The following is a 288,358-nucleotide window of genomic DNA, read 5'->3' as shown; positions in this document are numbered from 1 at the left end:
GTAGAGTAACAAGATTAATTTATCTTGTGATGTATTTATGCGTGAGTCTGATGTTAGTCTGAGCAGTCTAAACTAGTTAATTGGGAAATTTTAACATCAAAATCCTTATTAGACATTTCTGTGTTTTCTAAGAAGCTTGCAAGGTTAATCTTCAGCAGTGCTGTGACTCCAAGGACATTAAACAGTAGATATATGTTTAATAACTTGTTATATTCTTAATCAACAATAATAATTTATATATGCTTATTTCAGCTATGTAATCTGAGGAAAATAACATGTTGAGGAAGGGAAACTTTTCTTTATAGCATAAATCTGTAATGTGTCATTTATCATCTTGTTTGTAGCTAACAAAGAGAAACCTTGTGGGTCGAACTTTCTCATTGTTAGAAAGCTTATTTGAAGGTTTATAATAAACTTTTACCTTATTGTTTTACTATGTAAACATAAATATTTCTTTTAAGAATGTCAATAATGTGGTGTGTTTGAAAAGATTTATCTTACTGAAAAAATGTATATTTAACTGATTTATGTCTGTCCAAAAGTCCAGAAATACATAGCCATGCATCAGGCCCTGTTGGTGAGGTAAATGTTTGCATGTATTTTGATTAGAATAAAGAATGTTTTTCCAGTTGTCATGTAATCGTCAAGTCAAGTTCTGTTGGCTAAATGCAGTGTATTTTTGGCCTCACTGTATAGCTGTGAAAGGGTTAGGAGACTGAGCACATCCTCTAGGGAGGGCTATTAAATCATGTTTTTCACTCCACCTACTCAGGATCCACAGCCTGTCTGCTGACGGGAATGATCTGCACCCTTTCAAAAAACCAAGAAGGTCTTAGCCCTTTAAAACACAACTGGTTTCCCTGCCCACTCTTTGTATAACAGGGTATTTGCAACAAATGCTCCTAACAATGAGGAAACTAAGGTTTGACCTGAAGGGTACACATTTCCCACCTCTGTTTTGTACACTAGATCAGGCTGTGGGGAAGCATGGATATGGGGTGAGAGTCAGAGGGGCAGTTGCTGCTGCTCTGACCTGGGGATGAGGCACTGAGCAACACTGATGATACCAAAAACAAAGGAGCAGGGGCAGAGGGAAAGGGGCTGTAAGCATGGTAATGCTGTGCTGCCCAGTGGTTACGGCACTCTCCTGCTCCTGAAACAACTCATATGCCTTATCCAATGGATATTACACAAAGGCAGAATAGGATGTGATGAGTAACAGGCAGTGAGCAAGGTTGCTGCTTGTGTGTGAAGATAGTAACAATTCTTGGACATTTCTCCACTAGTATTTGGGTGCTGGCCTCATCAGTGTCACATACAGGAAGTACACTCTTGTCCCCAACCTCTGCTCCACTATTTACCTACTTAGTGACTTCGTTAGCCCCCTTTCACCTCATCATCACTCTGGAAGCTCATGCTCACTTGCTCATCCTGTGTGGTTCTCACTGAATCCCTTTTCCATATGCAATATTTAATTTCACAGGCACGGTCCAGATGCTTTGGTCTAGAGATACCTGGCATTTAAAAAGATTATTTGTTTGAGTGGGCCCAGACTGACAAGTTAGATGTCTTCATCATTATTATCTGCTATTCTGGCAATCTATGTGTCATCCACACATTTTACCAGCAGTGATATTGTGTATTATTCGAGAGCGTTAATAAAACATTTTTGAATTAATCCCTGCAAAGGGATCATCCTGTTAGAATATCCCTCATTTCAATATGACTCTCCATTGACAGCTGCATTTGGGCATCTGCCAATTAGTGAGTTCTTAATCCATTTAATGTGTTCTCTACTGGTTTATAAGAGACTAATTTTATAATAAGGCTCACTTGTGGTACTAAATCAAGCACCTTATAAAAGGCAAAAGTTACCAATTACTTTTGTCAAACAAGTTAGAAATCTCATCAAAGAAAACCACAGATACAGTCATCTTGGGGGCCGAGTTACAGAATCTGAATCAAAATATCTTCTAAAGAGAAAAATCCTTAAATATTTCTTTAGGGCTAATTTCACTAAGGGAATTTAGGACTGGGAGCCTGAACTGTAACCCAGGTGCAGCCTACTTTCAGGTTAGTTCATGAAAAGTGAATTAGTAACAGGTGTAGCATCTTCAGTGGAAGGGAATGAAGATATCTCTTCTTGCTCCTCTCTTGCTGGCAGTTTCCTCCCTGAATACTTTACTGCTCCAATTGTTTATCATAGGTCGTGAGAGGTCTCAGTACACTGTGCTAGTGGACAAAAGGAGCGGGGGAGCTTGGGTGACAATGCAAGCCCTCTGCTCCAGACATGATGTTTTAAAAAGCACTGGCTCTTCCTTACCTTCTGAAAGAAAGATGGCAGCTTCAGGAGAAGACAATTAACTTTCCTAATGGAAAGAGGTGCAACACAGGACAAAGTGTCCGAATTCTTCCCTCCTCTCCTTCCTTCCACCTCTGTTTCTGAACGATTAGGTTAGATGTCTCCCAACTCATCCTTTGTGCAAGCCATTTTTAGGTACCTGAAAGGATATCTGTACAGACTCTTGCCTACTGATATGCATGTGCTCTGCCTCAATCTAAGCCTGGTAAATGTAGGTCTTCACTGGTCAAGCTGCCATTTTAGCATGGCACTCTGCCAGAGTCAATATACTTTTCCTCTTCAGAGGGAGCAACATTATATTGCACTTAGCAGCCCTTTCCCTTCCCAGCCCTACTGCCAGAAGTGCAAATAATAAACTCCGGGGTCTTCAGCTGAAGGCCAGGCTTTCTGTACATGAATGCTTTTGTGGCTCTAAATATTAGCATTTGGTAATAGAAAAAATCTACCTTGAAAGAGTAATGTGAGATCACTCAAACTAATATCACATTAAACATATTTTTTCTTTTTTAATTTGTCTTACTTCAACAGGTGCCTACAAACTGAGAACAGTAGCTGCACCAATCTTATTAATAGGTCAGAAACAACTCTTAGGATGTTCCATACTAATAGTGATATTATGCAAAATAACAGCATGCAAGGAAAATCATGTAGATTTTTGGGAACTGTAATATTCTGTCCTTCCAGATCTATCCAGACATCTATATCACAATTTTAAAATACCATAATTCCCTTATATATGGCATCAGTCAGTTTTATGAGCTTTAGGGTAATTTAACTGTGCAGGTGTTGAAAGATTTAGAGTTACTGTCATTAGCCATTCCTTCAGGTAATCATTGTTACTAGAGAAGATGGGAGGAAAGGGATTTAAATATAATGATCTTGACAAACTGGAGAAATGGTCTGAAAAAACTAGGTTGCAGTTCAATATGAATGAAAACAAAGACTGTACTTAGATGAAAATAAGAGCAGCACACAAGACAGGAAAAAAGCAACTAGGTAGGAGTTCCCAAGGAAAGGATCAAGAGTTGTATTATAAATATAGCCATATAGGGTAAGGTCAAAGGTCCACCTAGACTAGTGTCTGTTTCTGACAGTGAACAACATTTCATGCTTAGGAAAAGACTACAAGAAACAGGAAGGGCAGAGTGCCACCTCTCCCGATGCACTCTCTGCCCTTCTGGCACTCTGGCTTAGGAGCTTACAGAAGCAGAGTCACATCTCCAACACTTTATTTTAGAATACCATAGTGGATCTTCCATGATTTATTCAAAAAACTCTGGACCTATTCATATATGTGCTGTCCAAATCATTCTGTGGCAAAAGGTTCCACAATTTGTGTACTGCATAAAACTGCTTCCTTTTATTTGTGTTAAACCTGCTGCCTATAATGTCATCATATGCCCCTTATCTTACATATTATGAAAATGAATATATTGTTGTTCCCTATTTATGTTTTCCACGACATGTTTTTGTTCAAATGTAAAAAATAATTTTATAAATATTGATTATGCCTTTCTAAATTTTAAGAAGGATCCTACTCTATGTAATTTGTCCTCAGAGGCCATCACATACTTCTAATAATCCTTGATAATCCATGTCACATTTCTCAGTGCCTCCTCTGATTCTACTTTACTGTTTTCTGATATCTGCTATATGATTTATGATATGTGGTGGCCAGAATTGCACACAACATTTGAGACATAAATACACAAAGGTTTTATTCAGTGACCTTATGCAGTTTTCTTCCCTTTCCCCTTCCTAATAGTTCCACATATTCTGATTGTTTTTGTGACTGCTGTTGAGTACTGGGCTAACATTTTCAAAAAATTGTTCACGGTATCTCCAAAGTCTCATTTCTGAGTCATAAAATCTTATTGAAAGCCTGCTGCTGTACATACAGAATTACAATTACTTCTCTTCATGGGATTTATTTTGCATTTATTGACTCCGGATTTCTCCTGAAATCTTTTCATGCTTTATCATGAGATCCTTCTTCAGTTATTTTCAGCCAGTTTAGCTGGAACTAATCTGAATGTGGGAGCTAGTACTGCACCCCAAGTATTAGCCCATCTCTGACTTACTTAGAAGTGGATCCGTATACTTACATCAGTTGTTTGCCTATGTGCACAGCCACGCAGAATATAAGTATGTATGTGTGCGGATACCTGATTTGTGATTACCCAGCTGACATTTATGCACATAAATCAGGCATCCACAAACACCTGTGTTTGCTCATCACCAAAAATGTGGTCCTCAGTGAATTAAATGCCATCCTAGTTAAAAACATAGCTTCATGGTGCACAAGAACTGCGTGTATATAATACAATCTATGAGTCCCAGGGCTGAAAGAAAAGTGAGTCATAAACTCTGCATGTTGGTGCTATTGGTGTCGAATTCTTCTTAAAAATTTAATAGATTGCTGTGGAATGGCATCTGTAAACTGATTAATAACACCACCAACATTGTGGCCTGATGGGAACTTGTATAGTTTTCAGACAAGACTGAACTGGGGAAAAAAAAAAGCTTATGGGCAGTGCTGCTGTGTGTGTTCTTTGTGGACAAATGTGATTTCCCTTTGCTCTATTTTATAACTATGAAAGAATTATTATATAGCCTTCACCCAAAATGTTAAAGGTAAGCAGAAAACTAGGAAAATAATTTTCAAAATGAGGTGTGCCCAATTAGGTGTGAGTTAGCCGAATGCCTGATTGCACACCCAATTGGCACAATAAATTTATCATGGTTTCTTATTCAGTTTGGGTAATTGTGCATGCAAATGAACAGGTAGCCATGTAACCTATAATTTCCATAAGTAATTGACATATTTGCATGTGTAATTGCTTTCTTCGTAACTGAAACTCAGATTTTTACTACCTTAAGGTTCATTGAGAGCATGAGCTTTGGTCCTTTCAACAGGAAATGAAGTTCAATGATCCACTGACAAAACAGAGTTCACCTCACAAAAATGGGGAATTATCTTGCCAACCTAGATTATCCTAAAATGTTTTCTTGCTGACCTAGGAAGGAGGGATACCTGCCTGGATCAGCAGTGATAGTTGACAAGATCCTAGCTAAATGTAAGCAGCAAGGATCTAGATACAAAAAGATTATTCTTAGTAGCCACTAAGTCACTAAGATTTTTTTTTTTAGAAGGAGTAAAAATTGGAATAGCTGGCCAGGTCATTGAAGGTTTCTATACTGTATACCGTAGCTACTATATAGGCATCTATATTAATGCAGGAAACTTAACCTCATCACTGTTGTGAAGTAACTGGCATAACAGCGACAGGATAACTCATACGACTAGAAGATGAACATAAATCAGTAGAGTATGCTCAAGAAGGACAAACAAGGGAGAAGGGAAAAAATATTACCTTGTATATGCAAGATAATACACTTGCTTGGTGGTTGAAAGTGTAAAGTGTACGCCAAAAGTCTCTAATTAATAGTTAAAGAGAATAGGGATGAAAGACTGCAGGTATGTTGACAGATCTTGACAATTTAGCCTGAAAAATCAAGATGAAGCTTAATAGCAACACAGATAGGAATAATCGGCAAAACAGAAATAAGATGAAATACCAGATCTTTGAGACAGAATGTGGGCTTTATGGTGGACCACAAGCTGAACATAAGTTAATAAGGTTGCAGAGCTGCGGACATCACGTCTGGGATGTATACTCAGGAATGTAGCCCACAGAATTTCTTTTCCTCTCAGACCTGTATTGCCAAGCTGGATTGCTGTGGTCATTACGCTTTGAGAAAGATATGAAGCGGCCAGAGAGAGTCCAGGAGAATCTCTAGAAAAGATGGCCTTTGGGGAAATACTGAAAAAACTAGACCTGGGTAAGACACAAAATAGGAAAAGGTTGGGACAAGGTAACAGACTTTAGGTGTACATAAGTCTGCTACAAAGAATGAGAGGATAAACTATTTTCCAAGTCTTTGGCAGACAAAGAAACAATAATAGGCTTTTTTTCCAGCAAGAAGAGATCAAGTTAGATATTAGAAAACACTTCCTATTTATAAGGGAAAGTGACAGTGCTAGTCAAAAATACATCTTTGCGCTGTATGAGCAGACGTCTGCAGAGGTTGTAAAATCTTAATTGCTGGAGATATTAAAAACAGTTTAGCCATATGTCTTTCATGAATGACACAGGGATAATTGATCCTGCCAGAGTTGGCCTAACTGATATTCTCAGAGTTTCTCTCAACCGTTCTTTATATAATTCTGTTATTTTACGGTTGTATTTAAAATTAGATATTTTTAGTAATTGCTTAGGCTTTTACAAAACCAGAATTGAAAAAATTTTAATAACCCAGCAGTGTGTAGTTTCACAGCTATCTACAGTTCCTGTTCTTTCTCTGGCCTCTTTATTTAGTGGCTGTTTCCAGAAAAACAGTGGCTTCGTCACTTAATGTGCTTGTCCCTTTGGAGGGACCCTGAGGAGAGGCTGGAGGTAATTTCATTGTCCAAGAGAGAAAAAATCATGAAGGCCTTATTCCTCTGAAAGCTGGCTAATCCAAGCAGTCAGGGCTGTCAGGGTTGGATAATTTGCAAGGTCTCTCAAGAACAAAATTACTCGGACTTTCAGTCTATTTTTTGTCGTTTCTTATCCTGACTTCACACTCTGAGTATTTCTGGGAGGTAACTGTGGAAATGATACAAAACCCCCAGACTCATGCTGCACTTCTGAGGGGAGCTCCTTTTGACTCTTTGATCCAGAGACCCGAAAGCTGAGAACAGGTACTGGGGAGGGGACACAAGTGGCTGCCCAGACAGACAGAGTCTTCCATCTTTTCTGAAATTTGTATCCATAAAAGCCATGTGCAGTCTCAAGCAAAAAGCTGGAAGAACAACAAACCCCAAAGTTTTAATAAGATAGATATGACTTATATTTTTAATGAAGATTACTTGGTTAAATTATTTTTTAATAATTTTGATTATTTTAATGAAGATTTAATAAAGACAACAATGAAGATTCACGGTCAAATTTTATAGACCTGAAAACACCTGGCAATACACACTAGCTAGCATAACTTTACAGTGGGAATCAGTGGCAAGCCCACCTTCCTCAGTCTTTCCCCAGCCTTCCCACACCAGAAGTGGCTGGGCTAGGTGGCCTTGGCTGTTGCACTGCTTGGATCTGTGCTGCATCTCCACCTGGGTAGTGTAGATGGGGATGACACAGTGGAGAAAATCCAAACCACAATAGTAGTACAAAATGTGAGCCACTGGCATGACCCTGAATTGAAGCTAGAAGCCAGGCTTGATGTATCTGGAGAAAAGAGAGAAATCCTCCAGAACTTGGTGGGATTACTCGACTATGTCACTATTTCATGAAAAAGGAACATCAGCTTCTCAGGTCAACATATGCCACAAGGGCCTTGTGTGAAACACCCATGAAAAATCAGGAAGCCTCTTACTGTTAGGAATAACAATTTATATCGCCTGTGCTTGCAGTCCTGTAGGTATAATTCTGAATTGATTACTTTCAACTCTGATAAATAAGCCTCTGCTCTGTCTTACAGCAAAACCTGCGTGGTATTGGGGAGTGAAATGAATCTGAGCAAAACTAGCAAACAGAGGGTGCCCGCTCTGACAGAGGCAGTCAGCGAGCACGCGTTAGGGTGTGCTGGCAGCTCGGAGGCGTCCACCTCCTGGGGACTTGCTCAGGGGGCTGGCATCCAGGAACCAGACTGCCAGACATGGCAGGGAGTGGAGAGGAAGGTTATGCTAGCAGCCTCTGAGTCTGCAGCAGGAGGTTTCTCTAGAAGTGGCAAAAAGAGGAATCAGGCAATAGTAGGTACCTGTCAGCCTGGGATCTCACCTGAGCTCCCAGAGCCACAGCCTGTTGACCACCATGCTGCATGAAACGCACTGTGAGGAGCACCCTTTGAGAAGCATATGAGTCAGTGAAAACTAGTGGTGCTATGCAGAGGTTTGCCTTACCGAAGGCTGTGGTGCAGTCAGATCAAGCAGGTGTTAGTGAGACTCCTGGGCTCCCAAGGATTGCTGTGCAGCAAAACCCAGCACAAGCCAGGTTCCTGTACTGGCAGCTCGGCTGGGGCTACAGCTTCCTTTGTGAGAGGAGAAGGGAGGACAAACACATTTGGCATTTATACTGATAATAAAAAAGATCATTGGTCTTTGCAAATTCATACTCAAAGTCGTAACCATATTATTCTAGCTGCTTTTTAAAACTCTAACGATCTCTTGCACTATTAAATAATCAGGCATACATTCACACAAGCGCTCTCTTCAAAATATGAAACAAAACATACTGATGCTGAAAACTCAGTTGCCTAATTTCTATGAGAGAGATCATTTTATTTGGTATGTGAATGCTGCCATAAGACCCGTTTACAGCTATCAAGATTTTTCCTTATAAGTGCATATCTTCCCTGGGCTAAAGTAATTACATTTAATGATGGTTTTGCTTTCAGAGTGCTGCAGAAAGACAAATATTCGACCTCAGAGCATTCACAGTGAAATAGTGTCATACTAGATGCATTTCAGTTCCACTTGCAGCAATCTTGATTGTTTAAGGAAGATCTAAAGATCAAAATTGTTCTACATCTTATGAAAACACATGCAGACGCTGCTTTCCTTCTAACATTTTAACAAGGAATTTATTCAGATGTTATTGCTATGAATTACATTTTCACTCTTGTGTCTCAGTCTCTCATATGTATGTATATGCCCATGGCCAAATCCTGGGTCATATTTCTTGTCAGTCAAAGAAGAAATGGCATAGCATGAGACCCCTAAAATTTCTTAATAGCAGGCAGTGAAAATAAGTAGGCTGGGAAGCTGTAGGTAGGTGGCATCTTGAAGGTGTCTCTGAATGAGCCTTTACGTTGTTTTCTACAGAAGAGTGTCAGCTAGCATCTGTCCAGAATACATAGAAAATAATATAATGTACTTAAATTTTAAACCTTTTTCAATGAGGTTTCTTCCAAGATTAAAGTGGAGCAAAGCAGATCTCCCCTTAAGGAAGTATTTTACTTAACAGCAGCTGATAAGAATTTTTGTACATCACATTTGTATTACTTGCGTAGTTGTAGATGTGATGGTAAGAACTTGAAACAAGACTGCTTCTCTTCTGCAGTAATTTTGCTGGACTCGTATTTCTGTAAAGATGGTTCATTGATAGGATGGCTTTGTGAGGCCCTTTCCTCCCAGTGTAAACCAAAGTTAGGGTAAATGGAAAAGATCATTGTCCTTCGTATTATGGCTAAGGAACATAGGTCCTCTCTCTAAATTGTTAGAATATTTCAGCTGGAAGGGACCTACAATGATCATCTAGCTCTTGTTGGTAAGAAGTTTCCTGCTAGTCTCAGGTAGTGCATTAGCAATGACAGTGCCCCCTACTGGTGCAGGAAGTGTTGGTGAAGTTGATTTAAAGAGTGAAGAACAGGGGACCCAGGAAAGTTTTTGCATCTTTATTATTGGAGAGTTTTAAAAAATAAGACAGGTAAAAATCTGTTGGTGATAGTTTAGGAACAGTTTATCTTGCCTACTCAAGATCCCTCCCAGTTCAGTTTTGTATTATTGATTGATTTTTATCACATATCTCAAACCGTGTTGGAGTTTTTTTTGTTATTTTGGGTTTTTTTTGTTTGATTGTTCCTTTTGTTTTGGAGGGGGCTTTTTTTCTAAGCTCCATCCCCCAGTACTGTGAGAACATAAGCTGTCAATGAAAAAAATTAAACTAAGTTCTTACCTGCAGAGAAAGGCTGAAATAATTGACTCTAAGGTAGCCTGAAGACACAACACAAGAAGGATTTGACAATAGAACCCCATTCTTAAAACAAATCGTTCTGCAAACAGCAGAACCAAGGAAGTCTAGTTTCCTGTGGATTCTTGCACAGCATTTCTTGCTCTCCCCCATCATAATCCTAACTCTCTGCAACTACTCCATGCTCTCTCCCATGATACCTCCCGTTCTCCTACAAGCCCTCTTCAATCAGTCAGAAGAGGAACTTCATTTTTCTCACACAGCAAGGATACTAATCTTCCCCTAGAACCTAATTTGCTTTACCTACCTCTTTATAATGCTGCTTGGGCAAGCACCAATTGATCCGAAGCTGTGGAGGTGGTGACTGCTGGCTGCTGCTGATGTTGGGCAAGATAGAGAAGCGCCAACCTGCCCCTGCCTTTCCACCATCAGGTGCACCACTGGCACTCCACCTGACTGGTGGTTTTCATTGCACTTGCAGGAAATTTGTGAGACCTCAGTACCTCTGTAAAATTTTGATTAATATTAGTTAGTGCCCAAAAGTTACTCTTGGAGACTGGTGGACAGATGGCATGATCACTGAACTCTCAATTAAATTAGATAAAAAAAAAAAACTTACAATTTTAAAGATAATGAAGTTTTTGGAAATCTAGCTCATGGTTTTTGCACTGCTGAAATTGTCAGGTCCGAACAAAATGTGCTTTATAATAAATAACCCTACAATCTAGTATCTTGCAACCAGTGTCACTGGATGCTTTAAATAAGTGTCTGTCTTTGCCAGGAATGTAACTAACTCCACTCTTTCATTTTAACATCAATGATGTGGAATTGTTCTTGTAAACTAATATATCTTTCTCTGGAATTGAGAAAACTACAACTGGTTCTAAGTCACATAAAATAAATTATTTCAGAGTGGATAAAATATGTCCTGTGGGTCTGATTAAGAATTTAATCGCTGGAGAGTTGCATGTTCTGATATCAGGAGATGTTTTGGAAATATGCTTGTACGTGTTTACATCACCTGCTCTCAGGAAAGGACAAAACAAACTGATACTGGTTCTTGTTAGAATTCCTTTGTTTTTTTCAGCGGATATGGATTTTCTTAAAAAAATACATTTAGATTATTTTTCCATTGGACATAGTGATTATAAAACCAAAGATCATCTCTGGAATCTAATAACCTGACTGTAGGTTATTAAGTGTAATAGCTTTTAAAATGTTTTATGTGTAGAATTTTGGTTTTGATAAATAAACAGACAAAATACTGTATTAACCTGAAGCACATACATGAAATATTCATTTCCAGCATGAGCTAAATAAATATTATGAAATGATAACATTAAAGACTCAGAAATAATACTCAGAAAATGACTCAAAGGTAATATTGCTGAAGTACACTCATACAAATATCTTAAATTTCCCTGCGATGATTTAATATGACAGAAAAGAAACCCCAAAGACTCTACAGCAGCAGGAATTTGTGACTTTGCTGTGTTCATCTGACCTAATCCAGTTAGAAAGCCAGGTCTGGAAATCATAGTTCTAAGACTTAAAATGGGAGAATTTTTATACAGTTGCTGTTGATCTATTGTTCTTTTCTGGTTGCAGGTATAAAGTAGGAAATGGGCATGAAACAGACCTACCATCAAAGGCCAGCCTGCAAATCACATTTGAAGACTGAGTGTACCAAAAATAACATTTCTTCAATGCTATGCTTTTTCTGTAGTTAAAACAGCAGTAAATGATAGTGGCTTTGACTTCTGTACACTTATCCCTAATCTTATGTTGACTTTATATTCTCAGTAGGATTTGGTTGTCCTTAGGCCAGAAAAAAGCTTACATTCTTATTCACAGTGAAGTCAGGACTTACTGTCATCACATTCTCTTTCATCTGCTTTTAGACTGGAGAAGTAGAGTGAGTTCTGACATAGAGTATATGATACTGAAGCTTTGGATTTCATAGAAAATTGTATGGGAAGTTGAAGTGTGATATGACATTGCTTCATGTGTCTCAAAACCAGTGGTAAGAAAGAAATGTCTCTTTCTCCCGAAAGTGATGACTACCTGTTGTCCTTATTTTCAATATTTGGACATTGCATTTAGACTAAAAAAATTCTTCTCTACAGAAGTGTATGGATATATATTATATAACCTGCTTATTGGAATGTTCTCCTTTATGTTTTTTATCTTTTCTTCACAGTTAGTTATTCCAACTGCAGTCACATGTTGTGGTGGAATAATACTGTTGTACAGGTACCTCAGGAGATCTTCTAGAAAGTTTGGTGATGTGGAAAGACAAAAAGTCAGCTGTTTTTTTGCATCATCTCCTTTCAATTCTACAGCAGTTGAAAACATATTTTTCCCCTGGGGCTGGGGGGGTAGAGGCGCAGGCTGCCCAGGCTCCATCCAGGGGGTTTCCAGCCCCGAGGGGGCACAGCCCTTAGCAGCCCGGTCCAACCTCAGCGCTGAGCCTGCTGCGGCAGGGATGGACCAGGGACCTCCTGAGCTCCTGTCCAGCCTGAGTTGTCTGTGACCCTATGGTATGTTAGTGCTCTTTACCTTCACTTCCTGTAGTATTACCACATTCTTACTGGTTTCTGACCACACCCCTCTGGGTAAAGATGAATTTAGGGACAGGACCACATTTGATGCTGCCAGAATTGTCTATATTAGGAAGGAAAAATCAATCAGAAACATGTAGAGCCAAAAAATCCAATAGTTCTGTGACTGAAAATTCCTTTATGGTCCTCTCCATGTGAACAGTAAAATATCTGTCCCATCTGGAATGGTCGAAAGGAGATTTTGTTATCGAAGTACTGACGGGATCTGTTTCTCTGCATCAAAAGAGATAGTCACTGATATGAGGAAAAATTCACTCAGGGTTTTTAATTTGAGATCTGAGAAATTAAGAAACTCCAAGTATTTATCTGGTAATAAAATGACCATTATTTCACTCAGGTGGACACACCTTTATGAGGATATCTGCGTAGACAGCAGCATATAGACATTTTCAGTGGACTGTAAAGAAGTTGATTCTGAAAAGGTTGTGGAGGTCTTTACTTCGTGTATTGGAATGCTTTCCTGCCTCTAAATGTTAGGCCTTTCCATGACTTCTCCTTTTCACTGTGGGCTACTACTCATGCAACTACCTGATAAGTCTTGCCCAGCAATGTTTTTGCCTTACATTTCGAGAAAGTTGGCATTTCTGCTACCAAAAAAAAAGAGAAAAAAAAAAGGAAAAAAAAAGGAAAAAAAAGAGAGAAAAGTTCAGCCGCACCACTGATAGCAAGAGTGGGCAATATCAGCAAAAAAAGGCCATTGCTTAACTATACCTCATCTAGATTTGAGCAACTATATGTGAGCTATAGGAAATATACCACTAACATCAATTTCCTCAGCCATTGAACTGCAGTGTAAGGATATATGATACTCAGAAAAAAAACATTCATACAGAAAAACTTCAGTTACAGTATTTACCAGAATCGCTTTTGTACCAGTGCTATCAATAGTGGAAGCGGTGTCGTGGACAGAAGCAGAGGTAAGGGGTGTGCCTGGGCTAGTCAATGCAGACTTGTTCAGCAGACAAGGGAGAAACACAGCGGCGGGGAGAAACATGGGGGCGGGGGGAGAAACATGGAGAACACCGATTCTCTTTCAGATGCTTGTTTTATAAATTATACCTGTTCTTTTTGACAATGCAGACAAGTTCTCCATTGATGCTAAAGGGATCCTGCAGTGACTTGCAACAAAGATATCCATCTAGTCAAGTGAATCCTCTCTTTCAGTCTCCTACTCTAGGAGTTTTGTGGGTGGCTCTACAAACTTGAATTCACTTGCACAGACCACAAGGTATCTTAAACCCTAACTGATACTGCAGGTCATGGAGGTGTTCTTTGAAATATGTTAGCATGCCCTTCCAGCAATGATTTTCTCCACTGCAAAAAGGTCTGTGCAGATTAAGGGATATTCTCTCACAAAGAGCTTGCAGAAAGATTTCTGACATTTTATTCATCCCTTTTGTAAGGAAACGGGTCAAATAAAACTCATATATTTGAAAGTGAGTCAGGTTTTTAAGGACAGCTTGCACATATTGCTATTTGTGCGTTCAGCACTTTACATTTGAACTGACATAGGGAGAAGTGAAATGACAGGCATGGCTAACATGGTCTCAATGCAGAATTGTTAATGGCAACGCTGCTCTCTTCTCCTATCTTATTTTCCTCTGCAGCTATAAAATGATGAGCACTTCTTAATAATTTTTGATGTGAGCCTTCTGATTTTTCTTCACCGCATCAACATATCATATAGGAACTGTACAAATGTGTAATGATTCATTACAGAAGAGGATCCTTATATGTGTATGTTTTGGTTTTTTGTTTATTTTTTTCATCATGGTAACACAGGATTGCTATATCAGATCAAAACACTGGCTCATCATATCTTATAGTCTGCCTCTTGCCCTAGCTAATGTCTGAGGGTTTAAAAAACGGGGAAAAAATCCTATAATGCACCTGGACTATTCGGCAGTACTCTGGATCCAAGTTGGGTATAGATAAGATTTCTGTCTGACCTCTTTTACAAGATATGTTTCTATATCTAAGATTTTATTATCTGTTACTTCAGATGCATCATTGCTATAGTAATACAATTCACCCTTTTCTTAAAATAAGTCCATAATATTTGATGCAATGTAAGGGGCTTAAAAAAATAATCTACAAATCAATGTGAATCTGCAAGAGTTTTAATTAAGCACTAGTGGGGCAGACCAGGAATCATGATGCTTTTGCATACAGAGAAAGACAGAAATAAAAAATATTTTAATTATTATTATATTGCTCCTTTCTTTCAAAAACAACCCATCATTTTTATCTCTGGTTCTTTGTTACTTGGTCAGGGTCTTTTGTCTACAGCTAAGATCATAGTGGTTTGCTGAATCAAAAAAAAAGATACCTGCTGAAGGGGTTGTGAATGCATTATTGTTATGCTGCTGACCTATTGTCAAGAACATAAATACATACTAAAAGACAAAGAAGAATTGGGTGTAACATCAGGGTTTCTTTTGTAAAGTTTTCAGTTTACTGAAGATTTACATTTTTAATTACTATTGGTCCATGTAAAAAAATTTGGTGTGCAGATGGAAGGCATCACTTCAACAGGCCTGTTTCTGTAGAAGCTGCAGCTACCATACTGCAGATGGATAGCTGATTAATCAGTGAGCTGGCTGGAAACCTGTGTTTAGTTCAGTTTCCAGATCTCCCATAGACTTGTATGACCTTGGGTAAATCACCCTTGCTAAATCCTTGAAGGAACATCTGTCATTTTATGCATTTCACAACCCCTGTGCAATGAGTAGGAAGCCATATAGTTCAGCTTTGTATGACCTTCTTGCTGATTTACTATGGTAGGAACTGACCCTGCGTTACTTAAAGCTACACAGAGCAGGACCAGAGCTGGAATTTAGGCTGGGGGAATCACAGGGCAGTTCTGGTTGGAAGGAAGCTCTGCAGGTGATCTGGTCCTACCTCCTGCACAGAGCTGAACTGCTGTCGAAGTTATATCATTTTGCTCAGGAACTGACTGGGCTAGTGAAATTCTGAAAATCTCTGAGGATGGAGCTTCCACAGCCTCTCTGGGCACCTGTTCTGATGCTTACCACTCTGATGGTGAAATTTTTTTCTCTTGCTGGAACTTGTGACCATTGAACCTCCGAGAGAACCTCATTTTGCCTTTTCTGTAACCGCACTTTAGGTTGTGGAAGATTGCAGTTAGTCTTCACTCTTATCCTTCCCTTCTCCAGGCTGAAAAAGGCCTGTTCCCTCGGCCTTTCCCCATGTACTGCAAGCCCCTAACCATGCTACTGGCCCTCCTCTGGCCTGTCTGCATGTCACGTCTCTTGTACTGGGGTGGCAAAACTGGAGACAGGGCACCACATACTTCCTCACAAGTGCCAAGCAGAGCAGAATAATAATTTTCCCCCACCTGCTTACTGTACTCCTGTTAATGCAGCACAGCATGCTGTTAGTCTTCATCACTGCAAGGATGCACTGCTGCCTCATGTTTAACTTGTTTCCTACCATGATCTCCGTGGTTTTTCTGCGGAAGCATTACCCAGCCAGCCAGTGACTAGCCTGTACTGTTGCATGTTTTTTTTCTGCCCTGAGGCACTAAAATTTGTCTTTGTTGAAGTTTGAATCATTGACCACAACTTTGAGTTAGTTTTTGGTCCAGCAAGTGATTCACCCAGTTTGTAGTTTAGTCATTGAGTCCATCTCCCCAAATCTTACTGAGATTTTTTTTAATTAGTTTTCTGTATTCCTAGTCCCATTGTTATAACTTAAAATTTTGCTCACTGAGTGAATGACGGTAAAAACACACACAGGAAACAAGTTTTCCCTTTTCATATAGCAATAAAGAGGATTGATTTTAGTGTTTGAATATGCTATCAAGCAGAAGCTGTTCTGAACAATGTCTATAGCACAAACATTGCTATTTTATTGCAGGGATAGAGGAATACTGGGTCAGGCTGACTGGGGAATAAATAGTGCCCACCTCAGTTAGTGCCAGGGGCCACTACCAGGGATGGACTAAGACAGCTCTGGCTGAGAGGATGACAGAGGAGTGCTGAGCATCTGCACAGGAGGTCTAGTTCTGGGGACTCTAGATATGAACATTTTGGCATGTCCTAAATGCAGCAGAATAATTATTCCACAAGCTACAAGTGGATGCCAAAGATTAATTGTCCCAGCCACCTCATTCACTGTTCCCTTGCTGCCCTCCGTGCTTGTAGGTCAGTTATCATTTTGTGCAGCTCCCTGGTTGTGCATTAAACTCCCAGAGGGATGATGCTAGCAGGAGTTAGCACATTCAATTTCCCTGAAGCAGGAATGTTGAAAACATATACATGCAGTCCATTAAATTTTGTTCTCATTAGATTTCTATTAAGCATATTTATTTGGCTCCTAGCTATTTATCCTGTTTTTTCTGGAGTCATGTATTTACTGGAGTCAAGCATTAATGTTACTGATCAAATCAATTAATGTTATTGATCAACTTTTCAGTGCTATTCCTACTATATGTTTAATTCAGTAAGAGGTCTGATGTCAAGAATAAGTCAAACAAATTTAAGAGCAATGGCCTGTTCATTCTAAATGAAAATTAAATATTTGCTGTAAATGAATAATTTCAACACTACATGTACAATTTTCTGAGCATATTTCTATTCCTCCATAATGGAGAAAAATTTGGTTTAGAGAGCACAATGAAGTATTTTTTTCCTTTGTGAAGGAAAGAACTCTAAAGAATCACTTTAGGAGAGGGAAGCAGAACATGTAAAAGCACAGCTGCCTGAAGGAAGAGGCAAAAGGAGGCAACCATTAAGTAATTGGATTAACCTCTATTCGACCTTTTTCAGCTGAGTGAGATTTATTTTGATAACATGCTGTTTGTTTTCTTCCAGGTTTGCACACAATGTAGAAGCCTTTCTCAAAGACTGAAAAAGAAATTGAAGCATGCATCTCAGTAAAAGTCCCTGACTGGGTAATAAAATAATACATCTTTCAGTAACTTGTAATCTGGAACAAGGTTGTCCCAGTAGCCATAACCTGAATAATACACAAATGGAGATACTATCTTATACTCAACTTCTTTCCAAATTGCAGCTGCGAGGACAACCTGGGGAGGAAATGAGGAAGAAAGCCTCTCTCATTTTCCTTGAAAATGGATTTACTGAAGAAAGATTATCTATCTTAAAGTAGAATAAAGCATCAAAATCTAAGGCTTTGCAAAAATAGAAGTCCAAAATGTCTTTGATTCAAATAAAATATATATTCCATTATTTTTTTAAGTTTTTCTCGAGATCTAAAAACATTGATTGTTCTTAAATTGAATATATTTAGCTTAATTGGAAAAAAAGTTATTTCAAAGCAGAAAAGTGTAAGCATTTTGTTAGAAAAGATCAAAATAGTTAGTTTTGACAATTTTGAAAGTTAAAACCCCAGATATTTTCTTCTAATATATTAGCCTATTGTACAGATAGATAAATAATTGAAAAATTCTCTAGCAAACCTATACATTTTGTAGCAGCTGTAGGAAGTACTAATTTTTCTCAGAGCTTCCATCTTAATTTATCTAGTTTCTGCATATTTTGCTTGAGGAGAACTTCAGCAAGGACAGTGCATTTTCCATCTCTGTGGATAAGGTATATCAGGGTTTCCTTTGTCTGCTCTGAACATGGGTCTGGTGTGAGAGTGGTCCAGCCCAGGACCTTCAGCTGTATCCATCCAAAACACCAAACCCAGCCATAGCAACTACATCTGTTATTGAGATGAGGATGGGTTTGGGGCCAAGGGCTGGCTGGCTCATGCTTGATTTGAAAGGGACCAGAGTGCTGACTATGGGAAACAGCAGGAACAGATGGCAAAGATAATATTGCTACTTTTGACTCAAAAGGGGCAAGTAGGAATGAAGTTAATTCACTGCTGATATTAAAAAATCAGAGAGCTACTATAGAGGAAGGGATCTGGTTTCCCCCCTTGTCCTTCACCCTCATTTAGTTAAGTAGCTGGGCTAATTTCTTTAAGTCATGCATTTGGTAGCTATTACTTTCAACTCAGACTTTGCAATGAATTTTACTAAGGGCTATACTTTACAACCACCTGGAGATTGAAAGTGTAACAGAATTCAAGTCTCTGCTCATTAAGAGCATATCTTTCTGGAGTGCACACACTAATGTTTCTGTATTGTACCATCTACACAGCAGGATCTAAATAGGATTTTGTTTAATTTGTTGGCCTGGGACCTGCTTTGCTAAAGTATCTCCTCTCTCCTCAGGCCAATCTGTTATTGCTGCGTTTGGAAGGAGACACATTTCACCCCTTGCCTCTGAACAGCCCAATTGCCCACAGAGGATACTGCAGTCAGCAGCCTGCCTGGCAGGGTCCTGCTTTCCAGAGGCGAGTGGGGTGATGGACAGGTTAAATGAAGCATAACCTCTCTTTCATGCTGAATCGCTACCCAATACACTTTCACACGTCTCTCCAAAATCCTGGAGGATCGTTACAGCCCCAGAAGCTTTGAAATAGTGTCAGGACAAACAAAGAGGTTGCACAAATACCTTGTTCGAGCGTTGGGAGTGTCAGAATTTAGATAAAACTGAAAGTGTCATTGTAATTACTGAGTTTGGTGTCCCGATATCATGGGGATAACTACAGCATAAAATCCTTTTCATAAACATAGCAAACTCCACCTTAAAACTAGCTAGGATTTTTTTTTCTTTCACAAGATGACCTCTGGAAGGGCTGTTTTCAGATCCTTATTCTAATAAGGTTAAGGTTCCTGATGCCTTCTTTCAATTTCAGTTACCTACAGACAGTCGCTAAGCAGTTGTCCTCAAGATTTCAGTGTCTTCAGAAGTTGGAGTGTTTAACACTGAAAGAAATTTTGTGCATGGCTGCTTCTTTATATCTTTTACAGTCCAGTTCTCTTCGTTGAGAAAAGGCTCATTTCACCACATAATATGGTTTGAATCAAACTGGTGTATTTTGCTTACCTAAAAGATTCCTGCTTGAGTTGCCTGGGATGGGATTTCCATGAGAAGTTACAATTTTAGATCCAAAAGAATTATAAAATATCCAGAGGTTCATGCCTCCTTTGTGACCTCACAGATTTAAGTATAACACTGAGCAAAGTTAATGAAATCTGCTAATATTTTTCCACTCTGCAGCTTTTCTGATGACACTTTATTGTCAGAAAATGCCACAATCTCTGAAGATCCAGTGCTGGACTAACCACATAGTCTTCAAAGAACACAGAATTTAAACAACTTCTAGAGAAAAAACACCATTAGAAGCCGAGTTTGATTTACAATTCCTTTCCCTCAAATTTCATGTAGAATTTCAGCTCAGAAGAAACAAGATAGTAACAATGTAATTAAAATGTCAGAAATGTTACAAATAGCACCATTTCAGACAATACAGTTTCCTATTGCCAAATCACTGATAAGCCTGAAGGAAATTGTATGGACTTGGGTGATCTCTTCTTTTTGTTAGCAATGTGAGCAGGATCTGAGCTTAAATTGTAAAAAATATTCTTTGTCCCTGCGATTAGTTATGAAACAAAATCAGATGTAACCACCAATGCATATAAAGACATACATTAACAACCTCTCCTCTACTGTCCTTATGCTCTGCATGGAAACGCTTTGATGTGCAGACAACAATAAAGAGATCTCTGTCTCTCCTCTGGTTTCTTGCCCTGGGTCTCATGCATTAGGGAATGAAAATGTGGAGTTTTAGACAAATGTGAGCAAGCAGGATTTTACCAGACCCTTTGCCCCAAAGGACCTTAGTACTATGCTTTCCATACAATTTTCACCCATCAGAACCAAGAACTGGAGGTTCTTGTTTAAAGCCTTGTGCATCACATATAGCCCATACTGCCAATGCTAACATTTCACTCTCCATCCTCTTTCAGCATTTTGGTCTGGAGAAGTAATCACTGATGCACAGAGTGAACTGGTCACTTGGCAGGAGCCAAACATCATTCTCTTTTGCACTCCTGCCTACCCTGTGCCTTCATTTTTCTTCCAGAATACTGCTACTGACATACACCTATGCTTCTCTCGAGCTAAAGTTATCTCATTCCCCACCTAAACACTAAGTAGCTAGAAGGTAGAGAATAACCTGCTATCTTGAGCGTTGATGCTAGAGGCAATGGGTCATTTCAGCTGCTTTTGCTATTGCTGTGAATAAGGTTGCAAAAAAAGACTCCACCAGAAGCTAAGGAGCTGGAGGTTAAGAGTTAATAGTTTGATGTCTGGAAGCAGCACTGAATTGTTTGAATGTTGAATCATTTATAGAGAATTTATGCGTTTTCATGAGGCAAATGGAAAGAGTTTTTTCAGGTAATGGTGTCGTATGTATAGCACATTTTGGGAGAGAATAAAAAGAGGGAGATCCTTACTAAAATCCTGAGAGGGTCTCACCAGACTAAATTTGCTTTTTTTTTTTTTTCTTTCGTCAGAAAAGAAAAAAGACTCTGTACACAGCTGATGTCTCCCTATTTCTTCACTGAATGGGTATGTTTTTTTACAATGTAGCCAGGACATTACTTGTTGAATTATTTATTTTTCAACAGAAGACATGAAGACACAGTGACCCCAGCTTTCACTTGTGAAAGGCTCTTCACAAATAACTATTTTGAAAGCCAGTGCAGCACATAGGTGAGATGCCCTAGGTATGTTTAATTATTTAAGTTAACTTTCATCCTCTTTTCTCAGCAGGCTTAGCAATTTTAATGGGCACTTTTAAGGGAGACTGTGACAAATGTAGTATCTCTTTTTGCTCTCAATAAGGTGCTGTGTTCCCTCACTTTGAAAATATTTTCTTTAGTTTCAGGAAGTGGAAAAGGACAGGTTCATATCTTAGAGAACTCAGATTGGATCTGGATTTCATTATAGCTAATAACTGAATAATACATGTTAGGAAAGATGTTTTGAAAATCCACTAAGGGGAAATTAACTTGAAAGATGTGACCAGGGTGAAAGAAATACTTTTCTAGCAATTTATTTCAATGATCAAATTGCCCTGCCCCCAGGAGCTGAAATCCTAATCACACAAACAAATTTGGGTGACTTTCCAGCAAACAATAGATAGGTTTTAATAGAGTAGGCAATGTGTTCTGGGACAAATGTTATTTACTGTCATAATTTTAAATCTGAAGCAAAGATGTATTCCAGTTAGGTCACTTAATATTTCAGATAAACAACAGATGTTGACATTAGGAGAAACAATGGTGTCAAAATATGAATCCAGAAGCTGAATCCTTTTCTTTCCTATAAGGGATAGAGTGTTACTAAAAAAAAAAAAAAAAAAAAAAAAAAAAAGCATAACATTTGCTTTATAACTTGCTCTTTCATCTACAGGGAGCTACAACAGTATTTTTGCCTAGGTACATTTTTTTTGTGTATGTTCTCATAGCTGCTTCATATGGATCATCAGTCCCTCAATCATTAATCCTCATTCTCATGCTTTTTCATTTCCCAATGATTAACTGTCAGGGACTGACAGTCCCTCTGTGAACAATCTTGTACTCTATAGTCCTCAGTTTCTTCCCTCCCTGTTATTCCAGTCTCAAAGATCATCTAGTTCTTTCCTGTCCTCCCTGAATTGATAATGTTATTCTTTATTAGGTCTTATAAAAGTTTCATTATTACAGTCCTAGTTATTTTGTCCTTGATGATGTTCTTTGGCAATTAAATTAATTTTGCTGAAGAACTTTCTCCTGAACCATCATTTCTTTAAATGTGCTCCCCAGCCTGACACACTGATTTCTGATGGGTTACAAAAGGGATATTTTTTGCCACATGAAAAGCAATTATAGTTTCTTTTTAGGTTCCATCAAAGTCCTTTCTACTACTGCAGGAATATTTGTAAGAAAAAAATTCAAGTCTCCTTAACAGTGAGGAGATCAGACATAAAATCAAGCAAGTCTCTTTTCCATTTGGATAAACTGACTACTGATTTAAAAGACACCACATGTTGAAACAATTGCATGATCCTAGGAAAAAAGTTAGCATTCAGTCACTCATATCTAAAATTTGAAATTGAAATTCACAGTGTGATTTATTCTAACATTTCGTGAGCAGAGATATCAGTTAAGAAACCAATCTGGTACAGTTACAGGCAGCACAATATTTGAGAAATCTTAGAAGGCAGCATGCTGCATAAACATTTCTCTATTATATATTTCGTATTATATACTATACAGGACCTTTCTAAAAAGTAGCAATGATATGGCACAGCTGGGAGTTGTTTCACTACAAAAAAAATTTAAGAAAAGTAGCCTTTTGAGTGCACAGATTTTGTGCTTTAGCCCTGCTTTTTGAGATTTATCCTGAGGACGATTACACAATGCTATTGGATCCCTTTTAGATTACAAAAAAGTTTGTTTGGTTCCAGAAATTATAGATAGCGAGGACTTATTTCCATTCCAAGTGAAATAGATGGAAAATTAATTAAAGAAGAAGTTGTGACTACTTACCTGAATTTGACTCATAGGGTGAAACCAACCAAGATATGAAAAAGGAGAATCATACTCTCCTAATATGTCAGAAGAATCTATCTAGACAAATTATCTATTATTTTAACGTTAGTTACTCTATTGGGTTTGTGTGGCAAGGTTTTGGTGGCGGGGGATCTACAGGGGTGGGTTCTGTGAGAAGTTGTCAGAAGCTTCTCCTATGTCCAACAGAGCCAATGCGAGCTGGTTCCAAGACTGAGCTCAGCCAAGGCTGAGCCCATCAGAGACAGTGGTAATGCCTCTGGGATAACATATTTAAGAAGGGGGGGAAAAAACCTGCACAACTGCAGCTGGAGAGAGGAGTGGAATATGTGAGAGGAACAATCCTGCAGACACCAAGGTCAGTGAAGAAGGAGGGGGAGGGAGGAGGTGCTCCAGGTGCCGGAGCAGAGATTCCCCTGCAGTCCATGGTGAAGACCATGACGAGGCAGGCTGTCCCCCTGCAGCCCATGGAGGTTCACAGTGGAGCAGATATCCACCTGCAGCCTGTGGAGGACCCCATGCTGGAGCAGGTGGATGCCTGAAGGAGGCTGTGACGCTGTGGGAAGCCTGCGCTGGAGCAGGCTCCTGGCAGGACCTGTGGACCCATGGAAAGAGAGGAGCCCACACTGGAGCAGGTTTGCTGGCAGGACTTGTGACTCCGCAGGGGACCCACGCTGGAGCAGTCTGTTCCTGAAGGACTGCACCCCATGGAAGGGGCCCACGCTGGAGCAGTTTGTGAACTGCAGCCCGTGGGAAGGACTCATGTTGGAGAAGTTTTCTGGAGGACTGTCTCCCATGGGAGGGACCCCACGCTGGAGCAGGGGAAGAGTGTGAGGAGTCCTCCCCTGAGGAGGAAGGAGCGGCAGAGACAACGTGTGATGAACTGACTGCAAACCCCATTCCCCGTCCCCCTGCACTGCTGCGGGGGAAGGAGGTAGATAGAGAAAATCAGGAATAAAGTTGAACCCAGGAAGAAGGGAGGGGTGGAGGGAAGGTGTTTTAAGATTTAGTTTTTATTTCTCATTATCCTACTCTGATTTGACTGGTAATAAATTAAACTAATTTCCCCAAGTTGAGCCTGTATTGCCCATGACGGTAGTTGCTGAGTGATCTCCCTGTTCTTATCTTGACCCACGAGCCATTCATTACATTTCCTCTCCTCTGTCCAGATGAGGAGGGGGAGTGATAGAGCGGCTTGGTGGGCACCTGACATCCAGCCAGGGTCAACCCACCACAGTTACAATAGTTGCCCTTTAAATGAATTATTTTTTTGCTATATTTCATGAGAGTCATTGAATTTGACAAAGCTCTTGATGAGAAAGTTTTTTTTTTAATCCAAGGGAGGCTATCTTGTTATTTCTAGGGGCTGTAGAAAGAGGGAAGGCAGACAGAGAGAGGGAAAAGCTAGAAAGAAGAGGTATCAAAGAGAACTATTACCCTCCCAAATGCTGACATTTTCAATCTGAAAAAAAATCATTGTGGGATAAATCTGGTGAACATGTTCAAATGTTTTCATTCCAAATGGAATAAAAATAGTCTTTTAAAGGTCAGATGATGGCTGATCAGTCAGCTTTGCTGATTTTCACCAATTACCTACCACAAAGCATAACATCAAAATAATTCTTCTGATATCAATTTCTTCATTCTTAAGAAGAGAACAGGCTTCTATTCTAGTGATATAAAATTTTACCTTGCAAATAATACCACTTCTGTTGGCATTGTTTCTCTGATATTCCATAGAATGAAAAGAATTGCTTCTTTTGGGCAAATACCATGGCTCTGGTGCTGATTACACAGTGCCAATACATTTCAGCATTTGTAGGATTTGTTGGATCTGATTTCACCTTTCTATGGTGTGGTAAAAGTAATTAGGAACTTGACTGAAGTCAGTAGAGTTTTTCTAAAATGACTAAACATGTTTTTAGTTTGAAAACATTGGTCCTTGAATTTGATATATAGAAACTTTGTTTCTCCAGTTTTTCCAGTGGGGTTATGCCACTTCCATGCTAGCAAAGCTCTGTTGATCTAGTCTGCAAGAGTCATATCTAAAATTTGTCTTTATTAGAATAATAGATGATGTTGGTACAGACTTTTGAATCTAGTATTCATGTATTCTTATGTGAAGGAAGACATCTATTTTGTTAACAATCAAATAATACTACTTTTATATACTGTCTATTCATTGATCTTTAATATGGTATCTGAGCTCAGAATGATGGTGTTACATATTTCTCTGGGTCCAGAGCTTCCTGTGCTGTAATGTGAAATTTTATTATTTCAGAATAATTTTCTTAAATAACTTAACAGCTCCTCATGTTTTCAGTTTAAATTTTTTATTTTGTTGACAGACTCCTTAGGCATTTGAACTGGATTTGAATTTGACCTTGGAGTATTTTCAAAATCAAAATTCATTGAAGAAAACGTGAAATAAAGAGTCTTTTCCATAGAAGCAGTTCTTGCCAGCACTCAGAACATTAAGATAAATTAGGAAAGACCATCACTGTTGTTACTTAGTAAGCCTGGGACATGTCTGCCATTAGTATCCTAACCAAGAAGGAACTGCTGTGTTTATCAGTGAAGCACATATAACCAATTTGAGACCATCAGTGTCTCTCATTATGTCTTTCTTCATCACCGCCTTTGTCTATTCCAGTCTTAGACTGGCAGACTTTTCAAAATCTAATAGTTCATTAAAGAAAAATCCTTGCTAGGCTCCATGCTCTATTTGAGAAGACATACTATATGGGACATAAAGATTGTCTCATGTCCAAACAGGATGAGAGCTCGTTATTCAGCTCTTTCAGCATGATTCATGAAGCTTCTGAAAATGAAGGTGGCCTCAATTAAGAATTGTCTCAATCTGCTTTTTCAGGTCAGATCAACAGCTATAGCAATATAGCTAATGGTTGCATGTTTCTACAAACTGTCAGTTTGCCATCCTCTGCTAAATAAGGTGCAGGAGAATCATGGGAGGAAAGAAGGGAAATGAGACATTGTTACAAAGCATCTGTCAACAGGAATTGTCTCAAGAAAATTTCCAAGGTGAAAGGCTCCTTTGACAAATAGCAGAGTTGGCTTCGTTGTCCTAAATTAGAGGAGGGTTGTAATTTATTTGTCATTAATTGACTGAAGAAAGAGAATGTAAAGGTGATATAAATTAATACAATTGGAAGCTTACTAAATGCCCAAAATAAATGGCAGCATGTCAAAGGATAAGGCATTTCCACTTCAATAATGTACAGGAAAGTAGAGGTCACCCTCCTTAAAGAATTAAAAATTTAAACCATTCCGATGGGAAACATGTCCCATGTCATAGCTCAAGTCAAGTCATACCTGAACTTTACCTAGTACTACATTACAGTTTTTGACAATATTTTAATCCAGAGAGCCATACACAGAAGACAGATAATGTGAAAGCAATGAGGTAATAGTAATAGTAATATGTTATGTCAGCAAAACTTTCCAGTTTGGTGCAGAATCATTACTGAACCACAGGTCTGCAATTTTGATAGACAGACCTTATCTACTAGAAAGCCTTCCGTGAAACAGTTGTGTGAGCACTTTTTTGAGACCATTTTTTTAAGGAAATGAGCTGATCAGACTTTATGTCTGTTCATGTCTATTTTCTTTATGCAGTTGTGAACTGTTCGGCAAATTTCAACCAAGTTTGGCAGAGGAGTTAGTTCTTAGATTGACTTTGTTCCAGCAAATGTCATATGAAGTGGAGCCTAGGTAGAGGAGAGGTGCCCATGTTGGTGCTTCTGTTGGTGGAAAAGCATGTGGAAATGGGAACACTGGTAAGCCATCCAAGTGGTGGTGCACATCAGTACATCTTCAACAGGCAGTGTCTTGACCTGCCTCTTTGCTGAAAAAATGAAAAATGTGCCATGCAGCTAGGTGACAAGGGGAGAGCACATTGTGGGATCAGGCCATAAGGGTTTGGCAGGACATCCTGAGGTAGGCAAAGTTACAAGAGTGTGGAAAGGAACCACTATCATGGAGAAACATGAGGAATTCATGAATTGAACTACTGCAGGACAACATTCATTTTTGTATCTTTATTTATTTGTTCATTATGACATTAATAATGTTGCTCTCAAACAAATATCTTCACCTTCCTCTTCCTTAGTTTCTCATATGTGCTATGATACTTTCTTTCTGTATCTTGGAAATGCACAGACCATTTTTAAAATATGTTTTTGTTATTAATCTTCTGGGAAACATCAGTCCAGGTAAGTCTAATTAAAATAATAGGAAAGTGTGCAAGGTCAACTTTGGCAAGGACGTGTCATGAACATTTTATACAGAGAGAACTAATTCAGTTAATGTGTTGCTGGACTAGTGAAAAAGAAAGTCTGATGACAAAAGTGTTCAGGAAAGAATCTTGGCAATGGCGGAGAGAGCTAAACCTTTCATGCTTGGAAGAAATAATGTGCAGTCTGACATGCTTAAGAATGCAGAAGGTTACGATCAGTACTGGAATGAGTGAATAAATTGCGTGGGGTGTATCGGACATCAAATGTCGATGTGAAACTTAGAAAGTTCCAGAAAGTGTGAAAATAATCACACTGATGAATCATTAGTATTACTTTTTGAAATGTCTGGCTCGGTTTGCCTAGCACTTTTTGACTGTGATCCTTTGTTCCTCTGCTTCTGTCTTGTAAATTAGAAACACAGGTTATACGGTCTAAAAAGGAGTCATGTGTGTTTCATCCACTTCCTTGTGGAGCTTGTGTTGATTATTCTTTGGGGACAAGTCAAGAATATAATGTAGGTAGCTAAGTATTCTGCCTAGGCTACCTCTCTAGTCCATGGAAAGTGATAAACACTTTCAGAAGGTGATTCAGAGCAATCAGAGTCATCTTTTGTCTTAACTGGCTACATTAAATGTTTATACATGAATGGAGTAGATAGATATACTCCAGTCTGGATATATTTGGTGGGAGGCAATAGCTGTAGTGTTGCATATTCCTTGCTGGTACAAGAAGATATCAAGGGAAAAAGTGGTGCAGCTGTCACACCACTTCTTAATATATCTGATTCCTCATGGAGAGAAGGTGAGCCTGTTGCATTCTGGTTAAGAAGGAACCAAAGTGTTCCTGTGCCAGAGCAGTATGAGAAGAAACGATCACTCACAATCTCATTTCTTCTTCAGATTCTGTCAGGGCTTCTCAGCTATGTAGCATTGCATGAACAAAGCTTGTTGAAATATATAGATCTTGTAGAGAGTTATTAGTTCATCTCTTCCACTACGCAAGACTCAATACAGGAACATTACCTACATATTTATATATTCAGGTGATCAATCTTTTTCTGCTTAATGTGAATCTGTTGTTCTATGATACACTTACCATTAGGCTGCTTTCCCCGAGACTAACATTAAATTTGTACCAGATAGTAAGGGAGAGTCAAAAAAAGCACTTAATATGAATAAGCACAGCTGAGCCCTGTCAAGCTGTTAAACGTTTGGGAGCTTTGAACCAGGATTTCCTAACAGAAGGGTCAAATGCAGACAGGCTTAGCACTGCTCCAGGGGGATAAATCTGAAGACACTTTATCTGAGAACCCCAGGATGAATCAGAAGCCAAAATCATTTCACCTTAGAGTCTGCTAAGGAAGGTGCTTTCCTCATACAGAGGAACATCCTTTTCCTGGTACCATGACAATGCTATCTGTCTTACAGAGGATGCTGGATTTTGTTTTTAGTTTCTTTCTGACAGGCTTTAGTACCAGGAAGAAAAAATATTATAGCATATTATAGCATTGCTTTGGTATTTGTGTAGTCACTGGATGTGTCACTTCTGTTTCAAGTACCTAATGAAGACAAATGTTGCGAAAGATGGCCACATTTGCTCTATTTCACGATTGCTTGTGATATAATGGAGCACATACAACAAAACCTCAGCAAAGGTCAGCACACAGAATGGGCAATGGGGAATATATCTAAAATTGTCCAAATGTCCTCTCTAGCTGGAAGTATTTTGCTGATAAATATCCTGGGAGAAATGAGGATACATGCTGATGACTCAGAAATTGCCCTGGCCAAGTTTTAATACCAAGTCAACGTTAAATATTAGGGAAAGGTGAACCTGTATGCAGAGCCAGCATGCACAGAAGAACCTTGTCTTAATAGTATACCCTCTCTTAGTAGTATAAATTAATCACCTAATATTAACAGATCAAGCCCAACCCAGAGATGTAGCTTTCAATTTAAATCAGCCTCTAATCTGGCAGTATGTTTTCCAGTGCTAAAAGGGGTGGTCTAACATAGTGCCTGCCCCATAAACCATGGTAGGTACTGAACTGTAAAACCAACATTTTCAACAGTGGAGCAGGTATCATTACTTGTAGGCTTCCCACTAGAAGCTAGGAATTTGGCTATGCATAAAAGATTTGTTAATGATATTAGTACATGTGAAAGTCTTACTAGTGATAATCAGCATAGTTATATCACAGTTATATGCCATGAGGACTTCCCTGTTGCAGTATAACTGGTTGGTTTTGGTTTATACTTGATCTCTTTCTGAGAAACATGAGTTTATACCAGACAAGAAAGACTACACTAAGAAAAGGATAGTGAAGACAGGAAAAGAGAAAGGAATAATGGGACATGGTCCTGGGCAACTGGCTCCAGGTGGCCCTGATTGAGCAGGCTTGTTGGACCAGATGACCTCCAGAGGTTCCTTCCAACTTTAGCCATTCTGTGATTCGGTGAATAATCTATCAGTGTTCTTGTTTAACTTGTATTTTAGCTTATTCTGAGATAAGTCTCCTGGGCAGAAAAAGATGCTTAATCTCATGGTGAAGGAGTACTTACCATAGGAAACAAAGGAAAAACCCCCAAATATATACATGCTTAGTACAGCTTATCAGAAATAAATTGTACTTCATGAATACAACTTTTACAGAAATTTGGTTTTCCTTGAAGTATTTCTACAAAAGTTTATAACTTTTTTTCCCTTGGTTTGGGTGGAGGGGAAGATGAGAATGTTACCCATCCTATCTACCCCTTTAAAAAAGAAATGCTTATCCTCCCAAGGGAAAGAAAGAGAAGGGGAAAAAGAAGAGAAGAGAGAAAGTAAAGCACGTCCTGAATACTTAACAACACTGAAGCACTGCGGTAAGATGGTGCTGAGCACCAGAATCATACCATGTGCTGAAGCACAGGTGAAAACCAGCAGCTGTATTTTTATGAAACCCACCTACCCCCTCCCTCCATTTCAGAGATCCTATCCATCATCAAAACATAAAAAAAGAAGCTATAGAATGAAAGATTTCCAATGCTACTGGAAGAATGATGAAGCAGGAAATATATTTGTGAGGGTGATGAAAAGTCTCACAGTGTTTTCATTTTGTTAAGACTTTTGTCTTAAAAATATTATTATGCTTCTTTTCACAAAGGAAAGTAAAAAAGAATATGCTGATGTTATTTCCCCCCTTGAAGGACATGGCAACCTCTGAATTCTCTTGATATATTAAATGTAAGCCATTACTGTTGCTATTCTGTTCACACAACTACTTTTCCAATCAGCAGTTTCTCCATGTGTGGTGTAGTTGTATTCTTGGAGGCATATTTGATTGTCTTTCTTTATTCTGATTAAAATGTTTTTCAAACAGTATTAGGAACTCAATACTCCTCTGGGAAATCCAATCTTAGATGCACAGTCAGGTTATGAAGGTGCTGTTTTCAGTGGTGGATGGAAGTCAGATGTGTCTGCATATGCCACCGAGCTGCTGTAGAACGGGCGTTGGTTGATGTTGGAAAGTTGTCCCATTGGCTCACCAGGGCAATTCGTTCCTTATTTCAATCACTGAAAGAGTAGAGGTGGCCTTAATGCACAAAGAAATTGAAACTCCAGAAACTGCTGATGAACAGACCAAGAATGGCCAACAGTGGTATTGACTTTTGTAATGTAGGCTTCTTTTCTTCAGGAAGTGAACTGGGAAAATAGTTGTTTTCACAGCTGGCTGCACTGTCATGTGGAAATAATGCTCAGGCAGTAGCAGCCAGGTCTGGCTTGAAACCAGCTTTCAGTGCTGAGTCTTGGTATCCCATTGCTATTCCCCTGACCTCTATAGCTGTTTGACTACAAAATTTAGTCAACTACAAACAACATGTTCTCTGAGCACCATGGTGTGGAAAATGAATAGTTAAGTTTTCAACAGCCATCTGATGACAGGTTATTTTTTTCAGGAAATGAATTATTTTCTTGGATGGTTCTGTTCTGCTGTGCTCTTAGGCCTCACATTTCATCACTCAGACCTATACTGTTTATTTTCACCGCCATAAATTTGCTAAGTTGAAGTACAGGTGTCAACTGTAGTCCATCATTTTACACATGAATAATTTTTGTGACTGATTTTACCCAATCTGCTAGATAGATACAACAGCTCCTGGGCCCCTCCATTTTGGTAGCGGGTTGTGCCTCTCCAGTGTAATCTAGCTGTATGTTGGCAATCTGTATGTTGGCAGTATTCATGCCCTCCCTGATGTTTTCAGGCCTGATATATGCAGCAAGACTGCTGTACTCTGCCTAAGGGCCTTATTAAAATTAAGCCTCTTGGGCACAGCCAATTTTTTGTAAAGAAGATGCTGTCTCTATGGCAAGAACTTCTATAAGGCAACCAGACCACACGGCCTATTCTTAGGGTTTATTGATAAGAAACAATAACAAAGTAGGTGCTTTTTAATGAAGGGTCAAGCAGCACTGCACATCTAGCATTGCTCACTATACTGGAATTTACACAGTCCTCAGTGCATTAACCATGCATGCTAAAACCCTAACGTATAGTGCCCCAGAGGTTTATTGAAAAGCCACTACCAAAGAGATCCTCCTTGTTCTTCAGAACTACAGATCTTCAGAACTCAGACACCAGTTCTCAAGCAAACACCTGAAGAAGAGCACCCTCACAGGAAATCTGTGTTTTGGATCGTTCATATTAGTGGAAAGTAACACATGGATTTCTTTGCAAATTTTTGTAGATAAAGAAAATTATATCAGCAAAAGATGTGCATGTTTAGTACTGCTTTTGCTTTCATGTTTACCTCAATAAAACAGCACAAATAAACACATCCCCTTTTCAACATCACTAATGAATGGCAACATAGACTTGGGTTCTTCAGGTTGAAAAGAAAGTATGACTGGGGATATAAAAGAAAACCATGAAATCAGGAGTATCATAAAGGACAGAAATAGGAAATTACCGTACACTCCCTTCTAGTACACAAACGGAGGTCAATCAAATGAAACTAGCAAGTGGCATGTGAAAACAAACTAAAGGCTGTGATTCTTCACACAGCATGCCATTAAACAGTGGAGTCTATTCACTCTAAAATATTTTGGATGCTAATATTTTAGAGTTTAAAAACTGGTTGTACTCATGAAAGAAGAATTTGTTTAAGGTTACTAATTAGAAAGACAACCTTAGTTCAGGAAACTTATTTCTGCATGTTGTTGAATTTCCAAGGAAAATTGCCCTATTCTTGTACTATTTCCTAGGCATCTTCTGCCAGTAACAAACATTGGTCTAAAGAGAGCAAAAATATGTCCATTTTTCTGTTCCAGTGGAAAATTGTCTAGTCTGGTTAAGTGGTGTGCTGTTTTATTGCCCTTGATAGACTGTACTTTCTTTGCCCTATCTTTGGTGTGTAGTGAGTGACTTATTTATGTAGTTAACTGGTCATGGAGTAAGAGAGAAAAACTGAAATCCTTCTGAATTCCCGTTCAAGATTGCAGCATCTCCCAATCCAGTTGTTTTAGGGAAAGTGCACAGTGAGCAGGACCATTCTGGTGTACCTAATGCAGTGCTCTGCAGACTTACCTAAGCTATTGCTAAATATGCTTCCAGGTTCCTAATTAACTCACTTATATAGCTGTGTCACAGACTTCAATATGGTTACAATCTAACAAGTATGCAAAATGAACTCTGCCAAACACCTCCTTTGCTTTCAGTAGTTTCATACCATTAGGTGATGCTTCTTTCCCCTTTTTCATTTTTCATCTTTCCTGTAGGTTGGCCCTAGCTTCATATCTGGAGAACACTTGCAACAGCCAGGAAAACGAACAGGCTTTACCTCTTATCTCTCTTGACTGACCAGGCCACTCTTACAGCATTACAACACTTGATTCTAATAATATGCAAATATTCATAGTTGTAATGGATAAGTGCTCTAATCTGGAAGTAATTTAGTGTTTATACTACTTGCGTGTGTGTTGTTTTCAGTACTATCAAGAAGCTGAATTGGAATTGAACAATAGATGTTAATTAACTCCTGAGAAAAACTTCTGTAAAATAATACTCCTCATTCACTTATTAATACAAAAAAGGCACAACAGGAATGTGCATGTGAATAAATTATTCAGAGTATGAAAAAAGAGATGGCACTAAAATATGATGTATTTGGTGCAGAGAATTCTCTGGAGAGATCTGAAGAGGAATTCAGTGTGATCACTGTGGCAGGCAAAGTTAATGAATTTTTGCCTCAATATGTTGAATAGCTAAAAGACTGAAGAGGAAGTGAGAATGTAGCAAGTCAGAATGGGAGAAAATGCACTAGTCAAAGTTTGGAATGGTCAGAAAATGCCTAGTTCATTTTGTTGTGGAAGGGAGAAGAACCCATAAATTTTAATAATATGGAAATAAAGACACATTACATCATAGATGCCGTATTGGAAGGAGAATTTATGGTGGTTGAAATGATACTGTTGGCTAGATAGGCCTTTTTTCCTCCATCACAGAAAAAGGAAAAAATGATATTCAATTTAATTCTTTAAATTGCCTCTTCTTTCTCTGTTGCCCTTACAGTAATTACGTATTTGGACTTGTCCTTTGAGTCACTGACTAGCTCTTTATTAAAACACACACAAAGAGAAGAAACAAGGCAAAGCCAAATTTTAGAGACAGGATGATGAGAAATTTAAGCCCTGAACTTCACCCGACAATAGAAGAATTTGTGTGTGATGTCAGCCCTTTCAATGGTGCTGTAATTGAGTGAACTGCAACACACTTCACCATCAACACGTCACATACATACTCCTCTGAATACACTCCATATGTAAAGTATGTATGGAGAGCCTTAGCATGACTATATGTTATCACAAAAATGAATAAGCATATTAATGTCTACACATTATAATTTTGCATAATAAAATCTTTTATTTATCATACGCTAAATGAAGCACACAGAACATTCAGAAATTATGTGTCACTTGCTGCTTTTTATTAATCAATTGGTGTTTCATTGGAACTGTTCCTTATTTACAGCACAAAAAATTGCCAAATAAAAATGTCTTTTGATTTATTAAAGAAGTCTTATTAACTTGATTTCAGTTATAATTTCTCATTTAAGTGAACATTTCATTAATTTTATCAACAAGTTCAAGTACTGAAAATAATTAGTAATAGAAATCCTTTAACAGTATTACACTATATGTTTGTTATACCTTAATCACTTGGAAAAGGTACCTGCAAGGTAAACATTAAAACCACAAATGCATTTATCATGAAAAATTGGAACTGCATTGTTTTTACTCTGTATTTTCATTATAATTTTTTTCTATGACAAAAATTGCAAACACATGGGCTCTTAGTACAAACCCAAGTTTATTTACAAAATGTGAAGGAAAAACCTATTGAAAAGTATGAGGAAAAAACTGCAAATGAAGAGAAAGATAAAACTTTTCAATTTTATTTTCCTATTTTCTGTTTATCAATGGGTTTTCAGTCTTTTCACTACAGGTTTTTCTTCTGAAATGCTTAAAAGTCTGTAATTCATACCAAAAATAATATTTCTGATATAAAAATATTTTAAAATGGAAAAGTCATTTGATCTGATAAAATAGCATATTTGAATAACTTTTAAAGAAAGAATTCAGTAACATATTCAGTAAAGGTAACGTATTTAGTATTCCACAGGCAAAACTGTATAAATATGGTCTCATGAATTCATACTGGCATGGTACAATATTTTCATGCTTGATGGTTATTCAATTTCATAGATTCATTTAGAGCACACATACCCGTATTACATAACCTTGCATCTAAATCAGTTTCTCTGAGGAAGTTGATTCCTTCAGACCTCCTTCAAACATGCTTAAGAAACATTGACAACAACGTCAACAGCAGACAGCAACTGAGAGGTATAATGGCTTATTCAGCACAATAATGTAAAATTCAGGGTTTTTTTTGGTGTGATTTATTACACATGTTAGGTATGTTCTGAGTATGTATGGTGGGTTGGGTCCTGCAAGAACCTTCAGTGTTACTCTGTCTCCTAGGGCTTGATTTGGCCGTGGTGAGCATGAGACACCTCCCACAGGTTTTGACAGTTTTACACTTTGTCAGAAATGGACTTATAGGTATGTGAAGATATCAGATCAAACAGGAAGGTATCATCTAATGAGTATTTCATTTATAGCTATATGAACCTAAATTTTTCTTAAACCCTTTTTCCTGTATCTGGGTCCTTCTTTCCGGTTCAACAACCGGAATAATTATCTTCACAGCATGTTGTATAGAGAAATATATTATTTCTTTGGTCTGTACACATTCATTAGCAACTGAAATACTTCTGTTTCATCAGGACATGGGTTTTGAAGGACAGTCAAACAGTTATCTCTCTTTATAACAAAAAAAACCCAAATGGGGATACTGGGGTCCAGACTTCAGGCTTCCCTTCCTCTTGCAACTTGTCCATGCTCTTGATCCCTCTCTGCCTACCTCAGACTGACATATCTATGAAAGCAGGTGTATTTGTTTTTGAAGTTCCAGAGAAGAATTGAGGATCTCTTCTCCAGTGGGCATGGTTCAGGTGAAAAAATGGAGTTAGACAAAAAATTTTTAAAAATACAGTGTTGGCACTGACAATGATAAAGACCAGAGGGGCTGGTATTTTAAAATCACTCTAGATGTTATGGTATGCTAAGGTAGGAGTAAAATATATTCACTTTCATTAAAGATGTAGGAAGCATGACAGAGCCATGCACTCAGAGCTCTAAATTTGTCATGTTTGGTACATAGCAGAAACAACAGAAATATCTTGCACTCTGGACAATTGAACAGTTAACTATAGCCCACCATGGGCTTGCCCTCCCCAGTGCTGTTGTTGAGGAATTCACCACTGAAGGAGAAGAGGTTCAGAGGCAAATACTCTGTATCCACATGGTGGGAGTCACATTGCCTTTTGTATTGCACCTGACTGTCAGCTGCACTTTAAGGACCTGACTTTCCAGTGTTTTGAAGAGTGGAAATGCTCCAGCTGACTTCAGTGGTGCAAATTCAGGCTTTCAAGCTGAGAGGAAAGCCTTTGCCAAAGCTTTATTCCTGAACAGGAATATTATTGGCTGCCATGGTTTCATCAGTGTCTCTGCAGACGAATGAATCACTGATTAAGAAACGAGTGGTTTACACCTCTGTAAATTTGAAGCAACTGTAATAAGTTGAAGGAAAAAAAACTCTGCACAAAGGGTATCAGTAAAAAAGATAAATTTTCCTAGTTTTTTATAAAGTCTCAAACAACTCAAACAGTCCTTATATTCTACATAGTTCTGTGGGGGTGGGGGCAGTCAAGGGATACTGTAAAAATATTGTTCAGAGTTTGAGCTGATTTACACTCCTGTTGCTTGAATCCGACCTGGGTGCTGGCTATGTGCTTTCTTTTAGACTGTTTCCTATGTTACTTTCATTCCTTAAGAGCAAACAGGAGGGAAATGGAAAGCAGCCTGTTGTTTACAGGACGACGGACTTAGCCATCAGCATTGGTGCTTATGGATGGCTTTTCCTTGTTTGGGTCTGCAGTAACTCTGTTAGGAAAGTACATGTTTTCAACATCAGTAAGGCCTTGGATTGTTACTCCCTCACCTCATTTACCAGAAAAAGACAAAGCCTACAGGTCCAAGTTATGCTTGTTCCATTTTCATTTACCAGAAATAGTTATGTAAATAGTGGTGGCCTCTGTGAAGCATCACCTCTTCACTTGGTGAGAAAAAAAATCCAATTAGAAAGTCCAGAGTCTAGTGGAAACTTACTCCTGTGACATGTAGGTCGACATGGAATTAAAATACGAGAGGGGGTGAGAAGAGAGAAATGACACTTATGTACCAAATCAAATGTGAATACTTTTACTTTCGGCAACTCAAAACTGACAGAAATACAGAAAATGTTGCATTGCACTTTTTCCATACATCAAGATTATGGTTGTATACTGAAAGCATGTCCATTTCTAGCTTTAGTACTAGGTACATAGCATCATAGTATCATAGATGAATCTCATACAGCTTTAGCCTTAAGAAAGCCAGAGATCTGCTCTTAGCTAGCTAAGAATACAGCAAATGAAGAAAGATATATTCCTCTCCTGGGTGATTCAACCCACCTCTCAGATATTTGTTGCAGAATAGGTGAACTGTCATCAGGAATTCCTAGTCCTTCTTCATTGACTACAGACTTAACATTGACTGAGCAACTACCTTAGACAGGACATCTGACAAACCAGAGATAAAGTTAAGTGAGACAAACCACATTCGAAGTGTCTTTGAGTGATATGGTTCTGTATTCGCTCTGAGCTTTAGCTGATCTCCTTTTGTATAGCAGCTCATCTTCACTGTGACCTATTGGGAAATCAGAAATATAGCCTCAGAGCTTGTTTACAGTTTGTTTTATAGATTTATTCTTGTAAAGTCTGAAGTAATAGAAATATATAATACAGCTGGATTTTCTTTTTCTCATTCCTCTATGACTCTACAAATTAGGACAGCTGCAGATGCAGAAGTTAGTCCAGCTGCAGGAATCTTAAATAACAGGATTTCATTTCTAGATGTAGGTGCTACTCAGCATTCCTGGAAGAGCAGTTGTGTCACTGGGATTCATGAAAGTTTTACTACTGAAGAGAGGTCTGAATTACCAGAAATAAGTTTAATGTAGTCTACCGTTTTCAAAGATATTTAAAAATGTGACATAATATTGAATGTCAGAATGCAACCATTTCAACAAAAGCACCTCAAATGCTGTTTTAGAAGCTGATTAAGTTTGGAGGAGCATATATTTTTCTGGCATTTCAGAATTTATTGCTACACCAAGAAAAATATTAAGGATATACACTAACTCAACCATAGCATGGAGTGCCAGGATGGACATTGTGAGGTGATCGTCCTTGCCCCTAGGCAGGATCAGCTATAATGGTGTCACCCCTGACACATGTTTATCTAACTTTTCTTTTCAAAGTTCTGAAAATTCTGTAGAGTCTACCAATTTTCCACTGATTATCTATCTTTACAACCTGAAAGTGGTTTCTAATTTTTAACTAACATGCTTAAGTATTTCTATTTTTTTCTGATAGTTGGAGAGTAGGCAGAGAATCTAATCCCGTCTTTATTTCTGCAGCATGAGGAGTATGCACATTTTCTTCTTTTTATCCTTGCACAATGGAATTTTAGTCAGCAACCAGAATCACATTTGTTGAAGTACTAGACCATATAGACCATAAGAGATGGTGTCTACTCTGCAAGAAAAAAGATTTTTTTATATATGAAAATTTGTTTCACATAGAGAATTCCTAGTATTTTTATATGAGGTTATACTATTGTACAGCACAAAGGCAGAAGTATTAAGCCCAGGGCTGTGGTTTGCAAGAAAATGGTTAAAAAGACTGAGCTGTTTTCTATTCTGTCATGAGTGACTGGCAGAAGCAGGCAATGGGACAAATGTTTCATAGAATCTTGTGGAAGGCTGAGGCAGGAGCTGTGGGAAGGGAAAAAGCTTCACTGGTGTGATATCAGGCTCTGCACATCTCTTCCTACAGCTTAGGTAGCAGCTACTTCATTGTCTCATGGGATATTAGTGATTTTTTTTTCTTTAACAAAAAAAGAACAGAAGCATTATCTAATATTTGTTACAATGGAAAAAAAATCAAACATCTGAAGATGCCTTTGGACATACTAAAGGAGCAGAAAAGAGTAAAATTAATTAACTTTACTATGAACAGTTGGTTTTCTGTCAGGCACAGTGACAGGATCTGGGGACTTCTGTTTTCCTTTCTTGTACTTGTGAGGGTATAATAGAAATTATTGCTCATTGAAATTGGACAAGGGGCTAGAACTCATTACACTTTTTGTGTAATCCTACATATTTTTAAGGTTTTAAATTAGATGAACTTAGCAGCGACTGTTTTGTCAATTTTCAGGTTAAGACAAGTAGTAACACAGTAATACACTTCGGACTCATGATAGTTAAAGACCAGATGACTTTTTATCTGAATTGTCATTATCATAGTAGACAATTATTAATTTATATTATTATGATGCTAACGTTGATGTTAAGATGTATGCCAAGCCCTGTGCAAATATATACCAAATGATGGTTACTAATAATGACAATTAACAGAGCATCCAGCCTAGAAGAGTTCAGGAGCACTCTGCCTGCGTGCCCTGTTTGGCATGAGCTGGGTGTAACTACCCTGGCACTGACAAATTCATGAAGCAGATGACTCAGTCTTCACACAAATGATGAGCCCCATCTTCATAAATACTTTTGAGACCATATTTGGTGGGTGAGGTAATTACTTGCCTGTGAGGTGACAGCAGTTTGGTCCCCAGGAAGAGTCAAGGTTTCCAACATATCACAGAAGCAAGCCTTTGTTGTCTAGTAATTATCCAGCACATCATCAATTTTCCAAAGAGCACTGGGATCACACTGTGGAGAGGCAATTTTTATTTCCCCAGAGGAACTAACAGTCAAAGTGGTTAAGGGTGATGTTTGTCCATCAGCAGAGGATGCTACAGACAGCTCGGTGTATTTGGGTACTTGCCAGACACAGAGAGGGAAGGAAGAGAGAATGCTAATTTTTTAGACAGTCAGCTGCTTCAGTTGCATAGCTGTAGATTTATGCTGGCTAGGGCAATTGATTTGATCAGGGACTGATATCCATCAAAGCTATTATCAAAAAATAATTAAACAAAAGCAAGCACAACCTGCTTGCTTTTTGCAAGGGAAATGGATTGAATTCCCTATTCATAAAACTGAACATGAGCACTGTACATCCAAAGTTAGCTCCTCAGAAATACTAGCAAAATTGAATGCTTCATCCCAAGGATGAACAGAAAATGCTCGAGGGTATCAAAATTTATCTTTGTAGCAGTGACTTTATGTTTTTTTGAGTTCCATAACCTCCAAATAGCCCAGGGCCTCATGTCCCTCGAGCCTTGACTTTGCTCTCATCTGCTTTCACTGTCCTTCTACTTCTCATTGCTTCCTGGGATGGCCAGCTCCTTGCAGGTCTGGTCTCTCCTCTCAGCTGGAGAGGGAAGGAATGGAAGAAGGTCTTCCTCAGTAAGGAAAGATACCACTATCTCAGTTGCGCTCATGTTTGTGCCCTCAATCTCTCACTTTCATATGTGTGATTTTCCACTCAATAGTTTGCCCCCAGGCCTCTTTCTCACAGGTCTAAAATCAGTTTCATAAAGCAGCCACTAGTTTGGATACATTGGAAGGCTTTCCATTAAAATAAAGTCTGTTTTTAAGCTTTAAAATAATTTAAGAAGTCAGTTAATTTTAATTTACAAACATTACATTTTCATGTAGAAATGTACTCATTTAATATAAACTAAGCTGTTATCCTAGGTAAACATGTCAGTGCTCCAAAATTAAAAGCTTTATAGCTTTTTCATTTTTTCCTCTCCTGGAGAACACTAGTGATGGGGTTTGTTCAAATCTGTGCCTCCTGCAGGTCTTCATGGTAGGAAAAATCTGATTTTCAGGGTCAAATACAACAATAATCGGCATAGCTTCATCAATGAACCTCAGTGAAGTGATTTGTTCAGGTCTCTGCCTCCTGGGGTCTTCACTGTAGGCACAATCCAATTTTGAGAATCACATATAGCAATAAATTGACATAGCTTCATCAATGTCAATGGGAAAACACTAATGTAAACCATTACTAAAAAGATGGCAGTTGTGTTTGTGAAAAGATGAGACAGGGTAGCACTGGAGACTGAGACCTCTTATAAATAGAGACAACATGGGAAAAAGAGAGTGCTTAATCTACAAACCTTTTGTTAGTTTGTCCAAGACAGACTTTAAACAGTTTTGCTTTATTCCAGCTTGAGTTAATGGACTTGATATAAAAGGCCACAGGATGAAATATAAGGACATATTTTGGCTTTAAATCCCATGAATTTACAAATGTGTGCTGAGGGAGAGTGCTTTTAGCTCTCTGCGTGCACGTGTCCATAGGAGTACAGGTACCTTGCTGCACCAACACATACACACAGACATTTCATCTCATCAGTCTTTGCATGTTATTTTTGCAATGACTGTGAAAGTTATGTCCTCAGATTGCTGATACAGTGTAGCTCCACTAAATGTACCTTACAAGTGATTGGTATTTGAGCCATCAACAGGTAAGATGCCATCCACAGTGTGAAAAGCAGTCATTGCTGACATCTCAGAAGACAGCATCTATGTCGTCATTCTGGATTTAATTATCAATCACTATTTTTTAAAAACAACCTTTAAAGTGTACAAAAATACTGGAGGTCTTCCATACTATTAGTCAGTGATCTTAGTAAAAGTATTGAACAGTCTCCCAATTTAATTTAAATAATTTTCTTTCACTTAAAAGTTTTGGTTAAGACATTTATATGACAAAAATAAAAGAACAGAAGTGGCTGATTTAAAAATGAAATACAAAACTTGCTCATACTGATAGTTCCATTACAAGCCTAAAATCCTCGCCCCATATTAAAACTAAGTTTTTCACCTTAGCTAATGTTTTTATTTTTACAGTATATTAATATTAGAGAATAAATGTTAGGGAATGATTTTAATATCTAAACAAAAGCAGAGAAAGGTACATTCTTGGAAGCAAAAGACTGACAACGGTTGTATACGATAGAAGCCCTTTGTAGCAGGGGGTCTCAACATGAAGGGTGAAAGCTGTCAAATGGGGTCATACTCAAACCTTGTTAACTGCTCTGTTGCTGCAATTTTTTTCAGAGAATTTATGATGTCAATTAAATTGCAGTGTGCCAGTTGCTACTGTCCATGATACAACTGCCCACAAACAGATGAATCTGTAAAACATCCTTATGAAAAATTTGAATTGGTCTACCATACCTGGATTAATTTTTGTAATATTTCTCTGTTTGGTTACATGGACTCACTAACTGCAACCCACTGAAACTACAGGACATCAAGAGCGCTGCTATAAACTGAAAATGCTAGACTATTTTTTCCCTAAATCATTGTTTCAGGCAAATTAGAGGCATGCTGTTGGTTTTATTTCCTGGGAGCTGAAGCACCCAGATGTTTCATTTTCAGTGACATTTAGCATTTAATAACCTCACTGTCATTGGTACTAATTTTCCAAGTGCCTTTTCTGCTTTTCTTTTGAAAAGGAATATGTGAAAAAATGCTTTGGTACTTCAATTTTCTCTTCTACTTTTTTGGGAAGCTTCCAAAATGATTAGCTAAATGATCAATCAGTTAAAAAAAAGTGGATTCAGGGCTGGATCCAAATGTCCTTAAAGTCTATAGAATTCTATTAACTTCTATTACTTGTGCCCAGAGATGATAAATAAGTTGGCAAGGCATTCATGGGAAAAACACTCTTGACGATTAACTAAAAAGGAAGAAGGTTTGCCTGATTTAAACAGTTAGGGTCTTAAAATCTTCTTAGAAAAGCAGGTATTTTAATTAGTTTTTCTCTTCTACTTTTGTAATTTTTTTTTCTACATTTTTTATGGATTTGAAAAGAACAGTTAATGTTATTTGACTCACTACTCCAGCTTCCTTGTTCTAGTTTACTAATTTGATCTATCAGAGAACATGTTGCCATTCCAACTGAAATCTCAGCGGTAGGTATGCAAGTATAGTATACCCGTGTATACACTCATATATATATATATGTATATATGACAGCAGAACACTGTATTGACTTCCACACTCTAAAAAATCCTCAAGCAGTAGTGATTTATTCAGATTTCCTCAAGCCAGACTTACACCCACTCACATCAAGGTCAAGGAGAGAACAAAGAGACTCAGTTGTTTTAAGAAAGGGTGGCCATATAGCTTTGACAGGATGATATATTTAAAGAGTCATATGGAAGGTTCTCATCAAGTTGTCTTCACGTTGTCTTTTCTTCATTGAAATGCTACAGCTAAGCTCTAATTTAACAGCATGGTACTCAAGACTCCTCCTTTGCATTGTTCATCTTCTGAAAGAAAAAAATCACAGAAGGTGGGTTGCACAATAAATGTGCATTTATATCTTTGTCATTCAGCTGGAAAGTGTGTTAGAGTATTAATGTCAGCAGCTTTATTTTCCCATTTCTTTGACGGGTCCAAAACCAAGACGACCTTCATTTTGTAATGCCACTCTGCAGAACAAAGAAGCAGCTGATTAAACTGTTTCTGTTTATCTTTTACCATAATTACAATTTTTCAGTTTGGTGATTTGGTTTCAAAGAATGTTCACTTTTTCTGCTAGCTGGAGCTTAGCATGGGGTAGATGGGAGAATAAATGTATTTCTGAACAAAATTTAGCACAAACAATGAGAAAACTTTAGAATTATAAAAGCAAATATCACACTTATCAGGAAGAAACTGCTTATTACCTCCACGACTAACCACGTTCAGTGATTTGCTGGTTCAGACACCAGACAATATTACCTAATACGATTTCCTATTGGTGACTGACACAAAATCCAAGGGTTTAGGATATGGGCATGCCATTAGATATTCTAAGAGAAAATTAAGAGAACGTTTTGGGTAAAAACAAACCTGGAAAGAAGTTTGCCTGTGGGCAGAATATCCTTTCATCTATAGAAAATGAGACCCCTTAGGTTTTTCTTAACACAGAACAGGAACCAAACCATTTTTCCCTTTAAGAATACGCAACTCATGCAAAGAAACAGGCTCAAAGTTGTAAACAAATTTTATTTAGTGAGTATTCGTGAAACAGAACCTCCTTTCCCCCCATACATAATAAAAGTGGTATCTGGAAGTGTAATTTTTGCAATACCTTTCAAAAAAGACCCATCACTGAGTAAATTAAATTACTGGGCTTTTGGATCAGGCAAAATAAAATTGTGTTCTACAAAGTTCACTCATTTCTATCATAAAAAAAGACAATACTGGAAATTGAAGAAAACTCTTGAGAAGTATTTACAGCAATACTAACACAGTTCTTGAGATACGAGTACTGCAGAACAAATTGTGTGGAGGATGTATCACAAGCCATGTGCATGTACAGAAATCCATAACCCAAGAGAAAAAACAGAAAAGGTCATGTTATTTCATTGTTTAATTGAAAGACTAAGGCTTCTGCATTGAGAGGTACACTCTGTATAAGGAGGTTTTGCCAACAGGTGAATAATATGACTCCTTAACTGTTGGCTAATTGGGCATTTCTGGAGAACTTCACTCAGGATAAATGGATGGTATGAAAGCTAGATATCTAGTGACCTTTTCAGGTGTATAAATAATACATGCTTCATATTTTCATTTGTCTTTGTGTTTCTTCCTTCTGGAGAGCTAAAAGATGGCAGAAATATCACCGTCTCAAAGCTGAATTGTTAGCAAATTCTTCTTCTTTTATGCATAGTTCCTGCTTAGGAACCCTCATAAGGCATTTGATATTTCCTCTTATTTCATCAGTTACCAGCCCCTCACACCTTCACTTTCTCCTTCTCCCAGTACTATTCGTGTTGTCCTTTTACTTTTTTTCTTGGCTTCCAAAATCTTGAATCCTTGGGAAGAAGTGCTACTAATGGTATATAACTGTGGGCAGTCAGCGGCTGACTGTCTTAAATCCAAAGCAGCTTAAACAACCAGTGTTCTCACTAAGGGAGTAAGCCTTTCACTCATTTCTCACTATACTGAGTGGATTATACAGTGGGATGCTGAAGCGGAAGTAAAGTATTAAGATAGGAAAGGGAAGAGTCTTTCAGCTGCTCTCCTGAGTGCCTCTGTCCTGGCGGATAAAGACATCCTTCTGCAACTGTGCTTACTGCACTTCTCGTATTATGCTGGATTAAAGCAAGGTGTCATAGGGTTTTTCTGCAGGGAATTTCACATCTAAACTAGACTATACTAAGTAGTAAAAGACTGTGTATAAAAAAAAGCTAGCAGTGTGATTCTAGAGTTGGGGATCAATGGGACAAATCTTTGTAGCAGTGTACAAGTTATGTATGTCCTTGTGTTCTAAGTGGAGACCTTAAATGTGGGACAAATAGCAATATAAATGTGGGATAAACAGGAATTTGTTGCCATTTAGTAGGAGATGTGTAGGATCTGTGTAACATCTGGCTGTGGTGGGTTAGCCTTGGCTAGCAGCCAAACTCCCACCCAGCCGCTTGCTCACTTCTCCTCTCAGGAGGAGAAAATAGGAAGAAGAGGAATGAGAAAGCTCGTGGGTCAAGATAAAGACAGGCATGTTGATTACTAATTACTGTCATGGACAAAGCAGACTCGGGGAAAATTAACTCATAAAAACATAATTACTAATTTGCATAGTGGGAAGCAGAAATACAAACATCAAAACACCTTTCCTCCCCACTTTCCCAAGCTCAACTTCACTCCTTCACTCCAGTCTCCAGCAGTTACAGTTGGTACATGGTGGTTCCTCTCCACTGCTCTGCCTTGCGGTGTGTCTGTCAGAGCTGGCTGGAACTGGCTGTGTCCGGCACGGGGCAGCCCCGGCCGCTCATCACACAGGCCACCTTGCAGCACTCCGCCAACACCTGGGTACCTGCACTCAGTACACTGGCACAGTTAATCACCAAAGTAGCTTCTAACACAGACTTTCCGACCTTCCCTTGGAAATTGTGTCAGCAACAGAAATGAGCCATTGAGAAAAGCTCCCATTTGCTGGAAGGTTTTAAAATGGACAAAATTGGACTTCAGCCACGACGTGGGTAGGAGTGTGAAACACCGAACGTGGACTGAGGGGTGCAGATGGTGTCCGTGGACTGTACTAGTAAGAGCAGGCAACTCTTGGGTGGCCAACTTACTCTCCTCTGAGTAGTGCAAAATTGATCTCATTTGGGTTAGTCAAGTTTTGATTTTCAGAGTTGCTGGAAATTTACTGTTCCTGTTGACTTCAGCAGGATTTTAGCATCTCAGAAAAAGGCGCACGTTTTTGAGAAGAAGGGTTTAGAAATACCTGTACAACCAAACTGCTGACCGACAAACCTCCCATGTGGGAAGGCTCACCAAATTCCACATGGCAAAGGACTCTTGAACCCAATGCAGAGCTGCGCAATTGCAGCTGTGCTGTCTTCTGGCTGTAGTCTGGTTCATGCACAAGCTCACTTGTTTTAGCAATTGCTGATATAGGCAAGCCACAGTTCCTATGGGGGGTGTGTGTGGTGGAAATCTCACCATGTTTACTCAGTGACTTGGCAGTCATTTTCTCAGTGGTCATTTTCCCAATTGTTTGGACTACAGACTAGTCATTGGAGATTGCAGGTTTGTCTATATTGGTTGTGCAGTTGTATTTCAAATGACCACTTTGATGAATATATGTGATTTTGGTAGAGATGAAGTCCTACCCTGAAGGACTGCAGGAACCATTTAGCTTTTTGTATGTCAGAGGGTAATCCACAAAGTGTGTAAAAAGACTAGCTAAGATAAGTATTGCAAAAAGCTGATTAGGAATAAATACAATGCTGAATGATTCATTTTTCCAGCCTAATTGTAAGAAAAGCCGCATCTTTATATTCATAAGATTCGTATATACTGAGCAGGGACAGAAAACTTACCTATGCAAACCCTTGTTCTCCGCTTTTGGATTCACAGGAAAACATATCACGGCCACTGGAACAAGGTTTATATTCTTTATTTTCCAAAATGGATAACAATCAGCACATGATTTTGCAGTATTTCAGGCTAATTTGAGTAAAACCATGCAATTCGAGTAATTTTTTTAAAGTTTCCAGGGGAATTCAAAGAGAAAAATGCTTCCCACTTTGAGAGTGGGCCTGTTTCTCCTGTTCTTCAAGGCAGAGAGTGAGATTAGGAAACAACAACAAATGACTGATTTTATACCACTTATTCAATGATATTAATTGTTTATATTTCCAAAGCTTTCAGATATCTAATTGAAACATTATGGAAATGAGATCTGGAACATATTCTTGACATCTCCAAACTCAGATGGGAAGAAAGGATTAAGGCTAACTGTAATGAATAAAATTTATTTTGCCAAAAGAAGAAGAAAAAAATAATAGGTTATAGTATCTTAAAATTTTGTCCTGATTACTGGAATTAGATAAAGTCTTGAATTAAATTAACTGATTTTCAGAAAGTTATAATCTCATTTTAAGACAGCTTTCACAGTAAAAACCTAGGGCAATAAAATCCATAATAATATATACAAAATCACAAACTGGGAAAGGAAAAAAGTCACTGGAAATATAAAAAGGCCCACTGAAAGAAAATTAGAGAGTATCATTTTACCACGAAATATTCTCTGTTGGCAGCTCTATCTCCAGAGCAGATTTCACAGGTGACAGCGGAGGCATTCACCATGAACACTTTTATCTGCAGTGTATTCTTATGTGGGAAGAGCTACTCCTAGAGCAGGACCTATTCCTATCTCTTTTCATAAGCCACTGTCTAGTCTGCTTGTTGCAATGGCAGTTTTTGCAGCACAGGACCTGTGCAACGTGAGAGCACATTAAGACCAAGAACCCAGTTCGCATACCGCCATGACCAGTAATCAGAGCAAAGCTTTCTGAATTGCATTAACTTGTTAAAGACTCAGTTGTCCAAAACTTGTGTGTGTCATGTTTGATTAAGAATGGGTTGTCAGGGACCAAGGGGAGGGGGAAGGGGCTGATGTTATCTTGAACTATGCTAAAAATAAAAAAGCGGTATATAGTTACTGGTGTGATCAGACTACAAGTAGTCAGGTTGTACAAAGACCATCATGCTGCTTCACTAGGTAACTATATAACTAAGATCACTGCTGTACATTTCACAGACTAAATGCAAAAACATAGTAAAGAAATACAAACAAATAGCAGCTTGCAAAAATGCATTATTATTTACATTGCCAGATGTACAATTGAGATGCCAGTTTTCGGTCATGTCCCTTAACATGGATGAAATACCATCCCACCTCTTTCTTAAGGCAACAAATCCATTATTTCTACAGAAATGCACAAAAGAAGGTTGAGGATTGGCAGATCTACTTCCAGTTCTCATCTATAAGTTATCAACAGTAGTGTGCTGTGAGGAGGTCCTTTCATTTCGTCTAGTAAAATCAGCTACCCGGATTATTTCATATGCTCTCATTTGGGTTTTTTTGTCTGTTTTGTTTTGCCTTTTTTTTTTTTTTCTTTTTTTGTTCACTGATCTGAGGTTGCATCAAATTGGCATGTTTACCTATTGGAAATGTGGGTTGCTTTGGTTTCATGAGTGGCATCTCACATGATAGGTTTTGATCTGACTTATGCTAGTAGCAAAGGGTTGGCTGGTATATTCTCCATTTACATGGTCTTTGCTGCAAGTCAATCTGATTTACCCACAGAGGAAAAGTAGAAGTACTAAAATGACTTCATTTCTTTCTTGGGACCTTCATGTAAAACACTCGTTTTCCTCAACTTTGCTGTGTTGTCTCACTTCCTCTGCTTTGGGCTTTAGAAAGTGAAGAGTTTGTATTTCGCCAACAAGCAGGGCAAATAGACCATGATTTTACTGCTTCAAGTTAAATAGAAATATTCATCATTAACATGACTTGCAGAGTCAATGTACTGATAGTATATTGAGCTGCTCAGAGCAAGTGTGAGCTTCAGGCTACACTGGTCAATGAGACATAAAAATAGCACCAGTCACAGAGCACATTTTCATGACTTAGTGAGGCTTTTTCCTGTCAGCAATTTGATTGAACGTTAAGAAGAAATGATTTAGAATTGCAGGTAGTCTTGCAATCTGCTGATATAAGAGCTACATTCAACATTTCACTCCCTAGATAAGATTAAATGGAATACAGACTCACTTCAGTGCTGAGCAGGTAGGTAAAGAAAAACAAGAAGAGCAAAAGAGGCAGGAAAACACACACACACTCACACACACAATCAGGTCAACGCTTTGTTAGCATTGCAGCCTTTCCACGAGAAACGGGGCACTTTTACATTTCTACCTTTGTCAAACACAGTTCATTACTGCCTGTTTTGCCTCTGCCCCATGGAAACTTTTTCCAGGTACATGTGTCCAAGTGGATCACATTCTTGCAATGACAAGTACCACTGTAACTACTGTGGACCTCAGTAGAAAAGATAAAGTGCAAAATATGAGCGATCACAGGACTCAGACTCTCTACTGCCCTGGTTTCCTTGTTTTTCTCTTGGAAGCCTTTGAGTGAGTCTTTTCTTCCTTCTTTGAAGGTGGATTAGTGGGAAATTGCAGTCCAAATCCATTAGGTCCATTTAGGAAGACACATTGAAAGTAGCGGACAGGAGCTAGGAAAACAAAGAAGACATGGTTAATGTTCATGGCTTCCAAACTGGGTCTATGAGTCTATTCCATTTCGAATTTTGAGCACTGGCCTGTGTATTCGCACTTCTTTCCATTATGTTTTAAAGGCTTTCAAGAACACATACTTTCAGCACAGATGGAATTGACCTAATTTGTTATAAAAGCTGTGTTTTGTACTCTGAGGTTAATGTTGACAAGGTTTTAAAAGACAACTGTTAGTCAGTTATGTATTTAGGAAAATGATTGGAGGAATGTTGGCATCTGAAACAAGTTAGTTTTCATGCAACTGATTTTCTGATGCCTTTTTCTTTCCTCTGCTGTTCATTCGGTATTAAAAAAAATTAGCTGTTCCCTGTGATAGTTCTAATCTGAGATGGACTCCAAGGCTCCCTGTGGTATAAACTGAGGTGTAGGGTTTATCTATTGACTGCCAAGTCCCAGTAAATGGTGGAACAGAGAGCGGTGTGACAGAAATGCCGGTATGTTCAATCCAGTTATATTATCCTCTGTGGTCTTCTTGCCTGACTCATGCAAAGGTTAAGTCTTTGTTATCTAAAAAGTGCACTTTAAAATGGAGTTGGAAATCAAGTCCTCCTGCAAAAGACTTACTGCTTTCCCACTAAATCTAAGAATGGAAACAATTTTTTCCCCCAATTTTTCAGGATTTCTGATGTTCCTCTGTGAGATGAATCTGAGATTTCTTCAGAAAATAGAGACAAAATGACTCCCATGACTAGAGCTCACAGCCTGAATGTGACAGACTGAGGTTCCCCTGTGAGGCCTCACAAGCCACAGACTAGGTGCACGGTGTCGGTGTGCTATGTCCTCTACTGTTGGCCATTTTACAGCGGCACTTGGGCAAGACCAGAAAGTTTCTGGGATATGTTATAGTTTCAACAAATAGACTTATTCCATCCTTGAACTAAGATAACTTTTGTGAGTAAAAATAGCTAAAACCAGTATATTGCCACAAAAACCTCTATGATTAAAACCAATATTTTCCTACCAAAGTACTCTATCAGAGATTTCTCAATCAGATCTTCTTTAAAAAAAAAAAAAAAGAAACACAAAACCCCCTAAAACTTACTCCCAGTGGGTGTCAGTTTGATAAAGAGAAACACCTTACAGGAAGAAAGCTGCCAATTAAAAACTCACCTTTCTCTGTTTAAATGGAAATTATTTCTGCATATGCCTCTTATGGGTATAAAAATGAATATAAAAAAGTCAATAACTCTCTCTTCTTTATGAAGAAGACAAGTAGGGCATCATGCACTTCCTAGCCCTAATAAATACCAATAAATAGTTTCCTTAGAGATAATAAAAATGATTAAACCTCCCTGTATTTCACATGTGAACAGAATGCAAAAAATTAGTTCGTTTTCTTTACATACATTCACAATGTCCTGATACATACTAACTTATATAGCTACATACTTACAAGCATTTTAAACATGGTTATCTGTTGTAATTACAGCATGCCTGACATCACAGTGTTTTCCAGAGGTGTTATCTGATCATCATTCTAAAATCGCCAGTAGTACTGGCCACTGCAACCATTTCACTTGAAAATCTGACTTACAGTCTATTGTTAAAAGCCACTAAATTCATGGAGGGAAAAGGAAAGGGCAAATTTTCAGATTGTTGCAACTTGGCCAACAACCACAAACTAGTTATGGTGGGCCATAATCCTACCTGTGAAAAATAGACAAAGAAAAAAATTGTTTTTTAAAAAAAATTCTAAAATGTATGTGTATTTGGAATGTGTAATGCTAAAGATCATCCTTGATTGTGTTATTTCTGAGATACCTGTAGTGTTTGTGAAGTGAGCCCTATTGTTTGGCTAATACGTTTGTACTTATGTTGAGTGCAACATTTTGAAGTGACATTCAAATGTTTATATAGCCTGTTACTTGTCATCTGTCTTCAGAAAATATCAGGAAAATGTAGGATAAAGAAGAAACTCAGGAGAGATATGGACAGTAGTAATGACTTTTAGTAAGTTTGCCTGTTACTTCTATTCATAAGACTCCAATTCCAGTAACTTCATTTGTTGCCATATTTAACTACCTGTGGTGAAACTTTCAGTGCTGAAATTAGCTGCAGGCTGAGCTTGTTTTTTGACAAAGACCCCAAAAGAACAGTGTAGGTGTATTAAAACACAAACAAACAAACAAACAAACAAACAAACCAAGAGGTAGAAAAAAAAAGGTTTTCTTTTCTTGGTATAAAAAATCTTTTCTTGAAAAAGCGTCAGTATCCTAGGAGGCTAGAGGGGCAATGTTGAGGGCAGAAGACATCTTTTGTGTCAAGGGTGATGGGTCTGAGACGGGAAGCTGTGGTGGAGACTGTGACTGCTCAAGTAAAAAAAAAGTGGTCTGTCATGGTAGGAGACCAACACTAATCTAGCAAAGTGCCTGGGCCAGGTGATTCTTGGGGCGACTGGAATTAAAAATAGGTGATGTACAACTTGATCAAAGAGCTTGAGGAGAAAAATAGACGTAACTGTGTCAAGAGATTGTGGCCAAGCAGCTGGAAAGTGATAGGGCAACCTCATGGTAAGAAGGGAGACAAGGGCTGGAGATTAGAAAAAAATAGATAGGAAAAAAAAAAAAAAGAGTAAGAGTTACTTTGTGGACAATTTGAGAGTGGGAAAGCCTGAAGAGTGGAAGTAAGATAGGATAAACACTTCAGATGGGACGGGAATAAGAACAGGGGGACTAGAAAAGGCAGGATAGGTACAAGAATTTTTCAGATAAGGAGGAAAAAACAATCATACTTTTTCCAGGAGAAGTGTGTAAGGGGTATGAGGCTCAAACACCTATGAATGTTGCAGCATACTGTCTTCCAAAAACAGTGTTTTGGACAATTGCTCTGCTGTCAGCCAGAGCTTCATTTCAGCTCACTCTGAAATGAAAAGTCCATATTTTCTCAAAACTTGTTTTGCGGGTTAGACAAAGTAAAGCACAATGCTTCATAGATTTGTCCTAATATTAAGGCAATGTTTACACACAAGTAAATGAAGCAGATTCCTTTGCTAAAAGATTGAACTATTTTGGTACATTGTATTGTATGTGAGATCTAGTAGATACTGTTTTCAGAGTACAAGATTTGGTAAGCAAGGTGCTATACTTCCAAGGAGGAAAGCATTTTCAGGTTTTGTTTGCTATTCAAACTGTTAAAAAAGGGTTTTTTTTTTCCATACACTCTTTGTAGATTGCTTCTTCTTAATTCTCCTGGTTGTCCTGGTTGTGGCTGGGATAGAGTTAATATTCTTCTTAGTAGCTGGTATAGTGCTGTATTTTGGATTTAATATGAGAATAATGTTGATAACTGATGTTTTAGTTGTTGCTAAGTAGTGCTTACACTAGTCAAGGACTTTTCATCTTCCCATGCTCTGCCACGTGCACAAGAAGCTGGGAGGGATCGCAGCTAGGACAGCTGACCCCAACTGGCCAAAGGGCTATTCCACACCATATCATGTCATGCCCAGTATATAAGCTGGGGTGGGTTGGCCAGGAAGAAGCAATCAGTGCCTGGGAACAGGCTGGGCATTGGTCAGTGGGTGGTGAGCAATTGCATTGTGCATCACTTGTTTTGTATATTCTTTTATCATTATTATTATTTTCTCTTCCTTTGCTGTCCTATTAAACTGTCTTTATCTCAACCCATGGGTTTTACTTTTTTTTTCTGATTCTCTCCCCTATCCCACTGGGGTGGGAGGGAGGGTGAGCGAGTGGCTGTGTGGTCCTTAGTTGCCACCTGGGGTTAAACCACAACACCAGTACAAAACTACCCATTTATAAAAGAAAATTTCATCAGCATGCCTTGCTGGGATGGATCATTTATATTTTACCTAATCAAGCAACCAGAGCTTTGAAGTAGGTATATTGCAAATGTCTGTGTTATTTTTTATTTATTTATATATATTTTTGGTAACTACCTCATATATTGTCTTTCTTCTTCATTACTGATGAGATTCACACTTTATGTAAACTGAATGGTATGTCTTTAGCATAATCTAACTTGTTAAGCAAAACAAAGTCACCTGCCAGTATAGAAGGTCTGTGCAGGAGGAAATGGTTTCAGAATGATGCTTTTTGCTATGTGCTCTTTCAGTATTTCCCTTTCATGTTGTCCTTCTTAAAGTTGTTTTATCATGCAAACCTGAGCTGAAAAACATTCAGATGAAAACTTCATTCAAACAAATACCAACATCTTTGGAACTGTGTCTGTATCAGAATCTACAATGGTGTTATGAGAACAATTTGAATTTAGGCACACAAATAAGCCTAAAAATGCATCCCATTCTGCCTTTGCAGTTCCCACATTCAATGTGAATACAGAATGTGTCTTAAACTGAGGAGGGTTCTCACTTTCAATGTATTGTCTCATATCTTCAGGGCAAATGTTAGCAAAAAAAGATGAACAGTAGGAGCAAAACATGTGGTTTAACACTAGCTGTCTTTTGTAAGCTTAGCAGAGACAAAAAAAGCCTTATATCTGGCCTTATGCTTTTGTTTAGGATGTAGTTTATGAGAATGCATATAATTACTTAAATTTCCCTATGTGTATTACTGAGGAAACAAAAAAAAAGTCAATGCTGGAAAAGTATAGAAAAGGTTTTTAACAAATTTTTATTAATGCTGTTATATAAGGACATCTGATACCTAAGACTAATTCATTTCTGAAAGGCTGGAGGAGGGGGTATTTGTGTCTTTGTTTTTCACTTTGTGAAAGGAAAGGGCATTTTTTTCCCTCACAAAAAGAGAGAAATCTTTTAAATTATTTTTGATCTTTTAAAATGATTTTTGCCTGGATGGAAATCTGTTTGGAGTGAGAACAGCCAAGATGAGTTCCAGAAAGCAGAGAAACAACCCCCACCTCCCTGGATTCAGGGTTTGTGCGAAGCTGTTCAGGTCTGGTCAAGAGGAAATGCTAAGTACTTTCCATAGATATCCAATAAATTATACAAATATTCCATGGAGCTTATGTGTGCTCTCGATCTCTAAGTGGCATGCATCTCACACAGAGGGCTGGTTTCAAGAAATGTGAGGAATATTGCAAGAGTACTCTCCTGGTGCTTTCAATTCAGCAGAAAAGAGGAAACCAGCCTATTGAGGTTCCTTTTTGAATGGCAACACGACCCTCTGGTGTATCAGCCATTCCCCCCAGTATTGTGTCATCTGCAAACTTGCTGGGGGTACACTCTACTGCATCATCCAGATCATTAATGCAGATGTTAAATAGAACCAATATTCACTTCTGGGTTATCCCACTAGTTACTGGCCTCCAACTAGACTTCCTGCCATGGATCACCACGCTCTGGGCCTGGGAGTTTAGCCAGTTTTCAATCCACCTTGCTGTGTGCTCATCCAGCCCATACCTCATCAGCTTCTCTATAAGGATCCTATGGGAGACAGTGCCAAAAGCCTTACTGACTGCTCTCCCCTGGTCTACCAAGCCAGTCATTTCATCATAAAACGTTATCAGGTTGGTCAAGCATGACTTTCCCTTTGTGAATCCATGCTGACTATTCCTGATCAACTTCTTGTCCTTCATGTGCCTGGCAATGGTTTCGAGGATTAGCTGCTCCATCACCTTCTCAGGGATCAAGGTGAGGCTGACTGGCCTGTAGTTCCTTGGGTCCTTCTTCTTGCCCTTTTTGAAGACAGGAACAACATTTGCTTTCTGCCAGCCCTCAGGCACCTCTCCCAATTGCCATGATTGTTCAAAGATCATTAATTTTGCTTTGAGGATCTAGTTTAACATTTAAAGAGCTAGAATGTAAATTACATACTATTTGTTGTTAATTGTTCTCTTTAAGCCTATCAAAAGGAAAAAGTAATAGGTAACAGGCAAAAGACAACTAGCTGACACAAGTTCTAGTAAGGGACTAGACACTAGAGAACAAAGACAATCCCAAAGCCACAACATTGCTGGAATAGTTAAACAGTGATTTTTGATACTGTTCCATTTCCACATATTCACATAAGGCAAATATACCAGCAGAATTGACTTGGCTGAGAAGCAGCAGACAGGTTCACAGGAGTCCAATTACAGCCCAGAATCATAGCTAACTTTCAAAGCATGCACATTTATCATATCCCCTACAGATACTATTATGGTGTCATCCACAAGTCCTTTACCATCGCAAATAGATTGACTCTGTGTCTCATCCCTGGCAAAGGCAGTGAAGAGTTAAATCCATCTGTAAATGGTATAAATCACCAATTTATGTGAAGCTGTATAGAATATTAGCATCAACGTATGAGAAAACTTCACTCAGGTTTGAATATTGCTTAACAGGTGGTTACAGTTTTTTGCCTTATGGTGGCTTATATTGGTTAACAGTCTTTATTTACTGTCTGGGCAGAGAGATTCACACTCAGCCATTTACATTTCCAAAGCATGAGAAAGCAGACACTGATGAAATGACAATAAGATCCAAAATGTCTTCCAGCTGAGAGAAAGATTAAGAAAATGCTGGGAAAGAGAGGAGTTTTAAATCTGAATAGATCACCAGAAGAACCTTCCGTACAAAGGGAATAAAGGGGTCCTCAACCAGAGATCCTCTTCTGTGACAAATCTGGATGGGGAAAGATTTTCATGAGAAGCCCAGTCACCATGACAAAGCCTATTAATCATCTGGCAGCTCATTAAATGAACCCTGTAGTGGAAGAGACACTATAAAAGCGTGCTAGGTAAGCACTGGCTTGTTCATTTACATCCTGCATATTTATGCCTTTATAGATCCTTAAATCCTAAGCAGTCTATTTTGGAATTGTTTCTATGCTCATTTAGCTGAAGTAGTTTTTTAAGAAAACTAACGAATATGAGGGCACTCCATCCCTAGAGACATCATGCATCTTAAAAGTCAAGGTGCTGAGACGCTGGAAAAGAGTTTGTCTTCAATGCATTGATCCAGAATTTCCAAAGGATGAGAGGCTCTAGCTCCACTTAAGCAGCATGCCTGGTTTGGGAATTGGTAATTTGGGGGCTAAACTGGAAAAACAATCTTCATTTCCTCCTTTAGCTGTGTGCAGTCTAGTTGGGAACATATCTAAAATCCAAGGATGTCCAAGGACCTTGTGATAATTTTCATGAAAGCTTCTCTGGAGTTAATATCATCTAGTATCATTTTAAAGAAGACTAAGGCGTAGCTTGCTACCATTCAAAGTGCCAAACTACAACTCAAGTGCATACTCAAGCAATTAATGGGAGTTCTGTGTAAGGAATTATGGTGATCCAAACAAACAAATAAATATATTTTTTTACTATAGTCTTTTTTAAAATTAATCTTATAAGGAAAGGGGGTAGAAAATTCAGAGAGGAATAAAATTTACTAATCCTAAAGAATGTAAAAGTGTTCCTGTTTATGTGTCACAATGGCTAAAGTCTCCTTTCTACAAGGCTCAGATAGCTGCTTTTAAGGCAAGTCACCAAATAAAATATTCATTAAAAAGCAATAGCTTTTAGCAATAACAGTTTGGTTATTAGGGAAAAAATACAGGGAAACAATTTGTATTACTGATGTTTTCTAGTTTGAACCAAATTTCTTTACTCAGAGCCTTTTTGAATAGAATTAAACAATTCAACGAAGCACAAAAATTCAGGCAATCATAGCATTACAAACAACTAATTAGTAAGCAATTCTAAGTAAGAGAAAGTATTAACAATTGCACTAATTTCTTTCTGATTGCTTCTCAGGAATGTGCATACTGCCTTTTGGTTCAGCAATCAAAACTGAACCAGACAAGAACAAAGAAAACTTGTTCCAATGACTGGGGAGCTGAACTTTTTTTCACTTACTAAAGGGCAAGGAAGAGAAGCAGCTATTTTCCCCTTTGCTCTGCTTCTTTCCCTGTCAAACAATTTGGGCTCTTTACCTTAACAGTTCAGTAAAATTACAGTATGACAAACTGACCAGAGAAAGCACAGGGGCAGATGGGGAAGGGAAGTGGTGTGGAATCCTTGCTAAATATCACAAATTTTTGCCTTCACACTTTCTAACGCAAGTATATAAGTCTTTGTGCTTAGCTGCACTGTGTAACTGACATTCAATTAAATCCCATTTCTCTGAATAGCAAAGATGAAGGTTGAGGGCCTATGCAGAAGACCAAATACTGTTTTCTTAAATTCACAATATGGTCCATGTTTAGATACTGGCTATTCAAAACAACATGGTTTGCTTCAAAAATGAGATTTATCTTTTTTTGATAAATCCTTTTCAACTCCTTTCTTATTATTGAGCATGCTGTACAGGCACACTACTGCCGTTCTCAGGAAGTACAACGCTTAATGGGAAGGAGGAGAGGGAAAAGAAGAGGAGAAAACTTTCATACATCCATTACACATCAGCAAGAAATATCATTACCACTTTAAATTAGTTCTATATATCTAAAAACATCCCTTTAAAATGAGATTTTTCCAGCATTGTATAGACAATGTGTAGACAGTAAAAGGAAAAAAAGAAATTGTTCCATGAGGATACTTCTTTTGCATCTTATTTTGTGCCTCGAATAAGGAAAGAAAATGAAGAATGGTTGGAAAGTATCTCTTAAAGCTACTTTCAAAGTGTCCGTGATATAATGCAATTAACTGCTCATCTTTGCAAACATGATGCAAGTTTTTACATCCATTTTAGCAAGGGGTCTGTCAGATAATAAGTTATTTAATAAAAAAGTACTAAAGGTGTTGGAGTAGCAAAGTTAAATATAACAACAGCATTGTTATTACAGCCACGAGAACTCAGATCGCATGTTCTCCGTAACGCCTCTTTTTCAAGCATTGTGGGACTGCAAGGTCTGGAGAAGGTAAAATAGTTATACTTTTTAAAAGAATAAATACACCTCCTCTTAAAAATAGTGCTCAACAGTGAACAAAAAACACCCAGAAGATTGTTCCATTTCTTAAGTGTGTCTCTGGTACCAACACACTCAGGAAAATTGCTAAATACAAAAAAGAGACCAAGTTTTATTGGTGTTTCAATCAGGGAACAAAAATAGTATCAGTACAAAGTGAGTAGTACATGTCTTTAATAACAATTTCTTGGTATAAAACACATTGTAAATGTATCAAATCAATAGCACTAGAAGGTCAGGCTGGTCATACTTAACGTCATTAGAGGAGAAAAAAAATCACCACAGTAAAAACATATATAAGATCCCAAGACCAGAACCGGTTAAAATCAGTTATGATTTGTTACTTATCAAAGTCAGTGCTCTTTTTGAAACATAACAAAAAAGCTTGATGAATGAGATCTTTATTCTAACAAAACCAATTTCTACAATAAAGGTGAAACTTATTATTTCTGCCTTTTAGCTTGAATGTGATAGATGACACCTAACAACCATTTAAGGGAGCAAAACATTCTGTATTTTGCTAACTGCCTCTTGCATTGTCCAGTAAGAAGGCTTAATGGATAAATAAGCTGCATGTTTAGAGAAAAGTATTATATTCCATGCTATGGTCACTGCACACAAACCATGTAACTCTCACATAAATGTGTGAATATCCCCAAAGCGTGACATTCCCCCAAAATTCATTAAAAAATTCTTTTTGTTAGGCAGTAAAACCATGCAAGATATAACAGTGTGACACATATGTGGTAATACAGACACTTCCAACAAAGCATAGCAATGATCAGAGTACACAGTCTTTACAATTTTGCTAGCATTGAGCTTTCAAAGGAGTCTGGTACTGACATTATGTGTTTTATTAGTGAAACATAGGAGCAAACAAATGAATCATTCAAGGAATGATATTTAATAGGGACCAAAAATTAATGCAGGCCTGATCCAAAGTCTATTAAAATCTGTTGGATTTTTTCAAAGTCTGAAGTGGTAATTACATCAGATTGCAGTGGTATTTGGTGGGCAGCAATACAGAATTGGATTTTATTGGATTTTATTGCCATTGCTCAATAAACGACTTCTTTATGACAATAAAAACTCAGAAAAGAAACAGTGCTCGAACTATGCTACTGACAAACCCTGACAGGCCCAAATTCATCCTGCTTAACATCAGACACTAGAGGCACTACCTTCTGGATTTAGCTCTAGCCAATTCAGATTTTGAAGGGATGAGTAACCCATTGGAGAAGTTCCTCTCTCATTGACTATGGAACTTGTACAAATATGTGCTTATTTAAGTGCTTATGATTAGGAGGATTGAATCTGTGCCTGTGTGCTACTTACAATGAAAAATGAAGCTAAATTATAATGTCTTCCTCACCCTGAATTTGCACAGTTCTAGGAACAAGGAAAAACAGAAAGAAACTGTAGGAGCTCGATAGGCTGGCTTCTTTAATATATTTCACAGCATCTGCTGTCAGTTCTGGTCTCACTAATTAAGAATTGCATCACATAATTATGATTTGTCTACTGGATTTGACTATACTGATGATAACATGGAAACATGAACTTACTCCAACATCAGCATGCATGTTTTTCAGCAGATCAATGTTTAAAAACAAAATCTGTGTTGATAAAAAGGTAAGACAGTTGCTCTGTCCTCTAAGCAATGTCCTTGTGAGAAGAGAAGGAATATGACATTGGAGGAATTACTTTTCTAAAGTTCAAAAGGGATTTGAAGAAATGGCCATTTATCTGGAACAAAGATAAATAATTTCTGACTCAGAAAACTGTTACATTTTGTACAGAACTTTGCTTCCATGGGATATGTCATGGAAATACATAATATGTATTTTTCTTCTCTTTTCTTGCATTGTGATTTAAGACGATACACCAGTCAAACTAAAGGGCAAAAATGACTTAGCAGTGAGAAGCATTAAGATACTAGTTAATGATATTTCATTTATGGCAAAATAATTCAGAGATTTATACTGAGATATATTTCTTTTTTGTTTGTTTGTTTGACTTGGCACAAATGTAGTATATATTTATAAATGCTTGGAGCCACTTAGTTTAATTTTAGCGAAATGTTTTGACCCAGTTAAGAGGAAGGGAATGAAATCATTGTCTGATAGGCAGAAATAATATTACTAATTGGATTCATTTTGCAAAGTTAGGCAAATCAGATTCTCATTACTGGATCTAAAGCAGCATGATAAAAAAATAACACTTTTTTTTCATAGTCTTTTTTCCCATAGGCTGCGACCCTCATATGTTGTTTAATTAGACCAATTTATCCCTACATTTATAGTAAATATAGGTGTGTCTCTAATAATTTACTAGGCAAATAATTTTTAGGCTTAGCATGTGAAGTAAACACAATTCATGAACTAATTCTAAAAAACCCAAGTTTTGACTACCTTCTCTGTTGTCAACTTCTGCTCATCCTTCAACTAATTTTCTCACCAAAGATCCCTCTTTATTTTTTGGATGTCTCCTGGGGCTCTGAGTTTGCTCTTAGTGTATTCTCTGGTAGAATTTTCCTCATTCCCTTTTGATGTAAACAATCATTCCAAGCTCAGAGGGCACATTATCAAGTGTTATGGGAGAGGTTCAATAATATATGTGGACCAAGATTTAGAGTGGACTTCAGACACCTTGAGCATGATTTAGGTTGAATGAGAGCACCTACATTTGAAGCCATGTTCACAAACCAGGTCTTCAATGACAACAGAAAATATCCCTCCATTATGGACTGCAAATCTGTCCAGGTACTAAACTTAGTGCTGTACATGTGCATGAGCCACAAGAGCTAGATAAATACATTACTAGATGTGCCTGATAGTACAAGAATTAGTCCAGAATTATATCTACATTTTACCAAGTGACCATTTTGAAGTATTTTACCTAAAGAAGTCTCTGAAGCAGAAACAGACCTTTATACCAAATAGATAAAAGTCTAAGGTATAAAGTTGGTAAAGAGGGAGAGAGGGCTCTGAAAGACTGTCAACTAAATCCCTTGGAGAGTACACAAAGATTATAGTAAACGGGGTTACATCAGGGTGGTGGCCAGTCACCAGTGGGATTCCCCAGGGCTCAGTTTTAGGGCCAGTTCTCTTCAATGTTTTTATAAATGATCTGGACACAGGAATTGAATGTACATTAAATAAGTCTGCAAATTATACTAAATTAGGAGGCGCTGTGGCCTCCATCGAGGGTAGAGAGGCCTTACAGATAGATCTGAATAGACTAGAGAGCTGGGCAATCGCTAACAGTATGAAATTTAACAAGAGCAAGTGCCAGATTCTGCACCTGGGATGGGGTAATCCTGATTATACATACAAATTAGGGGATGAGAGGCTGGAAAGCAGCCCCACGGAAAGAGATCTGGGGGTTTGGGTTGATGGCAAGTTGAATATGAGTCAACAGTGTGCCCTGGCCGCCAAAAGGGACAACCGTGTCCTGGGGTGCATCAAGCACAGCATAGCTAGCTGGTAGAGGGAGGCGATTGTCCAGTTTTGGGTGCCTCAGTATAAGAAGGACGTCAAACTATCAGAGTGTGTCCAGAGGAGGGTGACCAAGATGGTGAAAGGTCTCAAGGGTAAGACTTACGAGACGCATCTGAGGTCACTTGGTTTGTTCAGCTTAGAGAAGAGAAGGCTGAGGGGTGACCTCATTGCAGCCTACAATCTCCTCACGGGGCACAGTGGAGGGGGAGGTGCTGATCTCTTCTCTCTGGTTACCAGCGACAGAACACGAGGAAATGGAATGAAACTGCATCAGGGGCAGTTCAGGTTGGACATTGGGAAAAGGCTCTTCACTGAGAGAGTGGTTGGTCAGTGGAACAGGCTCCCCAGGGAAGTGGTCACGGCACAAACCCTGTCAGAGTTCAAGGAGCGTCTGGATGACGCTCTTAGTTATATGGTTTAGTTTTAGGTAGTCCTGCGAGGAGCAGGGTGTTGGACTCGATGATCCTTAGGAGTCCCTTCCAACTCGAGATATTCTATGATTCTATGATACACAAGGATAGAGAAAGTATGACTGTCACCACCATTTTAGAAGCAAAGTAATTACAGCTGCATTTTATCAAGGGCTTGATGTTGCTGATGCATTAGTTGTACTCAAAGCATATCTTGTGGACAGGAATTGTTAGGAAGTTTCTGGATCCTAATGAGGTTTTTGTAGGAACTGGGCACTAGGCCAGCAGTTTTCCCTCTTTCAAAACCAGGGATGTTGGGGCCAAAAAATTCTGTGCTTGTGTGGAAAGGTGCTTTATGAATGTAAAAACCTTAGGCTTTATGGAACCTCTTTGACGGACTATTTGGGACATTAAAATTGTCTAAAATAATGTCTTGGGTCTGACCTTATATTTTTTAACAGTGGTTATCACTGTTGATTGGCAAAGACTCTCTGCTTGTTAATCTTCAGGACTGATCTCTTATGGATTTTAGATGAGAGTCTTTCAATGTGGTCTATAAAGCACATTCATGGATGTGGCACAGCTAAAGCTTACATAACAATAAGAAAAGGTTCTCAGTAATTTGAAGACTGAGCTAGTAAAGTTCAAGTGCTATTAATCGACCTTTCTTTTGTCACTGTGTTGATTACTGTGAAAACTTAAGATTGTTTATTGGGGATGTGGACTTTAAACTGAGTCCAGGTAAGTCTCATCATAATGCAAAGCTGATTGAGAATCTCTCTCAGTAATTCCTAGTTGTAAACAAATCTTCATAGAATCACAGAATCATAGAATGGTTTGGGTTGGAAGGGACCTTAAAGATCATCTGGTTCCAACCCCCCTGCCATGAGCAGACACACCGTTCACTAGAACAGGTTGCTCAAAGCCCCATCCAACCTGGCCTTGAACACTTCCAGGGAGGGGGCATCCACAGCTGCTCTGGGCAACCTGTTCCAGTGCCTCACCACCCTTGTAAGTAAAGAACTTCCTTATACCTAACCTAAATCTACCCTCTTTCAGTATAAAGCCATTGACAAACATCTTGACAACAAATAAACTCAAGGTAAGGTAAGAGAATTACCAAATATAGCCAAAGACAAAAAAAAAAGAGATTACTTTAAAGCTAGGGATAGATGACCTCCCATAGAAGACACAGCAGGAACCCAGAGATTCTCCCCATGAAGTTCTTTTTGTTTCAAAAGATAAAACTTATCCTTTGGGCATTTAAATGGAATGTCTGTAATTCATAATTTAGATTACAATGTCACTATACTGACAGGCTATTTATAAGCTTATAAGTAACATAAAAACTGATGTATTGTTCTCATTTGTGGTGTGTATTTACAGATTTTGAGTTTCAAAGCTTATTGTAATCTATAAGAAGTTTTCCAGTGACATTTAATCAGCTTCACAACAGACGGTAAAGTTTTTATTTTACCTAGCTACCACAATATGTCTGATATTTCCTCCTTATACGGCTTTTCTATGTAGAAACAATCAGGAAGATTAATTTAACTTTAAAACTGGATTAATTAGGCACTCATTCAGAATTAAAGCAGTCTCAGTGAAATTTTCATCAATTCAATTTCAAAATAGGTTAAACTAAATTAAATCAAAGTCACTTTAGTTCTTAATAAGTGACCACTCAAGCATTTAGTACTGTTTAAGTCAGCTCTTTAAATGTACATCTCTTGTTAATGCACAGTATGCCTCTGGTTAGATAAGCCTGCCAAGACTTAGTCTCGAAGTATTTCTTTAAAAGTGAACTTCAGAATAGTGGAATGACTAACACCAAGTTGTTGGAAAGCCTGCATATGCAGCCTTCATCCTCACAATTCTAACAAACATGAAATGTTGAGACATTCCTGTATAACTGCAGAACAGAGGCTGTTCTACACAGACTCTCTTGCAAGCAGCCTTAGTGTGCAGCTCATCCTGCTCTCACGCTGAGCCTTTGTGCTGCAGAGTGATGAGCGCCCTGGAAAGTCTTACTGAATGAACATATCCTGTATAGACACAGGTCTTGTAAATGATTGAGCACAAATATACAAAAAAATCGGAAACTCCTTAGAGTGCCTGTTCCTTCTATTATTTTCCAGCCAATGGCACGCTTTCTTATGTCCAGAAAATACAACATTAATATTAGTGATTTATTGCTGAATTCTGGTGAGAAAGAAATGATGAATCTCTAATATAAATTATTTCAAAGATGCTATTGCTGTTTTCATTATTACTTTCAGAGACACAGCTGTTACAGTTAATGGTCCCTTCCTTGATCTATATTTCTATTTTGAGAAAAGACATCATATCTTTTCTCCTCAACATTTTTTTCGGCTTCCTTGATCTAGTTGCATTCAAATGATCAGCTTCAGGAGTATGAGTTTATGCAGCTGCAGTTCTGGAAGAAACTGCTGACGGAATACCAGAACCATCATACATCTGAGATACACAGACTGTCTGGGTGGCAAGGAGAGTAGAAAATATAGTACCTGCAGTTTGTCACCTATCTATTGCCTTCTCTTTTGAATATTGTGTATTATTTTTAATGTAGTTCAATGCTTCTATTTTATAGAACAGTACCAATGTTTGTGCTTAATGAAATTGACAAAATCTGCAACTTCAGAATAATGAAAAAGATCATATTTTTCTCTGAAGTCTTCAAATACTTTAGAACTAGGGAAAAAATAAAGGAAAGCGGTCTCATTCTCTTTCAAAATAATGATCCATGTCAAAAATCTTACACACTGCACTGCTGACAAGTTTATGTTTCCTCAGTATTGAGGAAACATCCTTGATGGTCTCTCAAATGGCTCTCATATAAAATCTCACATTAAATAGAACTTTCTGCTTTTGCAGATTTGGAAATCGTCTTTGCATTGGAAAATATATTACAGGAAGACAGAAAGTGCAAAGCAAGAAAACAACCTTACAGTAATAAACCAACCACTATGTGCTAATACAGACATGTAAGGAATTCATCCACTGGAGATGCTGATGTTTTCATGTGGTGATCACTATGTGCCACTGAATAGCTTTTGCTGATAATATGATAAATGGTTCCTCTTTTTCTAGAAAACATCTCAGAAACTGTATTGCTCTCTATCACTGCAGAAACAGAGGAAAGATCTAGCTGAGAAATGCTTTTTTGATAAAAGAGTTAGCATAGTATGTTCATATAAATGGTATTCCAACTCTGTTTAATGATAATGTTAGTTTTCCCAGAGGTACAACTTCTTTGACTAGACATACAAGTTCTCATGTCCGAGAAAATTTTAAACCTCTAATAATGTGTGAGGGTAAATGCATGAATTACGTAAGGCTATTTAAGACACATCTATTTGCATGGAAGTTAGCATGACTAGTTTGATTTCTCTTGACCTTGGGAATAATCCACACATTTCTCTAATTTAACAAATAAATTTATTTGGGATTAGTGTCAATCTCATTATTTCTCACTTGTCATGCTCTTCCACCACAGCCTCTCTTTACTTCTGCCACATTTGCATATCTGTGGGCTTAGATAAGAGCACAGTAAAAACATCAACCTCTTCAACCAACTGTATGAAAAATGCAGCACACATTGTTTCCTGAGTTTTCAGCCATTAGGACACTTACAAGGTAGTTGCAATAAACATAATCAACTTTTGATTAGTTTAGATTTTCATACTCTGGTATAAGCCTTGAAACAAACTAGGATTTCTATAAAAGTATACAGCTGTTCATATAAAGGGTATGGTAGATAGTCCTCACCACAGAGTTGAATTTGTACACTCCTCAAATTTTACTCCAAGAGTTGAAAAATCTGCTTCTGTGTGCTTGCAAATACATTTGTTATAAGATAGAAGAAAAAAAATGGAGTTCCAAGAATTCCCTTTTTTTTTTTTTTTTGTGTGGGTAACCAGTTTAAGTCTGGCTACAGGTGTCAAATTTGGCTAGTAGGACAGGAGAAAGAGGGAGAAAGAATTCTAAGTAATTGCTTGCAGCTCTACAGGGAAGTGAAATTTAGTGTCTACTGCACAAATCACCATTGTTTACGAAAGGTACAGTACTGCTTAACATTCTGTTTAAATGTGGAGCAATCTAAAATTGAATATATATACAACTTTTTAAATTGCTTATTTGTCTTTATCTGATTGCTTTTTAATATCAGGGAAAGATTGAAGGACTCCGATATTAAAATCTAAGGACATGTGAATCTAATCTATTGAGCTTTTGAAAGCTGAAAGAAGATTTACTATTTCAATTTTTAGATTAGCTCAGAATGTGTAAATCCTTTTCTACTTCCATTTATCAGCAAAAAGTATTACCATTCAGCGTACTGGGGAACATGCACTGGCTTCATCTGCAAACAGAATAGGCAAAAGCCTGTTCCAACTCAAGTGTGCATGACTTAGGATTTGGCCTCAACTTTTAAATTCTCAGTGTGAACAAATACCAAACAACATTCATAAAGAGAAATCACTTTGATGTTTTTATTCCAACCTTTCATCCATTGTCTGAAGACTAACATATTCTTTTTAGTGGACAAAGAATAGTTTGAAAATATTTACATAGTAAGTTCTGTTTGCAAAGCCAGTTATGAAGAGCTGTTTGCACAGAGCTGTTTATGATCTGGGAAACATCCAGTAAAGAATAATTGCACAATGATAATGTACAATTAAATTAACCAGTCATAACAATTACTGTAAATGAAAGCCACAGTAGCACAGTTTTTGAATGATGTAAAATTTTCGGAGTGTGGTGTGCAGGAGAAAGTCCAGTGGCAGACGAGTTTTAGTACATTCCTGTTTTACACTGAATTTGGAATTTTGCTCCATAAGAATATTCTTTTCTCTCCTGGCAAAATTTTTTGTTTAACTTACTGGTTATTTATTATGATTAGCACTACTTGATCTATGTGAATTCTATATTAATAAAATAGTAATAACTTTTTTCTAGCATAGATTTTAACTTCTGTATCTATCAGTAAAAAACAGAATCGTTAAAAGCAATTAAAGTCTATATCTGACTCTATAACTCTGTATTCCTGATTAAAAAAAAAAAAAAAAGATAAAGAAAAAAGCTAAGGCATTCTTATATGTGAATGTATTTTCCCTTGTACAACAGTCTTGTGAGCTGTGTGTGCAAATATTTTCATACAAATACACATGCTAACATTTAGATGCTTGATCTCAGCATGTCATTTGCATTTTCTCTTCCTTGATCTGTACTTCTTTTATACTTGGCTACCTTTTTTATTATTCAAATATTTTAAGTTTATACATATAGATAAATAGATATTTCTAAATACACAGATACATATAGCTACACATATATTATACATTTTATATCATGTGTATAGGACTCTAAAACATTCTACTTATAGTAAAAGAGGTAGGAAAATTGTATACAAGAAAACTATCTGGATGACTAGAGGTGAAGTTCTTTCCTCAGTAGTTTAAGACAACAAAGTTGCACTGGGAGGATCCATATTAATATTTAGTTCCTATTTTCTGTGTAAACAAGTTACACCTCACAAGTGAGATTAAAGACTTCGATCCTTGTCTGTCATGAACCAGTGCAGTTCCACTGAAGTCATAGGGATTAAATTATATTACTCAAGGATCTGGAACATATTTTTATTTTTACCATAAACTAGAAAAAACATGGAGCTTATCGATAACATAAGGCAGGGAGATTTCCTCCTAAGATGCCCTACCTTTATTCATCTTTTTTTTTGGGGGGGCACACGGTGATGGGAGACGATATTTATTAATGTGAGAGAAAATAAATTGAACATGCTTCTCCTTATGTGGTTTTGTTATGGAACATGTTTTCTATGAGGAGCATATATTTGTTTTGAATAATGCACTGCCAAATTAATTACAGGCCACTTGGTTTATAAAGTAATTAACTGAAAAGATGTTTAAAAGTTTAAGAAGGTGGTAAAGCAATACCATTTTAGCAAACCATTCTCCACAGGAACAATATTTATAGATTTGATTTACTTAGCTTGCTTCACGTCTTGTCCCCTAGACTTGAATGAAAGATGTGAAAAGATTGCAAGAAAGATCTCCTTTACAAAAAAAAAAGCCCATAAAAGAAAAACCACAACAACAACACCCCCTCCAACACCCCCCCCCCCAAAAAAAAAAAACAAAACAAAAAGGAAAATTTTGGAAAGCAAAAGGAAGTTCCTTTACATTAAAGGAAAATCATATACCTGATGTCAGGTTATGAAGTTGTGGAGCTTCTTTTACTGGTGGGACTCCTAAAGAACAAAACAGATAACAAATTAATCTTCAGTTTCAGGCCAAAATATTTCAATAAATTTCAGTAAGAAACATGCTAATTTCTTAGAATCAACTCACAGATAGGAATTTCTATAAAACAGATTGGCTTCTTAAACATGACTTTCCTAGTAAATTATTTAAACATAGAAATTTTATGTCTAGTAAAACCATAGAAGCAAACTGCTTCTAGATACTAGTTTAGCAAACTTGCACCAGCACAACTAACTGTTATCCTTTGAGGTTCCAGGATTTCAATGTACAATGTTTATATGCTAGTCACTGTCTTTAACCAATGTAGAGAAGACATTTATGTCTTAGACCACTAACTTAACAAATTAGTGTAACTTATTACTATTAATTATCTTCAGAGGTATAGCAGAAGCCATTTCTCTGTCTGCATATTACTGTAGGGAAACAATCAAGACAGTGCTGTGTCCAATGGGTTAGTCAGAATACAGGTGACCATGAAGTCTATCTTATGTGTAAAAAGTGCTTCTTGTTATCAAAGTAGTTATGCTACAATATGAAGCTGGTGATCTAAAGCATCACACAAGCTATGGAGATGAATTTAGCACTACCTCACTAAGGAACATAACAGCAGACTAGAGTGGGGACTACTAATCCACTCCTCTGTGGATATGGTGCAGGTGGACCCTGCAGACAGGCTAATGCTGTACCAGCCAGGGAGGGTCACAGGCAGGGCGCTGCTGCAGCCAGATTGGATGCGCTGATGTAATCCTTGATACTCACGTGCAAAGGAGCCATCAGACATTCAATTACTGAGGATTTATTCACAATTTCATCATTTTGGCTTACTTGCACATATTTAGAAAGACTAACAAAGCTCCTCTTTCCAATCCCATGAAAAAAACTAATGTTTGCATTTTCATTGCTGTTTGCAGAGATTTTCATCCCTTTATTACCTTTGGTTTTTTCATCTTTCAGATGTTTCTTCTCAGTTGCTTTTCCTAGCAAGGAAAAAGTAGCACAGTTTAAGGTTAGTAAATTGACTGCTGAATAGATTATTACTTAGAGTTTTCAAGTAAAATTCTTTGAAAATTAACACAGATCTTTCAGGGGTTGTTTCAAATAGCAATACATGCAAAATTGTAATCTCATATGATTTTTATTGTGATCTTCTACATATATATGCACACGCAGAGTAAATTCCTACCTTCTTTTTCCTTAGCTGTCTTTGATTTTTTCATGGCTAGAAAGATTTGCAAGGAAACAACATTAAGTGGCAGGCATCAGGAATGTGGGGCTCTTAAAATAAGTACATTGCACAAAGCTGACCTCCCTAATAACTTCCCTGGAATAATTACTGTGCTAAATATGTCTCATGGCATGTATACAATGTATCTACTACAACAGTGGCTGCTACCCTCAGTGGCAGTAGCAGTTCTAGGCTTTCTGAACAGTCATTGGAAATGGTTTGAAGATTGCTGGTTGCAGAGTAGTTTGGAAACTTCTGATAAAGGCTTTAGGCACTAGAATTCTGTAATTCCCTAACTACTGCCAGAATTCCCTAATTATTGGTTCCCAAAATACATCAGGGAAGGATCCCTCTGCCTATTGCCTGCTTTTTACCTTCTTTCCCAGAGCAATCTCAATAATCTGAAACAAATAAACAAAAAACCCCAGGATATGGAGCTAGATGGACCTTTAGAACCAGCAAATGTGACCACTCTGAAGTCCTGCAGCACGAGATTCTGATTGATTTTATTTAGTTTATTTTTCTCTAATTGTACATTCACTTAGAACATGTGCTTTTTTCTTTTCAGCATCCTTTTCCCTAGCCCACAAACACAGACATTTGGTCTGTGACTCCATTCAACACGGCAGACTGAAATTAAGTAAGGTGTATAGCTTCAGGCATCTGAGCCCATTTCAGTATTCCCTGTTGACTACACCAGAAAACTGGCAGGCTGCCTTCAAATTGTTCATTTTCACTTCATATCACCCAACCAGTTGTAATAACTCTTTGTTCAAAGTCTTCTGGTGCATGTGTTATCTGATTAATACTAGGTTGCTCAGTGCTGATCAGCTGTGTCTAGCTCACCAAAACATGCTGCAGAAGATGAACAGTGAAAATAACATAATCTGATGATCATAACAGTCTTTGGCAGAGAACGGCATAGCTGCAATTCTGTCAGTGTACCAATGCTGGTTTACATCAGCATTGTTCATTGTTGATGAAAAATATTCATTGATCAACACTGGTATGTTCATTAATTCTTTCCATAAGACGTACCAGAGAAATGTAATATTTACCTGCTGTTGGGATTTCACCTGTTGGCTCTCCAGGAAAATAATATGAAATGAAGAGGGAGGCAAGAAGGAATAGAATATGAGGTTCAGTACAATATTTTTTCAAGGCAAGTAACCATTTAAATATATCTCTTTCATTTGCAACTTTTCTGCAGGATATTAATTTGCAAAGAAATGTGCCTTAACAATGGGCTTGTAGACAGAATTTCACACTGAAAGCTGAGCCCCACTCTTTGAAGTACTATAATCCAGCATGAAATGGTTCCTGCAAATGCAAACATTGTGCCAATCAAAGCTTTCTGGCAAGCAAATATTTAAATAGAGTTCTTTTTAAATGTGCATTCAAGGTTATAGCTGACTATGCTGTTTTCCAAAAAGTGTATTCAGTTTAATTGTTACCTCTCTTTTCTTATCATCCACACATCCCAAACAAAGACTGACACTGACCTTGAATAGCTGGCATTCACCCCTGTATAACTGTTTCTCCTGCATTATCAGTTTGCCTTGTCTTTCAAGAGTAAAAGCTCATGACAGCTGGAAAAATTTAGACTACCTCTTTGCACAACATCTAGCACAAAAGAAGCATATATTCCCGTGCTGTTATAATACCCATAATAATAAATGAAAATTGATCAATGCAATGGGATAGAAATTCCCTGGTATAAACCATCATTACTCTTTATAAATCAAAGGAATTAATTGTATTGTGATTTGGAATCCAAGATTTTTTTAAACATCGCTAATTCATTAGTCCCAGTTTTATTTTAGAACTCAGTTTTAAGGAAAGAGAATAACCTTGCTAGCCAGGCAAAACCTTTTGAACCTAGAGCTGGATAAAAAGGGAATATGCTCACAAAACATTTCAAGGTCTCTGGTTGAACTATCTCTGTATTTTCTTCATGCCGAGTTTTGGCTTCAGATGAACATGAGGTTCTACAGATCACACCAAGGTGAAAATGTTTCAGTCAATGTTTTTTCAACAGGAAGACTGAGCATGGTTTTCACTAACACATCCCAGGAAACTTTCATTCAGGTCTTCATTCATAAAGAGACTCATGAATGTCAGTACTCAATACTTAGGCACCACAGGCATCCAGCAAAGGCCAGTTTTGCTGCTATTAAATGTTAGCATGCTTAAGTCCTTTAATATTTACATTTATGCTTATGATTATGCTCATACTTGCTGAAAGCTGATACATCACTGCATCATGACCCATGGATTAATACATCTTCTCATTTTCACAAGAAAAAAAGATTTGTCTGAGGCATCAAATCTAGGAAAGAGCTTCATGCCCTCACTCCTTAACTGAGGAGTTCTTCCTCTTGATAGCAAAACACGGTTTGGTATTACTTCTTGCGCGAGTAAGAAATGCCACCAGGTTTGTCTTCTGTTCAAGGTAACCTCTCCTAATTTGAGAGTCTTTAGTCAGTATACAGGGAGTAAATTCTGAGTTTCATTTCGTATTCAAATTTGATATAGGATCAATTGCTATCAAAGACCCTCCTGCATGCTAAAACAGAAATCATGAAAAACAAGATAGTTACTAGTTACTTTTACAATTGCATGGCAATTCACTTAGCAGGTTACTATAAAAAAATATTTGTTGTTAATTTGGGGGCTTTTCAAACTCAAACTTGTATTTCTGTTTATAATCTGTCATTCATTTAATGATACAATCTTTCTACTGATTTAACCCCCATTTACTTTTACAGTAAAACTGCACGGGGTGGAATGTGCAAATAAATTTGGCCAAGGAAAAGTGTACAGATTTATTTTACATTCCTACTAGACCTGAACTCCAAAATCAGTGAGTATTTTGTGCCCATGGCTACACCTCATGCTGAATTACATGATAGCTATGTTCATGTTATGGCAAACGTACTGTACACCTGGTTGAGAAACACATGAAGCAAAGCTATATAAAGCTCTAGAAATAAAGAAGACAGTGATCCAACTAAGTGTTCTTCTTTGAGTGGATAAAAGTAATTTAAAATAGATAGCTCTCATGCTTAAAATCTTGAACTAGATATATTCGAGGATGGTTAACTCAAAATAGGCACTGTAAACAGAATTACTTTTGTATATGATCATAGGTCTGCTTGTTACTGTTTTTTCTTTTCTCTTCTTTATTTTTTATTTCTTTTCTTTTTCTAAAGGCACTGTTAACCTTTATAATGATTTCAAGCAGCAGGATATAAGCTCAAGAATGTGCTACTAATATCCCTCTGCAAAGGTCAAGGGAAAATATCTTGGCTGTTCCGTATATTCACAATCTGCCAGGGTAATATAGCTTTTGATAAAAAAAAACATTGTAGGCAGTGGTTTTGAGTTAAAATGATCCTTACTGCAGAAAGCATGAGGAATTAGTCACTTAAATCTCTGATGGTTCTCTAATAAAAGAGAGTGCCATCGGTGGGTCTCTCAGATAAATCAGTGCACAAGACATAAAATGTCAGTGAACAGATCCAGTGAACATAAGACTGAACAAATCTGAATAAGGACATCAAACAGGGAAAATTTACTTAAAATACTGGCAAAAATGGAAATAAACCCACCAACAGCTTCACAGGAAGTAATAATTTTGCAATGATGACTTAAAAACTGAGCACTGCAATTCAGGATTGCAGGAGATCCTTCAGTGTTGGCACATTTCAGATGCTTCGTGTTCCCCCTTTCCCTTTGTTCAGAATAGCACTGTGTCTTCTGACAGGTGTTTAAGAGCGAGTATTCATCTTGTCTAACTTCAAGCACCTAACATAGGAGACTAATTTAGGAAGCTTAATGGAATCAGTTTGCCTTGTCTTTTTGTTAGCTTCTGACCTGGAGCAGGAAGAGGTCTGTGTCTCATGGGGCTTGGCCTTGGTTTTGAATACTCTTTATAGATTACTTTGCATCAGATTAATACATGGTTTGGTCTTGATGTGCCAGGCACAGTACGAAAAAAGAAAACAAAGATCTTGTGCTAAAGAGGCTACAACTAATTAATCAGTGAAGGTCCATGCTTCAACATTTTCACAATTCAAAGCATGCAGTGTAAACACTATCCTTCTGATTGTTGTGTGATCATGATTTGCAGTATGTAACATGCAATGACTTTCCACAGTAAGCATAGATACCAGTCTTTATCTGTTCAGAAATCTTACTGACCTTAGCAAGGACATTATCCAATGACTTCAGTGGAAGTCTTTGTTATGCAAAAAATTCCCCTTGAATCCTCCTTAAAACCCATCTAAAATGGAAATATTCCTTTCTCTTCTTTAATTTAATTTGATTTTTATTAAAGTAGGAAAAAAAAAAAGCATATTGAAACAAGGCCAAGAACATGCTTAGTGAATTCATGAAATAAGTCACTTCCAAATGGCAAAAGAAGCAATGAAAAGGTTGTCTAATTCAGTTAAGCTACATGCCATTTTGTTATTTTTAATAAACAATACATTTGCATAAAGATTAATCTTGTGTCTACACTCATCTAAAATCACCAGAGCATCAATTATATTACTAGCATAATTTACTTTGCTTTTATAAAAAGTAAAAATTGCAAGCAGAGTTTGAGTGTTGCAGCTTCACAATATTAAATTATAAATGTACTTAGTTTTGGTGTGTTCAGCTGTTACTAAGCAGACTGAGTACAAGAGTATGTGTAGTATAAAGAAGAAAACAGCATTATCTAACATGACAAAACTGCAGAAATGCAAATTGAGACAACATGCATCTTAAAAGAGGGTTTATATTCCATAGGAAACAAGACATGACACGTACTTGCAGTGTTTTTCAGTTTGACTGGGAAGTAAAAGGAGGAAAGAAAAATGGTCAGAAAAGTCAGGTGCAGCATAATACTGTTATGGTGGAGAGTGACTTTATTTGTTCTATGTATTTACTACATATCAAAACATAATTTTTAGTAATCTCACAGTAATTAATAACAATCTAATGATGGATAATAAAAGTAGGGATGTTCTTATCTACACATGACAATTGCTGTGCTCTTAAGGATGAATAATACTAAAAATAAGAATTTTAATTCTTCAGTAATCTCCTTTCACGGAGAAGCATGGAGAAGATATTTTTTAAACCCATGGTGAGTGCTTCACAGTGAAACTGAACAGTGCTGCTTCCTATACCTGCAGTAATTTTGCTCTATCTTCTTGTACAAGTGAGGCTGCATAAGAATTATGATATGCAGAGACATTTATCACAGACGATGGATAGTGCCAGGTCATGATCTGAATAGTATATTGTATAATAACTGCTATGGAGGAAAATTAAACTGTTGCTGGTCCTGAGAAGCTGACTCATACAGGAAGGCTGTGAAGTCCAAATAAATGGCAGATACCCACAAATAATTAGCAAAATGAAGCTAACACAAGCACTTTCAGAAAATGGTTCAAATTCTTTGCTGGCATAACTTCTTTGACATCAGTGGAATTACAGAAGCAGAAATTTGACCTTTGATATATATGAGTCCAGAAAATGACAACAGGCATTGCAAATATGTACTGTGCTGCCTTAGCTATGGTATGACGCGTCAAGACCATTCTATACAGCAAAATAGATCAAAGGGCCATGACTTTGACATTTGTCATATGCAATTGTATTTTGTAATTTCTTTAAATAACAATTTCAAAAGTAATGAATGCATAAAATGCAGGAGTGCCTACCTGGTTTTGTAGATGGAACATCTTTTTCATGTCTGACTGGTTCATGCTCTAGATAAAAGAAACAGCATAAAAAAATTGCTTTTAAGTTACGTTTTGTATGTCTTTTTTTTTTAACTAAGAAGGATTGCATGTATATTTTTCAGGAATAAGCATTCATTTTATCTTGCTGCATGCTGTTATTTTGGAAAAAAGCCACATGGCTAGTTACTAACAGATTATACACTGAGGCATCTGCCACAAAATAGCAAAGTTCAGCAGTACTGCACACAGCTCCGCACATATAGCTACTATTAATATTACTAAGAGTTATGCATGTATGTTAAGGAACAAGTCAGTTAATAGGGACTCCCCTCAATTTCTGAAATGTAATTTGTACCTCCTCTCCATTTTTGTTATTTGAAAGGAGAGTACAGAGCAAACTCAGCAACTATTCACTCAGCCTTTATGTTGTTGAGTCAGACGTACTTGAGCTGAATTCCCAAAGTCTTGAAGACATCCTATTCCATATGAATAAATTATATCTAACTGTGGAAAATTAGAGAACTAGCAACTTTTTTTCCTGTTCTCCTTTCTATTTCATAATTATTACTGGGAAAAAAATGAGAATTTATGTTAGGTTGCTGGAAATAGAAAAGATGGAGAAGCTTTGTTTTAAAAACAAGGTCTAGCACTACATAATTTATACAAAAGTTACACCTGCTTAAAAGGAATTGAAAAAACCCTCACCACAGATCTCATAGCATAGTAGCAACTATGCCAAATGCATGCAAATAGGGGCCACAATACGTTTTAGAGCTGAGGAATCAATGGACAGTTACGCTGGCCTTGTTTACAGGTGATGTTTCTAACAACTAAAAATGTGTGCATCAGGTTCTTTTTGAGCAAGAAGAAGGACACAAAAGTGGGCTGTAAATTGGAAAATGTTCAAAATGTGAGTAGCCCCTGAAAAAAGAGCAATATGCCTCAGCCTTTCTGCTACTTAGATGAATAATTGAACTCCTAGCAGCTGTGATTTCAGGTGAAGATATATGCTGGGAAATGCCGAGATGAAGACATGATAGGGAATTTCAAATGGGAAACAGATTTATGAGGTGTGAATTAAAAACTTATGTCAGTGAAGAGTGATACTTTTCCCACATCTGGGCTTTTTTTGAGTGTAGCAGTATTTGAGGACTTAACTGAATATTTTTTTTTTTTTACATTTGCACTTTACCTTGCATGGTGAAGGCATGAAATATATAGAAAGTTAACAAGCAGGCTGCATGGTAAGTTAAGGTATGGACTCTCTGTAGTTATTTTTGACTGATAAAAATTCTAGATGCAGTTATACTAAAATAATAAATGATTAGGAAGAAAGTGTGATCATGATGTCTTTCTTTTCTTAATTCAGCAGAACTATTTATTCAACCCAACTAACTGTTGAAAGTGATTTTAAAAAGCTTGTCACTCCTGTATTAATTTTTTTTGTTGAAACTTGTGATACGGGAATCATAGAATGAGCTGACTCCTGTACTGAAGAAATTGGTTATGGTAAATGGACTTTTAAATAGCAATGACAAGACAATATGTTAAATGAAAGTAATGGAAGGCATGGTGATAAAAACAGTAAAGTTTTAAGCGAAACTAGAAATTGCTAAGGGACAGTTTCCATATGTTAAAGTCAGAAAAGCCACACATATCCAGCCATATTACGGGAATTTTTCTGATCAAGGTAGGTACCACGTACTTGCTGGCTTTGCCTGGACTACAGAAGACAAAAGAAGGTAAATCATGATATTTAGATATAAAGACAAAAGAGATCCTACTTTTTTTTTTTTTTTAAATATTCAAATATTTTTATGGCAGTCAGTTCTCACTTGTTCTTAGCTTCCTCTACTCATGTAAAGATGCACAGCATTCAGGCCCCTAAAATGCAGGTAGGCTCTAACATGTTTAGACCTTTGCAAGTCCCACTAGCTATCAACTCCTGCTGAAATAATACAGTATCCTGTCATTTAACACAGTAATACATTTTTGAATTCCAGGACCAATTCTCCCTGTGTAACAGTGTAAATCAGAAGTAGCTCCAGACCAGTCAATAGATGATTGGAAATTTTGGGTGGGATTCTACCAGTTTGCAACATCAGGAAAACATTTGTCTACACTTTTAGTCAGGAGAGCGCTAGTCATCTCCAGAGAATAATTAATATCATTATAAAACATTTGTTAAAGAAAGATAGGATGACTTACCCACTATTTGAAGTTGCCTGTTTCAAGCTCAACAGGTATTTATCTGAAAACTTACAAGTTACTTTGTAGTGGCTTACGTTAAGATGACCAACCTGCATTTTGATGACCAATACTGCATTTTCAGTTTGGTTCCGACAAACAGGAAAAAGACTTGGCAAGCACCTGACTCAAACAAATCTTACAAAAAGTAGTCAAGTCATTATATTTCTGGCAGTTTTGTTTCCAACCACTGCTAAACCACAGTTTGAACTTTCTGATTTTGCTCACAAACTAAGAGTGAAGTTTAGCTAACCCCCCCCCCCCCCCCAAAAAAAAGGTGAATTTAGGTGTGAAAATCTTGTAAATTCAAAGATGTCATTTCTTCCTTCTCCAGACTAGTTTGCCTATCAGTAATTGCTAACTCATTAAACGTTCAGGTTAGAAATATATTGAAGTATTTTGCAGTATTTTCTCCAATTCTATTAACAGAATCATAATTTAAATGGTTTTGAATAAGCTACAGCAGTTTATGATCAGATAAAAGTTACCAAAACTATATTTTTAATGGATAAACAGATGGAGTGCTGTATAACAACACTTCATAGTAAAATGATAGATTATCCTGAGAGTTCTTATAGAAAGCAATATAAACTCACAGATTATATGAATGTTCACAATTAGAGACAGAACCATACTATTCTGTACAACATCTCTTCTGCTAATGAAGAGAAGAAAAACATATACGAAATAAGAATGGAAATGAGATAGTGAACAATACCATTCAGCTTAAAACAAAACAGCTTTTTATTTTATTGAAAATATTCATCATCATCATAATCTTCATCATCATCATACCAAACGAAAATCCATTGTTGGTATCATTGACTAACATTTGGCAATCTTGCATTTTATGTTTGGATCAAGGCTACCCCCAGTAGAAATCAAGAGGTTGATATCTAGAAAAAGCCTTCAAACCAGCTTTGTGGAGACTGTCAATGATGATGAGAATGTTCTAATTCCTTGGGTAACCCTCGAGGGCTTCTATAACAGTCAATATTACTTTAATCTTTTCTGTCAGCATTATTATTACAAAACCTACAAGGTATAAATCATAGAAAAGACCTAAAGACTTAGAGGCTAGTTCCAAAAATATTTTCCCTGTGAGAAAGCCAGTTTAAGACTCATCCAAGTCCCTAATCCAACTGGTGATTCACCCTCCTGCATCACGCCCTACTTGGGCACTGGTCTCTCTGCTCTAAATTCAGTTGCTTGAAAGATCCGAGTTAAAAAAAACAAACCAAACAAACAAAAAAACCAACCCACAAAACCCCAAAAACCGGCAATGACTTACAAGGATATTTTGAATCATTTCAGAGATCTGATTTACAGCTCCACCCCATTTCATTAGCCCAAATCTGTCAGAGAGGCTGGAACAAGCAGCCCAAGAACTGAAATGTCTTGACCTGGCTTTGTTATTGGAAAGACTGTTCTTAGAATGGTATCTGCAGTTGCCACTCTGCTGGATTTGCTCTAAGGAAGCTTTATCAGTCACATATTTCAAAATACCATAAACAAATGATTGCAGTGCAAATGTACTATATTAGAAGACTCCTGAATAGTGTTTAACACCCCCTCTTGCCCCCCATAAATCAGGAGAGAATGACTTGTTCCTACCTGACTTCTCAGTGGAAGTTGTCTTTTGTTGTTTAATTTTCTCCTCTGTATTGTGAAAGCAGCATTAAAGTTAGAAATTCACACTGTGTTAGTAAAGGTGCATATAACTGGAAAAATATGTCTATATGTGATGTTATACATATGGTTCACAATGACAAAATAAATCCATGTCTTTAGCATCGCTCTCCTGTTGTGGCACTGTAAAACAGCACATATACATTATGAGTTCTGACTGTATGGTGAGATCATACTCTGTGGAAAAAGATAAATTACTGGCCCTAATGTCTCAGCCACCAGAAAACAGCCACATACCTGGCAGTGTCTTTCAGGTAGTCACTCAGGTGGAAACTGTATTCTAATCATACAACTATTATAACTTTGTGGACATCACCTTGCTAAGTGTCTAAGTTCAACAGTTTGGTATTATACAACGCTGAGAACTTCTCCTCAGATACTGCCTAACTACAATTATGTACGGATGTATCCATGTGTGTCTACACTCTGAAGATGAGAAAGGTATGGAGACCCCCAAGCACATGCTAACTGTCAGAGCCATATCCACACGGGACGGTGTCAGTCTGAATGCCAGTTCATACCACTTACTACTGGACAAAATTACCTAGGCGCAGCTGGATATCTGTCACAAAACCTTAGAGCAGCCCTGAGCTTCTGCTAATCTCATGGGAAAAGCTGTCCAAGTTCACATGCTCTTGAGCTGCCTATGGCTTTGCTCAGCACAGTTCTCAGATGATGTGGACTCATGCTGACATCAGCCACCAGACCTGTGCTGCTTCTCCTCCAAGCAGGCCGGGGGACGAAGCTTCAAGCAGAGGTGCAGGCAGGACTACACTTTCTGATCAGGTGGGGTTTGTCTTAACTGCCCAATGGCCCAGTCAGGTGGGAACTGGGATGTTTGTTTTTGGATCTCTACTCAGCCCAGTTTGGTTGACTTGAACTTTTCCCTTCCTGATCTTTTCATAGCTCTGCTCCCATTTTCCCTCTTTTTCCATACCTGAATTCAAACCCCTACCTTTCAAGATTCACATACATCACTACTTTTCTTTTTAAATATGTTTAAGACACATTCAGAATGTATTTATTTCCCCTTCCTCTCCCTGATGGAAGCAGTTTACAGTCACATGCCTCTGGCCTCTTCCTTTTCCCCAAGACCTCTGCGAGGTATCAGATTCAAGCTGACAATGGCTGGGTGGAGGTCAGGTGTGCAGGGATGTCTTGTCCCCTGAAGCCAATCAACTCTTCTGAGTATTAGCTGGCTAGAAACCCTCTCGGGTAGTCTGTCTGTGCATACACAAAGCTGCTTGGCTCCTGAAGAAAAGCAATGTTTCCAGCCTGGCAGTCAAACTTGTTCTTAAATGAGATGATGGAGGGAGGTACTGAGAGGCGACAAGTGGCTAGAACCACCTGTGAATTATCAGATCCCTGGTTCCTGGTTCATCACTGTACCTATGTACCCTCAAACAGTCAACCACAAGAACTGTTGTTTTTTTTGTGGGGGTTATTTCTCTGGAACCGAAATATCCAAGTTTGGATGCTAAATCCTAATCTGCACTCTGACTAAATATGTGGATAGTACAGTATTTAGAAGAGTAGACTGTTGGGTGGTCTCAACATACATGACATTTCCTTTGAATTTAGCATGTAACTTCTAGAGGATTTTTTTTCTGAGGGCAGAGAGCAGGTTTATCTTCTTCTCTGTGCTGATTTCTTTTTAACTTAGCTCTCTGAGATTCCCGGAAGTATACACTTTCCAAAAAGGCCTAAAAAGACATTTATCATATGTCAAGAGATGGAGAAACAGCCTCATTGCTGTCCAGTCCATGTTTCTCATCCATAACACAGCAGCATCCAGCAAAGCTACAGTGGACACGAAACATAGCAATTGTGGCTTGGGTTTTGTTTGTTCGGTGTGGATTTTTTTGGGTTTGTTTCTGGAAGGAAATCAGTACAGATGGGGGAAAATACAGAGAGGGATAAAACTCCATGGTTACTGATCTTTCCTATTCTTTGGAAATAAAATATAGCCCTGCATTGCTATGCTTTTCAGTTGTCATCTGGTAGGTGGAGATTTAATTTCTCTTCACTTCTATTAAGTTTAGGGCTTTTTTTCCCCCTTACTCAGCTATTGTTATTGTCAGCTTCTTATGAAAGCAGTGAATTAAAAAATCTCATCTCCATTTCATGGCTGTCTGTGAAGCTAGAAATGTTTTTAGAGCACAACCAGCAGCTTGAAGATGCAACTTGTTGAGATAAAGTATCCTCTTTCTGCTCTTAGATGATCTTTAGCACATAACAGTGCATTTCACTAATTTAGATTAGGGTATTAAGTTTTTCATGTACCAATACACACAAAAAACCAGCATGCTGACTTTAAACATAGGCCCTATACCATCCACTGGATTAATGACAAGGAAAGGTCAAAAGGTTTGGAGCTTCTCTTTCTCTGGCTATTATCCCTGCTCTTTTGAACACTAAATAGGATATTTTTGCTTTTTCTAATTTTGGTGAGAATTTACAGCAATGTTTGCTCTGTAACTCTAGGAGTCAGTCAAATAGGTCCGTGAGTGGATGGCATGTCTGATCCGTTTAAAAGTATGGGAGGGATTTTCTTTTCAAAATGAATTCATTCCTGAAAACAGAGTGTCTTGGACAGGCCTGTGGACTTGCATTCATCTGGGAATAAATACAGTAATTCTTTGGTATTCATCCACCACCTATTCTGCAACCTAACCATACAGCAGCTACTGATCTGCTGAGTCCATTGGAGAACACCCTGACCCGTTTCCTGGCAGATCTCCAGGAGGTGACTGTGTGGCTTTTTGATCTGAGTTTCCAGCCATTGGTTGTAACCAGAAGGAACACTGAAGGAGCAGATTATCAAAACTTAAGGAGAACACTCTCTATGAGGGAACACAGTTCAAGACATCAGGAAGCTTCACAAAATCATTTCTGTTCACCAGAATTCAGAATGAAGAAAAGCAGTGAAAAAAAATCTGATGAGGATAATACATAGTATTTTGGCAAGAACAGAAGAAATATTTCCATTTTCTCATGTACATTTTGTTTACTATATCATGAGGAGTCTGACATAAAAAAAAAAAAAAAAAAGAAATTTTGACTACCTCATAAAGCTACAAAAAGTCCAAAATATTTTTTGTAAATATTTCAGAACAAATCAGATTTTGTTCTGATTTTGAATAAGCCCAAAGTTTAAAGTTCTGAAATCTTTCATTGGAGAGAATTTCTTTCCTCTGCAGAGCTCTAGTTTTGCAGCACGACAAGCATTAATATTAATTTTTCCCCTGATGTTTCTAATTTAAATGGAAAAATATAAAGCTGTAAACATTTCTCTGTGTATTTCAGGCAGTTTCAGAAGAATTAAATCAGGAATGAATCTCTTGCTTTACTTGCTCTCACACACATACACAAAGCATTCTTTAATTTAAACATTTCCCTACAGCATCAGTATATTTTCTGAAATTCTCTGTTTTCTCAGTCATGTGATACTTCTAAGTTTGATGGTGGGAGGCATAGGAATAATAGTTTGAAGCTGCTCTAAATCAAGGTGAAAAAGGAGGCCACCACTTTGTACAGAATAAGGCTTTTATAATTCAGTCTGCTAACTCAAGAGCACTCGTTGGCACACAGCAGGCAGAAGCACTATTACCACCAGTGCTTGCAGATTAATACTTCCAGTCATCAGCTGAAACTCAAAACAACCACTGCTCTCCAAAGCAACCGTTAATCACCTGAGAAGAGATTTTTTATGCTAAAGGAAATTTAGCAAGTCCTTTTTTTTTTTTTTTTTTTTTTTTTTATCTTTCAAGCATTTAAATTCCAAGGGCTTTAGTCTGGAATATACTCTACTATACTAGAGTAAGCTCCTAATCAGTCCTATGTACTGGTTTGTGACATGATGCTCTGATGTTTGCAAATGCCTCGCACGGGAAATTTATTCTTATGCTGCTATCTGGATGACATCAAGCTGATTGTGCAGCAGGACTGATTTCATTTTGCAGGAAAGGTGAGTGGTCGTGCCACCTGTCTGGGTAACCCATCATTTGGCTGCCGCTGACCCCTCTCGGGATGCACAGAGCTGGATGGAGTGGCTTCCTTGCTAGGACCTTCCTGCCTTGGCTGAGCCCATCTGCACCTACCTGCTGGCTGAAGCACTCTGCTAGCTGCTAATACACAAAAAGTGGTCAACGAGGCAAAAAAAAAGCTTGGCCTCTGTGTCTTTGAAGGCTGGAGTGAGAAACTTTGGTTTTTTTCCTCTGTTGACTCAAAACCATCAATACAACTTCACTAAATCAGCTACACAAGGCTTGCAGGAAACCTCAAAATGTCTATGGAAATACTTAACTTACAAGTAGAATATTGTATTACAAAAACAAATAAGATAAATAGTACATGCACAGGAGAATTTTTTTTTTTTTTTTAAAAAAAGGCAGGAAAAGAAGCATAATAAAAAAAAAGCCTGCCTGCTTATCATTGAACGCATAAGATTTTAAGTGATTTATCCGATCACTTATTGATGAGCACTTAATTTTTATGTGAAGTTCAAACAGCAGCACTGCCAGCAAAGGTCGATGGGATGCTGCTACTTGTTTTTCAGTGTCCACTGCATCTGGTAAGACCACTCAGGAGCGATGTAAACAGGACACCAATAGTTGATTTTTTCTATGAGTATATCCTCTTAGTGTTGTTTCTTCACACCAGACCCAGCTGTGGATCCCTGAGTGTCTTCCTCCTCAAAAAGCATGATGAGGTAGGTACAAAGCCCTGGTTTGAAAGGGGGACCTCTGTCCTGCTCACCACAGCCAGTTGTCACAGTTTACCCGAGTGCATAGTCAGCCCAAGATTTTTTTTTTAATTGTTCAGCTTCTGTTCTGAGATTCAGAAACTGGAGGCTGCCTCTGTGCAGGCTATCATGTACCTGGTGAGATTGTAGCTCCTCCTTTTAGGGGACAAGACTCCATGTAACAACTGGTTTACAGAAAAGACTGAGATGGTGTAACTCCCAATATTCCTTTTTGATGTACTGAAGGGCAGCAGAGAACTCCTTCCCCAAACTCTGGAAAATGGGTTTTGCTAACACTTTATAGGCCATACTGCACTAATGAAAGTCAGAGGAACTATGAAAAACTGTGAAAGCTGAATCCTTTTGGTTAAATTTCACCCTCATATTTGCTCCTTTCCCAATTCTGAAAAAGCCAATGATTGATACAAAGCAAAAAAAAAGAGTGCCTAGCTCAAGAAATGCCCCCAGTTTTGCAAACCACACAAATCCTTATTGAACGGAGCCTGGAGTAACTGGAAATTAAATTACTGAACATACCTGGCTTAGTCTGAGAGATAGCGTTTTCATGTTTAATGCGTTCGTGCTCTGCAAATAAGAAGAACCCCTATGTTAGAGGACTTGCTAATTTTTAGGAGATTTTAAAAATAAAAAATTCTCTTTATGATTTTAAAAGATGACTTTGCATTACATATTCACACTAGACTTGAGAAAAATTTTTTGATAACTATCTTTCTTTAGAAAAGGTATTTAATTATTTTTTTCCTAAAAATAAAAACAATGCCAAAGAAAAATAAATTTTTACTTTTTAATGTGGTTTAAGAAATCACAAAATTCCTTTCTCTGTTTTTCAGAAATATCATAGAATTTCTAAAGTTGTGAAATGCTTCCACTACTAATTTTGATTGCTATCACCTATATTCTATATAGAAAATCTCTGCCTGATCATAGAATCATAGAATCATTAAGGTTGGAAAAGACCCTTAAGATCATCGAGTCCAACCATTAACCTATCATTGCAAAGTCCACCACTAAACCATGTCCTCGAGCACCACGTCTACCCATCTTTTAAATACCTCCAGGAAATGGATGTTTAATATAGAAATCATGAAAGTATTTTATTACAACAGAACTAGGGTTGTCTCATATAGAATGGGAAATAAAAGTCCAGTATATTGCATAAAGAAAAAACAGCTTTCCATATTTCTCTGTTAGGCTGGATCCCATAGATATATTGTGAGACAGTAACAATAATAAATATTATACTGTATTAAAATACAAGCTGTATGCAATTTTATGCTATTTAAAAACAGTGTGATATCCAAACCCCAACATTATGAGACAGAAAAAAGCAAGCTATGGAATTTCAGGGGAACGTCAAAAATATGTTTCATTCTGATTTATAGAAGCTGTGTCTAAACTGTGTAGCAGGTGAGGGCTGCAACATACCAAGAGATAAATCTCTCTATTGCCTGGATCAAGCCCTAGCCAGAGAATTGCAATGGCCCTTCCTCATCTGTGTCTCCCTTGATTTTTTCCAGTGAGAAGCTGCCATGGAGGCACAGGGCAAAGGTGGGTCTTACCCCAGCCTGAATTGGAAAACAGTTTTCATGCACACTGGGACCTGTGAAACACACTTGGTCCTGCATTTACAGAGTCATTGAAAAACATTTTGATAAGTCAAAATTTCCTGTGAGCTTGTGTTGATGAATCTCATCTTAACCTGCTAAAACTTTGGCAACATAAAGCAATACCTTCCTCCTAGAAGCTGAAGTAACAATATTTATTAACTTGATACTTACTGTGTTCATGAGGTTTCTCTGGGGTAGCTAGAATTAAACAAAAAAAAGGTGTGTTTTAATATTTTTGTGACTAATGCATTTATTCATGACATTTATAGACAGGTAAAATAAATGTTCAGTGAAACCTATATTAAAATGTGCAACAGTTAGCATTGCTTTACCTATGCTATCCACCCCAACTGGGACACTTAGTTGAGGAACACAGGCATCCTAAATTCCTCATTTAGCCAATGTTTGATATAAATACCCCTGGAAGGTTCTGTGCCTCCTTGGCAGGCTGAGTCACTCTCACTAAATGGTGACCACATATCAAACCTAGGGCAACTACATTGCTAAGTGAGGTGCTCAGTTCAGTGCCCACTAAGAGACAGGGCAAGTTCAGACCATGAGGTGTCCAATACCAGACAAAGCCAGACAAATAATTTTAGGTTGAGTGAGGAAATGACACCTAGGGCAGTCTAAACGTAAGAGCAAAAGTCCCTGAGTATTGCACCTGCTCTAGTTAGGTCAATGAATTTCAGATGGATTCAGTGATACTCCAAGGAGCAGAAGGACATATTTGAAAACATAATTAATGTAATTAAGGCACATCTAAACAAAAGGACTCAGCATTTCAGTGCTGCAGCTCCTAAACTTTGCACTATTTCATTTGCCACTTTTTTTCCAGAAAAAAACAGATGAGGCAAAACTGAAAACTGAGCTAATACTTTCCATGAACGTTAAGAGAACATTTCTCAGGTAAAGCGAGAGCTCAGGGAGCTATACCCAATGCCACTATTGGTGCTACAGAAGGAAATGAAATGCCAAGGCCTAGCCTACCAGCTGGATTTTTCTTCTTGACTTTTGCGAGGCAGCTGTTGTTTTTAAGAGAATAAAGGCTCTACCACCTGCATGTAGCAGTCTGCTGTGTGTGAAAGAGTGTAATCCCACAGAGAGATGCAGCAGTGCTGGGAATGAGCTGCCTTTGCAGGCCCAGCACCACAAGCAATAATTCTGCTGCTGTGAGCTCCCAGGCTGTGATTCACTGAGCTTCCAAGCTCCCACTCGGGGCAAAAAGTAAGTAACTGCTGTGCAAGCGGTTTTTTGTTTTGCTTGTTTTCCCTGCAGTATAAAATCGCTCCCATTTCATATCTAGTCTCTATTTAATCCAAGTTGTTGCTGTGCATTTAAGGAGACAGCAACTGGAGATGGTGTGAAGAGCAAAGTAAAAGTAACAGAACGTTTATGGGGGTAATAGAGACTAAAGATACAAATTAAGTGTATATTCTTGCTCCTAAGCGAGGAATCAGAAATAAGAAACAGCAGAAAAAAAGGGATCCTACAACAAAGCTGTATTTGTTATCTTTTTGTGTGTAAGAAAACCTTCTTGTAAATTTAGGCTCAATTTTTTTGCCTGAACACACCAAAACCCACAAAAAATAGTTCTTTAAACATCATAAGCTTAGGTAAATTCTATTGTAATTGAGTGTCCATGAAATATGTCTGAAATTTGTAGAGGAAATTAATGTTGTATTGTGTCAAAAGACTTAGTGAGATAAGCTCATCTAGCTATGAATTTCAATTTGCAAAAGAAAATTCATGGCAAATATTAAAAAAAATTCTGAACTTCAGGGGCTGATATAGTGACTTACGTAACTATCACAGAATATTGTGTCACATAACGCTTCTGGTAACCACCAACAATGATCAGAGCTAGGCCATATATGAACAGTATTAATTTAAAGACTCTTTACTGACACTGCTTAAAGAATTTTACAAAGAAGCTTTTGTTATTGCATCCTTATCTCAGATCTGCAATTTGTTTTAAAACACTAAAATCAAAACAAAACCATTACACCTTAAATTTCTAGTGAAGCCAGTGCAGTTATTGCCCTTTTTCTGCAGGTGAATATGAGTCACGGAGAATGTTTAAAGCAATAGGAACTCAGCCCAGGTCTGATCCCTCGAGTTTAGGAAAGTATCTGTGCTGCCTTTGTCCATATTTTCTGTGGAGGTATTAATTAGCCAAACTCATACAGTCTCAGTATCCAGCCAGAGCTTGAACACGGAGATTATTGATATCAGAGCTTTGCATAAAAGCCCAGCATTCTTTTTTTCTGGCATAACACTCAGAGATATTTCTACCGCGTATTTTGATGAAATAATGAAGATCTTCTAAAGTTAAAAGTTTTTACAGGACGTGTTGGCTATTCTAAAACGTATCTATATTTTGTTGGAAAAAAAAACAAAGTGAAATTTTGAGATGGTCTTTAGGCCATAAAGATAAACATTTATGTTTTGCTAAATCTGCTAACTATGATTTCAGTCTATTCAATATAAATCCTGTCCTTCTTATGTGCCATATGATCTCATCAAAGATATAATTCAAATGACTTATACAGTAAGCAGAAAGCCAAAAAATGAAATCCCAAGACCCTTAGATTCATTTTTACAGTATCACAATTGTCCATAACACAGATACCCTGATTTTTAGTCTACTTAGTGAAAACGGGAAGAAGATAAAAGCTAAATGTCAATGACCTAGTCAGACTTTCCAGAATATTTAATGATTTATTATATGGTATGTAACCTAAAGGGTGAGAAATAAAAGGCTGTATTCCGCTGCTCTCACTCATTTCACGTAGTATCTTGCACTGAAAGTATAGTATCTTGCACTGAAAGTAAAGCAGCTCTATTCAAATTTTGTGTTTAAATAATATTTCTTTATACAGTGCCTAGATAAGCTGTGAAACTCCATGCTGCAAAGTGTGTGGATGCTGAAAATTTTCATGATTTCAAAAAGTGACTGGGCAAATTAGAGAAAAATCTACCAAGTGCTCTTAAACATGAAGATACGGTTTCTGGCTTAGGAAGTTGCTGAGCAGAGATCGCGGGAGGTCACAAGGCGATGTCTGTGTGGCTGTTTTATTCCTGTACTCTTCCCTAGGCGTTTGCTGGTTTGGCCATTGGTGGAGAGCGGGTGTTCGGTTAGATGAACTCTTGGTCTCACTCCAAACAACTGTTCTGATGTTATTAACTAACAGAGTTACCTGTTGGGTAAATAACTGCTTGCTGTTCACAATGTTAGAAAATTCAGTCCTAAGTAAGTATTTTATCTTCATTTGTTTAACACTTAAACTATGTTAGAGGAGGAAAAGGGTCAGATTCAGATCTAATGAAAACAGATAGATCTTTGATGAAATACTTGAAGCTACATAAGATCTGAATTGGATCAATGAAATTCTCTGGTTCTACCCTCAGCAAAAATGTTTTTGAAATTTCTTTTGTGTCATTCTAAATTAAACTTGGTAACCGGGCTTGGTAGTTATCTTGCTGTTTTTCACATTCACTTCAAATTTTCTTTGACTCTTCCCTGCTATTCTGAATGCCAGAAGGGTATTAATTATATACGGCATATTTTTGTAAATTAGCTTCTGATATGGGTTCAGAAAAGAACTCCTCTGGTTTACTGAACCATAAATTTGTGAGGCTAAAAGCAGAACGTGCTTTTTTATTATAACATGTCTATTTTCCATCTGGATAACAGTCATTTGCTGTTCAGACAGCAAATATATTTGTGAGCGTGCACACTCTGTAAGAAAAGAATATGTAGTGCAGGAAATGAAAGCAATGCCAGAACTATTTGTTTTAGTGAAGCATATCAAAATAATAATACATGTTGTAGCTGAGAAAATTATTTCTGATTGGATAGTTACATGTGTATTATAAATAAGAAAGTTACTTTCCATTAGGCTAAGCAAGAGCCTAGTTCATCTCTCATTAAAGAGAGCACAAAGACTCTTTAACAGGATTTGGACTGGGCATTAGACAAACGCACCCATGACGTTAATCTGTAACAACATCACAGGCCAAAAGAGGAATCAAGATCAACAGCAGTCTTTTAATCTAATTCTCAAGACTTGTGCCTTAACCTTTCAGTTTATACATCATGACAAAGGATAAATCTTTGATTTCCTTATTCAAGCTAATTAAGTCCATTCTCCCTGAAAATGAACTCCAGACAAACCAACAATTTGCCCCTTAGACAAACTAAGGGATAATCCTCCTTCAAAATTCAGTAGGAATACTGTAGTCTGCAAGAACTTAAGATGCCACATCATTCTGCCTAATTATCAATGTGCTTTTAATTTAAGGTTGACTAAAACAGTTTTGTTCTAGTCAGTGAAAGGTTTTTCAGACTGTGGAGCAACTGTGTTATCAAAAAGTCAATCAGAATAAAACATATTCTGTACATTGAGCCAGTTCAGAATGTCTCAGACGATAACTTAAAAAAAAAAAGGGGGATTATTAGGATTTATCACTCTGTTCAAGAGCAGCTCCCTGTCTTTGTGAAGTTATTGTGTGCACTCTGTCATTCAAAGAAGAAGTCAAATGTTCCCACAAGTTTTCTAGATCAGCCGACCTGATCCCTCATATCTGCCTGTGTCCCCCTCGAGTCCTGCTGGCTGGCTGAGCAGCTGGCAGACTGATTGTGCAGGAAAAAAACAGTCTAATGAGCATATGCCTAAAAAAATGGTTCCTCGCAAAGATTAGCTGCAGCAAGCTTCCTATAATGAGAATGGCTTGCGCTCACCCTGACCCCTGCTCTGTGTGAGAAAATTGCCTTGACAGCGTATGGCCAATAGTTACCCTATGGATGGGTCAAAGTAAAGAACGCAAGAAGAGTGTGGTGGTGGTGGTGGCACAAATAGAGGGAGCTGGTGTATGATTATTTTAACGTGCATGCTGTGCAAGCCTTGTCCTTATAGAATCTCTTAATTCCCTACAGTGTCCATTTTACATTTCTGGTTTACTTTAAACCTAGCATTTCCCAGGATATTTGCCCAGATTCCTACACATTAAGGAAGTATTATCCCACATTAACATGACAGGTATGAAATACTAAGCAATTTATCTAAGGCTATCTGGGAGGTTTGCAGGGAAGCAGAGAACTTGAGCTTCCAGCTAGCACTTTCACTCTTATTCATTATCAGGGAGTGCTTGTCTGGGTCTGTGCAGCACCACACGCTTTCTTGGACCACTGTTTCAGCAGGACTCTTGTGACTAATGATGACAACTGCGTAAATGGTTAAGGCAAACCCTCCTAAAATGCCATGGTTTGCCATCATAATTAATAATTAAAAATTAAGCACTGATATTAGAGCCTGTAGGGTATTCCTTTGCAATAGACTGATCTTTCTATTGCTGCTTTCCACCAAAAAAGCTGGCAGGCTGCTTTCACAGTTCCTTTCGTTTTATTTCTGTTACCAGAGCAGCCTGGTCCAAGATATCTGCCTTCATACAGTTATCGCGTATGTCTTTACTGTTTGGTTTGCCTTATACCTTGGGGCTGCATAGTGAAGATTGAGCTGACTCTTGGTTTTGGGGGATTTTGCTGTTGTTGCCTAGAACAACTTGTTTTTTAAGACTTATTTTTAAATGGCAATTCGAGTACTTTATATAACTGGGAAAAATAAAAAGTAGTTCAGAAAGAGGAGGGAAGGGAGAAACTTTAGCATGGGGTAAATATAGTAGAAGTAGCAAAGAAGTACAGACATTTCCAACATTTTTTAACCATTTTTAATGAGAGGAATTGCTTCAACTTGAATCTGAGATGCATGCCTGCAGGGAACATCAGTAATGATCCCAATCTTTCTCTGTTTCCCAGTTTGTCAGCTAAACAATAGAAATGAACTGGGAAATGCAAGTCTTGTTGAAACAGCAATCTTGTATGATAGCACTGAAAGTTAATGTCTTTAAAGTACTATAAGTCTTAAAATCCCAGAAGGACAAATCTTCCATCGACGGAGCTGGAAAGAATAAAATTTCAGTCAAATGTAGATGAAGTACATGTGCTGCATTAATGCATTTCATCTTTAGGCACGTGTGGTGAAAGACCTGAAGAGCTTCCTCTCAATATCATCCTCAGCTTCTGACGTTTTCATGTGCTCTTCCCTGAAATTATGGGATGGGAACACACAGATAAGGGAGAAAATACTTAACAAGCTTTCACTTTTAGTAATATCAGTTTTACATTCGCATATAGTTAAGGCAAAACATAGCCAAGCTCAGGCCACGCTTTATTGCAACACAAATTATTGACTCATAAAGGGTAACTGAGTGAAATTGGGCAGACTGAGGTATGTAGGATGTTAGACTGATGACATTTTTTCTGAATATTGACTTTAGTTTATGCAAAAATAGTGTTTTTCACGATTCTGTATAAACAGTTGGAGCCAAAAGGAGCACCTCTTGCAGATGTTAATATTCATTAATATTTGAATCTTCAGTTTATTTCGTAATGCCTGTTATTTGTGAAAGGTGTCAAACTAACACCCTGTGTCCAGATTTGATGCAAATACTTTGAATATGAACTTCTTTGTTGAGCTCCTTCTTAACTATGACTGGGTTTGTAAAAGTATAATCATGGCTGAATATATATTTACATATGTTATTAAATAAATGTAAAATAGTCATCATTAAGAATAAGATGACCTCATGAAAATCTAGAAAAGAAGAATTTTGGAGAAGTGATTAGTTAATATTAGGAGTGGAGAACAATAAAAATAATTTACTTTTGAAAAGATGGATTTTTCCCAGTGTGCTACCCAAATTAATACGGTGATTAAAGCAGAGGGCTAATGACTAGCTTCTAGAGGCAGAACATCCTGAGCCATCTTCGTTCCTCGTGAAATGTTGCTGATCACTGTTTTTGCTTTAATTACAACTTTGTAAGAGCACATTTCTGAAAATGATGTCTGCATAGATAAAAAAGCAAATGAAGATTACCAGTAGAAGAACTGTTAATTCTGGAATTGCATCTGAATAGAATACCTCTGAGCATTCATTTGCAGACATCTTTGCGCAGAGAAATAAAGTAATAGTTTATCCCATAAGGAAGTTTTCAGCCAATTAGCCATGTGTTATATGGATATCCAGGTGTTTAAGCATATTATGCTGATTGACAGGTGAGAGTGTTGCTGATATGATGCCAAAATACATGTATTACACCCAACTTGTAGTAACAACACAGGCCACCAATTACTCAGATCACTCTTTCTTCAGAAATCACAGCTGTTTCATAACCATTAAAATACTAGTTTAACTGCCTCCATTTATTGGTAGCAGGGGCTGAATAAATTACTGTTGTACTTTAAGGCAAGTAAGAATGATTAACACAAGTTGTAATCATAACTGCAATTGAAATGCTATGCCAGATCTATCCATATGAATTGTTTTGCAGGTTTGTTGTTATGTAAGACATACAAAAAAGTATAATCTCAATTTTACCTTGAATGGATTACAAAGGTGTAACCAATGACAAGGTTTAGATTAATCCTGTTGAGAATAAAATTGTGGGTATTTTTAAAAAACATTGATGCAAGTTAGCATCATTAGTTTTACATGTCTTAACTATAAGTACACTGAAAACGAGGTGCTAGGGAGCTAAACATGGAGTTTACAGCTTAAGGTTAAGAATTCCAGATTAAATATTTGCATTAGCCCCTCCATCTAAGTACAGTGAGAATGGATATTCAATCAGCTATTAAGATCTATAAATGACTGCCTGCTTTTTCTCACCTTTCTTCTCTTTCGATGTCAGATTCTTAAAAAAGAAAAATTAATTAACGGTTTAGGGAGGGTTGTTAAAATAATTAACAGTAAACTATCCTGACGTTCATTGCAGTTCATTTTCTGTTTTTGTTACTAACCCTAAACTATGTTCCTTGTTATAGTCAAGTCAAAAGTATAGGTATCTCCAGGGGGCAATTCTTTGCATTCTGGTAGATATGTAAGACAAACAGATGAAACACTCTCTGTAGATGCTTATTTCTCTCCATTAACTCTAAAGTGAGACTAGGGTGAAGAACTTCAATGTAGATGACTAACTTCAGACATCTAAATTTGTATGAGTTAAAGTTTCTTGATGATTAAGGTAATCTGAGGATCTAAAAAAAATCAGAATTTATGAGTTCAGTGAAAAGTGTTGAGCCCACTGCACTCACCATTCCTTTGCCTACTTTCTACTTATATTGAATGGGTACTCTGGAGAGTGTTTTCTGGTCATGTCTTATCCTAACTGAAATATCTGCAACATGGAAAGTGCATGAACCTGGTCCCTCAAGATCTGGCCATCACTTAACAGACATTGTACAAATCATTAAGTCTCACATAACTCTGCAAAATGGACATAAATTATTTATAACCCTCAAGATAGTTGAGACAAGGTAAACAGAGATCAAGCAAATTTCAGCTAGCTGATGTAGACTTTTCAAAGCATTTTCTGTATTTCATGCAAATTCTTCATTCATCACTATTCCTTGAAAATGACAGGGTTTTGTTGCTTCAGCATGGGAAGTCAAAGCTCACCAATGTATGGCCATTCATCTATTAAATGAAAAATATCTTTAGGCAGGGGTGGATTTACATTGAAGAATACCTTGTCTGTATCTTAAGACTCCTGTAAAGTGTTCTTCGGTAAAACTGCGTTATTTAGTTCTTAATCTGATTCAGGAAGGCAATGTTAACCACCGGCTCAAAGATCCTTTGGGCTCCATCTTGTGGCTAATTCAATGACTGTTACCTCTTGAAGGAGATGCCTACCTTCAACGACTGTCAAAATAGCACTGCCAGTTTAAACAGCATAGTAGCACGTGACTGTTTTTATTATTTTCTCATACATAATACTGAATTTTTGACACTACTTTAAGAAAAGCTTTTAAAAGTACTTCTACTTTTTTTTTTTTTTTCCTCTGTTTAGGAATACACATTCTGTTAGGGGGCTGTGTAATACACTTTGGAGTGATAGAATTAGATAGTCCACTTTCTTATCCTTTGAGGCATGTTAGAAAACTACATAATGAAGGTGTGGCTCATGTTGCACCAGTGGCGTTTGCAGCTGAGCAGAAATGCCACGCTCTGTCACCATTTGCTTTATGAATAAGAAGGCTGCCTTCCAGTTTTTCTGGTCAAGTCCAAAGCTAAACAGTTCTGAAATGCACTACTGCCTATTCTTTTTCAGTTTGGAAAACATCTTGATTTTTATATACATTGAAAAGGGATACCACTGTGCCTTGGCCAGTTTATACCACACTCTGTGTGCAGAGCAGTGGTTTCCAAGTGATGGATAGGGTACCATTACCAGGAGTAATTGAAAGGAATTGTCCTTTACTGGATTGGCAAAAATATGTAGTTTGGAGCTGGAATGTACATGCCTTGCCCATTTTCTGTAGTTGTTTGATATTAGCTGCACTCAGACTATATGCAGTTTTTTACACCATGATGTGTTTATTGGGAAAAGGTCAAAATGTGATCCTGTGTACTCTCCTGTCAATTTATTATTGATTCAACTTGTCAGATGAATGTGTTTTTTGGCTTTCTAAAAACTATTAAATGAATTTAAGAGCAAGCTGCCAGAGTGATAATGCTGAAAATCAGAACGGGAGTCATGTTATCGACAGGTAACTAGCTTCTTCATCTCACTAGCTTACAAGTACTCATAACTTCTAACTGTAGGCAGTCTATTTAGGAGATGTGACTCCCAGAAGACAACTACCCTGAATTAGATGTGCACTCTAACTTGCTCTCAGAAGCAAGACAGAGCTCTCTTGCTCTCTCTTGTTCATTATCTGTAGGGAGCCTGGAGAAACCAACTTCCTGACAATGCAGGTTTGAGATTCACTTTAAACAATGAGATGGTTCTTCTTACACACATGCATGTACATGTGTAACCCACAGGGATTATGCGATGGTTAAATCCTGTTTGCATTCACTAGAATCACAGAAGTAATGAATCTTCGGGCAAGCTTTCCTGAGACTGACCTGGAGAAAGCTTGTTAAGGTTGTTTGCTTGACATCCCTGTCTCAGTCCATGCCCTCTTTAGTAAGAAATCAATAAAGTATGGGAGCTATGAACTGAAATGAGAAATTCCATTTTATGCAGAACTAGGAAACCTTAAAATTGTCTTTAATCTGGCTCCATTTCACACAAAGCAGTTTTTGAACTCTTGTAATTATGAAATATTTTTGAAATATAATAATACTGTTTTGATTTTAAAATATTAACATTTCTTTCCTTTAAAAAGGGCACTTAAAACAGAAAAAATGCTGAAATATTTTGGTGTTACAGCTCTTATTGTTTTCTGGAGGTGCCCTGAAGCTGATGGGCTTTATCTCACATCACCAATACGTAGGTCTATTGTAATTCACTTGAATTCCTGCTTGCAGTGCTTTGAATTATGAGCAAGCGTTAAAAATTTTCATGTACTGGCAGCCAGATTTGCTCTGGGGGATTTTAGGAAGTGTCTTCCTCATGCAAAGGGTTGCTACCTCTTGCCCTTTAGGAACTGACAATTTTTTACACATTTCTATGACAGATCCTCTATCCCACACGCGTTGAAAGAAGGCATAACATGATGCTGGAAGCTGACTATTTTCTAGGACTTCGGTCACAAAGTCTTAGAGAGCTAACCTTTCAAATAGAAATGGTTAATGCATAAATTTCATGCATAAATTGTGCCTTAAGCTTCCTGTTAGTATCACTCATATTTGGAGAAATCAGTGAAATACGTAAGCTTTCTCCATCTTAATTTTGTTCTTTTCTGTCTCTTTCAAATTCCTTCATGTCTGATTTATGCTATGCACAGAATGTAGCATCGATAGAAAGTGTCATTCCATCTTCTTCTCTTCTCTTTTTATGATGGCTTGTCACTCTGTATTGCTCATTATTCTTGTTTTTCTAGATGAGGGGTGTGTATTTGAATAAGACAGAATAATTGGAGAAAGCTTCGTATACAGTGCGTACGTACTGCATGATTCGCATGAGAAATGATAAAGTGGTATTTGAATGGTGCATGCTACTACCACAATGTATTTTGGATAATGAGCCAGTCAATTTAGAGCACTGCCTGGCTACTTCTATTATTTTTGCAGCTGGGCAAAAAATACTGTCTTCTTAAGCAAAACCAGCAAACATTGCCCCTTTTTATTGCGAGTCAGAGGAATACACATGCAGCCTGGAGCAATTTTTGATGATGACAGAATAAGCAGAAATAAATAAAACCTGTTGATTTTGGGATTTGGCTAGTAACATGCAATATTTTCTGTGTGGGGACTGCAGAGAGTATGAAGCTAGATGAGAAAGCTAACGCATAGTGTATTAATTTTTGGGAAGAGGCCTTGTTACTTCTCTCCAGTTGTCCAGTTTAGTACTTATCTATTGAGGACAATAACATTGCTGAACAAGTATTCCTTAGTTGCTGGACTACCATGTTTTTCACTACAATCACTGCCTTCCTTGCTGACAATGTTGATTATGATCTCAGAAAACCAGAGGGAGGTTTAGTCCAAAATGAAATAAAATTATGATATCAGAAGAATGACCAAAGCTGACTTTCAGTTTGCACCTCCATGTTTCTTTGAAGTAGGTTGGTGGTAATCAGCAGGACGAGGTATACTCTGCCTTAAGCCAGCTGCTTGAAAGTATTCTACCTATACTTGTTGGCAAAATCCTTTCTACAAATTAAAAAATCACAGGAAATTATTTTTTAGCAGAAAATATATAACAAAGAAAATGAAACAGAAAAATTGATCCAACTTCAAAGAATGTTCATTAAAAATGCATTTTTTAATCAGTTTTGTGGAGAAGATTATGGTTAAGGAGAAAAAAATCCTAACCCATGAAAAATGAACCAAGGTCAAGCAGTAGGTTTCAAACAAATTCCCTGGACTCGTAACAACAACAACAAAAAAATTAACGCCCCCATCAGTAAACTTCAGAAACGGAGAGCCATTTTTTTTCTCACTTACTCAATGCTACATCTCAAATAATCCTCTGAAATCTATGGAAAAGTTCTGGAAATGTTCCCAGTTTAGTGAGCAAGATATGGCTTTTAAACCAAATAATCAATAAAGTTGAATAGATTAAAGAAAAATATCACCTTAGTGCTAATATTTCATTATTTTGGCAGTTGAAATAAAATCGTCAAATTGCAAAAAAAGTTTCAACTCGGCAAATCTTATTCTGAAAGACAACACTATAAATAGATATTTAGGGTCTGATAAATACTGTATATTTATCTTCAAACATTTTGAGTAATGTTTTAGGTTCTGATTCAGGGCAAATTTTTCTACTAATCTGTTAAAATACCAAAGAATGACTTCAGCAAAGCTTACATTCCTGCTACATACATATCTGAAAAGAGGAAATTAAATGTCCCTAGGAAAGCACCTTCTGCAAAGAACAAACAGCCAGGTCAGCATGCACGGTGCACTGCAAGTTTTGTTCTCTTTGACAAATCCTAACACGGTAACAAAAGCCTTTCATTTTCTTCCCAGTCAGAACGATGAAGTGTCTGATACTGGGCTGTGTTGGCCTGTGGTAAAAAGGAGCTAACAATACTGGAAATGACAACTATGTTATCACAGTAGGAGTAGATAAAGCCGGCTGATGGTAGCACATGAGGTGGTGTATGTCATCACAATTGTACCACTGAATGAAAGAAACATTTCTCACAGCAGTCACAGCCTGAAAGACACTTCAGTCAAGGGAAAATAATTGATTTACCTTTCTTTTCCCCCTCCTTTTTCACCGCAGCTGAAATGGAAACAAAAATACTGTATTTTCACAACCAAAGTTAGCAATATGTAATATCAGTAAAAATAATTCAAACACCTATATATGAGCCTTTTGTGTACATATCTCAAACCATACATATAGTATGCAATATAGGAATAGATTTCTTTGCCATACAAAGAAACTGATAATCAGAAAGATAAAGTATTTCCTCACAGACACCCAGCTCTGCTATTGATGAGAGCAAATTCCAGCCTTCTAGGTTCTCACACCTAACTTTAGTCACAAAGTCATCATTCCTCCCGGACATGAATACTGGGAGACAGAAGCACAGAGTGAATATTTCAAAACCAGCAATGAAGAGGGATAGATTGGAAAGGGAAGGCATGAAGGGTTAAGGGGAGGCTAGAGGAAGGTTATGAAATACCATCTGTTTTAGAGAAATATGTGCTTTTCTGCTATTAAGGCTTGCAGTGGTAAACAAATGCATAAAATAAGAAGTAAAAAAGCACCTGAAGTCATGTTCATGTTTCTAAGCCTCTGCCTAACATGGGTAATTAGAAGACCTGATCCTGCAGCAATCCCACATCCAAATCCCACGGCATGAGTTTTGTGGGAAGGAAGATTGGACAAAGACTGGAAGGAAACTGCTGCGTATTCCCCAGTTTAAACAACCTGGAATCAGTTCCCCAGAGCAAGCTGTGCTTGGTGACCAGTATTCAAACTCTGGAGACAGAATAAAAGTCCCCCAAAAGCTCAGCTCAGATTCCAATAAAACCTTGCATGTATCTGCAATGGATACTGTGAAAACCTATCAAAATTTTACTAAAAGGACTGAGATGTCTCAAATGGGAGAGTTACCTGCATTTGCAGGCGATGGCTGCAATCCAGATGGAGCTGAGCCAAGATTATACCTAAGTCCATTTGAAATCCATGCACCACCCATTCCCCAGCCTACATTTATAAGACTGAACCTTCTAAACTGTAGTTACAGATGTCACTTTATTTTGACATGTCTGCTAGAAGTGGTGGTAGTAAGCCTCTGCCTTAGGCTAGCATTTATGGGCAAAAGACGACAGAGGAGTTCAAATTGAGAGCTCTTACTCCCTAGAAAAAAGCAATTGGCACCAGACTGCTGGTATAAAAGGACCTTATGTGGCACTGGAATTGGAAAGAAAACAAGCAGAAACAGAGATCTGCCCTTCATTTGGAGAAAATGCCCTGGTGTAGGACAGAAATCAAGGTGTCATGAGGCCAAAAGAGGGAGTAGGCACGGTCTCAGGTGTTTACATTTTGGGTTTGTGTGCTGATCTCTGCCTCTTCAGTGTTCTTAAAATGAAAAGTCCTTTTATTTCAAACTGTTAGTACATTTGGATAAAACAGATCAAAAAGAAAAGGTTAAACCTGAAATTACTGAAATACTATCTATCAGTGGTCTGTGGCAAAAAAATAATGATTTCAAAGATTTTTTCAGGGTTTTTACCACTTACTCTCCTTTGAGAATGAAACAAATTTTTAGTATCTCAAGAATGTGCCCAGCAGTGGAGAAAAAGTTTCATACCTAGAATTAGTGAAAATTAGGCACAAGGTTTCCAGGATCTGGTCCTCTTTGCAATCACTTTGCTTTCATAGGTGATGTGCACATCAAAGCTGTGAAGTGCGCCTTTCACAAAACTTTCATTACAGAGGAGTTAGTATTTTCTGCCCCAGAAGCTGCTGTAGAAGCCTCAATGGGTTTCAAAACAAATGCATACTTACTTCTCACTTGAAGTGTGTTGGAGGGACTCCCAAATCAGCAGAAACCCCAAATATCAAGACTCTGGGTAGGGCTTATACATGAAACATGAGGTACACCTTTGGGATCCTCCTGACTTCTGTCCTGCCAGCTTATGGGATGTGGCTCACCATGCTTCTGGTCCCAAGGCAAGCAGAGCAAGGTCCATCCGTGCATGCCACTGCACTTATGGCTAGCTAATTTCTGTTATTATGCTATTATATGCTGTTGTGACATCTGTTTGAATTTTCACCTTGGCCACGATTTTTCTGATGGAATGTACTGTAAATACTCAACAAATCTTAAGAGACAGAAGAGACCTCATTCTGACTACTGTTGCCAATAGCATTGCTCTGATCAAATCCTGTTATTCAAACTTAAAATGACAAGGAATAAATGAAAAAGAGCACAAACACCATCATTTATGTTGCTCTTTCAGAAGCTGAGAAATGTGTTTGTATCTGAAATGCCGCAAAAAGATGGATAGATTAGCCAAGGAATTTGGTCTTCAACTGATAAAAAGCCAGATTACCTGCTGAGAACAAATGTGAGTAATATATTGTAGCTGAGCAGGGAAGGACATGAAAGAACGTAGAATGATGAACTCAAAACTGTGATGCTCAGATACGAAAGATGCTCTTGGCCGTATTCTTTTTTGCCTTCATTATTTAGAGAAAGAAGAAATTCTTAAGCTGACTTTTTTTGCACTGTGCTGACGGAAGGTATCATCTAGTTCTTGAATTAGGAATTTGTACCTACAAGCCTGTTCAAATAGGACTATAATAACAGCTTTAAATCATAGTGACTTCAGTTAGCCATCTGTCTTCCTTTCCTAGACCTATCCAAATACAATCATACATTTCCAGTTAATATAGATATGATACAAGGCAAAATACGTTTATCAAGGATACACATCCCATTTTCAGGGATCATGAATCCAGATTGACAACTACTCCAGAAACCAGAAGTAAGCACCATCGCCTTTTATGGCTTGGGAATGGGAAAAAAATATCATTATGAATCAGACTCATGGCAGACTTTGTTCAAAAATTTTTCAGTGGGCTGGGAAAATAAAGACAAATTTCCAGTAGTGGAAAGGTCAAAAAGTGTGTCAATGTAGTAAGTATTTTCATGGAGGAAAAAAAAAAATCAGATTCAATATAGTTATATTTTTTTTAACTTGTATCAGAAACTTGAATGTAGATCACCAGCAGCCCTTTAATCCCATAGATAGTGATGGTTCTAAGGGACTTTTTTTCTGAGCTGTTCAGCAAAGAGATACATCTCTGAAATCCTGAAAATGTCTTGGTAATCTGTCAAAGGTGATCTGAATCTTTCCTATTTCTCCTTCTATGAGACTTTTGTTGCTCTTTCCTAGACCACTCCAGTGCCACGTTATCATGCAAGCGTTTTGTACAGAACACTCCAGACAAGATACATCTTTGATTTACGCAATGGTCTTAAAACACTGTCTGCATTTTTCCTAATGCATCTGCATACGGAAGAAAGTTCTGTACTGATTTGTCTGCAGTAATACTTAGGTCCTTTCCTGAATTTATCTAGTAAATCCAGAGACAAATTCTTCTTTAATACTTTCCCTCTAGTATATATTACCTTCTATTTAGTGACACTAAACTTTCTCTGCCATCATGCTGTCTATTCACCTTATAAATTCAGTGTATCATAACCCTTTCTGATCCTGAATTGTTTAACTAATTTTATGTCATCTGAAAAATTCATTACATTACATTACTATTTCTATCTTTTCCTATTAATTAAGGACTATAACATGAGTCCAGACATGGAATTGTAGACAATTATTCTGTAAACGGACTGCAAGATGAAAATGAATCAATCAGTTGCTCTCTGCTTCCTAATCAGGTATTTATTTCCTTCAATACTGTGCCTCTTAAGCAGCAGCTATTTTGTTTCTGCAGTAATTCCTATACTGGAACTTTCCAAAGGCCTATTTAAACCATCCCATAAATGCTGTGCTTATTACTTTATTAAGATGTTCAAAACACTTATTACTAAGACATAACTTCCTTTTGCAGAAACCATGCAGGCTAGATCTCTGTCACTTGATTTCACAGATATTTGTTTTTGTTCTGGTGTTAATTATGATTTCACCAATTTTCTGACTGTTTTTTAAAAATCTGAATAACCCTGGAGTAATTGAAAATATTGTGTTTACTCTGATACAATTTGAGACAGACAGTAACTGATTTGGCTGAAGTTGGTGGAAGTTTTGACTAAGTTCTTACATGTATTTTTGTTATAGACATGTAAGTTATGGTAAAAGAAGATCAAATGCAGGCTCATCCCCGATGTCAGGTACTCTGTGATAACTGTTCATATGCATGCTATTATGCTGAAGTGAAAACCACCTCATGTAGGCAGCTACAGCAAAGCAGCTGGCATTCACTAAGTTGATACTGTCTTTGCCCATCTCACCATAAATTGTCCATCTGTTCATAGCTTGAGAAGAAGGTACTCTTTTAAAATATTTAAGAATCATATAAAGTGATCTGTCTCTCTCAGGTCTGCCTAATAGATATTTTATCTCTCTCTTCCAGTCATTCTGAGTTCAGAATTTCTCTTATCCATGTCAAGAGAAATTTTAATCATGTTAAGAAGCCACAGTAAAAGAACCGCTAGAGTGAGCAACAGAGAGGAGAATTTAGCCTTTGAATTGGCTGGAGCATCTGTGTTTAGAATGATTCTCATTCAGTAGCAGGAAACACCTTTCTTGCCCTTTTCCTCCTCTGATCCAGGTTTTAATGAACAGGTTTGGAGAAATAACTTCTTATTCAATTACCTTCATATATTTTACTATTAATGGGCAAGGAAGATGTTGCGATTGAACTCCCCTGCATAACCCAACTATCCCTTTTGTCCTAATTTGTAAGACATAGCTGTCAGACCTACTGAGAAAAATTTAATTCATTAGATAACCCCCCAAAAATTTTACAGTGTTTTTTTCTTCATTACCAGCAATGCCTTAATGAGAACACACAAGCACATTGTCTAGAATGAAAGCAACACAAGCGTGCGAGTTTTGCCTCAGACTATCAGGATTCACACTACATGGATTATCAGACCCTCTGTAAAGTCATTGGGTAGAGGAGGTAAGAGAGTGGTTATTTTCCTGAGCGTCCCCTTTGACTGTGTGTGGAGTCTGGTTCAGCCTCTCATTGACAGCTAAGGAATTGGAAATACTGACTACTGGCAGAAGCCTGACTTCTCCCATCCCTGTCTGAGTGCTTGAAACTTGATAGCAAAAATGTAAGAGGATTAATTCAAGCACACTCCCAAAGATAGGCAGAAATCTCTGTTTGAAAATATCGCAAAAAGCTAAGGAGTGGGGCAGAGCTACCCAGGGAGCTGATCTCTCTGCCTCATCAGAGCATGCAAATCTCTCTCTGCCAACCTCACTTTTCAGAGGGAGTGCCCAAAGTACAAAGTGTTTTTGGAGAGAGACAGTTTTTCACTCAATCTGCGAAGAAAAGACTGCAATTGGGCCATAAAATGGCAATAAACCAGAGGGAGCCTGATTCTGTGAGCTGTTGAGAAGCACATCATCCCAGTCAGAGAGAATCCTGGTTTCTGATCTCAAATATTATGTGAAACAATAATATTATGCAATAAGAATTTTGTTTTGTTGGATAAGCATGTTTAAATAAAAAGTTATAGATATGCATTCAGAGGACTTTTCAGAGTGCTATTATGGAGACCTGGGAGTCCCAGCATGTAGCAGTCCCTATCTCCAAGAAATACCTTAAGTATCAGTAGACGTACTTTCATTTACAAAACTGTTTTGACTACTGAATGTATATTTCTATGTATATATGCAGATGCTATTTATTCAGCTTGAATATTTTCCTTAAAAAAAAAGAAAATCAAGTATCAAACCATAAGGACAATGTTACACTTCATAGTTTGCCATAAAACATGCCTCATCTTTAATTTATAAACCACTTTTTGGAATTAAAATTTTATCTCATTCTTCTTATTAAATGGTATTCTTTCACATTATGTATGTTATTTCTGTTCTTTTCCTCTCATTTTCTAATGTTTATTGAAGATTTTTTACAGAGAAGTGCTGACTCACAATGGGAATTTTATACCTCCCACTACAACTCAGTCTTGATATTTATATATCTGTCATTATCTTAGTGTTTGACTTTTAAAGTTCTGATGTTTTCTTGATTTCTTATTGGCAATGTTCAGCAATGAGGTTCTGTAATGGATGGACCATTTGAACAGGCTGATATTGCAATTTTTATACACCTAATATATCTACCTTACATTTAGGTTCTCTATTATTCAGGGCTTTCCATTGCAATTCTATATCCAATTTGCATGACTTTGACTTTCACATTTCAAAAATGTATTTATCTTAACAAAGGGGTTACACTGTGGCCACTTCTATTAACACAATTTACACTGGATTTGACAGATCTAAGTGGCAAGTGCTAATCAAACCACTGCTGTTTCTCAAGGTGTTTTTTGGTTGGCTAGTTTAAACTGAGATGTCCACTGAAGAAGCTCCCTGTGTACTCTCAGTTGACTAAAACACAGTACCAGTGCTCATAAAGGTGACCTCCTGTTTGCACTTCTTTACAGGGCAACAGCCACAAAATTTCTGCAACACTTTTCTCTATAGAGGCTTTTCTCAAACTGTCTGCATGATCTATGCGACATGTCACTTATCATTGTTAAGAAAGAGAGGTTTAGTGAAGCACAGCATCCCACATGGATGCTTAAAGCCACTTTACGCATTGGGGCTACACTCTTCTGACAAAATGTCAATGTCTTGTCATACATATTCAGTGTCACTGAGTTAGTTGTATTTTCCTTTAGAAGTGCTGCATTTGTATGAATCCCAGCAGCTAAGGAATGGCTTATGAAGATCTGTCACATGGAGCAGAAAAGACAGAAACAACTTTTAAAAACCTGCAGCCACTGAGCTGAACTGCCTCCAAAGTGAGTTTGTATAAAATTTGCTGTGTCATGAACTTCAGTGACTAGAAAATGACTGAATCCTATTGTAGACACTAAGGTGGCTTCACTATACATGTGTATACAACCTGAGATCTTCGCACTCAAGTTGCACTTTTCTGTTGTAGTCTTGCTCCACGGGCCTTGAAGGATCTGCAGTCCTCCTCAGATCAGCCACTTTACAGACATAACTAAGATACACAAGACTTAAAAAGAAGGCAGTTGGCCTGATCATGTGTCTGACAGCATCTAATCCAAATATTTTAAGGTTTTATAGAGCCAGTTAGAGTCAAAGAGAAATGCTCTCACTGCTGTGAGATATCAGTTGCTCTCAGCGCAAGGCATCAAGTACATTCACAGGTGGCATGCAAGGTTGTACGCTAGCCACTAGGAAAAACTGAAGCGAGTAGTGCTCATCTCACTTGGGAAGCTGGTAAAGGCTATGCACACTCAGCACTTTTATTCTCCGCTAAACTACAGCATTGTTCATCCAAAAAGTTAGCCCATGTGGAAAAACTGTGATATGAAAGTTCACTGGGAACATAGCTCATATTTTCTACTGCTATAGTATAAGGAAAATGTTAGAATCATAGAATTGCTTAGGTTGGAAAAGACCCTTAAGATCATCAAGTCCAACAGTTAACCTAGCACTGCCAAGTCCACCTCTAAACCATGTCCCTAAGCACCACATCTACACATTTTTTAAACACCTCCAGGGATGGAGATTCAACCACTTCCCTGAGCAGCCTGTGCCAGTGCCTGACTACCCTTTCAGTGAAGAAGATTTTCCTAATATCCAACCTAAACCTGCCCTGGTTCAACTTGAGGCCATTTCCTCTTGTCCTATCACTTGTTACTTGGGAGAAGAGACCAACCACCACCTCGCTACAACCTCCTTTCAGCATATGTCCTATCAACTACTATGGGAAGAAGACTTAATTTTATTAAAAAACTCCAGAGATAGTGGAGTTAATCACTTTGGGGTACTGAGTTTTGTTCTCAAATATACTGAGCGTAAACCACTTCATGTGCAGTCAGTGAAATTCTACAATGTTTAATTAAACATGCCCTTTCTTGAAAGAACGCAGTTTTGGAACTCGAAAGGAACTGTTATTCACCAGTTGTTTCACTGGCTGATTAAACTGAGTTAATTAAGTTCTTTTTAAAATACTTATTTTTTTGTATAGTTGGGTGGGTGTTTGACACTTCACTGAAACTAATTCATTAGCAGTGCAGCTAAAAAACTTACAGACATGTATTACTTCTTTGTAATATTTTATCTTTTGTAATAAATAGTATTTGACTTTTATTATCACTTAAATTTAAATAAATCAGTCTTCAAACTGGAAATATTTATGGAGAGCTGAAGACAAAAATTAGACAAGAAACTCAATGGGAAACTCAATAGTCAAATACTTCAGGGTCTAAACAATATTTAATTCTTCATTAACCTACCTATGTTTCACAGATATGTTTGCAAGAACCTAGCAGAAAGTCCATAGGCCTTGCTTGCCTGAAGCTCAAAATATAAAAGCCAAGTTGTATTAAACCAATAATCAACAGACAAAAAAACTCCCGCAGTTCAGTATCCCTGTTGACTAAAGTAAAGTAAAAGAAATGGTACAATAATGCATCCCTATTTTTCTAATGTCCTTGACCTTGGACTGACAATCCAAGTTCATCTACTTTGACTACTTCAAAGAGTTTCAGACTATTCAAGCCTTAGTTCCTTTTGTAATACTTAAGCCTTCACTTTGCTTCAGAATGATGCAACTGTGCAACGTAATAGCTGATTTCTACTCTTCTGCTATATACTACCTACATACACTATGTGAAGTAGCTGCACTTAAAAACATGCAAATGTTGTTTTTCATAACTTAGAGAAAATATTGCCTCATAATTTCTAGTGATCCTTAGGGAAAATCTAAAGATAGGAAGTAATATTATTCAATTATCTGAAGTAGTTTTCAAAACCGACTGGAAATTTTTAAGATTGACTACTATATTCCCATGGCTCAAATGACTGTTATTAGTTATCAAGTTATTACATATTCTTGTCCATATTAAATTATTTACACATTTAACCTGAGAGACTGCTTTCTAATGAGCAAGTGGTATTTAATCAATATGCAAATAATGTCAATGTAAAACTAAGTTTTGTTTGAATTTAGTTGGTATGAGTAAAGAAACTTGAAAGTATTTGGTTAATTATAATTACAGTTTTATCACTGCCTAAAAACACCTAGTATTTAAGCGGTCATGTATTATAAGTTGTAATTGATCTTTATTTGATGGCTAGTGTTGATATTTCAATGTAAAAAGAGAGAGCAAAGCACAATCAAATAATGTGTTATAGAAGAAGAGTAAAATGCAATCTGAAATGACACATTTAAATAGAAAGAATGAGATAAAATGAAGAAAAAAGAAAACAAGTCTTCATAACTTTGGGGGCTATGAATTACTATTGCTACAACTTAGTTGTATAGCCCCATATGTGTCTCTCATTTATCACTCAGGTAAAAAGAATGTCCAGCAGCAAAGGATGCCAGTCAAGGATATTTATGGATGGCTAAGTGAAGAAACTAGGGTTTCTTTTGGGAATACTTGCACAATGGATTTATTTTCTCCGCTGAATCTTATGCTAAGGCTCAGCTCAACTTGGGATTGTTACCTTTTTCCTTAGTCATGGTTGAAGCCTTCACTTCTTTTCCTTTTGAAGAGTCTGGAAAAGATATCAAACACAAAAATGGAGGGAGAAAGTTAGTAATATAAGTATACACTGTGTCCATCAGTACTATAACAAACGTGCATAACATCAGATCAACAAAATGTGCAAAAGAGGTAAGTGTTAAGAATTAGAATTTCTGTTTACTTCAATAAAAGGCTCATCTTAAGATTTGAAAGCAAAACAAAAATAATTCCCACTCAATTATCTGGCAAAGTTTCTGCAGTTCAAACCATGCACTCATTCCTGTGCAGCCTATCATTTCAGCCTGCCGTGTGAATTCAGCAGCAGCTCTGTTACTAATTCACTCAGAATAGACCAGCATTCCTGCTGCAATATTGGCTGTGCAGGTCAGACAGCAGTTAAAGAACACCACAATAAGAGTTATGATTTTATTACTTCTGAATCGTCTCAGACACTGCTCGTTTCAATATATCAGATCTATTAAGTGGGAAGAAGCTATGTTTAGCTCCTTTTCACCAGAAGCCTGTAATTTAAAATATTTCAAGACTGCACTGAGATACCAGCAGACCCTTTCATGAGGACGACTGGTTATTTCCCAACCACGTAATGATAAGACATTACCCTTTTCCTTTAAGGCTGCTGGAGGCTTTACATCTTTTCTTTTACCAGTCTCTAGAAAGAAACATTTAACATTTATCACAAGTCAGGTTAGAGAAATAAGATGACACTTGAAAAGAAAGCAAGTCAAACAATTTGATATGTAGAGAGCACAAAAGATGAGATAATTAAATGGATTTAACAGCACGGAAATAAAGAACAGGACAAAACAATGAGGTCATTCATTCATCCTTTTAGACTTGCATATGCAAAATAATAAGCCTTCAATATGTCATTAGTTTCTTTGCATTTTGAGGAAACCGTTAAGCTGTCTCTCAAGTAGGCAATGAAGAATAACAACTTACAAAGAGGAAAGCAATTCTATAGAGCAGTTGGCATCAATGCATTTTTCTTTTGCTTAACCCAAATAAAAAATTAATCTACATCATTGATACAATTAAAATACGAGGAATAATGGTCTTGAAAGCCAGAGGCTGCTGATAAAGATAACTGGGAGTTTTCTTTGATCAGGAGTGACAAAAGGACCAGTTTCTCATTCAGGACACCATTATTCTTTTAATATCAAAGAGGCCATATGGGTATTGCCTGTGAACAGGATTTCAGTTCCTGCATGTATATAGCCTTTTGAAACAACAGGCAAGCCGAGTATAAAATAAGAACAGTGCTCATCCTTTGAATGTACATTCAAATAAAGGAAAACTATGATCTTCTTGTGGTGCCCAGGTGAGATACATGGACTGACAACTATGATGGAGAATCCTGAGCCCCAAGTGGTGCCCTGGCTTCATTCCCCAGAGTTTTCACATGGAATAATACATTCCTCTCAGAAGTGCATCACTTTGCTGTATGTCTATTCTGTACTCTGCACCGTGCCAGCTGTTATCTGGACTGATTGAATATCTCCAGGTTCCAAAAAATTCGGACTTTGCCACAATTTGGACCTCAGATGTGCCTTTGTAGCTCAGGAACCATGCACATTTCTGCTAGCTTTTGCTGTTTCCCTGAAATTTTTGACCTGTTTCAGTACTTGCCAGAAGGTCATCAATGCCTGTGAATTCTGTAATTCTTTGTGTTAGGGTTCAATACAGGCCACGTTGCAACAGATAGGGTTTTCTCCAAAAAGACACTATCAAACAATCCATCACCTCTGTGTGCACAGCTAGCAGGCCAACCTCCTGCAACTGAGAAGATTAGAGATGTGTCTGTGTTGCCAACAAACTAGGAAAAACCCCTGATTTATATCACTCATCCCCAAACACCTGAATCTGTCAGTAGCCTCATCCAGTCTCATTCTCAGTCAACCACATTCTTGAGCCGTAGCCACATGGACCAGATTTAGTGTAGTTTCCTGCAGGAATGTCCCCCCTATGGGATTTAGACAACTTGGTTTTGACAGACTAACATCCAAAGGTGGTATAAAAATACATCTGAGTATTTCCCCCAGGATGCAAATTCAAATCTCTGCATTTAAAAGAAGCCCAGGTAGTTACTAGGGACCCTACAGGTGACCTGTACAGCACAAATGTTGTTAAAAACAATATCATGGATAAAATAATCTAAATATAAACCAGGATGGGTTTGGTTTTCCATCCTCATATATTCCTACTCAAGACCTGTTTCTATCACTGAATAGCTGTTCTGATATTCAGTTCTGAATTTCTTAACTTCTTCACTTACCTTTTTCCTTTGACCCCTCTGGATTCTTGGGATTTTTTCCTTTCAAAGAATCTGTAGGGAGATAATTAAGTTTTTGAGACTTAGAAGATAGGACTGTCCTTCTACACTTAAAAAAAAAAAAAAAACAAACAACAAATATTTAAAAATTAAGACTAAAATTGTGAACATAAATGGATGCAACCTTGACCTGTCTTTACATCCTCTCTAGTGACCACCTTATATTTTTTATGGTGCAATAATGTTAGTAGCAAATGCAAGAGTAGAAGTTACTATAGATCACTCTGTCTGTAGAGACCTCACAGAAGGGAGAAATTGGAAAGGAGAAGGGGAAAATACAAGTAATGACACAGGATTAGAAATTCTTAGGCCCTTATACAAAACTTCATGAAGACAAAAAGGATTATTCTGTTTTCTCTGATGGGCTGAAGCCTAATTTTTTTCCTCAGTCCTTCAGGGAGCATGCGTTCAGTGTCAGCAAGCACAGGAAAAACATACATTATGTTGTATAAACAACTAATATTTAATTTTAATTTTTTTTTAAGCAATAGCCTCTTGACCTCTTAAGTGTGTGTATCAGGGAATATTAGGAGGAAATTGTTTTTTCCAAAGTGAGGAAGTAGTTTCATAGGCTTATGAATGTGTGTGGTTTGAGTGAGAGAATATCACAGCTTGCAGGATGCTGAGTAGACCCAATTGCAATCCATCTTACATGATATAGCACCCAAGCATCTAGAATAAACATGCCATTTATTCCAAATGAAAGTTTACCAAATCTTCAGTAAAACAGATAAAGCTAAAAGAAGATCCTTTCCAAAGTAAGTTTAACTCTGATCATCCTCCTGGCTGCCATGGTACCATGGCGGCAATCCCACTTATCCATCTGGCTTTAAGTGTGAGTTGTAACAGAAAAAGTTCACTTCCAGGGTGGCTGAAGCCATTGGAGAAATCACACTGTTCAGGGATAGGTACTTAAATTAGGAGCCTGGTCTTCACAGCAGCGGGCGGACTTCTTCAGGGGACTGAGAGAAAATTTCCAGTGTGAAGACTGAAATCTTTTGAAGGAGCCTCTGTGTTGACTGTATAGGAAGCCTTGAGACGACAGCTACCCAACTGGACTGTTTTACTCTGTGTGCACATTTGTGATCTCAAAGATCAGCAGCCACTGTTACAGCCACTGCCACAAACCATTGCCTTTAGCCTTATGGGCTTCGTGGCATAGGCCTATGAGGATTTTTTTGTCATCCATGTAGCAGGTCTCCCTGAGATTTCCTACGATATGTAGCTCCTAAAGCAGGTTCAGCACTTTTGACTTCTACAACTTTTGGATGTAGCTATCAATGCAGGACACTTTCCATGGTGCACTGACTTCCCCACCCTCTGAGCCAAGACTACTGAGATCACCAGTCCTGCTTCCCTTCCAGGGAGCAGGTTTTCATCTTCAGGGGCTTAAACAGGGACTCACTGCAGACTTTTCAAACTTCTGCTCTCGACTGATCACTTTCCTCCTGGTCCCAGAAGGGGAAAAACATAAAGTTGGCTTAAAGCCAACGTTCACCTTGCTGCTTTCCTCCAGCATCCTACTCCAGGGGTGAAGCTGGGTCAGGTTAGGAAGGTGGTATAGAAAGATGCAGCAGCAGCAGTATGTGAACTCTTCGGTATAAAGATCTAGTTCTCATGCAAATTATAACAAAAAATAAGTAGATGGAAATAGGAGAAAATATTAACTGAACAGATGCTGTGTTTCTGTAGGTGAGTGTCACAACATAACTTTCTACTTTTAAAGAAAAAAAATGTGTGTTGTAAGTTAAGATAAAAAATGCTACAGGCAAGACGTTATTTCATTTTACTTTAAAGGAAGCACAAGCATTGCATAGCAAGTGCAAATCAGCACATTTGTTTCTTTAATGACAATGTGCTATTATGTATATGGCAAGAAAGAAATACACACTACTGACTTATTTCCCCTACCAATCTGAGCATAAAAATAAATAGGCTTATTATCCACACATAACTGACATAACAAAAGATGCAAAGATATCCCAAAATATGGCAAAAGCAAACAAAAGGAGAAAAAGGAGCATTTGTTTGGAAAACAAATCATGGAACACAGGGTACGAGTGAATTTACATTATCTATACAGCACAAATGCTGTCAGTTTAATAACTCAGCATAGAGCAATTCTAGTGAATTTCTTAGAAAAATTCACTGAGGAGTTATATATGATATATCATGAGCTTTTAGTGCCACTGTTAGAGACTGGATGAATGAGCTTCTACTCTGATTAGCTGGGTGAGATATCTACCAAAAAAACACATGGCAAATCACACCTTAGAGTTTCATTGGCCTCACATTATTAGAATATGCTTATGTCAACAGAAAATCAGTTTTTATATTCATTATTGTAAGTGGGCTTCTTTACTTCAAGAAAAAGCTGAAAAGCTAGTTATAAATTCAGAAGGAGTCTTGAGGTGTCCTTTATCAATGGAAAGTATATTCTTCCAGTGTTCATCTTAATTACTGCCAATAAAATTAGACTCTAAGACTGAAAACATTTTATTCACTTCATAAAATACATATGGTAACATTGTGAGGTTGTGATCTATAGAGTATCCCAGCAATAACTCCAAATTCAAGGATTTGTTTTTCCTGCCTCTGCTTAAATAAAAACATTGTGCAACAGTTCATGAAAAATAGCCTGCTTTATGATAAGGTTTTTGGTCTGTACATCATCCTTGTTCATCCTTCAATAGAATGAGGTATGAAGATGCCTCTTTTCTTGCATAAAGTGCCAGGCAAACATTAATCGTCACTAGTATTTAATGCCTCACCTAAAAATGTTCCTTTATTTGATTTTACATGAAGAGTAACAAACTCCCAAGATACATAATTAGCATGTGTATGCAGTCTTAAAAATCCTTACTTCTCTGTGTCCTTCAATATATTTTTATTTTCCAGGAACATCCACTTTAAGAAACAGATTGTAAGACACCAAGTTGCAAAGAGTGAAAAGAAGACCCCAGTAACTTAGTCAGCCTTTACACAGGCTCACTGAGGAGGCTTGAAGAGGTGATTGAGAGGGGAAAGAGTGGCATGCAAATAAGGCTTTGATTAATTTATGAGCTACAGCTTGTGCAAATGTGGTGACTAAAATGGGGGATTTATAGTGTTAAATATATGTTTATGTCGCAGAGTAATCCAGAATGCAATAGGGAAAACACATAGCCCAGAAAGGTGCCAAGATTTCTAAGGGTTTCTCCCACGCAGCTTTGTAAGTTCTTCCTATAGAGTCTTTTCTGCCAATATATTTTGAACTGAGCTATTCAGCTTGCTAATCAGCAACCACATTTTTAGACACAGACACTGAACTGTGCAAGTTTGATGTCTATTATGGGAAACAGCGATGGCTGCATCAGCAAGTGCTCTCAGGATTTGAGGGGCCAGGCTCGGCTGGGCTGGACATCAATGTTGCTGCAGGGGCTCAGGAGCCTGCGGTGCGTTTACAGTTGTATTCAGCATCGAGTAATAGGTTGAGGTCTTGCTGTTAGCAGCAGTAATGCATCAGGCCTACATGACTGTATTACACAGGGTAAAGAAAGTGGTGTGAAGCTCTAGTTGGTAACACTGTGAGTAATATGTTGGAATTTTTACAGAGATTTTTTTGCCTTGTTTTCCTAAAATGTAGGAAACCTGATATAACATGGCCTGCACTTGATGTTTAAAATAAATTCCTGCCTACTTCTTTCTGAAGGCCACGTGGAGAAGATCTAACCTCCTCTGTCATGTTAGAAGGACCTGTTAATAACAGTGGTTGAAGTCGCCGACCTATTGAGCATGAGCCCAGGAGATTAAAAGCAGCACTGTGGGAGCACTCAGTGAAGGACACGCTCTAGAAGCTTGTTCAGGGCTGGCAACCCCCTTTCCATTGGTTCTAAAGAACTTCTTGCCAAAGAGGAAAAATATTTTGTGTCTGTCTTTCTTTTTCTCCCCCGCCCCACCACAGTAATCCTTTGAAAGGACCAGAAGGCTGAGCATACCTGCTCCATGCAGAGGAAGAGGGGGCAGCGCTGTTACTCAAGTGCCACTTCTAATTTTTCAGCACAACCCCATCAGGGAAGAACAGATTATAGGCACTCTGTGGAGAGGGCCATGGGACTCCAGGAGAGTTTGGATATACAGTTCTAGGCCAGATAGCTAAGCTCATGTAAATGGAGCATGTGTACATTAGAAGTAGAATACACATAGAAGAACAATACATGAACCACAGAATTTGCAGATTCTTACAATTTAACTTTAATTTGTGTATAAAGAAGTGATTAATTAGTGATTGTCCAATTAAACAAGAGTGAGTGAATGAACACATTTTCCATGATTTTGAAAATATGTTTCGCAATAAGCTTATTCCTCCTTTTGTTTTAGACTTTTTTCATCTTTCCATAGTGCTTGAACTAAACTCTTCATTCAGTTCTTAACATATAATGACTATAATTTAGAATAATATTAATATGTCTATCTATATGGTAGATCTTTTTATCCTGAAGAACCTAAAGAACATGTCAAATACGACTTATCCGTAAATCACTTCTCCTTTCAAATACAGCTATCTCTAGAAAGGAGGGAAACAATAAGATGGGTAAAAAGCACCAGGCAAAATAATGGATGAAAAGAAATTCATCTGAGCTAACCGTCTACTCTGATCAAATTAAAAAAGACATGGGAACTGTTTGATAAAAAACAAGGAATAAAAGAAAGATTCAGACTAACATTCATGTTGCAGGTGGTTGACTGGACGAAGCTATGAGTTTTTAACTGTAGCTTCTACAGAGCCCAGAAAGCCCATTACCCACTCATATGCTCATAAACTTTACCTTATTCCTATTATGTGCACAGATTTATGAAAGCATTCAGGTCAGACTTTAACTGGCTCCTGTTAAATACTTTGCATTATTCAGAAGAGAAAGTTCTTAGGAAAGTTCTTAACTATTACTCAGAGTGGTTTTGTGATATTTATTTAATTTTGAGACTTCTGAATGTTAATTGGCTCTCTATATTCTATTTATGTCTTTTTTTCCCCTTTTTTCATGCTATAAATCCTGTAGAATATTTTAACCAATTAAATATTGATTGGTTAAGATTTATAATGGGAAAGATTTATAATGATTATTTTAAAATTAATATCTACATTCTACTTTGTGTGGTTTTGAACAAGTTTTATATTCTATTGTGTAGTCTTACCTTTATCTTTTAAAGCTGTAGAATTCTTTCCTTCTTTTTCTTTAGCATGTTCTGTAAAAAAAAAAATTATTAATCTTCAAGCTAGAGTGATAAAAGGTTAACATCTAATACCTCTGGGATAATGATTGATTGAATAATTGGTGGTTTCTAACTGAGCCATGATACCAATTAAATGTATAGTACAAACCTGTTTTTCATCAGTTTTAGCATGCTCACAAAGTGAAATCATGAACTTTTCTTAAGTGTGATGAAAGAACAAAGACCATTCAAAATTTGTTTCACTTTGCAGCTTGTAATAGCAAACATTAACAAGTGTTCCTAAATTCTGAGTTTGGACTTTGAAGTTTTCGTAGAGATGCTTCATATTACCAAGGCTCTACTTGCACTTCTGATCCAGGTAGTGCCAATTAAGTTTTATCATAAATTTACTGAAATAGTATTATGCTCATAACTTCCTAACTAAACTATACTGTAAAAACAGGCCAATGCGTTGCAAGATTTTTTTCTTGATGCACATAGATCTTAGGGTTTTATACAGTTTTGTCCTGCTGTGTTACCTTTATCTTTTGCAGCAGCTGGAGATTTCAGTTCTTTCCCTTTTCCAGGATCTGTAAATGAAGTATTCACACTGATAAAGTGACAGTCAGAAGCCATAACTGAGTGAAACTATGAGATTTAATCATAAGAGAGAATGATGCATCTAGATCATATGAGACACTATAACTGTATATTGGAAGAAATAGCGAAAAACTGAGTGATAGAAGAGTTGTATGCAATTCACCTGTTTCCATTCAGAGTTCAGTCCACAAAATGTGTTTTATTCATTTAACTATGAAACCTATAAAATTTGCAAGCTTCAACTTAATATGTGATAAGGACAGAAAGGACAAAATGGACCCTTTGCCAATTTTGACTCATCAGAGCTGGCTGTGGCCTACTTCCCGCATCTGCAATTGTCTATTCTTGCTGAGCAAATCCAAGAGTCTCCTTATTGAAACTATTATTTTGTAAGGGTCAGATGTGTATCAAATTGAGAAAGAAACACAATAGGGTCAAATAGGAGGATGAAGAGTTCTTTTTATCCTGCCTACAGACAAGTAGTGAAGACAGCTAGGCCACACCATCCTTTTATGGCTACTGTACGAGGAACGGCAGTCCCCTGTAAAAGGCATAGAAAATAATTTGAACCAGAGAGAAAACAAGCATTCTGTTTCAGACAAAATGTGAGATCATTATTCTAGGCTGATGAAACCAAGGTCTCCAAAGCTTTTCCCTCCAAAATTAAAAAGACAAAAGAGACTGTCCCAAAACAGGCTAGTCAGAAGGAACAGAGACTTGGATTTTGAATTCTTGTGTGTTAAGTAAGTGTTTTAACCATCTGACTACTGGTTACACTGATTTATACATGTTATCTGAGAAACACTAATTAATAGGTATTTTCTGGAAAAAAAAAATACAATATGTTCTCCATCAGGTATGAAGCAAAAAATTCTTTCTATTGAGCAACTCGGCAGCAATTCAGTGACAGAAGATCTTAAAGAACTCTGTTAGAAGACCCTTTTGGTTTCTACACATAAGATAAGAGGTCAAGACTCCTAATGAGGAGGAGGTTGTGTTTAGCAGATAGATATGAAACTTGCCATAGCTACAGTTGGTAGCTGGAGTGATAATTGTTTACTGTCTTAAGCACACACAATTCACAAATTGTCATTTTTGTTATAATGGAATGTGTCCAATAGTAATTTATCATGGTATCAAGAAAGCTTCTTGTTTACAATTTAGTATTCGGCTCTGTATAAGACAAACTGAGTTCATGGGGAACCTGAACTGAAGGAATCCAGAAATAATAAATTTTTATTTATGGTAGACGTAACCATCAAGTGGAGAAACTTAATTTACTCTTGATGTTGAAACTCACGTTGGGGCTCACGTCAAGGGATAAATGTTTCATTATTTTTCTCCTTCTAAGCTGTGCTTCTAAAAAGGCAATATTTCCAGAAAATATAATTTTTAAAGGAGAAGACTTGGGAAAGGAATTTTTTGAATGAGGTCAAAAGTGTCGTTTCATTGTAATAAAGCTGTCTCTTTCCATCCTCACTACATCCCAGACATCTGCTTCAGAAGCTACACCTGCTCTCCTGCTCCTACCTTCAGGTTTTGTACTCACCAGTTTATGATTCAGTCACTAATTTTCGAAGTGAGAAAACAAACAATTTACTGCAGATGTCTGTGAAGCGTATACAGTGGAATTAAGTATCTCTGATAGTCCTAATAAAAAGTCAACAGCAATTTTTAAATATTAAGTTAATGACAGAAATCTGTGCTAATACAAATAAAACTCAGTGAGAAGGCTGAAAAACTTGTCCTTCTGTGCTCATGAGTTCTGAAAAATTCCCAAGAGACATTCCATGTTTGGTGCAATGGTCTCTACAAAAAAAAGAGAGTGGAAAACACAGACCTGTCTTTTTTTTCTTTTTTTCTTTTTCTGGGGATTCACAATTCAAATAAAGATTTTTGTGATTAATACAAGAATACAAGCAACACAGCTAAGCACTACACTATTATGGCTTTACCAAAATAAATCATTTCATGCACAATATAAACCCCTTACTTTCAGGACCTTGCCTGTAAGAATTTAAAATTGTGACGCACCTCCATTACTAAGAACACAGTTACCCAAACTGTTGCAGAAGACATTACCTCAGTGATGCATTTTGAAAAAAGAAAAAACATTAAACGATTCTGAACTGAAAGCTTAAGTCATTACTTGACAAAACTGACTTCAAGTAAACTCCCTTTGTTTTATCCCCAAACAAGGAAACCTTTGGGAAGGTGCTTCAGAGCCAGTTGTCATCTCCAGGAGGAAAAATAGCTTTTAGGGTGGTGTGGCATAGGACACAGATACTGCTGAAGAATTTAAAAGAATGACCCAAAACTGACCTGGAAATGCGAAATTAAAGTGTAAGCAAACACCAGCCATATTCCATAGGACTGAACTTACTGAGGTCTGTTAGACAGTCTGCCATAACTTGGCAAATTGACAACCTGTAGCACAAATCCCATTACAAGATTGCCTTGTGTTACTTGCTCTGTATTGATTTGCAGTATTAAGCTCATATTGGCATCAGAATACATAGCTGAGACCCGTAGTAAGCCTAGTAGGTGTGGAAAGAAGAATTTTTTGTGTAAAATGATAAATATAAACTTTATGAATAGGCTTTTTGTGCTGACATTGCACAAGTCTCTTCCTTTTGTCAAGGAAGAATATACAGTACTGGGATGAAAGTTCTTTGGCTTAAACAGACTAGAATTTCTCAACATATCCATTATTACTATTATCAGCTTTGTTGTATCAGTTCTAGTCTGTCGAATCAACCATAATCTACAATTGAGTAGCAGCAGGAGCTTTTATACTTTTTTTTTCCTCATTTATAGATCTGACAGTGCTTTATCAGTTATAGGTAGAAACAATAAGTAAAACAATAGCTTACTTCCTTGTTTCATCTTTGGTTTATCTGAGGAAAGAGAAGAGAAGGGAAGCGAAAGTGAAAAGAAAAGGAAATATTAGAATATATGTTCACATAGGAAATTATTTTTAATACAATCAGTTAATGAAAATTTATTTAAATATATGTTGTCCCTAAGAGCTTAAATATATCTTGAAAGCGGTTTCCACTCCATTGTTTCTTGACAGCGTGTGCGAAAAAAGTTCCGGTTTCCCACCAAGTACCTTGCAAACATGCAACCAGATCATAAAAAAATACAGTCTCATATGACCTGCTTTAACTGATGGTAATTAACTCCTTTGTTAGTACTATTGGATATCACAAGAAAAATCCTTGCCTTTTCCTCATTTCTTTTAAGTATTAATTCTCAGTTACCTCAATAACAGCCAGTAACTCCTTGGCAACCATCTGACACTTGCTCATGTCATGTTTCAGACAAATAGGGCAAAGAGGGACAAAGCACTGTCTTTTTCCAGACACTTCTGGCAGTTCTCTGCCTTTTTGCTCTCCTTTTAACCACTGAAAATGTTAGAGCAACTTTGCTTTGCTACTAATAAAAGATTAGCGAACTGAAATGTTGTTACAACCTTTTAGTCCATTTCCAGACTGTAGGGATTTGAGGTCAAAGCTGCTATAGCATGGTTGATCCCTAAAACCTTCAGGTCTGAAACAATGAAGCTCTGTCCTGACTGCTAAACAAATAGAGCTGCCAACACTCAAAATTTTTCTGCAAGTCTCCTTATAGTTAGTGTTTTTCTTAAATCACAAATCTTAGTTTTGACCAGGTCAGTCTGTCTACTTTTTGACATGTATCCTGGTGTACAATAACTAGCAGAGCAAATTATTTCATTTCTTAGTCTAAAAGGCTCAAAAATCCCTTTCTGTTTAAAAACTATTTCCTGGTGCATTCATACTTTCCTGATTAAGAGAGTCCTCACTTTTCCTCAGAGCTTCCAGATACCTGGGATCAGTGAATCAGGGACAGTTTTCTCTTCACTGAAAGCATATCTCAGAGCTGCTTCCATCATCTTATTTTTTTATGCTTCAATTAGACTTCTAAGTACATGCTAATATTCAAAAAACTTCCTGAAAGTTTTGTTGGTTCATTTGTCTTTGAGTGAGCAATGTGTTGGCAGTAGCTCTGTACATATAGGGTGCAGAAAGGAGAAGCAGAGGCAACTGCTGTCTGAAAGTGTTTATGTTCATTTCTGTGCAGCAGAGGAACCGAGCTGCTGCCAGTGCTTGGAAGAATCTGCAGAAATAGTTGCGATAGACATTACACGTTACTCTTATTCCTCTGACTTGCAGAAACTAGATAGCTGCTGGCATGGGGAGACAGTTTGCTGTCTCCTGCTGCTGCTGCTGACTGCTGTCATGGGAAATAGTTTGTCCCTCATTTGAGCTCCCTGGGGATCACAACCAATGGTTTAGAAATCCCTGCTCAATGTCAACCATGGGAAACTATGGTTTGTACTGCTCAGTCTGTGCTCTTTATGGCACAGTTGAAGTATTTTGCAGATAAAGTTCCATCTAATGGTGACACATTGTAGAAGGGACAATCTTACACCAAACACCACCTCATTGCTGCATGAGATAGCCAAACAGAGGGGAAGCAGTGCAGATGGCTGGGGAAGCACTTGTATAGCAATGGAAAATAGTATGGAGATACCCAGACTAACAATGACTGAAATCTAGGCCAAGGCCCACCTAATTATAACATTTTCCATGACAACTAACAAGCAGCTGACAGCTGCTGCGGGGTGCCTGCGCTGGCTTGAGTAACGCTGAGTAAAGCTGAAGCTGAGAAACTGGAGAAAAGAAAGGGATAATAGCTCAACTGACCAAAGCTACATTAGTAAATATGTCTTATACCTTATTCTAAAGGTTACTGGCAAGTTTGGAAAAACTCTAATATGGTAAGACTGAAAATGCCAAGTTCATCATCAGGGCTCTAATTGCCAATTTGAGCATAAGTAAATACAAAAATCACCTTGGTAGACAGTTAGTAACAAAGGACAATAGATTAGGATGCGTATGATATAAAGGAAGCCAGGGCCAATAACGTTTGGGTATTTACACCAGTATTTTACTACTTCGATCCTTACCACACTAACCTAAAAAAGCACGGATTGCTTTTAACAAGTGTACAAGAAGCAAGTATGCATGACATAATGCTGAAAGTAACAATAATAATAAATATAAGTGTATATAATGGGAAAAGGCACATCTTTATCTAGATGCTTTAAAGGCTCCAATCCTTTTCTTATGTTCACCATCATCACTCAGTGGCTTGAGTTTTGCTTTAGCCTGAGTGTAGACTGTCCCTTGGTGTTCCTGCTCTGGTTGCCTTGGGAAACTGCATGTAGACTTTGTGACCTTCTGAACTACGAGCCATCAACACATGGTTCCTGCATCTTTTGGTGCTCCCACTCCCAGACATTCCTATTCAGGCCTCATCCGTACCAATCCTAAGCTTTTTGCTACAAACCTCTACAAGTTGTGGTCTCAAAAGCTTTCTCTACCGTGGACCTTCATGGCTCTTCATGGGGTTAATGTTTCATTTGGGATAAGAAATGCAGCTCAGCTGCCTTTAGGGGGCCTCTGCCCCTTTACCTCATTGCAAGTCACTCTCTAAGACGGAATAGTAAAGGCTGATCCCTGCCCAGGCTACAGGGGCAGGAAGCCTCTCGCAGGATCTGTGGGACACGAAGTCCCAGCACAGGACCTTTAAGCTGAAGCGGGCAGTCTGTTCACCTGAAGCTTTTGTGAGGGTTACAGTTTTGTGGACGTGGGTCAAAGGCAGTTTCCTGGTGGAAATTCTCTGTTGCTCTGATAAACACAGCAGAGCCCTGGCAAATACTAGCAGAGCAATGGATTTAAAGGTTGCTGTCCCTCAGCTGTCTGAATCTGAGGTTTTTGTTTCTGTGTCATTGTCTTTTAAGAGAAATAATGCCAACATGCTTTGTTTTCTTTTTACCTTTCTCTGCTGCCTTTGTTGCTTTTTCTTCCTTCTTTTCAGGTACTGCTGCAAAACAAAGATAAGGTTTAAGTAAGATTCCTAGTCAGAAGTGTTGCTCCAACAGACAAAGCTTTTCTTAAATGCTTACAGATTACTTTGAGGCAAATGATTTCAAAGATTTGCAACCATGAGATACCTTTTCCCCCCTGATATATGACTACGTAATAAGTATTTTTTACCTATCTTAAAAAGAAAAGAGGAAAAGCAAACAGGGAACTTCTTTCTTTCAGAAAATAAATAGCAGCATTGTCTTCTAGATCTCAGGTGCAACAGAGGCTAAACTGCAGTGCATATCACATAATGGAGGAGAGAGGAAAGCAAGCAGGTCTCTAATTTGCCAGCCATGTGAGGGTTCCCCACATGAGTGTGGTTTTCTGTTTGCACCAGCAGAAATGTCCACTCTGCATCCCTGACACAGCAAAATAGTTCCACATAGCCTCAGTTTTAAGTGTGTAGTTAGTCTCAGTGAGGATAGTAGGCCACAGTCAGACTGTGTATTACAGACATCTAACTTAGTCCTTGTAAATACTGAGATTTCTGGTGCAAGAGAGAAGAGTGAACCAAACCACTTGTGCAGCAGGGCTGCTAGACCTTTACTGATGCCAGAGGAAGCAACTGTAACCGCCCAGGTCAGGATGTCTGGACATATCCAACCGATTATTTGCTAGCTTTAGCTTGCACAGTTCCTAAATTGATTTGCACAGCTTGAGAGACAAGGGACGGAGACGACTTGTTCATGGCTCCACACTAAGGATTAAATGATCTAAGGTGAGGAGGTGCAGGAAGGACTCCCTTCAGCCTTTGCTCTCTTAGTAAACTTACATAAATATGGGTATCTTTTAAAGTTTCTGACAAGTTGCATGGCAGGTTTGGCAATGTACAAGATTTCCTGCAGATTACTGAATATATTTAGGACAACATATCTATTTTCTCATTCAATTGCATTATTCAGACTTAAGTCTTGCAAATATGTAAACATATTTGTTTAGCTGTAAATGGTACTGCCAACACTTCACTTTTGCAAAACCAAGCTTTTGTAGCAATAATTTATAACTATTATGCTGAATGAGAAGCATTGCTTTCATTTAAAATGGTATCCTCTTACAGAGTTTGAGACAAAAAATGTGGCATTAAGAAAATAAGCTTTGCTGTCATTGTCTTGTTTAAAAGTAGTGCAAAGAATAAACAATCATCGGCATAAATGGCAGGATGTAAATTGGATAGTGAAAATTAATTTACATCAAATGACTGATAAGTATAGAAATGTCTTTGCAGCTACAGAGTTATCAGCACATAACATCCTCCTCAGTTATTTCAACCTGTCAAGCACAGAAATATTTTCAACACAATGTGTTATTACAGCAAATCACAGTTGTAAATTAAGAGCTTGGCTTTTAGAGCCAAGGTCAATACTGAGGGTCATGTTCTGTTATCATTATTTATAGTGAGAAATTCAGGGAATTCAAAAGACCTATGAAGCACCTCCATGTGTACTCGCTGCTCTTGGAAGGATATCCTGGTCATCCTGCTGGGGCTGGGCTTACAGCCCAGGCAGCAGGGAAGCCTTCTGAAGCTGCTGGGCATGATGGCCCAAGCAGACCAGCTCAGTTAGTAGGTTATGGCCTGTCGGCAATGTCTGCAAGTGAGCTGGAGGACAAAAGAATGATCTTCTGTTCCTAGCAGGAAACCTTTCCTGAGATTCAGTGAAATGTCAGGTACAGACAGATGAACTGCTTCAAGTTGAGTGAGATGGACCAACTCACACACATCAGTCACTCCCTTGCCACTTGCCCTTGTTTGTCCCAGGATGCTGTGGGGTGAGTGAGTGTTTGTGAAATATTGCACCTTTGCACCTCAGTTACTTCAGGTAACTTATTTTATTGAAGATAATCTTCAGTTTGCCTGAAAATCAAGTCTAGGCTAAAAGGATGACTGACTGGATCCACAGAAAAAAAAAAATGTGAGTACTCTGTTTCTATCCAAGTACCTAACTTTGGTGCTACTGGACATAGAGAAAGCCAAAGAGGAGCAAAGTCTTTTCATATTTATTGTGGATCTCTGCTATTAACATCCATGTTACTTAGGCCCAGATCAGAAGGGCTACTTAAATCAGCAATAAACTAGACACTTACATGCCTAGATGAATCTGGGCATTGAACCCTGCCACTGAGCAAATCAATATCACAGTGCTTCTAAAAATCTTGCTGACGTGGTAACATCCTAAAGAATAAGCTTATTTTAATATGGAAAAAAAGATATGAAAAGGGGCACCAGAAATCAGTCCCGTATGCTTTCCAAAATGTATTTTTAGCATCTAAAGCTGAAAAAGCAGCTATGATAAGAGTAAAATGAATTATTGAGAACTGTTGTTTTCTCCAAAGCATGTTTATCCTTTTTAGCTAAAACTAAAGCAATTTCAGTTTGTCCAATTTCTGAAAACCAGAATACTGATGGAATGAAAAACAAAAGTATTTTCTGGATACTGAACTGCAGGCTAGAAGAGCAATACAGCTTTCTGAGAAGCTCAGGTATTTAGAGTCATCAAATTCATGTGGCAGTGGTAGACCACAAGTGTAGTTTTGATGGAGGAACCAGTCATCCTTGAGAAGCATTGAGGCTGCTATTTAAAAATAAAAAACTAGCACTATTAATTGTATTCTGGCTATCAATGTGTTCAGTAACGCCACAAAGCTTCTGTGAGTAAGTGTTTGTAAAGAAGAACTTGCTGAGACAGATCAGAGCTTTAGTAACTTTTGGCAACTGCCAAGTAGCATCATCTGGACATGGCAGAGTAGTAGCTGGAAGGACAAACAGGACATTGTATTATTCCCTTTGATTTTTGAGAAGGGAGATGTGAGTTATTTTGGTAATGCTGAGAGGTCTTTTATCATCAAGGTAATAGGTGTCACTTTAACAGTCTGTATACATAGAAAGCCTGCGCACATAGTGTCAGTGTTTGGAATAAGACTCCAAAGAAGGTTTTGTTTTGCTTCTATTAGAACAGGGACAAGTTTTATGAGTAGTTTAAGATTTCATCCCTTCCACTGAGCATTCTCAAAGTTCTTGCCACTTCTGAGTGGCAGCCTGAAAGGTGATCTCTTCGTAAAAAATGGTCCCATTGCAGGTGTTCGCGATTTGAAAAGCGGATCCTTTAGCCATATGACTTAAGTAACATGGATGTATTATAATGTATTATAATGTATTATAATTTTCTCCTCAGCAGAAGAACATCAGGTGTTAAAAAAAAACCCAACAACAACACCCGCCCCCCAAAAAAACAAATTAAAACCACCAAAAAACCCTGACTGAAATAATAAAGAATAAAATGAATGCACATAAAAGTAAAAGTAGAAATTTGTCAGGGATCCATATTTTCAGTAAATTATAGTTAAAAAAAAAAGATGAAGTAAATGGAGTCTGGGCTCCCATTTATATTTTGTCATTTCTCAGCAAAATTCTTGACAACTTGGCATAATGCAGATCAACTGGATCATTTCTGTGATAATTGTTTTTCTGATTCCATCATAAGCTCTTTGGAATCAAATGAGAGTGAGCTTAGCAGACATTGTCTTGTGCTGAAAGTAGCCAGGAGAGCAATTCATCAGTCAAATATTTCTGCAGTCTCAATAGTTGTAGGCTACAATCAAATTTGTCAGAATATTTTTATCCCAAAAGAGTCAGGTTGCATAACTAGAATCTACATCAGAAATATGCATTCCAAAATGTCACTGATTTTAAAGCTATTTTGAGATGTTTGGTTGGTGTGAAGGAAAGCTAAAAGAAACCACTCTGACTGGAGACAACAAACACTTCACTCACTGAACCCTGAGGTCAGTTGCAGAAGCTCCTCATCGTGAAATCACTAATATCAAGAAATCATGAACCTAAGAAGTGTCTATTATGATTTAGGAACTGTTCTGTTACATGGAGAAATGAAAAAATTCCTTGCCGTAATGGCATTACAGAACCTTTTGTGAGAAAATGCAACAAAACATCATATGAGCTTGATAGTTCATCAGAAGTACAAGCTCGTGGGAATGGCCCAGACCTCCTTCTATGAGAGCAGATTAAGTTTTTTTAAATACCAAAGAAGAGAATTTCATCAAAAGCCTTACTTGTTTTCAGAACAGGACTGTTTGCCTTCCATGAATATGCCTTAAAATATTAAAATTTTCCAACAGCTACTGAATATTGGAAATCACACTGCACCCAGAGAGCTGCTAAGTCTAAATGGATTAATAGAAGAAAAATAGGAAGAAAGGAAATAAAGAGGAGTAATAAAGAACAAACAAATACAGCCTGAAAAGCAATGGTTTTGTTCAGACTTAGTCAAAGGTATAGCTAGTAAAGACTACTAGAATTTGTCTGTCATTGTAAAAAATTATATTTGGAAGAAAATAACAGCATTCTTTTGTGATTTTTACTAAGAGGCAAAAGGAACAACTGCAACATTTTAATATATATATCATTTTTCCCCTGGAGTACAGGCTATGTTTGCATTTCAAAATTAGCAACATAACGTTAAATTTAGATCACTTGTTAACAAGTAATTTTTCAGAAATTAACAATTACTCCAGAGCTAACATCAGCTATTTCTGTTTAATGGAGACTGGTGACTGATTAAGCCAAAATTGTTATTTACTTAAATACTGGAGGATAATTTCAACATTAGACTGACCCTATGGTAAAACTAAGATGGCCTAGACCAATGTTTTCAGTTGTGAGGCTGCTCTTTTGACAATAGAAATAACAGAATGATTCTTGTTTTATATAATAAAAGCCTATAACTTGTATTCATCCTTAATGGACTGTGGACTTCCTATAAGTTTTTCAAGTGTCCCTTAATTCAATAACTCATAAGGAAGGGTTCACTTCCATCCTGTGAAATGCTGGAGACATGATGAAGACCTATTATATATATAGATTTTTGTTTCTTATCTAAATATATATGAAATATGGTATTCTCCAGAAAGATTTGAGGCTACTCACAGCAATAAAGCAGAGAAGTAAAACCTCTGTTTGTTCAAAAACCCTGCTAATTCTGTTTGTAAACTTTACAAGTGACCTAAACAAAATAACTTTTAATAAAAGGGTAAATATAATCAGTGGCAATAACAATTTCAAAAGGTACATGACAACATTTCCCAGTAGTGGCCAAAGAAAACTTAAAAGTTTGCAGAAAGGGACTTAATTCTGCAAGAAACAACTGCTTCACTTCTTTTCAGACCCTGATGGACACAGGCTTGGCAGAAATGGCTTCACAGATGTTGAAATGTTGACTTCATATGCATAGTACAGTGTTACAGAAGAAATAATAATGTATCAAAAAGATTTGCTTAGAGGTTTCAAGCAATAGGGGAAAGCTTTATTCAATCACCCATAGCAGCAAGGCTACCTTTATTTTCAGCTTTGGCTGTCTAGAATTTGCTAAAAATGCGAAAGCTTAACTCAATGTACTTTTTTTCTCTTTAGTTTCTCTGTTTTGTCTGGTGGGAGTATAAAGAGAACAAATGCCTAAATTACTCTGGTTTCTGTTTTGCTCAATACAATTAGCTGCAGAGCAATGACAGCATTATGAATTTAGCCCATGAAGCAGGGAACTTAAAAACATCCAATAAAGGGAATAATGTATCAGCTTTGATTTCCTTACATTAATCTCCACAGCTGCGATTCTGCAACCCTTCCTCATGCGCCAGAAGAGCGCTCTACTGCCTTGCAATTCAGCCTGACTCCTTGTGTCAGTACTTACTGGTTAACGTGAACGAAGCTTGAGAGAGGAACTCTAAAGTAAAAGAAGATGCTTGAATTATAGCAGGGTATTAAAAACTGGAAATTCTCACTTCCCTGCCTTTGACTTGTGGTGGACAGCGTGGAGATCACAACTCAAAAGTCTGAGCAGTTGATACATGCAGTCCCATTTGTTTGTAAGGGAATATTTGTAAAGCAAGGTGGTCATTGATACGAATAAACATGGACTGAGTGTGAAGTGCAGCTTATAACTTGCCGTCCCATTTTCCATTTGTGTCTAGAATACAACTGGCATCTGTAATGTAATCTGTAATCCGAAGGCAATTCAGAGCTAGTATCTTGCATTGTATATATGTAAAAAGTCAGACACTGACACAAACAATTAAATATAGCTCAGCTCAGACTTAAGCCCTTGAGTTTTCTCACCAGTTCCAGTTCCCTGTGCCTTCAGGAAAGAAGCATCCTTTGGAGCAAGCACTGATGCTCCCACACCTCCCACCTTCTCCCATCTGCAGTTCTTGTATGAAAGGAAGGCAAAACCTCTTTCACTGAACCTCCCTGTAGAACTTCCTGGACTCAACAAAGAAAACAACTGTTCAGTCACTGGGTTTGTGCTGTAGCTGGACTGGCAAAAAAAAAAAAAATATTACTCTCTGTGTCATGTCTGTATAGAGGATTGGTTACTTCTCCTTTCTGCCTTTCACAAAAACCTTATGGTTTGAGATATGGTTAGAAACTGAATATGATGTAGTTGGAGAGTTATGGTTTGTTAGTCTATGGACAACTTGGGGAAAAGACACCTGTTTTCTAGAGATGCTTTGAGGTGCTGCAAATAAAGAGCCATTATAATTTAAAAGGTCCACTTTGTTTTACCTGTCACACCTGTTACCAGTTTTGTCACAAGAAGCTTTTTCATTAATAGAGTCAACAACAACATTCTTCCATTTCAATTTTAAAAACAAATCAAGTTACCCACCTTTTGACTTCAGAGTTTCCACAGATGCTGTAAAAGAAAAGAAAATGTTCCAGGAAACAAATTTTGCAAATGCATAAAGAAATTAAGATTGATCCTAACACCTCTTCCCTTGGTCAATATGCTACCTATCTATGCAGAGCAGGCATTAATTTTTTTATGCAGAGGAAACCTGACACACACATATGTTGCTTGTTTGGATAGTCTCATGGCAGATGTCTAATTAACCTGCAGATTAAAAGCAGTGGAAAACAAGGTCAATAGGTAAGTTGTGTGTGGAGCTTCGATAGCTCCACTCTTTTCAAGTAATGAGGATGAGGGAAGGAGTAAAAACAGGTTTCAGAATAGGCACATATCAAACTTACTTAGGCAAAGGGCATGTGATAAAAATCTCCTTTTAACAATTCCAGTAATTTGGGGAAGTTAAGGACTTTTTAAATCTTTTTCTTTGAGTTTGTTGAAAACTCAAAGCACAGAACTCTTCTAGTATTGATAGAGAGGAAGATCCACTTTCAAAAGTCTTCCTTGAACATACTTTTTTTTTTCAGTTTAATTTGTTTATTATTCTTCATAATTGGATTAACTAAATCCAAATTGATCAGACTACCACATTTCTCTTTCTCCATTATTCACACCTCCATTCTGAAGCACTGTGACAGGTTTTTATGCTATAGAAAAGGACAGATTCATTTTTCTATAAATTGACTGTCTACTGTAGGTATTTTTTGCTCAGAATCTATATCTCAGAAAATAGAGTCATCTGATGAGTGAGTCATCAACCTTGGCTGTAAAAGGAGTTGAAAATCTTTATGCTCTCCCAAATTTGGATAAACTGGAGAAGTAGATTCCAGTCAGGAATAAGAAGAGCACCTAGCTACAACAATAAGATGCATGGGCATGGGTGCTTGGAATAAAACCAAAATAAAACAACCTAGATTTTTCCTCCCCTTCATGCTCTGAAGCTCCTATTTTGTGTTTTGTTTTCCATCCATTTACTGTAATCTCCAAGCAGACCCCCTTCCTCCTTGAAAAGATAAACCTTTTCAAGGCTGAAATAAAAAATTATCACTCTCGTTGTTCTTCTCAGCAACATTTGATCAGATCCCAGTTCCAGAAGACCAAATGGCTGCATGTCTCCTCCACAGCCACTCATTTGCTGAAGTAACTTTGATTAAACCAGCAAATTTTCATCTCTGGCTTCACTTTTTCTGTCCCTTTACCTAATCCTATCTTAACTTAAAATCAAGCCAGATAAATGAAACTCTGAAACTTATGTCTTTCACAGGTCTTACCATGTACTTTTACTTCTTTCTTTGCTGTTTTGGCTGTAAAAAACAAACAAAAAGCAAATATTGACTTCTGACATGAATTAATTTAAAACATTAAGATAGTTGAAAGGTAATATAAAAAGGGGAGAGTATTCACCAGTTTCCATCATTTTTTCTTTCTTCTGTGTTTCTGAAAAAGAAAAAAAAAGCAAGTATATTTTTCTCTTCTTGTAATGTTTTGTTTAGTTGCCCTGGACAACCATTTTCATGTTACTAGCAGCAGTTGGATGTGGCACATTCTTTTGGACTCTCAGTTCAGGTGAGCCCTTCCCTACTCTCCTGCATATCAAAAGAAAACCTTTATCATTGTCATCAGTCTCTTCTGTGGTTTTCACACTGTACAAACAGGGTCATATTAGCTGTTAATAATGGACATCAGAGGATTTAACTCTTATAATAAGGTGCTAAAAGGAAATTCTAGAAAGAGTGTAGGTTAAAATATCTGCAGTTTTACTTCAGGATGGTCTAAATGGAGGCCTGTGAATCAGCTATATGTGCCTCAGGACATCTGTGATATGGTCTTTGCCTTTCTTCCCAGATACTGGAGAATAAGCACAGCATCTAGTCCAGCTGCTGCTGCTCTATAGCCACAGGAGAAGGCATGGGGGTCCTGGCCTCTTTTACAGGAATATACAGCATGGGGGGAGCCACAGCTCACAGGAGCTAATCACCAAAACAGGATCTGGGACCTGAAGCCGAAAAGCCTCATCCGCCTAAACCCTGTAGCCTCTGGCAAACTATGACTGGGATTTACAAATTTTTAATGGTTGTTTCTGTAACAGCTCTTTCCATCTTGCCAGGATGTGTTTCAAAACCCCCATCAGAGAAGAAGTAGGAGGACTACCAGGAGGAAGAGTGAGAGACTGAACGTGTCTCTCAGAAAGTGAACGTGATCTAATATGCAGCTTTAATATGATTACATAAAACACATTTTAATGTATTTATTATATAACATACATATATTTAAAATATCATAGGTGCTTTATAGTCACATTGTATATGAGACCTGAGATTCATTGGAAGTGGTCATGAAGCAGGTTGATGTGTTCAAAGCAATGAGCCAGGAATATGATTTTCCCAACAATATGGAAAAGTGATGGAGCTAGGGAGTGAGTTGGCATTAAATAGTTTATTGCCTGAATAAATGTTATATTTTCTTGATGGCATCCTGCCTTGGGTGGCAATCCTAGTATAGGTCAAGGAGGAGAAATAATACAGCAAAAAGTGAGAGGACAGAAGTTTGGGACTCAATAGTTTGGCTGACTCAATGAGCTTAGTCATAACAACAGCTGCAGCTTTGGTTTTGTGTAGCCCAAGTGCTCTTCAGAGTATCCAATTTCATATAGATATTTTAGGAGTCATTCTGTGAAATGAGAATTTTGATTGGTTTTGTGGGGTTTTCTGTGTTGCTATTGCTCAGGACTGCTTCCTGGAAACTGAAGGAAATGTAATTATGACTTTAGTGGTTCTGAGGCAATTATTTTTCCCTCTCATTTTAAGATCTGTCAGCTCTCATGAGATCAGGGAACAGTATGACATTAACAGCACTCAGCAAGTGTTTTTGCAAAGTATAAAATTTTCCATTTATTTAGCTTTATCTCCTGTTTTTCAAAACTGCAAACATTAACGAAGTTCTATAGAACTTCTTTCATAATAGTTTTGCTTCCAGAAGCATATGAAATAAGATCCTTTCCCATGGGAAAAACAAAAAAAATTAATAACACAGAATTTGACATCAAGCATTTCTGGTGAAATCTAATGTGATATGAAATTTCAGGTGATTTCTGGTCTGATATTTTAATGGAATGAACTGAAACCTTTCATTACATGAGCCATAAACTTCAGGAAAGTTCAGAGCTAGATCTTTCTTTTTTGCTACAGATTATCATTGCTTGATCTCAATGGTTTTTTTTTCTTTCTTTTGTTTTCTTTTTTGTTACTAATGAGTAGTTAGTATGACACATGAAAGGATATTGCCAACTGTAGACACATTAGGCATTTGCCATGACACTTGTAATTATTTTCTCTTTAACCACTCTTGTATGTGTATGAGACTATACAACATGATTTTCTTCAGGAAACTTTTGCTGGTAATATATTATTTTTCTACCATGCATGGAACTGAGATTTGATTTAGTTTGACATTTCACCGTCTTTATAAGCTCTGATGCTTTGAACAAATGGCTTTTCTTTTTTATGAAAATTGGCAAAGTTATGTATAACATGCCCATAAAACCATATAAATGCATTTTTTGTTTCATTACTAGTGAAATACTCCTAGACAACCCTGGAGGAGATGGGAGACAAAGGAGAACCTGAACCTGCCTCTACAGCTCTTCCCTAAGCCACACTCTTCCCTAAAGTGCAAACAGTGCTGAAGAGCACCTAGGCTGGCACATTTGCTGTGGTGCACTGTGGTCCACAGGATGGATAGTCACAAACTGTGACTCTCTGCTATTTGCCCGAGAGAATAATTGATAGCCCATCCTAATTTGTATAGCTGTGTGTGCGCATGTACATGTGAGTATGTGTGCACATGTGTTATCTCCTAATTCAGATAAAGCACTTATATCCAAGAAGTGTTCAGAAAAATAAATATTACATATGGAATCACACAGATTGAGAAAAAGTTTAAATAAATAGCATTTCAAGTGGATGTGCTGTTCTGTGGTATGCACCACATGTTAAATAACCAACACCATTCTATTTGTACTCTGTAGCTGCATAAAAACGGTGTTTTCTGTACTATTGTTTAATTTTTGCCACAAGTATTTCAATGAATCTAGTTTTATATTCATTAAAGCCTACTGTTGTCATATTCCAGGAAGTATCTTGAATACATAAATCCTTAGAGAGTAGAAAGCTAGCCTGGTCTTACAGTCTCGTAATCCTGGTTTTATAGGCTGTATGCCTGTCATTTCCCTTCTCAGACCTTCATATCATGTTGGTTAATTAAAACCAAATGAGACAGGGTGGTAAAGCTCTCCAAGATATCCTTTCATTAAGAATATTGTGAATGTAAGCAGCTAGATACAGAAAAGGTCCCTTTAGTCCCTTCTGTTGAAGGGAAAGCTTGCAATATGAGCTCAGTCATGTTATTAGACCTGAGATAATCCACATGAAAAAGTTTTGCATCAAACTAGATTTTTCCAGTTCTCCTGCGCCCAAGAAGTACTCATTCTGCTATATTTGACTGCCGTTCTACTTACTGGATCAATGTAGAAAAACTCACTGCCACCATATGCTTTGATTTATAAAGATAACGGACTAGACAAATATATTTCTTTCTGGAATAAGAACACACCAAGGAAACCCCTTACTTGGTGAGATCATGCCATGCATATACCTGCTCCTCTATAAATGAACATCTTTTCAGGTGGGTAACAAACAGTTTTTCTGATGGATTTTTGTGAAGAAAAGGAGAGCATGAGACAGTTCTCCATATCAGTATTTTTGTATTAGAAATATGCTATTATGTTGGTAAATATTTGGGAAAAACATTGTGCAAAGAAAAGAAAGAAAAGAGGCCTGGATGAAATGCAAATTCTTTCAGTCCAAACTATTGGGTTTGTAGCTTTTCTTCACAGGCAGAAAATAATGGCGTCAAAACTGAGGATGGAAGTCTTTACCACTGAGAAATGTCTCAGAATCCATGAATAAAGTAGAAGCTGCCAAAAGAATTTAAAGACTTTTCTGCAGAGGATTATGGTTTTATTCAAGCTTCTGATACTGGAGGGTTATACTTTGGTGATTTTGCTTAACTGACTAACTAACTAAATAATTGGGAGGCAGGAGATGGAGATGCTGCCTCATATCCAAACACTTGCTTTCACTAGTTGCCTTAGCCTTATTTTAATACAGCTCATTTCTTGTTTAATACAGCTCATGCATCATTGTGGATGCATGACTGAAACTCAGAGAGGAAGCTAGTATTAGGATAGACACCATCAAATTGGCCAAGGTCCCTAATTTGGGTAAATGTGGCCAGTCCCCAGCAAAGGCAAGCTAGAGACTTCTGTTTTCAAACCCCTCCCACATCACCATATATCATTTTTGCTATAAAAGTCATTACGAGGAAGAGGCTGAACTAGTCATGCCTTGGTAAACCCGTCTTTATGTTTTAAAAGAGTCAACAGGCTCTGCCTTTTCCTCAGAAGGTGTACACAACCAAAAAAAACCCATCTTGAAGTTAGAATAACTGTAACAGTAACATGGTCTTCTGTGTTATATAGACATACTTGAATACAGATTGCTAGAAACCTTCATTCAAGTCTAGTACACCTTTTCTTACTCATCAGCAAGCTAGATAAAAAAAAAAAAAAAAAGAAAAGAAGAAAAGAAAAGAGGTGATCAAATGCACTGAGCACTGTCCCTAAGATGTGAGACTTAGAAGCTGGGGACATTCTTAGATTTCAGATCCTTCTTTGAAGCTGATGGGATCTGTCCTCCCATACTTGAGTAGGCAGAAAGTCTATCTTCTTTTCTTAGAACATCAGGTTGCATTAACATAGAGGGAAAGCAAACACCTTCTTTCCACAAGACTCCAGTACAATTATACTGAAGCCTAAAGACAAAGCTGTCTCTCAGAAAACAGACAGGTACTTTTTCCTCTCCAGAGTCTGAAATGGTCTGTTAGTTTCTGCAAAAGCTGTGGTAATCAAGAGAAAAGGAACCATCATAAAGAGGAAATGGTCTGTCCTGCCAGCCTGGCAAAGCTCCCCTCAGTCAGAGGAAATACATTCCCCAAGGACTCAAATCACAGGCAAATCAGTTGCTCAAGTCAACACTCTTGAAGTACATACTTATGTAAATATAGAGTATATTTGATCACTCCTCGGAAAACAACACACTTTCATCCCTTTTGCCATATGAGAAGTGGAAGGTGTGGGTCTTATGGTTTCTCATCAGAAGGAGCAGAACCAATACACAGCACAGATGTAGACCACAGATGCCTAATTTCCCATTGAAATAAAAATCTTTTTGATTTAGAATCCTTAAAATGAAAATTAGGTTAATCCTACACTTCTGACTGGGGAACTGCCTGTGTTCAAAACTGACATACCACCCGTGAACAGCACTCTGTGAAATCCTTACATGTTATGAACAGAGCCCTTGTGAAAAGATCAGTTCTTAATGCCTATCGCTAACACTAGTTTGTTTTAAGAACAAATTAACTTCACTAGTCTCAAGATTTCTGGCATGGCCATTCAGGCTAAGGCTTAGCTGGAAAAAAAAAAGTAATTTAAAAAAATGTTGTGATTTAATGCAGACAGCTAGTGTCTGCCAATAGATCTTTACTTGTGAAAAAGCTTAAACTGTATTTCCTTTTAAATAGGGATCTGAGGAGTCCTTCCAGCCTTTTGAGGACTAAGATGGCTAAGCTGCTCAGGTGCAGAGTATTTCCAGTCAATCCCCAATAAGCAGAGGACAGTCTATTGGATTTAGAAAAGTCCTGTGTTGAATCACATCTGTTTGGACAAGGAGCACCTCTAGGGAGGCGTGTCTGTATCACTCCAGGTAGAACTTCTCAAAGGAGGGCAACAAGGAATACAGCAAATTACTGAGCATGAGATCAGGTGCTGCAGTTGTATGCATGCTCATAGACCACAGCAGGGTGAAAGTAATACAGTTTTCTTAATAGTCTCTCATTGTGAGGTAAACCGTGTCATACTACTTTGTAATTGATTTGTGACAAGAGCATACCCACTGAGGGTGGTCATAGCTTGGATGGCGCTCAGTCGTTACTACTTGCTCATGCTTTAACTTGTTCGTACTCCACCTTATTTTGACAAGGGAAGGACTTCTGCTTCAAGCTCTGTAGCCCATTGAGAATATGAGTCTGGAACAGACATTCCAGAAGAGAAAGTAAACTTTGAAGTAAATACCAGTTCTAGGTTTTACCTGTCGTTAGGCAAACATGGTGTGCATATTAAATTAGCTAATTCAGTAATAAAAACAATAGACCCTGAAAATTAATGCAATGAGATCCTAAAGGAATAAATTTAATCCAAAGTTGATGAACTCAGTACAGGAGTTCTAACTGTAGCTCTTGACTTAGAGCTGGGTACTGATGTCATTTAGTCCAAAGGCGTAGGGTAGAACGACACAGTGAGCAAAAGCTTTGGTAAATTTGCTGTCAGAGCACAAATCAAAGGATGCACATGTGGCTAAATATTTTGAAAGGCTTCTTTGACTGCCTTAACCAGGACAACCAAGTTCTTCAGAGGGTGTTTGCAGAGGCAGTGTCATGAAACAGGACATTAACAGAAGTCACTAGGAGAAGTGTGCAGCTCAGACAGTTTATAAAATGCTGGGAGGAGTCTACTGTATACATGAAATAAACCCAACAACCACTATTTCTGAAACACGTAAAGCTCCAAATTTGGGCACTCCAAGCAGCTGTTTTAGAAGAGAAAAAACTCATCAGATTATTTGTGGCACTCTGCAGACTAAAGTGGTACTGTTCATTGGTAATGACTTGTTTTGTACTTATGATATTGGACTGCAACTTCTTAATACAGAAACTTTCAAATCTGTAGTTGATGTAGACCTGTATGATGACGTGAGAAAATTCGTATTTAAGAAATATCACAGTGAAGCATATTGTGTTTCCACTTGCTCTCTCTCTAAAACATAACACTGCCATATCCAAGAACATCATAAATTGTAGATGTAATATAATCATGTACAGTATAGAAAAATGTAGTCCACACCATTGCTCCCCTGAAAATCAAGTGCCATTTTCATAATGGTCTCAATGATCAAGATGAGGCCCATTTATTCCCTTTCTAGCAAAGCAAAGGTGGTACCACTTCCCAAAGACTAATGCCTGGGAAGGTAGTCATATACATAGTGCATGTGATAGTCTGGATTCAACAAAGCTTAAGCATGCGCTTAAGTGCTTTGCTGACTCAAGATAGAGCTAAAGATATGTTAAGTGCTTTGCTGAAATTGGGCCCAATTCTTGCCAAAAGTGCACTTAAATCATGAAACAACTTCAGGGCTATGAAAGATTGCCAGCCTCAGAACAAAACACTTTAAAATAGCTTTTCCATAAAGAGTGAACACTTAAATAATCCTTTTAGCTCTGATTTGTATTTAAATAGCATTTAATTTTGAATTTTGACCCTCTCTTATTCTCATTATTGTTACTTTCATGTATTGAATAATTTCTTTTTTGTAGTTAACTTGCTCCCCCTGCCTTGCTCTTAAAGTAATGACATTTTTTGTTAGTAATACAACAGTACTTCGCTGCATTGCATAGACTGGACTGTGGCATTTAATAATAGCTGGTAATAACAAAAGAAGCAAGGCTGCATTTTTAGTACAAGTGTCTTCACAGTTCACTATGATGTGAAAGGAAGTATAGGAAATTATTTTGACACTATACGATCCTGAAACAGAGGATACTCTAAGGAAGGTATAAATGCAACAGTAGTATGCCAGGCTACGAGACTGGGCATTTCGACATCCTAGCAAAAATAGCAAAAATATCCTGAACTCTAGGCCATTTACTCAAAAAGATTTTTAAAATTGGTGAATAAAAACTGGATTTCAGGTTAGAAAGCTTAGTGTTAAATAAGTTATTTCATGCTCCATTTAAATAAATCCTGTATGTAAAGGGTTCAAGGTTGTAAAGTAAAATCTTCTAACATTGGAAAATTCTTCCCCTTTGAGGGTGTATATTGTGACATAAGTCAAGAATTCATTTTTCCTTTCCCGTTCAGAGATAGATAATGATCCAGCTTACATAATCCTGTGGACAATTTAAGACCTCCTAGTCTGCAGTAATTTCTCTGGCTTGAATTGGAATGAAAATGTCAGTGGGGTGATTTGTGGAATTTGTCTCCATCCACATAATAGATTCCTGCAGATATTAAGAAGTGGCTGAGTGGTGGACTACTGCAACAGCAGCAAGGTTTTAGCTGCTGAAGGTATAGTGCATTCCTGACAGACCAGGAGCAGTCAGCTGCGAGGCTTCACTAAGCCTAGTGGAATCTCTCTGGGACAAACAAGCGAGGACCAAGACCCAGTTTCTCCTACCCTTCTACAGGTTGCTGGGGATTGAGGTCAGAGAATTTCCACTTACTGTGCAAAGATAGGCAAGCCTATATCTCTCCCTTTAAAACCAGAAAGAAACTGAATAAGTCAGAGAAGATATGACATTTAACTACTCAAAGAGTTAAGGTTGGAGAAAGGAAGAATTATGATAACCTGGACTGAAAGGAAAGCCTCTGTGATTCAAAAGGACTATAGAATGATCCTGAACTTAAACCCAAGGACCCTGAGCTGCAGGATTTATATAGGTAGGGTTTCATTATTTTGTTTACCACTGCATATTCACCTACTACCTGAGTGAAGATTTATTTTGTCTGGAAATAAACTGCAAAGCCTATCCTTATGCATGCAATAAGCTACCTCTATCATTTGTCCCTGAAGAGTTAAACTGTAAACCCAGAAAATAAACCCTGAGAATGGCTGTGCTTATGTTATGAAAAACTCTGAGAGGGTTAACATCAGGGACTAGAAAACTGAACAAAGTGTGCCAGCTACAAGAAGAATATTCTGGGTAACACCAGTACTACAGAAATACATGCAGAGATGCAAACCAGGGGCACTGGCAGCTTATAAAGAGAAATTTCAGGGCACACAGAGGCACTCAGACATAAGATCCTGAAGAGATTGCAGGATGGCAAGCTCTACTAGGGCCATGTTCACGTATGGTGAGAGAGAAAGAAACACTGTTCCTCTCCTTTTCCTCTTTCCAAAAGTACTTACACTGGGGGTGTGTAACATATGATTTACACTGGTTTTTGATGTCTCTTGTCTTGGGCGATATATCCACATAAGAGAATAAGTAGGTGGATGGATGATGGAGGGGGTGTGGTGTTGTGAGTAAAATACATCCCTGATGCGTGACTCAAGAGAACTACCTGACTGTGAGAAACCTGAAAAAGAATCCATGATAATTTTGCCTGTTCCACTGTGTTGGTAAATTATTCAATAGTTGTGATGAATTTTATCTATCTTTTGTAACATTTACATGGTTTTAGCATCCTTTCTACCTAATTCTCCCCTATAGGTGATCATTAAAAGACAACCAACAAGCCCAGCTCCTTAACAAACCTTTCCTCCATTTTAAAGTATACCTGTTGTCCCACAAACTTGTTTTTTGTGTTATTTCTTTCCTTTTAAGTAGAATAGCACTGATTATACCGTATGGCAAGTACAAAGATTCTTCACTGATGCCATTTTAATTGCTGTTGTTCACCTTGAAGCAACAATTAAAATAATTTGTCTTTTAAGCAAATACTTCCCATCACCAGTAGAACAGTTCTTCCTGCATTAGGCAGACTGATCTGAACCTCTTAAACTGATCCTCTGACCAGGTTTTTCAGTATAGCCTGCGTTCTAATATTCTGTACTTACCTCATGAAATTCCTATAGAATGTCCTTTTTTTTTTTTTTTCTTTCTGCTTCTTACCAACAGTGGAAAAATCAGAAGTATAATAAAATATTAATAATTCTAGCACAACTGACAGAGTCAGTTTGAGAGATTGGATGTAGCTGACATCATAGAATCATAGAAACAGAATGGTTTGGGTTGGAAGGGACCTTAGAGATCATCTGGCTCCAACCCCTCTGCCATGGGCAGGGCCACCTTCCACTAGATCAGGTTGCTCAAAGCCCCATCCAACTTGGCCTTGAACGCTTCCAGGGATGGGGCGTCCACAACTTCTCTATGAAACCTGTTCCTCACGACCCTCATAGTGAAGAATTTGTTCCTTATATCTAATCTAAATCTACCCTCTTTCAGTTTAATGCCATTACCCCTTCTAATGAGCACCTAAAATTGGCTATTTGTCTGTCATACTTATTTTGTTCTTTCTGGGTCTAAACTAAATTTCACTGATTTTCAAAGGGTGGTCAAAAAGACTTTTTATTATGAACCTAAAGGGAGTAATGAATAAGATTTTTTTTTTTTTTTGCATGTGTGTGGAGAGGAAGATGGGAAAATTAGGCATTAAAAATCAGTAATTAGGCAGTTAAGTGACAGTACAAAATCTGTTAAACATACTGTAAAATTAAATTAAAAATTGCAAGACCATTCCAGGGAAATTCTAAGCTGCAATTAGGATTTAATTTTTACAATGTTGAAAAGAGCTAGACCTGATTTTTAAATCAAGTGAAACATCAAGGGAAAGCACTATCACTGGTGCCTAAAGAAGGTTCAGGAGTGTTGTGTATAATGTGAGGTTATCCCATGAGAGGACTCACAAACCTCATCCGCAGTTCCCATCCCTGACCCTAGCTAAGGGAGCAGGCGGGGCTCAGTAGCACCGAGGTTCCTTGCTGCCTGGAGGGGAAGCCAGTCACCCTTCTGTTAATTTGGTTGCAAACACTCCCTGCATGGTTTGAGCCTGTACTTCCTTCCCTGCCCTGCACCGCCATGCGCTTGCTTTCCTCATGGTGCCAAAACAGACCCAGCAAACTTACCAAGCTGAGGTGTGATGTGTCAGTGCCCCACCGCTGACACCTGGACTGCTGACCCAGCAGAGAGCTAGCGATAGCTGCAGAGTGCGATACGTGGCATGGTGTGGGAGGTCTTCCCGGGGACAGGGGCAAAGGGGGAGGTTTCCCTCCCAGCCGCATGTCCTGCCAGAGGATGGCAGGATGAGGCAGGTGCTCAGCACCCACACCCGCGGCTCTGAGAAACCCTCCAGAGAGCACGCTGGGCCCAGCACACATGGAATACCTGAAGAAATTCTGTGAAAGAAACCTGTGCCCCTCCTCAGGGAAAAACAATAGACAGATATTTTCTAAGGCTAGGTCACTCTCAGACCTGTGCTACTGGCACAGCTGGGGAGGCAATGCACCGTGGTGAAAGAAGAGGAAATGGCAGTGGGGTTTGGGATGGGGACATCATTAGATGGTGTAACTGAAGAAGACTAGTGTCATGAAATATCTTCAACTCTGGTTTCTCCCTTCAGGATAGCATCACTTGCATATACCTATGAAACTATTCTGCTTTAAAGCCAAATACTATGCTCCCCATCCCAGCTTCAGATGGGTGCCAGAGAGGTAATTTTTTCCAGTTAGAGAAAACACTGCATCTGAAAATATCCACTTTGAAAATCAAGTAACATATTCATTGAGGCTGGTTTCCTAGAGAAGCCATCATTTTCCAGACGCAGAAGCTCTCATAGACTTCCAAATTCCACATTCACTTTCTTTGCTTTCTCTGTATAAATATATGGAGATAAAAATAGTGCACAGTGTATTAGGCAGGGCTTTCTTCACCAGTGACATTAAGACCAGGAACATATGTGATATAGAAGCACTGGAAGATGACCAGCTGTGCTCTCAGTCTGTTCAGTCTGTTAATAGGACTAAACCTTCAGCTTTAGGCATTCCGGGGTACAGGTTGAGATGTAACAAAATATGTGAAAGAAAATGAAATATGAAATTGGATAATGTATTTAATTTACTGTACTAATAGGCAGCAGTCTAGTTACGATGTTGCCAAACAAGCATATTTAATATTTTGCTATGGTGAGTTATTCTGGGGGTAAATTAATTTTCAGAGAACAGTGCCATTTGGGGAGGGGAAACAAAAATGTAGAAGTCAAATCTACTGCTTTTTATCACTTTTAAGGCAAACTAGGTATTTAAAAATGTGTCAGAACAGACAATCTCATTTTATTTTTCCATAAGAAGCCATGCTAATTTTTCCCCTTTTCTTTATCTTAAGCAGATTACTGTCATCACCATTCTTGCCAACAAGCAGACTCATTGGAATATTTTTCAAAAATGAACACAAATATTGGATGCAAGCACATGGAATGAATTAATTATAAGCATATGGTTCTAACATAACGATTTCTGCAGTGTACTGCCGAGACATCTAAGGGTCTAGCTATACAACACACTTTGGCAACAAAGCTGTTTTAAGAAATTATCAGTTACACGGATATAAATGTTTGTGGAGCCAGACTTACTGAAATGATCCAGACTGAACACCCTGCCACACACATACATTTCTAGGACAGTTTTTAGCTCTAAGCCATGGCAATGGTGTGGTTTACACTGTTCTCCCAGTTGTGTTAGCACAACTGAACACGGCGCCAAACAAACATAGCAGGCAGGGACTGGGAGCATCAGTTGGAAAATGGCACTTCTTAGGCCAGCTTTACACAGTACATTGTACAGCTATACAATATGCCCTATGCTCGTTTATATCGACTGCAATTCCAGGCTGCAAGTCCTTTCGTGCTTGCAGCAACTGAAGAGGTTCCTGGCTTGCACTGACCCTTGACCAATTCCCAATCTCCTTTACTGATGCAAGTTATTATTCCCTTATTTGGAGGAGGTGGTCTCCGAGATAGACCACCGAAAAGGTCTGAATTAGAGAAAGACAACTAGAGAACAATCCTAAAGAAAAAAAAAAAAAAGAAAAGAAAAAGATCCCAGATCCACATAGATCCAAATAGCCACATATAGTGGGATCAGCTGGAGGCAAGAAGCAGCAGAGGGAGTGGGCTGGCCACTCCCGTGATGCCAGCACCAGGTACAGCTCAGCAGCACAGACCCTGGTGCAGGATCGGCCACCCTACTTTAGAGTAGAATAATATTATGTTTTTTATATTGATCACATTTTCACATGCAAATTCCCATTTTGTTTTGTTAGTTAATTTAAAATGTAGTAAAACTACAAATGTCCTGAATATTTAATTGTTATTCATTGTATTGGGTTTTATTAAATTAAGCAGAAATGTGATGTGGCATTTTTGAAGACGGCTGTGAAGCAGAACAGATCAGAAATTAATAAAAGTTTGTGGATTTTTACAATCCAATCTGAATTCAGATATGAATTTGTGTCACTATTTTGTTTAAAAAAGTTTGCTTGTCTTTTCAGAGCATATTTATCATTGTCTAAGAGATCAATTTTTGTAAAACCTACTGTAAGACCAGCAGTTTGGAAAATTGGATCCCCTTCTTGAAGGGCTCAAATACAGCCTCACATGGAAAGTCATTTCTGTAAATACTGCTTTTTAAATCAGTCTTTAGATTCAGATTGATTTTTTGGTCTCAAGCCCTGCAGAATGGCCCAATATGGCCATGAGAGGACAAGCAACCATAATGTTAGAGATCAATGCAAATGCTGGTGTTCTTAACAAAGATTTCACATACAAATTATCACAATAATTCAGAACAAACAGACAGAAAACCCCAAACCACTGGCTTTTGTATAATCCAGCAGATGGTGCTATGATGCAACGAACTGGTTCAAGAATACAAGAAATACACTGGATGTGAACATTTTATTCCTTTACCTGGTGCTGCTGCTTTTTTGGTGGCTGGTGTGGCTGCAGAAGCTTTAGCTGACCCTTAAAAAAAGAGAACAAATTAAACAAATTACTACAAAGCATCATATCTTAAAAAAACCCAGAAATCTGATGAAAGGCTTCCAATGAGGTGCAGCCTGTAGCATTTTTTTCAATGAAGAGTTAGACAAAGAGATTGCCCAAAGAGAAAGAGCTGAGTTGCCTTCAATAAACTCAAAGGCATCAACAAAAAATAGCCGCCAAAGGGCTAGTAAACTCTTGCTGTTAGACACTGAATCACTTCTTCTAGCTTTTTCTGTCCAGTAATTCAATATCTACTGGCAAAGCAGAGCAAAGCACGTATCTAGGGGTTGGGGCATGGCCTCGTCGCTCAGGCAGCAGCTGTAGGCTGGGAGCCTCCACATTTGATCTTGCAGCAATGAGAGCAGAAGGTCCTGAATCAGCCTATAGCAGCTGGAGAGAATTCACTGCTGTGAATTCAGTAGTGGTGCTTCTTGGGATCCCACAGCTATTGAGGATGACATCCTTTCCCCTAATTTGAATCTCTCCCTGATGAGAAAAGGTGAAATTGGGCTACTTCTGCAAAGTACATTTGCAGACACGACCACACCATGAATCTCTCTCCAGCCTGAGGAATGGAGGAGCATTAGGAGAACAACTTCATGTTTGATCCTGCACTTGAAAGAGCAACTGCTGGGTTCTCCTAGCAGAGAAACAGGCCCTTTCAGGCTGCTTAACCGTAGTCCTGTTCTTGGTCTTTTCGTTGAAATGTTTGCACAATCCTCTCTTTGCTGAGGTAGGACATTTCCTTGCAGAATGAAGGTCCAAATGCTGAAAGGTATGTGCATCCCCAAGCAGACTTGGAGAACATCAGCCCTTGATAGATGAACTTAAGTAGCCTACTGGATTTATTTACTTGTTACTGGTGCTTAGTTAATCGTTTTTATCCTCAGGAACTATTAAAACAGACTGTACTTAAACCACAGTAACTTAACAAATATCCATAAGCTAAACTCCACCCACTTTCATAATGGATTTTTTATATCAACTAGAAAATCCTCTAACTTAAAATTCACATTTCCATATTGTGAGAGGAAACAATTAATAATTTTAATCACAATCTGAATTACAGAATGCCAAAAAAAATGTTAGCTAATCCTTCACATCTGTCACTGTGTTATTACAAAGAAAAAGAATATGGCTAAATCAGGAATGTAATTTTGAGTTCTTCCCCTCCAGTCTTTTGAAAAGTTCATAAAAGATGCATCAGATAGATTGTCTTGTGAAACAGAATGAAAACAAAATATAGTTTGCATGTGTGGGATTGTTTTGTTTCCATCTATTTAAAAGTCTGCAGCAGATAATTATATCCTAACTTAGTTATTATCACAGCATTGTAATTACTTGGGGTGCTCACCCCTCCTTCAGGGAAATATGTAGAAGACCTTGAAGAAGAATTTACTTAGTTTTACTTTCCTGAGCGCCTGTTCTTGCAGAAGAAGCAGGAGATCCAACATACATACAAAACTGCAGGACTCCTACATTTATTCCCTTCTGAGCTCTCAGCTTGGGCTTGCTGGCCAGCAAGGGTTTTTTTTACTTTTTGTTTGTAACATCTGTGAAAACACATAAAGCTAGGATTCTTTTTGTTCAATGAAGGTTTTTATTTTAATTTGAAATATTTCATTTCTGAGCAACTAAAATAATTTTAATTGAGGAAAGAATTTAAAATGAAGGATATTTTTGACCAAAACCTTCTGTAATTTATTTTTTTTATTTAACTCTTCAGTAGCATTGAAACAAAAGTGCCAAATGTTTTAAACTTTCTTTTGAAAGTATATGCTTTTTAGTTTGTAATTCACAAATTATTTCAGTGCTAATGACTTTGCGTCTTTATATGAACAAGTTTCGTCTGAAAATTTCACCCTGCAAATTTCACTCATGCAATGGAGCTGGGAAGTTTTGCCGTGACAGCTGCTGGGGAGTTCTCCCATGAGAGGAATCATATGCCCAAATCAATAGATCCTTTAAGACCTGCTTGCAAACAGGCAGTTGTTTCATTACCAAGACATTACTTGTAGAGTAGCTCCATTGAACCTTTTGTTCAATGTTTCTGCAAAATTTGAGTAGGAAACCAATGTATAAGCTTTTCTTGATTGCCAAAAGAAATCTTTTAATAAATTCCTGCAAAACTGAGGATGGCAAGGGATTCTTCTGCCATAAAGGTCTGGAAAGATCATATATGGAGATGGGAGTCCGTGCATTCTTTAATCATGAATTTGAATAAGATTTCAAAGCCCCATAGCTTTCCTAATTTTTCTTATATACTGTACTTTCAGAACAGATGAAGTCTTCCCAGTGAAATTGTCTTATTATCCTTACTGTCTTGAGGCATTGATGCTTGCAAATTTGTAGAAAAGGAAGGTATAAGAGTTCCCTTGTTAACAATACCACATTCTCAGAGCATTTTTCAGCTATTTATGCAGAAGAGCCCAGCCCCTAACTCTCTTCTGCCTCAGAAATCTATGCCTGAATCTGAGGTAACTAGATAGGAAGGGCCCTTGTTTTGCATTTGTGAAGATAAATTTGGTGGTCCTCAGCATGTTGGCCTCTCAGTCTTAGCCCATTTACCAAAATTGCTGCCACTGAGAGCACATTCAGCTGAGACCTCATTTGACATTTTCTTCCCCATGAAACATTTGGTTATGAAGACAGTGATAGAAAAGAGGGGAAGGCAAAACTGTCAGTCACAACAAGGAGTGTGGAATTAGAAGTGGGATGAGAATGGATTTAGACAGTAGGAGGCAGCTGAAGTCTAAACACGTCATTTTTCAATTATAAATGGTGTAGCTACTTTCTTTTTGCATTTTCAACAATTCCATAGCTATTATTTTGGATTATTGAAACATGCTGTTTGAAACTACACGACATACAAAAGAGACCGTAACCTATGGCACAGTAGTTTCTTACTTTTGAGTTCTTTGGACACAGCAGCTTCTTTTTTATCTGTAAGATAAAAAAACACGTATGCATAAAAACATAGCTAGGAAGGATACAGGTAGATAGCAAATTGCACTGTGTGCTTTAGAGGTGAAACAACTTATTTGCTGCAAAGTGCATTTGAATGATGCAGTGAATCAGTTCACTTCTGTTTCATGGTACAGTTGCGCTAATTTAACCTTAAGTGTAAATGCAACAAAACCTGTGTGAACATGAACATTTTTGTTTAATTTCAATATTGTAATGTGTGAGATTCAACATGTGATTGAATTACCGTAGCTTACATGTACTAGCTGAGCCATGATTGCTCACCATGTACATGTTGTCAGGTTGCAGAAATGCAAGGAAAGATGTGCTAGGAGCCCAAGAATAGAGACATGTAATGAAAGGCATTATCTTCCTACAATTGTTGACAACTATACAATTGAGGCCTAGTTTGGAAGGCTCCACGTAACACCTAGCCAAAACTCCAGCTGTCACATATTTCCCACATGCCAAAACAAAAAGAAGATTTACAGCTAAAGAGAAGAGAGAATCCAAGGCATCCCTCCAGTTCATCCTGGAGGAAAGATTCCTGCTTCCCAGACTTTTCCCAATGTTCAATTAAAGTTCAAGCTAATGCATTTCTTTCATGTTTGTGAAAAAGAGCACACATATGACTCTTACCAAAACTGAGCCAACATGGAATAGCTCATGAACCTGAAGAAATTCAGTCAGTCCTACATATTGACCGTGTAAGAGTAGGCAAAATCTGTCCCTGGTTGATTTAAATAAAGTTAAAATAACTTGGCTATATCAAAATAAGACATGGCCAGGCAGCCTACCAGAGAGACTCAACTAAGCTGTTCGATCTCATCTTCAGTTAAGGTGACATTTTTGTGCCACTTTTTTGTAGGACTTTTTTCTGATGGCTGAGAGAAGATTACTAAGTAGATGTAAGTAGGTAGAAATACACAGTGATAACTTCTCTCTCCATTATAATTCTTGGTGCCATTCAACCTCAGCGCTTTTATCTGGGTACAAAAATTGGCCATTTTTATAACCGTACTTGAGGCCTTACGTGCCTTTTTCACTAGTCTTACCTGTACAACTAAGAAATGGTTCATGGAGGTCCTGTGAGACAGGAAGCAAAGAAATGTGTAGAGTAGTGGTAGAAGTTACTCCTCTGGGTGCCCATGAGGAAATGAACATTGTCTCTAATAATCTATAGTGTGCCTAGAATATAGGCAGGATAAAGCTTATATCCACAACATATATGAATGATAAATTAGTTGTGCTCTTAAACACTAATACAAGAAATACTTCAGGGTAGAAGCTGCCAAAATAAGTAGCTTGTGAAACCAAGACTATCCCATTACTGATAATAATACAAAGTTGCTTCAGTTTCTGTTGCTCTCTAAATGGCTGTGAAGAAGCTGATCTCAGATAAGGTAATGCAAATGACTGCCAAGTAGTCTAATAAAAAGTCTTTAAGAATTCAGAGGAAAATACATTCCTATTTGGGTGATATGCTGCTCTGAACTGAAATGTTTCTAGGTTAATCCTCTGCTTCCACTAACTCTCTGTGAAAGCATGTTTTGCAGGCATTACTTCAAAGTATGATAATTACCACATTTAGATGAAATTAATCATGAGGCAGCTTTCAGCCACGTTATCTGGCTAAGGAGCCTATTGAAGCCTTCAAGAAGCGCCTATTAGTTGCCAGATATGGAAATTTTAAAAGGTGTATATTGCAGTGATATGAATCATTTATCACAATAATCTTCTGTTGCTGGAGGTTATAAAAAAATAAATAAATTGGCAGCATCATTTACAATAACAGACTGGATCTAAATAAAGCCCTCAAGTTCTTTCTTTCCTTTTTTTTTATATAAGTCATCATTTATTAGGACAACATACTTTAATATATTTTAGAGCCTTAATTTATGTTAAAAGAATCAATGGGTTTTTCCATCATCTGAAATACATAACATATGGTAAATTCTGAGTAAATACCTGGACATTTTTTCCAGTAAGAAAATCTTATAATTTGGTGGTTTTTTGGGTATTTTGTTTTGGTTTTTTTTTGTTTGTTTGTTTTTTAAGAGCAGAAAAATTACCAATAGCTGATTCCAATAGCACATGTTGATATGAAAATGTAAATACTTTTACACTTAGGCTATTGTTTTCAGGCCAAGGTGCCTAAAGTTTGTTTTCTAAAGCCATACTTATGCAACTACACTGGAACGATTTACAGAAAATTGTCCAGAGGAGGTTTTGTAGGACCTTGAACCATAGGTGTTCCTTTGAAGGTATATAGCATTTACATCTAGGCACCTCACACTTGAATGAAATAAATGACCTAATTGCAAAGAACTGAACAATTGGTAGGTGTCACAGAAGGAGGGAAAACTGATCAGGACTTCTGAAGTCCCTAAATGTAGTTACCTGCTGTAAGGCACAAATAGCATGTAACTAAACAACTCAAAGGAAAATAATAACAAAAATGAATTGAACAATGAGTTATATTATTGTAATTTAAGTCAATGAGCATTTTGCCTCATTCATTTTTGTTTTGTACAGGTCTAGGGTTTAACTTTTAAACTATGGGAGTGTAGTTAGCTAACACAGCTTATATTACATCAGGTTTTTATAGTCATTATGTCTTTTTCTTAAAAACAACAACAACAAGCTCTCTGGCCTTTTGGTGGGTCTGGTTTTTCAGGTTAGTTAAGAAGAGGAATTTCCAGAAGAAATTAACTTTTTTTCAAACACCAGTGTTAGGCAACATATGAACATTATCCTAAATACATCTTTGCCAATCAGCCTAGGAAGTATAATCTCCAGAGCTTTAGGCTATTTCCTCTTTAAAACTTTACATCTGAAGTCTGGCAACATGAAAGCCAAGTGTGTGACATGAGAATGATGCCTACAGTTCTTGGAAGCCATGTAACTTCATTAGGACCCATATAACACATGAACATCAGTCTGGGTGCTCTAATAGCCTTGACCAGTAGTACAGTCAAAAGCACTGTGACTGTCCTTGGTATTGGTGACAGAACTATTTGATATCCAACAACAGGGAATGCATTTTATTTTCAAGAAAAGCCCCACTTCTACAGCAATGTAAAGCAATAATAAAAAAAAAAAACAACACCCAACCTTTAGCAGACTTACTATAGGAGATAAGGCTTCAAACTCTCATGCTTTTGGTAATCTGGTGCCCAATCTGAAGCAGTCAATTTTTCCGAAGTTGTTGAGGATACATTTGATATTCAGGTCTTCTTAAGGGGCTTATGTAAACCACTCAAATACTGAGCAATCCAAAGTTTTTGGATACATCTGACAACCCTAGCCATAGGCTTTTTTGAAAGCACCTGCAACAGGCTTTAACAGGCTGAGCACCATAGCAAATAAATTAATTTGTCAGCTGTGGAGGGCTGTGAAGCACCCTTTTCTTTTTACAGTTATTCTCAGGAGATATTTGAAGACAGTTGTATTCTGGTCTGTATTCTCAAAAAGCAAGCATGGTTGTACAAGCTCCCCTCTTCCCAGGTGAATGAACAGGTTTTTCTTTTACTGACTCTTAAAAAAGATTAAAGTACAATATTTCTAAATTATTTTATTAAAAACCACCAAATATTTAAACAAACATGATCTGACTTTGTTCTTATCTGGCCAGGCTAAAAGGATCAATTTTGAATTTAAACTAGGAATCATAGAATCATAGAATACCAGGTTGAAAGGGACCTCAAGGATCATCTGGTCCAACCTTTCTAGCACAGTCTAGACGAGGTGGCCCAGCACCATGTCCAGCTGAGTCTTAAACGTGTTCAGCGTAGTAGAGTCGACCTCTTCCCTGGGGAGATTATTCCAATGATTGACTGTTCTCATTGCGGAAAATTTACCTCTCGTGTCCAACCGGAATCTCCCTGGGAGTAACTTGTACCCATTGCCCCTTGTCCTCACCATGTGACTCCTTGTAAAAAGGGAATCTCCATCTTCTTTGTAGCTCCCCCTTAAGTACTGGTACATGGTGATGAGATCACCTCTAAGCCTCCTTTTCTCAAGGCTGAACAAACCCAGCTCTCTCAGCCTATCCTCATACGGCAGGCTTCCCAGACCCTTGATCATCTTGGTGGCCCTTCTCTGGACCCCCTCCAGCCTGTCCACATATTTTTTATATAACGGGGACCAGAACTGTACACAGTATTCCAGCTGTGGCCTGACAAGCGCTGAGTAGATATATATAATATGATAATGACTTCTTTATCTCTGCTGGTGATGCCCTTTTTGATGCAACCCAGCATCCTATTGGCCTTCTTGGCCGCAGCAGCACACTGAGCATTTGGCAGCCAGCACAGGCGTATCTCAGTAGAACAGCAAAGCAGTACTTTATTCTTTCGCCTCTTTTTAGCACGTAGCTCGATCTTTTCCTCAGGCCTCGATCAGCATTCTTTTGAAGTAAACTAGCAGTACACTGTAACTGCAAATGACATCTGAACTACACATGGGGCAAGAAAAAAAAAATCCCTCTAAGCTTATATAGTGCCTTTTATGCCAGTGAGTCCCCAGGAGGTTGGTAATAAGCGATTAGACAAGGATGCCCCAGTGCTCTAGTACAGAGTGTGGTTGTTTGAGTTTAAACAAACTTCCAAAATGGAATATTTCAAACATTGCTCTGAAGTGAATTCTAGATCTGGGGTTCACAAAACTTTTACACCTTTTTTAGCAATAGATTTATAATACAGTGTACATTGTACATTTGAGAACAGCAGATCTTCAGCAGCTCCATACAACCTAAAATTTTTATATATAAAAAAAGTTCTGGGAAATAAATGGGTCTCAAATTGTATTCTCTTGAAAGGCTTCTCTGTGCTTTTTCTTCCTAGAAATGTCTCACTCAAATATATAAAAGCATATAAAAAAATCTTAAAAATGTTATTCAGATAAATGAATATTTCAGAGACTATATATTGATGGCTCTACTAATGATGCACTGTTTAAAATAGCTGCCTAAACCCACTTTTGCTATTGGAGGCATTCTTTTGTATGTTGTATCTAAAACAACACTTCTCTTTGGAAGCTTACCAAAGAACATGACAGTAATATCAAATTTACAAACAGAAATGAATTTCAGCATCAGTTGGCAACCGCAGTGTCTGAACTGAATGGTAAATAATACCCTAATCAAACATTGCGTAACCCGATAGCTTATGTTAAAGATGCTAAGGATGCAAGGATTCCTCTGTACTGGCTGATCTGGACTAAGAACCAAGGCCCTGGGGAATTACTACATGCCTCTGAAAGACATGATTCACTGAATCAAAAACTAAAGAGAAATTTAAAATGTTAAGCAGTTGCTAAAGGAGGAATTCTCATCCTAAACCTCAGCTAGCACTGACCATCTACCTTCTCTATCTTTTAGCTGATGATCACGTACTAGAATCAAACCCCACTGATTGGCTAATGATCTACATAGGTCCACAGAAAATAAGTTGTGTGACGAAGATGCCTCACACAATGTGACCATAGCTCTACCAGCTTATTCAAAGAAGAACGTATCTAATAAGACTTGCAGAAATCTTGCGTCATTGCTTGGCTCTTACCATTTATCTTGACTTTGGTATTCAATTTGTTTTGTAATTAAAAACAGGAGAGGAAAAAGAGGGCAGAAAAATGAACAGAAACTTCAAAAATCAGAGAGAATTGTGTTGAAAATGGAAATTATATATTCCAATGTCTTGAAGTCAAAATTGTGCTGGCTATCCAGAAAAAAAAGTCTTCTGGATCTTATCACTGACCAGAGCACAATTGAGAGCATGCTCTGGGAACTTGGTTCTGGCTTTGCAAATGCAATTCAACAGCAGAGCTTTTAAGACAATGCACCTTACAAGTACGACAGCTAATGTTCCCTTTGCTGCCCTGAGCAAGAACTCACAAGAGTGGAAATAAAAATGACAGCAGGTGGCATGTGATGGCTGAGAATTTCCATCATGTGAATGAAAAACATAATTAAAGTCGCCTAGAGACCAGTCTCAGTACAGTCTGCAGATGTACCAGAATTTAAAAACAATTTATTAAGTAGCAAGATTTGCAGTTAATGTGATTTACAGTGGTAAAAGAGCAAGATACCCCAGATAGCTGAGCATTACGAAAACTGAACTGCTATTGAACATATAGTAATTAAACAAGCATTTTCAAACCTCCTATTGAAATATACTGTGGTCTAGCATTTCTTTTTTCATTTACTTGGAGTTCTTAAAACTTATTTGCACAAAATAGTATTTATTTAGGCTAATATTCCAACATTCTAAGAAGTGTTCAATTCTGAACTGTCTTTAAGAATTTGTTATTCAGTTGCTTTTTAATTTATACTGTTTTTGATAATTTTACACTAATTACATGGCATTAATGAAGTAATTGTCATCTTACCACATCTCAAAGCTTTTGGGAGTATTGTTTACTTCAATTTCAGTCACTTCTGAAACAGCAGATGCCCACATATAGGGGCATTTTATCAGAGTGCTTACACTTTCTATTGTAATGTCTCCATTTTACAATTAAGATTTTAAAAATTTCATATTACAGGGAATTAAAACAATATTGTTTCTTCTTTTCAATGGGCTTAAAATCTAGGAAGGCTCTATCAAAACCGTTCATACTAATGTAAGATTCATTTTTTAACATATTTTCCCAAAACCCTCAGATGTGACATTGGCAAAAAAGAGCTGTTCAGAAATACCAACATTTCTCCCACATGGAAAATTCTGTGTTTGGACCAACACTTGATTTTGTTCCCCGTCTTAATCACTGAGCATGATATTGCCATATGCTCTGTGACAACTACTGACAAAAACTCCTCTTGCCTTTCCAAAATATCATTTCTTGGTGAGCATAAGAAAGGCATCTCACTGTACTGGCGAGGTTGAAGATGCGCACAAGGAAAAGTAAGGTATTGCACTACTGCTGCTTCAGAGCTGTTCCCTGATGCATTCAGTGACAGCAATGAACTCCCTGACCAGAGTTTAACTAGCTTCCTTTGAGAATAACTTGGGAATAACAGGGAAATTTATTGGCAGAGGCCAGGAAGCCTTGAGTCCCAGACTGCAGGTTTTGCATTTAAATCTCTCCAGGCTGTAGGACACAAAGTGAAGGGAAACTGCAGATGACGTTACTATTGCTGGCTGAAAATGGGAGGAAGTGGAGCTTCTGTAAGGTAAAATCAAGTTTCCTCAAGCAACATGAGACTGGACTATAACAAACAATTCTCAAGAGGTACTGATAACCAATGTGGGATATAAAGGGGTTTGAAGGATTTAGGACTATGAAAAACTAGCTAACTAACTAACTAACTAACTAACTAACATTCTTCTGTTGTTGATTACAATAGAAAATTGGTGACAGTCGTCTAAAATTTTGACAGATCATTTTCCACTGAAGCAGGAAAAATATTCAAGCCCTTCCTCCCACTGTCTGTGAAGCATGCTGTCTCTCCTCACCATCATCTCCATTTCCTCCCCACTCACAGTAGCAGGCTTTTTGATAATTTCTTAATTTCTTTGGTGTCTCCAAGTCCCTTCTGATCACTAGCCCTTGCGTGTGTTGCTTCCGCACTGCACTGTCTCCTCGCACCACTATGTCTGTCACCATTTACAAAGGAGCTCCATATTCTGTGCAGCCACCGAGTCCCTGCAAGCCCTGAGCAGCACAGCATCAGAGGCAGGTAGTAGCTTAAAGCCCACAGAGCTTTCTAGAAAGCTGTGTGGCAAAGAGTGTGGCTGAAATACTAAATGTTACCTCAAACAGATTTCCCAAGATCATTTAAAAAGTTCACTCAATAGAGTGAAAAATAAAGCAAGTAGAGAGGGATGTGAGCAAACAAGTGATTCAGCTACACTTGTAGTAAGAAACAGCCTGCACTTCGGGAATGGCCAATTTCAACTGTACCAGTGATTCATGGTTCCACTAATTAGTGATTTCTCCTTTCTACTTTGTAATTGCTGAAAAGGCTTCAGTCTGCCCCACTGCAGAGCAGGTGGAAACATGTTCCATTGCCTTCTGCATTCATCAGGAGTGGTTTAAAAAAGCAAAACTCTGGAGCACAATGTGAAATCACAGTCATCCACACACAGGAAGCTGTAAGTGCAGTTAATTACACAAGCTGCAGTCATTTAGGGAAAAGGTAATGCTTTTTGTGTAGCACATGCAGGTAATAACATTAATTCCCAAAATTTAAGAATCGGATCTTTTCCTGGAATAAACTGTCATTTGAATTAGTGTAGATAATATAACAGCTGAAAATTTTCTTCAGCATTTTTTGCCTTTTCTTGAAACAGCATGGGGGATATACTCTGCATTTTTCTTAAGAAAGCTTAGCACCAATACTTTTTGAATGATTCAAAAGAGGATTTTTTTTTTACAGTCAGAATAGGCTTTGTTAAGTATATGTGTGCTATGCGTGCTTGTGATATCTCTTTCTATACTTCTCAACATATTTCAATTTCTTTTTGTTGGATAGATGGATGTGCAGATGGCTTTTGTAGACTTTATCACTAGGATGAAGATATTTTTCAAACTTCTGAACATAGACGCAGTCAGCATTCTCACTCTGTGAAAAGGGAGATCTTGAATAATGTAATGTCCATCCGTTCATCCTTATAAGTGACACAGTACTCTAATTACACTCTCATAAGTGAAGCAAAATCTATGAGAAAGCAACCTCATGGAGAACCTACTGCACTCAAGCTAAAAATCAATGCACTTATAACCACAGCTATGTATGGCTCTTCCGCTTAAGAACATCTGCCCATTCTATTATCCTAATCATTCAATAATACTTCATCTGACTTAGTCTCTTGGAGTTACATAGAGCAAAGCCACAAAGTTGGCTCTGCTACTTGAAAAACAAGCATGGCCATTGGGAACATTTACTGAAAGGTTAAACAATTGTAACTAAGAGTGAAGCGTAAAGGATGCCCTATTATAAGTCAGGAATAGCTCTGATCTATGAACCTTTCTAGGGGAAAGGCATCCAAGGGACTGACGTATACTTTCAAATAAGTGACATGAAAGTCTTTATCAAATATCTGTTCATTAAAACTTAGTAAAAACTTTTAAAACTTCATTTCAAGGTCAAAGGAAAATTTACCTTTTCTTTTTAAGTGTAAAGCAAAAGAAAAGAAAGAAAATCAGCCTAATGCCAAACTCTGAAGATTCTTACTGACTTTATTTAGCTGTGGGTGAAGCCTTCAACTTGTTCATTGAGTGACAGCAGAAAATAGATAACACTGCGTAGGTATGTCATTGCGACCTGGCTGATGTGTCTGTGCATGGATGTTTCACATAGAATAATTATCCTAAATATTAGGCCTGCTGACTCAGATGTACATCTTATTTTGAAGGCACAGAGCTGTTTCCCTTCATTAAAAAGATTAACTTTGTGTTGTTTGAGGCACAGGCATATTCTAATCCTGTTATTTCTGGATGTGACTGGAAAAATAAACATTACATTAATCCCCAGACCAACATAAACAGGGTTGATGTAATAAATTAGATTCTTCAATTAAAGGTATGCCACCCAGCTGCTTGCACAGCACAGATACTTCATTCTACATATCTGAAAGTCCAAAAGCAAACTGATTATTCAGTTACCTGTGTGGACTTTAGATTGAATATGTACCACTTTCAAGCTTGATTATTTCTAGTATCACATTTCCCCAAAAAGTTCTTTACAAGACTGACAATGCAGCATCAGAAGAGATTGCCTGTCAGACACTAAGATGACTCCCATACTTTGCTCAAGGAAGATTCTCTTGACAACTCATCAAAAAGTGAGTTTGTAGTACAAGCTGAAGCCTCCTTCCTTTTCTCTGTATTTATTAAAGGCTTGACATTTCTAATTCTTTGCCAACCAGATCTTACCACCATCATTCACCATTTGCCTTTCTCACATCACTCCCTGCTTTGTGCAGTCAAAGATGGAAAAGAACAAACACAAAGAAACAGGTCTGGGCTGAGCAATACTCAGCATAGTCTTGAAAGTGTTCAACTCACAATAGTTAGCAAAGGGGTCACTGAAAGGTGCTTAAAGCTTATTCATCTGCTGCTAACATTTCATGGACGGAGCAGGCACCTCAGAGTCAATATTCACCGTCTCTTCTAGAGCTTTCTTTGCACAACACATAGAGGTGGGCAAGGAAGGGAAGGGAGACAGAGTTTCCTCTAAAGTTGATTCATACTAAATGAAAGAGGAGGTCAGTCTTCCACCTCAGAGTTGCCACATCAATTGCAAGGGAGAGTCAGTCTTATGTTGAGCCAGTTGTTACTGTGAGGTGAGGGAGAGACAAGGGGAAAGCAGGAAAAACTTGTTTCTAACTCTTTATGTCTTTGCATTTCACCTTATTTCTAGCTCTTGAACACTGAACCCTAACCATGTCCTGGAAGGGCATAAGTGTTTGGTTTAGTCTTGGTATAAGTAACGTTACCATTCCCAGCTGAAGAACTCTTTAAACAGGCAATAAGGGACAATATTTTCTGAAACACCACAGTGACCTTGCAGACTCTGTACTTTTTTCAAAGTGGTAGAGGTGTTTAGGAGTTCAGTTCTCACAGAAAATCAATGGGAGTTATGTGCCTGGCCTATTTTGACATGCTTGTAAATCCCACAAGGTGCCATGCTACATCTTTAGGCACCTAGATCTCTTTGAAATCATGTTGTCAATCACTGCTGACAACGGAGCATAGAATTCAAAGTCCACTTAGTGCTTTGAAACTTTCAGTGTAGGACATATTTGAGCTGCCTTTTGTCTTGTTTCAGGAGTAGACTCCCTTAACAGCCAGTCACATGGAGGCCATGGGAATTGCTTTTCTGCTGTGTTTGCATCTCTGCTCTGCTGGATTTTCTGTCTTGTCCCTCACTGTGACCCCGTTTTTATTCTTCTGTTTTTATCTGTTTGGGGAGATGATACAATTTGATTTTTCCTAGATAGCCATATCCGTCTCTTGATGATTTCTGGAAATATCAATTAGAAAAGCAGACTTTCCTATTTTCCATGGATGTCTGAATACTTAGAGGATGACTACCAGTCATGTGTTCAGCTTATAAAGGCTTATAAAAATAATGCAGAAAGGAATTTCTCTTTTTCCAATGAACCTGCAAGATAGTTATCTCCAGCTGCATTCCTGCACTGACTCTCCACTGCATTCTCTTTTAGCTTATGTGTGTCTCGGAGGATATACCTTTATAATGTTCAAGGCTAGAACACACCATCAGGTTATCTAGTCTGACACTTTGTTGTCAGAGACTCCTATATTTCAACTAGGCATGTTTTCAGGTGATGTGTTTCTTCCATTAGGTAAACAATCATCTTCTGCAGACATCAGGGAAAGCAATATCCACCCTATGCTGTGGTAGTTTATCACTCTTAGTGTTAAGAACATGTACCTCATTTTCAGTCTGGATTCAGTTAGCTTCAGCTCCCAGTCATTCATTCTTGTTAAACTCTTCCTACTAGATTAAAGGGAGCTATAGTAGCCTGAATCTTTTTTTTCTGTGAGGCCACTTAGTATCCACAATAACAAAGTCACCTCTTTCTGAAGAGATGAATAGAATACTTGATTCCACTCTGTGAAGAATATCCCTAATTTGTAAATAACTTGAGTGACTTTTTTCTGTTCTTTCTCCAGTTTGGACACCATATCGACATGCAAGTTCCAGTTTCTCCAGTGTCTTGTACACAGGTGATGTGTCACCATGGTCTGTGTTGCCTGTTGCAAGGTTTATAATTTCATGGCTGTATGAAAAAATATCAACCTCAATTTGCCATTCTCCTTGTCAGTTTTAAAGCTACTTTCCAGATGTAAATGTAAGTGGCAATATAACACATGAGGCAGTAGGGAATTGGGCCCTGAGGTTAGAAAGACTATATTTGGGTGTCACAAGATAACATAATTATGAGTAATGTGATAAAATTAAGCAAGGGAAAATTCAGGCAGACTGGAATGAAATACTTCTTAACTGTGAGATCCATTAGGTTGTAGAATAATCTTCTGTGGGAATTGATGGAGGCCTAGTTACTTCAGACATTTAAAACTAAACTGGATAAAGCATTTGAAGATATTCTGTAAGGAATTATCCTGCATTGCCAGAGGGAAGGATTAGATGACCTAGTAGGTCATTTCCATCTCCACTTTCTGTGATTTTGTTGTACAAAGCCCCACAAACAGGAAATTGTTATCAAAGTCAAAAGATGCCATTAAACCCTGTTTGTGTCAGAGAAAGAAGAGTGAATAACATCACCTGCTGGTAACTGTGCAGGAATCCTAATCCAGCATTTCTCTGGGTTAGTAAATACAACCAGTACTGAGGGCTGGGTGCATAGCTTGTGTCTGAAAGCAGAAGCCTCTACTAATGCAAAACTTTCAGAAAACAGCAGGTGAGTTATGAATAGGATCCAGGAGAGGAGGAGTAGGAAAGAAAAAATCAGGATGGGCCTGACATGCATAATAGTGTCATGAGCAAGGTATTAGTCAGGAATGAATCAGCCTGTAGTATAGGAGATGAAACCTGAAGCTCCAGTCAGCCAGCTGGGAAAACTAGATGTTTTTTATAGGCTTTGGTGTATGGACATTGATTCATATAATGATATTACCAATTGAAATCATAGTTAAGATGAGACCAGACCCAGGGTCTTTGCTAAAAGGGTTGTACAAACACACAGCAAGCCAAGCCATGGCCCCTGCAGAAATGTACAAGACGATGAACAGTCTAGCAGAGAAAGCTATCAAAAGAATATTGATAAGTAATACCCTAGAGAAGGATCACACAGTTCTAAGGTCCATAACTTAATCTTCCTTTTTTTTGTGTCTGTGCTTTAACATGATTTGTTCCTAAATTTGCTCTCAACTCATGACACACCGTGCTCCCTTAATTATTGCTCTTATACATTCATTTGTCTGCATGAGGAATCACTAGGCAACTCATTGCTTATTATTTCTGTTACTTAATTTTTACATTTGTCTCTCCTCCTAATGTCTCTAAAGCTAGCTGCAAATAAACATGAATTATAGGTTCCTGTACTGAATCTGGCTCGGATGGAGTTAATTTTCTTCATATCGGCCTGTATGGTGCTATGTTTTGGATTTGTGGCTCAAACATTGTTAATACACCAGTGTTTTAGCTATTGCTGAACAGTGCTTGCACAGCATCAAGGCTTGCTCTTTTTCCCGCTCTGCCTGCCCGCACCAAGCAAGGAAGAGGACACACAGCTGGGACAGCTGACCCAAATTCACCAAAAGGATATTCCATACCATATAATGTCACGCTCAGCAATAAAAACTGAGGGTAGAGGAAGAACAGGGGGAAGGGTGGCCATTGCTCAGGCTGGCTGGGCGTTGGTCTGCTTGTGGGAGGTAGTGAGCGATTGCCATTGCAACACTTGGTTTTTTTTCCTTTTTCTTTGACTTATTAAGCTGTCTTTGTCTCAACCCACGAGTTTTCTCACTTTTGCTTTTCCTCTTCTCTCCCCCGTCCCATTGGTGGGTGGGGAATGAGCGAGCGGCTGTTTGGGTATTTAGCTGCTGGCCAGGGTCAACCCACTACAGTGTCTTTCTTTCATAAAAAAAAAAAAAAAATTAGGCAACGAAACAGTCAGATAGGGTTTTACCCCTCAAAACTCCTACCATCTACATGTTGTAGCAGCCACTCTGAAAACAAGCCTGGCCAATCCAAAATGCACAATAGCACGTATATGTGCACCCCAGTTCCTCACCACTGCAGTTTTTAGCTTTTCCTCATACTTTGTCTAATAAGCCACAAGAAAATTCATGAATAAACGTGTTTTGTTTTCTGTATGTGACTAGCCACTTTCAAAATACCTTAGGCTCTCTTGGTCTGGCTTCACAACTCCATTTTGCCCTTGTGAGCAGCCTAAATTGAGAGAGCTTCTACACCTCACTGGCCCTTGCAGATCTGACCTCGAGGTTCTTCTGAAAGCACTCATCGCCCTCCCATCTCCTGACATCTGTCATGTGACATCTGTCACATTAGGGAACATGAGACACATGGCAGTGCCCAAGCTGGGCTGCTGAAAGCTGTCAGCACTTCAGTTATTTCCTAGCTGGAAATACACTCCTGGGAGTGGGCAGGGCAGAGTGAGGAGTTTCAAACCCTGCTCTTGAGAGAAAACAGAGATGTCTTCCTACAAATGTGTGCAAGCACAACCCATTTGCTCATCAGAAAAAATCTGCAATCAACATTTGGATCCCAGATGAAGCATTCAATCCATTGCAGATGGATCAATGCAAAGCATTTCAGGCAGTGTGCTGTGCATCTACTCCTCTAGATCAGTGAGTATGCCAAGCATGGGTTTTTTTCTAAGTATAAACTTATGTCACAAGGTATATTTTAATTCATTTTTACTTTTCTGGCAGTGTTGAAAGTACTGTCGTTCCAAAATATTTCTTCTGAGAATGGTGCCGCATTTGGATAACATTCTAACATCTTTTTAGCCATGAAAGCAATAGGATAAGGAACATTGGGAAATAAGTAATAGGTTCATCATTTCATCAGCAAACTCTTTAAACAGCCACATTGGAAAGCAAACAACAAAAAACCCTAGGCATATAAAATGAAAGAAAAAGATAATTGGCCACCAGGTGTCAGTAGTTGTTCTCGTAATGTAATGTAATGGATTAATATCAAGACTGAAAGGGTAATGGTTGAGCCAAGGAAGTCACAAAATTAAATGGATTTTTTGTTGTTGTTCAGACCAGGAATTTAAAAATGATCAGAGGAATTTGTCTTCCTGTCTGTATAGAGCACAATAACAAAGAACACACTGTTGGTGTATAAAATGGTCTTTTCCCTCCATTTCCTATTAAATCATTCCTTTTTTGCAAATTACAAAGACTGGCCTTTAAAGCAAAGAAAGTACAGTTGATGAAAATGCATCTGTGGTCAACCCATGCAAAAATGACTGGGAGCTGGTAGGTCTTGTTTGCTCTTGCCTGATCACCTCCACTCTGCTCTGCCTAGCTAGTACTATAACACCCCTCCTCCAAAGCATGATTAAACATAGACTTCCCCCCCCCCCAGCTACATGATCTCATTGGATGACAGGGTAGCAAGAATAACCTGATTAACCTGGTTCTGTGGCAGTCATAAAGTAATGTTTTCAATTTTTACATCTAAGATTAACTTTTAATTTATTTTTTCATGACTGCAGAGCAAGTTCGTTTGATTGTTACAGTGACATCATTAAAATATACCTCAGTGTTTGTAACTTTAAACCCCCAGAGGCTTTTCCTATTCAGGAGGCAAAGATTTACTTTGGTAGGTAGAGAGACATCACCACTCCCCTCCTCTGCTAACACTTCCTGGTGTGAAACATATGACACGGTATCATGCGTCATAGATATATCTTTATCATAATCATATCTTTATCAATGATCTGGATGAGGGATCGAGTGCACCCTCAGTAAGTTTGCAGATGACACCAAGTTGGGGGGGAGTGTTGATCTGCTGGAGGGTAGGAAGGCCCTACAGAGGGACCTGGACAGGCTGGATTGATGGGCTGAGGCCAACTGTATGAGGTTCAACAAGGCTCAGTGCCGGGTCCTGCACTTGGGTCACAACAACCCTATGCAACGCTACAGGCTGGGGGAAGAGTGGCTGGAGAGCTGCCTGGCGGAAAAGGACCTGGGAGTGATGGTTGACAGCTGGCTGTATATGAGCCAGCAGTGTGCCCAGGTGGCCAAGAGGGCCAATGGCATCCTGGATTGTATTAGAAATAGTGTGGCCAGCAGGACCAGGGAAGTGATCGTCCCCCTGTACTCGGCACTGGTGAGGCTGCACCTCGAACACTGTTCAGTTTTGGGCCCCTCACTACAAGAAGGACATTGAGATGCTGGAGCATGTCCAGAGAAGGGCAACAAAGCTGGTGAAAGGTCTAGAGAACAAGTCTTATGAGAAGCGGCTGAGGGAGCTGGGATTCTTCACCCTGGAGAAGAGGAGGCTGAGGGGAGACCTTATTGCTCTCTACAACTACCTGAAAGGAGGTGAGGTGGGGGTCGGTCTCTTCTCCCAAGTAACAAGTGATAGGACAAGAGGAAATGGCCTCAAGTTGTGCCAGGGGAGGTTTAGATTGGATATTAGGTAAAATTTCTTCACTGAAAGGGTAGTCAGGAGCTGGACCAGGCTGCCCAGGGAAGTGGTTGAGTCCCCATCCCTGGAGGTATTTAAAAAACATGAAGATGTGGCACTTAGGGACATGGTTTAGTGGGATTTAGCGGTGCTAGGTGGACTCAATGATCTTAAAGGTCTTTTCCAACCTAAATGATTCTATGATTCTATGACAGACGCATCCACAACATTGGATGTACAACTACTGCAACCTAGCTCCCTGATTTAGATAGGGGCTGCATTGGTCCTTAGTAAGGGCTTCGATGCTCTGTTGGGCATATGCACGTACCAACACAACAAAATGTAAGTCAGATTATGCTCCCTGTTCTGGGGTGAGTAGATCTGCACACCAAGACCTTGACTTGTTTTATCTCTGCTAAGCAGAACTGCTCAGGCGTGTACCTGGGTTTGACACCCTTAAAACATTTGTCATTGAGGGTCAGAGCCTAGGGATTCGTGAACACCTGTCAAGCTGATTAGGCCTTACATTTCTAAGCAAAACCATTTCTTCCTAAACATCATTTGTATTGATCGATGTCCCTGGTTTTTCTTTAGGGAAATAATGAAAGTGTATAAAAGTTTGGGATATTTAATCCAGCTAGCACTGGTTTGGTGTTCAGAAGATATATGTTATAAGCTCCATGGACAACTGGCATGGGTGACATGTCTATACCTGAATTTCCCTATGTGGAAAGTGGAGGAGAAGGCACTAACTATCCTTCTAAAGTGGTTCTAAGATTTACTATCAAAAAATGCTGCACAAGACCTAGGTATTTTTATTACTGTTATTATTGGAAATTATGCAGCAATAACAGGAAGGTGAGATCATCAATGACAGCTGAGCAGAGCTTTAGTTAGGAAATGGTGTGATGATCCAGGCTGACATTTTCATTGCTTTATAAGCTCATTTATTACCTATGTTATTTGTTGTGAGAACCAAAACAAAGTGGGAAAGGAGTTTGCAGCAATCAAACTTAAAGACAAAGGCTGCGTGTGAACATCATGAATTTTTAGGAAAGCTGATACAAGAAGGAGCAGAGAAACTCCAGACTGTTGAGACTCTGAAAATGTGACCATCAGGAAACACTCTGCAAGCAAACCATGAGTACCTGAAAACACCAATCTCTGTTTATTCATTTTCAAGTAGGGCTGGGCACCAAAGCTTTAACAGAGAGGGTCCCCTTTCTCAGTCAGATTACAGGCTCGGCCACTCCGAGCCGATGCATCCCAGCCACCAGGAGCTTTGGGAGAGCCTGGCAAAGGCTTGTGTCCTTTGAGGCTCAGCAAAGCCCTTCACGGGGATTTGGAGACGCAGCTCCTTCTTTATCCAGAGTAGCACTGGATAGATTCTTGTAAAATGTTTTGAAGTGTGACTATGCCGGACCCTTGTGTCTGACAATTATGTTTGTTTAAGCAAGACCTCTGAGTTTGTAACAATGGAATTATCTATTTTTCAGGACAATTAACACAATGTTTTTGTACGAGCTGAAGGTCAGAGGATTAATGTGGTTTTATCTACAATGCATTTTTAAAAGCTAATTAAGACTCATTCAGTTCACTCTGTACTAAAGACTGAGAACATTTCACATTAGATGACTCTTGCTCCTCTGCAGCAGTACAGAGAGAGAGAGAGAGAGAGAGAGAGAGAGAGGGGAATGAAGGAAGAGAGGAACAGCGAAAGAGTGAGCTGGCATGCAAATAAACAAATACATCACAGGGATGTTGTTAATCGAGAGCAATAAAAAACTCCATTTTGGTAATGCTAGAGATAAAATTGCCTCCTGGACAAAAGAGCTAATCTAAAATATTAATCAGCAAAAATATTCAGTATTTGCAATTACAAGCATTCCTTGTTAGAGGAAGAGAGATGGAGAGGAATAGAGGGAAGTACTGCTCTCAGAGCATTATTTTAGAGATGTTTTTCTCACCTAGTGCTAACGGAGCATCTCCTCCTCTCTCTCTCTCTCTCTTGCGCCTGACAGCCTGTACACACCACTGTTCCTCTGTGGGGAAAGCCTGGTTAACGGGCCTCCTGTCAGAGGTGAGTCTTCTGGGAGGAGGTATGCAAGGGTGAGAAGCAGAGGTGGGACCGGGGTGCCAGGCAGCCAGCTCCTGGCAGAACAAGCTGCCTGCTGGCACGGGGAGAGGCGCAGGGGGAGGAGGCAGCATACCCCGCACGCACCTTGGCTTCAGGGATTGCAAAAGTTGGGGGAAGCAAAACGAGAGACAAAATCAGAGGCATCCAGAGGCAACGCAAGGATTTGAAAACCAGGGTAAGGAGTTTATTTTCAATGCAGTGGCCTCTGCCTAGTCTTTTAATGGGAAAAGGTAAGAAAATTGGAAGCTGTTCCTACACTCTTGCTTTTGGATGCTTATCTATGCTGCTGATTGAAGCGGTCTGAGGTTCATTTGCTGTGTCTGCCCAAAGCATGTAAATACTACCAGACATTGAGGTGCCTCATTTCAAAACTGGGCTATCCACTACTATTCTGTTGATCAAATGTAGCAATTATTTCAGGCTTAAAACCTTTTAGGGATAACAATAGGTGCTGCCAATCAAAGCTAAAAAGTACACATGCATTCAAAGAGCAAGCTGAATGAGGAATAACAGCAACATGTGTAGCTAGAATATATTACGGATTACCATCCTTTACACAAAGGCTAGTAAACTCTTCAAAATGCAGCAACCTACGGAGCTAATAAAAGGGACAGAAATGTGCGGATGTCTCGGTTTGTCTAATTTGTGTCTTTCTAGCATTGGTAGGATGACTCACTGGATTTAGCAACAGCCTGTGAGGATGAACATATTAATAACTTTATGCCGCAGCTCTGCCATAAAATGTAATCTTTTACAATTCTGTATTCTCAAGTGAAATACAAGCTTAGAACCAGAATAAAATTAGAAAAGATATTTGAATTGTCAGCTTATTTTCTTTTTAAATCTGTGTTTATACATTTAAATATGCAACTTAACTTGGAAAAGAGTATTCCCTTTCATCCCCATCCCTTCTCCAGCGTGCTACTCCCTACTATAAAAGACTGAAACATATTTAAATACAGGGCTACCAGGGTAGTATTCTAAGGTATTTTGTGTCATTCTGTGTATTTTTATATTGTACCAAACATAAATTAATGTTTTTCTTCCCATCCATAAACGCTTGAATAGGAAAGCTTATGTAGACCATGTACGACTCAATGGCGAAGAAGCCAGTTGCATATTGAAATTTACATTTGTAATCCACAATGTTAGTAAATAATGGGATATATATCCTTTTGGCTTTTGAGAAAATTCAACAGATTTGAATAATTAGATAAGAGAGCACAAGGCTTGCCTTGAGGACATAGTAACTATAGCCCTGAATCTTTCAATCCTATTTTAAACCTTTCTCCATGGTTTTAGGCATTACTCTAGTCTACAGAAAGGTTCATCTGAGTACTCGATGGCTTGTAGAAGGTTATGTAGAAAGTGTCTGACAAAGCAGCAAGTAGAAACAGTGTTTCTAGGTATTAAGATGATGACCAAACCACTAGACCGACCATTTTGTTTCTCCCTGATTTTAATGAGACCGTTTCAGACTGTGTCATTACTGGAGATATGTTTGCATTTGTGCATTAAACATACTTGCAAATTTACTGAAATAATGGGGAAGAAAATTTTCAACAATTTTAGTGTAGACGAGACGCAAATGTTAATTTCTAATCTTATTGAAAAAGGTATCATTTTATGCTAAATAGCATGAAACACAATTTATTAGGTTCAGGACATTCACTAACTTTATTTTTATTTTTTTAAAAAAATATTTTCTGGGCATGAATAAAGCCTCGGAAAGATAACTATCTATCTTCTGCCACATTAAGTGGTTTGATATGTTGATGCTTCTATTTATTACTTAAAATTAGCTGAATTTGTGAAATAATTCGTGCAAAAATCTGTGCGCTCCATTCAGTCCTTCAATGCCATGCACCATTTGGAACTACTTATGCTCTTGATTGATTTAGTGTATAAGAGAAATCAGTGTTTCTAATGCTTTTGTAAAAATCCCAAGTTCATAGAACTGAAAATGACATGTATTATATATACACATATGTATATGCATATATATAATTTGCATGAAATACTATATATATATATATAAAATATAATGGAAACACATTACACATATATATAGATAAAAATATACTGTGATATATCTATATCTGTCTCCAGCTTGGATTCTTAAGTGATAATGAATTACATACACCCCTACCTCAAATACTTAAAACCTGAAAGAGCTTACACTAACTAGTCAAATATCTACTGCAGAGAAAGACAGACTTCAATTTCTTACCTGCTTTTTTAATTTCAGGGACAGCTGTCTTCTCATGAGCTTTCTCCTTTTTTCCATCTTTTTCTAAGATTTAATTAAAGAAAGTAATTTGATATGCTAGAACTCTGAATCATACACTCAAATATGCAGTCAGCCAAGTCCTGGTAGGCACATGCTAAAAAAAAGTGACTTATTTGGGAGTTTAGTTCAGATTATTCCCTTATAGCACTTGCACCCAACTAGCCACAGAGCAATCAGCTGAAAATGAAAATTAATCAGTATGCATCAACTATGGATGATTTGGACCCTTAATAATTCATCAAAGACTAGGCAAAAATTATCAGTGCATGAATGTGGTACCTTTTAGCTTAAGCTCCAGTAGCAATGAGATCATTAAAAAATAATGAATGACAGAAATATTTTCCCATGAAAGCAAGACTTTAGTGGATTTTAGATATTTCCTGGGAACGAATGATCCAAAATGTTATTTGGATGGATATCAAAGCTTTGCAGTTTGGTCACTGCAAGTTTTGGTTGTGATTCTATAAAATAAATAAATAAATCTACCCCACCTTCAGCAAGTGGTGTACCATGAACCAAGTGATATCTCCCATGAGTTTTGTGTATGGCAGTATCACTATGTCCTGCTATATATAGGTTTTCCATTAAATTGTTTAGCAAGCCCATAGCTGGCACCAAACAGGACTTTTTATTTGTCAGAAAAAGAGTTTAGAAAATATTGGACACTGAACACATCAGACATCAGATACCGAAGCAGAGGTGACATGCAAATAGTGACTAAGCAACTAAGAGAAGGACAATACAGAGCCAGAAGCATAGGATTAACCAAACAAAAAACAATGCGATCTGAGCCAGGAGTGGGAGTAAAAGCTGAATAAGGCCAATAAGAAACATTCCCAAACCATACCTTTCTTCTTAATTTCAGTCGTAGCCCTCTTTACATCAATCTTTTTCTCTTCCTCTTTTCTCTCTAAAAAAGGAAATAGAAGTTCAGCTGACTAGTTTTACAGAGAGAGAGAGAGAGAGAGAGAGAGAGAGAGATGGATGGATGGATGGATGGATGGATGGATGGATGGATGGATGGATGGATATTTGGGATGGGAATCCTTAATTAGCTGCAGTAAGTTCTAGATTTGATAAGCTGGTCACTTATTTAGGAGTTTAGTTATCAGCAGCTCAGAAATGCAGCTTATTTCTCAGAAAGTGAATGTGGCACTAAGGATAGAACTGAAACCAGTATGTGCACCAGATAATTACTTAAGTAGGTACTAATTCAAGAAATTATGCCCATTAACCTTGTGTAACTAAGAGTTTATTGTGGTGATTCAGTAGCCATGCACCTGTTCTACTTCTTTCATAAAATCTGACTGAATGGCAGTAAAACTTGCAAGTGGTACTTGGGAATAAGTGCAGAATGCCATGAAAAGCCTGCATATATAATATATCTTTATAACACTTTTTATTAATTGAACCTTTGAAACTGTCGTTACAGGACTTCTGTTATCCATGGAGAATTGCAGTTAAAGCATCATCTACAAAATAACATGACTTGTTCTTTTAAAAGCATCTGCCTCTATTTCTACAACAGTAGAAATAAGGATAATGTTTTTGCTTTTTTTTACAAAAAAGCTACAAGAATTTAATTACTTATTCCATGAATGCTATTAATTAGAAAACCGAGAGTTCAGTAGAGGAAATGAAAAAACTATAATTCTTATTTTTCCTTTGGGAAATGAATCCCCATTTTGATGGGGAAGAATAGAATAGTACAAGACTAGCTAATCTAAATGTTTCTTTTAACTGCTCATCCACAAAAAGCCAAATTTTACCTTGAGTTTGTGCTGCATGGCTTTAGGTGTTGATGTAGTTAATGGAACTATAGCTTTCTTTTTTGTGATGTTTTACTGTTATGAATGTGGATAAGAAACCAAGTTTTATTATCATACAAAATGGCACAAACACGGGACCATAAGCCTTTAAACAAGTGTCTTTTCTTTACTTGAAAAATATTTAAGGTATAGGAATATTTTCTGAAGCCAGCAGATCCAAGAAGCAAATATGCTATTATCCCTTGCATAAATTAACATGAAGATAAAGGAAAAATGAAGAAACTTACTTTTCACTTCTCTAGCTACCGCAATAGACTTTTCTTCTGCATGAAAAAATATATACAAACAGGGAATGAAAAAAAAATAATTGAAATACTGCACAACATGTTTCCTAAACCAAAACAAAATATGTGTATGTTTGATAGAAAAATTGTTATTTTCGTAGAGTACCTGAATTCCACAGTCTGTCCATGGTGCTTTCACAAATACAGTTATTTTGCCCATTATGGAGGCAATGTATTTACCAATATTCAGGGTCTCCCCAAACCATACTTCTGTTGATTTTCTGACAATAGTGTTTAACATTAAGCATCATCTTGACGCGTTCCAGTTCTTTCTTGTTTTAAACAGATTTGTTCAATGCATTTCCCTTGTTATTGTCTTGACAAAATGAAGCAGAAAATCCTTGCATGTGTTTTACAGAATGTTTCTCCCAGTGTTTTGTGTGCTTAATTCTCCCTGCTGAAACCCTGAGCGTACTGGACTTCAAGCTACAAATGCCTTTGTGTGCTTTCTCATACTCAGGTTTCTTAAGCATGTATAGAGCATCAGAGTAATGCCCATCCTCCACAAGTTGTTGGAGCTTCATTTCATTGTGTATTTTAATATTCTTGTTATTGCCTATCTCTAGGGTTCCCAGGAGTCTCTTTTTCTCTCTCTTTGACATACTATTCCAGAGACTCATGCTAGGGTAGCTGCCTCCTCAAAATGGAAGAACATTCAGCTTCAGATTACAGACAAGCTGTTCCACAGCTCCACTTTCCTGTGCCGCCTATGACTTTTCAGTGTTGCATTTCCACATGCAGTGCACAACTCTTCTAATTTCTAAAATGCGGTTTAATCGTTTGCTTACTCTGCCTGATGTAACCGAAACTGTTAAACATATCAAGGCTATCAGTTACTGTCAGAGAAATCTTCTTTCTAACTGTCTTCCTTCCACTAACCTTTACTCCTAGTAACTCGAGATTGAAGTGCTTCTGGTTACTTCTGTGATTTCTGTTTTTTTCTGAGTGCCTCAGTTCTGGTGGAGTTATAAACAGCTCCATTCTTCTAGTTAGATTAATTTTTTTGCTTCCTTATACCTCTGGTGCTAGGTGATGCACAGGAATAATTTGTAAGCCCAAGGTCCTTACAAACAGCAAGATTCTGTTTAATCAGAGACTATTTCTGCCTTTGAATTTGTAGCATTTTGCATGCTTCTGGGGCTTCGCTAAGCCACATGAAATCTGCTCCAATTTTCATAGCAAGGTTCAGAGCCATATGTCTTGAGAGCCATGAGCTGAGACATGGAGCTTTGAGAGCTGGAGCTTTGTATGGAAGATGGACAGGAAGTAACAGGAATTTTTACTGCAAATAAGCTAAAGCACACTACATCCCTGGCTGCAGAGTTTTTATTGCTAAGTCATTCCACCAATTAATTCCACTGACATAATTTTCTTCCATCAAGCTCTCAAGTTACAATATTCAGAGTGTCCAGGGAGCCTAGAGACATCTATATGTGCTATGAATTTTCTAGAGGATGATTACATAGAGGTATTAAAGGACCGTGGCCCCTATTTCCCATTAGTGCTGCCCAATGCAAGATATGCACCCTCGGTCAAGTCTGAGAAAAACAGTCACAGGGCTTCCATTCACATCTCAGCTGCATCTAGCCCCATTGAGGTCCCTCACAGCTACTACTGACAAAAGTGTATGTAAATGAAATGATGGACTTGGTAAATGGATATTATGGAAAGAGCTATTTCTGATTTAAGGAAGCAATCCCATTTTTTGAATAAATATATTTCCTCTCAATTTGAGTAGCTCACATTTAGATTGTTGCATATTAAGTGTATATTTAACACCAGCAAAAATTGTCATATCTGAAGCAGTAAATGCAGTGGGTTTTCTCCAGATATGTACACAGCTAAATTAAGAGGCAGAGCAAATAATTAAATAGGAACTTATGCAGGTCTTTTGCACTGTAAAATATGAACCCCATCTGTAAATTGAAAGTACTCATTTTTTCAGCTAGGAGCAGTAACAGGACTATGAATGTCCATGGATCAGCTGCATAAAGAGGGATCATAATATGTGCAAACAGTGAGTTACACAAGTAAACACAAGGTGGTTTTGATGATTCAGGGTTGACTACAATATGGAATTCAAGTGCAACTGACTATTGAAAAATCCATTGTTATTGTTACTGTTTCTTGATAATGTAATGTAATTAATGCTATTTTTTCAACAGGAGCACTTGTCCTGAACAACATTTTACGTACAGGGTGTAAGAGATATGCGTACAAAAAGACCTCACCTTCAAAAGCCTGCAATGCCTTTACAAGAATGAAATAGGGATGTATGCAGATGGCAGAGTACAAGATGACAGAATCAGTCAGCAAGGCAAGCAGTGGACTTTGCATTTGGTCAAGTTTTTTCTGTAGACCCAATGCAGAAGTGGAGCTTTATGTAGTACAAGGAGGAATCCAGTGAGCATGAGAAGTGTGAATTAAAGCAGCGATGTGCTACTGAATGGGAAATTCAGGTTAAAACTTTTTCCTGGGGGAAAAAAAAGAAGCAGTATAGAATAGTTTTCTTGGGAAGTGACTGGAGCAAAGAGAACAGCCCTAAAGCAAAGAAACATCTGAGGTGGAATTATTTATTTCTGAATAAGGGGTGAGGGACCGAGGACACAGGTGGAAATCCAAGTAAGATTCAACAGAGACCAAGAAAGAGGTGTTTCAATCTGAATTGCCTTTACCAGCTTTGACAATGTCTTTGTACTATTCGCATGGGATGTCAACTAATTCTTGGACAACAGGGGGAGGGGAGATAACAGAAACATGATAACAACGCAGCACTTGAAAACAGGCCTGGTAAGACCAGGGTGCTACTGTGCCAGCGCTGAGGGGAATCTAAATTTAGGGATGCATGTGAGTTACTCGGCACAGTGTTATGGGAATGCAGCCCGGGAACTGGAAGAGGAAGGCACTCTAAGAGTTTCTTCTCCGTATTGCTCCAGATGCTCCATGTGCTTATGGAAACACTGACTCTGGAAGGAATTGTCAGCTCATCCCAACCCCTCTAAGAAACTGAGGTAAGGAGCGCAGAAAAATACAGGCACTGGTACGCATGCATATAACAAACACTAACTACTGGCACCGAATGCCAGAAGTGCGATGTTTTGGTTCAGATAAGCCTTCTAAAGTTCAGATACGCATACAAGGCTTATCTGCATTTATCTAAAACCCTGTTATTAGGAAATCTCAGGAGAAAAGCTCTTGTGAGAGACTTTGGATATTGACTGGCTTTGTGAAATAGTGCAACAGCTTTTCTTGCCTACTGATTCTGGTCCTGGCAGAAATGAGGAGCAGCAGAAATGCGTGTATACTCACTTACATACAAAATAGAACAAAACAAGCATTAATTTAGCTTTTCCTGAGAAACTATAATTGAGACAGTATGCAATAACTTCATTCTAGGTAAAACTTCATTCCATTTTTCTGCAAGCATCTCTGTACACCTTAAGCTGTCACCAGCAGAATTTTAAAAGACCATTCCAAAAAAACCCCAAGTTACATTTTAAAAATTTTATTTCCTTATTAATTTTGAAGAGATTACGGTTGTTCTTCCTTTGTTTTAATTGGTGACTGAAATCCTTTCCCTGCTGAACCCAATGAAAGTTTTGCTGTTGATTTCAGTGGGACCCGGATATCCTTTTAAGTATTAAAATAACTCATTACCTTTCAGTTTTTGATGACATTTCTTTCCCTTTTGCGTGTTGCTTAGGGTGGAGACTGACAATGACTAGTCAGTTGCATTTTTGATTCTAAACAATTTCACACACGTTCACAAAATAAAGCCCCTTCAGGGTTACAAATATTTTGGAGGAATTAAAAAAAATACAAGGAAATATTTCTGCTTAGTTTAGGATGTCAAGAAAACTCATACTTTTAAAATTAAGTCTAAATGTCAAGTAAAATTTGACCTCAGCTGTCTCTTTGAAAAAAATCCCTTTCTGGGGTAAGAGTCCCCTTGTTGGTCCAGTTATTTTCTCTACGAGAAATAATTTTGTCGTGTCTCGCCTCAGCCAAACTACTGAAAAGTCAAGAAAGATCAAAGAAATCTAAATAAGATTAATCTAAAGTTCTTTGAATTGCTTCTTTTCACACGCAAACACGTATACGTGCGCATGCGCACACACACACTCATGTACTCTCTCCAACTTACAGGTGAGTGCTTAGGCCAAAATTAAGTGCATTTTTTGCAAAGCTCTGTTTAAACCACACCATTTCATTTCATCAGAGTAATGCAATACAATTTGCTCTCATATTGAGCAAGTGAAATTCCAATGGGGCACACAAGTCGTTGGAGATATAGTACACTCTCAAGTCCTAGGAAATCTCTCCAGCCTGATTTTGCTTTTTGAAACTGCTTCACTGTTTTCAAATCCCAATCTGAAACACTATCTGGCAGCTTTGAAGACTGCTTATGGAGATATTTTTGAGGTCTGCAGAAAGTATATGATAGCAATATCATGCTTGAAATTCCTCGTGCTTTCATGTGCCCCACATAACTGTTCCTCATTTCTTCCTGTAGTGATTATAGGCTCCCTTTTCATGGCTCTGTTGAATTAAGCACCAAAAATGTTCGTTAATAGCATGGGGCCATATGTTGCCCTCACTAAACAACACAGTGGGGAGCAAACGAGTACAAATACCAGTGTAATGAAGCTAGAGTATGCATGCCAAGGGAAAAAAGAGAGGGCACACCAACTTCCATGACAAGACCAGCAATAGAAACTCCTTTGGAGAATGGTCAATGGCAAATATGATGCAAATATGATTATGATGAAGAATTAAATTCCCAGGGGAACACTGACTTCTTATGGTATGATCTTCCCTAGCAAGAGGCAAACCAACATGGCTAAGGCAGCAGGGTTAGCCTTCTCCCTCCTTGTGACTGACATTCCTACTAGTCAACATAAATCAACAGCAGCACCAATTGTGTTACCAGTGCTGGGAAGGGTTTTGATGATGCTTTTTATGGGGCGTGTTTTTGAGCAAGCATGTCTGAGGTTTAGGAAAATGGGATGACCAGGCTATGCAGGACCTCTTCTGCAAGGCTTTCCCTTTTCTTTTCAAAGAAACATGGAATTTCTGCCTTTAAAAGCTCAGAGAATCTTAATCCAAGTAAGTATTTTCTATGTGCAGGTGCAACATATGCAAAAGATTATTGCTTTTCTGTAACAGTTAAAATAATTTTAAAAAGTTAAAATAATATTCAGAGTTATTTGGTGTTGTTTTATTGGGCAGATTTTGGTGAATATTTTTTTTAAATGCATAATCTGATATTGCAAATTGGATTAATAATAATAATGAGAAAACACAGTAATATTTCTAATAAAAATACACATATCTGTACATAATTTTTCTACATTCTAGTGAGTTTTTTTCCAAATGTCTATTTAATTTTTTTCTGTCTTATGCTAGAATAAAAGTAGTATAGAAGACCCTCATGTCATTAAGTAAAAGGTCAAGGGCTTTCTGAAACAGTGAAGATTTAGGCTTTTTTCATCATAGCTAAATCATTAGAGTTTACTGCTTAAATGTCTAATCTAAATCATTAAATAATACACTTTGAAACCTTGTGGGTATTATTTCAAAGGTTTTACTGTCTTCAGTACAGACTCATGGAGATGTAGGGCCCATACTTCCCCAAAAACTTGGTTTTATGCTGTATATACAAAATGTTGTTAAAGCTACCTAAACTGTTTCTTCTAATAAACTAGATTAAAACCTAGCCCATTGTATTATGATATGGCTGACAGAAATGTTTTTCTTATTTCTTTTTATTCTCCTTTGGATCAAAATTTACCAGAAAATGGATTTTCATCCACAAATCATGTCACTATTATTAAAAATGTTCTGAATTTGGAGAAAACTTCAAAATTCTGCATTTTTGAAAGGTTTTTGTTGTATCTTGAATCACTATCTTTCACTATAAGGGTTTTTTTTCCAGGGTAATTGATTTTATAGTACAAAAGAAAAAAAGTTTTTATAGAACAATCTGTGTACAGAAGAGAAGGCGGCCATTGACAGACTGTACAAAGTCAGATTGATTTGTACAAGATTTATATACTCCTATACATCAAGGGAGCTTTGTCAAAATTTGTATTGCTTTTAGTAATTTAGATACTCTTGGTTATATCCCCTAATCTTGTATTCATGAACGGAGGTATAGACTAGAAATTCTTCTTAAGATAGTCAGATAGTGTACATTCTATACAGCAACAAAGATAGATGTAGATTTCTGTTTCAATGCCAATTTAACCTCCGCAGGAATTTTGGAGGAAGTTAAACATATTTCACAGCAACTCACTTTACTGCATTCTGCAAAATCTGTAATTAGAGGATTCAAACAGTGATCTGGAGAAAATATTATTTTTTTCCTCAGAGATCCTCTGAAGACATTACAGAGATTTTAATTTTTTTTCTTTTTTACCTCATTTAATATCGCAAACACCAGCAAGATGGCAAAGAACAGCCAGTATACTTCAGTCAAAGAAGGGGGATATTTCAGAGCCCATCAAGACCCATTAATAGATCAGAACATTTATGTTGATGACTCTTCCATGATAAATGCTCTCCCACTCAAAGACAGAAGCACAGATTTCTAGGACAATATAACCTGGAAAATCACACTCAGATACAATGCTGTTCACAGGTTTTTTGTGATACAATGCTCTTCAAAGTGGTACAAAGCATATGGTCTGTTTGAAATCATATATAATATGCATTAAGGTTCCTTCTACTGAGAGAAGGATTTTGATACAGGCTTCTCACAAACATGCTGTGATCTTGTGAGAAAGCAAAGACATGGTATTCTCGAATAATTAACATGAAGCCTTACTAATAACTAACTAAGCCTTTGAGCTTAGTTTCGACATTTCTTGTTTAACTGCAGCATCTTCCTGAGAGATTACCCTGCCATGTCAGAGAGCATGGAAGTACTGTCCCAGTAACATGGGAGGACTATCAGAAAGGAGAGTCCTTCTCAGGTGAATGGGGAAATGGAGGAAGCTAAAAGCTATGTGAGCTGAGCAAAGAAGTCAAGACCTGAGGAAGAGATTCACAGAGAATCAATCTACATTGCAGAGTAGTTTTAGGATGTCAGTGGATAACAAAATAGAAGAAAGCTAGAGTTAAAAGAGGTGGAGAAGACTACAGTCAAGGAAGAAGCATATGAAAGTCAAATTTCAGATAGCCATGGAGAACAGATCTGTTCAAATTACAGCCAGCACCAGCGTCCTCCCTAGATGGCAGCATCAGAGTGTTAGCCAAGCTGAGAGTGCTGCTTCCAAGTCCTTGGGAAAGCTCCAGAAAAAGATAAGATAAAGAATTTAAAATGAGTTATTTTACTTCATGGTTTGCCAAACAAGGTTTCCAAGCCTGGAACACAAGTAGCAGTTAAGTATCAATGTCTTTCTCTTCACAAATTCCCTTTCCCTCTTTCTCTTGTTTATTGTTACAGGATGTTTTGTTTTGTTTTGTTTTGTTTTGTTTTGTTTTGTTATTTTCTTCTGTTGGTGACCTGAGACTTCAAACTCTTCACTGAACTTTGAGTGTAACATCTCAAGACAGCAGTGCTTTTTGAAAAGAGCCAAACCACCATGAAATAGGAGAGCAATGATCTGTTCTTTTCCCTTCTGACCAGATGAGTACAAAGCATTTTGCTTTCAAACCAGGAGATATCTGAAAAGTTCAATTCGCATGCATACACTTCAATGCAATTTATTGCATACTACTAGAATATAATGAACAAATTGGGATTGTCTTACATAATCACCTCTTTTCCAAAAAAAAAAAATTCTGTGGAGGTGAAGGAAGAGAAAATGGCAATGGCAAGGAGAGAAAGTCTGAGATTTAATACATAACAACAGTATGCTGTTTTTCTAAGACCTCACAAATTCACCCCAGTGTAGTTTCTACTGGACTTTGGATACTATCCAGGAAAAACTTCTTATTTGAAAGTATCAAATCTTCTAAAAATGTTAGAGACATCTGGCATGTATACTGCCACTATTTTCACCTTCTCAGAAATCAAGAATGGTCCAAGAGTACCTAAGAAGGCAGTGGCAAAACAGCACAATGCTGAAAATATCTCAATCTAGAAAAGGAATAAAATCTTTTCAGCCTTTACCAGATGCATGGTTTTGTATCTAGTGTCTGAATATCACTGAGTTGGAAAGCCTAGGGTCTAAATAGATTGGTTTCATAAATTTTCTGTGTGACAACCGTTCTGTTACTTTCTGTGGTTTTACCTTTTTTCAGAGCTGGTGGCTTCTATCAAAGGCTGGCCCAGTCCTTCCATGTTATCTAAAGTACATTTCTCAATTAACAAATGCTTGTACTTGTTCCCTATTCTGAGAACTTATTATACTATCTTCAACTATATGTATGATATGAAGAATCTTTTGTTTCAATCTGTCCCTTCACCTGATCTGTGGTATTTAGTGATGTCCCAGTCATAAAAGTATGTAAGCATTAAGAAGTCACAGGCAGATGTCTCTTCAACTATTTCAGAGATTTAAATTTCTCTGCCTACTCCTTTTTTTTGCCTTCTGACATTGTGCCAAATATTCCCATAAATTACTTAATTATTTTCCCCAGGGCTGAAATAAAGATTCAGGGTTTAGGGTTCCTAAAGGCACTGTGTCATATTTTCTCATATATGGAAACCACATAATAGTGCAAATATAACAGCTTTTCACAGCAGCATTTTGCAAGTAATTCTTCCTTCCTTCTTTCCTCTAAAACTCTTGCATGAACAGTATTGCATCCTAGTGACTGGCCTTGAGCCTTAAAGGGAATTTAGCTGTATGATTCTGAGCAGATAATCTGTCCCCCAATTTGTTTGCCAAATGGGTGTCTAATTTACATTCACAATTACCTCAATTGCATGCATAACTGAGCTAATGAAACACACAAATGTGTAACTGGTCATAAACAGTCATTTCCATGTGCAATTGCAGTAATTGCATGCTCCTCATGATTTTGAAAATCAAGAACTTAATGTTAATTTGATGCTAGTTCATGTTGTATAACAGTTATATTTAAAGATTAAGTTTATCACTCAGCAAATGCAGCAGTCTTTTTCTATTATGTCTTTTTTCCATTATGGTTAATTGGTGGATAACAGTGTTTAACATTGCAAGGACTTCTTTTTGCTGATAAGCAGGGTTCAGACATTTCCCTAAAATGAGCAGGACTGCAAATCTATTTGTATACTATATTGTGTCACAATAACCATAGTTTTATACTCGCTTAAACAGTGTGTTTATAAAGAAGTATTCATTTGAGGTAAAAGAGATTATGGGGAAAAAGATAATAAGTCACGTAACTATTTTTATCCAAACGTTCTGATTCACAATAATCACATTACAGAAATATCTAATTAATTTAACTCTTTGTTTTAGTCATAGGTTCTGCCAAAATCTAACTCTCATTTTCCATTTCCAAATGCAGCCGAATCTTGTAGCTCTTGTTACTTATTCTGCTGCTATCCCATCTGTTTTTCTCTTAGATTGCAATTGCTTTCTGGATAACATAGAACTAAGATCTCTATGAGAGAGAGTAGTAAGTGCCGTGGCATGACTGAATGACTCCGAAGTATTATATGAAAACTGCTATATAATTACATGAAGACTCACGTGTTTAGTACTATTAAATTGTATGGTGTAGAGACCAAGAATGTATATTGCAGCAGTAGTTTTATGTCGTCGGATATAGTTCATTTTAAAATCAAAATGCATATTTCAACCATTTTACTGATATGACTAGACTGTAAACAACATAATTCAATTGCAGGGGTTATGTTTTAATCTTCTGAAGGTAAGATCTGACTTCGTATTTTTCTTACAGTGGTTTTAATAATAGGACTAGGGTTGATAAATGCAGAGCCAGAAATATTATGTTCATTATTGCAGATAATACACAGAAACATTACTGAATAACAATAGCTGAAAGAGTAATCCAAAGTATATTAAGAGGATAATGTTGATTATGTTTACAGTTAGATAGCAACTTATGGCTATCTATGGCTATCTTATGAACACCATCCAAAGCATTTTACAGATTGGGCCTTGATCCTGTGATCTGTTTCACTTAGGAAATCCCCTGAGCCATCTGTGGGACTACTATAAGGAATATTTAGGTCTTGTCATGCAAATATGATAGTGCCATTCATGTCCCAGGCCTAATTGTTTGATCAGTTTTGTAATATAGGTTATATTTATAAACAAAATTCATTAGAACAGAGAGTCAAGTTAAGGAGTAGAAGCCAATAAAGGAGGAAAAAACTCAAACTTGCCTTCAATAGCTGCTGGTTTCTTTCTTGGACTGTGTTCTAGAAGAAGACGAGGTGGTACCATTTCCTTATGCCCTGCAGATGAGCATACAGGTTAAGAAGCACAGAAAATGTGTTCACTACCAAGCTGAGCAGATTCACTGGGAGGCTGAGCTCCCTTCAGGATTGTTCATGTTTAAAATATTACACTGTGCATAAAAGCTATTATGTTCCAGACACCATAGGACGGAAGTGTATTTCTCAACAAATAAAATATTTTTAAGAGACACATTTTAAATCAATGAAGTCCAAGTGACTCAAGCATATGCTGAAATGCTTACAGTTCTATTTTTCTTCGTTAGACTAAAAAACTCTGAAGAAGAATACCATGATAATAAGGTTACATATTCATGATGCTTCTTCTACAGTAAAAGCTTATTTTCTTCTGTCAAACAAATGATCTTCAGTTGTTCCCTCAAGTCCACTTATTATGAACTTCTTGAAACACCAGTAAAAATTATTATGTTTCTCATCCTTAAGGATTATTCTTAATTAGCCAATACCAACCAGGTCATGCACTGTAAACACTGACAAGATTCTGAGTCCAGCTGCTGACTGAAACACCTCTACTCTCTCAAAGTGATGAACTGTACTCTCTCAAAGTATTGAACTGTACTCTCTCATAGTATTGAACTGGGACTTTCTGTACTGTCTTAGCCTATGTGCAGATACCATGCTTTATCCAAAATATTTTTCACTTCTTTTCCTCAAAGATTCACAAACAAACAGATCTATTGCACTCTTGTATTAGTTATGCTTCTTTTCTGGTTTATAACACCTGTTTGCAGTCTCCTTATTTCCTTTTAATTTCTTTCTCTAACATCTATGCTCAGTAGCTATCATGTCATTGTCATTTGGAAAGCACAATTTGTTGTGACCTGTGAAATAAAATTAAGTAGTTAAATATAATATCCATTCAGTCATATGCACCAGCATACATTGGCTACACCAGAGTCCACATGCAATTAGTCTGTTAAATCTCAGCTTCAGCTCCACGTCAGAAACCCAAAGCCATGCCTCATGCTTGGTGATAGACTCAGAGGAGAAATTAAGATGTTAATGAGCCTTGGAAACTGCAATATCATACTTACCCCTCTCATTTTACAAAGGTATGTATACTCATGGGGAATGAATGTGACAAACATCATCTTGAAGACAGCAGTGGGATCTGAGCACTATGGTCTTAATGTTATTGCATCTCATCAGCATATGTATGATTACAGGCAAATAATTTGCAAGCATGTAGTTTATTTAGTTCATCTGGTAATTTGTATAAAATATCACACACGGAGCCGCTCAAACTTGCCTCGGATGCCTGACCCACTGACAAAATGTTGACACGCTGACAAAATCAATGCGTTGACAATGCAACAAATGGTAAAAATCTTAGGTTTTACACATGTGTCCTGCCTCGGCAATAATTACAAGTGGATATTTACCAATCTCATCACAGAATGACCCTAGCCTTAAAATGAATGGTAGGCACACTTCAGGAATCCAGATGTCTAGCTGTGATTTTCCAAATTTTTTATGTCTTAAAAAAAATCATCTTGAAATTGCAAACTGAGCTAATGAGATGCTGAATACTATTTGTTGCTAACCAGAATAGAAAAGGTATATCCATAACCTCTGTCAACATACAGAAACTTCATTAATTGAATTCCTAGTTCAGAATGAAAACAAAACCAATATAAAAATTAATGAAGAATGGGTAAATAATCTTATTCTTTCTGCTAATTTTGATTAAAATTCCTAGAATAAGGTTTAGTTCCTTTTTTTCTTTTCTTTGTTTTTGCCTAAACTAGATCACCTATCCCTAGATGGAAAAAGTGTTAAATTTTATAATTGTTTTGTGTGAAAGATGATGAAGGGCAGTGGCTCAGAATGTTGAGTAGATCAGTAATGAAGAAGGCTAGTCAATAATTTGGACTGCAGTGTGGTATCTACTGTGTGGGGCAATGATCTAACACCTCTAGGTCAAAGTATAGGCTGGCCCCATTATCTTCCTGTTCTTTACTGTAGCAGCAGTTTTCTAATGATTGCACCAGTGCTAGCTAGTATAATGCCAGTGCGATACCACTTATTGCTAATGACTTGTCAAGTTCTATTTTATAGTTTTACAAGTTTTAAGCAAATCATTTATTTCATGCAAATTGACCACATGATCCAATATGAGAGTGTTTTAAGCACCAAAAGCTTAAGCTTCACAGATCAAAAACTTTCCCTTAGGCCAGAATGTTTGTTCTGAGCAGGTTCCCATCCATTCTGATAAAAAGCTTCTTTATTGTTTCCATGTGTTATTAAATGTCTCTCTATTCACTTTGAAGGGAATGCGAAGGACAGTAGCTGAATAAATATTTCATCCATTCTTTTGATGAAATATATTAAAGGGGATATCCTTAGTCAAATTTCTTTTCCTTTTTCTCTCATCTGTAAGTTATAAAGCACAAGTGGTTTTCTGCAGTACAGAGAACTCATAAATAGAAATGAGGAACTGGCTTCAGCAGATCAGACCATTAGGATTAATGGTGTCTACTATCTTGACTCCAGCAGTGGCCAGTTGGACACATATCCATGATGTAAATGAGAGGCAGGCAGGATGTTTTTAATGATCTGGACAATCAGATTAGTCCATGAATCATGAGAAGTCATTATCCAGATTACCACTATTATTATTGGACATACAGTTATCTCGCTGCTTTAAAAATGCAGCCACAGAAAAGCACTGAAATTTAGTGTCTGCATATTTATTTGCTTCTCATTTCAAATGTAGACTTTTTTTTTCTACTATGAGATAAGCCAAAAAGGTTCATTTGAGTTGTTTCGTTTTTTTTTTTCTTTTTTATTAGGGTTTGATTGCTCCAAAAGACGTCATTGCAAACACAAAAATGTACATACATTTCTATGCCTAATCTGTCCATGCAGTGGTGATACATATACTTCCTTCATACATGGTATTGTAAACAGCTATCTGACAACAAATTACAGCTGATGGAAACTGAAATAGTGAAAGGTTTTGACTTTAAGCTCATGGGAATGTGCTCACCAGGAGAAAAAGTGTCATGTTAAGACATGAGTAGCTTCCTCGACTGCCTGAAAGGAAAGAAATATGCTGCAAAGATAAGTAGAAGGTTTAAGAAACGAGATGGTAACATGAATACTTCCTTGAAAATAAGCTACAGTCCTCAAGCTCTGTGAAACTTCTGTTGTCGGTGTTTATTAAATCACTTGAGATGTCACGAAGAAATTAACGATGACTTGGTTTATGAATATTTTAGATTTTATATTATATGATAAGGAATACAAGACAAACTTTAATTACCTTACTTTTCTCAATCTATGAAGTGTTTTTCCACATGTGTCAAAAATGTCATGTCTGAGCATTGAGGATAAATTGATTTCTTATGATAACAGCAAATCATGTGGGTTTTCTTTCTTCCCTGATCTGCTCAGTTCAATTTGTCTTCAGTGACCTTAATTGACATAGATAAAGTCTCTAAATTTATCTTTCTAAATGAAAAGATCATGGGATAAAAGAAAATACTTCTAAAATTATTCTAAAATTATTATTATTATTATTAAACAACTAAAAGCATTGTAGACAGCTCAATATTCCAATTGGATATGGGAAGAAATAATGCCACAACAGAAAGCAATATGTGGATACACCATTCCTATGATTGTGCACTTTCTCATATCCGTATACCGGCTATCTGAACAGCAGGAATCCTACGATCCAACAGCACCAGCACTTTGTTACAGTGTCTCTCAAATAGCGCAGCAAAATGTCTTCAGATAAATCTCATTCTGCCCAGATGTGACATCTTTCCCTAATGATAGTAGAAGTAATTGAAATAAAGTAAATGTGCTCTTTGCAGAGTCATTTGTTATGAAAAGTAAATTCAAATCAAATGTTTCATGAAGCTGGGAACAAGACATGGATCAGCAGAATGAGGTAAGACTGCCAAATATGCTTTTAGAGGACTGAAATCTTAATGGAGTACCACTGTTCTGTCCGTGCTTTCGGTTTTGACATGTAAGTTGCTTGAAGTTAAAGATGCGCCTCTCCCTTGTTATCAGTTGTTACTCTTCAGACATTAGATTGCCACTATTCTGAGGAAGTGTTTCTCCACTTAGTATGTGCACATGAAAAAATATGAGCAAACTGTTTTTCATTAAGAAAGAATAACTGAAGATCAAGAGGTGAGATTGTGTAACTGTTTTGAGCAATGCAAATTCTCATTTTGGGGAAGGAATGAATTGAAATACAGGTGCCCCAAACATGCAATCTTTCTAAGGAACATATCATAACATGATGTTTCATGTGTTTTATGTACACTAGTAGATTACGTGGTGCCTGGGAATGTTACTGGGCTCTGGAATTCAGACATACATATCCTGCAACATTTTTTTTTAATAGTCTCTGACAATGTTGACCTGTACCAATTAGCAATGTCTCAAACAATTCATTGGCTCCATTCAGGAGTTATCAAGAGCCAGGGACTACTCCCAATAGACAACTGGGATGCAGCCAGCCCATTTTGACCTTGAGGAAATGCAATGGATGTGGATCATTCTATGACAGAAGGAATCACATTCATAGAACAGTTGAGTTGAGTTTCATTTACTAATCTGGATGTAGCCCGCAAGTCTTAAAAGTAGTAACAAAATTATGTCAAATGGAAAAAAATAGTTTAAGCAGGCACTTAATGACCTATTTGGAATTCGATTTTTGACAGTGGCAAATGGAATTAATGGATAATAAAATGAGGCTTTTAAGGAGGTCTATCCTAGTAGCCAACATGTATTTCCGTTCTTCAGTTACGTGCAGGATCTGGCTCTTTATTAAATGGATAGTTGCCCAACATACAGTGAAACTCTCATTTTGCATGAGGTTGATATTACCTAAGGAAAAACACTGCTACAGTATATGCAGCGATTACCAGTAGCAATACAATCCTTTAAATTTTCATATTCTCTGACACTGGCTATCAGCCAGTTACTGTTATGATGCATAACAAAAGAAAAGGGGAGACTACATGCATAATGCCCAATCTATGTTCCACTTGGGTTTAAAATACATTAAAAATATCACGGATAATATTGGAGCTCTACATAGTGTCTAACTTATGTGTAAAGCATGTTATTGAGAGATACTCCTCCCACAACACACAGACAACAAAACCAAGCCTATTATAAATAACCTAACAGCCTAGGGAGACCATCCATCTATTAAGCTAAAAGCAAGGACCAGTAGGTTAACAGTGAAGGTGTAGGAAGGATGGATGCAGACTGGTAATCTAAATGCTCTTCTGAATGGAGTAGGGGGAAGGGATAAATTTCCCTTCTCAAGGCACCAAGCAAAAAGTAGCAGCAACTTGATAGTCTTCTATTTTTAATACATAGCGATTTGAGTTCATCCTTTGTTTTTGATGATGCGTTCTTGTATGTATTTATAGACATTTATACCTATCAATATATACTATATATATGTGCACTCACAAGCATGTGTGTACATATGCATGCACATATACACACACATATAGATATTTATTTAGTGATGTTTCTGAAGAGAAAATGCTTTTTCTAGCCCTACTTGATTTGGTAACTGAACAAGTGTGAGATTACATTGGTGCAGATTCCTGGAGGTTGTGTGAACATCAGTTAGTCGGTACGTTTTCACTCAGCCACCAAACCCAATTAAAGTCACAGCTGGGAATTTGTTTGATATTTTTTTCTTTTCCTGTGGGTTTGTATCTCACACAATGCAAGTGTGCATAACAAGTATACAAACTAGGCAGGCAAGAGAGGCATGGGTAACACTATGAGTGGTTTTTTTTTTTCTGATTTAACCTACAGCCGATGCTGTTGGTCCCAACCAGAAATGTATGCAATGTATATTAGCTAAACGACAGAGCTGTGCAGTTAAATCCATTTACAACAATGTATCTGTTGAGAATTGTTTTCCAGAGATTTTTACCACATTGAGATTCCAAAATCCCTCTTTAACTCAACCCATATCTTGTGAAAGCTGTTCTACTTTTTGTGTTCAGAAGATTGAAGTCATTAAGGAGTTAAAAGTTAAGTTTTAACAGTTTTGTCATTACACATTAAGTGAGAAGTCACACAGCCTTTCTTGACATTAGAAGAAAATTGAATTGAAAAAATTGAAAATTGAATTGAATTGTCTCCACTTCCTCCCATTATTTATCACATGCATTTAGCAGGTAAAACAATCCTACATGTTATGTTTAGAAATATTGAAAGATGGATCTCAAAGAACTAAGTCCTAGGACAGTGGAAATGATGGGTTATTGTGTGGAAATGATGGGTTATTATAGTTATTGCTACATACTGGAGTGCAAAAGGACTGTAAAAGCAGATTATAAAATGAAAAGACATATTCAGCCTTCCTCTCTCTCCCCAAATAACCTTTAATAAATTGGTATCATATACAGTGATCCCTAGCATAATTAACACGAATATCAGGAGTTGGTATAGATGCATACTTTTCACAATATGAAGTATCCACAGGAAAATAATTAAAACTGAGAAAAGAAAACACTGCAATTAAATACTTGCTGCTAGCAATTAAACAGAATGGAGGGGACTGATAAGCTGTTATGATGAAAGGCAATAGACACTGACTATGCCATGTGATCACTGCTCAGCAATTTATGAGTTATTTGTATTTGGTTTATCTGTACATAGCATCATTTCAACTGTCATTAGTCCAACTGCCTCTCAGAAACATTCAGTGCTAAAATTAGAAAAGCTATCTAGACATTACTTCAAGAATTCTAAAACTTTGTGTTGCCTTCTAAAAAGAGTGTGTATGCCAGGTCTTGCTAAACAAAAACAGCCTAACACTGATAAAATCAAATTACAGATACTATAATCTCTCACAATTAGAGATATTTGTAGACATGTTTAATATAGAAATCACTGGAAGTCCAACTGAATCCAAATAGCTGTGACCGTAAGCCAAGAAGTTTTTCACCTCTCTGAATCTTTTTGCCAGAATGAGAGAAACAAGAAGTTAATGATTATGTTACCTGTCCTGTCTATACTTGACAATCACCTAAGAGAGTGAATCTATAACCATTTTTCTGAAGTAGGAATTTCAATAATGCAGTTTGAAGTTAGATGGAAAAGAACTGAGAGATTTTATTAGACCAAATATCAGGAGTAGGGCCCAAAAGTGCAGAGGTGTTGACTACTAACTCCTGTTCCTCACTCCCACTGAAATCAATGAGAGCTAAGTATTAGGTAGGCATTAAGTATCTAATACCTTTGAAGATTAGGCTCTGTGTAATTAACAAACTCAGTGATCTTCCTCTTTCTTCTAAAAGTGCCATGGCAGTAATATTTTTGGGAATTATAGGATTATGAATTATTGATAATAAAAAAATAAATATTGAAATTCAAGGCTAAAATTTACAGCCTTTAAAACATATGGTGATGTTAGGTTTGATGCAATACTCCTCAGCAGCTGTGGTTTTTACAGCAAGGCAGAATACATGGCCTGAACTGTTTCAGGCTGAAACAATTTCAACTAACACTGCTGGGTTTGCATAAAGGGTAGGAAGAATTACGAGAAATACTGGAACAAAAAACCTGTAATACTGGAGATAATGATTACTTTAAACCAACCACATTTTTGTAACTTCTGATTCTTCCTTCTCTTTCCTTTTCCCGGAAGGAACCTCTTTGCTATAAAGAGGTTATTTTTACGACGAAGAGTCCTGGGATTCACTGTCATGAGTTCCAACCCTTGTGCTCAAGACCTTGTCTATGATTTTTGGGAAACTGACTTAACTTACCATGCCTTTCTATTCCACCTATAAATTGATATAACAGAAATTTTCTAAAACAAAAAAAAAAATTGAATGTTGTAAGCATACAGCAACTAAAAATTCCAAAGCTATAATTCTATGCAAGTGGAAGCTGTAAAGAATGGGGCTTTGTTCTGATGCTAAAATTATTTAGGCTTCTTTTGTTTGGCACATTTGGACAGGGAATGACCTCCATATTTATTCAAGAAAATATTTCCCTCTACATTTCTTCCTTTTCCCCTTCTCTCACTCCCAAAATGCTATAGCAATGCTATTGTTGCTATTCATACTTTTCAGAGTGGCACTGCTGGTTTCTGGGCTGAGCCAAGAGTTGCTCCTGATAATACCATTTGAAATCTTACAGAAAACTTGTCATTTCAAGTCTTCATTTGAGCAAAATCCTTGCTTGCACATTTTTAACATTTCTTGAATGTATGTAGGCTCTTTCTCAACCAGACATTTAAAAGTTAACTTTTAGACAGTTAAATCTAGATAAGTCACCCGAGGGATCCATTTATAGTCAATGGAGAGAAATTGGTACCTTCAAAGGGTGATTCATCTTTTCTATCTTAGGCATCTTTTTTAGGATGAAATTGTCCTCTGGAGGCCTCCATTTCATACCATTGGCTATAAAGACAGCTAAAGGTTAAAGTTTGGCAATTAACTTTTGGGTATCTAAGCGAGGTGCAATGAATTGCAAACATCTCATTTTGCAGGTCTACATAGAGATGACAGTACATGCCACCAAAATATTCCAGGACTAAAATCAAGAGCCGTGCATTATTTTTCACACTGTAACTGCTGCCTAGTAACACAGTGGTCCCTAAACCCCCAGCAATTATATGAATGAATATCACAGAGAGAAAGGATTTTGTTGCCAAGCTTAACTAAAAAAAAAGATAAAAGCATTGTTTAGGTTTAATGTGTGTGAGCATTGAACGTCTTTTGAACTCTATGTGCTGTTTACTTTGTCAGATAATACTGAGTGTATTGAAGGGCAAAGTGAAACAAAAGGAAGGAAAGTGAAGTACCAGAGAGAAGAATAGCTTTTCCTGATGAAGAAAAAAATAAATTAGTCTTTCTATTATTCTAAATTAGTCTATTCTAGGTATATGTCAGTAAGTTGCATATCCTTTTTGACAAAGCAGATACATGCAGAAAGAAAGTAAATGGCAAAAGAAAGAAGCACCTGAACAGACAATGGTGAAAAGAATGGACTGGCCACAGCTAACTGTCACAGTGGCTGAGGACTAGATGCAGAAGGAAGAGGACATAAGCAAGGCAGGGAGAGTACATGCTGCTTAGGCCACAGCTGAACACTCTTCTGTCCTCTGCATTGCATGTTCCCACAGCAGAAGAGGTGAGGAATTATTGCTAAGCTGGAAATGCTTCATGGTAGAATGTATTTTGTCAAAGCATTTGTAGATCCTGTCTACGCTCTTCTTATCTGTGCGGTACGGTGACCAGGTACTGTTTCTGTTGTTAAAACTGAGCTTCATCATTTTCCAGCAGAGACAACAGAGAATCTATATTTGGATGAGGAGAGCAACTTCTCTCAGTCCCACAATGGAGCTATAGGTTTCACCTTGTTAATGAAAAATTCAGAAGAAAACTAGAAGCCCTTCAGTATGCATTTTTCTGTCTTCATGATTTTTCAGTGTATTCAGTGTCAGGTGTTTAAAGGCACATTTGCATAGATCTCAGCTATTTTCCTTTCTATTAAAGTTGAAAGAGACTCATTGTATGGTGGTTAACTTCCCTAAGATAATTTCAGAAGTATATTCTAAAGGTAATGGATTCATTAACTCACTTATAATTTTATAAATATATATATTTTAGAGATATGTAACCTGGGCTTATACAACTAACTGAAGGAGAAGATTGTGGGTTGTCACGTCTCATCAAAGAGAGATGCTCGTTTGCAACGCATGTAAGGTTCCTAGTTTCCTGAAATGGTTGGCATTTAAGATGTAGTTGCCTTAGGCCTGTAGTTGGTCGGCTTAAGCAAATCCCTGATGGCCTTTACAGTTTCCTGGGAATTGTGTAAGGAGATCAAGCAATTGGTTAAGGTCTTCAGAAACTATTAGGTTGATAAGTGTTTAAAATATAGATTCTGTAGTGCGCAGTGTTACAATACTAAAATCTTTCTACAGGTCAAGCTTGCTCCCCAACATTAGAAAATGGCAGAACCAAGAGGTACATATACATGGGTCTGTGTAGATAATCCTAAACTCTTTTTGACTATACAATTTGCTAACAGGATGTTACTGAGCAGATGTTCCAACCTGTGAAACAAATAAGTGAAGCCTTTTAGTGAGCCCCACTTTTAACTGGTTTAAGAACACTTAGAACATTTGAAAGGGAAGGACTGAGGGAGACAATTTTTAAATGGTCAACACAAAATATCTTTCTAAGTGTTGGAAATGGCTGAAACATTTTGCCTAAACTAATCATCTTTACTGGAAGAATAATCTCTCATGGCAAGTTTTGGACCCTACTAGCTGAAGTTTGGCAGAGCTTTATGTAGAGTGTATGCTTCAGTGACGGTCTTTTCTACCAACATTGCTTATAATGCGATCTCAGCTCTATTGACAATTGTATCCCATCCCTTTAAATAACTAATCTTATGTGTGTTCCAAATAGAAATACTGTCAGCAAAATCTGCAATATACGTTATCATTATCTGGGTTCTTTTGCAATATACTGATTTTTAAAAGCTGATAAATCTAGGCTTGAAAAGGAGGCTCTTTCGTTTGGGAATTGTGTTTTTCCCCATACTTAAAGCCATGCAAGCTCTAAGAAAGAACCATATGCTCTCATAGGCTGACATTTGGAACTTATGTTTTTTAGGTTTCTGAGTTGTTTCCTCGCCAACTATGCCTCAAAAATATGGATAAAACTACTTTTGGCTTAAATAATTTTCTGCAAATATTTTTCATATTGAATTCACTTCTGACAATGATATTGAGTACTGAAGAAGGGTTGTGTAGCTCTGTAATGCTTCCATTTTTTAACCTACTTGAAATACCATCAGTATTTGTTGTAATAATTCTAACTGGAAATCAATGATGACAATGAGTCATTAAATGTAATAACTATTTTACAAGGTCACTGCTTAAACTCATTTTTACCTTTTTAATGTGAAACTCAATTTGTTTATTATTAGCTCATTTGTTTTGGCATTTAAATTTGCCTTTACTTTCTAAATAGCTTACTTTTCAAAACTAAAGTGGTTTAGTCTTTTGATGGTCCTCCACAACGTAACTAGCTTTTTTCAGACGTTATTAATGAATCTTTTGAAATGACCCTTGATTTTGAAACCTGATTACTGAACTATATGAAAAGGTTATACTATGAATTAGTAGTAATAAAATATAATACAAGTGTGAGACTACTTTTGTTAGTCTAGTCTGCCTTCACAGATTAGACGGGTTTATTTCCATTAAAATCAAGGATTTAGACTCATTTACACCAGCAAAGGTTTGGGCTTTCTTTTGTATTGCAAGTCTGACTCCTCAGGGTGGCTTGCAGTGAACTATCAAAGAAAGAGATCCATTCCTCTCTACAGAAGCAGAATACCACTCATTCCCTGGGTAGATGCTTCTGAGAGAGTAAAAGTCGTTTGAAGTTTTTTTGGCAAAGTTACAATAAAGTACCATAAGAGTGTTGACAGATGCAGCTTTGTGTGCCAGCATCTGGCTCTGATTCATGGTGGGATGATATAAACAGGGAATAATGGATAGCTGTTTTGCCTCTGTGGGATGGTGTCAGGATTTTGTGCTGATAGCGTCCCTATTAAGAGATCAATGTCATTTCAGAGTTTGACCAAATAGATACAGCTTTTGGGGTGAGAGGGAAGCCATAACAAGAACCTCATTAAAATGACATTAGTGGATGTCTTCTCATAGTTTTGCATAACTGAATAGAAATGTAAAGAAGCAATATTTAGACACCAAATGACAGCTAAAACTTTTACAAGAATTGCACGTTATTAAATTAGTTAGAAATTTTTCAATAATTAAAACTTAATTTTCAGTTTCTCATACATATACTTAAAATTGCTCTTCATTATTTCTTTCTTTTCAGACTGTTTGAAAAGTATTCAGAACTCTCCCAGGAGATTACTAGAGGAATAAAGGCTTCTGTTGTTCAATATCATCTCCATTTGTGTCATCAGCAGAAACAAATGTGTCGACAAGTGTTTCATCATACGAACAACTTTTTTATAAACTGATGGACAATTAACTGTCAACTCTGAAGATGAATCCAGATGAGTCTCTGTAAATTTTGGGGTACAGTACTGCCCTCAGAGGGAGAAGACATGTTAGTTCTTAGGTACCTTTCCTGTTTAAAAAGTAAAACGAAAAGTTTCACAGCTCCCCAACTTTCCCTTTAGCATTTCACGAAAAAAAGTCTGTTTTGCTTGTTTTCTACTGTAGGGGAGAGGGCTATTGAGAAGGTAGCATCAGAAAGCATCTCTCCATAGAAAAAAATAATATTCTCTAGCATTCTCTCTCAAATGTGAAAGCCTGTAACTCAGTCCACAGTTTTTTCATGGTGAATTTCTCCAAATAAGAAGCAAATCACATGTTACTTTCTTATTTATTATGACTGATTTTTTTATTGCACTGCATCAAATATATCCCCAGAGAAACTACACTGGTGTCAAAGTTGTCCCCATGTAGATGTAATGTAACAAGGTGAAAAGTTACACCCTGTCATTGATATATCCACAACACATCCTAGTCTTTAATCAAGTAGGAGTGGCACTTAAAAATAGTTCAAGAGCCTAAAGCGTTTTGCTATCTGAACAGCAGAGGGCAAGTATTTAACTCCAGTGCTACAGCACACCCACAGCAAATACAGGCATTTTTACTTTCAAAATTAGGCATTTAATGCTCTCAGGTTTTTTTCAGTAATATACTCCATGATCTTGCAATATTGATGTACTTTTATATCAGTATCTTCATAAATCTTTTGGAGGATTAAATGACAAGTATCATACTGACAATGTCTTGGAATTCTCTTACCACATTGTGTAATAACAATAATCCCTTCTCTTTAACTGAATACTATTTGACAATAGAAGAGAAGAGGCAAGCCTTGGAAGAACACTGTAGACATGAAAGACATTCAGTCTGCCACTTCTTTCCAGGACCAAGCAGACTGTAGGGTTCCCTATGGACTCTTGCCACAATTTGCCTGAATTTCTTAACTGTCTATGTTTGTCATGTTTTTTTTTTTTTCTTTTTTTCATGAGCATATGTGCAAAGGGTGAGCCTTCGATTATTTTTTAATGAGAAGGTGGGATGACTGTTTTACCCTATAGGATACATTCTTGCCATGTAAATGTGCCAGAAATCCTGATGAATTTCTCCAAGGCAAATATTTTCTCAACTGTATAAGATTAACAAAATTGTCTACATCACTTTGGCTTTTAGACCCTGCCATGGAAATACACAATAAACATATGAGGGTAAATTGGTGAAAGGAAGTGGTATGGCCACGTTCCTTTGCAGTCTAGCTCTTATTGGAAACAGTCATGTAGTGGTATAAGCTCCATAGGGTAATTGGGTGCTTCAGTGCAAAGATTTTAAATAGGCTAAATTGACAATAATATCACATCTGTGCTCCCACTGTCTTTGTTGTCACTTAGGTAACTGTAAAGATCATCCAGTAGTGAGTCCAGTGTACTGTGAAATGCAGGTTGTTTAACCAAAACTAGAACACAGTAAAACTATGCATGTAAAATAAACTTCCAAGTGATTAAAATGAAAACACCTGACCATAAATATACAGTATGCCTGTGGGAAACAAGGGTGCCACATTACAACCAAATACCCAAGGGCTGCTTATCACTCTTAATTCAGCAGTACGCAGCATGCACAACCACATGCTGAGGTGGGCATGCAAAAAGACAGCCACACAAGAATCCACTTTAGGTAGCTGCAAAATAAAAAAGGCATTTCATTGGAACAACTCCTTGATCTGCCAGAGTAGTTCAGGAAATGTAAATGTAAAGCAAGCTGGCAAACATTGCAGGGAAAGCAGGGGAGGAGTCCCTGATATCCATCCACATGGGTAAGGATTTCAAACTCTCTAAGGGCAAAAAAATAGTTATGAAAATCAAGTTTCTACTAAAATAGAATCTTTTCTCCTACCAATAAAATATAAAAATATGAATAAGGACACTAGAAATATTACTCAGAACAAAATTCAGGAGTATCAAATAAAGTATCAAATACATGGAATAGACTATATCCATGAAACTAGACAAAAGAAAGTCAGTGGCCTTCTGTATCAAAGAGGCTATTTTGGACCTCAGAAATACCAGTGCCAGTAAAAGAATAGAGGTGCCAGTCAGAATCAATGTGTCTCAGCATCTCTTAAAAAACAAGCTTTCTTCTCTAAGTTTTAAAGTTTTAGAAGTAAAACTTGGAAAATTAACCCTGGAAGAAACGCATATTAATTCCTCATTTACAGGCAGCCAAAAGGAGTACAAAGCAATTTGCACAGAGCAATTTGTTAATGCTGAGACAGTACTGCCTGTACTTGGCTGAGAAACTGTAGTCCAGGGATAAATAAGATCAGAAAACCTATCCTTTGGAGGAAAGGTGGTTCAGCAGTCCCTCTGAGAAACTGTCACTTATCACATGCATGTTAGACAGAAAGTAAAAAATATTCTCAAGCTCCATACTTAATCAGATAAAATCAGAAAGCAATTTTTTATACTGTATGCAGTAGAGCTCAAGAGGGCTATATAGAAATGTCTCAGTAGAATCCAGGGTAGGTCACTGTTGCAGTCATGATATTCATGAGATGGACTTCTGGTTTAGCAAAACTTATCTGAGTTTATGGCTAAAACTCCACTGATGTCTATTGTAAAGGGCTGACAACCTCAGATACTTTTCTTTTATAAAAAGCAAAATAGAAGTGTCGGAATTTAACTGATATTGATATAATTATTAGGATTTACAGGAGAATCTGCATGAAACTAGTCAGTATCAGGGACAAATGCTGGCCAGAAAAACAAGAAAACCAGCTAACGCTTCATGAAGCAGCTTAGCAGTAATTCTCCCTTCTATGGCTTCCTATGAATTCACTGTGTACAGTTTACATACACTTCATTCATTTTTTAAAGATAAGACTGCAGTAGTGTGACAAAACTTTGAGTAAATGAACAATGTTTTAGCCTCATTTGTTAAAATCAACGCAAAAGCATTAACTGACCTCCAATAGATTGTTCAGGCAACTGTCAAAATGTATTAATTGATATATTTTGAAAAGTGTATCTAATTAATGAAACCCAAGGATCTGAGTTTTAATTATTTGATCACCATAAAGTGCCACCTTAAATAGTCTACTTTGCTATAAATTCTTGCATAAAATTTATGTAAACCTAATATAATCTAATGTTGCCAGTAATTAAGATGAATTTTTCAATAATATAAATATTCAAAAAATACTATCAAAGAATAAATACTGAATGGTATTGTTATTACTGAGATTATAAATCTATATATTGTGCCTAAGGAATCTAGTGAGTGGGACACTGCTTTTATAAACTCAAGAAGACAGAAATTCGTATGTGGTGTAAACAATTCTGCAAAAAGCCAATATACCTATGTGAAGGATTTTTCTATGAGAAAAATGTGTTTCTCCTCCTTCACAAATAGTAATATTGGGATTGACAGAAATGATTCCTGGTTTGAAAGCATTGCAGTGTCAGGGTGACTGTAATTAAATTCCTTAGCTGAATTGCACTCAGATCTCTTTGTTTGGACAATGTAATTTACCGTAAAATATATAAACCGATAAAAGGATAAAATATAGCAGATTTTAAAGCTAATTGGATATTAGGATTATTAAAGGGACTTAGTGTGCTCGTGTTTTCCCCACATTTATCTATTCAAGAAAATGAATTACAGTAACATTTCAGTTCACAAAGGCCAGTGTGAAATGAGCACTTTGCCTGAGAAAGGCAGTAACAAACACCAACTGAGCAGTTTGGTGGCATTCTCCTCAATGATTTCTATGAAGAGCACAGAGCTGGGTGTACCTGGCCTTTACCTTGCTTCTCAGAGACAGGGTCTGGGTGTTTTGGCATTGACTTTCACAGCTTGTGGGTTGACTAAAGCTTGTTTTGAAGGCAATGCTTTATTTTACCTCCCACAAAAATGTATCAGGCTCCATCACAACAACCATTCACAGCATTTAACTTCAGATGTTGACAAATGACTTAGCAGTTGCTTTACAGGTGGAGCCACAGGTGGACTTTTGGAGACCCTAAATTAAGGGGCTGTCCTCTTCCTTTTCACCTATAAATCAGAAGGGTTAAGCTGCTTTATGACTTATTTCCACTTTCTGGGGCCTCAAGCTGTCACCCTAGTTGTTCACCCGTAAGGCTAGCTGACCACCCAATGACCATTGAACATTTTTCAGCTGTTTAACCTGTGGTTTCTTAGCACAACTGTGTCATAGCACACTGACATGACAAAAAGGCAAACATTGGGAGGCAAGAGCAGGCAGTCATGTCTTTTATCTTCTGAAACTCAAGTCACTAAAGACTTCCCTTTCCATCTTCCTGCTCCCCTTTGCGGTCTTCCCAGTTTCCTCGCAGCTGGAAAGGTCAAAAGTGAAAAGCAATCTTCTCCAAAACGCCCTTCCCACAGCATGTCTGCTCTGTCACAGGAGAGTGCCAATCAGCCCAGGGAGCCAGCTGGAAAAAAGGGCTCTGACATGTGTCAAAGCTGCTTGCAAATGTCAGGAGAACTATAAGAGAGATCTTGAAGATCTCCATGCAAGTCTTTGTCTCGTGATTTATTAATGGTACAGCTGTGTAAAGCCAGAAATTGGGTGAATCACATCTGGTACAGGGGGTTATTTTTTTAAATCGAAGCATAACTGAAGGTCTCTGGAAGGTTTTGCTAACCTTTCTCCCACTCTGAGCCTAGACCAGTCCTTCTGTTTATAACTGTCTGTCTTTAAAAGTCCTAAAGGCAATATAGGATTTTTCTCTCTTTTAACGGAAACCCCTGTCTCTCTGTGTCACTCTCTGAGAACAGGCCGTACAAACCCTCTCCCTCCAAAATCCCAGGCTTATTCATTTTACCTCCACAAAAATCTGTCATCCTTCTCCCCATTTTGGGAGTCTCTGTTTCTCAGCTACATCCTTAGGACTTCCCAGCTCTGACTGGACCTGGGCATATCAAGAGAGGACCTAAGCCACAAGGCAGAGGTAAGAAACCACATCCAATTCAGAGAAGTACCAGTGGAGAGCTTCTTGAGCATATAACTGACTAAACAAAGTTTGTAAGTCTTAGTGTGTCCTTAAATATTCTGTCCTTGACTCTTCATAAATTTTTATTGCTTATCATTCCTAGGATTACGTCATCTCTATAGTACGTCCTCTTGCACTGGATCTCAGAAGGAAGAGTGCCCATTAAATAAGGTCAGGGTAGATTGACTTAATATTATGAGATGATGCTCAGTCATCATCAGTAGCTCTAGCTTCTTTTTTTTTTCGCTAAGAATTAAGTGTCTGTGTTAGAACACAAGAACATGGAGATGTGGGAAGAGAGAAGATAAAGCACAGAAGTGATGGATCAGCTAAGGTATTTTATATACTAAGAACAACAATGGCAGTTCTATTTTTGAAGCATTCTGGGGTTAAGACTTGCTATTTGTGGGAAAAAAAAAATAAGCTATTAACAATAAGCTCCTTCCTCTTGCATCTCAGCCAAAAAAGGCATGGAAAATTTTAGCAATTTCTATAGCCTTCCATTGACTCTACTTTTAACATACATAACCTTAATTTTAATTCATGCATTGTAGACAGAAAATTAAAAGCTTTAATAATACAGCCATTAGCTCTTATGCTTTATTAAAACTATTTGCACACTCCTTGTTGCACTTGTGAGACCTTTCAACAATACAAAACACACTTTTAATACATAAAGGAGCAGAAACTCTCAGGGAAACAGAAGAATATTAGAACAGAGTTCAATGATGTAGGAAAGTACCTGGATAAAAATCTCCTTGCGCAAACATGTCAATCACATAGCGACAGAATGCATATTGATCTAACAGAGCAAAAAGGAAAAAAAGAGTGATGAAGAAAGTAAATTTAAAATGTTATTTCTATTTAACAGTGAAGATAAAGCTTGGCAGCGCAAAGACACATTTCAGGGATAGTCTTACTTATATGCTTGAGTTTTTTTCCTGGCCTTCAAGTAATTCACATGTTCAGAAAGAGACAATTTATTGTCCAGATCTTATTCAAGCCTCCCAGCCACGAACTTCAGATCTACCAGTACCTCAGAGCTACCAGCTCTTCTTCTGGGCTGGCAGGGTGCAGTGCGTGCCCCAGGTCAGCTTTGCACAGCCTCGCTTACGGCATACGTTCTGACCCCATGCACAAGTACTGTGCAATCTGCTGCCTGGCCACAGGTCCCAAAGACTTTTTCTTATCCTTGAAGATCCATTTCAAATAGTCACAGCCAGGTGATAGAAAAATTCAATAAAGGTTTATATCACAGCATTTTGTTAATATTGTTTTAACAGTATAATCAATATGTACATTTAGTGAATGGGAATATAAAGAGAACTCGGTGTACTTACACTCCTGTAGCAATGAGATTTTCCACAGAATTTTATCGTTTCACTACAGAATTATTTTCCAAACACTAATATTTACAAATATAAATATATATGTATATATTAAATCTGGATATACATATATGAAAACTATGCTATTCAGAAATTATGGCTTCTGAATCTAAATGAAACCCTGATTTCAGAAATGTTGATTGTCTATTGATTTCTCTTATACATAAGCAGAGTTGAAGACCTTAATAAAAAATTCTGACATTAAGAATGGTGAAGAAAAGTTACCAGTTCCAACTAAGTGCAAAAGAATTGCAATATTATGGCTGGATTCTCCAGTTAGCCAGAAAAAAGCACTTTGCCCCACTGGACTCTAAGGGACATTAGCTTTGAAAGGTAACGTTGATGACTAAATGCCAGCTCTGGTTAGCTAAGTTAGCTCCCAACTGTCCTTGATTTAAGCATATTCATCCATCTGTCCTAGACTGTTCTAGTACAGTTCCTACGCTACAGAAGTTACATTTCTTCCTCTCTCCACCTCCTGTTGCATCTCTCTCCTACTCACCTACAAAGCCACTTACTTTCTCTTTGCCAACTTCAAAACAAAATTATGCACTTTGGAATACTTAAAATTTTTAAAATGGCATAACTGTTATACTTAAATGCAAAGTGATGTTCCCAAGTATATAACACTCATTGTATTATTTGCTGTCTTACATAGTTGACTCAAGCATCAGTATTAATTGATGCTGAGGATTTTATGCGATTGCTGCTCTGTTATGTTGACTACCATAGAAGTCATTGGGTGGAGAACTGAAGCTTTCAAGTCATGATTTCCTATGCAGCTGTAGAAATTAGGAATGGGTTTACGAGCTCAGCAAATATCCACTTGTTTCTACTAGTCGATAGGAGTCTACACAGCTCTTTCCTGTTACTGAGGTGGCGAGGGTAATACTAGTCAGTATTGTAGAACCTGGGGCAAACCTTCCAGGATGTACGCTGGGCTGTGGCTGTAAACACTGCTTTTAAAACCTTTAATCACTATTCATAATAGTTTCTACTTTCATATTTAGGAATTCAAATTTATCATTCTGGCTGGCTCCAGCTTTGGATTCCATCCTTAAGAAATCTAAAGAATTTGGCTGCATTATCTGCCCTAAGTCTATGTGCTAATTTTCTGAAAAAAGTAACAGTGTATGTGTGAGAAAACAAGTATGTACAAATCTGTACTCTCAGGAAGCCCATCTAAAGCCACTGAAGTCAGCAAAGTGTTTGCACTGACTTCAACGCACTTGCAAATAGGGCCTCAGTGAGTATTAATAAATAAAATGGACCAATGCCAATTCTTTAGCCCAGAAAGCAAATGGCAGAGCACAGTTCTTGTCCACAAAGCTGAGTTTTCCTTACCAAAACCTTTTGCCAAAATAAGATGCCTTCATCCATGCTGCCCATTGGGAAGAGCCCCTGGAGCATTTTGGGGCATTGTACAAAAGACTGTTAGACAGCATGGGACAAAACTATGTTGGGGACATAAGCTGTATGGACAATCACAGCACAGAGCACAAGCCTGTGCTGGTTCGATTTAGGTTATGACATAGACACAGCCTGAGGGCCTAGCAGCTCACACCATTTCATTGATATTAAAATTTTTTTTTAAACATAGTAATATAGGCCAGGATTAAAATAGTCTGTGGGTGTGTGGGTTGGATTTGTTTGCTTGTTTGTTTTGGTTTTTTGTGTTTTTGTTTGTTTGTTTGTTTGTTTGTTTGTTTTGTGGAAATGTAATTTGAATAAACTAAAAAAAAAAGGCTTAATCTTGATTGTACCTGAGAAGAAAGATTTTGTATTAATCTCCTCATAGGATTTCTTTAGTAACTCAAACCCTGAAAACTGGGATTTATAAAAAAATCGAAGGCAGAATGTTAACCTCTGAATAACAAAAATAGCATTTCTACTGTATATGAAATAATAAGGTGCACTGTAACATCCCATTGAAGTTCATGGGAATGCTGCCAATCAACAAAGATTGAAACTTAAGGAATTTTAAATTAATATGATTTTCCAAGTGTCTCTTCATGGCTAAAAATTCATTTTAATTTAAACTCTCTCGTTAAAAAGAGAATTTCATGCTATACTTTTCACCTTATAACTGTAATAGTGGCACAAATATTCATCTGAGTACTAATAAATCACATCAAAGTTTGGGACTAGATTCTTATTGATAAAAACGGTCATAGATATTTCTGTCATTGGACCTCATGTGATTTACCCTGGGAGATGACCTATCTTTTTAAATTTTAATTTGAGTAAAAAAAAGATGCAACAACAGGAAAATCATAACAAATCTTCTGTGATTACAGTTATATTTTTTACATTGTTGCAGAAAAGCTGGCAGAACTACTCCCTTGAGCAAGGAAAAGTAAGGGCTGCAGGATTAGGAAATCTTGGCAAAACCACACTGACTTCAAAATTATGTTCACCTTTGGTCACGGTGGGACTGAAATATAGAACTGAATTTTCTGAGAGTATCCAGCTGGGCAGCAGTGGCTTATGGTGGGAAAAAGGAAGGATGAAAGCAGAACAGGCAGCTTTCACTGAACATGTGTAGCCCTGTCTCCAGTGATAAGGGCAGCTGAAGAGGCTCTTTCCTTCCTCCACTCCAGCTGCTCATTCCCACTTTCACCTGCCACGGTTCGGTGCACCGTCACTGGGGTCACACTCTAAAGCAGACTTACAAAGTGATCTGTTAATGTTTGATGTTAAGATGGACCATTTTGCTAATATTTATCAGTTAAAGGGGTGAAAAAAAACCACAAAAACCAAACCAACAAACAAAAAACCACCATCACTCTCTATTGCTCTCTGTAATCTTTGACCCTTATTTACTTAAAATATTTTGCTGTCTGGGAGTAAAGTGTCTCATCTGCACACCATTGCTTTTTGAGAACCTTATCCTGAACATTATGGAGTGGATCCCACTGCGCACTGAAACTCTGTCAGAGCAAGCAAAAACTGAAATAGATTTGCACCTCCCAAGAGGAGCTCAAAAATTTGCTGAACTTTGCCCTGGTGATAGCAGTCAGCATGAAAGATGCTGCTTTGATTTTATGCCTCAAAGGCTCCAGTATTTCAAGTAAAAACTAAAATTAACTAGAATATAAATAAATGCTAAAAAATACTGTTTCAGCACACTATGCATGTCAGAAAGGGGACTATGTCTCAAAATCTCTCCTTTCAGGTTTCTAGAAACGTATAATTTAGGCAACTCCTAAGGGGTCCAAAGCTGATGGCTATGAAATTCTGGGAGAATCTGCCCAGGCTGATTTGATATCCAGGCAGGGATGCCTGCTTTGATGCTCAGGCATAACGATTTATCTGTGGTTATCAGCTGAAAGGATCAGATAGGTGCGCCACGCAATGCTGAGCTGCCTCTATTAATGTCAGAATAATCCTGTGCCTGCAGAGTGGCAAAGTGTACAGAGAGCCAGGTCCTGCCACCTTCATTCATACAAAATTGTACCTAACGCCATGGAAGAGCTGCAGAGAAATCAGGGGACCAGTCAGTGCAACTTAGGAGTGGACGAACCCAGGCTGACTCTGACAAAGAGAAGCATATAGTTGACACCTGCGTTTGGCACTGATGCATGTTGATTCTTTGTTTTATCACTTAATTTCTTTCTTTCACCAGGGTAATGGCATTTCTTTCCTTTTTAGGAGAAATTAGGAAGCTGATCACATCAAATTCTATCAGACAGGTATATCACTATGTCATACAATACCTGACGACATGATAATGCCTCACGTAATCTGATGTAATACAAATTATTACATACCCTTTCCTCTGCTGCTATTTTCCTTATTGTTATGGAGGACATGTGCAGATGTAGAAACAAAACATAATTCCCCAAAAAGTCATTGGACAGTCTGTATTTTCCAAAGCAACTTTACTAGCAATACGCTACATAAAATGCTACTGAGCAAATCCACGAAGACTCCAGCCTATCTGAAGAGAAATTGGTCCTTGTTAAAGAAGGATTTAAACTAAAATGAATCTTTAGCCATGACAAACAGTTAGAACATTCTGGTTATTTAGATTAAACTTCTTTTATTCTTGATAGTCTCCTTCTGGTGGTCTGAGATTCACCTGGAATTTATTTGTACTGCAATTTTGTTTTTCGTGGCTGGACTTTGGTCCTTGCCAGCTTTAACTTCATTCTCTCTGCTTCTTCCCTACTACCTTTTTAAGATCTTCATCTGTTTCCTCCTGGTTTTGTTTACCTTTCTTTTCCGATTTAGTTACAGTCTGAAGAGCTTTCTCCTCCTTAATTTTCGGTTTGGCCTTTATTAGCCCAACTTCGGTTGTTTTAGTCTCTGCCTGCTTGACCTTCTCAGTCGTCTTTGCTTCTCCTTTTCCATCCTTCACTTCCTTTTTACCTTTTGCTTCCACTTTAGTGCTCTTTACTTTCTTCTCCTCTGTAGGTAATAAAGAACAAGCTTTCAGTGTTGTTCTTTCCCCCCAGGGTAATACTCAGTACCATTTATTTTGACTTGTGCTGTTACTAATGAGTTTTTCTTCATCATTAACACCTTGCTCAGATCTGATGAAAGCAATAATCCCCCCAAACGAGACAGACTTAGACAGAAATATCAGATGCAAGCATGTTTTGTCCTCAGTCCTGTACCAAGTATTTGACTGATACTAAGCATAGTAGGCTATGACAGATAATATTCAATGTTTCTAATGACAATATGCTAGCTTTTATGGTATAAACTAGGGAGACAAATGTTGGTCGTGAAGCAAACAAATATTGAAGGTCCTTCCAGGCTAAATCTGAGTAACTTTAGACTTCAGAGATCAGAGCTAAACTGTTGTAAGCTGTAAAAGTAGTTGATTTAAAGGGTGGCTATTAGTAAGGGTCACTTTTATGCACCAATTCTAGGTCTCTGCCCAAGAAGTCTTGAGTTCTTGAGTCTCTCTCTACACCAATTCCACAAGCTGAAAGACTAGTCTGAGACAGGCCAATTCATGATGCGCCCTGCAGCAGAGTGAGAAGGTTTCCAAGCAGAATTACTGAATTGCAAGTATCAGTGGCTGAAGCTACACAGAGGTTGGTGAGACCAAGACCATTCCTTCTGCTCATATGTATCAGCAGCTTTTTCTCATCTGAGACATGGATGTTCACAATATGTGTGTTTCTAGTTCACTTCTGTGGAAAACCCAACAGTATTTCAAAATGTTACTGAATATGGTTTAAACTAATCTGTTTGGTGTGACGTTCACATTTCTGTTTTCTTCATAGCTCTAAAGGTCTCCATTCTTGAGGCAAAAGTTGAATGCTACAAAATCCATGTCTTCTGTAAGGCTCTGCACTTCTATTTCTATTAGGCTATGGGGCTGACTAAACTGATTTTATCAATATGTAAATGGAATAGTTCTACCTATTCTAAAACAGCATAGAGATATTTATATAAGGGTAATTCTTACTTACAAATAAAGCCACGACATGACCAAATATTGCTGGCTAGTGAAGAAAGAATTTCCTTAACTAGTTATAGTTAAAATGTATATGTCAGATCATTTACAGATAGACCTACTTCTTTTTCAGGGAAATGGTGGTTCATACCTTTAATTCTCATCTTTGAAATTTCAACAGGTTTTAAAAGGGGTCATGCATAGAACTAAAGCCTGGATGTTCTAGAGACATTTTAATTCAAATCATGTTTTAATTTCATTATAGTGTCATGTAGCTGATTTTTCATATACATTATATTCTCTGCTCCAATAAAATAAAGCTTATGAACTTTAATGTTAATTCTGATAAAAAATGAAGTATAAATAAATAAATACCTTTGGGAGGAGGTTTCTTTTCAGCTTTTTCATGTCTTTCAGGTTTGTCTTTTTGAATTACTAGAAATGAATACAATTGTATATTAGGAAAAAAACCTCACAAAGAATGAGAAAATATTACCAAAACACAACAACATCCCCAGAAGTTTCACTTTTCTTCATGATTCATGTTTTTCAGTTTGCAAAATTCTTGCTTCTTTTTCTCAGGTTCACACACTGGGGTAAAAAGCTTCAAAATATCTGTTGAGACTCACCTAACCAGAAGGCAAGGCAGTCACACAGATCTGAAGCTTTGTAGGGAATGTTTATACTGCATATTCCAGATGACACAAACTTGCTCTGCTCAAGCTCCGAACCGACATGGGCTTGATCTTCTTGTGCTCCAGCCAACAAGAAACTGCATGACTGTACTTGTCTTACAGAAAGGGGTTTTTCTTAGCTTGGGCTCACCGTCATACAAACACAGTCACAAGCCTGGTGCTCGCTTCAGAGCCCAGCTCGAGTGAGTTCATGTCTGTACAGGATACACTGTGTAAACACACACACTGCTATGTCCCAGGCTGTCAAACTTTTATGCAGAGACTTCTATCTTTCCCCTCTTGATTGCCATCCAGACATATTGTGGGAACAAAACAGCCTTGAGAGTTAATTACACTTCTTTCAAGTGATAACTACATAAAAACAACATCCTCTCTAGCTGAATTCCAGCCTGGAATTGCTGCCTGTATGAGCCATGATTGATATTTATACTTGTTTTTTCTTATTTTTTAAGATAGCTTTTTCCTAGATGACGTGTTTAAATAGCATTCATATCACTGAAGGTTTCTGGAGCCTTTAACAGAGGCTGAAGAAGTACCCTAAGTCTTTTTATTGAGCATAGAGAAAAGCTCCTGACTGGGGGGAGAAGTAACCACCTGATTTTCAGTACACGTGCTCCCTGAAGTTGGCCTGGACCTGAGCATCCTCACTTCCTAGGGACTGCATGTTGTTGAAATGGCCATGCATCACTACTGGTAGCTGATCCAGTTTAGAACAGACTCCAGACAAAAGGGAGGTGAGCCTGGCAATGGATAGCTCAGCACACTGCCCGTGTAAATGCGCCTTAGGAAGCACTGAAGGCAACGAGTCCACCCATAGGGACTCACATGGCATGGAAACTACTCAAGAGAGTGTAGCATGTCTGTACGTCACACTGCAGGAGCAAATCTCCCTAGCTACAAAGTGGCCAAATTCTTCATAAACTTTTCCAGCCAGCGACTGGAGTCATGGCTGCCATTAAACACGTTAAATCTCTAAGTGATTATTTGGTTAGCTAGCAGAAGATAAATGGATAAACAGGCTGGCTGCTCATTAGGAATATCTCAGTGATTCTTGGAAGTTATTTGCTTTTCAAATCTACACAGCAACCATGGGCATTTATTTTCTCTGGATTACTTCAGTGTTATTTAACTTTATAAAAAAATCCTATACTTTCAAGTTATACACTGAAAGCAGAAAAAATGACCAAATATCCCTTTTAAAGCGTGACTGGACAATGGCTATCTATCAAAGTGTTTTAAGGCTTTAAGTCTTCATTCTACTTTTTCTCTTTCTTCACTCCCACTTTCTGTTGTCACATCTCTCCTTAGAGTAAGGTCGAGTCCAATAAAGACTGGTTTGTACATTTGAATCTATATTGTCTGAACAGATTCACATTAAACCTAAATAATTCATATGTCCCATCGTCATGAGATTAAGCTGAATGCCATAACAGACTGATATTAAGATACATTGCATATTATTTTTTTCAGTTAACTAAAAAAATTTTTTTACTCAGAGATAACTGAGAAAAAGTAAGAAGAGACAAAGACCAAAACCTAACTTTATTATAGAAATAACTGGCTTCCAAAAAGCAATGCATGTTAAAAAAAAAAAAGAAAGAAAACTTCAGAGCAAAAACATTCAAATGGTAAGCAATAATAAATGTTAGTCTTTAAAAAACAGCATAACAAGGCAAGCTGATTGGATTTTTAAATCCCCCTGTCCAAGTCATGGCTAAGGATGGAATTACCAGTCAAAAGAATGCTGAAAACACCTCTCATACACAATATTGCTTCAGAATATATATGATAATTAGTAGATATGTAAATCTTAACCAAAGCCACTTCTGCCATGGAGGACAGTACAAATCACACAGTGAAATGAAACTGTTATTGCAAAAAAATAAAGGCAAGAAAATGAAAATCTATTTTTGGGTATGATGGAAGACCCAGGCAGAGAGTTAGTAAACACTCTTGCATTAGGTCTGCACCAGATTGAAAACTGATACACAAGAGAAAGCTGCCTTTGCAGGCAAATTACTGAATCCCATTGTGGAGGAAAAGACATCAAGGAATGCAAATATAATAGTCATAGGCTTATTTCTTTAGCTGCACAAGAATGATTCATAATTACCTCTGTGTATCAAAACAAGAAAACTTAGTAAAAAATATATGCTGAGCAAGACTTCACTCAGGGGCTGATCAAGACCTGCTCAAGCAAAAGTGAGAGCACTCAAAAAATGTGGAGCATGCACTAAAAGAACTTTATACTTTAAATATTCATCTCCACACTCTCCCAAACTATATAAGCACTAAAAATCTAAAATTGTATAACATCTAATAATAATCTGCATTACCTTTAGAAGGTGCTTTCTTTTCATGTTTTTCTGGCTTTTCAGGTTTCTCTTTGTGAATAGCTAGAAATAAATAACAACAATATTAATGGTTATTAAAAAAGAGAAATGACACATTTTAAGAGAGAAAAAGGAGAAAAAAGATCCAAAAACACAAGTAGGCACCATGGCTCTCCATGCAAAGTACCAGAAAGATTGATTCAGCTGTTGCTGTCTGCTGATGATGCCACAACACGTGATTTGAACTTTCAAAAACTCATCTACCATCCCTGAGGTCCCTGCCATCAGCTGGGGGAGTAATGGCCTTTCTGGCACAACAGTAATCCCATGGAAGAAGTTAGTGAAGAAGAGTCATTCTTATTTATGTTGTTTACTGGTTCATTTTTTTTGTTTTGTTTGTACTGTGGTTTACTGGTTTATTTTGGTTTATTGTTATTTTTGAGCTTTCTTGTTCATTACTTTGGTTAATTTCTGAAGGATTTTCTGAACTCCACATAACAACTAGCAGTTTTTCCAGCTATGAATGATTAAACACTATAATTAATTACAAATCTAATTGCAATGGCATTATAACTAATGCTCTTTGGGGCTTTTTGTTTGCTTTTAATTTCCACTTTACAAATTGAAATAAAGTACACTGTAGTGACTAGATTTCTGGCTCAGGTTTCAGAATACACCTGAGTTGTGCAATAGTCACTGAGTGGTGGGTAGTCTGGAATATTCTCCTATGTGGGCTCTGACTTGCTAATTTTTTGCGATTAATGTTTACACAGTAACTTGTCCATGAGTGCGCAAAACTGATATTTGTATGTGTTCGTATCCCCTGAGGTACCCTACAGAGACCAGGCGTGTGAAAACACTCAGCTGCTTATTTGACTCCAGCATATGAGTTTATACTAAGAACACAAAAATGTATGCATGGGCATTACTATGTACTCACCAGCCTTGTGTTGGTGTTTCAAAAGAAAGTAAGAATTGTGGAAGATAAAGCAGTGCTAGATACTTATTTATTGCAAGTAACTACTTAAAGAATTAGTCCTGCCCTATTCAATGGCTATGCAACAGCCCTACTCAGTATTATATACAAAATATTTTTTTTATATGGCCTGCCTCGTTACCTTTGTTTACAGGTTTTCAGGTGTTTTTCCTGGATGACCATATTCTCTTAGCAACCATACTTACTGTGAGCATTGGAAATACTCAGAGATTACTGGTAGATTATGTTAATCCAGAGTACAAAATATATTATCTCCCTTCCTCAGGAAAAAAAAAACAAAAAACATGCAGAAGGAATAAAAAATGCTACTCAGTCTGCATGTGTGTAAACCTTTTTATGATGTCATGATTTTTATTCATAAAGTTCTATGACATTTTTTCCAATCAAGGGGATACATAAATGGAGATTGCGTAGACAATTAGTTCTGGGGTACCTTAAAATGTAAAATAAGTTCTGACATTAAATAATTACCTGCATGCCTTTCCTTCTTTTCAGGTTTTTCTTGTCTTTCCAGTTTGTCTTTATGTGTCACTAGAAAAGAAGAAATGTGTTCATATATGTTAAAAAGACCCTAAAGAATCAAAAATAATGCTATCAAGATAAGCCTTAGAAGACAAAACGGCAAACTGTGTTACTCCTGAGCTATCCCGTGCATATCTGCACAGCACACATCATACTACATGGGTCTGAGCAGACAACTCTGGCTAACAAGTTACTGCTTACCATCCAAACCATGGTAACATGCCTTAGCTCTTTACTACAGTAACATCACCGCTTGCAATCGTCTGTCCATTCCTGAAGAGAGATTTTCAGAAAACTGTCAAGGACTAAGGCAGAGCTCACAGCAAATGCTGCTGCCTGCACTAGAAAGAGGACATCACCTGGGCCACCCCATACTCTGTCAGGCCTCTGCCTGCTTGTAAAAACCCTGGAATCAATCCTGGAGCATAAAAGCATCACATGCACAAATGACACATCTGTCACTTGCCAGCTGGCTTGAAATGGATAACCAGTAATGGATACGGATAGCTGGTAATGGATACAGATAGCTAGTAATGGACACTAGCTGAGATCAGTCCCTGGCAATGATGATCTCAGAGCCATAATTAGATGCCCAGTATGTGCAAAGTAAAAACTAACATTATGACAGTGGAAACTGCATTATGCTATCCAGTCATTCACATAACATTTTCCACTCACTTTTCTTAGGATTTTACACAATAATTTTCCAGGTAATGGGAAATAAGCATGTGGATTTAAGAGCACTTCAGAAAAATCATCTGTGAAACGACAAGCTAGCTTTAACTCTAACTCCTGTGGAGATTTCATCCCAGTTTAAGTAAAACTCACTTTGTCAAACACGAGAAAATAAGGAAGTTCTTTTACAGTACCATGAATTCCATATCTAACTAGAAGCAAAAGAAGGGTAGGGAATATTCAGGCTGTCACATTTTTTTAGCAATATAGTGATGCAATACATGAGAATGAGTTCCTGACATAGCTGACTGAGCCGCTTCTAAGTGACTGAAACACTTCTAATTATTCTTTGTGTCATTAGATAACTTTCCTAAACTTCATCACAGAAGGTGATTAGAAATTAGAATAGGATGTTATTTACTCTCCCCATTATCTAAACCTTGAAAAGGGAATGTATTTAAAGTGGAAAATAAACAGTTAAAATAATACAAGGATGCAGTGAAACTTTGGGGTCTCCCAGTCACACTACAATGAAATGGGCCTTAGAAAGACACGTATCCATAGTCATAGTTTTAAAAAGCAATGTTTCTTTAGTACTGTGAATACAGAGAATCTCTGTACGCAGTAATGTTTTAGCAGCAATTGCAGCAATAGTTCACTAAACAAAACTAAGCAATGCATTCACTTTAAGATAAAACACAGTTAGGTAGGCAGAATATTGGAAGGAGTTATGACAAGTTAAGGCAGTATAACAATTCTTATTCCTCTTCATTGGCTATCTGAGATTGGCTGGGATCATTTTTTTCTGTTTTAAGAAACTTTAAAAACATTAAATATTGTTCTCCTATCAAATCAAATTGAAGAGTTTCCCAAGTTTTCCACAAAATAACAGGAGAAGTCTTAATGACACATTCATGTTTTAATATGGGACATTATAGTCTTTGCTCTGTCATTTTTCCAAATCTCAGAAAAAATTTCTCGTTACCACCATTCCATTTTCTAGTAGTAAATATGCATTTTAACAGAAACCTGAACTTATGTGCTTGCCATTAACCTCTAGAGTAAGTCTTGCTAACTCAATGTATTTTGAATTATTTATATAAAATGGAAAAGCTCCAATCAGAGACCATTAGAAAAGCCTAGTCAAGCATAGATTTCAGGAAGGTGCATGTTCACTTGGGTTGTGAGACTCATGTTCTTGGTCTGAAATAAATCAGCCGTGGCTGGATACTGGGTCTTCCCTTTTTTGGTTGATTTATTATGACCATTGGCCTATTGCTCTTTCAGAATGGGTTTCTTCCTCCAGCCTGAGACTTCATTAATCACATTTTTATGTAAAGGACATGTTCTCAGAAGGCTTAAAGTGTTTCGACAAGTAGGTATGTTCCAACAAAATTCCATTTTGCCAAAAACTCCCTCACAAGAGGCAAAATAGATGGTGGCTCTTGGAGCTCAGAGCTAACTCATGAGTCGTGGGTGGAGAGGAAGCAATATCCTGATTCTGACTCCTACAACAGGCAGATCTGTAATTTGTTGTTGGCATACACGAACAGCAAATTAGTAAATCCTCTCTTAACACCCTCTCCCCAATGTTTCTGAAATGAGTCTGGGGAAGTTTTTTTCCAAGGCAGGTCTCTGAAGCAGAATGCCTCCAGGGACTGTGCCCTGTATGTTATAATTTACTAATTACATTTTGCTCAGAAGTATTCCCAAAGACAAATATTATGCTTGGATTTATTCAAGAAGAATAAAAAAGGCACCTATTTATGCTCTGGGCATCTTTTACATAAGTTAATAATACAGCAAAAACTTGTTCATTAATCTCCGAATATAATTTTAGCCTTTCTGCAGAGTGATGAATTCAAAGTGCTTTCAAAATCCTCATTCTCCTTCCAGCTGGCTGCCACAACACCTCCTCGATCCTTAAACATAATTGGGATTTACAAGAAGGGTCTAAGAGTCAATAGATTAGGCTGTTTTGAACCACTGGTAAAAAGACAAAGAACATCAAATGCTGAATTACATACCCTTTAGGGGTTCCTTCCTCTCGATTTTTTCTTGTTTTTCAGGTTTGTCTCTGTGAATTACTAGAAATAATAATAAAAAAAAACCACAATAAATCTGTAATTTGGAGGTATTATGTACACTTATTGTTTCACCAAAGTGATCAAAGAAAAACATTTGTAAATTCAAATAACAGATTTTAGCTCTGAGTCACAGGTACTAGATGATGTATAGACCTTCTTAACGTCAATATTTAATTCCAGTTCCAAGAGAAATATTTTTCTTTGAAAAAGCCTTCAGATGTTAGACCATATTTTTGCAAAATAAGTGATTATTCAGCAACCTTAATCTAATCTGTGGGATCTCTTTTGGTCCCATTACACAAGCACCCTGACTCTAAGATTTCTGACAGAGGAAATTATTTTCAGTCCTTGGAAGCATTGCTTTCTATTCTTAACAAAAAATGGCTAGCATATTCCTTTCCATGCTCTTTTTTCTTTATTTTTAGCTGTTACTTCAGCCACGGATGGATTAACAAGAAAACATCTCTTTTAATCAGAGCATAACTTCAGGAAGAGCAGCTGTTCAAAACACAATCAACTACACGTCCTGCTAGAAGCAGGCAAACATGAATCCTTACGGACTCTATTGCCCACCCAGCTTTTAGACCATGTTTTTGGAAATGGTTGTATTCCACATCCTGATGATTTAGATGATAGACAAAAACATTCCTTGTCAAAATCTATTACTAAAAGACTAACATTTTCCAATTTCTGGGAAAAAATATTTTCTTTGCATTACTCAAGTTTCTGTCAACAAGTAAACCACAGAAAATACAATTCTGATTAGAAGACAACTGTGAGCTTTATACACAAGCACAGTAATGTTATTGCATACATTCATTTCACCAGCTTTGCTGCAAATGTCATTTCACGGAGGTGCAAACATTTTTTTCTTGGTTAAATATTTCCTCATTAAAAACTAGGCCCATGTCTTTAAGAAAAATCATTCCAAACATTCAGTAATTTCATTATGTCTTGCAGGTGTTTGCATGATCCAAATACATTTCCAGTCATAACAGGTAAATTATTGTTGATAACAATTAGCAGTACAGTGGAAAGAGATTGAAGGGAGATTTTTCAAAGCCTTTAAGGAACGTGGACAGCCAATTTACACTAAAAAAAAAGGCTGTGAAGAATGCAGCAGTATCAGCAATGTATTATTGAATAAATTACAGACTGTAGCTCATTCAATTGCTTTAGGACATCTAGGAGCATACCAAGGAAAAGCAGTCTCCTCTCTCCCTATACCGTGTAGAACTTAGACTGAATATTTTTGCAGAAACTGTAGCATGCTTTTACATCTTACACTTGTATTAGCAGGTGCTAGCTCTGTGCAAAACACTTAGAGCCAGCATGTTGTCAGTTTTGGATGGGGCAACAGCACCGTTCTGCAAACAATAGCTCTGTGATGGTCAATGGCAGTGAAACACAAGCTTCTGCACATTGGACTTCTGCTTCTGCTCTTGTCATCTCTATGCCAAAAAACGTAGCTGAACTATGCAGAACAGACTGGGAATCAGAAAGCTTGTTTTTAGCCACAGAACATCTTAATTGTGTAAGGGAGACTGTTGTGGCTTTTAAAAAATTTATTCTAGTTTCTCCATAGCATTTCCCTGTTTCATCCTTTGGAAAAAAACCAAAATAAGCCTTGAATGACACTAACTGAATTGAGTATCAGCAGACCTTAAAGTGGACAGAAAAATCTAATTTAAAGTTCCTTCACATCATCAAAATGGTATAAAGGGCTAAAATGCAAGGAAATATTAATATTTGTGTGGACTCCAAGCTAAAAACATGGAGAAGGGATCAGTTGGCTCCTTCTTGAGAAATAAAAGTAACTTAATATATCTGGGCGGGGAGCCTGTTATGTGGATAAGCAGGGACCAGGCTGGCATAAGCATAAGCTATTTTTCTCTTCCCAATGATAGGCTGAAGGTGATCTCTGGTTAGTCCAAGAGCCCTATCCCGTGTGTTGATATCCCCATTGCCTCAGAGTTTGCTAATCCCAGACTGTAATGTTTACCGTTACCTCTTATGGACACTGTCAGAGCTATGGCTTTTGGGTAGAACTTTATCCAGCGAGGGCAGGTGTTGCCAAAAATTAAAGGGTTCATGTTTCAGGGCTGTGATGACCGGCCATTTTTGACTCTTCAATCACAGTGCAGCAGGGACATGAAGTTCCGCTAAAGCTTTTGATCTGACAAACTTAAATATGATTTTTCTTTTACATATTAACTCGATGTTTTTTCCCCCTGAAATGTTTTCATGTTCACATTCACATGTAGTCCTAAAAGCTCTGTCATAGAAAATACTTCACTGTCTACAGATCTTTTCCAGATTTAGTCACTTGGATATCTATTTCTTTGTGAAGGGCTTAATACATGCCTGTTTTCAAGCCCACAGCACTTAGGTGCATTAGGTTTTAGAAATAAGCCAGGCTGGGCATGCTGCCATGTTTCTGTGAAACAAACTACAGTTAATAAGATTTTCTTTTTTGCATGTAAAAAACAAAGAGAAAGCACATAAAAATGTTTTTAAGGCTGCAAAGTCAAGCACTCTTCAGCTGAAAAATGCTGGAACTAAAACTGCTCATTCAACTTTAATTCAACCATTTTATTTGCTTTATGACACACTTTGTAATTAAAAGATCACCTCTTTTCTTTTTTTAATAGGATCCTGGATTCATCCAGGAAAAATAAGAAAAACTAAGTAGAATAGCTAAAACCAGTTTTATGACAATTGTGTTAGCTAAAATTTTCCCACAACTTAAAGAAATTTTCTTGGACTTCCTTGAAAATACCAAAAAAGCATAAGCTCAGAATAAACTGTTATTAGCATTGGAAAAAATATAACACCCTAACCTAATTTTCTCTAACCTAGATTTTGGAAATTGCTGAAACATTTTTATATGACTTTGAATGAAAATTCAGCCTGAGGCAAAAAGATGAGCATGAAAAATTTCATCCTCAATACTGGAGCGTGGTAAATTTATAAATAATCTAAACTAGGAGCTTATAATGGAAAATTTTAAGGTAGTTTAACAAAGTATTCCAAACTTAGTCATGTAAGCATATTGTTATCTACTTCACATAAAATTAAAAACAAGAAGCATAACATATACGTGAGAGATTTTTCCAAATTTAAATCGTCAAATAGTATATTTGATTTCCATCAAGTGGAAGACATAGTGAAGGGGGATGTGATTTAGTTTTTCTTCATTAAAGTGTTTGAGACAGAGACATTCCCCACCCAAAAAAGCAAGTGCAGAAAGAAGAGATGTAATAAGGAAGCACTAATTCCATACCTAAGGGAAGTAAAAATAGTTTCCAGCTGAGTAAGTCTTCAGTCTGCCGCTTAGTATAAAGCTAGGTGATGAGTGCAATAAGCATGAAGCAGAGATTGCTTGCTCCAGCTAACTGACTAAGTGCTTGTCTACAGAGCAACACTCAGGAAAGTTAAGATAAATGAACTAATACAATGAAGTTAGAGTGCATTAGTCAGAGAGCATTAAATCTCTGTGTAGATGCTTTTATTCAAAAGTAACCTTAGATGGCTATAACTTAATTCTTCTTGAAGGAACACTCAAAAAAAAAAAAAAAGAAAAAAAAAAAGGAAGGGCTTCATCTGGAGAGGGGCACAGGCTTCTAGGTCCAAAACAATAATCTAAGGAAATCCCAGCAATTAATGAACTGTGGAGGCACCCGCACTCATTACAAACCACCTCAGTTACCTGGGAAGAGGGAAGAGGCTTGCCTGTGAGGTTGCCCAGATCTTCCCCAACCAGCACCAGACATGCACATGCTGCTCAGTGCAGCACCTAACCCTGTGCTGGATTTAGCCCTTCAGCACTGAACATAAATGTCTGTATAAGAGTGAGACAATGTCTCATGAGTTACATGTTTGTACAATTTAAAATTAGATTTAATTGCAGCAGTCAGACAGTGTTACATCCATCTGAATTAAGATTTAGGTTTGACAGGTACTGGCCGTAGTCAAACTGCTCACAGCATTGGCTTCATCCTAGGCTGCTGGAAGCTCATACAGCTAAAAAAATACTTGATAGCGGTGCCTTAGCCACTACAGCTACGTTGCTACCTGTACCATGTTACTTAGTTTAAAGTTACCTCAGGTATGTCTGTAGCCATACCTCCAGAAATCAGGGTAGACAGCCCCTGTGTCAAATGTAAATACACCATTTAACTTGCTAATTTTGTCAACTTATGTGGGTTTCTAGTACACTGTGGATTTGTATGTTCCAGCTCTATTTATCTATTTAGCCGTCTCAAATACCTTATCTTTCAGCTACACCAAATTAAATTATGGGGACACATTATATTTGTCTTTATAATCTCATAATTTATCCATATGCTAAAACACAGACAGCTTTATTCTGTGTTGTTTAATATTTGCCTTATCAGTACGGTCCTATTAACAAGTTGATAGGGGTAGGAGGGACAGATATGTGTTATGCATAGTAAATGAAGTAGTTTTGAAGGGCCTGGAATCTATTTGTCATATCAGGCTGAATTCAGAGATACTTTCTGCAAAAAAATAGAGAGCCTAGTGCTAATTCAGAGGCACACGAGTATCTGTCCTAAAATCACTGTAATTTAGTCTATGGCTGTCAGAGATAACCTTTCATCATCACATTGTCTTCTTCCATCCCTCACTCCAACTGCAATGTATTAGTGAAGTGTATTTGGGAAAAGCCACACAGTAGATTAACCTTTTCCCATGCCTTTCCAGTGCCTGTTGTAATAAGAGATATTTCCGAGAAATGCAGGACAATTCATTTCATGGCTAATATATCAGTTTTTCATAAAAATCAGAAACGACCAGTCCATTTGGATTATCACTGCACCCTCCATTAGACAGAAGTTATATACTTATATATACCTTTATCTCAATATATTTTATTATTGTTCTTCCATGTTGCCAAAGTATTGCATAGTTGCCTCTTATTCACTGATAGTAATATTAATAACAAGAGTAACACTTACTTCTTAAACAGCCTTCAGCAGCAGCTCAGAGTCTTGTAAAGTCTGTGTATGTCACAAAATGACAGAATCACAGGACAGCTGTCCCAGGCTGAGCCAGGTCCATCCCTCAGCCTCTCCCCTCAGGACAACAGCTCCAGCCCTGACCATTGCAGTGGCCCCACACTGAACTCGCCCCAGTTTATGGATGGCTTTCCTGAACTGGGAGGCCCAGAACTAGACGCAGTACCCAGATGTGGTCTCATGAGAGCTGAGTACAGGGGGAAAATAATCCCTTACCTCCACTGACTGGCCCAGCTGCTGCTCATACAGTCCAGGGTGGTGTTGGCCCTTGTGAAAGTACTGATACATCAAATACCAGATTGGAAAGACCTTATTTTGTAGTGAACTTGTGCTTATGTGTACACATAATCATGAAATAACTTAATTTTAATGCTCTTGAGCATGAGGAAATGTTTTGTTGAATCATTTCTCAGAGTATTTCTTCTTTTCAGGATTAAATTGACTAAGTACAATAATTGAAATGGACTTCATTACTAGTAGTTTATCAAAATATTTAATTAAAAACAAATTTTAGGACACAAGTTTGCCTGACTCTTAGTACTGTAAAAATCTTTCTTACAATTTCAGCCACGTTCATCTGGGACTTCCATTCATTCACTACACATCTATGTAACAGATACAATGTATCTGTTCCTGATATTTTCTTTTCAAAATCTAGTTTATGGACGAAACTCCCTTGTAAATCTTGGGACTTGGATTCAGGGGGTTTGACTCTTCAAAAACGTACTTAAAATTACTTCTAAAACTCTAGTGTCCCCATATTTTTGGGTGGGATACGGAAATTTGTTTGGGGTGTTTGCTTCTGTTAAAAAGCATTCATTTTACCTCTAGATTTTTTCCTGTTAAAAACAATAAAAGATTGTATTTACACATGCTTCCTGGAGGTACTTTAGAAGGTAACAGTAAAATTCCCTAAAGATTCATGCCTTTATCATGCTCTAGCTTGAGGCCAGACAGGATGTTTTCTTGTAATCGTTCATCCTGCGTACAAGATGCATTTTTGAGACTGAATATGAAAACAAAAAATAGAAAAAAAATATTTGTCCTGTGATTCAGTAAGTGATTGTATAATTAAAGACTGCATTATCAGGCATATGCATAAAGGGGCTTAACTAATGACACCTGAATGCTTTTTTTTCTGGCATCTTGTAACTTCTTAGTAATCATTTCTGCAGTGTTAATGTTCTTGTATGTAAAGCAATGCACTTTTGTACAGATGAAATGGTACACAAGAGGCTGTTTTGGTCAAGGCTGAAACTTCATTTGTGTTTTTAGAATACAGTGCTTGAAGGACCTTAACTGGGATCCCTTGCTAATGGATCTGAGTTCATTGTTGCCTGGCTAGCTTGCTGATACTCTAAAAAATTCATTTCCATACAACATGATTTATTAAGTAGTTGGGAAGCAGTTCTAGGCACTCCAGATGACCCTGATTACCACAGAGCTGGCAAGCTAGCACTCGAAGTGTAAAATACTATAAAAACATATAAAGAATATATACAGAAATGAATATAATTGTGTGTGAGAGGGTGTAGGATATACACACTATTTTTAATAAGCTTCCTTCTTGCTTCCTCCTGCCATTGCTAAGCACAGCACTGGTGCATCAGAGAGATGCTCATCAAATTTTATGTGGCCTAACCTTTACAGAGGAGGTTTTCTTAGGCAAAAAATCTGCACATATCCCAGGAAACTTCTTTTTTTTCACATGTTTACATGACCTCTGAAAACCAGTCCAAACCAGTTCCTCTGTGGATTTTTGGAAAGTGCCAGTTAGAGGAGATTAAACACTCTGAAAAAGAGTAGGTTCTTAAAATGGAGGCTTTTCTTATCTCTGGTACACACCTGGCTGACTGTTAGCTACAACTTCCTAACTTGGATGGCACCCACTGGCCTATAAATTTGCTTTCTTCCTTGCCCAGCACAGTTCATGCCTTTTGCACCAGAGGAAGTTCATCACCACTTTACTTTCTTGCACCTTTGCTACAAAAAAGATTCCTGGATAAGTTTGGGAAGGAGAATCTTATTATGAATGTGCATTTACAATGTAGCCACACAAAATAAAATTACACTATTGGCTAATGCTAAGGTATACATGAATTTTTCATCATCAACAGTCTGTGCCAACTGATCTTTGAATGCTTCTATAGTACAACAGTGGTAGCATATGTAGTTAACAAATACACTGTATATTACATACATATATGCAGGTAAACAGACAAAAAAAATAAAGTTACCCTTCGGTGGTGTTCGTTTTTCATGTCTCTCCGGTTTCTCTTTATGAATTTCTGAAAACAATGCAATGTAGAGTTATCAATATTAAAATATTTTTCACACATGAAAATATCAGACACATTTTCATAATAAAAATAACTAAGTTCTTGAAATATTATAGCAGATCCATGGCCTTATCATCTTCATATTCAGAATTATAAACAATAAAATTCAATTATACATATATATACACACACACACACAGAGAATATATATGGATAAAAATCATAACATTGAGTGAATTTAATAACTATTCTGTTTTAAATTGATCAATACAGCTACTTTTAAAGTCAAGAATAGGTTTTGCTGGTCTGCAACAGATATACAATAACATATGTTGGTCATGAATCAGAAAAAACATGCTTTTACTAAACATTTTTCTGTATGTACCTTGAGTTGTTTATCAGGATCAGTATTTTATGTTTTCCAAATTACCTTTGGAAGGGAAAATGTTCTTTTTACTACATATTCTAAATTTCGTAAAGCTCAAATGCTCAATTGGTAGCTCCAACCCACAATAAAAGGTAGACTCAATGCTGTATACAAATTACAGAGACAAAAGTTCCCAGGTTAGGGATCGTTGTCTCGGAGAATGACTCATTTTAATCATGCTGTATACCAGCGCACTGAGAACTGCCTTGTTAGAAGAGGAAGTGGTGCAGTATTTACCTGCCCTTGCTGTGCCATCTCTTTCTAACAAAATTCCTCACCTGTGACATTGATATTAAATTACTGCTATATACTTCTGTAACTGATTTTTTCCTACTGACCTTATTGTGCCAAAACCAGGATAATATCAAAAATGTGAAATGTTGAATTCAAGAGAAAGCAAACAAGAATTAAATCAAGGTTGCATAGCACTGTTTGCATACAGTGGTGGAAATTTAAATGCTGTTTATTACAGGTGCGCAATACAGTCATTAAGACTATACAGAGTGCCTGGTTTATGGTACTGTACATATATTTCCTGCAGTAGGAAACTGGTAAAAAATACTGAATCAAGTTCATCTTTGACAAAAACACATGCAAATCTCACTAGACTTTATGGGAGGTGCCTTCTTGTATTTTAGGGTAAGATTTGGTCTGCAGGATCTAAATAACAAGAACACTGACCCCAAAATTAATCCAACAGAGAAAAAGTTATGAATATTACATCTCAGCTCTAAGGATCTACTTTAATGCCTATTGAAGACAACTGAAATCTTCCACTTATCCCCTCAGGTATTTGCTCAGGTTGTAACAGGATGCACATTGCCAAAGAGATATAGTAGAAAACAGTATTTTCCTTTCCCAAGACTCTGGTTTTTGCATAGGTTGCTGAAAATAAATACAGAATTATTTTATTGGGTAGTATTTGCATCTGAAGTAATGATTGTGTCTGGTTTGCAGGAAACTGTTCTATGGCATCAACCTATGTTGTCTTCAGATAGAGAGAACATTATTTCATGGAGATAAAGGGTAACAAAGGCCAAAATACATATCACTGCTGGCCACTTATGTATGGCAGCATAACTAAGCTAATTGTAGATGTCATTAAGGCAAAAGGACTTTTTATTCAGTTTTCATCTTGTTCTTTGCAGCCTGGGTGTGTAGTTCATTTGTTGTTCTATAAACCTCAAAGGTTCTGAATAGGAAGAAATCATGCCATATTGATTTACTGTATTTCAGCTGAGGTTGGATTATTTTTCTTGCTGCAACTATGTGCAGATTTTTCTTGCTATCAACTGAGAGAATCCAGTTGCTGAATTTTCAAACTTTTCCCACCTGTTCTGCTTAAAAGGATACATAAACTAGTTTAGGTAGCATGATTGGTAGGAATGGTGCAAAACAAGAACAGCTGGAGGATTCCTGCCTGATCCTGAGCACATCTGAACAGTTCTCCATGCTGCTGCTCCAGACTGCCTCCAAACCCTGACTTAATGCATTTAAAGAAAGCTGAGTCACTTCCTCTGCATTGCAATATTCAGTGGAGATATATCTCACCCAACTCAAGATGTCTTCCTACACACAGATACGAATATGGCCCACTAAGTGATAAATCACATTCTTCAGGCAGGGTCATCTACAGGGACGCATATTCCTTGCTTGCCTTAAGATGCCTCAGCTCCGGTGGGTTCCCACCACCTATTATGTGTCTCACTACGGAAAGTAGGCCTCTTTTTCTTGAAAAAATAACTATAAACCTTTGTTATTTCAAAAAAAGCTTTTTAAAATTACTGTGGTTTCAGGGAATTTCTTATTGCTAGTTTGACTGCAAAATATATATAGAGCAATGACTGCTGAGATGGCCATCTAAATCAGCCTCACACTGTATCAGCGGTGAAGCTTACTTGACACAGCTACTTCAGTAAGGTGCACAAAAAGATACTTTCTAAACAGCAGCACTGAGAATCTCATCTAACTTGCTGCTACAATTAGGATACCACACATCACAAAAACCCATATATGAATTTCTTGAAGTGAAATACATCTTCATAATACATAAGTGTGTGTATATATATTTTTATATATTGCAAAATGGGCCATCATTAAGATCTCTTTACAAGCTCCCCATTATAGTTTTAACCATCATAAAAAATTGCAGCCTGGAACACATCAATTTCAATACATTACAATCTAAATTTTCCCAGCACAAATAAATCTAGTCTCAATACAAGCTGATCTTGATCAATTTACAAGGCAGAAAATAGTGACTCTTTGCTAACTCCAAAATATTTAAAATAAGGAAACACATTAGATTATTGGAGATTTTTTTTTCTGTTCTGAGAGTTCTGATACTCTCTGCTTCATCTTTTATGACAAATAGCTTTAATTTTCTAGTAATCACATCATATCTTATTGCTGAGTTGACAAAGCGGCTATAATATCATAGAAGACTTACATGGCCAGTTTAAAGCATGTAATTTATCTCTATCAATGTGACACATTGTTAATAAATCCTAAATATTATGAATTCATGTTTAGAAAAATGACAGAATCAAGCAGCAGCAAGGATAATCTTTGTCACCACGGCAACCATCCTGATGCTTTATGAGATGACAACACAGTTTATTAAATTATTGTAAGGGAGTATGTATTTTAAAAACTGTATTTCATTGTTTGTTTTCTTCAGTTATCAAGCAGACATGAAAAATTATCTTTCCCCTTGCATTTCTTGGGTTTTGAATGGATAAGTACTTTATTTTCTTAAATATGGATACTGCTTGACACTGACTTCTCTAGACCTCGGGTCTTGTGCAGATATACAGAACATGCAGGGTGATTATTTTAAATAACTCCAAGAAGGGAAGCTAGTAGTCTCCTCACTGACCATGTCAAGATGCTGAAAGGAGATATATTAGACCATATTGTTAGCAGGCCGTTACTGTTGACACAAAGCAGGCCCTCACAATCAGCTGAGGAGCAGTATCGCAGGCAGCTTTACAGAAAATGCCTGCTGAACATGCAGGTTGGGCACTAGCTTCCCCCACCTCTCACCCAGCTAATTTTCATTAACAGCAGTTCACAGTGTCTAATGACAGCGTGGCACTGGCTGCGAACTACAAAGCCCCAGCTCTGGGAAGATCAGGGTGGGAGAAAGAGAAAAAAATTACAGTCCCCTGAATCCGTCTGAGCTAGCGGTGTAGCACTGTGCAGATTTACATCAGAGTTAACGAAGAGCACACCCCCCCATGGTAGCGCACAAAGAGATTCTCCTTGTTCCTGAAACAGAGTTCCAGTGTTCATCTGCTCTCATGTTTCTGATTTTGATTTTTTGTTATCTCCTTTTTTAACATAGTAAAATATATAGCACTATTCTTAACTATTTTATTTGTATCGTATCATGATAGCACCTATGGGCCTCAGCCCACATGAATTGCTTTAGGTACCACATGGAGTTATAACACGATATAATATCCCAACTCCATAACATGGGAGACTTTAAGAGGGCTACATTTCTTCTCTTAGTAGGAAAGCACAGCGCTGCACCTTGCTTCATTAGAGGATGAAGTGGTGAGTAGCAATCTGGCATCGCTAAAACAGCTCCTAGACCTCACCCTCTGCTGAGTTCCCATCTTACGGATGAAATATACCTTAAAAAAAACAAACAACCAAATAAAAAATATCAATAATACGAGAGGCAAAGTGAGAAAAAAAGGGATTATTGTCCCAATCTGAAACACAAGAATGTTTTATTCACGGTAACCCAGAAAGTCAGCAAAAGAACTGGGAATTTAACTCTGATCCCTGACATTCAATATTATCCTCTCATGCTTAAAGCCATCCTGTTTCTACTTAAATACTGTAGTGAAGATGGAACGTAGGTTTAATGTATCTACTGTTTTAAAGGTATAATTGAACAGTTGGAATTTCCCTTGAAATGATAGTACATTGTTCTTTCTAAGCAAATTTTACCAGTTGGTCACCTTTTTCATAATCTCTTACAAGTAACACAGTGATATACACCTTCAGTGCTTTGACATTCTTTCTCTTATAAATATCTAAGTGTGAAAAGGAAAATGAGTCCTATTCAGATTCCTGGTGAACCAGAGGTTAATAATATGCTTTAGAGCAGTCAAAACCCTTACAGCTATTGCCAGCAATTTAATGGGGCTATATCCTTACTAGTTTATCAAGACTAATTGGTAGCAGGCAGCTGATTATCCTAAAGAGTTAGTGGAAATAGATACTGAGGGCAAGGCAAGAGTGAGTGGTGTTAAGAGCTTTAGAAGATGAGAGGGATGTCATTTCTAATGTGCTTCTAGATGCTGTCTGTATGAAGAATTGTAGTCAACTCTCTTGCTGCTGGTATCCTCAGGAGAAATTTACAATTGTGCAGCTGATGTCTATTTTTAATCTAGATAGTACCAGCTGGTGAGGGTGACAGTTATCCTTGTGAGGCTAGGAGGAGAATAAAGAAATTTGTGCATTAGAGCAGCTTCCAGCTAACTACTAATATATCATCTAGCTGCACTCTAGAGGAAAAAAACAAACTTTGCAACAGGAAAAAAAAACCACGGGGGAAAAAAAAAGAACAAGGAGTTTTTAATTGGGGGATTACATTGGTGTATCATGCCTATATCTAGGAACCAAGGACAGTATAACAGAAGGGTGTAAGTACCAGCATTCAGTGTTGGAAAGTCTGAGTGACACATATGACTGATTTAGGTGACTTCTCGTTTAGCTTGCTAGTAGCACAGTCTTGTCCCCAGTGTTTCTTAGATCTTGCTCTGTTCTGAGGATTCATAGCAACTTCAGGTTGGGGTACAGAACAACTTTTCCTGAAGTCATGTGTCTAAGATCTTTCTTGAAAATGTGACAGGAGATGAATTGCCTCTTACCGATGAAGATGCTGACTGGTTTGCGTGCTCATCCACTGTGTGAGATACCAGCCCACAGTGCCTCTTAAGTATGGTTTCAAAATTGTTTATCCACCTCTTTGGAAATCACAACTACAATTTAGAGTGAGAACAAAGGTTTCTTTTTTCTTTTCTTTTTTCTTTCATATTTTGCAGAATTATACAGTGTCTCTTTCATTTGCTGTATAAGACTACTTTTGACAGAGGTCACAGAAGAAGATTTCTCATTCTTCTTGGTGAAAACCCTCTGCTCTGGTGCGTATTTACCCAAAACATGTTTTCCTAAACTGTAAACGTTGCTGTGAAGTGACGTTGATTGGTCCTAAACCTATTCAGCAAAGCTCAGCTACTTCACTTTAGTTGCCTGTATTCCCTCCACTTGATACTTTGTTTGGCGTCACTAAACAGCTATTAGAGATACAGAGAACATGACCCTCAAATATTTCTGAACAATTTACCTATATTGAGTAGCTTACAGCAAACAAGTAGGTTTTATGTTCCCCCAAGAATACAGGGATTTAACGTGGCCTTCCAGATATATGTTAAGCATTCTTTATAATGCCAGAATAGGACAAAAATAAATAGATTAGATTCCAGTTCAACAGATATTCAATTGTTTCCACACTACTGTAGTTTCACTGGTCTATAACAGAAATGCACTGTAGATGACCTGCTGACATCTTCATCATCATGCTGAGGAGTGCTTTGATTTCAGGGTGATGTTTTATCTTATTTTTGCTTTTACAAGACTATACAGTGAAGGAGATGCATTGCGAGGAAGGTGTTTTCAGAACAGCGTGCATGTTATTTTTGTAACAGCAAAACATCCCAGCCTATGTAAAGATTTTATTATAAGCCACTCTTTCATAATCTCCAACTTTCTAAACTGAACTTATTCCACTCCTCTTTTTCTCATTATGTTAAAGACAATTAAATATGTGCATATTTTTCCATATTGCTACGTTTGAAATAACATTCCTTTTGCTATAGAATAAAATAGCTTTGGCAATTAATGGGGAGTAGAAGTGTATCATTATATTACTATGTACTTATTAAAACAAGTTTATCACAAAATCACTGATTGGTGTCATTGACCTTTCCCCTTTGTTTTTATATGTTTAGGCATTTTCGTGTATCTACCAGAACTGTTTAAAAACTTAATCTTGCAAACTCTTTCAATACAAAATTTTCTTTTAGAAAAATGGGAAAATATTTCTTTTTCCTGAAAAGCTGAGATAAGAAGGAAAGTTTGATAGAAGTTCCCAAGGCTGCAGTATTAGCTGTAAACATGAGTGCTGTTACATAGTTCTCTTAAGATTTTGTTCTTTGAGATAAATCCAAAAGTTGTACTACATCCTCTACCAAAAAAAAAAAAAAAGGGAAATGCTTGTGAGTAATTCTGGCTTGAAATCCTCAGTTTACCAAGGCAAATGGAACTTGACACAGTGCACAACCATTCATTTTCTTTGCTTTCTAAAGGCTAACTGATTTTATGTTTTGGGTTTTCTTTTCCCTCTGGTAAGGTTTCCATTTGCAGCAGAAAAGCAATATCTTAACAGGTTTTTAAGGGGAGGAGGGTACTTGCAATTATCTTTCACTAATTATCCTGTAAGCAGCACTGGCATCCTTCAGGAAGACCATGTGCAGACTGTTTTATATGGAGGATTTTTAATGACTGTTTTTTTGAAAGAATTAAAAGTGGAAGATATTAAAAGAGCTTCAACCCTAAAGATTGTTTACATAAAAGTAATTTTTATTCCAAGTATATAAATACGTTAAGACTGTGTTTTTCATTCCCAGACTGCAGTTCTGTACCTTGGTTCTGAAATGTAAAAGGAATGCTAATCACACTTTGATTAAAAAACAACAACAAAAAATAAGCACAAAAAAACCCCAACCCAAATGAATCAGAGATAGAGCCACGTGATCAAAATGAGGTTTTTCTTTTCTTTCTGTGGAAAGTAAAATTGTCTTGACGTGTTTCCCTTTATGAATTCCAGCCTGCAAAGATGTTATTGGACCAGTTTTAAATTATGTTTTTCATAATCAATTTTATCAGAGTCTGCATTTAATTTAATGTAATTTTATGCAGACAAAATGCAGACAAAAATTGTAGACCTCTAAGTAGAGCAAAATGATATATACAGTAATACATAAAATCTCTAATCTTGATTAGCATCACAGAAATCTTTTCCCATATAAATCTATTCAGCAGGGTTTTTTTTGTGAAAGTAGGAAAAAATAGGAAAAAGAAATCACAAGACTAACCACAGTTCCTCCGCTCAGCTTTAAAAAATGCCAACTCGGCAGATCCTACCTTAATGTATCAGTCTGCAAATATCTATTCCTATAAATTCAATCACTTCTAGATCCAATTGACTTTGGGGGGGGGGGGCCTGGCATGCAGAAGAGAGATACTCTTTCTGTGGTTCATGAGAATGGGGCTCTACTTGCTATGTCCTCTTCTTGGCACAGTTCTCTCAGAAACACGCAGCATCCCCAATTTTGGTGCTGTGGGTTTAACTGAATTTTGGATGACCCCCTCACTTACCAGGTCAGGCATTTACTCTGTCTCAGGCACAGCAGGCTCCCAACCAGGGGGGCATCTGCCTAACACTCTCCTCTTCTCTTAGAGTGCAAACCTCCCCAGTGCTCTACTGCTGGGGCACAAATGAAGATTTACACCGAGAGAACATGGCTAGCTTTGCTTAAGGTTTTCCATGATTTAAGAGGATAGCTTAAACAGCTGCAAACCTCTGTGCTGCTACACTTCTGCCCAGGATTCCTACTAGCCTTGTGGTTTTGTATCTTTTGAAAGATAGCTGGCAAGTTTGGATTAAAATGTTTCAACTCAAGTTGAAACCCAATCACTATTCTTCAATAGGCAAAAGAACTATAATTGAATATCCCTATTCCCTAGTGGTATATGGTTTTGTTTCATCCGGATAATACGGAAAATATTTTTTTTTACATTATAAAATGCTATTTTATAGTGAATATGTTATTACTGTATTGATCAGAGTAAGTAAAACAAGCCGAGATTGTTAAAAGAACATTAATAACAGAAATGGATGCCACAAAAATGCAAAATGCAAAAAATACATATCTGGAAAAGAAGTTTAACATCTGAGAATTGAATCAATCAATAATTTTCATCTCGTAACACAGGGCATACTTTACACAAAGATAAGCAAAAGGGAGATAGTGAAAGCCTTTTAGAGAGATCTATAATAGCAACTCATACACAGAAAAGTGAACATTAACATATGGTAACATAAAAGAAACTGAATTCAGAAGGCATTACCAGTACAAATAGATATATACTTTAGGGATGAATGGAACTGCATAATTAATTTCTACATATGTAACAACCACACTGGAAACTCGATTTTCAGGTTGCATCTATGGTATTCTGCATTTTTTTTCTCTAGTCCATTTCCAATTTTTTGGTTAGAAACAGTTTTCTGAACATGAATATTACCTCCAGAAAACCCACTTGTTTTCTTTATTTTCACAGATTTGTTTCTCTATAACAAAAGGACTTCTACATGATAAAAGACGATGTTCTAATTTCACTATTCTGCCTAGAAATAAAGTTAGTTGCCTTATTAGCTAGAAATGTGAATTTTTCCCAGATAATCTTCTGATATAAACTATAGTAATAATAAATTATTATTTATATATAACTTAGAGTTATTTTAAACTTTAGAAAACCCTTTTAGTAAAGAATTTTAAATGCAGGAATCTCAATAGGCACCAGTTGGCATTTCAAACATCCTAAGGTACTCTGGTATTCACCAGCTACCCTGTAAAGGTGCACTTCTCTCATAGGTCCTCTGTCATTTCTGTCAGTCCCATGCTACATCTAAGATACTGTGTGGTATCTAAAATGGCACTAGTCAGCTATGTTTATCCACCTGAATCCTGCCCTCTGTGTTTCTAACAGTGTGGGAAAAGGTTGTTGCTCAATGATACTGAGTTAAGTGTAAAACTTTCTAATGTATATAGGACTTCTTTAAGAAAACGGATGAGTGGGACAAATTACTATGGGAATTTAGGAAAGAAAAATGTGTTTTTCAAAATCTTGTTATGAAACATAACCAGTTCCAGCAACTTATTGCCATGGAAGTTTTGCTCCCTAATGTACATACTATCTGTAGCCTTGGGTTCATAGAAAGTGGTAGATGGATTACAGCCACACAAGAACCATGTCCCTGTTGAATTCAGTGGCACCATGGTCAGGGAGTCCCTGACTGGGGCAAATGTCTAGAGTATGGAGAACTGTTTTGGGAAATTATCGCTATATTTTTGACAGTTCTTATACGCTTCCTGAGGCATTTGCATTGGTCACTCTTGGGCAGCAATAGGGATCTATCCTATCCACTGGATGAGCTGGACTTTTGGTCTGATCATATATAACCATTCTTATGTACTTAACAGATAAAAACAATCTGTCACACATTATAAATTGTAGGACTAAAACCTTAAATATTTGTCAGTATGTTTTTCCCTACCCTGTTTGAATACCCAAACCAGCTCTTTTTAGGCTTATACAGGCCATAATGTCAAACCCACTTTCAAATCCAGATTAGGAAATCCCCTACCAGTCTTCTCTAAGCAGCTTGTTCCTACTTCTCCCCTTTCCCAGACAAAGCTGTCATAGATTTTTGCTTAATCACTCTTAAAAGGAGATGCAGGAAATGGTCTGGTTTGAGAACTTTTCCTCTCAGGAGAAGTTTGTAGTTGTTAGCTCAGATTAATACCCAGATCTGAACAAACAAATATTTTGTGCTGAATAAATTCTAACTGTCTTAACCTTGGGGTGGAGAGGGGGTTAATGGGAGTGAGTGTCTATAGTCAGGTCTGGGGGTACTGCACCTTGGCCAGAGCTGCTGAGGGTAAGTCAGTGTAACCGACTGTACCCTTAGAAGCTGCCGTGACTTTTAAGAAGAGCATGATTTTTATTTCTTCAGCATATTAATAACCAGCCTAATACTCAGGCAGCCATATTCTCATTTGAACTGAAGACAGAAAGATAAAGTGCTTTGCTGAAAAGTTTATTTGTAATTAACAAATTTTCTTGCAACCTGTAACAGAAATTTCTGTTGTTTGTGGCTTCTTGTTTTAATCTATGATTTGTTAGTTGCATTTTTCTAAAAAAAGATTTTTATAACCAAGTAAGGAGAATAGGGTCATTTCATATAACTATTTTAAACATCTTTCTATTTCATACATAGACTAACTCACAGAAATTTAGAGATCCATCTCTACCTCAAGGAAATCAATTTATTTTGATCGTTTGTATAGAATAATTTTATGCCAATAGAAACCTATCTGGTAATACAGAGATGGTAACAGTGCCATGATGGTGCTTTATTTCTTACTCTGCTTTCTTTGTTCATTGTATTTATTGAAATGAAAATTACTTACAAAGTGACTTACAAAGTGATGTGTGTGTGTGTGTGTATGTGTGTGTGCTTGCATGTGTGTGTGTGAGAGAGTTCAAGAGAGAGCAAGAGAAAGAGACAGAGCGACAGAGAATTTAATCTAAGCTCAGATATAAAATCAAGGAAGGATATCTTGCAAAAACAATTTACTAAGCTTCAAACTATAAATTAAAAAAATAAATTACTCTGACCTTAGAATCTTTTTCAAAGGTTTCCAACAACTTATTCCTAAGACCACATACCAGATTGATGTTTCCCAGCCAGAATGTATCTGCTGTTTTGAAGCAGAAGAAGATGCTACTTTAACATACAAAAACTACTGCTACATGTGCACCACTTGTCAGGAGTACCCTGGCTAGCTAAACAAGGAATCCATGTTCAGATTTTAAATTTTCAGTTACCCATATGTAAACTGGAGTGAAGTTCCAGAACAGTTTAGTAATGACATTTTTAGCCATGGATGACAATGCTGAAGTGTCTGCACTGGCCTATATTTTACAGACTGTTTTTTCCAATTTTGTGCACCATGTTTCTCAGATCTTCTCCAAACTCAGAACTGATGCCAGTAACATCCACCAAAAAAATAATAAATATTTATCCCTTTTTCAATAACAATAATTTCTAGTAAAAAGGACCAAAGTATGAGAAAACATACAGCTGTCAAATAATTGGATTTATCTCTAAAGGTTAAACTAACCCTGAAAAAATGAACAAGAGTAGCAGTCATAACCATTGTTCTAGAAAGAAATGAAACCAAAACCACATTAAGCCTGCAAGAAACTGTTATTAAGCTTCTCAATATCTTTTGTGAAAATGGTCTGCAGTTTTAGCATGTTGAGAATATGCATTGTTAAAGACTGCAAAGTCCTCTACAGACTAATCTTTCACTACCTCCACTGAAGAACACTTTTTTTTCCTGGACAATATCAAATGTTCACTCTTTTCCAATTATTAAAGATAAATATTAGTGATAAGACCTGGACTGGCAAAAATAATTGCAATAAAAAAGGCACTCGAGAGGCATTTTCATTTTAGAAAGCTAAAGGATTCTGAAACTAATATTAGTCCTGTTGCATGTGCAAGCCCATTGTCATTATTGTACTTTTATTATCTTTGCTTTCAATTTACATCTCTAGGAAGGTGATCTTTGCTTTCTTTGGGCTCGTAATTATCATTACACTTTTCTCTGCTTCCTTCATCAATACACAGTGTTCTTACTACTCCCCTTGAATTTTTTTCAATATGTAATTGTATTGTGGTACCAGCAATCTTCTTATTTTTTCAGTTACTATATTCCATTATAAAGTAAATTTTGTGCTGACATTTTAGCATTCATAAAATCTGCTAGTCAACAAAGCAAAAGATTGAAGGCTTGTCCATACACCAAAAATAGGTATGGAGATTTTTCAAAAACCCTCAGCCTATTCATGAATACCACAATATCTGTGGGTTAGATCCAATATAAATACTTAAAAATCAGGCACAGCAATCATAATGCACATTTCCAGAGTGAAATTTGAGAGAAGCTTCCTGTAAATATGTGCAAAAAGTCAAACTGTTCATCTTCTGGAGACAGCAGTAGTGTACTGCACAATCTCACTGGGTCATTTTTTTGTTTAGAATGTTCAAATGCCACAAACATAAGAAGAACCACCTAAAGAAAGATCATTCACAAAGCTATAGATAATAATGTTGTGCAGAGTGGAAGCGAGTTTGATACAGAAATGGTCCTTTATATGAAAACAGAGAATACTCCATAACCTAAAAATTTGGTTCTGATTTTCTGGATCTAACTACTAACGTTTTGATACCCAAAAAGTGTCCAAATTAATTTGAATACCTGGTCTTCCTTTGAGTCCAGCCCTAACAGCAGTCATATGGGAAGAATCACAGGTGCAATGTCTTGTTTTGCTTTAGAATCCTTTTCTTCTGGAACTCTTATTTGTGGACCATAGACATGACAGCACACATTAGTTAGGAAAAGCTACTCAGAGAGATGTACACCCTGTGCTCAGAGGAACAGATTGTGATGTCTGTGAGACTGCTGCCTGCACGAGCTCATCTGAGCCCTCGCCTCACCTCCCAGGGCTTTGCCTTCTGCGCTCATGAACTTTAGCCCTGGGAGCAAATTTCACTGCACCTAAGAAAAAAAACTGTTGACTCTAGACTTTATGACAGAGCTCTCAGAAAACTTCTATATAGGCTTAGACAATTCAACTCCTTGATGTTTACACAATTTTAAGAGAAGTCTGCAAAGAGAGAGAGTAACAGCTCTGAGGAGCTCACAGCTGCCTGTCACTGAGCAGCTATGCGTAGTACTCGGCACTGGCCTTTCTAAGGGAATGGTGGCTTCAGGCCACATATGTTGTATTTCTGTAGCCAGAAAAAGAGGTGACAAAATCAAGAATAAAGGCCAGATCCTAGCTGCCAGGGTGAAACGGAGACCTCCAGTCATCTGGAGATGGTAAGAAGTTATCTGAGGATGTTGCTATGTGAAAGCTTATGGCTATACCCAGAAATTGTCTGAGACCACTCTCTTCATCAGTCCTAGTCAAGAAATAGCTTGTTGCAGGGAGATAAGGATGGGACTTCTTATCCTCCGAAAGATGGAGGGAAAGATCTTGAGCACACATCCAGGGAATGGAAAACCCCATTCAAAATCTGTTTTATAGCTCAGGCAGGTGAAGCATGTTTGAATTTTGGCCCTTTCACATCTGTGTGTATGAGTTATCCTATAAGATACCAACTCCAGAGGAATCACAAGCTCCTTGTCCATTTCCCTCACCCTAAAGATAGAAGACTTCCTCAGGTGTTTATCTCCAGGGCAGGGTTGTGTGCTTTGAACACTGAGAAAAATATTTCAAGCTGGCAGTTAGATACTCAGCTCCTTGGATGAAGGACTTTTAGGTCCAATCAATCATCTCATCCCTTCCAATTGACTAATTTAAGCAGCTTCCAGTTTATTTTGAAGGCTTCTCTGAATTCTGTTTCTACGACTTAGTATCCCAATGCAAAGTGTAAGGCACGAGTATGTCACTGATTTCCAAAGAAGCAGGCATTGCAATGCTAAGCATGGTGTTCACAGCGTTTTTAGGGATTAAGCCTTCCCAGCAGTGAAGTACCTCCACAGTACTCCCAACCTGGTCAGCTACACTGGCCCATGGTAAGTAGACACCTATCACCCATGTACCTGGCATCTCTGCCAGCAATGCGCTACAGCTTCAGACTCTGGACCCACTGTAAAACTAATAGTGCATTTCTCTCTTTGGGAGAAGAGACACAGCAATGCTGAGCCCTTTTAACATTGTTACCAATGGGATGGAATGTTTTCCTACACTTACTATAAGTTTTCTTCAGTCCTAACATGAAGGATCATCCATAGAAACATGAATGGTCCTGGTCTTCAAGGCTGTTCATTCCTTGGATGTCCTATTGAGACTAACAAAATACGTCATTAAATAGAATCCTGATCCAGTTCCAATTAACTTCAGAGAAAACTGGATTATAATCTCAGCACCAACTGGGGTGATAGATTCTTCAGTATGGGCATTTACCTATTGACAATTTGATGGATACCAAATTCAGATCACATAGGGCTGTTACACGTCTTCTTGTTATCGAGCTTGCTCAATTTGGAGCAAAAAACACACCTTAGTTTTGAAAAGCTTTACATCCTATCACTGATTTCTCAAGCCTTCTAATACATTTTCATTTTGATTTAATAGGAGTTGAACTTAAGTTTTATGTTTCAGTAAAATTTTCATGTCTGAAAGGATTTATATTATAAATCCTATTTGCTTCACTTGTCTGCTCTAAAAATTCAATGACAACTAAGTAATTTTTTTTCAGAAGATTCAGAAGTAGTCCTTATTTTAGGGTTCTGCGCTGGCACAAGGTAAAATGCGTTTACAACACCTCACCATTATTTCTCACTAAATATTCTTTCTATATTATGATTTCTAAATATTGTTTCTATCCAGACATACACATGACTCATTGGCATTAATAGGAGTCCCACATATAGGGCAAGGATATAGATAATATTATTTCTGTAATTCTGTTGGGTTTTTATGAACATTTTTCAGGTTTTCTGGATAATAATGAAACAGTCAAGAATTCTCACGGAGCAGCAAACAGTACAGCAAGTATTATTACTTGAGTTTCTTATTTAATGATTTTGTTAAAGAACAATTTACATCATTAGTAGACTGACATGTAACTAATGACAGAATCTATATCACAGATGATATACTAGTTAACTCTTAAACCAATGCAAATGCAAAACATTTGCCCTCTATAGTAAGGCAACTGACCAACCTTTTTTCAGGGAAGGTTCCACTTCACCTAGACCAAAAGAAAAGAATAAAAGTCAGAGAAGAGATATCATAATAATAAAAAAATCATATTTTGTCTCATGTTCTCTCATTGTAATTTAAAAAAAAAAACCTGTTCTTTGTATGCTAAATGGGAAGCACTCTATTCTGAGATTTTGGATTTTGTCATAACACATCTCTTTTACCATTGAGGTTTTCCTGGGTCTGGGGTAGATAAACTCAATGTGCAGTAGTAACCAACAAAATGTTAAAATCTGTGTTTGTGCTTCTGAATGTTAACTTGTGACTAAAATTTCCAATTTGCTTGATTTTCTGCATGCTTCTATGTTTTAAGGAAAAGCCCAGTGGTTCCGTTTTAGCTCAAAATAATAAAATGCATATGCAGGTTAGCAAGGTTGTAAATATAGCAACACTTCCAGTGAAATCCAAGGCACAAAAATACTCAATTTCAGTGGAACTATGGGCATTTGATTGCTGCAGTGTGTCACTCCACCTCTGTGTGGGACATGGAATTTAAAGGATTGAGTCTGGATGGCTGTGGCAAGTGTGCAGCCTCAGCTGCACTGACTGCGGCGCATAATGGGCAGTGAGTTCATATACACTTACTTTTTATGATATAATGCAGTAAGTTGCCTACTGCCTTTTCACACTCCTGGTAGGTATTGATGAAATTCCACTTGGGCCAAAGACTGGGGCTGAGGTTTCCAACACTTCTTAGTGAGCATTCAGATCTTGAATTTTTGTATGTCAGGTATTTTATGACCTTTCCTACTTGCATTAACACTTATCCACTTGAGTATTTGAAAGCTTGCAGATGCTTTGGGAGCTATGAAATGGTAAAAATGAACACTTTTCAAATTTTAGCAAGCTCTCCATATTTCACTTTTTCTGCTTCTCAACCATATGAGAGATTGGCTTTCTGCTAGTTGTAAATCATATCTCAGAATAGGATGCCCAGTTCACAGACTCACATGTAGCAGCCTATCTATTAGTATTCATATATGATGCTAATATAAAAAGCTCATGCACACATTTAAAATGTAGAAATCTGATAATATCTCAAGTTTCTGAACAAATGGGTAGAAATCAGTTTCAGTACATGTTGCTTTTTAATTATATTCTGGTATAGTCAAATAGAATATAAAATAAACTACCGTGAAATAAAGATGTCACTCCTACACTCATCGCTTGTCAAAATGACCAATACGATGTGACATGATGATCCACTACTGCTCTGCTCATACCAGGGAACTACTTTTTTTATAACAGAAGGATAGTTATTTCCAAACTTGAAATGTTAGCAATTTAATTTCATTTACCAGATGATGTCAGATGAAGAATGTTACTGCAACAGTAAAACCATAATTTCTAGTAAACCGAATTATTTGGAATATGCCATCCAAAATCCCCTTAGTTCAGCCAAAATGCTATTTTTTCTCCCCCTCCCCTTTCTTTTTTTTTTGTTTCAATATATTGTCCTGTCATCAATATATCAAATAAAGAAGTTCTAAGTTTCTGGGTCTATTGTGTATATTTACTGGGGTTCTTTAGATTCTTGCTGATTAAAAGAAAATAGCTATTGCCATTCTCTGAAGCAATATCCTGATGCATATTTTGGTTGTGGCTTTGAAGTCTTGTATAAATTAGTGCTCTTTACTTCAAGATGTACTAATGGTAATATTTAATTCTGACAGCTTTTCTGTAATGGTACATTAAACACAAGATGAAAGCTAACAAAGAGACCAATTTACTGATTGGAATAGCCAGTAGATGCTTTATTAGCAACAACGTTCACTTTTCATTTTGTTTGACCTTCTTGTCTGTGAGGTTAAAAGCTGAGTAAGCCAACATAATGCATGTAAAACAGCAGTTAGAGCAGTTACAGAAGTCTTTACATTACAAATACCTTCATCACTGTCATCATCATCACTCCATACGATGTCAGACAGTAAAGAAATAAAGCCATAAAGCCAATCAGAGGATTCTTCCAATGCCTCATGAATGATTCTCAGTGGTTCTGTGCTGAGCTTGTTAACAGATCTTCCTGAGTGCAGAGTTTAAAACAAAAGCAGTTTGAAAAAAAATACTCCTTCAGTGATTAAAGTTAATTTTCATTTTATACAGGACTAATTATACTACCTCCTTTAACAGGAAAAAAGATTGTGAATGTTAATTTTTTTTATTCGAGGGTTTGAGGACAGCTCTCCTTCCTGTGCAAGACTGGTATGAACTGTATCCTACTGTACTGTTTGCAGAGTGATTCAGGACCCAGTGGATAATTTGGTCTGATACTGCGCTCCAAGCTCTGGCTGTTCTTCTGAAGCTTAGTTGGGTGAAGGATAAACATAGATTTGATTCTACCTAATATGTATCTTTTTATATAACCTCTTCCTTTCAGCCCAGTTTTTTTCTCTGGCCCAGGTCCTCTGCCTCTTCATGCCTGTTTAGGATTCACCGCCATTCCTGTCCCACTCCTCATGTCACGTCTCCCCTTGAGCCCCTTCCTTTACACGAGTCCTGGCTGAGGAAATTGCTGAGTCTGGCTTAACCACACAGACAGGTCTTATCATTGCCATGGAGTACATGTAAAGGATCGGAAGAAGAACGCTATGTATACTTGGGCCAAAATAAACCTGAATCCAGAATGAAGGGGAATGCAAAGTCCAAATTGTGACACAGAGACAGCTACTTTCAAACATGTGCTCCTGTGTATCTTGTTCTTCTCTTACAGCTTTTCTAGAGTTTCTTTCACATACACTTGTGCACATCTGGATATTTAACTAGTCCTTGTCTTACTGCTCCTGTAGGCAAGTAAGCTGGCAAACAAGGAGGCTGTGCAGTTTAATGTGCTCCACCTTCCTGGGACCTCTAATGGAAGTGAGGCCCTTGCTCCCCACTGCATCCACGCCCAGGGAGAGCAACCATCAGTGGGTAATACAAGTATTCCCTTAAAGGCTTTTCCAGTTGTGATTTCACCAGATTTCTCCCTACCCTGCTTATGCTGACATAGTATTTCAGAAGAACTTTCCAGCCTCTGACAGTGTATTTCTTCTGACCTTTCTGTTCAGCAAAGTTTTATTTTCTTGACATCTGTACCAAACACTGCTCAGGAAGAGGGACAACTCTCATTCAGTCCGTGTTACTGTCCACTGTACTCAAAATGGTAGACTGAATAATTGCCCTGCCTGTATGAAGGTTTCCTACAAATGTAGACAATTGAAGGTAGGTCACAAATATGACTTGAGTCATTTGCCTAGTCTGGTTCCTAGGAGTTTCAATAGAAATATTTACACAGAATTTAACAGTATCAAGATGGGAACCATATCTCTGTTTACCACTATCTTTCTGTATGCAAATATTTTAGTAGGAAGTAAAATGCAAGTCTCTTCACAACTACTTCTGGTCGCAGTGTTCTGATTCACAAGCCCAATCTTAGCAGTAATCAGAAGTAGTCTCACATGGACTTGCATGTTACAAAGACAGGCAAAGTGCAGGCTTGAAGCAACTTCTTTGATGGCAGCAGTATGAACAGTTATTTTCTAAAAGTGCTGTAATGAAATATACAAGTAACTTTATTTGAAAAATAAATGTATCACTCAACAATTCCTTTTATTTCTAATTAACTAATCTGAAACAGAAAAGACCAGGCTGATTTTCTATTATTTTGCATCTGCTTATTAATAATGTAGACCAAAGAAATATTTTGGTTAATAATTTTTTGAAGATTGTATTATATAGATATATGCTACTGAACAATCAGGCACATCAAATAAATTAATGGTGTGCCATGATGAAATTACATAATTGCAAAGAAATATGCATAATATCTTCATTTAGTGTACTATTGTGTGCACTATTGTATTCAGAAAAATTGAGTAGTGTAACGGGGAGTATTTACTTTGCTTATCATAAGGCATTTATTTATTTGCATTGGCCTCATGCATTGAGATGTAGAGATTTTATTTTTTCAACTGATGTGCCACAAATGCTCTTTTCAGGTGTTTACCAGGAGAATGAATACTTATATTCAGGCTATTAAAAAATAAATCTGCAACGTGAGCCCTGATGTCATTTGCACTTTATTCTAATCTAGAGGTGCTGAAGAGTCCAAGTGGACTAATAGAATGGACATGGCCCGAGGGGTCTTAGCGTAACTGAGGTTTTGATTCACAAGCAGGGATGGTTTCACTTCGGACAGTTGCCTTGGTGTCCACTCTGGCTATCCACCTACCCTTTACCCACTGGGTGCTTAAGGATGGCTCAGTTGCTTTTACAGCCAGTGGCTTTTACAGCCGCAGGGACTACAGCTGTAAACTAAACAAGAATTGGTGTCACTTTATTTTAATATACTGATCTATCAACTAGCAGTTCAAGAGCTGCTTCACAGGTAGCAGAGCTGTCCCCCCGGGCAGGCAAAGGAAATGCTCAGAGAAGAACAAGATCAAGAGCAGAGGAAATTATTCCAACCACCCCAAGGCAAGCCATCTTTGCTGATGAATCAGAGCCCTCAACGTCATATCCTGGTCTTTAATTCTTAACATCTTCATAGCAAACTATGAAAAGGGATTAGAAATTGTAAGTGTCCAGAGGCAAAATTCTCCAGTCACGCCTACAGTAACAGGCCCAAGTTGCAAATCCTGTTTAACATAAAAAGTTTAGAAAAATCAGTTTGGGACTGTGTAGAGGACACTTTGGTGGTATTTACAAAATTAAATTTTATGTACAAACAGATACTGTGAGATCCACTTGTGGTCTGATGCAAATGACACAGGCCTGGAAAGTTGTCTCCTTCTGCATAGATCTTCTATTTAACTTTTGTTATATTTACTACATTTTTAAAAAGTACTGCTAACAGTAACATTGTGTCCTAAAATGCTTAAGAACACCACACCAGGTAATGCTGAAGCGAAAATTATTACTGATCAAATCCATGCTTTTAGCTCTCCCCACAACTTTAACAATAGCAGGTTGTTTCCCTAGTAGAACAAAACACACATGAAACAAAGGAAATAAAGGAATTCAGGGGTAATGAGTAGAGAGAAAGATGTGATTTGCCTCACACACATGCAAAGAAAGAGAACCATTTCCAGAGGATATGCATACTCTTGCTTCGAGAGTGAAGCTGAGAGAATGCAGATTTTCATAATAAAGTTTGAACTTGATGTTTTGATGTAATTTAGATTTTTTGTTTATTTGCAGATGTCCAGCAAGGGTACAGTATGATGAATTTTTTTAGAATAGCCTTGGATTCAACACATTCAGACTGGATTAGCTGTCCTCTGTCTGACTTTTAATTTCTTGGCAGACCTTAGAATACAAATTACTTTTAAAACTAAACTCACAATATACTTCTCTTGCTAGCATATGTTATATAGTATGCAAAATATATTTTGTAACTAATCTATAACATAAACTATAATTAATATATGATATATCATATATCATACATCATATAACATATATCATCTATTCTCCTGTGAGTAGCAGGGGCAGGATCTTGAATTTAAACTGTAAGGAGCCTTTATGAATATAGAGTATTGTCAGATAGATACAGGCTGTGCAGTTCTACCTTTTGCTGAACTTGTAAACAGGGACTGAGCCAGTTGTTCCTCTTAGATAATGTAGTAGCAAAATACTAAATGTCTGTCAAAGGAGGAAGGAGGAAGGAGGGGAAAGGAAGACAATGGTTACTCAGCAGGTTAAGGTCAGGGATGAAACATGCAATTAATACTGAAGAATTTTTGTTGGCAGTATGTAATTTCATTTAATCACAGCTTAAGTTCAGATTATCCTATCTAGCCAAATGTACCTGAAAGCCAGGTGTTGAATCCCTGGTGGTTTCTAGACTCCCTCAAAAGCCAATGCAGAGAGGCATATTGTGACCTTCAGAAGGCAAGTCTCTCACCTTCCTCTGACATCTTTTCTAGGGTTATATGAATTAATATCCAAAGATGCCCATCCCTTTTCATTGACTAGGAAGGAAAGGAAGCCTGAAAAATTAGCATGGACATGACACCTTATTTTCATATGACTGAGGTATGTGACATGGATCCTATTAGTGGTGCTGTTCCATATTTAAATCCTTCTTGTCATTGTACACTTTGTCTAAGCATTTAGATTTGTAACTTTACATTCATAAATAATTCCAGGTCAACACAACTATTCACCTCGATAAATTACTTGCATTCCAAAACAGTACTGTCACCACCAACAAGTCTTTGCTATAACATTGTGTTTTGTCATGGCCTTCTATTACTTGGTACAGCATAAGAGATGTTTTTCAGTTCAGTAAAAGTTCAGCTTTACTTGTGCTGGCACTTTCACTGCTATGAGAATAATTAACGGGTTTGCTTTTTTTTTTTTTTTTTTTTTTTCCAGTGGGAACTTCAAAATTTTAATTCCAGAACTTTCTGGCAAATGCTAAAATTTGGAAGAGTTAAAGCTGACAGAGAAACCATCCAGTCCAATTGAAGGACTTTGTATATACCTTTCAACAAAACCTTATTGTAGGAAAACTCAAATGAATTTGGTTGAGAATGTTTGTTACCTGTTGTAGATATCTGCAAGAAAATTTGGAAGCTTGTTTGGATTTTCTTTACTAAACAAATTCAAATTGGGTTAAAATAATTCTTTAAGAAATCATTTCAGATGTGTTGTAGGTATTAAATTCTTCTGAAAACTCCTTGTATATTTTGAAACTGACTTTCTTGATCATTACATCAAAATTCAACTGCTACAATTCTTCATAGCTCTCCAGCGTTATTGGTACAGAAACAGTAATTTGATTCAAAATGTGTGAAAAAGAACTCTGACCAACTAATTTGTTCAGCTTTGAACTCTCCTTGGTTCACAATTTTAACTCCAATTGATTTGAAAATAGAATTCGTACCTTTAATGATAATTAATAACTCACATTTAACACAAGTCTCTGAAATCAACCGATGACAGACTTCCAAAGTCCTTCAATCAGCATTAGGTACATTCTTGAGACAGAAGATAATTTTCACGAAGTAACAAAGTAACTTCAACTTCAGTAAAATTGTGGTATTTTGTGAACAGAAGAAACCTTCCTTTTTTCATCAGGACTGATAATGGGTCCTTTAACAGCAGATTTTGGAAATAGGAATTGATTAATTGCATGGTATGATTTGTTGTAGCGCATCAAGCAAATTTGGTTATGTTTCATGGTCTGTGTCATTTATTCCTGTGAAGTGCACAACAAAAAGTGACTAATTGATTTATCTGTGAAAATCACTTCAGTCATTATTCCAGTCTTAATAATTCTGCCAGGAATGTAGTCTCCTATCAATCTTTTTTGCTTGTCAAATAGTTAAATATACCCTCAGAGTTCAACCTATTTTAAAGTTTGGGGTTTTTTTAATGGATTGCAGTGAATTGCTTAATAATTGTTGGATTTTCATCAATTACATATTTTGACTTCAGTGAATTGAATACAATTAAATTACAAATGATAGTAATTATCTGGCGTAAAGATTGATCTATGAGATATAATCTAATTCATTGATACTGACAAGGTAGAGCTGATGAAGACAGAGAATTTCTGTCATGTTTGATAAAATACAAAAGCCTAACACTAGATTGTGATAATAAAACATATCCTAGTTTTAGTAAAATATTCTGTTTTAAGTATAGAGAGACCTGCATTTTAATTTGAAAGTTTATTTTAAGGTTTCTTATTAGTAGTAGTAGTAGTTTGTTTCTGCAGTCTTCTGAGTAGTAGTATCTAAGATATAAAACTCAATATACACATAAAGTCTTCCACTATTAATATTCCAGTTTATCAAAATAGGTGTCCTTAGGTCTTATCTTCCTATTTCATAGACTAAAATTTTTGTAATGCTTACAGCACTAAGCTTCAGGACAAACTTTGGGGGGTATCATTGAATTATAAGCGTAAAATAATAATTTGATTTTGAATTATAAGTATATTGAATTATAAGTATAAAAACAATGCCAAAGAAAACTCAGGCTCAACATTACCCAGTAATTTCCATTTTATAGGTACTTAAATTGTAAATATGAAGACTACAGTGCATAGTATAAATCTTCCCTCGCTCTTTCTAATATCAGCCTTAGATAATTATATTGAGGTCAAGTCCATAGAGAAAAACTCACCTGAAAGTGGACAAAGGCATTCTACCCAAAATGAGAACAAAGTAGTTATAACTAGAATCTACTTTCCAAAATTTAGAAAGAAATTCACAAAATGTCACAAAGTATCAAGTAATTTCAGGTACTTTTGATATAGCCATACACATGGACAGGAATGTAGGTCAGGATGGGCTTTACATGTAATTTATATGACTTGATTTGATATCAGCTGAAAGGCTTCTGATTTGATGGATCAAGCCCTAATTAGGTGGTGTTTTCCGAAACAGCCAGACATTTTGTCTAAAATAATTTGAAGCTTTATTTTCTTCTCATTCTAAGGATTAAATTCTCTGACTAAGAACACAGATCCTAACTTCAGATTAAAAAGGCAGTGCTGTTAAATAATTGTACAATGGCATTTTTAAAGGGCATTTATGAGGGTAAAATGAGTATCTCTCAGCTTGCCACCGTTTCCTGGGAATCTCCTGAGTGAGTGCATCAAGCATGTTGTGAAAATCAGGAGGAGGCTATTGCAATGAACATTGCAGCCCCAGCCAGCCAGGTTTGGGGGTTAGCAGAGAAGCAGTGCTGCTGCGTCCTGGCACTCTGCTCCGTGCCCATGCTTTGTTATCGCCGGCCAGCAGACCGCACACGCACACGCGTATTCAGAACACTGCAGGCAGAACATCTTTACCAGGTGGTAAACAGGGATCATCGCAATGTTGTGAATAGGTGGCTATAGTGGATGGCAACAGGATGAACCCCAGAAAGGCCAATAAAAAAAAGGAAGAAACACCGTTAGCAATAATGAACATCCTCAGCTGTCGCTTGACTAAAGGAAGCAGTTACAGAGTGAAGTAAGGAGTTATTTCATCTCTGTGGGGCTGCTGTTATGAAACAGAAATTGGAGTTCATTAAAAAGAAAACCAATATGCTGTAGGTGTGAGATAATACAGTACGAATCAGAGCAATGTAAAAACATGGTTAAATAAGGCACAGGTGTTTTCACAAGTTACAAACATATTCTATTGTTGAAAAGAATATATTACATATAGTTGATTCTAGTTGAATTATTTCAATTTCTTCAACAGCAAATAACCAAATAATTACACTACTGCAATTGTTACTGAAATAAATTACTGGTTTTGTTTGTTTGTTTAAAATTAGAAATTTCACAGATACCATTATGGGCTGGAAATTTGGTTTGTGTTTTGTATCCCATGAAGCGCGTTTAAGCATGCAGGACTTATTTCTCTTCTTAGATCCTTTCCTATTCATTGCATCAGTTTCTGAAATTTCATATTTTCAACTTCGTGACTTCATGAAGTTTGGTCTATCACAATTTATCATCTTGTATATGTCGGACCACTTGGGATGAATGCCACACTTGCAGCACTGCAGTACTTATAGACTGTCATTCTTTCCAGTATAAACTCATTTTCTAGGGGTTTATAACTCATCTGTAAGATTTGCTGCAGAGTGAAACATGGGAAATAAAATGTCATCTGGGCAGCCCTTCTTTAAACTGGAATTGGGTTTAAATCCCTTTAATTGTTTTTATCATTATGGAAGAGAGTGAAAAAAATTATTTTGTAGGTTTTGGGTACATTAGTGGAAGTCCCATATAATTTAATTAAGAATTTCATTAAGACCTTTGAAATGCATAAGCTGTTTACTCATGCTCTGGACTGACACCTGTAAATACAGTAAAAATTGTATTTCAAAATACTATAGCACTGTTTTGTTAAGTTCCAAAGTGAGGACAGCGAGGGACAACACCTTTTTTTTTTACATCCCACTCCTTTGTTCTGTAGGAGATTTGTGTAGGGTTTTGCATGTATGGAAAAGCTTTTACCAATTATTTCAATTTGGTGAGACTACAAAACACCTCTTCCACCAAGAGACAAAATTACTTGTTCTGTTAAGTTTGCTGGTGCTTTAAAGTAAGCCAGAAGTTAATTCTTTTTCCTGAATAAGTGCAAAGGTATTATCAGTTTTAATACTGGTGGATATACTGTCATAAAATAGAAGTGTAAATATAAGTACACTCTTCTTTTTGCAGTTCTTAAAAGTTTCCAGTGAACATGAGCCCAACAGAATAACTACAGAGTGATAACATTCCCAAAGAAAAATGGATGTATATATTCCTAGTAATGATTATTTCACACACACAAAAAAGAAAAGAAACCCAGTAGAATAGCCGTATTTTGCTGACTCTCTTAACGATGAAACAAACACTCTACACCTAAGAGGTTTTGCACATTACAGTTTTATCATGCAGGAGACTGGGAAAACAAATGTCTGTGTGTCAATTATACAGTACAATTTGTTTGGAGTCCTGTTCTTTACCTTCTTGTGTCTTTTTTCTCCAAAATATAGATGTTCATGTGAATATATCGTTCCTAATTTTTTGTTTGTTTTCCTCTATTGGAAAATATTAACAGATATATCATCCTGACTACCCAGAGCCAGCCAAATGCCACAACAATTTGGCCAGACATTTTGCCATTAACTTATAAGGGAAAAAAGAAAAAAAAAAGCATTAAAGAGAACATCTGACTGGAATCCCTGCTGCTTCTTGTGGGGCTGGGAGCTCCATGCCTCCATGCCCTGTTTGCTCCCCATTCCTGTCATTGACAGGCATTATTACCTCCACAGAGATCTGCCTTTGCTGCAGGTCTCTAAAAAGCCTCTCTATGGTTGAGCAAAATGAATTATCCACAACAAAGAGCCTGCTATTTTTTCTTTTATGAAAGCAGTCACAATAAAATGGCAAGCTCACCGCGGTCTGTGTTTTTTCTATATTTTCACTTAAATTGTTTTGTGGATAGTTTTGGGTTTCATAGATTTGGTGAGGTTTCATTAGGTTTGATTTAGTCTGGCCTTTAGGTGACTGACTAAATCACTACCAATTTACTCTGAATATTGAACACTCTGGAGCTGAAATTAGGGTGGTGTTAATTAGCTGTAATTGGTCACAGAGATGGCAGGGAATTCTGAACACTTTATTAGCCCATTAGCAAATGTGGATTCCTGGGCAATCAATCTTTAGGACTGAAATAATCTCAAATTATTTAGTTACATTTACCAATTAAAATATATAATCCAGTTATGTGTAGAAGAAATGCGTGAAATACATTCATGAATTATGAAGCCAATTAACAAGGTGTATTTTCTAACACAAAGGATGGTAGTAATAACAAACTGTTGAAAAGCACACATCAAATCAAAATGAATCTTTTTTTCTGCATTTCTGAACATTTGGAGAATGTATAAGAGATCTTCCAAAGCAGTATGTTACTTATTGCATATTCATACACGCTACATACTGCATGAGATTCGTAGTTTCTTATCTCAGGCTTTTGTAATGCATGTCACCTTCATACCACATTAGAAATATTTCAGTCATCTTTATAGTTGTATAGTACAACATGATAGGAATGCAAGCTTTCATTTCTTTCCTCAGAGGAATGAACATAACACACTAAACTGAAACACTGAAAAATTTAATTTCCTTCTTCTGGGTAGATAGAACAGGGGCAAGTATTTCAGCACTGATCTAATTCTTGTCTCATGCTTTCCTCTAATTCCACTGCCAAAGCTGACTTGCAAATCCCATCTCTGTTCTAACCTCTGAACAAACTGACACATAACCACCAAGGAGGCACAGCTTTACACATGCACCCTATAACATAGGGTTCTCCTGCAATATTTTATACCATAACCAGCACCTCCTGAATACTAGAGTACTATAGACTTTACAATAATGGATGTGTAAAATTACACAAAATAAATCTTAAATCTTTCTATAAGTGGAGCTTGAATTCATGTCATCTAACTTCAGCTACCTAAAACCTAAGTGTTTTAGCTAAGTTCCTCAGCCTCCCTCAGTTCTAAAGGCTCCTTTTCAAATACTGAATAGAGAGGGCCCCCCCAACAGTAATTTACCACATTTATTTTAGGATTAAACCAAACACCTCATTTTCATATAGTTACTTCTGGGACAAATTTCATCTTATATATGTCAAAATTCCCAAACTTGATAGTTTACTTCCAAAAGGACATGAAACCATAGTAATCAAGAAGAAAAACCTATGGGTTGGCACTCTGTAATCATAGAGGCAACGTGAAATTTATTCTGGTAAAATAATATGTAAGAGCTAAAATACATATACTAATACTTTCTGTCTTTTTGGAATTATTTGCCTTTAAGATAATGAGAGCAAAATTGTTAATTGTTGAAATAAGAGAACAATGCTTGCGTTCAAGTCTAAAATATTTCCTACTCTGCTGATGTGTTGTGTTTCTACTGAGCTCCATGAATCTCTGTATGATCTAGGTAAACTCATAATTTAGGGCATTACATTTCCTTTATTGGCCAGAAGGCTAGCAGCTCTTTAGTGTAATCAGGAGGAGCAAATCTGTATTTATTCCTCAGCCACACAGTTCCCAGCCTGGTTTACTATGTCAACCCACTCCTGTTTTCTGCTGCAGTCAGTCCTGTGCATTACAGTGTCTACTAGGGGCTCTGCTATGGAGGTGTTCATTTCTGGCACAGAAACATAATGGAAGTCTCTGGTAGGAGCCCATAAGTCAGAGACAGCCCCAGTGTGGAGGTGTGTGACACTTTTTACCGAGCTCTCCCTGAGCTCTTCCAACTCAAGTCCTTGCTTCCCACATATCTGGCAAAGGGCTTAGCTCTGCAAATGTGCACAGTATGCTTTTAAGTCATCCCACTAGGAATCAGTGTGAAATACCTGCGTGAAAATCAACAGGATTAACTGTACGAATGACTGAGTGAAATCCTGACTACAAAGGTCCATAGATCCACTCCTCGTATGCAAGGATGTGAGAATCTGCCCCTTAGTTATCTTTGTGTCTCCACTGAGATCTCTCGTTAGGTGCTTTCTAAATAACTTAGGTAATTCTAACAGATGTTTCAGTGAAAACTTGCAATCACATAAATGTTGTACAGTAGGCATTTCTAGAGTTCATCTAGTACAATCCTTCTCAGTGAGGGACTGTTCCCAATACTGGATATGGCCAGCCATGGCCTTCTGGCCAAATCTTGAACACTACCAAGGGTGGAGAATCCACAGCCCCTCTCAGCAACCTGTTTCAGTGCTGCACTGCCCTCCTGGTAAAGACTTTTCCCCCTGCAGTGTTCAACATGAACCTCTTGGGCAGCAATTTCTGGCCATATCCCCCTTGTTATATCACCTGATACAACAAGGACATCATCTTGGTAACTGATTGTCATCTGTCATCTTTATAAATGCCCTTCAAAAAGCTGCAAGCTGCTCTTAGGTCACCCTTCAGTTTCCTCTTCTCTAGACTAACTGAGTTCAGCTCTCTCAGCTTGCCTCATTCATATGCTGTGCATACTTTCTAAACTTGAACTTCATGGAACTTCAGGTAAAGAAATGGGAAAGAAATTGAATGCACTGACTTATGAAAGGCAAGTATTATTTAAGGAAAAAATACACTGAATATTCTGTGTTTTATAGATTAAAAAATATACAGTTGAATATAATTTCTTTGGCATCTTTCATTTACATTTAAATACTAGGAAATTAGTTTTAATCATGCTTGCAAAACTAAACTTACAGTCCTGAAAATAACTATTCACTACTTTTCTGGTTGTTCAAAGAGCAGTGTCAAACCCAAGAGAAAATATCACTGGGATTTAGATTTGAGGAGTCACATAAAAATATGCTCCAAATTCTACTTCCTGTATGAAAAGACGGCATTACCTCCACTGGAGGCAAAGGGCTTAAACTGTCAGAGGGTGAAAATCAGTCTAGTATCAAGAACACCAGTCACGTGATCCTATGTGAAATCTTCAGCTATTTCCATGGAATTTTTATAAATCAGTGAGTTTCACCTGGAAAAATCAGATTGAGTAGGAACTCAGGAGTTGAAACGCAGCAGTCATGATAGGAGCTATGTAGCCATCGTTATATTTATGTAAACATAGAAAACAGTCTAATAAATCCTGGTCTGAAGGAGCATGGCAGTCCTTCTCGTACCATTTCAGTGTTGAGACCTGATTTAAATGCTGGCTTAATTAATCACTTACTTAGGAATAGAAATATCTTTGGGAAGGAAAAGAAATGGGCTCATGAACTCAAAATATGAAAGTATCATCTCTCAGAGATCTCCACAAAATATGAACTCACCTTGCAGATTAAATTTTACTTTTTTTGTATTTCTACAGCCTGGTCTGAAAATGTCAGTTTCCATCAACACCTTTGGGATTTAACCTCATTTAACCAATACAACATGAACATCAGATTTCCATCTGCTTAGAATGTTTCCTTCAGTCTCCATTCCAAATACAGAGTCTCATTGCTTAACATTACCCTGACTAGTATATTGAGCATGCATGAGCTGACAGACAGTTCTGGAATCGCTTAGTTTAGGAGTTTTGCCCAAGTTATGCCCTTGTTCCTGACTGCTTATTGAAAACATATTAAGAACTTTATTGATTGATTGATTGATAGTTAATATGGAAAATTAAAAGGAGAATATGGTGGCTTCTCTCTCTTGGTTTACATCTATGTTGTAGCATTAAGTGTGTTGTGTCCAAATTAAAATCTGATGCCCAGTTTGGGAGGATTGCTCAAAAGGAATTTTATGTTTTTCTGTGACTCAAGTGAATTCCTTCTGAAAACAAGGGCAAATGAGAAGCAAAAAACTCAACAGACGTTTGTGATACATTTTCTCTACATTTCAAGCTTCTATGACATCCATTGATCCAGGATTGGGCGGTTTCTTTCAAGCTCTATCTATGTCTCAAAAGCTTTTTAAGTAAATCTTGACGTCAATATTGATATATAGCAGGACAAAAATCTATGGATTTATCAGTAAACTAATAAAGTCCAGGAAATTAACTTTGAAACATCAACTCAATTTGTTTTGATTTAAAAGGCTGAAGTCTGAATTTCAATTACTAGTTAATTATTGTGACAGATGTTATAACTTCAGAGCCGGAGTTCTTATTTAAGAAAGAAAAGGACCGTAATCATTTGTTTTCTGTTTCATCTATGTGTTTCCCAGTTGTTACAGCATGTTTACCTCACAAAAGCTTTGCTGCCAAAGTGGCTTGCTGAACACTATGCCCCCTTTACAAACATAGGTAATTATTTTATTTTATTTTCCATATACATTATTGCCAGATACAAGGCATAAAAATCAAGTAGCAATGAGATAATTTCTATTCACCACTCTTTTCTTCCCATTCCTCAACCACAGTCACAGTCCTTATACCGCACACGTCTTCATTTTCATCTTTGCCCTCAGTAACCAGTATGTACCCCAAAACTCGATCTTGTTCAGTCAGTTTTCCCAGTTTTAAACTGGGCTAGAATTATTGCCTCATTGAAGATAAGGGTGCGACTTAGTTAATGTTAAGAATCTGGTCCTCTGTACTTATGGTTTTTGAAGATTAATTTAAAGTTTATAAATGATCTTTTGCATATTTCTTGTCATTGAACTGTGTAAACAGATGTCAGTATACTCAAGGCAACTATGAAAGATTTTAAAATATATTTCAGAAAATGTGAATTAATAACTAATCTTATTTTTCTTGAAATAATTTTATATAGAAATTGCAAAACAGAAATCTGACCACACATGCTCATATACATATTATATTACTGTCAATACACATTTTCCAGGATGAGGATGGGCTGCAAAATAGAGAGATTTAAATTATAAAGATGTATGAACTGTAAACTAATATGTTCTGACATTTCTCACAATATCTCCTCTCTTGGTAAACTCAGCAGAGACACTGTGCTGGCTCCAAGAATGTGAGAGACATGCATATTTACATAATACACACTCCTTAATAAATTTTTAAATTTTAATATACAAGACGTCAAACAGAATATGCTGAATTTTACCTGCAAAGGCTTTGTAATCCACCAAGTCAAACATGACAATAGCTACTGCTGACCAGGTAACAATCAGAGCAACAACAAGAAGCCATGCTGCTGGTGAGCTGAATGTTGTCACGAGGTCTTCCGTAACTGATTTCTTGCCCACTTTCATGGATGATGAGGGAACGGATCCGTTCTTACCATCTATTATTGTTGTGGTTGTAGACATACGTCCTAGGCAAATAGTCAAAGCAGAGGAAATAGAATGTAACACTTGGAGCCTAAAAATCAAGAACATGAATGTTGTTTTGAGATCGCTCTGTTATCAGAATACTCACAATAAATGTAAATATTGCATTATTAAAAACAGGCCCTTGTGCTTTCTGGAAGGAGTTTTTCCTGAACTGGGGCCACTTTTAGTAAAGTTAATTTGGGAGCAAACATGGTGAAATAGCCACAAGTGGCCTTTTTGATTATAACATGACATTTTTTAGTCTGCCATGAATAGCTACAGACCTAGGAGAGTGACTGATGAAAGAAAAAGATATTATTACTCTCCAAAGGACTGTCTTGTTACGGGCTGTAGGCCAGATTCTCAGGTGATGTGATTAAGTGTACTTCCATTGACTGTAATGGACCTAATGCATCTATGCCACTTGGAGTTTGGCTGGAATTCCGCTGTCAAGGACACATATCAATGGCAATAGGAACATATATACTCCATTTCATCTAACAGAAACACAAATGATTTACATGTCCAGTATCCTTACAAGTTGCAAAGATGCTTGTAGCTGATTTTTAAATACCTTTATTTGTGGCATTTTTCACTTAATGAAATACTCTCCTAGGAAACAAAGTGCCAAAGCAGACTTAATTCCAGAAAGCATAGCTTTGGTACTAGAAAGGTGGTAGGAAGGCGCGTATGTATGCTAGCTAAGTCAACAGTTGACGCACATTAACTATTTAATGGACAGTTAACAGCAGTGCTTAATCTCCTTCTTCCTGGGGTATTAAGAAATGGTAATTCTGGACACAAACCAAAACTATGGTAACTGAAACTTGACCACATTTGAAAATTCTCAAGTTACTCTTCTTCACAAAAGAAAGTGATAACCTAAACAATCTTGGTTAGTATTTGTTTTCCAGTATATACAATAACAACAGTAAAATTATTCATTGCTCCACAGTCAAAACTGGTAGAAGAGCACAGTATCTCCACTTAACTTAGTTTACAATATCTGCTTGTAAACTACTGTTAAAATATTAAAATATATGTTACTTATGTTCCTGGTCTGGTTGATGATACCAACACTCCTAAAGTAATGTCAGTGATTTCAGGGACCCTTGCCCACACAGAGGTTTGAAATTTCATGAAATTAGGTGATGCCTGGTTTGCTCATACCTTTGCTTCTCACCCTGAGATCACCTATCTTCTGTCACAGCTGATACATCCTATAAAGCTGATAATTTTCTAGGATGAAGGAGGTAAGGAAAGTGACAGAGCTGCTCTATAAAAACAGATTTAGTTTCACTTTTCACACAGAAAATGACAAATATGCATTTGAAGACTTTCCGTTGTTTACCATCACAACATGTTAGTAGCCTCTATTTGAGAATCACTATTTTAATATTCTTAAAGAAATAAATGAAGAAAGGATTAGATCCTTGATATTACCCATAGGTACATATATTTGTCCCTAAAAAAACAAACACACAAACAAACAAAAAGATGGCAAAAAGATGGCATAACAAGTCTTCCAGTCCTTATGCTAATGAATATTGGTTTTGTTCCTTTTTCTGTAGAAAGTGAAAACATACTCTAAAGTGAAACTGAAATAACTTTTATGTATCTCATATATATCTGTAGAACTGGGAAGGACAATTTTGGTATCAGAGGTTCCCTAACTCTTAATCCGTCCTATCTATAAAGTGTTAAAATTCATACCCCGCACTATTCTACATTTCTTTTGTTTATTATGTAGCGCATTACATTTGTATGTACTTCCCTTAGCTCTACCTTTTAAACTTCCTTTTGCACAAGCATCCTGACACAGATCAGTGCTTGCTTCAAGCCCCAGGAAGCTGCTCTGCTATAGAGCAGTGTTGTATAAGCAGAAGACGACTGGCATATTACATTGTTTTTGTTATTTATTTGAAATTTAGTCTTATTTATAGAATGTTTATTCTGCTTATGAGTAACGTCTATCTACTAGGATAGAATTTATACACTTTTTTTTTTAATATTATAAAACCATCACTGCTTCTATCACTTCAAACATAAATTTTAGATCAAACATTTCACAACAGGAAGAAAAATCTGCCAAGTGACAACTAGCAATAAAGATCAGCTTCCTAAAGTAAAATTCAAAATCAATAGCATTTTGTTATCCTACTGCATACAAAATGCAAGTAATTTGTGCATGCAACAGGTCATAAATGACACATTATGCATTTTTTTCCCTTGGGAATATCAGTCAGAGTTTATGATGTGTAAGAGAGAATAGAAAGATACTGTCTCATCTTGACAAATCTGATTAGTACCACAGCATGTCTCCAAGGACATACTAATGACAGATATTTGCACAGTTATAATACAAGCAATTAAAACTCTATGTGTGTATATAAATTTAGACATACATATAATTACTATTCAAAGGATCATTCCTCTAGGTCTGTTACTATGTAAAAATAGTTCCTTCCTATTTAGTATACGTAACTTTTCAAATTCAGACTGCTATGTGCCTTCTTAGGTGAAGAAAATAGTTTCCCACAATTTATCAATCTGAGCAATGTTGCAGAGACAAAGCTCAAGTATATTAGAAGGCTATCATCTATTGCATGCTTTTGGTTGTTGAGGTAGCCAAGCCAGGTGTTATACAATAAAATCACCACCGTTACATTCATTGAAGTGGGAGTGAACAGCTATTGATGCAAATTTGACTGGAAGTCAAGCTAAGAAAAATGCTGTTATACTGCTGGAGTTTCCCAATGCAGGTGCTTGCAGTATGATTCAGGTACCTAAGAAAGGTCTCCAGTGTTGTTATAGATGCTTTTTGATATCAGAGACACCCTCACAGGACTGGCAGGCATCATCTACAGGACAGTAACTTCTGAACTGCCTGGAAGAACCCAGACAGGATGTCCTAAACCACTGAAAATAGAAATTAGATTTTTATGTCCCTCACTACTAATATAAACAAAAATGGCTGGAGGAGTTTATCTGAGGACTCCTGAGGAAGACATTGTTTGCTACTACATAATCTCATGTGGTGTGGATTGTATATTGATACCATCGTAATTTCATTATTCCAAAAAGAAGAGGCAACAACACCAAGATGATTTCCCTCACCACTACAACCACCCTGTTATTGCAGTACTCATGGTGCTATCCTGATGCTTTTCTCTGCCCCTTCTTTGCTTTGCAGTGCCCAGGTGTTGTATTCATTTTTTTCCATCTCCTACCAGTGGTAAACTCCTTCCCAAACCTGCAGTGATGCTATTTACACAGCTAGACCAGTAGAGAAAGAAAGGACTTACAGATCGGTAATGTTTCCATCAATTCAGCCAGCAGCAATTCTCCTTTTTCTCAGAAAAGTGCCAAAGTTAAGCAGAGCTGCTGCCCAAGAGGTCAGTGGGGCTTCAGGTGCCCAGTGGGGGAATAAGAAAGACAGGCATTTTTGTTGCTTTGAAGTCACCTGATAGAGCCTATTGAGTTTTACTTTTACAATTGACAAGGGTCATTCAGCAACAGGTTAAAATCAGATTCCTGAACTTCTCCAGACATCCTTGCCACCCATATAATACACATTTTCTCTCCCAAGACAAATTTCACTGCCTGTATTACAGTCAACCAGAATCCAAGTCAGTTTACTTTAGATGAACACTGCAGTGGATCAGGAGATTCACTAGCAGATCAGTTGTCCCTGCTTTGGGGGAGGCAACATTCTGTCACAGGATTGGAGGGTGCAGCTGAAGGCTGTTACAATTTCAGCCATTCAATTTTAATCCACCACCACATGTCTGCTAGAGCCTCCTAGCACTTTGGGCTGTGATTGCTATTGATTTTCAATGAGGATGGGAACTTTAAAAAGTTGTATATACATTTCTGTAAAAAGATTACTCAGAGGATATATACCTCTGACACCACATCACAATTTCTCATGCATACAGAACTACCCTATCAGGTCACAAATGTCACCTTTACATCAACAGATTGATTTGTTAAACTCCAAACAGCTAAAACTTTAAGATCCTTACTATTCCTCTGGTTTCAGAGTTGTCACTTAGGATACAATCTGAAGACCCATAAGGTCTCATAAGTATAAATAAACCTTGGCAATTGGTGACAACTTTGAGGAGAACACCATGCGACTTTCAGAGTCCAGAGTGAGCTGGTAGTCCTGGCAGCTTAGATAAAATACCCTTTGTATATGTGTGTTGAGCTCTCCTTAAGGCATAATAAGCATAGGAGTCCATGGTTAAGGCTGGGCACTTGATTTTACAGCTCAGCAGCTATACCTTCCACTACTCCAGAAGAAAAACAAAACAAAAAACCCAAACCAAAACAAAAAATATTCCTACTCTATTCAGACTCATTCAAATGTAAAATAGTAATTTTCTGTATTTATGTTATTTCATAGTTATTTTATGTATTACAGTCCCTCTTCTGCCAACAGTACACAAAAAAATCAAGTAAAATATTTAATGTGAAATGCCTTTTTAAGGTTGGGCATATTAAAAGCAGAGGGCTAGTCATACTACTAAAAAAAAAAAAAAAGAGGTTGTTCCCTTTTAAATAATAATATTGTTGCTAGGACAATTCAGTTGGGATGTGAGAAGCCTCAGTGCAGTCTGCTCTAAATGAGAGAGCTGGTAGATTTTGACTTGTCTGTTCCACTCCCCTGGTGAACACTCTAATAAACAGGCTATAGAGTATTCCGGATTCAGGTCATTAATGGCTCCTGTTCGACCTATTCCACTTCACTTGGAATATTTAAATACTAATTAAGGGAGCAGAAAAGAGAAAGAATCGACACTGTATGTGAAGCACCGGCTTGAGCCTTGGGCTTTAACCTGGTGACCTTATCAATTCACCACTGTTGCAATGAGGCAGGCAGGAGCCTCAACTTAAATTAGGGTACCGCAGGGAGAAGAGGACAAGGGATTAGAACCCTTCAGTGAAGGACTGGATAATGGATATGTGATAATATCTGCTTCATTTTTTTGGGCCCAGCACGTCACCTTTAGTGAGTCCACAGACCTCTGCAGCTCTCACAATAATCACTCTTTTCCCATGTGGAGAAAAAGCTTTCTACCACAAGAAAAGACTCTTCCTACACCTGTTGTTCAGGTGATATTTATGCCTGACGGTGGCGTCCTCCTCTTTTCATCTCTCTGCTGTGGTTTCTGCACCCTTGGCTTATACAAATGGAAAGGAAAAGACAACATTTCTGCCGTGGTTAATAGTTAGTAGCTTGCAGTAAAATATCAGTAATAATATTTTTTCCTAAAGTGGTCTAATGACTTTTGTCCAGAAAGCTTTTGCCTCATCATAAGCATGTATCCAATATCCCAACACTTCCATAGGCATAGGGTGTTGAAAACTCTTACCCTTGGACTCATGCTTTTTGCCTCCTTCATACATTTATGTGGGAACAAAATGCAGAGCAGAGAGAAGAGAGATCCTCAGAATCCACTGTATGTGCCTGAACAGAGAGCCTCCACCATTTTATCCAGCCAGAACCAGAGGCCAAGAGATGCAGATACTGGACGGTGACCAACAGAGTACAGAACGGCTCAGAGGAAGATGAGCAAGAGGAGTCCAACTGTCAAAACCTCTTGCTCTTCTCCAAATGCTGCTAAAGCATGAGATTACAGTGGATTTAAAACCACTTACTATGGAGGATCTGTAGTCCTGGTAACCTTCAGTAGGTTAGGAACCTAGTCAGTCCCACTAATATGGATCATGTTTTCTATTGGACATACATGGTAATATAAAGGCAAGGCTCTTCCTAACACTGAGACAGAGGCAGATGGAAACAGTGAAAGACAAATAGGCAAATTCAGCTTGTCTTTGAAGGCTCCTCTCTCTCGCCATTATCTGCAACAGGCTTTGTGAGTAGGGCAGTGATCTACAGTTCAGCCCAGAAATGGGTGGCAGGCACCTGGTGTAGGTCTTCTGAGTACGAAGGAGCTTCTGCAAGCTGTTGAGCAGAAATGTGACAATTTTAAGAAAAGCTAATTTATTTAGAGCTGCAGCATAAATCTTCTCTTGAGATGGCTGACATTCAGCTATTTCTTTTCTTTTGTATCATATTACATCCTCGTAAGTATGAATGAATGAATGCAACTGGAATAACTAAAAGGGAATAATATATAAAAGAAGTTTCACAACGGATACCAGACTTTACAGACTTCTAAATTCATCTCACAGAGTACTGAAGTGTTATTCTACAGTTTATGTAATTAAAGTGCAAAGAGAAAAACCTCTCAACGCATACCATGTATATGTTGGCAAACTTCTCAAAATTAAAAGGTAGTCTTTCTGCAGACTAAAGGCTTAGAAAGCTGTGACTGGGGCTGTCTGTGAGGGAACATTTGCAGATTTATTGGTGACTGATAGTTATAAAAATGTAATATTCTTTATGAAATGTGGAAAATAGGGTTGGAGATTATGCAGCAACTAATTCTACACGACAAAAGAAATAGAATAGAGATTATGGAATATGGAGAGCATGGTGCATGAGAATTAACTGAACAATTGAATTCAGAAAAGGCATTTATAATTACATATGGTGCTGTGTACTTTTTTAATTTCCTTTTCTGTTATTATATCTGTATTGGTTTTATTTTTGATCAATAGAGAGCATCTGATAATTTAAAGAAGCAAATTGTATTAATCTTTTGCATTCATTCTCCAAGAAATAGTCTTTTGATCTCATCGATTTCAATAAGAAGTTTGTAGAATAAAAGATACATCCTATCAAGCCATTTTATTATCTAGTTCAAAGAAAATATGTGCTTCACACAGTATCAGTAAATAATACTAATAGCAGTACTACTGCTAATAAATACTACGAGGTGAAAACTAGAAGTTATTAATGCTGTATTCTAAGGTGTGATATATATTTTGGGATTGTAATAATGACTGTTCCTTAGGATACAGTACACCACTATGTGCTATGTGGAAAAAAAAACAAAGTAAAGAATCTCTGAAGAAAATAGTTTAACTAATACTGATTAGAAAACCTCTATAGCTCTATGAACAGAAAATTACTTTCCAATGATGTATGGCCAGATTATGATAGGGACTGGGCAAATGCATGAAAGGAAAAAGGAAAAGACATAATCTCTGACTCAGGAATTTCCTTTATTTCATATCCCTAAATGCTGAGCAAGTATTCTGGCAGAGCAGTGGTTAAGCATTCAATGCCTAGACTTGTACTTTTTCCTCAGCCAGTGGCTGTTGCTGAAGACAAGATAATGCACCAGCTGGACCAATCCTCTGACATGTTGGCTGTCCTCATGTTCTTGCTGACTTTATTTTCATCAAATAATACCAAATAAATATCAAAGTCAAAGAAAAATACATTTTAACAATATTTTATTTCTGTTATTACTTCTCCATTGCTCTTTATTTGCAATGCTACTTGTATGGAAACAGGATCTTGTCACTTTAAGAAGCTGCTGCTCATACCCTACTTGTAGTCATAATTCTTCCGTTGTGATATTACAACCATTTCCATGTCATTCTATTGTGAGGATTATGATGATTCTAAATAGGAGGGAGCAGCAAGAGAAAATGAACTTTTAAGAAACAAATCTACTGGTTTTATGCAAATGCCCTTTATAATCAAAAGGAGAAATATAAAATGTATGGGAGGATTTTTTTTTCCACATGGAACAATTTTTCAAAACCTGCTGTGAAGTGCTAGTGACTAAAGAAAAGAAATATGGAAAACTCAGAAACAAAGCTCCAATGTTTTAAAATAAATTTCTTACTATATTTTGCTCTTTCTTATATAATGCATCGTATACCTGGTATAAATCACTTTTTGAAATAATTAATCAGTTGAAGCACAGCAGCTCTTCATCATACTCCAAGAATATCAAATCAAAATACCTCCAAACCCCACATTTTCCATCTAGCTACAATTATTTGAATGCATGTATCTGATTTTGTTTTTTTCTGAGGACAACTACAAAGATTACTTTAAAGATACTTTTGTGTATATAAAAGGTTGGTTGTATCTCATGTAACAAGTTGGCATACATGGTTAACTCCTTGCCATGCAGATTTAAATGATGGATTTGGATCATTGCTGTACACATGGAGTCAGAATCCCCTGAGGGCAACTTGGTCTTCACTCCCATGGGAGCAGTCCTGATCAAAGGGAGAAATCCAAGTAGTAGCAATTAAGGATTGTTTGTCTAGAAAAGGTCAGAACATGGAATGGGAGAGTAGGGAAGGAAGTCTTCTACGGTCAGGAAATTCATTATACTATAGCAACAAATGTAACTGAGAAAAAAAGATCTTCAGAAGATTTTGAAAAGGAATAAGGATATATAACTGAGAAAGGGTCTCTTTGCTCCAGAGAGATTTCCCCTGCAGAGAAGAGTGGGAACAAAAATCCTGCCAAACACTTCCCCCCTGACACCAAAAAAAACCTTGATGCTTGCGAACCTAACAGTCAACATCTGCATTTTGGGGAATGCATCACTAGATCCTGTTGAAGAAATACTAATACTAGCTATTACTTGTCTGGAATAGGCCAAGGTATGAACTGTGGTATTAGATAAATTACATATGAAGAAGAGGAATTCTACCTATTTTTACAGATGTCTTGAAGCAATATGAGAACTTCAAGGAGGGGAAGTGGAAATCAGTTTCAGTCAGACTCCTATTACACTGTGTTTTAAAATACGACCAGCAGTAAAATAAGTTAACTCCCTCTCAGCCGACATACTTCTAACCTTTGAATTCAGAGAGCCGTTAGGTCAGCAGATGTCTGCAGGATTTAGGAGCCCACATCCCATTGAAAATTCATATGAGATGAGTCCTAAACCACTTGAAAAATTGAACTTCAGTATTTTGGAGCTGAATTTCCATTTTTCCTTACACATTTGAATTTCATAGTCTAGAAGGGCATTGATCGATACTTCAAATTAAGTGCAGGAAAATTTGTCTCATATACCTTTGCAAGGAAGTGTAAAAAATGGATTCACTTCATTCCAAAGTTGCTTATAAAGAACATTATGCCAATATGACCTTTACCCTTCTGTCTCTCTGTGGTTGTTTCTTGTGTGTGTTTGTATTTCAAAGAGCTTTTACGTTATTCTGATAATTCAAGTACAACAGACACAGAAGGGATTAGTGGTTAGTTAGTAGTTAAAAGATATTCTGTGTTGTTGAGCCTGCCGAAATAGTCTTATATGACTGATTGTATTGCGAGCCTCTCTGCAATAATTCATACCTGAAATGACTTTAGAAAGAAAAGTAAGGGAAGCCCTAAGGACCAGGTTTAAAAGATAGCAGGTTTTATTGAGAAATTTTATAGATCATTTTACTTACAGCTATATCACTTTGTGTAGTAATTTCTTGAGAACTTAGCAGACCATAGGGGTTAACAATAATCAACACAGAATAAATTACTTCTATAAAATCAAAACTGCAGGAAGTACAGTTGATAAGAACAAGAAAAGTGTCAATTACTGCAATTTAAACCAGCAACCAAGCATGGTAAAGGGACATTGAGCTGCTCCCTTTCCAAAAGACTTCGCCTTTTCATGATCTAGACATTGGACATTGAAATTTTTCTCTTTGAAATAACTGTTCAGTTTGATATATTTTTTACATTTTCTTTTAGAAATGCTGAGATTTTTTCAAAAATCAAATGTTTCATTTCCAGCTTCTCAGTATGCAGATGAGATAAGAGTGTAACTGAATTCTGAACACACAATCCTAAACTATCAGCACCCTGAAAAATCCATTATTTGCTCGGTTCCACACCTGAATTTTTTTATTGATCAGTAGTAATACCTTCCCTTCTTGGAAACAAATTGGTGCTCTAAAATAGTAAAAATAAGTTTTACATTCCTATTCATCTTAGCAATCTGACATTTCAGAAAGAGATGCCGAAGGGATATTTAGATGTACTTGTGAGTTGATATAAGCTGAGAGGTACATCTTATCTTTTAAAATGTCAAAATGAAGGTTGGAGGAAAATGGTTGCCATTTATCTTTAAATAGCATGAAACCTTCTGCAGCAAGAGCACTGTATGCATTCCCTTTGTTATTTGTTTTTGGAAACTCAACTCTACACATCCCTGAAACCTTCAGAGGGGATTAGAGAAAAACACTGACTTTTTTTTGCTATGGAAAAAAAGAAAAATAATCTCTTCCCATCTGTAAAATAATGATAGTCATAATAAATATTGAAAGTCACTAAGATAAATAATAGGTTACAAATACCTCTGTCTTCTTTATACTACCAGTATAAAGAAACTCTGTAAAGAAAATTCCAGACCTGTGCTTCCTCTTGTGGAACTATGTTATCTCTCAAACAAATGTGTGTAGGAATGATTAATAAGATGATTTGCTTGATTTCTTCTATGCCAAGCTAACCTGACACTGGAGGTAGGACTATCTTTGTATGTCTTAACAGACTGATATCTACAGCCTCTAAAAATGAAAGCAGTTCTAGCAATAATTCAATATACACTCCACAACTTAGAGCGCAAGAGTCTCACATCACAAGCCTGCCAAGTCTTCCATATGGAGCTATCCAGTCATTACAGCACGCAAATATGGAGATCACCACATGGATACCATTTGAATATATATATGCATTCATCATATTGAAGGGACCTGGTCCCAGCTGTCTTACCAGAGACAGAAGAAAAAGGCATTTTTAGCCAACAGGAATAGAGAGATTTCTATACTAAGAGTTATGCAGTAAAAATATATATATATATTGAAAAGACCTTCTTAAAAGTGGAGAGACAAAATTCCTCATCTGACAAAAGGGGAAAACTAAAATAAGTGCTTGTGGCAAGTCAGTCATCTATGTCACTGGTATATCTCAGCTGTAAATGACAATTTACTATGAGACCGTATTACAAGTCATGCTGTCTGGGAGAGAGAAAACTGAAAGAAGCTTACTGAAGAAAACTGTTGTGTGGCTTTCAAAATAGTATAACTAATTTCATGAGAGACAGTAGTTAGCTATAGTCCATAGTAAACAAGAACAAACGAACCAAGGTCCATCTTCTGTCAAGGAGTTACTTTCCAATAAATATGAGAGTACTTCATCTGTATTCTTACAGGATAGCTAAAGGCAAGTCCACTACATAGGCACCTAAAATACTAGGGAAACAAGGTTTTCTAAAGCTTACTTTGAAACTTATGAGGCTATTACAATATACCCCTAAAATGTTTCCTGATATACTATTTGTATTCAGTGTCTGTTCCCGTAAGAAAAGAATTCTAGGAAGCAGTGGCAGTTATGATAGAAATGGCTCCTCTGAAGGTTTTTTGTTTTTTGTTTTTTCCTTTTTTAGTCTGAAAGAATCCTTTGGAAAATATTGCTTCAGTTTTAGGGCCTGAGACGGCTCTTGAACTGACACCAAGGAATAGAATTCAGTGCTTAAGTAAAAGCCAATGGTGTGTTTTATAATTTTCTTTTTGCAATAGTGATTCGAAAAATGGTAATCTGAAATTGAAGTTCAACCTTGATAGACTACGTTAATATTATCATTCATCTCCAATCCTTATTTGGAAATAGGCACGATGTCAATGGGCAGCTGAGACGCAGGATACGCTGTCACAGTGATGACGGTCAATCTTTGTTGAGGCTACATATTCACAATACATCTGTCATCTAAAATGTGTTCTGAGATTCTCAAGAGCTGGTAAATCTTTACACTGTCTTACAAAGGTTTCTTTAATAGCCACTAATGCCAGATACTCACATCTTAGAAGAAAACTTTGTTTTGAATGAGTATTAAGTAATTTGGAGAAAACGGGTTATGTTTTTGAGACTATTGAGACCCATTCTAAGTAGCAAAATCTTTGACCAAGTAGGAAAAAGCCACTGTGCCCTCCCTTACTCACAGTCATTCCTGAACCAGCTACCGATTAGCCATGTCTTAATCCATTTTATTCAGGATAATACCGTGGCCAAGTTTTGGAACATGTGAAAAACTTGTCAATTTGAATTTGATGAGAAAAGATCACTACATAGTATTCATGTACAGGTACAGAGTCTTAGGTATCTTTTCTCCCTATGCAGATGTTTTTGTGGCACCTCATCTACATGCTGAAACAAAGGAAAACCAAGAAGATTTAGGATTCCTTGAAGGTTACCTGAGGAAAAACCCAAATCACTTCAGTAATCATATCCATTCTCTGCATCTTTCCTCCTGCCAGCCCAAATCAATCCACACCTGTCAGCAGAATAAGGTCGTGACCAGATTTTAGAAATTGTTAGCAATACCTGACTTTTAACCACAAGTAAATTAACAACAAGTGAGACTATTAGTGAGTCTGTCTTGTACCCATACCTAAGCCCAGAGGACTCCTAATATTGCTAATTTTCACACTACCACATTCTGAACAAATGTATCCAGAAGAGTTGCTCAAGAGCACAATGAATAGCCTACAGATTGGTTTAGGGTCTCTTGCTTTTGTGAGTTGGAAATGAGGCTTACAAACCCTCCTCATCTAATTTTATCTGTAAGGGATTGGAGATTGACCTGCAATTTAAGTCAGCCTATCACAGCTCTTCAGATCTCTGCAGAGTAAATGAGATAAAATAATAAAGACCTCAACTGACCAAACAGATATGAGATTCAGAATGATCCCTAGTTTATCTCAGTGATAAATGCCAAGAAGTGGTTACCTGGCTACATTATTTAGCTACAGAAATGCAGCCATTCTCTAAAATAATTCCTAGAAATATCCCTCACTAAGCAGTGAGGTATTCATGTGGCATAAAAAATGAAACCTGAAGTTACAGGCAAGTCTGGATTAAAATGTATGCACAAGTAAGTACAGTTCCATACCCCTCCACTATTACTTGTCTGAAGAAACTATGGAATCCCAATTCAGCTTTTAGGGGTCAGCTATGACTTTTTCCTGCAAAAATGAGTGCATGAAAAGCAACATTTTGATGTGCGCACTTAGAAAGGCTATTCGTTTTATTTCCAAACTACAAGTGAAGTTCCAATTTCTACATCAACTCTAACTTGAAATGTCATGTAAGTTGTATGATAGCCATGGAAATATGCATGGAAGATACCAATAAGTGCAAGGTTATTAAAGTAAATATTTTTTGGTGTATCTTATATTAGTGTTATTATATGAGCAGGATATTTTCTTTTTTCAGTCTTTTCTGGTGTACAATAATGGCATTATATAACTTTTGTGATTTACAGAGAGAGAATTGCCGGAATTATCAATGGATGAATGTAGTTCAAGATTTTCCTGTTTCCTAGAAAAGGTGCTAACTTATTTTCCCGCCTGGCAGAGTAAATCCAAATCCCAAATGAATGATTTTTTCAAGTATATATGCCACAACATTCTGTATTAATGGTTTCCACATAAAGCAATAATGACATATTTTTAAAGCAACATTTTTTTCACTAAGCACAAAATTGCTAATGCTAGTACAAAATGTGTTCCTAATGTTGTGAATATATATTTTTTATATATTTTCAGTATTCATTTACTGAATCACAAAAGTAAAAATGGCTTTTTCCCTACTTCCTTGAAAATGTAAATATTTATCCATATAAAAGCTATAATACCTGAGGAGGATGTTTTTGGTATAGAATTCAGGTCTTAGAAAGGAAAAATGAATTTTGATCCATGGTTTAATTGTTAAGTGACTCAGAGAAGTGACATCTTAATCTTGAAAATGATTCATATGAAAGATTTACTTGTAGGCTAACAGTGCTTTAAACTTATTCAGTGACAGATAAGATAAAAATTTTCTCTGAATTCAAAGATATCTAAAACAGAAGATGATTTATTTTTAATATCTATCTATGTAGATTATGTCTACTTACATTAAGCTTCTAAGCATATAACCCAAAACAGGGAGAATGCATTAATGATAAGCCTGTGTGTTTGTAATACACATGAAATAAAAATAATCTTTACTGAGAGACTTATTTGTGAAATTATTTTAATAATGTGAGATTCCAAATTTTAGAAAACAAATTCAAAGTGCACATGCTTGTGCAGAGCACAGAATGTTGCAAAATAATCATTAATTTTAATTCACTCTCATTACATTTTTCTAATCAGGACTAGCACAGAAATGGAACAAAAGTATTGAAATATCTCTGAGTTGCCCTTTCTGGGCACCTCCCTGTCCTATTCATGGATGGGGCATCCATTTACTTATATTTTTGGAATGTGAATCTTTCTGAAGTTCATAGACTCTCTCAATTCCTGTGTCTGCGTTAAAACACTGGACACTGAGTTAAATAGAGTGCCACCTCATTTGGTCATGGAAGACTAATTAACATCTAAGTGGACTTCAGCAGCCCTCAAATCTCAGTGATACATCTTAGAACACAGGAAAACCTTTCCACTTTTTTAATGGCATAATCAGTCCTAAAAGCATTCATAATGGTCAACCCTCACCGCAAGGCAGTTTAAGAGATCTTATTCTGAGTTTAAAAAAGCCTCCATCTCGAGGTGGTCCCTCCATGTTGTTACTGCTAACGGGAACAGAAAGTGAGCCACACCAGGGAAAAATTTTGACCTGGTTGGAATGATAATTTCCTTATTTCCTCCCATGGATTCTAAATCAAATAATCTTTAGCATCTGCTGTAAACATGCACAAAGTCATCCCAAAACCATTCAGCTCTCATCCACAAGCTGTAACACCTCCCCATGTTCTCTGTAATAGCAGATCCATATAGCAGGAGCTCCAGCATTCCTAGCCCACAGTAACAGCAGGTGCTACAAAGTTTCCACCCAGTTTGAGTGTCTTGCATGCACATCAGATGCTTACAGGACCTCTGTAATGTTCCTGGCACCTTGCCCCAACCTTAGTTCTTTTATGCTTCACTCCCTGACTCTCACAGTGATAGGAAAAGAGAAGAGCAAAGTTGCATACCTATGCCTGAAGTTCAACCATGGTGCCTGAAAAGGATATTTATGCATATTTGTCCTGATTTCATCCCACACTCTTTCATCCAACAGAAAACCCCTTTTGTTCCATATCAATGAAATAGAGACAGTAGCTGAAAGGACATCTTTCAGCCTTGTATTGCTTTCCAAACTGCCTGTGCTGTATTCACAAATCTAGGGTTGCTGAAACATGTCTGTATAAACAACGTTTTCCTATTTATTAAACCTTCAAATAGTCTCAGATCATATTCAAAATGTGCAATTCTGTTCTGGGTATTTTTATAGATCTTCAAATCTGGATTTATTTGCCCCTAGTCTTCTAATATTTATCTTCCCTCCAGCTCACACTCTGATGTAAGGCCATACTATTTTCATTGAAAAGAAGGGAAGCGATGGAGCAATTAAGTGAAGAGTGAAGGCCATACTTGAAGTCTGGCAGGAGACACAGCTGAACCCAGGCCTCCTGTTCTAATTTCTGGGTCATTGTTCCTCTACATTGTGTAATGTTTAAGCTAAATATATCACAGGCTTCCTCTGATTGTGGTTGTTCGTCTTCTTTGCCCGTCTTTTCAAGCCACACTTCTCAATACACACTCAGCATATGTATAAAGTTTCTTGAAATCTTTCCATCTTGGATTTTAAGAATACCAAAGCTACTGCTACTGCTATTTTCTCATTTCAGGAAACTTTCAAGCAATTCTCTGAAGTTTCTTTAATATTAGTACAGCAGTCTCAACTCATAACTTTGTCAGTATAATGAAAAGAGATAGAGATGTCCTCTGCAGATGTAGAAGTTGATAGTCCTTTCTAAATTTTTAAGAAAGCTTTTGAGAGCTACTTAGTTATTCTAAATATATCTTTGCAAGATTTTGCTGGCTGTTATATTCTGGTCAAAGGCCTATTCATCATCTAACCTTTCTTTATTAATTTCCTTTTCTATTATATCAATAGAGTGCAGCTTCAGCTGTAATTAGATAAGTGCTAATAAATAAAAAATGCATACTTTCATATTTATTGAAGATGAACATTTACATTACAGTCGATATTTCAGCCTTACAGCTTCCATTGACTATATTTTTATGGTCACATAGCTGATAATATTTCACTCACTAACACAATTCATCCCCAAAAAAGTACAATACATTCAGAATGCTATTAAAGTATTATGGTAGAAGACAAGAATAGACACAAAGTGTATCTAAAATAATTGAATGACTAATAATGAATAACTTTCACAATATGGAATAGAAGTAGGACATCAGACATTGTAATACACTTGCTATAACTTTTCTTGGCTTTTTATTTAAGGTAGTGCTTTATTTAAACCTTAGGCCAGGTGCCACATAGGAAGTGCGAAAGAAACTGTATAGGATGATGTTCTTAAAGAACTCTACTCACATACTGCACAGCATCCCGTGTGCTCCCTAGGACCTGTGCAGGCAGGCTACTTTTGACAGATTAGTGGAGAAAAGCTAGTGTCTTTAGGGTTCTTCCACCTTTGGGAACTGCAACAAAAGGTTTGCACCACGTAACCAGGCAAATAAGACTTAAATAAGACATCAGTGTTATTTCCAGCTGAGCCTGTTTCCAAGTCCAGACCAATGGTTCATTCCTGCTCATCCTGCTGATCAGGGCAGGAGTGGTATTGTTAGCTTTTAAGGGACATTCACAAGACATCTGTTGTGGGAGACAGCTGGAACTTTTTCATTTTCACCAAATGGGTAGGTGCAGGCACAGGCTAAATTTTCTTCCCTCCATTTCTAGAAATGCTCAGACCTAGCGGACTACAACCTGGCAGAATCCCTTGCGTATTCATACCTCAGAGGGTGTTATTCACTAGCAAACCACTACACAAATGAACTTGGAAGATGATTGAACATCAGTAGTCAAGTGCTGAAAATGTTATTAGGTCTGCAGGTATAAGAAAGTGTAAGATCTACTTGTCACGGAAAAAAAAAAAATCAGGATTTGTGTTATGCACAGCGTAGTTTTGTCCCAGCTGATACTTCAATTCACAGGGTCCTGCAATTAGTATCACCTTTAGTCAGGAGCTACTTCTCTGCAGAAATAAGTATAGATTAAAAAGAGTTAGAGTGTTGAAGCACTTGCAGATTCATATCGTGGAAATGTGGGGCAGGTAACTTTTATACAGAATAAATTCAGGTCATATCTTCGGAAGGGCACAAGCCATGAAAATGGTATTTGTACAAGAGATCCATGGAAAAGTAATAGTCCATGTGTTGGGAAGTTCACATTACTCATATCTATGTGCAAAAAAGTGTTCATGAAATGCTGGTTATAAAATCAATGAAGAACAACATAATTTATGATTTCCTTATCTTCCCACTTCATTGCCCCAGCATTTAAGCAAGTTGGAAACACAAAACAAAAGAAATGTTTCTGCAACCAAATCAACAACTTACTAACTGATAATAAAGAATAAAAATATATGCTCTTTCACATAGAACATGTGCTCTTCTTTTTCAGCTGATAGGACATTATTGTAGTTCTAGTTTTATTCAAAACCATTGAAAATATTCTCTCCAGTCACTGTGAGAATAAAAGGTAATATTTCTACATTTAATGTAGCAGAAAACTTTGATTCTTCCAATTAAAAGAATGAAAGGCATAAAAGAAGAGGAAAGATTGAAAGCAAACATAGATATGAAGTCCTGACTGTAGTTGAAAACAAGAGAATCTTTTCCAAAACCAAATTCAGAGGTTTAGCAAACTTCATGTAGGCAACTTTCATTAAAGACCTAAGTAAGTGCATCTACTTTTTGAAGACTTAGAAATATTCAATTAGACAAAGTGAAATAATTCTCAACAAAAACTTAAAGATAGCAAGGATTGTGTTAGTAGTAATAGCAACAATAGTGATTTCAAAGGTATTTATTTACTTGACTTATTCAAGGGTCCACAAATGTAAAAGAGTTTACAGTAAATGTAAAAAGTGGAATAAAAATAGGACTGAGATGAAAAAGGTGGAATGATATCCTCAGGAATATGAGTTTAGAGAATGTTTCCTGTAAAAACATGAACACATTTGCCTAGTTTTCATTCATATTAACTAGAACCAGTGAATCTGTGGGAAGATTGTTTTCTCTTGAATATTCCTTAGGGACAGCTGACAAAAGTTGTTTTAGTGAGGGAACTATTGACACAACTATTATAATAAAATATACTTTCAAAAGTGCATTGAAGTTTCTGAAGTTTATAATATGATTCTGCAAAATCACAGACTTTAAGACAGGGCGCAGTTCTTCATGAAGTGCACTAAGCTTGAAGATTTCAACACCTCCATTTCTCTGTCTGCAGAATACACAGAATATCCTATTTTAAAGTGCATTAATGTTGTATCTCATGTTTAATTTATATTTACTTAAATAAAGCACAATCTAAAAAAGGATGTACATACCTTTAGTATCGCTTACATTCAAAGATGAGAACTGAGAGGAGAAAGAGGAATACCATGCACAACCAGGACTTCATAGGCTTTTGTAAACACTCCCTTTTTTTAGCACACTTTACACATTTTTGTTTTGATACCTATTCTTTTGCAAAAAAGAAAAATATCTGTGGTTTTTTGGTTGGTTGATTGGGGTTTTTTTTCAGTTTAGCAATTGATCTCCGTATGACATAGTGAACTGCAGGCTGTTCACTAGGTATCTGAGAAAATGAATAGTGCAGGGTGGGAAGAAGATCTAAGGAATTTTCTAGGGACTTACTGTTACAAGCTTTATTTCACCATTCCTTTCTAATTCTTAACACAAAGACCTAATATTAATCAAACCATTTGTTGTGTCCTGTGTGCCTACCTAACCAGGAATTCAGACTTCTGCACAATTTTTTGCAGACATCCTACACGACAAGAAGAAAGGTCTCCCTTCCTGCTTATTCACATAAACATAGAAAAACAGGGAGAGGTGGAATTGGCTGAAAATGAGATTGCTGGGCCAGAACACAGACACATAATAGTATTATAAGGTGGGGTTTGTTCCTAGTTAAATAATTTCACCTGGAAAACAGCTGCCTCCTCCAGTGGGAAATGGTTGACACTGGAATTGCTCCAATGCAACTGATGTACAGCTATTTTCAAGAGAAGATACAATCCATATCTGTGTACCTGGGCATTTTCAGGGAAAGAAGGAACATCTGGAAGTTAAAATTGTGTTCACATTTGAGAAATGCCAAGGAAATGTAAACAGCTTAGTGAAAGAATAAAGGGGAGAGTGGCTGAGTCTGCAAATACAGGGAATCAATGGTTACAACTTGATGATGTTTGTAAATAAACATTATGTTGCATTCAACATCTCTTACGGCAGCTCAGGGCCACAGAGAGAATAACGGACATGGGTTAGTTGAAATTTTACATAATGTTTGCAATATCATTATGAAACATTATGAAAGAAATCTTGGGCCTTAGGCCTGGAAAGATACTTGTCTAGCTTTAAATTTAGGTACCTATATTCCAGGGTCTGAAGCCTTATTGTTAAACTCATTAAAGATGAACATTTATTTAAAGATCAATTTGTGCTATGGTGAAAAATTCTTTTGGAACATGAAGATTTCTGAGACTCGAGAATAGACTCAAACTATCTGTAAGTATAAGAACCAAAAAGTACTGGTTTTGCCTGTGCTGCTTGGAGTAGCGGTGATTTGAGACAGCAGAATTAAGAATCTAACAGATGGGATGATTAGGGAGAGAACCAAAGGTGCAGAAAGGGAGGAATGAAGGTGGGTTGGAGGGGTGTGTGTCTATGGGGAGCACGGGCTCAGCCACCCTCCTCCCTGCACTTGGGAATGTGGGACCACCACAGCCATCTAGCACTGGGAGATGTGTCCCACTGTGAATGGCTCTGGTGGGGGGCAGTGAGGAAGCTCGTAGGTCCTGAAGCCCACCAGATCTGGCCATCTCCAGCACAGTGAAGAGCGAAATAATCTCTTTTCTTCGTGTTTGGGTTACTCATGTAAAAAACCCAGTCATCAAGCAGAAAACGTAACACATGATTTATATACCTAAATAGAGATGGCAGGCACTAGAAATACTCTCAAGGATTTCAGTGTTCATTTTTGGAGAATTGTATAGTTTAATGCTTACTTTATTAGAACATTAAAATTTAAAAATATTACCAAGAAGTAATATTCCCTAAAATATTAAGGAAATCAAAGAATCTTTACAAGTTAAAATTATTGTAAGATTCTAGTGTAGAGACTGTTTCTTGCTACATGAAGTGATTAGTCCAATGCAGTCCTGACCTCTAGGCACTACCACAGTAAATAATAATAATAAAAAATAAAATAGATCCAATGCTGCTTTATAGTTCTGGCAGCCTCTGCAGATGTGGTATTATTTATGGTTTTCTGTGCTCAGCATGACACACTGAAGAGTGGATAGCAACCATGTTGTAAAACTAACTTAGTCATTTGTATCTCTTTTGTGAAACTGCCTTTAGCACTTCACAGTGTGAAATGCATTAGCCTAGACTGGGCAACAAATGAAACGATAACAAATATATTTTAAAAGAAACTTCCTGCTAATAAGTTTTTCAAAAAACTAGCCCCCGTCATTGTTTTGCCTGTATAGTTGAAATTATCTTTATTCATTAACTCAGGCAAAATTGCACATTGCACCCCCACCCTGGTACACTAATATCTGCATATGCAGATATACATGAACTCTGTATAAATCGCTAAAAGAAAACAACTACAAATCACTGGAAACCTCTGGTTCAATAGCGACTTGCAGGCAAAATGTAATAAAGTTGTATTACAAAATCTACGGATTTCTCACTTGTGATAAATGCAGGGAATAGGCATGGAGGTGTGTCTCTGGGCAGAGGGCCCTGATGCACTTGTTTCTGGAAGGGGAAGGAAGAGAGAGAGTAGGTTGGGAAATAAGAGTTTTGGCTGTTACTGATCTGGAAATTCATCACTTCTGGTTTACTAACAGCAGAATAAAACATTACATTCTCCAGAGCATTTCAGGTGGCTTTTATGTAATCAATACAAAATTACAATGTCTAGAACAAGAGATGCATTTTAGGATAAACATATCTCACATGGATTAATTCTGCTTGGGCATCTGATAACAGGGCTACTCTTGCTGTGACAAAAATGCTTATATTCAGTTTTGAGTTGATATGCCTCTTACTAAAGTGATATCTTTATCAAATATATTTACAGATTTAAAAAAAAAAAAAAAAAAAAAAAAGCATGTTGAGCCCTTCCTTTTTTGAAACAGGACAAAACCTTGTATCCTCAGAGTTCACTCTCTACTACCAAAACAACATCTTCATCGACTTTACAGGTTGTGACACAAATTAAGAGCAGAGTATGTAGTGGTTCTGCTCCAAGTGACAGGCTGTAGTCAGCCATCTAGTCATGTAGCTGTCCCAGGCAGACAGGGGTCACATTCAACCTCTATCACGGGTCTTTTGTTATAATTAGTGTTATAATAATACTCCTGGTAAAAAAACAAACCAAACCAACAGTAAATATTTAAAGGGGTGAATCTAACTTTGGATATCTCCTTGTGAAATTCTCACATTTTTTGATCTTATCAATCATGAATGGTAATGCAACAAAATCTCTAGGACGAAGAGGGTTTGAAATTTCCTCTTAAAAGTGAAAAGCAATTGAAATGATACTAAATTTGTGTTACAATTACAGTTTAAATATTGGGGTCATAGAACTATGAAACATATATAACCCGAACCATATTATATACTGTGATATCACCTCTTTGGGATGTTAAGTTGTATCCTGCATCATATATGCTCATGTACCAATTCAGTTGACTTCAGCAGGAGCTACATAGACCTGAAGCCAAAATTAAGGTCCTACCTGTTATAAGAGGAAAAGGTCAAAGCAAAATGAGGATCTTAACATTTGAATAGAGGTATTAAATTATGCCTCTAAAAACAGTAAAATACTTACCAGAAAACTATATTTATGGTAATTGCATCAATTGTGAATAACCTCTTAGCAAAGACTGAAACAAGATTTAGCCTTCCTGACATGCATAGAGAACCACAACTTAAATCTACATAATGGAATATAGGAAAAAATTGAGTTCATTTACATACCAAAGGAGGCTACAAAGGCTTAGATTCATTGTGCCTTTGACAATTTGACTCCAGGCAAAGGTACAGACATACTTTTGAAGTTGTGAGAACATAAGCATGTACAGGGAGTAGCAGGTCTTTACTCATTACATACTTGTAAAGGATTTTTTAAAACTATCTTTGAAGATAGAAAGAGGAGACTTCTCTAGTGAGAAAGTTTTTCTGTGCCTGGCATTTTATATTTTTCTTTCTTATGGTAAATGCCTTTGCATGGCACCAAGCAGAACTTTTAGGCCAGAGATGAGTTCATACTGTGCTGTAGGACTGATTCTAAAAAAAGCCCAAATCAGCCACAGGACTCAAGTGAGGCTTATTGAGGACTTAAAGCCATGGCTTTTTCATTCTGATTTCTAAGGGCAAAACCCAGCACTGACCATTATTTTGAGCAATGGATTTGACTGAAATTGTAACATAGGTGAGTTTTAGCACACCTGTGTGTGGGTGTGCTGAGTGAATGAATTAGTTTGGGATGAAGAAAAAATAATCTTCTTCAGCTTTTCTGTTTAGCCTCCTCTACCTTACATGATCTGTTTTGTTAGCTCAGCTCTTTTCCTCAAAAATCTAATGAGTCTGAAGAATAATGGAGCTGCTTACTGTGTGCTTTACCATGTTCTGATTATGTTTTGCATTTAGAGAAGGGACAGGAGTTACATCTCCTGCATATTACCTGCAGGTATCTATCAGATCTTGGAAGAGGAAGGGGAAGAGAAATAGGGAAATTATTACAGAGCGAAAAAAGTATCGGAGCCTATGAAGTAAAGGATAGACTGTGGAACAGGACAAGATGCATTGGCAGTGTCATCTGGTATCTCTGCTGCTACCTATTGGTGTCGCCATCTCTACCATTAGTCAAATATTTGTTAGCCGTATACTTGCTTCATAATTCCTGAAATAGACTTACATAAATCAACTGTGCTTTAGGCACATATTAGGAATCAAACTAGAAGCTAAATCTTGCTGGTCCCTTTTGACCACATAGTGCTTAAACACATTCCCACTCAGGGATCCAGAGTCTGAATGGTCATGTTCCAATGCATCAAAGCAGGATTTATATAAAGACACAGGGCTCAGATTAAATATGAAATAAGCATAATTTCCAATGAAAATGTTTAAAGCTGACAAGAGAACATGACAGGGGGATCACATGATAAGAAGTATAGCTAGCTGTCCATAGATCTGCTTATCTACTTCGTGTTCCCTGTTACCAGCCTGATCTGCCAATGTAAAGCGGTAAGGATATTAAGCCTCTACTCCTCTGTAAAGTTCTCTTTGCCCATACCTTTGAATTGGTTTTAAATTAGTATGAAAGCACTGTAAAAAAAAAACAAAAACATTGTTGTCATTTTACACTTATATATACATCTGCAACTACTGAAGACATTTCAATATTAATCTTTAATAATTTTCCTTCAAATGATGCTTCAGTGGGGAAAGGCAGGGAATATAATTGTTCGTACTTTTTGAATCACAAACTGAAGTTTTCTTTAAATGCTTTTAAGAACTAAGTATTAAATTAGGAAAACCTGTGCTAAGGACTACATTTTTACACTACTATCTATTGAAATCACTTTTATTTAAACAAAAAGCTATGATCAATCCATGACAATTGTGAAGAAAGTTAAAGAAATCACTGAGGTGTTGGAAATCACTGGCTAAGCAGATGGAGTTAAATTAAGCTAGGCTTTTTTTGAGAGTATAACCTGTTTGCAAATGCAAAGAATATGTTCTTAATTTCAATTTGTTTTACTATTTGAACTCAATTATTATCTTATTCTAAGTCAAGAAGTAATTAGGATTTTTTTTTTAAAGTAGAAAATATGTTTTCTTTCTCTAACCTTTGAATAAACATTACATGAAAGAAAATGAGCTGTATCAGTTATATATTCTTGTAGGCTGCAGTGGCCAGAAACTAAATTACAAACAGTAGTATATTTGTTTAATAAATCACTTAGCTTATCAAAACAGATTCCATTTAAAAGTGACTTTTCCTATATATCTATTACATTTACAGTACTCAAATAAACAATTTTAAAATGTTGGGTTTGTACCATTTTAATTGAATTCCAATTTCCATCCTAATGAAGCTTGACAGAAATCACAAGTAAAAATGAAATCATTATCTAGTAAAAAAGAAATGCACCATTTACCTTTCTCTATCATAAAAAAGTACCATGTAAAGACAAAGAATCTGGATAAATGGCTCCTGAACTATGGAATTAATAGACGGACATTTAGGTTATCTTTCTCTCTAAGAGTAAAAGGCACAAATTTAATGAGAAAGGCTGTATTCAGTCACCATATTAGTAATCGACCAACAAGAATCAGTGTCTCTCTTCCATTCTTAAGGGAAAACGAATAATAGACAACATACGCAAAAAAGATTAAAATTGCTGTTTTGAAATCCAAGTTTCTTGTTTGCTGATTTAAATCATGATTAAAATTGTTGATTTAAAAGATTTTTCAATCATTTTGATTTAAAGCAATCCACCCTCTACTGCTTTAAACGTGGTTTAAGCTGGTAACATGAGCACTGTCCACTAGTTAATCTGCTTAAACAGAACAGAAACTGGGGAATATCAGCATCAGAAAGAAAAGGAAAGCTTCTCCATTTCTGTAAGCAGCTGACCTGCCTCAAAGAGGGCAACTCTTTTTTTTCTGTCCTCAGTGTGTCCTGGACTGAAGCCAGACCTGCATTATGAAACATGTTTTAAACTAAACCAGTTTCTGCTTTCCAGAGCAGAGCAGTAAAAGCAGCATGAATCCACCTCTTACTCAGTGTTTACATTGTAGACCACAGGTAAAAGTACTCAAAATATTTATAGAGTAGATTTTTTTCAAGGAGTAGGTACCTGAAGGTATAGACTGGGACTTTTGAGAATCTAAGTAGTTGCACAGACTTAATTTTGAAATCAGTGGGAACTGATCACCCTAATAACTTGAAAATGCTACTAGGCTTTTAAACATATTTCTCATTATATAAGTAACCTTAATATATGTTCCAAAAACTTATGAGCACAAGGCTTTTTTAAAAAAAGTGAATAAGTGATCGGACCTACAGTCCAGCTGTTTGCACACAAGTAAACACGAGTTAAATGCACACACACACTTCTAGCCCATCATGGACTAGCAACATGATGTATCAGCTTAAACCTCTGGTTTATAGGTTTTAAGGCTTCCTGCTCTCCATAGCTCGCTGACTTTCTGAGGTAACGATATGTTAGAGTTTCTCTGTACCAACTGAACATGCATAGATACCATACCAGCTGTGAGTAACATTGCCTACAAATTCTTAAACCTAAAACTTAAGCTAACAAATTTGGCCTCATGCTTGCTTGCCTCAACAGGGTATGAGAAAGCACCCAGCCTGCAGTCAAACTAACCAGCTCAGTTGTCCAGGCCCACAGGCACAGGGGAATCCAGGTCTTAAAGAATTTCAGTGAGAATTTGCAGCTTCTGTTCCCCCCAAAGACTTACTTTTTTACAGGTGGTCCTGGGTTTTCTGACTTTTTGTCTCCCCGGGTAATTAGGCTGTTTTTACTTTACCTGGTACTCCTGAACAAGAGCAGACCGATTCCTTCAAAAAATCATTGCCAAAATTGTTGCATTTTCCTTACCCCACTGCAAAAGGTATACTATCTGCTTCCTCATTAACATTGAAAGCCAGAAAAAGAAGACATCTTTTCATTTTGCAAATTCTCTTGTTGCAAATAAATTCTATAGAAACCTCCTAACTCAATGCTTAAACAGCAGTCTAACTGAAGGCTAGGAAACTCCTCACATGCCTTTAGCCATCAAAATGAATCATCTACTCTAATTTATTCATCTAGGCCCCTTTCGCAGTCGGCACAACTAGCACCTCCAGCAGCAACTCATGTATTACCATGAGAAATATCTATCTCCCTCTTGCCTGTAGTGTGACTTTGCTAAACTTTTTGCCAACTGAAGACTGTTGTTAGCTTCTGGCCATCACACTCGTTAAGTCATGATTTTACCCTCTGGCTCTTCTGTGTTATTTCTCATACGCTATCAATTCCACATATATTAATCTTCAAGTATACAGATTTTGTTAAATCTGCCTTTTGCAATGGTTTACATCTTAAAGCTTTTCGTAGTTATCAAAGAGCCTGAGAAAAGGACTCAAATCTAGAAGCTAATTTTGATTTTGTCACTGACAAGCTGTGTGTGGCCTCGGGGCTAGCCTGTCTCCTTGCAGCCTGCTCCGAGACAGAGGAAATATGTAGTTGCACAGCTCTCAGCAGCAAAATAAGGACCAAATTGTGACTCATTGTCACATTTCTGTTTGACTCCTGCTTCTCTCTTGCTCCGCTGGGGAAATAAGTTGTGGCAGACAAACAGCTGGCACAGAAACCTTGTCTTTCTCCTCTCCTCACCTCCCTGGGTGAGATCAGTGCACAGTCTCTGGTGCATCGCAGCAGGCAGAGCTGAGTCTCTGTTCATTCTTGCCTGCGTGGGAGGATAAAGGCCCAGGGGACAGCCATCAACCTTGCACTGTGACCTGCAGTAGATTGGACTAGAAAGGACCAACTATAGGGCTGCTGCGGGAGTTATTGTGCACATACAGATTAAGCTGTACATTGGTAGAAGCCATTTCTCAGAGGTGCCAGGCTTTTTGCATTTGTATTTCAGTGGTGGCAGCTCTAACTACATCTGCCATTGAGTCCAGTCCAATCCCTGTGTTCATAAACACAGCAGAGTAGGATAGTTAGATACCTGTGGCTTTCTAGGCAAGCTCTTAAGTGGATCACAGTAAAGTCCCTTGCCATTACAGAATACTCAGTAACAGCTGAAATTCAGTAATAATAATAATAATAATAATAATAATAATAATAATAATAATAATAACAACAACAACAACAACAACAACAATAATAATAAAACACGCAGAGAGTGTTGCAAAGACAGAGTACTTTCAGTATCTGTACCAAGGGGTTTTTTGTATACATTTTTAAGGACTTCCACATTTTAATAGTACATTTCTGTGGTTGCAATTCCATGTAATATGAGGATGCTGAAGATAATTCTTTGGAATCTTCTCCTAAATATTTGCCAGCAGGAGACCCAGGTCCTGCCAACTTTCTAAGGACATTTATAAACCGCTGTCTTCAGAGATCTCCTTTTGGCTTTCACCGGGTACACTTCACCAGTATTTACACAACTATCAATTTGTAGCTGTGGAAATGAATAAGCAGCGCACATGGCTTGTGATGCAAGTAGACAGGCCAGGGTCATTGCTTGGTGGCTACATTTTTTTAAGCTACTTAGTCTCATTGACATTAGCGTGACGTTGACCTGAAAGAGCACCCCATCAGCCCTGTGCATCTGTCTCTGGATAGATCATGGTATTGACATGGGTTGTCAGAAAAAGGTACCTTGAGATGTGCACCAACAGTATCTCTCTGCCAGGGCTGGACCATCTCTCTAAACCAGCAGCCACACTGGCCATGGCAGTGTTGAAGCCTGCATCGTGTTGTGGTGTGCTCTCTGACATGTCAGCATGGTATCCCAAAAGGCAAGGAGCCTGACAGTCTAGCTGATGTGTGGCTGACAGTGTAAAATAGAGTTAAGCATACCTATGACAAGGAGCAAGTACTTTAATCCTAATAAAGTCACAAAGACCCCAACAAATCATGGGCTGGGGTGTAGTATAAAACAAAATAAAATCAAAAAGGATTTGTGTGAAGCAAGAGGTATTTTAATTGTTTTTTATTTGTCCAAAATATATGTTGCTGAAGTTTAGATCTGAACTTTCAGACTGTCTTGTGAGTGCCAGCAGTAGCCCCAGAGGAAAATAAACTGCAGTGAAACATTAGCCCCAGGCTGAATTCTTAGTTTTCTGCCATCAGTAAAATTTCCATCTCATGGATCCAGTTTAAAAATCAGCCAATCAACATAAGTCCATTCCAAATATAAGAAAACAAAACAAAGCAAAACAAAACTAAGCTAAACTAATTATACGGCTTATTTACCTGTCATGCTGAAGGTTAGGTTACTGTGGAGCTGATGCCCCTTATCACCTGAAGTTTATTGCTTTACATAGAAAAAACACAGAAGACAGACACACAATACTACAGCTAAGGAACCCCTGTAAAAACTCTATAAAAGCACTATAAAAACATTTTCAGACTCTTTGTTTTATTTTTATTTTATTTTAGGGTCTTTCATTTTCTTTCTTTAGTAAGCTAAATGACTGAAAAGTCACTTCCAGACTGATTGAAAAGTCTTTTATTTTTGCTATTAATTTTGGACTAAAAATCTTGCTAATTTTGGTGGTGTTTTTTTTTTTTTTTTACTTGGAGAACGTTGCAAGAGGAGCTTCCATACTGCTCTTCTGATACTGACAATATTAATGCACACATTTTGGAAGACAACTGTAATTTCACAGATTTCCCTGACAGCAGCTACAAAATAACCAATGTTTCCAACAAACCTGGTTAAGAATATCCAAATAAACCATTGCTAGCATTTGGGTTAGGGCTGTCAGGCTGAGCCACCTGTTTTGGCAGTGTTTGCTGCCAGAAGCAAATTATAGATCCGTCCAATTCCTGATTAAAAAATCATATGCACATTGTCTCCTTGCTGTGGCTAACCAGACATCAGGCAAGGATCGTACAGTTTGACATAGTCCTAACATCAATCCTTTAGAAGACAATGGGCTCACTCTCTAATAGCGCTTAATGCAGATCCTCTTACAAATATTAACAATGAAAAATGGAAGATGAAAAGTGCAACTTTCATACACTGAAACACCACAAAACCTTGACAAGTAGAATAAAAATAACTTTCAGAAGACTGTTTAAAAGCATTTCTTTGTAGTGTTATTATTAAATTTGGATAAACAGTGCAGTAATCCACACTGGAAAAAAAGGTTGGAATGAAATTCAACTAAAATATTCAGTATTAAATCTAAGAAGGTTGCATTTTAAATATATCTCCTGTCTGACTGCGGTTGATAAAATATTGTTATGCATCTAAAATGTTATTTAAATATGAATGGTCAGGAAATATTAAAGTACATGAAATATTCATATTTTAGAATATGTATTTATTGGTTAATACAATTGCCTTTCATTCTTGCAGGCCTAGCTCTGGTGTACTTATTTCAGCACAACTTTCACTGACTCCTTTAGAAGTATACCTGAATAAGGATTGCAGAGTTGACAGCTTTTACCCTTCAGTAACTTCATGTACAGTTCACAAATACTCTGTGCTCCTTAAGGAAAAACCATGGCCACCAAACTAAGCTATTCTGACTCTGGCAAATCTCTGATTATAAGGGACTACCAAAGCTTTACCTGAGCAAAGGCTTGAGGGTGGAACCACCTGACATTCAACATTCCCCTTCTTGTATCACTCAAATGGAGCTGCCGAAGCAGTGTTGTTCTGCAAATGAGACTAAAGCTATTTTTAGAGGTGTACAGAGATCTAGCTTCAGTAACTGGTAGAAACTCAGGCTACAGGAGTGAAAAAGAAAAAACAGGAAAGAAAAATAGAAAACAATCCAACAAACAAAGTGAAATGATCCTGGAGTGAAAGTGTTATTTGCTAGGGGCAAGAAATCATATTACACGCTAGCTCAATTATGCTGTCAAAGTACATATCATTTTGGGTTAAATATATTTGAAAATAGTTACCGTACCTTCTGCTGTAATCTCGGCCATGATGATGATGGTAAGAGATACTCTGTTATAAAGGTCAAGATCTACTGTGGCAGCTTAACTAATACTTCTGGGTTGCTGGCTCTTGCAGGAGCTGCAGAATGAGGAGGAGGGAGGTCCTCTGCTTCTTCTAATTCTGTTCCTTCTTCTTTTGCGCCCCTCTGAACTCTCTGTTTCCTTTGCAGACTCCTGCCCTCCCAGAACAACCTAAGGCCTTCCAGAGGCAACACTTCAAGCTCAGTCTAAAGTATCAGCTTCTAACAAAAATAGCCATGCCTCACAATGAATCTTCAGCATGTTTTTTCTAATATCCTAAGAACCATGCACACTACAAACAAAAAGTAAAAAGGCCCAGCAATAAACAGGACAGGAACTCATGGAAAGGCAGCAAAAAGCAAAAGAACCGGGAAAGAACTGTTTAACCCTCCTGCAGCCTCGCTAGCATAATGGCAGTTCTTTGGGGTGTATGTCAGGAAACATGAAATATAGAGTTCAAAGTAACCTTATCCATCCCAGCTCAACTTTATTCTTAGCACACTCAGTGCTTAGCACATTCTTCCTGGCCTTATTTGGTTTGGGGAGGGTCCTATGAAGCTTACCGCTGACTAAGGGGGAGGGTAAATTTAGGTGATTTTCTCCACTTTGATTCTTCGTCGCAGTTCAGAGCCAATTAAGACACCACTTTAAACTTATGAAATTGGTAACTTCTTCAGTTTGGATTTTTTCAGGTACTCTTCTGGTTTGCTGCAATTATCACACGTACTTGTGAAGTTCATCTAAGTATTACAGAACACTGTTAAAAATGTAAATAGTAATAGTTTATATAGTCCAAATGCATAAAGGTAATATGCAAAAATATTAAGCAGATCAGATTTTTTTCTAGGTCTGATTCATGGAAACAATTATACAGCTCAAAAATTCTGTGATTTTAAACAAGATTTTATAAAACTGAAAACAAATAGACTTTTAAAACAATTTCAAGGAACAAAAATATTAACAATTTAAATAAGAATAATGATTTAAAAACCTGAGCAATCTTTTCATTGCATTGCTTGCAATTTCACAACTGTAGAATTACGTATGTGGGCAAGAGCTTGAAAAAAAAATTAGCAAAAAGGTGCCCTCGAGCCAACATACCTCTACATAAATGTCATCGTCATATGAAATCAGAAACCATCTTAGACAGTTCTTACTAGGGAACCTATAGTGAGCTCATCTCCACTACATGGGCTGGCATTTGCACTTCTCATCTTTCCCCCAGGAGATATAAGCACCTGGCTCTGTGGCAAAGTGTAAGGTAAGGAATCTATTTATCCAGTGCACAAGATGCAGAAGTGAAGGTTCACTGAATAGTTTACAGTCACCACCAGGATTTTTCTCTTCCCCCTGCTCTAACACACTTCAAACCTGCCACATGTCTGAAAATGTTAGCCTGTTATAGCCAAAGCTTACAATCAGTGCTCCATCCCCTTTCTTCTTCAGCTTTACTGACCAAATCTTTTGCACTGACAGGTTTTGATTACTCGATGCTCAGTAGTCAGTGCTTTTCTGATCATCCTCCTAACCCTGCGTTTGCTCCTTTAGCCTGTCCCCTTCAGAAGATCCTCCTCATTAAGGCTGATGAAAAGATTTTAGACAAAACCTTATTCCTTCAAAAATACTCTTTCATGAATACCGGAATGTTCTGTGGAATCACATTCACATCAACAAAACATCTGCCCACAATAGCTTGGTGGTTAGTAAAGGGTGCTAGGTTGTGTGATAATAAGGCAAAGCCCTTGTCCTTCTTAATTACTTCTTTCTCTTCTGCTGAAACCGTTCCATTTTAGATGAAGAGTTAAATATTTTGAGTCATCTGTATTTGACAGCTATGCTACTTGCTTGAGATGTGAGAGATATCATCTCAGCTGAATACCCGAAGCACAGAGCTAATCAATATTGCGAAGTCAGGATTGCTTTCACTTGTATTACTATTCAAATCGAAATAAAATAATAAAGGCTCAGTTTGGGTATATAAGAAGAGAGACCTGGGGAAATACTCATTTCTGAATTTTGTTCTTGTTTTACGTAGCAAGATCCTGAGATTGTGGAGTATACCCAGACATACCTGTTTACATAACTGTATGTGTATGGCTTTCTGTCCCTCACTCTTTCTATTTCAGCTCCTACCACCTGCCCTCTCGCCTCCGTGCCTTACTTCCTTTGCTGCTATTTATGCTCACCTTCAATCATGGGCTGATATTCTGAAACCAAAATATAAGAGCAGAGTGCGAGAATCCAACTGGAAATCAATTTTCCACAACAGCAGCCCAGTGGCCAGAAAGAGAACTGCTTGGTAGTCTCTGCATCCCTTGTATATGCAAAATATTCATTCTGGGAAGCAGGCTCGAGCTGTCATATGCACAAATACCTTGCAAGCATAGCTCTAAGCAACTGTATTGGAAGTCACACAGTTGCTCCCTTTAAGGGGAGCAAAGTCAAGGGAGCTGGGTGTCATACTTACTGGCGATAATCACAGCCTTTGCAAAAATACACAGAGCTAAGGTAAACCAAGTTCTGCTTCTGTGTATGTGCATGTACATTTATTTTGAAAAATGAACATTGCCATCTGAAAATTATACAGAATATCATATTTCTTCTGTAGGAGTCTAAGCAAGGGAAATTCTCAAAATTTTGTTTACAGCTGGTTAGAAGTTTTGTTAAAATCTGAAGTTTAGTGCCTGGCTCAAGTTTAGGAGTTTCTTCTACACTAATTTGTGAAATTCACATTATGCAGAAGGCCAGAACAAAATCTATACAGCTCTTCCTCCGACAAAGTAAACATTAATTCCCTGACCTAGCTTATATATTGAACCTGACCCAGAATGCATTTTGGTGGGAGCCTTCTCTGTCTAACGTGGTTGGAAATTTTCTTTTGTAAAATGGCCTTTCTCTCTCCTTGTTCATATTTCAAACAATAACAAAACTAAAAGTTTAAAACTACTTTGGTTCTTGCAAGCAATATCCAAACCTGGACACACACAATTTCTCCTCATTTGCTTCTCATCAGGTCTCAGACATGATGTGAAAATGCTCTTGGCTTGATTTAGCAATAGGTACTTCTTTCCCACTCACAGGGGCTACATGGTAAATGAACTGTCCCGGGATCAGATCTCACATTCAGTGGTGATGGAGGGAGCTGTAGCAGCAGGTTAAGTGTCCCTCCTCACACCAGTTTCCTGAGATACATGAGTCTGTGTTAAAGAAAATAAAATGAAGGTTCTCTTTGCTGTACAGTTTCCTGGATAGGGAAAATGTAACAATCTTACAAAGAGGGGAGAAGGAAGTACTATATGCTGCTGCAGATGTCTGCGTGTAACCATGTGCCTTGATCTCAGATAACATGTATTTCAGCAAGAATCCTAACTGATGAATCATAGAAAAGTAATTATTTGAACATTTTATTTTAGGGAAATGTCAGAGGTTTATTATTTTACAGACTCTAACACAAACTCCTACTTTTAGATGAAAAGTTGTGTTGTTCATATAATCAAAGTAGGACTACAGAAATACTTTATGAGCTGATTTCTGGGTTGCCTTGATGATATTATTAGAAAGGGAATAGGGAAAGACAATAGATCACATTGAATTACTAGGTAATGAGAGGAGAGACTTTCCTACTGATACGAGGAAGCATTTGAGGAATTGAGCAAAACCATCAGTCAACAAGAAAATGCAGAACAATATTTGAGCTTGTCTGCTAACACATTACCAAGGAATTCTCAGAGTTCAGTTCTACAAAATCAAACTAAGCAAAAGAAAAGGGCTTTGTATCTCAGTGCATGCTCAGCAGCACAGCAGGGTCAAGGAAAGGAAACTTAACCTTAACTCTGATATATCTGATGAATCCTCGGAGTACATTGTTATCAGAAACAGCCGGTAATCAACTGATAAGAACTAAATACAGGATGGAAGTACAATGCTAGGGAGAGAGTGGATGGTACTGAATCTAGTGAATAGTAAAGACACATGCAGAAGCAAATATAGGATTAGAGTGATGTCTGTCACTGAGCTTTGATGTGCATATGAAGAAAAATACTAATATTTGTTTGAGGCATCAGCTGGTTTCCACTGAAACAGGCTTTTCCACTCCTTTTTTTTTGTTTGATTTTTGTTTAGGAATACTATTACTTACAGATGAGATTTTCATTCAGTTCCAGTGGTAATACCCTGTGTTTTTCAGTATGAATAGGAGCACACATTCATATTCTGATGCCCTTGAAGTTCCGAACAGTCAGAGATGTAGTTGTGACCTTCTATGGTCTACACAACTCTAAAGTAATTGTTTTCCATTTTTGATTGTTACTTAATAAATAAAACTTTCAAGATTTTTGGAATCAACATGGCCAAAGTGTAGACTTATTTTGAATATGCTAAAGTACACCTAAAGTACAGAACTGAACAAGATCTAGGTATCATATCTGATCTAGGTTAAAGCTTAGTGTATGTTGAAACATTCTCATAAATCAGTCTGCACCATTTTTCAATTAGAGAGTTGCATGCATAGTACCTTTAAACAATTTCTTCTTTAATATGTAGGACACAGTTGAACTCCGTAGTAGATCTGTCCTACATTTAATGCGAACAAAAGACAGACAGAAATCCTGTCTCTGTAGGCAGACTGGTCTGAATGCAAATCAGCCTCTGCCTGGGGACAGCTGACAAGCACACTGGGGTCACATCTCCTTGGCACTCTGAGGTCATTAAGGGGCATTTGGTAGGTTAAGTTTGACAAAAAGAAATTGCTCTAAACCTACATGATAGAAACTCAGCAGGTACAAAAGAAAATATCTATGATACTGAGTATTCCACTTTACCATATGCAATACTCCCGATTAGACATCATACTGAAAAACTGCTGATGTAACATCAGTCAGGGTGTGTGACTGAATAATGAACGATTTTGAACATCCAAAAAGACTCACTGATTATAAAACTACTTCCAGGAAAACAAGGATTTTACAAGATATCCTGCTTGGTCTCCTTGGAAGCTGACTGAGTAGATGGTCAGTGGAGGGAAATCAGGTTAAAGCAGCTCCCTTGTTTAGGAGAGTGGTTTTTTTCCAGTGTTCTTTGCTCTAACTGTACCAAGTATTACTATGAGCTAGGTTCAGCGATGTATTAGGCTTGCATGGTAAGGTTTTGGTAGCAGAGGGGCTACAGGTGTGGCTTCTGTGAGAAGCTGTCAGAAGCTTCCCCTATGTCTGATAGAGCCAATGCCAGCCGGCTCCAAGACAGACCTGCCGCTGGCCAAGACCAAGCCAATCAGCAACAGTGGTAGCGCCTCTGGGATAACGTATTTAAAAAGGGGGAAAAAAAAAGAACTGCACAACTGCGACTGGAGAGAGGAGTGAGAACACGTGAGAGGAACAACCCTGCAGACACCAAGGTCAGTGAAGAAGGAGGGGGAGGAGGTGCTCCAGGTGCCAGAGCAGAGATTCCCCTGCAGCCCCTGGTGAAGGCCATGGTGAGGCAGGCTGTCCCCCTGCAGCCCATGGAGGTTCATGGTGGAGCAGATATCCACCTGCAGCCTGTGGAGGACCCCATGGCAGAGCAGGTGGATGCCCGAAGGTGGCTGTGACCCCATGGGAAGCCCACGCTGGAGCAGGCTCCTGGCAGGACCTGTGAACCCGTGGAGAGAGGAGCCCACACTGGAGCAGGTTTGCGGGCAGGACTTGTGACTCTGCAGGGGACCCACGCTGGAGCAGTCTTTTCCTGAAGGACTGCACCCCGTGGAAGGGGCCCACGCTGGAGCAGTTTGTGAAGAACTGCAGCCTGTGGGAAGGACTCACATTGGGGAAATTCGTGGAGTACTCTCTCCCATGGGAGGGACCCCACACTGGAGCAGGGTAAGAGTGTGAGGAGTCCTCCCCTGAGGAGGAAGGAGCAGCAGAGACAACGTGTGATGAACTGATAGAAACCTCCATTCCCCATCCCCTTGCGCCACTGCGGGGCAAGAAGGTAGAGAAATCAGGAGTAAAGTTAAGCCTGGGAAGAAAGGAGGGGTAGGGGGAAGGTTTTTTTTTTAGTTTCGTTTTATTTCTCATTATCCTACTCTGATTTGACTGGTAATAAATTAAACTAATTTCCCCAAGTTGAGTCTATTTTGCCCGTGATGGTAATCGGTGAATGATCTCCCTATCCTTATCTCAGCCCACGAGCCTTTCATTATATTTTCTCTTCCCTGTCCAGATGAGGAGGGGGGTGATAGAGCGGCTTTGGTGGGGCACCTGGCATCCAGCCAGGGTCAACCCACCACATCTATTGCAGCATGTCAAGGTGGACTGAATTTGGATGAGCTTTAGCAGTTCCATATTACACGCTTTTTCTTTTCATTTGATCTACTTTATTCTTGCTGTTCTTAATGAGTATTGTTTTATTACCACCCTTGTGGCTTTACTTTCACATCTGGGAAATTTCTCAGAAGCTGTCTCACAGATAAGACAACCTCCATGATAGTGAGGAGGGGATATCTGGAACTGCCCGTTTTTAAGAAGCAATGACAAAAAGTCCACTTTAATTGTCCTTTTCTTCAGGACAAGCTGCATCCAAGGTTGATGGTGTACAGAACATAAAAAGTAGCCATCCAATTAATAGTGATAGGGGTTGGCACTGACATAACATGAATTACCCCCATCAGAAATATTGATTGAGAAGAGCTCTAATATCCTAATGAGCTTGGTGTGCTGGCTGGTCAAAAATGTTCTGTCAAAGCAAGTTGACTTCACTTCCGATGATTTTTTCCTTCAGAACAGGATTTAAAAAAAACCAAAAAAACCTGCTTTTTCAAAATTTTATTTTAAACCAAGTTTCCATGATGAAAGAACAAGACTCAAAAATATATCAGACAAATATATGTAGCAAAAGAACTAAATTGTTCCTGAACTTCAAATTTCAGACCCAGCTCCAAATTTCCACTGATGCATTTCAAGTTCGTCTTCAGACCTTACTCTTAGAAAAGGTTCAGTAGAAATCAACATATAAAATATTTTTTTTCAGATGTGATCATAGTTGAGCACACTGCCAAAAACTGATGAAAAAAAAAGACAATTTTGGACAAAAGTCTGATGTAAAAAGACAAAGACAAATATATGTTCTCATGCCAAGTACTTGAGGAAAAATATGGGGTAAAGCTAACACTCAAGTATCTTCACTAATATGAACCCTTTTTGGGATGCTCGAAACTATCTATCTGCTCAGCCTGACCTTCACAACCAAGGGGAAATCTCAACTTCTTTTCCATTTAATGGTTTATTCTTCTGCTTGATATGTTACATTATGTACTATGTGTTCTTAGACACTCAGGCTTGACTGGACTTCCCATAGTCACATTAGCAAAGGATTCCCCTTGTAAATAACTCCAGTCAAAACCTTAGGAGGCTCATATGGATTTTGGCTCTTTCCTAGCTTTTCTGAGAGCAGACATTCAGGATCTAGACACAGTGAACTAAAAGCCACTTCCAAACTAAGCACCATTTGTTCAGAAATGCAACAGTAGTGTGGAAATAAGCTTGGATAATAGAAGGTTATACATCCGAGTCCTTTCTTTAAAGTTTAAGTGTGTCTTTTTGTCCTGGACGTCCCTGTGTGTGTGATACAGTTGCATCTCTAAGAGTGGGCCTGCAGACAGTGTGTATCATCTCCTGTGTCTTTTTTTAACTGCAGGTTTTTCTGTTATTCCCAGGTCCCTGTTTGCCTTGGGACACTAAGACCTACTTGAGTTATGCATTTCCACAGATGGGATAGATATCAGCTCCTGGCAGTGGATAAATCATTCTTTGGCTCCTGAAAGACAAAAGTCTGCAGCTGGAATTAACCCTTTGTGTGCCACAAAGTCAGTCACCCACCCAGCAATACACAAACCTATGATGTAAAATACTCAAGAAAAGCTGGCGTCTGTCATTTGTCACAAGTATACAGACAGACATATACATAAGAAAGGACAAAGAAATATGAACCAGGCAAAATATTTCAGCAATTATCATCTCTAAGAAAGAAATTACATGACAGAAACCAGATTTATAAAAAAATATGTTTGTTTCAACAATAGCTATAATTTTTCTTCATGTTTCCTCTTTCTTTCACTCTCATTCTAGCCACAGTCTTGGACAGATCAAAGTTAGAATTGCAGATGAAGAACCCACTTTATTACTATTACTATTACTATTACTATTACTATTACTATTACTATTACTATTACTGTTATTAAATATAACTATTTAAAAAGAAAATCTAAATGAGGAGCTTTACATTAGGCAATTTAGCTTCTTTACAGAGTGCAAGTGGAAGATATGAATTATTAAATTCAACCTTATCGGTGCTGACAGCTGCAACTGCACTGAAAAAAGCATGTTTAAAAAATAAAGGATCTTTTAAAAGGAGAAATAAGTTTGAGCATCAATGTCTTTACCACTCAACAGAGTAGATATATACTAATTTTCCTTGAATAGTACGTCACCATTTGTCACTGTCAATCACATTAGATTCCTGTCCAAGCTCCAACATATGTCCAAAGTCAACTTCCTGATGCAAACCACAAAGAATATCTGTCTGCAAAACAGTTACTGAAAAGACTTGCTACGTCTTCCTTACTCCTCCCCCCCACTCCTCTGAAAGAGCAGAACACAGATAGACCAAATGTAGAGGAATACAATGATCCTAAAGAGACAGTTAAAACATTTCTTTTTTCCAGATTCACAATTTAAATGAAAAGTGTTACCCCGGAGACACAGAGTAGAAGATCCTCAGCTGCGTCCCCAGAGCTCGGAAGGCAAGGCAAGGACATTGGGGACTTTTGGAAGCTCCCGGCTGCATTCCCAGGGCCTGAGGAAAGCGTGCAGCTCTGGTACCACTGGCACAAACGGCAGCTGCCAAGGAACTGTTGGCAGTTGTTCCCTGTGGGGTGAAGGGGCCGTGCAGACAGATTCAGCAGTGCAGCATGTCGAGCTGTTGTGCCAGCATAAAACAATCCAGACTGGGACACAAGTTTTTTCTGCATCAGGGGGATTTGGCCTCCAATATAAAGGTTTGTGCTTGAGATAATTTGATGGGTCTTGGAAATAATTATAACTGTACTTGTACATTTAAAATTCATAGACATTTTTTGAAGTGGGCATTTGGCTATAAAATCC

The 288,358-nt window shown here is 37.4% G+C and overlaps 1 protein-coding gene across 6 annotated transcripts; it reads right to left on the bottom strand.

Annotated features, from left to right (window-relative positions):
• Positions 1–47,332: 47,332 nt before the first annotated feature.
• On the bottom strand, positions 47,333–279,490 carry TRDN (triadin). Of its 6 annotated transcripts, none has more exons than XM_082307271.1 (40): positions 279,170–279,490; positions 249,267–249,476; positions 242,054–242,095; positions 235,154–235,291; positions 233,231–233,257; positions 218,091–218,141; positions 210,755–210,814; positions 208,002–208,061; positions 206,537–206,596; positions 203,881–203,940; positions 202,311–202,505; positions 197,450–197,509; positions 179,557–179,628; positions 169,215–169,250; positions 168,006–168,068; positions 167,099–167,161; positions 146,579–146,614; positions 143,597–143,650; positions 130,360–130,392; positions 130,227–130,259; positions 128,938–128,964; positions 122,172–122,216; positions 119,180–119,203; positions 116,246–116,296; positions 115,689–115,739; positions 110,457–110,507; positions 108,783–108,833; positions 108,144–108,194; positions 98,689–98,718; positions 86,145–86,171; positions 84,883–84,930; positions 79,527–79,571; positions 77,371–77,388; positions 75,645–75,692; positions 74,746–74,766; positions 70,989–71,015; positions 69,889–69,924; positions 69,638–69,682; positions 68,645–68,692; positions 47,333–49,616 (listed from the first exon to the last, which is right to left on the bottom strand). In XM_082307271.1, the coding sequence occupies exons 1-40, from the start codon at positions 279,189–279,191 to the stop codon at positions 49,474–49,476; spliced, it is 2,262 nt and encodes a 753-aa protein (XP_082163397.1). In that variant the 5' UTR covers positions 279,192–279,490; the 3' UTR covers positions 47,333–49,473. The 6 variants fall into 6 exon arrangements, with proteins under 6 accessions (XP_082163397.1, XP_082163396.1, XP_082163398.1 ...); XM_082307270.1 differs by having other exon boundaries at positions 122,172–122,219; positions 279,170–279,487; XM_082307272.1 differs by lacking the exon at positions 169,215–169,250 and having other exon boundaries at positions 122,172–122,219; positions 168,006–168,064; positions 179,553–179,628; positions 279,170–279,489.
• Positions 279,491–288,358: the final 8,868 nt, after the last annotated feature.

Source organism: Platalea leucorodia, assembly GCF_965183815.1.
Source record: "Platalea leucorodia genome assembly, chromosome: 3".
Lineage (NCBI taxonomy): Eukaryota > Metazoa > Chordata > Aves > Pelecaniformes > Threskiornithidae > Platalea > Platalea leucorodia.
Note: the sequence above shows the minus strand (reverse complement) of the source record. Positions and strands in the feature narration are given on the sequence as shown.

What these genes read in the sequence shown, in the direction of transcription:
- TRDN (XM_082307270.1), bottom strand. Translation starts at nt 279,191, where the DNA reads ATGGCCGAGATTACAGCAGAAG. An exon ending in AACAAAGGCAGCAGAGAAAG is followed by an intron (nt 119,204 to 122,171) that starts GTAAAAAGAAAA and finishes CTCTTTCCTCAG; the next exon opens with ATAAACCAAAGATGAAACAA. An exon ending in ACCAAAGATGAAACAAGGAA is followed by an intron (nt 116,297 to 119,179) that starts GTAAGCTATTGT and finishes CTTCATTTACAG; the next exon opens with ATCCTGGAAAAGGGAAAGAA.